General features: G+C 36.8%; 9 protein-coding genes and 1 non-coding gene across 22 annotated transcripts; 7 read left to right on the forward strand and 3 right to left on the reverse strand.

The window, feature by feature from the left end:
- Positions 1–7085: 7085 nt before the first annotated feature.
- LOC120493288 (cysteine-rich protein 2) lies at positions 7086–10000 on the forward strand. Its single transcript, XM_039691796.2, has 4 exons — positions 7086–7190; positions 9033–9127; positions 9258–9312; positions 9454–10000. The coding sequence occupies exons 1-4, from the start codon at positions 7148–7150 to the stop codon at positions 9498–9500; spliced, it is 240 nt and encodes a 79-aa protein (XP_039547730.1). The 5' UTR covers positions 7086–7147; the 3' UTR covers positions 9501–10000.
- A 6442-nt stretch (positions 10001–16442) lies between these two features.
- Positions 16443–24608, reverse strand: slc25a51a (solute carrier family 25 member 51a). Its single transcript, XM_039691782.2, has 2 exons — positions 24456–24608; positions 16443–22057 (listed from the first exon to the last, which is right to left on the reverse strand). The coding sequence occupies exon 2, from the start codon at positions 21988–21990 to the stop codon at positions 21142–21144; it is 849 nt and encodes a 282-aa protein (XP_039547716.2). The 5' UTR covers positions 21991–22057; positions 24456–24608; the 3' UTR covers positions 16443–21141.
- Positions 24609–24969: 361 nt separating this feature from the next.
- On the forward strand, positions 24970–25817 carry LOC120460717 (thymosin beta-b). 3 transcript variants are annotated; one of them, XM_089132853.1, is made up of 4 exons: positions 24970–25083; positions 25187–25307; positions 25459–25536; positions 25672–25817. In XM_089132853.1, the coding sequence occupies exons 2-3, from the start codon at positions 25208–25210 to the stop codon at positions 25488–25490; spliced, it is 132 nt and encodes a 43-aa protein (XP_088988979.1). In that variant the 5' UTR covers positions 24970–25083; positions 25187–25207; the 3' UTR covers positions 25491–25536; positions 25672–25817. The 3 variants fall into 3 exon arrangements, with proteins under 3 accessions (XP_088988979.1, XP_088988978.1, XP_088988980.1); XM_089132852.1 differs by having other exon boundaries at positions 25459–25817; XM_089132854.1 differs by having other exon boundaries at positions 25003–25083; positions 25165–25307; positions 25459–25817.
- Positions 25818–26596: 779 nt separating this feature from the next.
- pgm2 (phosphoglucomutase 2) lies at positions 26597–40824 on the forward strand. The gene is made up of 13 exons (XM_039691770.2): positions 26597–26875; positions 28376–28543; positions 29990–30181; positions 33628–33711; positions 33834–34027; positions 34897–35086; positions 35174–35271; positions 35349–35532; positions 37288–37381; positions 37706–37835; positions 37931–38120; positions 38223–38356; positions 39739–40824. The coding sequence occupies exons 1-13, from the start codon at positions 26801–26803 to the stop codon at positions 39839–39841; spliced, it is 1836 nt and encodes a 611-aa protein (XP_039547704.2). The 5' UTR covers positions 26597–26800; the 3' UTR covers positions 39842–40824.
- A 621-nt stretch (positions 40825–41445) lies between these two features.
- On the forward strand, positions 41446–117494 carry tbc1d1 (TBC1 (tre-2/USP6, BUB2, cdc16) domain family, member 1). Of its 5 annotated transcripts, XM_039691728.2 has the most exons (24): positions 41991–42217; positions 44900–45182; positions 46190–46426; positions 69930–70226; positions 70729–70923; positions 75963–76052; positions 76182–76286; positions 80076–80208; positions 81285–81376; positions 81970–82080; positions 82229–82339; positions 82523–82609; positions 84531–84811; positions 86714–86812; positions 88087–88206; positions 88433–88569; positions 99228–99404; positions 101625–101786; positions 102678–102839; positions 109130–109374; positions 111094–111253; positions 114197–114366; positions 115487–115663; positions 115899–117494. In XM_039691728.2, the coding sequence occupies exons 2-24, from the start codon at positions 44907–44909 to the stop codon at positions 116109–116111; spliced, it is 3837 nt and encodes a 1278-aa protein (XP_039547662.2). In that variant the 5' UTR covers positions 41991–42217; positions 44900–44906; the 3' UTR covers positions 116112–117494. The 5 variants fall into 5 exon arrangements, with proteins under 5 accessions (XP_088988506.1, XP_039547662.2, XP_039547679.2 ...); XM_089132380.1 differs by lacking the exons at positions 41991–42217; positions 86714–86812; positions 88087–88206 and adding an exon at positions 41446–41528; XM_039691745.2 differs by lacking the exons at positions 86714–86812; positions 88087–88206 and having other exon boundaries at positions 41995–42217.
- A 19734-nt stretch (positions 117495–137228) lies between these two features.
- klf3 (Kruppel like factor 3 (basic)) lies at positions 137229–152272 on the forward strand. 4 transcript variants are annotated; one of them, XM_089132383.1, is made up of 8 exons: positions 137229–137421; positions 137673–137718; positions 143627–143678; positions 145038–145421; positions 146656–146806; positions 147450–147591; positions 148724–148872; positions 150087–152272. In XM_089132383.1, exons 3-8 carry the CDS (start codon positions 143646–143648, stop codon positions 150266–150268), a joined length of 1041 nt encoding a protein of 346 aa, XP_088988509.1. In that variant the 5' UTR covers positions 137229–137421; positions 137673–137718; positions 143627–143645; the 3' UTR covers positions 150269–152272. The 4 variants fall into 4 exon arrangements, with proteins under 4 accessions (XP_088988509.1, XP_088988510.1, XP_039547642.2 ...); XM_089132384.1 differs by having other exon boundaries at positions 145041–145421; XM_039691708.2 differs by lacking the exon at positions 137673–137718 and having other exon boundaries at positions 137230–137421.
- A 1018-nt stretch (positions 152273–153290) lies between these two features.
- On the reverse strand, positions 153291–153362 carry trnap-agg (transfer RNA proline (anticodon AGG)). Its single transcript has one exon. It is a non-coding gene; the product is annotated as a tRNA-Pro (tRNA).
- Positions 153363–153565: 203 nt separating this feature from the next.
- fam114a1 (family with sequence similarity 114 member A1) lies at positions 153566–161692 on the forward strand. Of its 2 annotated transcripts, XM_039691662.2 has the most exons (14): positions 153566–153651; positions 153734–153844; positions 154885–155196; positions 155314–155398; positions 156785–156966; positions 157138–157272; positions 157510–157662; positions 157756–157921; positions 158708–158793; positions 158870–159076; positions 159887–160026; positions 160108–160180; positions 160910–160963; positions 161106–161692. In XM_039691662.2, exons 3-14 carry the CDS (start codon positions 154891–154893, stop codon positions 161229–161231), a joined length of 1713 nt encoding a protein of 570 aa, XP_039547596.2. In that variant the 5' UTR covers positions 153566–153651; positions 153734–153844; positions 154885–154890; the 3' UTR covers positions 161232–161692. The 2 variants fall into 2 exon arrangements, with proteins under 2 accessions (XP_039547596.2, XP_039547605.2); XM_039691671.2 differs by lacking the exon at positions 153566–153651 and having other exon boundaries at positions 157756–157882.
- A 1-nt stretch (position 161693) lies between these two features.
- On the reverse strand, positions 161694–173743 carry LOC120493174 (uncharacterized). 3 transcript variants are annotated; one of them, XM_039691692.2, is made up of 12 exons: positions 173444–173743; positions 168655–168855; positions 168138–168551; positions 167366–167467; positions 167155–167226; positions 165383–165430; positions 164894–164941; positions 164712–164750; positions 163894–163920; positions 162469–162516; positions 161895–161954; positions 161694–161784 (listed from the first exon to the last, which is right to left on the reverse strand). In XM_039691692.2, the coding sequence occupies exons 1-12, from the start codon at positions 173583–173585 to the stop codon at positions 161741–161743; spliced, it is 1245 nt and encodes a 414-aa protein (XP_039547626.2). In that variant the 5' UTR covers positions 173586–173743; the 3' UTR covers positions 161694–161740. The 3 variants fall into 3 exon arrangements, with proteins under 3 accessions (XP_039547626.2, XP_039547616.2, XP_088988511.1); XM_039691682.2 differs by having other exon boundaries at positions 168138–168554; positions 173444–173742; XM_089132385.1 differs by having other exon boundaries at positions 168138–168554; positions 168655–168778; positions 173444–173534.
- Positions 173744–196062: 22319 nt separating this feature from the next.
- klhl5 (kelch-like family member 5) lies at positions 196063–237443 on the forward strand. Its single transcript, XM_039691645.2, has 11 exons — positions 196063–196919; positions 206317–206499; positions 216064–216200; positions 216948–217144; positions 219090–219302; positions 228518–228704; positions 230847–231071; positions 231860–232022; positions 232137–232349; positions 234707–234878; positions 235415–237443. The coding sequence occupies exons 1-11, from the start codon at positions 196369–196371 to the stop codon at positions 235469–235471; spliced, it is 2298 nt and encodes a 765-aa protein (XP_039547579.2). The 5' UTR covers positions 196063–196368; the 3' UTR covers positions 235472–237443.
- The last annotated feature ends 5901 nt before the right edge of the window (positions 237444–243344 follow it).

Genomic DNA, 243344 nt, shown 5'->3' on the forward strand with positions numbered 1-243344 from the left:
CAGTAGACTATTTAAATAAATATATATAATTTTTCATATTATCGTGTGCTGTTTTTATTTCTTATTTTTGCCAACTTTAATGGCATAAAGTTCAAATTAAAATAAAGTTCTGAAATAAATGTACGAATATATAAACAATATTATTTAAATTATTTATTAATATTTTCCTTTTAATTATTAATATTATATATATATATTTATTTATTATATATTTTATATATGTATACATTTAATAAATATTTTAACAATACTTGTTAATATTATCATTATATTTTATTAAATACCTAGGTGATGCCTATTAAATCGATCGTGCTTCTATTGCTCTGGTCTAGATGGAGCACTGAAGGGAATGCAAAATAGAGAGATGCGCCGCTGAAGGGGAAACGCGTGAATAATTTACAAATGTTAGATGCTTCTCCAATTTATCTTGACAGCACGTGTAAACTGCCTCTATTCACTTAAATATCATCTGCAATTGTTCGATTTATGCAAACGTTTGATTTGCTTCGTCTGTGGTTAACACGGGCCATTCTCCAGGGCTTGTTTTTGGACATTTAAACCTGATCACGCCTCTTTTTGGCTTGTAGCAATAGTGTGTGGACAGAAGTCGACCAAGGCAAAAAGAAGATTTAATGAAACTGACAAAAGTGTGATATTTACTTTTAAGTGACATGATTCTAGATTAACTTCCCTTGGTCTTGGATTAATGTATTTTCGTTTAAGTATCAAACGTGAAGATGTAGCAGGCTATTCTGAGACAGTAGCCTATATAGAGGAGCTTCTTTTTAACCTTGCTCCTTTCTTTCATTTTGATGAACTGATTTAACCCTGAAATAAATGTGTTCTGGGTTAAATAAGACATTAAATGAGTTAACAGATCAGCATTTTTTCTTCAAGAAGTCTTCAATGAGCCACATAGGAGCTGTGTTGTGTGGGTGTATGAGTCCCATTTTATAATCCCACCTTGACATACTGTTTTTATCTCACTTTCTTTTGAAAGTCACATGCACATCATATGCTTTCCAGAATGCGTTTATGATGGACTATTTAATTATGTCCTTTTATCTCTTTATTTCTAAGCCCTGAGCCCAAAGTAAGCTCTTTCCTGGTTACATTGAAACGCATAGAATCCATAGGCTACTACACATATAGTAGGCGTGTTCTGTAGTGATAATTTAAAGATTGGGCGAGAGATGGCAGCAAGAGGGGCTGCTATGAAAGGAAATATGGGGGAGTGAATGATAGAGAGTGGGATATAGGGGGATGGGTAGAGAGAGGATGGGGGTAGGGAGGTGTGTGAGAGTGTGTGTAAGGGGGGGTCTGCTGATATGCCCTCTTATTGGTTTGTTCAAATGGTGGGGGAGGGGCACCCTGCATACACCAGCTGTATGGGGAGAGAGAGAAGAAACAAAGGGTGAGATGGCGAGGGGGGGGAGCATAGCGTGCATTTCCTCACTAATATTCAGGGATAATTAAAATTCAGGCAGGGCAGATGATTTAAAATCCTGATACGCTCGAATTAAAAATTAACATGCACCCAGATTATGATCTCTTTCAATATTAAACACACAAAAAAACTAGTGAAAAACTTGCTTTTAACTAGCCTATAGAACTCTTTTATTAATACTTGAAGAATATTTTACAGTAACTTCATGTTTTCAATTGTTTTATCCAGTGCCCATTCCCAGCACCCTTTTCCTTAACCTTGACCAGGCAGATTTTATTCATCAAGAGATCTTTGTAATGCGGTGAAATGTGCATACGTACATAAGCCAGTGGAAGCTGTGCTTTGCATTATTTATTTAAAGGACAAAGGAATTACTGGAACCCTCTAAAACCAGTCTCAAAAAAGAGAGAGCGAGCAAGGAGGAAGAGAGCAGACTGGGTGAGAATGAGCGAGAGAAAGAAGGGGGGGAAAAAACACAGGAAATGAGAGAGGGAGAAGGGAGGAGAGCTCCCGGCCTCTTTGCGTTTTAAGCCAAACCAAATCTGAGGGAATTGGCATTGGCCGCTTCGCATGAGAACCGAGAGGAAAAAACTATAAGACAGAAAAGGGTTGAAGAGAAATGCCAAGAATGCAAAGGCAAGAATCAACACATTTAAGAGTCTTTCGTTCTGCTGGCTGACTCGCTCGCTTTTTTCTGAATGCAATTATAAACTACCACATTTTCACACTGTAAGCTGAAAGCCGGTTTTCATTAAGACACGTCGACTTGGGTGTTGGTAGTCAGCCTTAATTAGTGGAAGACCTGGTGGGCCTGTAAACATAAAACATGCCTACTAAACCTAAAGGTTCTTCTAAAATGGTGCTTTCTGGTACAAGCAGCTGGGACATCTTTAAGCGGTCTTTGAAAAGTTAGACATCACCATTTGGGTGGGACAGACGAGTTTACTGATTTGGATCGCTGTGATGTCTTTTGGAGTAGAAATAGTGAGATCCTGGTCTAGGCGTACCATGACGCGTCTTCCCCGTTAACATCAGAGGTTGTGTGTGTTTGCCAAGGTTTCTATAGTGCGTCGGGCGTAGATTCGCTGTCTGCTTTCAAGTCACATGGCCCATGGACGTCATGCCAAAACCTTCTGAGACTTACAACAACACACACAGTCATTTGTGCCAGCTTGTCTCTGGCCTGTGGCTCTTAAGTTAACATGCCACATACTGTTCACATTAACATGCTTTATGACATGCATGTCACTATGCACTGTTTTTCAAACATAAAGTCCCATAAAAGCCAAACCAGCATACTCACGAATTGTGAATTTCTCAGATTTGCTAACAAGTAACTCTTATGAGAAAGTTATTTTAATAAAACTCAGAAATTCAACATGGAATTAGCATGTTGAATTAGTCTGATGAATTCTTCATCGAATGAACCCACCAAATTAGTTAAAGTGGCTATAATAAACTAAGATATTGACTAAAATTTACAATTTGAAGCGTTTACACGAGAACGCTCGCGGGTGAAAACGTAAAAATATTTTATTGGATGTGCCTTTCGTTTTGAGCCTCAAAAACGCAAAAAAGAGAAACCACCCTCCAGAGTGGAAATCTTAGGCTATGTTTACACGGAAACGATTCTAAAGAGAAAACGCAAAAGTGGCGTTGTGTCATCTTTTTTTATTCTGCGTTTAGACGAGCGTTTTGTGTGTGAAATCCGCGTGCAAATGAAGACGCAAAAGTGTGTGAAATTCAAAGTAGTGTGCACTTCAGGCGGCTAGGAGTGCAAACTACAACAACACCAAGTCCACGCGCTTGCGTACAACCCTCACTGTCAAGCAGACTTTTGCGTTTTTACCGTTTACATGTGAACGCGGCGGTGGAGCGTTTTTAAGATTTCCACTCTGGAGGGTGGTTTCACTTTTTTGCGTTTTTGAGCCTCAAAAACGCTGTCGGCGTGTAAACGAAAAGCACATCCGATAAAATATTTTTACGTTTTCACCCGCGAGCGTTCTCGTGTAAACGGGGCCTTAAAAACGCTCCACCGACACGTTCCCGTGTAAACGGTAAAAACGCAAAAGTCTGCTTGACGGTGAAAGTTGTACGCAAGCGCGTGGACTTGGTGTTGTTGTAGTATGCACTCCTAGCCGCCTGAAGTGCATACTACATTGAATTTTACACTTTTGCGTCTCCGTTTGCACGCAGATTTTGCACACAAAACGCTCGTAAACGCAGAATAAAAAAGATGACGCAACGCCACTTTTGCGTTTTCTCTTAAGAATCGTTTCCGTGTAAACAGCCTAAGTGTCATGACAAAAGAGCGCTACAGGGAAGATTTTTGTAGGTTAAAACCCAGAAACAAGTCAACATTTTTGCACAAGCTGGTTTTATAGTCCTGGAGTCAATGGTTTTATTTGAATGGGATTTTGGTTAAATGTCTGAAATAAGTTCTGTGTTTAACACAAAAAGATGTTTTCACGTTTTATTCTATGACAAAAGAAATTCTCCTTTATGATTGTTTAGCATGTGGCTAAATAGGACAACAGCAGTTGTGGGGAACATGTACGTATTGTGTGTAGATCACTCTGCTTTCACAGACTTTCTGTGTTTATAATCAAACTATTTTTAAACTTTAAGGGAAAACGTATTTTTAAATAAAGATTGAAAGAGTTGTCAGGATCTTAGTGATGGTGAAGCCAAAGTAAATTAACCATGGTGTAGTTTTTTATAGCCCATGTTATAGCTTTCTAATTCTGTCAATTGTTTTTAGGCTTCTGTTCATAAAAGTGGTGTTCATTTGTTATGATGATCAAAACTGTAAGAATCATAAACTTTTGGTCACAGACACAGAGCTTATTTTCAGCAATAATCCAAAAGCCAATTGAAAAGTTGGGTTTTTGTTGAGGGAACCAGGATTGGCCTAAAAAAATTATGCTATCACTGCACTGACCTGCACTGCAAGACAGCAAAATATTCTCTCTATTTATCTTTAAATCTAATTTTTATATCAACCATTAGCATTATGGTAATGCAATGAAATGAATGTCTACCTGATGTAATAGAATGGCAAGGAAAACAAAGCAAATTCAACTAAAATAGAACATTTGTAATGTTTTAATTAAGCAATTTATTCATGTTTATATTCATTTTAGTATTATTACTTTAATTTTCTTTGAATATTTAACTCTAATGGGGGGTTACCCTTATTATACAGCTTTTATATAATTATAGCTCTATAAATTGATCATATGATAAAGTATGAAAACCCCTGTACTCTTACACTTCCAAAGTCAAATTTTGCTGCACACTGTATATTGCCATTTTCATGAGGTCTAATACAAAAAAGGTGTATTATTCAGAATATTTGAATAACTTTTTTTCAACAACATTGTACATTTTAAACAAAGCTTTCACTACATTGAGACACTGACACAACTTACCCCAAAGCATCAGACTCACTTTATCCCACAGCTACCATTGGGATGCTTCATTTAATAATTCATGGCTAATCTTTCGCCAAATAATTTACATGTTCATTGGCAATTCCCCAACATGTATAATGTATATTTTAAGACCTGAATACATTTGCTTTGACATAAAATTAATTGTATGTACCATGCATAAAATGTACTTTGAAATGCAAACAACAGTTTTGAATAAAAAAAATGGCTGCCGCATTTCTTGTGTTCATCTCCCAGTCACTGGCAACGGTATATGGTGAGTACTTTCTAAATATGAATTCACATGGCAAAAATGTCGCACAGTTGCCTTGATTAAGAGGGCGACAAAGCCTACCCCACTCTCTCCTACTCTTATTCTATCCACTCTCCTCCATTTCTCAGCCAGAAAGAAGAGGATTTAGGCTAGTTTTTAAGAGCCAAACCAAACCAGCATGAAAAAAGGACAGAAAGAGAAGCCCTCCCTTCCTCTAACCCTGTTTTGCTCTTCTCTGTGTAGTTTGGCAGTGTGTGTGTGTGTGTGTGTGTGTGTGTGTGTGTGTGTGTGTGTGTGTGTGTGTGTGTGCGGTCTGTGTGAACAAGCGCTCATGTGGACAGGGCTCTGACTCTGGCTGTTTGGTGAAGTTCCCAGTTAGGCTTGATGGGAAATGCTTTTTTATCCCTCACTGAATGAAGTTGGTTCAGCATACACAAGTCTGTGTAGAGTAACCATTGGACCAAATGCTGAGAAGAAACTCATGTCTGATGCTTACCTGCCCAACAGAAACCTACTATATTTAACCTTCTATGATACGTGTTAAAAATAAATTACAATTCCGCAGTTTGGGGGTGGTACGAATTTCCCAGCAAACACAGAACGTTCCCCTAACGTTCCCGAATGGTCCCATGAGGTTATTTTTTTGGGGAACCAAACAAGAACGTTATAGGAACGTTCCATGTAGGCTATTTTTAGGTTCCATTTTTATAAAGTAGAATGTTCCGGGAACGTTCCCTTAACCTTAAGGGAAAGTTCTAGGAACGTTCTGGGAACCAAAAACTAATATTCCCAGAACCAAAATTTGTTTGCTGGGTTTTTATGTTTTTGAAAAAAGTATCTTATGCTCACTAAGGCTGTGTTTATTTGAGAAGAAATCCAAAAAAAAAAATTAAAATTTGAAGTAACCATTTTCAAATGTAATTGATTCCTGTGATCGCAAAGCTGAATTTTCAACATCATTACTCCAGTCTTCAGTGTCACAAGATCCTTCAGAAATCATACAACAGTAATCATTCAGCAATCTACAAATCAGTTGCAACGAAACACCCTAGGTGAGTATTTCCCATTTATTATATGGATGAAATCATTAGCAGGAATTACAGATTGAACTGTTAACCATAACAAAGCTATTCAAATGTGTTTTCCCTTTCCTTATGCGTATAAATCGTGCTAAACTGAGGGCAATAGTGCATTGCAACTTAAGCCAGACTCTTATTCATCCTTTATATCTCAACACGCACACACACAAAACACAATCTCAGTCTCGGCTTCAATGATTCTCCTTCTCACGGCTTTCTGTTCTCATTCAATCGAGCACCTTTTGGTGATGTCATCTCTGTATATGTGTGTGTGTGTGTGCACGGAAGCAGTTTTGGGTTTCTCCTAAACTCCCATTCTCCCACACTGGAGCTTTTTAATCTCTCGGATGGAGAGAAAGAGGATGAAAAAGCCAGAGCGGACAGATCGAGGGGTTGAGAAGCGGCGACCATGACAACACATGAAATCTGAGCGGCTGACATCTGTGTCTCTCTCGTTCTCTCTGTCCCTCTCAATCTCCCTCTCTGTTGTTTCTTTGACTCGCATCCAGCAAACAACCCACAAGCTTTCATTTCATAATAGACTCCGACAAGTCCGATGACCTCACACGGCCCAAGACATCATCTTTGATTTCAAACCGCAATGACTGGCCACAGCAGAAGTGTGAATGAAGTCTCTCTATAACATCAAGACTGACTTAAGCCCAATCCTGCTATGACAGACTCATCATATCACAGCACCCACACACACACTTCTGACCAACATTTTCCTTCTTTCTGTCTTCTGACTGTTCGAATTGTTGAGCATATTTACTTTTGAAATCATTTCTTGCTTCCTGTCACTGCACCTCTTGCCACATCCTTTGCTGCACCGAGAGGCTGTCACAGTTAAGACGCTCACACATTTCCGGAATCTCAACATCTTGTGCATCAAAACTACTACAGATCCGCTACAACCATGGTGAGCTTCTGTCCTATATGTGGGAAACCTGTTTATTTTGGTGAGTGGCATCTGGGGGTTGGAGGGATCCATTTTTAACAGGCTTAAAACTGATTAAGATGATATTGGGGTATTATGTAGTTATAAACGTCTATATAAAGTGTTGAGGTGTTTGGTGTTATGTGTTTAGATGCAACCATTTTACATTAGCTTCTGTTTTGACTCAAAAGTGCTCATTATTTTGACTTGCTGTTGAGGTATTTCAACAGTATATGGATTATATTGTACCCAAATTTGGGTTTTCATGCCTAATTGTGTGTTAACGTTTATACTGTATGAACAGTAGAGCGTTGTAAAAAAGGTCATCGCAGAGCATGCTAAATGCTAAGTTTTGAGTAGCGATTCTGCCTTTGTGCTATATGAATATGCTAACTAAGTGTGTGTAGGCCTTTATCTGTATGCATTTTTGTAGAGTTAATCAGCCTGCAGTCTCCTAACCGCCATCAGCGCCTCACGACATGCGTCACACAAGCACAGGAAGTGTCTGCCTGTGGCAGGATGTGGAATATGCCAGAGCGAAAGAGGCTTGAATGCTTAAATTGGCAGATAGCAATGCAGAAACCAATGGACACTTGAAGAAAGAGGAGAATTCGGACAGAAAAATCTTGTAGCTGCCAGTCAGCTTTCAGCGTCAAGACTGAAGAATAAAGCTCCTTCAGTTATTGAGGTGGACTGCAGGCAGTTGTTGATTCTGCCAGGAAAAGAAAAGCTGACCAAGATGTTGGTAGCTGGTTCAGTTTCAGTCTGATCCTGGTTCAACCTAGAGGTTTCATGTCCTATGGTTAAGGTCAGGGTTTCAGTAGGAGGGCTAGTTCCAGTCCCACATGAAAGGGTAATAAAAGGGTATATGTAGAACTCAGAATGTGAATGCAATCCAGAAATGAATGTGAAATCAGTCCAAGATGGAAGAATTCAAAGAGTGGAAGTTCATATTCACAATCTTGATTCCCTTAACTAATGGAATTATTATTATTTATAACAGGCAATCATTTTGACTAATTCTTCAGTATGTAAAAAAAGAAAGAAGATGTATTTATAATAGTGCACTTTTCAATGAGGCAAGTCTATACCACTATAAACAAATAAACTTTATATCACACCAAAGGGCATTCTTCTATGAGTCGTTTCAGGGATGAGCAAAAATAATTTAACTCAAGATTAATAACACAAAACATTTTTTTTTTTATCTTCAAAACAACATGCACGTGAGCCGTGTAGCCTACAATAAGATCAGAAAAAAGCAGAAGTAGCTCACTTTAAAAAAAAAAAAAAAAAAAAAAAAAAAACTTTTGCTGATAATTTACTCACCCCCATGTCATCCAAGATGTCCATGTCTTTCTTTCTTCAATCGAAAAGAAATTAAGGTTTTTGATGAAAACATTCCAGGATTTTTCTCCATATAATGCACTTTACTGATAACCAAACGGTTCAAGGTCCAAAAGACAGTTTCATTGCAAATTGCAACTGCTGTAAACGATGAATAAGGGTCTTATCAAGCAAAACGATCGCATATTATTTTTTTTTAAATAATAACAAAGTTTAAGTTTTATAAGCTCAAATGGTCGCCTTGCTCTGTTCTGTGATGCGCGTTCGTGACTCTCCTGTTCGAACTCGTTCATCAAAATGAACAAATCTTTTCCCGAGTCAATTTCCTTCGTTAAACCAAAAAAGATTCGTTCGTTTTGATAAACTAATTTAAAACATTAATCAGTACAAATAATCAATAGCATATGAATTATACTAAAATAACACTGATTCCAATTGACTAATCTATTGCTGAATGAAAACATGTCTGATTTTTGGATGAAATATCCCTTTAAACTTGGCCCTTTGATTCATGCAGGTGAGAAGAAGAGGTCATTGGGACGGGATTATCACCCATTATGCTTGAAGTGTCACAGGTGTAAAAGACAGCTAACACCTGGTCAGCATGCAGAGGTATAAATATGCCGTATTGTTTTTTAATGCATAAATAATTCCAAACACTGTAAACTGATGATAATGTCATGCATTAAGGTGTTACACTGACCAGATTTTGATTAACACCGTTTTGCGTTGCTCTATACAGCATGATGAGAAGCCATACTGCACTAACTGCTATTTGAGAGATTTTGGACCCAGAGGTGAGAGCAAACGACTGTATTTATTGTGTTTTAATGATATAATATAATATAATATAATATAATATAATATAATATAATATAATATAATATAATATAATATAATATAATATAATATAATATAATCAACTGTTCTTTGTGCAGGTGGCCGAAAACCTGTTGGCCGGACCTATAACACAGCTACTTCTTAAAAGAGATCTTGCAATTTTGAGAAACACACAGAATCTAGATCTACAAAAAACACCACATCTATTTTACTCTGCCACAGTAAACCATTGGAAAATACCGACAAGTCGATCTCTCCTTACCACAGAATAAAACATAACTCAGCTCTTATGTTTCCATTCCTCATTAAAACAGCCAGAACCAAATCAACAGCCCTCCGCGTTGGCATTCTCTCAGGGAACTGAACTACTTCATCAAACAATATTTTAGAATTAAGTTGTGTATTTACTCTTTCATCATTTCCTGGCCTTTAGAATGGGAGATGTGAATATATCAGACCATAGAGTAAAACTTAAACTGAAAAGTTTTGGCTTATACAAACATCATGTGTTTTTGGTTTAAAAATGCAAAGTCAAGACTCTGTATACCATTAATTAATTAATTAACTTGAAACACAATGTAATTTTTTGTGGTCTATTATTGTTTGTTCTTTATTTCTTTGATTTGAGGATCAGAGGCTATAAAACAAAGGGTTTTTTTCCATGAGGCAGCAAATATACAAAGCAAAAATGACAATAATTAATCATTGTGTCTTTTTAATTAGAAGCAGAAGCTTGCGTCCCAAACCTCATGGCGCATATGTGATGGCTTTATCATTTTTGTTATTCAGGAAGAATACATATTTGATTTTATCATTTTATCTGGGGGGGTTTCTCATTAGTTCATTGAAAAGAAGTGTCACTCAGAGAGCTTCCAGCTAGTGCATTGTCAACTCATTCAGTCAGAAGTATAATTTAATGTCTCTTATCCTCAAATCCATAAAACAAACTGTAAAATGTTTTATAATTTAATAATTATTGTTTGTATTGATCACATTTTTTAATGAAAATTGGAATTGAATTATTAAAGATGTATACCTCAAAAAACTGCCTACAACTGGAATATAAATAATTTATTGTTACATATTTTATTAAAGTAGGCTATATATATATATATATATATATATATATAGTTCAGATGCAAAAGCCTCTAAGTGCCATTTGAAATTTTCTTTGATCATTTTTATCAAGCTTGTATATTTAAGCTCAGTAATTTCACTTAAATGGTTGTCATACAAGCTTGATAAAAATTGTCATTTTAGAAGAAAATTTCAAATGGCATTTAGAGGCTTTTGCATCTGAACTCAGTATATATACAGTATATATATATATATATATATATATATATATATATATATAATTATATTTAGTTATTAATATGTTTGTTTATATAAATAACTATATAAATTACATAAATATAATTTTTATTACTTCTAATTATAGCTGCCAGCATATTGTCAACTCATTCAGTCACAAGAATAATTTCATGCATCTTATCCTCAAATAAACTGTAAAATATATATATATAATTTAACCTTTTGTCATGTATTTTTTTGTGAAGAAAATTAGATTTGAATAATTAAAGGTTTATACCTCAAAATATAACTGCCTACAATTGAAATATAGATGATTTAATAGTTGCATATTTTAAGATAAATGATATAAACATAATAATAATTATATAATTATTAACATTAATTATAAAGCACTTGTTTATTGCCGCCTGCTCATATTCATAAGTACGATTTACAAAAACACCCATCGTCAGAGTCAGAGAGAGAAAGAAGCCTGGCAAAAGGCTATTTTCACAAGGCCAGGGCAGTCTGCTGGAATGTGTCTGTGTGAGTGTGAGTGTGAGTGTGAGTGCAGCCTTTCTGGAGCAGACCTACTGCTGGATACCTGCTGTTGATCCTGTCAAACTCTCTCTCTCTCACACACACACACACACACACACAGGGCCTGTTTGTGCAGGCATATGTGCATGTGGGAGCACGGCCACATATGTGATTAGCTTCATGCATGAGCAAACATTTGCACTAAGGAAGAAGACTAATCAGGTGAAGATCCCAGACTTAGTTCAGTTATCATCACCGCTCCTTTTTTTTTCTTTCAGATTAAGAAAAAAAAATGAAAGCACTAAAAGGTGGCATAAAGGAGGTGGATGGATTATTCCAGGGAGCGAGTGAGGGAGGGTGTGTGTGCATGTGTGTAAAGAGGGTTCCCTGCTGCAGCATGTCTTTGAACCCACCCCCACCTTGACAGGTCACATGGTTTGTGTGATGCCAGCTGTCTCATTTGCATGTGTTTTAACTACACCGCAAATCCATCAATTGGGAGAGAAAGGGAGAGAGAAAGAGAGAAGGGGCGGAGATACAAAAAGGGGATGCAGACACATAGAAGAACTGATTGATGAAGAAAGAGAGAGATGCCTTCATTCCTATGGGCTTCAGAGATGTGGAGGTTGTTAGATGCCCACCACACCTCAGAGTAGGGATTGTTCATGTTATTGCATTGCATTCAATGGGTATGTCGCTATTCTAGGGCTCGAATTGGGGTACTTTTCACATCAGGACAAAATACAAAAACAGTAATGCTTACTCAAATAAAATCACTATTGATTTCAGTTTATATTTTTCATTAGTGTAACATCTGCTTGTTGCCATTAAACACCATTTGGATGTTATGAGAAAGGATGTTTTGTTAAATGTAACTATGGGCATTTAAGTGCTGCACTTCAAGTAACATGTATCTGTTTTGCCATATATATATATATACAGTGATTGTTTTTTTAAATCATATTTTTTTTTTTTGTGGATATCCATGTGATTTTATTGTTAAATCTGCCTTTTTTGCAGAAAATCTCATACAATTACTAAATCATCTTTAAAGGGATAGCCCACAAAAATGAAAATTCTGTCATAATTTAGTCATGTCCTTCTAAAAATGTATGACATTCTTTCTGATGTGGAATGTAAGCAAAAACATTTTGAAGACTGTCGGTAACAGTCACAGTTCCTCCTTGACTTCCACTGTATACTGACAAAAAAATACAATGGAAGTCAATGGGAACCTAAATGGTTTTGTTATTAACATTTTAATGTTCCGCATAAGAAAGAAAGTCATTCCGACCCACTCAATTGGGACACTGTCAAAAACTGTAATTTTAAGAGACATCAAGGCAATTTCCAACAAACTGAAACATATTTGTGAGACTATAATATGATTTTCCTTAATGGATCAAATAAATATTTGTCTCCAGAAAATAGTTAGAAAATATCCTATATATATAATTATCATCGATGCACATGAAATGTACCCTAAATTGTAGAATGACCATTTGTGTGCCGGGAGTGGGGGCAGAATAATGCATATGCATTCATAAAATACATAAATGGAACATTTTTCGTTCATTTTATTCTTCATTGTTCTCGTTGGCTATTAATAGCAGTAGCATTGTGCTTAATTATTGTCTTAACCAACTTTATTGTCTTGCATTCAAAAATGTGTTAATAAGCACCCTGAAGCACTTCATAAGTCTCGGTTTGTGCTTCTGTGGTGGAGGTTTCACATTCACCCACTCGTATCGGTGACAATGTGGATGTAGGAGGCTAATGTCATTGTACTAATCAAAGCCTGGGCTAATAGCTAATGCTATCAAAGAGTGATGAAGCAGTCCATTCATCTTTACAGAGACAGCAGCTCTGCAGACCACACTGTCTGCATGAGAGAACTCTGCTCAAACAATGTGTTGTGAAATCCTCAAACACAAAGACGTGTGGGTATTTTCAACCCTGCAAAGTGAACATGTGGATGTTTTTGTTTGATTTGAAAATCTCATTGATATGTGAGTGGGTACTTTGATAAAGGGGAGTGTGGTTCTATGTGTGAGGATGGTAGCCTACCATAACAATGGGCAATGATAATACTGCTTGGGAATACTTGTTAGATAATGATGACAAAGTAAAGTACAAATCATTTGTATCAAAAGTTGTCTTTGCAGAAGATTATGCAAGGCCTTGATGTAAATGTAAAAATATAAGTAGGCCTAGGCCATATATTCAATAGATGACAGTTATCAACTACGGAAGCTATATGTGTGGTAAAAACAAAAAACAAAATTAATTATTTAAATTTGCCAGGAAACGTCGTCGGACTGGGTATTATGCGTTTCTTTGGCAACACGTAATCTGCAACAGTCAAGTGGTACAGCGGTCACGTGGTACAAGTAGGAGAACATTCACAGCTTACAAGTTGTAATCACAAGCTCTGCTAGTACATGGACACTTTTTACAAGTTTAAATCTTGTAATTACAACATGGCGTCAACGTAATACGCCTTGGGTTTCCAATAACAAGCAATGTTTTCATAGTGTTTCAAAATGTTTAGTTTTTGGGCAATTCAATGTTAAAACTTACTTATAGGCCTATTTGTCGCTGCATATAAGATTGAAAAGAACAACACTTTTCATCTTTAAAATAAATTAACTTCAAAGGGTGATGCACTGAGAAATCAAATTTTCCTTGAGCTTTTGATCTAAGAAGTCATCATGTTATAAGAATATCCTGTTAGTTTCAGAACTGAAAATGTCCTTGTTAGTCCAATAAAGATTTTATTGACACCAGGCTTAGCAAATGACTCGTTTTTCAAAGTGGAGAATTATGATGTCAAAGGGGACAAAAACACAACCCCTGCAGAAGAAGATCAACTCCTACCTCAACACTGCCGATAGCCCCGCCCACCGATTCGCGCATTACACGCATAGCTAAATATCATAGATGCCTACCTGGTGATGACAAACCGGATCGAGCTACCGAGCAATACAAATATTGTGCAGTGCCTGGTTGTGGAAGAAGACAGTCGCTGCATAAGCTTCCTCTGTATTCCAATAGGAATGCATGGATAAACTTTAATTTTTAATGATTAGGGTAAAACATTGTCCGTCTGTTCGAGGATTGTTTTGTAAACAAGACTGGATTTTCAGACCGATTATGAGTAAGGAACGATGCTGTGCCGTCTATATTGGATCCGACAGGAATTGTGCAACACACGGAGTCGAACATGTATGGGCGAATCTTTCCGAGTGCCATTTTATAACATTGGACGTTTTCAAAACTATTTCCCACGAGTGCATCTACGAGTGAGTTGAAACTCATTATAATATGCAAAACTGTTATCCACTCACAGCAGTGGGCGTTTACTGTTATCCACTCACAGCAGTGGGCGTTTACTTCCAAGTCTTCAGTGCCAGACACCCAGCGTTTTAGAGTTAGACTCAAAACTAGGGTATAAAATAGCCTTTTACCTATTAATTTTGATGTTTTTGAATGCAAAAACCAAGCAAACGTCATAAGTTGACCTTAGACAACAATATAATAAAATTAAAAAAAGCCAGTTCATGACCCCTTTAACTTTTAGCCCATCGTGCGTGTGGGATCTGTTTCAGACATGCTATCGTCGCCCCCTGTTGGAGACTGTTATTTGTGCACTCTCCATCAAAACAAGGGTTAATTCAGCTCACTGCAAATGCAAACAGCCCAGAGAACGAACTATAACGAAGAAGACGATTGAATTTGTAACGAAATGCTGTAAATGGCTGGTACACATAGTAGGCTACTGACTTAAGTGAAAAGAAAAAGAATGGTTGTTAAACTAATAAGCATGTGTTTACTTGCTGTACATATTTAATATGTAAATTCTGAAGAAATAATGTAACATGCAAAAATGGATGTCCTTTTAAGGACCTTTTAAGGTTACATTATTTAAAATGTAAAACATCTTAATTACAGAATGACATTGGATGATCAGAATAAGGCCTTCATTTCATTCAATAAGTTATGTTAAAATTACATTTTGAAAGTTTGTTTATAATTAAAAACACACAAAAAAACAATACTAAGTCTTTGCCTAACACTTGTCACGCACACAAACATTTTCAGTAAACAGATTTACATTTACAATAAGATGACAATATCAGACATAAACAAACTGAGGTCAGAAGATACATGGGAAAAGCTTAAAATATGTTCAATTTTAAAATAAACAACATCAACCATTGTAAACAGTCTGACACTAACTTAGAATATCTATATCTGTAAATGTACTTGACTAAAAGGGATAGTTGCAATAATATTCACTGTATTTAACCTCCAAGTGGTATAAAAGAGGTAGGCTAAATATGAATGTTTATAAAGATATCATATCTCAGTTCACATACAGTTGTTTTATAGTGTATTTTGAGCTTAAATGATGCCAAGTTCAAGATTAAATACTTTTTTTTTTATATCAGTTTTGTCTTCTTAACTGAAGTTTAATAGTCTAAATATGTGCTCAAGAAGTGTTTTTTGAATTGTAAACTTGAATGATAGAACAGGATGATGTGAAGTGTTCATTTATGTAGATGTTTAGTGAGTTAAATTGATATTTTAATTCTCTGTTTCTCTATATGAAATAGCAGGTCAGAGTTCAGGAAAGCTTTTGTATTCATTCACACATTTGAATACAGTTCAAAAATTTGGGGTAAAAAAAGTTTGTTTTTGAATTAATATCTTGATAAATTAATATATAATATATATATGATCAAAAGTGACAGTAAAAATGTTTATAACGTTACAAAAGATGCCTATATCAAAATAATGCTGTTCTTTTGAGATTTCTATTTCTCAATAAATCATGAAAAACACAAAAATATTACCCTGGGTAACCTGATAAGGGCAGAAAGGTTTTAAAGATTGAGAAAGGATGAGGACAAGCGAGTTCAGTTAATGAAGGACCTCACTAAAACTTTGTCGAGAGAAGCAAGATCCAGGGGTCTGAACAGCCTAAAAGAAGTTGTGGAAGGGTTCCTGTGGGAGTCATATTGACACTTTTGGGGGCCAGGTGTTATGCGCACACCCATAGTTCACCAGAACTGAAGGAAGAGTTTGAAAACCAGTGAACCAAAATGTATATGGTCAAAAGGCATCATCCCGTTGAAAAGATCGGAGGGCTGCTTAATACCAAAGGAAGCAGAGTCCTCTGAGAAAAGCCAGTTTCAAACTATTTCTCTCTTGAGCATTGAAGAAAAGATTTTTTTCTCTGTCTTGGCCAGAAGGATGACAACCTACATGGTGAAGATCAAGTATGTTGATACATCAATTCAGACGGGAAGCATTCCAGGCTTCTCAAGTATTTGGAAAACACGGGTGCCCTCAGTCAGATGTGAGGCTAAGGAGATCAGAGGCAATTTTACAGTAGTTCGGCTCGATTTTGTCTAATGCGTATGGATCAATTCCCCATGATCTTATTAACACAGCCATGGGAACGCAGCACCGGGGAAGGAATCCAGAGGGCCGTTAATGGAGTCCGGCATTCGTCAACCTCCAATAAGAGGTTTTATGGATGACCTAACTATAACCACTTCAAGCTGGATTCGTAAGAACCTTGGTGATGTGGCAGCATGGGCAAGAATGAGGTTCAAAACGAGGAATTCAAGAAGTATCTTGACTAGAAATGGGAAAGTGAATAGCAAGTTCCAAATTCAAATCCAGGGGGAGGTTATACCATTAATTGAGGAAGACCCAGTAAAATGTCTATGGAATTGGTATGATACCTCTCTTAAAGCGCTTTTCCATTACCAGTACCAGCGCGACTCGGATCTCTCGCAGGATCCTCTCTTCGGCCACCAAACAAAGGAAAGTCCGCACCTCCTTGTTTGACCACGCCGAGTTGCCATAATAATAGTAGTTAGTTTAGCAACTTTATCTTGCCAAAGTATTTAAAAATAGCGGGGTTATTCTGGATACTCTATCTGGTGCGTGTAATGATGACGCGGTAAATGGTGACAATTCTCTCTGACCAATCAGCAGTCGGCATTGTTTTCACATGACATTTTAATACCGACTTAGCTCGACTTAGCTCGCTCAGAACCTCGCTGGAGGTGGTACAAAAAAAATACCTGAAAGCAGGAACAGGTACAACTTTTACACAGTGAAAAACTGAATCGGGGCGAGCCGAGCCAAATCGAGTCGAGCTGGTACTGTGTAGTGGAAAATCGCCATTAATGACAAAAGCAGCATATGGACAGAAAGACAGGTGGAAGAATGGTCGAGAAAGACTAGGCAAGATCAAGGCCTCGCGCTTTCAGCATGGTCTGCTACCAAGACTTATGTGACTTCTGACAATTTATGAAGTTCCCATGACATTAGTAGAAGGACTTGGCAAGTGAATAAACACCTTGCAGCTGGCTCGGAATTCCACCAAGTTTCTCGCCAGTAGAGCTTTACATCAGACCTCGACAGTGGTTGAGTTCAAAGTGGCAAAGTGAAGGGCTGTGCTGATGTACAGAGATTCGGGCGATGAAAGATCAGAGGTGCAGACATCCCTACAAGATCAAGACACAAGTGGGCGGCAGATGCAGCAGTGCCACAGGCAGAAAGAAGACTAAAGTTGAAGGACATCATTGGGAGGTAGTGCATGGGGAAGTCGGACTTAATGCAGAGGCGATAAGTTATCCAAGCCAAAGTTTGAAATTGGAGAAGTAAGGGCAAAGGGCTAGGGCAGTGGAATTGAGGAGTACAAGGATCCTGGACAAAGTGGGACCTGCCAAAGCAGAAGATCATGTAGCCTAAACTTTAGAAACTGGAGCCCTTTCACATCTCTTTCCTGCACCTATCAGTGTTTGATACTCTTCCATCACCAGCAAACTTGTTCAGGTGGGGAATGAGGGAGGGAAGAGTGTGTTATGTGGAGGGAAAAGCATATTGGCGCACTGCACTTGGAATTGAATCTGATGGTCTGACATCTTGGAGCAGGGGAGATGGAAAAAGCATCAGTGACATCTATCCAGTTCATCAAGGATGGAGATAAGTCACACTCCTCCAAAAAGACCCAGAGCAGTATGCAGGAAACACAATCATGGGAGATGAGGGTGGACCTGGGAAGGAAACTATATTTCCCCTGGTCGTCCAAACATCCCTAAGGCCAGACGTGGCCATCTGGTCTGAGGAGGAAAGGAGGATCATAATGATTTAGCTGACAATCCCATGAGAGGATGGATGCGAGGAGACCTTGGAGAGGAAAGCAACCAAGGATCAGGACCAGGTCCAGCAATGCACGGACAAAAGGAGGAAGGCCTGGCTATTTCAAATTGAGGTTTGTTGCAGGGGTTTCCCTACATAATCTGTGTGGAAGATGCTCAAAGCTTTGGGAATAGCAGAAAAGGGAGATGAAGACAGCTACACATAGGTTGGGCTTTCGAATAGGCGGGAAGAGTTCATCTGGAAGCCAGGAGAAGATGGGCAGTCGATTGAAACGTCCAAAGAAAGCTGGATGCTGCCTGATGACATCTTCTCCTGGCCGAAAGTTACAGTGATAAGTAAGTGACTGCAGGAGTTTGGATTTCTTATGTTTTTAAAGAGTAACTAAACACTAAACCAACTTTTTTTAGTTAATGATCTGTAAGAATGGATCTTTATTAATACCAGTCATTGATTCGAGTAACTTTTTTGACATTTGTGTATTAAGTGTTTTATTTCTACAATATATGGCGTAAAAACATCTTAGTGCTGCCCTCTTCAGGTTGAACGGTGGCTACTGCAGTTGAATTTTCCTATTGGATGTTCCGCACTTCAGCTCACCATGCGATTTACGCCCTTGGCAGTATAAAAACCAGCTTGTTTCGTCAAAACCACTGTAGGGAGTCAGGAGTTGGAATTGCGAGTAATGAAAACGATCAGGATAGTGTCTTAGCATCTATTTCGTCCTCTCTATCTCCACTGGGGTCTGCCCACTTTTTCAGAATTTTTCAAATATTGCCAGTGGGTGGAGTCAGGCTCTGACCAGGGGTTTAGTTACCCTTTAATATGTAGCACAACTGTTTTTAACATTGATGATTATAAGAAATGTTATCTGAGCACCAAATCAGAATTTAGAATGATTTGTGATTGATTGTGTGACACTAAAAACACTGAGTACTAATGGCGGCTGAAAATTTAGCGTTGTCATCACAGGAAAACATTACACATTTTAATATATTAAAAAATATGAAAACAGAAGAATTATTTTAAATAGAAATACTTTTTCCACAAAAGTACTGCTATTATCATATAAATGCAGGTTAGAATATGAGACTTTTAACAAAAATCTATTAAAAAGATTTAACGACCGCAAACATTTGAACAGTAGTGTAAATGGAAGTGAATACTGCACAAAAACTAGCCCTTTACAAAACCAAGCCATTAACACTAATGTTTACACCAGAACTGATAGTGTGTGAAAATTAAGAGGCGAATCTTAATTCCACAATACTGCACCGAATTGCATTTACAGTACAGCCGATTTCACCTAAACTGCACCATAGCACTTTGCCATTGTCAACCTGGGTTTGTGGTCTTGCCTTTTTAAAATCCAAATAGATTTGGGAGTGATTCAAAGAAGCTTTTAGTGCATTAAGGAACACAAACCAAACATGGCCAAATCATTGAAATAACCTATTATAGTTTCAATGGACGCTAAAAGCATGAAGAATCCTGGCTCAGATGGGATGATTATGTTACCACATGAAAGCTACAGTGACCACAAACACCAAACTGACTTGGTAACAAGACAGCATTTGGCGTCACCAAAGCTAACTCAGCAAAACTATATATAAAGTTGGTAGCAAAAAAATCCCTCATTCCCACCCTGGTAATGACAGTGATTTGAATACTTTGTGGTTAAGAGACCACAGTACAGTCCGTTTAGAAAAAAGAATGCGGGGAGCTTATCACAGGAGTGAGTTCAACTGAGGTCAACAATTTCTCTCTCACACTCACTTCTTCTCATGTTTGTACCAATTTTATCTTTACTCAAGTCATACAACTGATGAGGCAAAAGATGATTCTGGCCACTCTTTTCGATATAATGAAAGTGAATTAAGATTGGGCTGTCAAGCATAAAAATGAAAACAAAAACAAACAGAAAACATCAATACAAAAGAATTATAAAATAGATTATTCACTGAATATCCACCATTTTATGAACACTCATGAAACAGATGTTTGATTCATGAATGAGCTGTTCTTTAAAGTCTGCCAATTAATCAATTGATCCAGGTCACAAAATCCGAATCGTTTATGTGTCGTTCGATGTCAGGTGAAATTCTATTTCTCTTTCCTCAATAAAAGATCCTGCCTGATTAGAAATAATGAAAAAGCACTTTTTTATGACATGACATTCACAATAAATCAAAAGTTACAAAAGAAAATATATTTTTTTTTATTTAGCAAGGATGCTTAAAGTGACAGTAAATGCATGTATATTGTTAGAAAAGATTTTTTATTTCAAATAAATTATGTTGTTATGAACTTCTGAATTATTTTTTTTAAATCATGGTTTCCACAAACTGTTTTCAACATTGATACCAATAAGAAATATTTCTTGAGCATCAAATCAGCATATTAGAATGTATTTCAAATTGTAATAATATTTCACAATATTACTGTTTTTACTATATTTTTGATCAAATAAACATAACTTTGGTGTTCACGAGAGTCTGACTCTTTTAATTAAAATTGTATAGCTACAAATTATCAAAATAAAAAATTCCCTTTCAGTTAGCCTTAGGTTCATGTTTGGAATGACATTGAGGATGAATAAAAATGAAAACAGAATATTAATTTCTCGGGTGAACTATCCCTTTAATTTAGCTTTAACATATTGTCTATTATTGCAAAATATGTTTTTAGCAGCAGAAATGAAACAAGGAAGACTAATTTTCACTCTTTTCTCTGTGCTTTTCACTTAGGTCCCCCTTTGGTCTTTCTCGCCCCAATCAGACCATTTTTAATAAAAGTTCATATGCAGCATTTATGATTCCCCATGAGAAAACAGATCTCTGGAAATTCAAATGCACACCTCGGAACAGACGGCTCACCTTCCCGTCCCTCTCTCTCAAAACAGTCGCCAATATCACCCTGCAGGTCTGAAACTCCCCTCCAATCTTTACTTGTGCGTGAGACTTAACCACATTCAGAGGGTAAAAAAACACCCCGAGAGCTGCTCCCAAAATCCCCCCACAAACAAAGTCATTAACCAAATGTCCTGCCTTTGACTCGGCCTCGGGGAGCAGTTCCTTAATTGGTCCACGCAAACCGAAGAAAAAAACATTGCTAGGGCCATTTCTGAGTAGGATCGGGACAAGGCCACGGTAAAGTTCTCGGATGCCATGTTGCTGAAGCAAAGCAAGGAAAACGTGTGCAGTGTTCTGAAAGTTTCCATGATGACGTGGATCCTGCAGTAAAGTTTGTACCCTCTCGAATGGCGTCAAAACTGCTTCAGCGGTTCCCGCCAAGACTGCTGCAATACTGTCCGTTAACAGGACGGGGGCGTGAGGAGCGTTTAGTCGCAGCAACCTTGAGAAGTCCTCATAGAGTCCAAACATAATTGCAATAGTGCTGCTTTTCTGGAGTAACGGCGGGAGGATGCCTCGGTAAAGTGTGTGCAAACCATCCCTCTGGAGCTGACGCACAGCTTCCCACGCCGACACTCCGAACAACTGCTGGCGGAACAGTGCCTTGTGGATGGGAAACGTGATGACGATGTTGGCGAACGCCGCTACAGAACCACACAAGTAGTGGTTCTGATTCTGCTGTGACTCTTGGTCTTGGTCGGCGGAGGCCATGGTCCTCGTTGATACCCAATCAAAGGTTGAAAATGAGGATCAGATATGACATCATCTGATGCATAAACTGCGTTATAAGGGGGAAAAAAGGAAAAGAATAGTCATCAAAATTGATAAATGTAACAGTAAAAGTAACAATTTAAACAGCATGTTGCATGTGAATTTCAATAAAATAATGCATATGAAATAAATATTAAATATTTTATAAAATTGGATAATTCAAGCCATTCCTTCATTTTATATTTCACGCATTGAAGTTTTATTAGCAAATTGTGTTGTCTGTCTGTATTGTGAGCATATGAAAGGACTTAATAGACCATTTTACAAGATGTAAACAACACTGGTCCAGAAACACTTCCTGTTTCAGTTTGTAACTGTTTTCTTTATTTCACATGTAAAGAAAACATCTTAAAGATGCTTGTTTAACTTTTTGATTCAATTTTAAATGTTCTGTATTTTATCCCAGCTTTTATGTAGTGTTAAAAAACTGAAACAGGAAGTGCTTCTGGACCAGTGCTGTTTACATCTTGTGAAATGGTCTATATGCCTTAAAGATAACCTGAGGATTATTCTTCGTCGGTTGACACCGGTTTACTTTTTATCCTACATAGATCATTTTGCCTCAGGTTTTGCATCAGTTTGTTTAAAAAAAGGGAATTATTATTTTTGTTCTGCAATGCACTCAATTGATTAAAATTGATCAAATCTATTATACAATATTACTGTTATTGTTGTATTTTTTTGGTCAGATAAATGCAGCCATGCGAGCATATAAAAGACTTCTTTAAAAAAAAAAAAATTTTTTTTTTAAATCTTTTCCCAAACGTTGGAATGGTTGTGTAAATTTCTAACTCTCAAAGTGTATTTGAAATATAAGTAAACATCCTTAAAAAAATAAATTTAGAGAATTTATAAATAAACATACAAATATAAAAAATAAATGAACATGTTTAGTGCTTTACGTACACTTAATTTATTTGGGTCATCATGGGATTTTTTTCTCAAATCATGAAGCCCCTTTGGAAGCTTGCTGAGGCCCCCTAATGGGCTCCAGCCCTCTAGTTGACAACATGTACTAGTATGTTGATGTAATACCGACATCAGGGGCTTATTCCATGAAGCCGGTTTAGGTGGCTAGCCAGGTATGTTTCAGTTTAGTTTACCCTGGGTTTTAGGCACCATGAAAGTGGTTTCGGCTTTTTGGTGATGCTCCACGGCTAACCTGGGGTGTGTTTCCCAAAATCATAATTGCTAACCAAGTTAGCAACTTTGTTGGTTGCAATGCAATTTCCCATTGCCAACCAAGTTGCTAACAGGTTAGCAACTATGGGTTTAGGAAACACACCCCTGGTACAGGCCAGGTTATGTTCCAGGTAAGAAGTTGCAAACCAAACTTGGACCAATCAGCTGTGAGCATTTATGGCATTATAAGATAAAGTCACTCCACCTTTTTCTCTAAATTAACAGGTCACTACATAGCAAATTATTTTTAAAGACAAAATTGTCTGGCTTTTATTAAGGCTTATTTAAAATAAAAATGTTGTATGATTTAGTTTGACATTGTATGAATTATTAGCCTATTACGCACAATTTATTTTTTTGTTGTTTTGTAAATTTGCTCACATTCTTAATATTTTAATACTTTTATTTAATAGTGAGTTGCGCTGCTTCTCTTGCGAGAAATGAATCACTTTACTCTTTCTCAGCATCTGATTGGCTACTGATGTCACACCTAAACTCAGGATCAAATCCTGAGTTGACAGATAAAATTAAATTGATGCTGAACAAAGCCTGGTTGGATTGCTTTGGTCAACTCGAAACTAATCCTGTAACCCTGAGTTTGTCCCCTAATTGATTTTAATTTAAGAGTTTTTTTTTTTCATCCAGGTCATTCACTCAATGGTTATAGTCTAAAATTAAACACAGCAAATCCAGTATAACATTTAATTCCAAATGTTTAGAGAGAGAGATGAAACCAGTAGACATTTACATAGGCGTATGCCTACCGATTAAAATTTACCATGGCCATCATCACAACACCATAGTACGATTATTGCTGTTACTGTTACTGTAAAATCTGAAAAAAATGAATATGGGGTTAATAATATTTCTGCCATTTTGGTTTATTATTTTTCATTTGATGCATCGGTGACTAATAAGTCACAGCAGTTTTGTTTAGAAACTATGGCATTTTGGCAGAAATTATGGTTGTCATGGAAATTCATATAAAGGAGTGACCTGTAACGTTTTTATGACAAAGAAAGACAAATGAAAGTATCCGCCCCCGTTCATTTCAGCGATGCAGAACAGATATAGCCTAAGATCATTTCTTACAGTATGAAGATTTTTTCGGATTAAAGATAATGAAGCATCTTCAGTCGTTGACAATAAGCTACATCATCCCAAAACACCACATCACGTTCAAATAGGCTATGTAGCAATTGATCATATTATTATTGTTTTACCCGCTATGAATGACCTCTGGGTGAAGAGATGATAAAATATCCGTGATACACACAATCTGATGATTAAGTCTCTTTTTTATAAAGATAGAAACATTGCCTCATGTCATTCGTGCAAATACACGCGCTTCCGTCGCCCACATCACATCACGGTCGCGCGCATCTCGCGCTCTGATTGGCTCGATATTGAAATCGCTTTATGTGCTGATCTGAGATCTGCGGTCCCTGACAATGCCATCTACGCCTTGACTGAGATTAGCTGTGCCTGTGTGCTTGGGTCTTTATTTTACACAGTGTTCTGTATATGACAACATACAGCAGAATAATAGAAAGTGGCATTATCATTAATAAATTAAATGGTATATTTTCATGGTTAGCCTATTTTTTTCTTTTCTTTTTATGCCTGTTTTTTTTAGATGAAAGTGTACTGACAGAGAGAAAACTTGTCAATCAATTGATCAATTAACCAATGAAAATAAAGGAGCAAAATTGTCAACAAGATGCACCTGCAACATTAATTAAAATCAGCTGCATTTATTTAGAATCGGATGTTTAAATCCAATATAAGAGTCAAATCAGAAACCCTGTTTTGTATCTCCTTGTTTGTTGGTTTTCTCCAGTGAAGTGAGAGGTTTGGGCTTTTATTTTTGTCATGTAATGTCTTTGATAAGTGCACTTATTTGTTTATGGCATGCCTCATACATTTATTTAGTTTCTCATTTATTTCCCCGTAGATAAACTAAAGTAATAAAACAATGGCTGACAAACCAAATATCAGTGAAATCTCTCAGTTTGACAAGACCAAGCTGAAGAAAACTGAGACGCAGGAGAAAAACACACTTCCCACCAAAGAGAGTAAGTTTGAGTTTTTTCAGAACACTCGGTGCCTTCTGATATTGTTGTTCCTGTTTGCAACATTCTTTGCAACTACTTGCTAGTTCCTATTTTTGTTGGTTTCAAACGTGATATATTTGATTCAATGGGGTGTTGTTCTTCCCTCCTGCAGCCATTGAACAGGAGAAAAAATGTGAGGCGTAAATTATCAACAGATGTTCACCAAGGGCAAGATGTAGAGGATGAGATGGTGAGTCACATCACTTTAGTCAGAAGATGGCATCTCCCAACCACCAGTCATTACAGCCACGGGCTGGAGCGGGATATTCACAGTTACAATTGACTTGGACCATTCTGAAGGATGACTGCCTTTTCTATTCTACAGTGCGCTCATGTGATTTTGTGAAGAGGCAGTCCACTTTGCACTGAGGATGTTTAACTCTGAAAGATCTATGTGAATCCATCTGTATAAGAAAATGAGTTTTGTCTGCCTTCATTTTGAACTTTGGTGAAATAAACCTTTACAATGAATTCCTGTGTCTGCTTTTTTTTTAATTCTGGGTTGTCAGGCCTTTATCATAGGGCAACTATAGGTTTGCAAGAGTGTTAACCCCTTGTTTATCTTTAGCTTAAATTTGACCACGGCATAGGTGTTCGTGATCCACTGTTAAGTTTTTCCCTGTAGCATTAACTAATGTCTGTAGCTAACATTAAGCTGTAATGAGTATGAACACACTTCCAGCTATGTAGCAGTATGTCTATCATTGTTCTGGTGAGATTCTAAAGCATGTATTCAGTGGACAATTTATTCCATAAGGTCATGGGAGAGGATTTATCTGACTACATGGGGGGGGGGGGGAACCAGACTATATTCACTGAAGTACTTTGTACATCTCATCTGTAGTTTAATGTATACTCCTGAGTATGCAATTTTGGATGGAATCAGCATCAAGCCCCAGCAGCATGTTGCCTCTGCATTCGAATACTTTTGTCCAGCGTCTTGTATTTTCTGTGAACGGCCCCCTAATCTTAAATTAGCCTTCATTGTATGTTGAGCTTCATTACGTTAATAGCCACTAGGTGGCGAGGGAGTGGTGTTTGTGCTGGCTCCTCGCAGGAGTGCTCAAACGAGGAGGAGCTAGGTGTAAGCTATGGGTGTAAGCTCCACCCATTTGTTCTGCAGCCAGTGGATAGACTGTAAAAAAAGGCTGTGAGCACCAAACTTGGGGGACAGGTTGGTAAAGGTGCTCCACCAATGAGCGGATAGCATACGCAATAGAATGAGCGAATCACGTGCCCGCCTCTTCCAAAACCCCGCCCACTTCGTTTCATTCACTCAGCAATACGGACATAGCTAATACACAGTATTTATGATCCGACAGCTTCAGTCACTGGTCACGGTATCGTTAAATTCACGCAGAGCGACCGACACCATTCATATGCCAGTGTTACAGAGCACAATTTGAATCTCTCATTGTTGTTTAAATTACAATTTAGTTCCGAAGTAGATAAAAATGGAGAACGGCCTGGAAAGCACAGGAGACAGTCGCCTGGACCAGGCTGTCACGCAGTGGTTACAGTATGACAAGGTAAGACCATACACCTGCTGTTATGTAGCTTTAAGTATGTGAGGTCTGACAAAACCAAACCCCCCTTTTGAGTGGCGCAATAAAAGCTCAGCGAAGAGGAACATCCAGAATGTGGCAGTTATCCACTAGAATGCCACTTTTCTGTAAACATGCTTTTTACAGGAAGTTTATTTTTTCTTACTAACTAGCTTACTCAAAATGATGTCGTCTGAATTGCGTTTTGGTCAGTTTCTTTTTGATATGCCATGAATATGGATTCTAATTCTATTAAAATACTTTGCACAGAGGTTGTTCAGGAGACTTTGATTTGCTTTTGTCCAAGACGCTTCTCCTAAAATTCCTTTGGATACATAAAAAAAAAAGCCAAATCAGAGTATAGAGTTAACTATAAAAATAATACACAATTAATATACAGTACTCTACTGTTCAAAAGGTTGTTTTTCTTTTCATATTGAAATTTGTCTTTTGATTGCAAACTTTGGTATCTTGGCAAATCTGAGCAGTTCACAGATTGTTCTAACATTCTGAAGGAGACGCATGAGATCACTGAGGTAGAGGCTATTTCTCCGAAGAAAAATCTGAGAATGAAGAGATTCATTATATAATCCATTTTACCTCAAGAAAAACATTTTGAGATGATAAAGATCTAATCTGTAATTTCTCATCAAGAATGTTTTGGAGTTGGGCAAGTGTGTCTGAAACATTTAGTACAAAAACACATGACCTGCCTGAACTTCAAAAACAAGTGCACACATCATATTGTTAATGTGTTCATTGTGAGGTAGATATTTTTCATTTGCCCTGATATTAAATGGAATGTAAAATATTGGCAATGGACAGTTCTATAAATTGAAACAGTTTAATGTAATTACAGTAATTGGAGTCGTGTGCTTAACTGGGTCACATGAAACATGGTTAAAGGTTATACTCAGAAGGTTATGGTCATGGATTAGTTTAAAATTGGATGTTCAGGTTTCATTCTCTTTTTCAGTGCAACAAATGTAACAGAGCATTTTGAATCCACAATAGGTAGATCACTATATGATTAATTGAAGTATATTGGCAGTGTAGTCACCAAAATGATTGTATATGCCTATGTGCTGCTCAGAGAGGTCATCATAAGTGTCTTTGCAGTCCGGAAGGGATCACAGCCCTTCACTTTGCATCCTCACATGGTCTCAATTATCAGGAGCGTGAACGCATATTGTCTCACACACACACACACACACACACACACACACACACTGCACTAATCCAAATCATAAGGACAAAGTGCCTAGAGACAAAGACTCTCCTTTCTTCCCCCCATTCCTTTTTTATCGTAACTTCTAGATAATATGCAAAGTTAACAAAAAAACAAAATTTACCTCATTTACTTTCTTCATACAGAAGATGAAGAACGTCAACTTTACTGGAACAATTTCATGAGTGCACATTATTTGAAAGATTTTCTTTTTATATTTAAAGTTGACAGATTAATTTTTTTGTGTGTGTTTGCAGAATCCAAAGACGGCTGCTGCCGTGCGGTCTATGGTTAAAGATAAAGCCATGTCAGAACTGCAGAGGTGTTTCGGGGCCCGAATGGAGTTTGGCACAGCAGGACTGAGAGCCGCCATGGGACCTGGAGTGTCCTGCATGAATGACCTCACCATTATACAGACCACTCAGGTGACGTAGCTTCCCATGTCATCTTCCTACCTATTATCTTGTCACTCGGAATCATCAAAACTATACAGGAGATCCTTAGCTATGGCATCAGATCAAAAAGACTAGTGCTCTTGGTTCCACACAGAACGACAGACTTCTTTAGGGTGACGTATGCAAGACTTCTCCAATCATTTACTCCACTTAAACCCCGGTTCGGCAAACTCACGTTAATCTGCCTCGACTTTTCAGCCACACATCTCAAGATCTAATCAACAGCTTATGCATGGAACCAAGTCCCTACCCTACATATTTTTCCAGTTAACCATAAAATGGAAAAAAAGATTGGTCATTACTTCAGTTTCATTATGACCTTAAGGTGTGAAATTATGTGAAATTTTGTATGAAGCACATCTGACACCGAAGTCACTTTCAAACCAAGTAGCTTTCTGTTGGTCAATGTGATGAAACCCATTGACCCAATTGTGTGAAAATTGCGAAATTCCTGATCACATGAATTCCTTTTGAAATGGACACATTTTGCCCATGAAAATTAGACGAATAACTATGGAAACTTGTTTCCACCACAGAATAAAACATTTTAAATTATAATTGCGACTTTTTATTTCACAATTACGAGTTTAAATCTCGGAATTTAGACTTTTTTTCTCTCCGATTTGCAAGATATAAAGTCGCAATTGTGAGTTATAAAGTCAGAATTGTAAGATTTAAACTCTGAATTCAGATGTTTTTTTTTCTCCTATTTGCGAGATGAAAAATCACAATTGCGACTTATAAAGTCAGAATTGTGAGATTTTAACTCTTATTTTATATTCTTTTTTTCTCACAATTGCGAATTTATATCTTGCAATTCTGACTTTTATAAATCACATTTCTGACTTCTTTTCTCAGTCATATTTTGAAATTGTGAGATATAAACTTTCAATTAATAATAATAATAATAATACATTTTATTTGTAATGCACTTTACACATGATGAACATATCTCAAAGTGCTACAAGTGTACAGATAAAAGCAATAAGAATAGATATAAAAACATGCAATGAGAGAATTAAGACAACACACTTAAGAACAGTCAGTTAACAACAAAAGCAAAATATATTTTAAGAAAATGCAGTTAAAAATAGGTGGGTCTTTAGTTTATTTTTAAATTGTGAGAAAAAAAGTCAAAATTGTGAGATATAAACTTGCAATTCTGATTTTTTTCCCCACAATATAAGCGAGAAAAGAATACAGAATTGGGAGGGGAAAAAAAGTCAGAATTTCGAGTTAATATCACACAATTCTGACTTTACAACTTACAATTGTGACTATATAGTTACCTTTTTTATTTTTCATTCTGTGGCGGAAACAAGCTTCCATAAATAACACTAAATATTATTTATTGATATTAATTAAATAATATCAATTAATTAATTTATATTAATTGCACTCTTTTGCTTCTGGTAGGGTTTCTGTGCGTACCTTGAGCAGTGTTTTTCAGATCTGAAGGAAAGGGGTGTGGTGATTGGTTTCGATGCTCGAGCTCACCCCCCTAGTGGCGGCAGCAGTAAAAGATTCGGCTGCCTCGCTGCTTCTGTCTTCATCAGTCGAGGAGTCCCAGTCTACCTCTTTCGTGACATCACACCCACTCCATACGTGGTGCGTATGAACCTGCTACACTGACTTACGCTGTCGCATTGCATGACACATTAGCACCATAGACTGTAAAAAATATGGACAAAGCGTCTGTGACGTCACCCATAGACTTTCTGAAGAACAGTTTTGAGGCTGTTTATGGGGGGGTATGGGCGGCGCCATATTGGAAAATCTTGAGAAATACAAAATACAAATGTTCAGAAAGGATACAGAGGTGGTATGATGTGTTGTATCAGATAATGGCTGAGACGTCAAATTCCACTCGGCACCGACCGTTATCAGCTGTCAATCAAAGTTTGACATACCCTTATTTGTCATACATTTTATATCTAAATACGATCTAAACTAACTAGTTAGAAAAAATTCACCCCACTCACAGTTGTCAGGCACTCGGAACTTATCGAAAAATACAATAAAAGTCCATGGGACCAACTTGTAAAAGCATGAATTTATACTATGAAAACAGACATTTTAACATGGGATCTATGGATATTTGCTCCCTTTTGGGACCTCCCTCTAGCGGATTTTAGATGTATTGCAGTTTTTCGCACTTCCGGGTAGGCTTCATTTTTCAGATTAGAATGTTGCCGCTTGATTAGCACCCACTCACTTTCAAAGAAATGAATACGGCGCTCTGCAATGTCCCTTTTAGGGGTGCAACGACTTATCATTGGGGCAGTACCATTCAAAGGACATCTCTGTCCAAAGGTCTAAAGTTGTCCTTTTAAGGGTAATGCCCCAATGACAAGCTGTTGTACCCTTAAAGATACATTTATTTTTGCACATTTTTTTTTCTGAGAGTGAACAATACCCCTTAGCTGTTTAAAATCACTGTAAACCACAGCTTCTTGGGGTTTATTGCTTAAATCAAGCAGCACAACTATTTTTAACATTGGTAATAAGAAGAAATATTTCTTGAGGACCAAATCAGCATAATAGCATATTGACTGTGACATGTTCCACTACCATTTACCACCTTTTACCTTTTTACCTTTTACTTTTTTAGTAAAAATATATCAAAATATAACAATTTTGTATATACAAAAATCTATTACTTTTCTTTACTTGCTGATGCCATGGTTCAATAATGGTATCACAGTGGTACCACGGTACTGAATGGTTGCCATACTTATTTGCATGCTATTCCAAGATGCTTCTATGGATCATATTCAAACATATGAAGTAGTAACACTGTGACTTTGTAAACATTTTTTTAAGTATTTAGAAGTGTTGTCAAATGCAGTTTGTGATTATGTTCAAATATCTTTTTGAAAATTTACAAACAACTAATTACAAATCAAAACCGAACGCATGAGAAAGAATACAGATACACACAATTGCACGTGAAAAGACTGTGAGATTGTTGCACAAGAGTCTGGAAGGGTTCATGAAGATTCTTCAACAATCATCAACTTTTCTGTTCCCATGAGCACACGGACACACTCTCACTCATTCTCTTATCACTCTCTCAACCTTTCACTTTGAGCCCTCAAACAGCTTTCTCTCACTCTGTGTCCTCTAGTCCAAAAACATTTCAGTCCCTGTTATGTAAAATGTAGAGTATTAGTCCACAAAAACACTGATTTCAAAAAATCAAGTATGTCATATGTCTTAAACTCAAGAGGGAAACAGTTATGTCATCTACTGTAAGTTGACATATTCCTCATCTTTTGGTGGCCACGGGGGAATCTAAATGTCATGTTCTCAATTATCAGCCTTGCGTGGGTCTGTGTACAAATTCTGGAACAGTCGGAGATCTGCCACACCATTATCATGTGAGCCTTGCATGCTCAGAGCACATGTTTGTTCTACAATTTTAGGCAACTACTTTTTAAGGTAGTGTTACTTTTAAAAGTTACATGATACATACTTGTGTTACTCTAGAAATTGCAAGTAAGAAATTAATCCCCTTAAAGACCCTCAGTGGTGAAAATCAAGTTCTTAAATGTTATTTATATACTTATTATTGATTAGTTATACATTTAAAAATGATATATTAATTCATGGTGTTTTTAATGTGCTTAAAGACAAACCATGTGCAAAATCATAAGTCAGCACCATTGCTGAGTTGTCAGAGGGGTCCGACCATAGATATGTATATAAAGGCTAGATGTGTCGTCCGCGCTGCTGGCCAATGGAGGTCGACGTCAGCACCTGGCGGCCATCTTGTCACAGGCAGCTCGCTCATTGTTTTGATGGTGCATGTACTTTTTAAATCACCGTAACTTGCTCAATTTTCAACCGATTTTCAAAGGGTCTGGTTTGTTATAAACGGCAGAGATGTAGTTATGATACTGTATACTTATGAATAATACGTGTATAAATAAATAATCATCCAGAATTATAGCCACGTTAATAACGTTTGTAAGAAACCAAACCGTTTGTAAATCCGTCAAGATTTCAATGAGATAAGAGTGTTTCTTACATCAGAAACCACAGAGCCCGCCAGAAAGCCTGCCTGTGACAAGATGGCCGCCGGTGATGATGATAAATTCTCCGCCGTGACACATCTAGCCTTTATATAGATATCTATGGGTCCGACAGCCAGGTACATGTCAGTATTTTGGATGAATGGCCACAACAATTGGCTTTAGGATCTCGGTATCTCTGTTTATTCAAAATGCCATCAATAAAATGCACCTGTGTTCGTTGTCCATAACATAACCCCACCGCCACCATGGGCCACTCGACGCTCGCCCACACGACGCCATACACGCTGTCTGCCATCTGCCCAGTACAGTGAAAATCGGGATTCATCCGTGAAAGGAACACCTCTCCAAAGTGCCAGACACCATCGAATGTGAGCATTTTCCTACTCAAGTCAGTTACGACGAAGAACTGCAGTTAAGTCGAGATCCCGGTGAGGACATGAGTTGGTTTCTGACAGTTTGTGTAGAAATTCTTTGGTTATGCAAACCAATTGTTGCAGCAGCTGTCCATGTGACTGGTCTCAGACGATCTTGGAGTTGAAGATGCTGGATGTGGAGGTCCCGGGCTAGTGTTGGTTACACGTGGTCTGCGGTTGTGAGGCCGGTTGGGTGTACTGCCAAATTCTCAGAAACGCTTTTGGAGACGCCTTATGGTTGAGACATAAATATATTCAATTCACCGGGCAACAAGAGGAATTGAACTGTTCTGAAATCACTGTAATCCACAGTTTCTTGGGGGTTTATTGCTTTAATCAACTGTTTTTAACTTTGATAATAATAAGAAAATGTGAATAAATTACATTTTATTCCAAAACATTTAAAATACATATTGAAATAGAAAACGGCTACTTTAAAATTGTAATAATATTTCACAACATTACTAATTTTACTGTATTTTTTTATCAAATAAATGGAGGCTTGGTGAGCATAAGAGACTACCGTTCAAAAGATGTATTAATGTCTTTAAAAGAAGTGTAAATTAAAAATAATAATAATAATAATCTTCCTTTTCTTTCTCAGCCTTTTACTGTGTCACATCTAAAACTGTGTGCTGGTGTCATGGTAACAGCCTCCCACAATCCCAAACAAGATAATGGATATAAGGTATCATACACCCCTCCAGCTAAATATGCTAGATGTTTGATTTAGAAGAAACTATTTTGAGCTTGTTTTAATTAGACTTCTTGGTATGGTCAATTTTTCAATGTTGTGTGTGTTTGTTAAAGGTGTACTGGGCAAATGGAGCTCAGATCATTCCTCCTCATGATAAGGGCATTGCTGCAGCTATTGAACAAAACCTTGAGCCGTGGCCTGAATCATGGGACACAGATAAAGCTCTTCAGAGTTCCCTTCTCAATGACCCATACCAGGACATACACGGAGAATACTGCCAAACCATACAGCAGCACTGCTATTACAGGTACACTCACAAAGATATGTCTGAAGAATTAGGACTGGGTCAAAAAGTTGATTTATTCAATTTCATTTGAACCATCTAATATTAATCCTCATAAATCCCAAGAGTAATACTTTAGTTTAAACTTTGGATTTATCAATGAATGTGTAAAGTAAACTGTATTTATGATTATGAAATTATGCCTTTGAACATGCCTTTTATTTTTAAAAATCAACTATATGTTTTTTGTTATTTATTTTTTGGATTTTTTTTTTAATATTTTATATATTTGAATGTTTTTTTGAAATATTGAAAGTGATATGCAAAGATCAAATATCAATCATTACAACTCTCGGAATAGTTTAGAATGTTTTTTTTTTAAATATATTGAAAGTAATGTGCAAACTGAAAAGATCAAATATCAATCCTTACAACTCTCTGAATAGTTTTAGCATGTTATTTATAGCCATTTAGCATATGGCTATGCTAATGTATCTGGTCTTGGTGAACAAGATCTGCTGCGCTACTGCTTCTTCAGAGCAAGTATGGACTTGCTACTGCTAATAGATGCACAGACACACTGCTGTGAGCATGTAAGATATCCTGCTGCTGCTATAAATCCCGTAGCAGATCTATGCAGGTGGAGCTAGAGGAGGAGGAGGAGGGTTTCAGATTAACTCTGATAGCACTGCAGGACTAGCATGTAGCAAACAATGAACCAGGCTATTTACATGTTGAGCAAGCAATCTCAATGGCTGCAGGATCAGCAAATACCAATCAGCTTGTTCCATGCAATACTGATGTGATTGCTTGCAAATTACAGTTTCATTAGTGCCAGTACCCAGTCCTAATAATTAATCAGTCTGCTTTTTACACCTCTCTCGTCCTCACAGGGAGCTGAATAAGAATACAGAAGTGAAGATTGTCCATACATCAGTTCATGGAGTGGGACATTTTTTTGTCCAGGCTGCTTTTAAGGCTTTTGACCTTCAACCTCCATATGCTGTGGAAGAGCAGAAAGATCCTGACCCGGAGTTCCCCACTGTCAAATACCCCAACCCTGAGGAGGGAGAGGGAGTCCTGGTACAACACATACACTTGTGCTGTAAAAAATGTGCTCTTGATGCCAGATGGACAGTAATCTGTATGTGTTTGTGTTTGTGTACGTAGACGCTGTCCTTCGCACTTGCAGATAAAGTGGGAGCAACTGTTATTCTGGCAAATGACCCCGATGCTGACCGACTAGCTATTGCAGAGAAGCAGAAAAGGTCAGTGTTATTTTGGCATTTTGCGTTGATTTTCATTTAGTGTGTCATTTTATGAACAGCAATCATTCTTTTTGTAGTGGGCAGTGGAGGGTATTCTCTGGGAATGAGTTGGGTGCTTTGCTCGGCTGGTGGATTTTCCAATGCTGGAAGCAGCAGAAAGGAGAGGGAAAAGCCTCCATTAAGGATGTATACATGCTATCCAGCACTGTCTCCTCAAAAATCCTCCGTGCCATTGCCGTGAAAGAGGGCTTCCACTTTGAGGTACCTCTGCTTTTTGCCCATATAATGAGTAATATAATAAGGGATTCCTTCGTTTCGTGGTGCCTCAATCACAGTGGTTCTCAACCTTTTAAGACCAAGACCATTTTTTCCTAACTAAGCTGATGTATACCTCTGCTACTTCTATTGTAATCAAAATAAATATACTCAAAAGTTTGATAGAGGTTTAATCGTTTTTTTTTTTTTTTTTACATTTTAATTAAGGTTATGTTTGTATAACTAACTACATTTAAAGAATTTTTTCCCCCTAGTGGGCCCCGGACCCTCGGTTGAGAACCACTGCTCTATCCCACGGAAAATGTTGCTAAATTATAAATTGAATTTAGTTGCAAATTGACAAATTGTTTGTTCTATGGGTCAATAAGAGTGTGCGTTGCCGCAGCCTTAGAAATATCATGGAATTTCAAAAGTGTGATTTTTAGGCCTGGAAAAGTAACATAGTCAAGAAAATTTCTATTATCAGTTCTATAAAGACTATAATTTCTATAATCACCGCCTTATAGAGTGCCGAAGTGATGACGTCACATTGTAGGACAACTTGGAAGCTATCGGCACATGGGTTCCCTCGATCAAAAAGCTATGAATCTTCCCCATAGACTTTTGGGAAATCGCAAAAAAATAAGATCTGTGTTTAACAAAGAGTTGTGACCCTTAAACATTTTGTCTGTCAAGATTATCTATACAAGTTAATACAAAATGAAGCCTATATAAAGTTTTTTTAAAAAAACACAAGCAGATACGATTAAGTTTAAAAAACCACAAGCAGGTTATAACTAGTGTGTGTTTTATGTCATAGATCAAAACGAAATATTTGGAGGCTTTGATAACCACAGACTTTATTACAGGCGATTTAGCAAAAACCTGTTCAAAAATCCCATAGACTTTAGAGCGAGGGAACCGGGAGTGCTAAAATGCTAACTCACTTCCGCGTTTTGGCCTACAAAGTTATGTCGTAACTTCGGCACTCTATTTGGAGAGACTATTTTTACACTATCTCTGCCCACTGATGTCTGGTTGGGCCAAACAAAAGTAAGGAAGACGCTCACTTGTCAACAGTAGCAATAGTGTAGGGTAAGGCACATGGCAGAAAGTTTTGACTCAAATCGATCCAAATTCGAATCCGCCTTTGCCGGACTCGCTCTACTCCCTTTTCCCATTACATATCAGACAGGAAAAGCATTTCTTTTAAAAGAAAATAAATAAAATATCCGAAAAGTGTAAATAAAGTGTCTAACGTGTGTTTAATAATAAAGTGTTTATCGGTCAGGGGTAGGGGTAGGTGTAAGGGCTTTATTTTCCCAAAAAAGGCGGTATCCATTTAATAATATTAACAAATATAATAATTTACATGGTTTTTATTGCATACTGTTTAATGTACAACAACACTGAGGTGCAAATAGTATCTGCCACTATTTATAAATAGCATCTAACTACTTTTTAGACTAATTGCAATGAAAATACTGCTATTTTAGTGTAAATAGAATCTATCATCATTGTCACTTAGTCTAATTAGCATATCGCTAAGAAAATGCTGCTATTTTCACTTAGTGCAAATAGAATCTAGTAGTTATTCGCACTTATTGCAAATAGCTGCTGCCATAAATCTTTCTATTAATGCTCACTTCTAAAGTATTTGTTTGGCTCTTTTTTGCGAATGTGATCTCACATAAAATGCATTGTACAATATCATGTTTTTTTTTTTTTTGTTTGCTTAATCTCTGCATGTCTCTTATGTAGGAGACTCTAACAGGCTTTAAATGGATGGGAAACAGAGCCAGAGATCTCATGGACCAGGGAAAAACTGTTCTGTTTGCCTTTGAAGAAGCTATTGGTACACTCACATCCACACACCACGAGTCACTAAAACCTTGCAAATTTAAGCAAGTTCTGGTAACATTCTGGCTTAGTAACCCAATAATCAAAAGTTCAAGACACTAGAGCTGTCTTAAAGCTGCAGTCAAGTTCAAGACACTAGAGCTGTCTTAAAGCTGCAGTCGCGTCTGTAACCTTTTTTTTTGTCATGATGAGATGGTTCGTGATATTGTTTACATGAGATGGTTCTCCGTCACTCTTAGTTGGACTATTTTTTAAATACACAGTGGTGCGTTACCTCAAAAGCCTTTAACGTTTTTCTTTGGTTGCATTGTTGTTGTAGGTTACATGTGTTGTACTGCAGTTTTGGACAAAGATGGTGTGAGTGCGGCTGCCATTGCTGGCGAGTTTGTCTCTTACCTGGCTTCTAAAAATAAAAGTCTGTCCTATCAACTCAGATCCATTTATGAGGAGTATGTAACAAAAACTTTAGCATTGATATCTCTAATAAATTTTCTTGTATCTTCTTCTTAATCCTTATTTTCACAATGTCTCTCACTGATTTCAGGTATGGTTACCACATTACCAAGAATTCCTACTTTATCTGCCACAACCAAGACACTATAAAGCGGTTGTTTGAGCGTCTTCGGAACTACGACGGGGAGAATTCGTACCCTAAAGAGTGTGGGGGCTTTGCCATCACAGCCGTGAGAGACCTTACGACTGGCTATGACAGCCACCAGCCCGACAACCAGGCTGTGCGTTGCCCATAATGATTAGAATTATTTTCATAGCTGATCTCATTTAATTGTTTCTTATCCTGTATCTTCTATTTGTGTGTCTCTTACTATTACTCACAGGTTCTGCCCACCAGTAAAAGCAGTCAGATGATTACCTTCACTTTTGCTAATGGGGGCGTGGCTACAATGAGGACCAGCGGCACAGAGCCTAAAATCAAATATTACACTGAACTCTGTGCTGCACCAGGAAACAGGTTTTGAGTGTTACCATTTCACACTATATAGGCCCAAAAAAAAAAAAATTATTATTAATTTAAAAAAAAAAGTATGGTACCGTACAATATCATTATTGCAATAGATTTTTGATGACATTTTGATGATTATACATTTTGATGATTACTTTTTTTTTTTTTTTTTAGAAAATTTTAAATAATACTAAATTATTGATTACATATAATTTCTATATGTATATATTTTTTCTATATATTACATATAATTATCTTTAAATTTAGTTATGGAATAGTATGATTATTATTAATTATGTATTGTATAAATATATTGTTAGAATTATTATTATATTAAGATTATATTATGGTATTATTAGTTTTTTAATTATGAATTAATTATTTAGAAATAAATTTTATATATATATATATATATATAATAACAATATACTTTAGTTATATAGAATTACCATTATGTATTATTTATATAGCTAGATTAATTATTATTCTGTACAGTATATAATGCTACTATGATTATGCAATATGACTGTACAATAATAAGAGTAATATATTACATATAATTTTATATTACTTCAGTTATAAAAAAAATAGGTATTATTAAATATGTATTATATATCATTTATTATAGTAAAAAAACTGTTTTAATTTTACAATACAATAGTATGGCAATAGTAATATTCTTTTGTAATTTGTTTAATTTTTATAAATTAATAAATATATTTTATAATGCAACAATAATAATATATTACATATAATTATCTATTAATTTAGTTATAGAATAGTATAATTATTATTAATTATGTATTATATAAAATATATTGATAGAATTGTTATTATTATTCAAAATTACTACATTATAATAATAATTATGTATTATTGTATATTAAAATATGCTAATATTTTTAATCTTATGATTTGATAAACATTCCCCACAGTAGTTTTCTATTGTCGCATACAGCGTATTTTATTAAGATATTTTGTAAGGTAGTAGTTGGTCATCATTGTATTATTTGAATAAAAATAATTCTGCTTATTTGCACGTGATCTATGAAGAGTTCAGATGCAAAAGTCTCTAAATGCCATTTGAAATTTTCGTCTTCAGTAATTTCACTTAAACAACAATTAATAGGTAATTATCATTGCCATTTAAGTGAAATCACTGAACTTAAATATACAAGCTTGATAAAAATGATCATTCTAGAAGAAAATTTCAAATGGCACTTAGAGGCTTTTGCATCTGAACTCTTCGTATGCACTGTACTCTGCAAGAATAGTGAGCTCAGTATGGACATACTCATAGTCTTGGCACTTGCTAAATAATTTAGAAATGGCACATGCCACTTGAATAACTCATAAAGTTTAAACAGGTTTTCTGTGTTTCTTTTCTCTAGTGATCTTAACCAGTTGAAAACTGAATTGGATAATTTGGTTGATGCCATTGTGGAACACTTCTACCAACCTGAGAAAAACGGCTTGACTCCTCGACCACAGTGAGAGACACAATCAAACAGGATTACAAAGATATTCATATCATTCTGCTGTTAGTCTTAACCTATAACCACTATTATTAAATATTCTGAGTCTTAATCTAAGGAGATTTTCTCATTATGTAGATCAAAGCGGGTGCCACATGAACCGAACTATTGCCTTTTGCATTTACATTTTTCACAACTCACATTTTTCTAATCTGTTATGGGATAAAATAATATATGACTTTTTTTTTTCATTTGTCTTTGTTGACCTACAGTATTGAACTATGAATACACTAATACAACTAAAGTGTGCTTGAACTAATATAAAGATTATTTATGTCAGCAGATATATTAGTTGAGTTGATTGACAGAAATGATTCCATACTGCAAAACCTTACTTTGAAAGAGCAGAGTTTGCCACTTTTACATGATTCCATTAAATTATCATTCCATCATCTACATTAAGTGGTCTGTAATTGTTTTTTATGATACATTTATTACCATTTTACATGTCAAACTCAACCAGTTTGATATTACTTTCAGAACTAACTGTGCGGTTGAGACTGGGAACCTGTTTGGAAAGTTTTACATTTGAACAGAAGGACATTTTTTCCTTGAGCAGATACGTTTATGTGATCAACCAAGATTTCTTGTGTAAAAGCAAATCTGATCTCATTTTTGCAATGGTTATGACTGAGATTTAACAGAAAATGTCTTTATACTAACTTAATTGTTGATTATCCATCTATGTCATCCAATGACATAATGTAAGGCTGACTAGTCAAACCACAACATTAAATACCCGTTGATTTCTTTTTCATGTACTGTGATTTCATACATTTCAGGTGCTTATCGGTTTGATACTTTTAAACTCAAAATGCTGTTTTTTTCCCTTCCATTTTGACTCAACAAACGGCAACCACAGACTGGTCTTTTATCTGTGTTAAAGTTAGGAATACTTAAAATGGATCTATTATATCAAATAAATGAAATAATAAAAATGTATGTTTTGTTTGAACACTTTAATCCATCAATCACTGTCTTGTTTTGTCAGTCAGTCAAAATTGTAATTTTCCTGTCGAGGTCTGTGAAAAAAAAAAAATTTAAAAAGGGGAAATTGCATGTATTATCTGTTTAAGGCCAACAGAGGGTATTGTTTATCTCAAAACATTTACTTTACTTTTTTAACATTTGATAGATTTGTTTTTTGACATTTCCTTATATTGTTATATATTTGTTCTCTTATATTTGCTGTTGTTTGTTATTTGTATTTGCGTTTTGCCTTTCAGTAACTTTTTATTTTCTGATTTCTTGTAGCCTAGAAATTATGGTTAGAAAATACCAGCATTACTTTTATAGGCTATATTTGACATAATATAATATTTATTTTATTCATGGGAAGTCTGTATTTGCTAAGTTTAGATTAGTTTATAATTGTGTAATGTTTTTTTTTTAAAACTTAGTTGGTCACTCTACACCACCTCTTTATTTATAGTCCTGCAGTTGACAGTAGTGTGCGTGCGCGTGTGTATGTAGCTCGTAGTGGTCTTTACTTTCGGTTTGTGTAACACAAACATGAAGAGAGTGACTTCATTTTAAGCGAAGACCAAGAGCTGTCTGTGGGCACGCGCATAAACAGAGCGCGCGCACCGGGATAAATCAATCGAGCAGTGGACCCAGGTGCGGCGCTGGATAAAGGCACATTTTTGGTAACCTTTTGCTTTACAGCCGACATGTATTACACATTTCACGTGTTGATAATATTAGGTACGATAATACTTATCAAGAATAGATTATAACACAATTATGCCTAGCTACATTTTAAGTTGTTCGGTAGCCTACTTTGATAGTGCATACAGAACCGGACACTGACTTCGTTGGACATCAAAAAGGTCACCATTCACTTTTACAGTCACAAAGTCTTGACGTCTCCTTTAGAGTTCCTCAGAAGAAAGAAATTCATACGGGAAACTGCACGAGGATGAGTAGCCTAATAATTACAGATTTATTTTTTTTAACCTAGGCTACAGAAAAGAAAAAACTAAACACAAACTCTGCAGCTTTATTAAAACCAGCGTGTTTATTTATTTATTTATTTTATTATTTTAGTGCTGGCAAGACCTTCTCTCGCCGTGATCTGCGCAGTCAGAAGTTCATTCAAACGTCAGAGAAGAAGACTTCCTCAATCACACTAGCCTAGTCTCGCACTAGCCTACTCGGTGTCGCGTTATGCTATGGCGAGAGACCGATGCGGTGATTAATCGACTACTTTAGACAAAGTTCAAACTGAAAATCAGTTGCCGATGGGACATTATAGTAGCCTATGTGGCCTATTGTCAAAAACTAACGGGACCGTTATTAAGAACTTCCTCAAATAGGCGGTGCATCGTGCGTAAAGGTAAGTGACAGTTACAACCTTTATAAAGCTCATTAAATAGGCTAAATAGAATTAATAATATTTCAAAGTAACTTATAGCACAATATTGCACTGCGACTATGACCTTGCCTTGTCCTCAAAATCTTTTTTTTTTTTGGCTTGTCTCTCTCCCTCGATTTCGTAGACTACATGAGTCCAGGACCTGTCCTGTCTTGCATTGTTATTTATTTAGCTATTTATTTTGGTGACATTTTACTATCTCTTGTTTGTTATCATCAGAGTAACTTTCTGCTGACCTCTCTGTAAATAGCAGTTGTGTCTCATTAGACATGCTTGGCTATTTATACTCAGTGTTGTGCAAGTTACTTCCAAACTGTAATACATTAGGTATTACTTGTTACTGTTATTTAAAAGTAATTCATTACCTTACAATATTACTGTCCCAGAATTGTAATGCGTTACATTACTCATGTATTACTTTTGAGTTACTTTCACCAAAATAACTAAGTAGAACTTAACTTTTGGGCTGTAACGATATGCAATATGAAACCAAAATCGCGATTCGCCACATCCACGAACCTACAGAATCGCGACACACCTCTTCCAACTCCAGCGTTATTCTCCTTACCGTCCAGATCCAATGCTGCCTTATCTTTGAATTAGGCTATTAGTATTATTTGAAGTTAACATTATAAAATACGTGGACCTACACCACAAAACTAGTTGAGGATAAATTATTTAAAATTGGGGAAGTCCAGCATTATGGACATGATGACATTTGCAGGCAAAACTTGAAATAAAAATTCTCAGAAAATTTATGTACTGAAACGTATATAGGCTACTCCCTTAAAGGACTCCAGACATTAGACAAATATCAGTCTATGTTTTATTTTTAATATTAGGGAAAAGACACACATTCATGCGTGACAAAAAAATAGGAGGCAAAATATATTTTTTTTAATTCTGTTAATTACACTGCGCAAATCGGATGAGGAAGGGTTGGCTCTCCAGTCTCCATAGAACTTAAAATATTAATTTTATTTTAGTTTTCGTGTTCGCATTTATGAGGAAAAAACAATGTTAGACGCGACCGCTCTGAACTGGCACTAAAAGACTGCTTTAAAACTTTCACACAGTCTGTTGCCTTTAAGAAGTAAAAGCAGACAATACACTGTAATACAACTGTAATACAAGCCTCACTGAACATGTAACGAGTAAAATATTACAGAAAATTGATTAGTAATGCCTTACACTACTGCGTTACAGCAAAAAGTAATATGTTACTGTAATGTATTACTTTTGTAATGCGTTACTCCCAACACTGTTTATACTCTACCAGTGCATGTGTAAGCTCCCAATGAGGACCCCATCTCAGAACCGTAGGAGGACACCCTATTCCAATGCCTCAAGCACTTTTGTTTAGATATACAATATGACCTTTAGGCTACATAATCTTATTTTATAAAGCTTAGTTCTATTTGTAGAGGATGAGGTTCCTTTTTGTTGTTATTATCACACAAACTCTATTCTGAATGGCGCATCCCTTGACACGCACATAATTTGCAGTGAATTTTGTTGGTGTAACATAATGCATGTCAGATGATTGTAGGGTATATTAAATAATATTTTAGACTTAAACCAGTTAATTTAATTAAAGCAGATTTTAGGTTTTTAGCCATGTTGTTGTCAACTACAAAAAATGAAATAAAGATAAAAATAAATATTAGATGAAAAACTTAAACTTAAAAAAAAAAACTGAAAGGGAAATTATAAATGTTGCTTCGGCAACTAAGAGAAATAAATAAGTTTTAAAATTTTAAAATAATCTAAAATAATATAAAATCGAATAAAAAATACAAAAGCACATACGACTAAAACTTAAATTAAAATGAAACCTGAAAATAAATAAAAAATTCTAAATAGTAATAAATAATAATTAGGGCAGTCAAACGATTAATCGCATACAAAATAAAAGTTTGTGTTTACATAATATATGTGGGTGCACTATGTATAATTATTTTGTATATATATATATATATAAATACACACACATGCATGTATATTAAAGAAAAAAATAGTATTTATATATAAAACATTTATATATATATATATATATATATATATATATATATATAAATCTATAAATCTATATACAATATACTGTATACATGAAAATATTTCTTAAATGTATAAAAGCATGTGTGTCTATTTATATATATATATAAAATAATTATACATTGCACCCACATATATTATGTAAACACAAACTTTTATTTTAGATGCAATTAATCGTTTGACAGCCCTAAAAATAATATTATATATAAAATACTAAAATAACAGTTTTTAGCCTGGTTGACTTTTCTTTTTAAGTTATAAAGTTTTTCTATTTTTTTTAATATGTTTGACTATCATTTTGTACCTTATCTAATGCAAATTTAAAAAGCAACAAAAGCAAAGTATTATAATGACTTATTATATAATATTATATAATTTTAGACAACTTTACTTAAAGCTGAATGGGGCAGGAATTCTTTGCCTGTGTTCCTATCCAGAATAAGCTGTTTTATTCCCCTGCAAATGACAGAGTTGAGGTTTTAGATGTTGTAGAAGTTGTCTCATCAAACACCTGCTTCATTTATGTTTTTTATTACTGTTCTTGACAAGGTTATACCTAGTTTCTCTTTTTCTTTTTTTTTTGATCAGGAGGAGCATGGAGGGAATTTGTTTCGAGGTCAAACCCAGAGATGACCTAATCAAAGATCATCCTCTCTCTGCCCTTACACAAACACTTAATGGATCAGTGGATAAGAGGAAGAAAGAGGAAGGGGAAGAAGAGATTAAGTACAGGCTAACTCTGGTTGGATCTTTGGCCATCCATCCACAGACCACCATGGCCATGCTCCCCTGGGTGGTGGCTGAGATACGGAGGCCCCGGCCGGGGGAGAAGAACGGAAACCATGAATTTATGGGCTCTTACTCTCCAGAGGTCAGTTTCATGTTGGAAGAAAATATGTTACAGAAAAACAAAGCAATGTAAAACAAAATTGTAAATGTATTGTAAATATATACAGTACTGTTCAAAAGTTTATTTTTTATGCTCACTATAAAACACAATAAAAATGTATTATAATTTCAATTTAAAATAATTGTTTTCTATTTGAAAATGTTTTAAAATGCCCTTTTAAATGTCTTCAGTTTCACATGATCCCTCAGAAATCATTGCTGATTTAGTGCTAAAGAAACTTTTCTTATTATCAGTGTTGAAAATAGTTTTATTTATATTTTTATGTAAACCATTATATATGTTTTTCTTTAGGATTATTTGATGAACGGAAAGGTCAAAAGAACAGCATTTATTTTAAATATTTTTATTGGGGCTGTCAAACGATTAATCGCGATTAATCGCATCCAAAATAAAAGTTTGTGTTTAAATAATATATGTGGGCGCACTGTGTATAATTATTTTGTACACACACATGCATGTATATTTAAGAAAAAAATATTATTTATACTTTATATAAAATATTTATATATAATATAAACTATATATAAATCTATATAGAGTATATACATGAAAATATTTCTTAAATATATACAAGCATGTGTGTGTATTATATATATATAATAATTATACACAGTGCGCCCACATATATTATGTAAACACAAACTTTTATTTTGGATGCGATTATTCACGATTAATAGTTTGACAGCCCTAATTTTTATATAACATTAACTGTCACAATTTAACACATCCTTGCTACATAGAATTGTTAATTTCTTTCAAAAAATCTTACTGACTCCAAACTTTTGAACAGTTGAGTATATGAAACATCTTATTGAAGACGATGTGTACAATCAGGGACGCAAAAGTGTTTTTTTTTATTATTTAGATGAATACTATGGCATAGTATAACAGTATTTGTTTACGTACATAGAAGAATACCATGGTAGCATCATAGTACTATTTTTTCTTCTTCCCTCTGATGGTCCAAGGTTCGAGATCAACCTGTGGTATTGCAGATTTCAGTCAATTCAGTGAGCTGCATTCTGGACACGGCAGGACCGGGGGAGCCATGGGATCCATTGCAACATATGGTTCTGTTTGATCACAGGCCACATCGTATCACCAAACTCATTCACAACAGCCAGGAGCCCAGCTATTTCGGTTGTCTGCTCAGAGAGGAGAATAAAGCAGCCTGCTATGTATTCCGCTGCCAGGACCAGCTAAAGGTAAGGAGACATTTTTGGATTAGCAGCATTTGAAATCTGGATTGATTCATTAATATGGACTGATTAATGAGAACTTCAAATTCCCTTAAGTGTGACTCCAAGCAGTGTCACACAATACTGTGTGGACTATGACAGTAAATTTCATAGTTTTGAGTTTGTGGCTCTTAGAACTGTAGAGGGTTTACCGTAGATGTTATTTTCACACATAACTTTGAAGTGAATCTCTTTTGATGAGGGAAAGCTCAGAGGTTTAAATGTCAATCGTCCCTCCTAATGGGTGTGTGCACTTGTGCAAGTGTGAGTTTTGTGTAAATAAGATATCGTACCATAACATCACAATGACAATCAGAGAGAACAACCAATTATTTATTTATTTTTTTTACCAGAGTGGAGCCGAAGCATAACATTCCGTCACATTGTGGGTCGATGCCATGCTATTAATATGCGGTTGCTAAGGTGTTTTAGTGGTTGCTAGGTGACTTTTTATTGGCCCACCCTAATCTTAAAAGGATAATCCACCCCAAAATGAAAACTCTTCCATCATTTACTCACCCTTATGTGGTTTCAGAACATACAGACCTGAATGACTTTCTATCTTCTGTGGAACACAAAAGAAAGATATCTTGAAGTACGTTTTGATCTACTTAATTCTATTTTATGGACAAACAGAATTTCATGTCCTTTTAATTCTTAAAGGTATACTTCAGGATTTAGCATTAAGCTTTGTATTAGTAGAAAACCTGTAGTATTTTCGAATTACTTTGGTTTCCACCCTTCGAGAGATTTATGATTTTTTTAATCCTCATTTTGCGTTATCGGAGGATTTTTTTCGCCAGAGGCTAAAGACTACAGTCAGTAGGGGCTGTCCCGCATGTTTTCAACCCACCCATAGAGGGTGTGATCTCACTCACAGAATGTACACACAGTGTCAGCCATCTTTTTTGGAAGCTAAGCTAGCAGGCTCTTGTTCTGTTGAGAAAGTTGAGTAAGGCCAAATTCACATATAGCGCCTAAAAACGCATAGAAAACGTTGGGCGCGCCATATTCTCTTTTTTCCAAAGTTGCGCTCCGGTTGTTTCTAGTCATGTGACCTACTGTGTGCTTATGGTCCGCTTGCGGCATTCTGAAAAGTTGAGATGTTTTTATCTCAATGTGGCGCGGACGCGCTTGGAAAAAATGAGCGCGTCGCACCTCGACTGTGTCGCTTACATTATGAGCGCGCATACCACGCGCCTACATTTGAAATAACGAACTTGAGCGCACAAAAGACGTGATATGTGAACAGGCCTTAGCTTAGTAGGAGAAAGCTGAGTAGTTGGGGTTACCATTCATCCTCTTTTTCCAGGACATGTCCGGCCGTCAAGATCGTACAAAATGTCCTTGATTCAGCTTTTGCTTTCTGCATTCGCCATTCATTGTTTACATACACAGCTTTTGTTTCAATCTAACTGAATTCATTCTGATTGAAGAATCTGAATATAGTGTTTACATGAACGCTAAACAAGTGATCTGTTGATGTGCGTTTTAACATTGCTAAGAAAATTCCCGCTCCTCCGTGAGAGATACGAGACCGGTGCGTCTCACAGGTGTCGCTCATCGTTAATCATGCCACCGGCCTCGGCCCGTTCTCCACACGGCCCTCACTCATCCTGCTCGTGATAGTAAACATAATGAATGGCAACTGTAGAATGCAAAAGCAGAATCCCGGACATTTTGGGCGATCTTGAAACACATTTTCGGGCAGACTCATCACGGAGACTCACTAGTAGTCAAGACTTGTTGTTTAGCGCTCTGTTACTGGTAGGCGTGGCCTCCTAGGGCTGCGAAGCAAGTGCATTCTGGGAGTTGTTGTCTTTCATCCTCAGAAGCCAAACATTTTTCATTTTCTGGCTTTTCTCAGTCTAGAAAGCTCCAAATTCAAAAATAATTTCACATTTCTTCTACATAAATGACCCATTTTAAATTTGCATTCCTCTTTCCAGAGGTGAAGTATCCCTTTAAGGCCAATTCACACCACACAGACAAACACCAACAAAAACGTTGGTTGGTGCATTTAGAATTTTATGAAAAATAACTCTCATGTTCACACTGCCCCAACAGACACAGACAAAAGCTGATTGAACATCCTTTTAAGTTTTAAAATATAATGTAATGTAAAATTAAAAATTAAATTAAATTATGTAAAAACAAAATGACAATTAATGTAATCTTCTCAACTGGATCAGTCACCAAAGTTTAAAACTTAGCTTTAAGCTGAGGTTTAACATTAACTCAAAGTATGAGCAATAATAATTGTGATCCTTGCCTTAACAAGCATCCTTAATCATAAAGGTAAATTAAAAGGTACAAATTTCATGAGGTTATAAGGAAATGGAAGACAGAGGAATACTGTATTCTTCACATAAAGGTTAGCAGCACATGTGGCTAACCTTATAAAAAGCACTTTATGTGTATGTGGGTTTATGAGAGAGACTGATTCTTGTTCCAAATGTGTTATCATTAGGTAACATGATGGCCAGTAGCACATATTCATTTAGCTGTCTGTAATAAAGCTAAAACCCAGTACAAATCAAAAGAGGTTTATGAAATAAGAGTAACCAATAAGGTGTCTTTATTGTAGTGATAAACAACGGTGGTTTATTACAATGGACTGATTGTTTTTGAATATTGACTCGTAATGATGGATTGTCTGAGATATAGATTGTGAAGCTTCCTTCATAAACCTGCATTTAGGCAGGATGTAAATCTAAGTTGTCATAGTAACCATTTCCTGTGTCAGTGAGCCAACCGCAATGTGGCTACGGACTCCCTGCGACTGTCTATTGACTTGATAAACAAGGCAACGCGATAGAAAGGGAGATAGACAGGTGTTCATGTCACTGTCTTCTGACCACCTGTCACTCATGTGCTTCCACTTCCCAAAATCAGTGTGTGCGTGCACGTCTGAATGACTGAGATTCAGATCATAGTGATGTTCCCCCAACTTCACACACTCCATGTTCTTTTTTTAAACTGAAAAACAACAAATGACCTCTTCAACTATAAATTATCAAGACATGTTTTCTATCAGCTTTCATGTCAACGGCCAGTTTAAAATAACTTAATTCCATTTACTCTCTTAAATGTGAGACTCACAGCTGTGCTTAAGCTCAACAGCTTAGCATATAGCTAACACTATTGTATCTTGTTGTTCATTATGTCTTTGTAATATGGTGACAGCTGTGAAAAGTCACCTTTAAGCTGTGAAAGTTTGTGAAAGTTACATTGTAGTTAGCTATGGATAACTTAAAGTCACGGTGAAAGTTTGAAACAGAAGAAGCGACAGATATTTTCTTCTGTATTGTGACGCTCATCCGAGTGTAATGGATTACAGGGTGGTCACTTGGTCAGCTTGCTAGCTTGCCAACACAATCACATGACAATTCGTTACTATGTTACATTTTGGCCAATTTGTGGCTAATGATTAGTCTGGGTTTCCCCATACTGCCTTACCGCAGCGCAATTTAATTCACGCTGAAAGGCAAATCTCAATGAGAATTGGGTCTGGGGTTAGCCAGGCTAGCTAGCTAATGGTACATGACAACGATGTACTAAAAAAATGGCAACATTTTTCCTTCGCGTTATTTTGCGTACACAACAATGTTGTCAGAATGTTCCCCGTTCACATGGATCCACGAAAATGACAAAAAACAGTGAAAATATTTTTTCATGCCTGACTGTTGGCGATATCACTTTATAAAGAAACGAATCGGTTACCTAACGTAACCTCGGTTCTCTCTAGATGAGGGAACGAGTATTGCGTAAGCTAGCTTACGCTACGGGAAAGATTCATCTTTGCTGAGAAGTTGAAGCCAAAAAATTATTCCATAATTTTGTAATCATTGTCAACGCAGTCTCTTCTGAGGCAGACCATGAGCGGGCTAGCTAGCGGCTCATTGGTTCGCTCAGAGAGAATGCACGAACCTATGGGAGAGCGGCGCTGAGTCCGCGGCCAATGAGCGGACGGCGCTCGCTTACTGCGTCACAGCCCGCCAAAAGGGGCGTGGCTACAGTGTATAAAGGTCGCTCTCCCAGCTCGTTCGTTGATTCTGTAGCATGAAGCGAAACGCTATTGGCGCAAGCACGGCCGGGAACGCAATACTCGTTCCCTCATCTAGAGAGAACCGAGGTTACGTTAGGTAACCGATTCGTTCTCTTACGAGAGGTTCTCTCGTATTGCGTAAGCTAGCTTACGCTACGGGAACACCTGGTCAACGCCGTGCGCGCTAAGTAACCACTAAGCATCCCAGGGGAACACCGGGGGAATCTATAAGTGGATGAAGATAATACGGCGGCCAGCATAGCGGCCGTTACTATCTAGTGCAAAAACGCCCAAGGCGGCCGGCGAAGGCGGGCCGTGATGTGAGGGCTAATGCATAAGCACATAGGGGAACACAAGGGGTGAGCCGGTGTGATGGAACTCCCGATAGTGCGGCTTCTATAGGAGGGCTGTGAGTACTAGACCGCCAGAATTTTAGCCTGTAAGGCTGGAACTTCCAAGTTGTAAAATCTGACAAAGGTGGAGGGGGAGGCCCATCCCGCAGCCACACAAATGTCGTGAATGGAAATCCCGCAGGACCATGCCCACGATGAGGCCATGCCTCTGGTGGAATGAGCCCTGATGCCCAGAGGGCAAGGCAGGTCTTTAGCGGCATAAGCAGAGGCAATCGCGTCTACTATCCACCTGGATAGGGTCTGTTTCGAGGCGGCTAGTCCCTTGGTGCGGCCACCGAACGACACAAACAGCTGCTCCAAGCGTCTGAACGCGGCAACGCGTGTAGTGTACACTCTGATAGCCCGAACCGGGCAGAGGCGGTCAGCGTCACGTTCGCTATCGGATGCAGGCAGCGCCGATAGAGAGATGACTTGCGCCCTGAAAGGGGTACCAATCGCTTTTGGAACATAACCGTGTCTAGGCTTTAGAATGACTATGGAGTCACTCGGTCCAAACTCTAGGCACGCGGCGCTCGAAGACAGCGCGTGAATGTCCCCCACACGTTTTACTGAGGCGAGAGCCGTCAGAAGAACGGTTTTTAACGAGAGGTATTTTAGCTCCACGGACTCAAGTGGTTCAAACGGTGGGGCTTTCAGAGCTTCTAGAACTATAGAAAGATCCCAGACCGGCACCGTAGGGGGGCGAGGGGGGTTCATCCTTCTGGCTCCCCTGAGGAAGCGGATGATTAGCTCGTCTTTGCCCAGAGACTGGGCGCGCCGGGGTTCAGCGAACGCCGCGACGGCTGCCACGTAAACCTTAAGAGTGGATGGGGACCTGCCCTTATCCAGCATCTCCTGAAGGAACACTAGCAAAGACGAAACCTCGCACGTCCGTGGGTCCAAATTCTTGTCGGTGCACCATTTGGAGAACACAGACCATTTTGCAGCATAGAGCTTTCTGGTAGAATCCGCTCTGGCGTGTTTGATCGTGTTCAAAACCCCTTCTGGCAATTCGACGTGTAGTCGTTGGTCACCCATGCATGAAGCGCCCAGCGCTGTGGATGGGGATGCCAGATCGAGCCGCGGGCTTGAGTGAGGAGATCTGCTCTGATTGGAATGGGCCACGGGGCTGTCTGTGACAGCCGCGTTAGCTCCGGGAACCAAATCTGATTCTCCCAGCGCGGGGCTATGAGGAGCACCGAGTGGCGTGAGTCCCTGATTCTCTGAATGACCTGCGGTAGCAGAGAAATCGGGGGAAAAGCATAGAGCGGGCGGCGGGGCCAATCCTGGGCTAGCGCGTCCTCGCTCTTTGAAAAGAATATTGGGCAGTGAGCGTTCTCTTCTGACGCGAAAAGATCTATCTCCGCTCTGCCGAATAGGCGCCACAGTGTTTGGACTGTTTGAGTGTGCAGGGACCATTCTCCGGGGGAGACCAGGTTCCTGGACAGCCTGTCTGGACCGTCGTTCAGATGGCCCGGCACGTGCGTTGCTCTGAGCGATAGCAGGTGACTCTGGGACCACAATAGGATGCGGCGTGTCAGATGAAAGAGATTCTTGGATCTGACGCCGCCCTGACGGTTGATGTATGATACCACGGCCATATTGTCGGAGCGAATCGGGACGTGGTGACCGTTTATGCGCGGGAGGAAGCACAGCAGCGCGTTCTCGACCGCGATCATTTCCAGACAGTTTATGTGTAAGGAACTCTCGTGGCTCGACCACTGGCCGGCGGCCGGTGAGCCCTCGCAAACCGCTCCCCAACCCGAGTTGGATGCGTCTGTCGAGATGACTTTCCGGCGAGAGAATGTTCCCATGGTAACGCCCCTCTGAAACCACTCGCTTGCTGCCCATGGCTGCAGTGCAGTGATACAAGTCTGAGTAATCCTGATCATCTGGCGGCCCGTCGTCCACTCGCGGTGGGATACGCGGCTCTTTAACCAGAATTGAAGGGGGCGCATGTGCAGAAGACCCAGCTGTAGCACAGCGGAGGCTGAAGCCATATGACCCAGCATCCTCTGAAGCGATTTCAGGGATGTAAGGGTACCCATCTGAAACGAGGCGGCTAGGCGCTGAACACGGCGCGCGCGCTGTGTGGATAAGCGAGCCGTCATCGTGATAGAGTTCAAATCTATTCCGAGGAACGAAATAGTTTGACTGGGCTGGAGAGAGCTCTTTGTCCAGTTGACAGAGAGTCCCAGCGCTTCCAGATGGTTGAGGAGAACTGTGCGGTGCGACAGCAGCTCCGTCTGGGAATCTGCTAGAATCAGCCAGTCGTCCAGATAATTCAGTATGCGCAGCCCCTGACTTCACAGGGGAGCGAGCGCTGTATCCATGCACTTCGTGAACGTACGGGGTGCTAAGGATAGGCCGAACGGGAGAACGGCATACTGGTAAACTTGGCCCTCGAAGGCGAAACGTAGGAATGGCCTGTGATGAGGGTTTATCTGGATCTGAAAATAGGCGTCTTTCAGGTCTAGAGAGATGAACCAGTCCCCCTGGCGGACGTGCGCGAGGAGTTTCCTGACTGTGAGCATTTTGAACGGTCTCTTCATGAGCGCTTTGTTCAAAGCCCTGAGATCTAAGATCGGCCTGAGGCCGCCGTCTTACTTGGGGACCAGAAAGTAACGGCCGTAAAACCCCGACTCGGTCATAGATGGCGGGACTCTCTCTATAGCGCCCTTCTGCAGTAGCTTGGCTATTTCTAAGCGAAGCGTGTTCATAGCAGCCGGGCTGACAGTGGATTCGAGCCGCACGCGCGAGCGTGGCGGGCGGCGACGAAACTGTAATCGATAACCATTCTTTATTATGCTTAAAACCCACGGGGAGATGCCGGGGATGGCTTCCCACGCTTTGTAGCATACGGCTAGTGGTTGAATGGCGATATCGCCCTGATTGCTGCACATTGCGGGCTGGACACTGGGTGTGGGCTCGCTTATAATGTGGAAGGCAACGGGACTTACACTCAGAGAGGAGTTTAAGGGCCTTGAGACAGAGCGGGCAGAGGGGGGACACGCGCACGGGCTCGTGGGCGTGCTTATGTTCTCTGCTGCTGGAGCGGAAAGTGCACGCTCCGTGAGAATGGGCTCTGCGAGAGACCCTGGGCATAAAGTGCTTGTGTGTGTACGTGAGCACATGGTTGTGGGCACATTTTTTACACTTGAGGCTTTTATGCTCTTTTTGTGAACTCTCTGGGTAGCCGTGAAAACGGCTTTTAGTCGCTCGCAAGCGGGCAGGGAAACCGGCTTGTTTGTGGCGGTAAACACTACTGTAGTCAGCGGTGAGACGGGGACTAACAGAGGGCGAAGCTTTGACGGTGGTCCGGCCGCAGCGGGAGAACGCCGTCTTTTTCTCAGCTGTGCTAGGCAGACTTCTGTTGATCAGGCTTCAGCGTGATCTTGGGTCGAGGCCCCCGGGGAGGAGGCTGTCTGCGGCGGCTGTCTGAGCGAGAGCGAGGGCGGCCGCCCTGTCTACGCTGGGGCTGCTGAGCTTGCTGAGGCGGGCGCTGCTGTGTGGTTCTGGCAGGCGGCTCGTGAGAACGGCCCGTCGAAGAACTCGAGCGGCGGGGCAGGAACAAGTTCATGGCCTGAGTCGCTTTTTGAACCTCGGAGAAGCGGTCAACGATGCCCGTGACGGCGGATCCGAAGAGCCCGGTAGGGGAAATGGGCGCGTTGAGGAACGCGGCTCGTTCTGACTCTCCCATGTCGGTAAGCGTGAGCCATAAGTGTCTCTCAGCGACACAGAGGGCGGCCATGCATCTCCCTAGAGCTTGTGCGGCGGCTTTAGTGGCGCGAAGGGAAAGATCCGTAGCGCTTCTCAGATCCGAAAGGACGGGCGGTTGCCTCCCGCTGCTCGCCATTTCACACAAGATGTCGCTCTGGAGCACCTGGAGGACAGACATCGAATGCAGCGCTGAAGCGGCCTGACCGGCGGCAGAATAGGCGCGGGCATGAAAGTTAGAGGTCGCTCTGCACGCTTTAGAGGGAAGCGTATGAGCAGACCGCCATCTAGCAGAGGGCGGGCAGAGATGAGCGGCGACCGAGTCCTCGACGGGTGGCATGGCAGTATAACCCTTCTCGGTAGCTCCGTCCACTGAGCGCAGCGAAGCGGACACATCAGAGCGATTACGGGCCGAGAGAGGAGCATTCCAGGACTTCGTGAGCTCGCTGTGAAGCTCCGGCAGGAAGGGTGCAGCCCGGCTGCAGGCGGGGGCCGGACGCCGGTGCAGGAACTTTCCATCCATGCGGTTCGGTGGTTGCTCAGGGGGAGGAGACCACTCGAGACCCAGGCGGCTAACGGCCTGAGAAAGGAGGCGCGTTAGTTCCTCCTCGATGCCGGTGCGGGTCCCCGCAGACTCTCTCGTCGATGAGCCGATCGACGACCAATCCTCGCTGTCCGAAGCGTGCAGCGAACAAGAGTCCTTCTCATCCGCGGTGTCCTCGGAGGCGACAGAGCGGCCACTCGGCGGCAACTGTAAGTCCGGCAGGGGCGGAGAGGGAGAGCGGTCGGTGGGCGGCGGCGGCGGCCCACATGGATCCGCAGAGGGCTCCGGCGGCCTCTGGGAGCGGCGTTTCTTCTTCCGCGGCGAAGTTAGAGGCGGCGCTGGAGCGGTTTTGACCGCCTGTAGTCGAGCCCGCAGGGTTGACAGCGGCAGGTCCTCGCAGTGGTCGCATCCTCCGTTGGCGAGGGCGAGTTCTGCGTGTTCCACTCCGAGGCAGAGAGCGCAGATGGGGTGGCGGTCTCCATCCTCGAGCGGAGAGCGGCAAGAGCCGCAGGAATTACGAGGCATCTTTAAAAAGACGCTCGTGCTCTTTTAGGAATAATCAAGAAAAGGATACGCGTCGGATGGCGCTAGCTTGCTGGGCGGCTGAAGGTGGCAGACGACCGGCTTCCTCAGACTCCGGAGCTCGCTAGACGGTGCCTTCTCAACGATGTGCGGATGCGTGTAGCTCGCTGAAATGAACAGAATCAACGAACGAGCTGGGAGAGCGACCTTTATACACTGTAGCCACGCCCCTTTTGGCGGGCTGTGACGCAGTAAGCGAGCGCCGTCCGCTCATTGGCCGCGGACTCAGCGCCGCTCTCCCATAGGTTCATGCATTCTCTCTGAGCGAACCAATGAGCCGCTAGCTAGCCCGCTCATGGTCTGCCTCAGAAGAGACTGCGTTGACAATGATTACAAAATTATGGAATAATTTTTTGGCTTCAACTTCTCAGCAAAGATGAATCTTTCCCGTAGCGTAAGCTAGCTTATGCAATACGAGAGAACCTCTCGTAAGAGAACACTACGCACCTATACAGTGAACACATAATACGCATGTGCACAGTGTCACGGTTTTCACAAATTCACATTAGTGTAGTTTACGCCGACACTTTAATAACTAGAGACATGGAAACTTTAGGACATCGTTGTCACAATCCTATTTCTGTACTACCTAGGGTGACCAACTGTCCTGTTTTCCCAGGACATGTCCTGTTTTCATATAACAATATAACCATTTTCTATCCATTCAGAGGAGGCATAACCTACTTTAAATGTATTGAAATTAATAAGGTATCTTTGAGTAAACTTCGAGTATCATTTGAGTAGGCCCATCTGTTTGCTCGGCCGAGTGTCCATGGTTTTTGGTAATCAAAATATGGTCACCCTAGTACACTGTAAAAAAATATTGATGGTTTAACTTAAAAAAGTAAGTAGCCTGGTTGCCTTAAAATTTGAAGTTCATTGAACTGGAAAAAGTGAGTTAATACAATGAAGGAGAATGATTTAATCATCAGAAACTCAAAATTCTATGTTATCTGAACTAAATAAATTATTAAAGTTGTTTTGACAAAAGAAAAAAATGTTGTGATTACTACTCTGTAAAAAAAACATTGTTGGTTTAACTTAAAAAAGTAAGTAACCTGGGTTGCCTTAAAATTTTAAGTTGATTGAACTGGAAAAAGTGAGTTAATACAATGAAAGAGACCAATTTAATCATCAGAAACTCAAAATAATAAATTATCTCAACTAAATAAATTATTATAAAGTTGATTTGACAAAAGAAAATATGTTGTGATAACAAATCTTGAAAATATTTTTTACAGTGTACCGTTTGTTTTGAAGATGTTGAAAAATAGTTTTTGACCAACTCCAGTTTCTTCTAAAGTGCGATGGAATTTCTGAAAGATTTCAATCTGGTTTTAAGTCTGCTCACAGTACTGAATCTGCCCTCTTGAGAGTTTTAAATGACATCTATCTATCCACGGACACTGGTGACTCCGTGGTTCTTGTACTCTTAAATCTATCAGCAGTCTTTGACACTGTTGACCACTCTACCCTGATATCCAGTATTATCTGGGGATAAAACGTATCGTCCTCTATGATTCCAGTCCTATCTCTCTGATCAGAACTTCCTTGTCAAGTTAGGCAATTTCTGTTGCGCATCTAACCTGTGGTCTTCCTCAAGGATCTATCTTGGTGCCTTCTCTTTTTTCTCTGTATATGTTACATTGGGCACCATTCTAGGAAGACACAGGGTATCTCTTCACTGTTATGCGGATGATACACAAATTGACCAATTAAGAGAAAGGATCTTTTTGCTTTTTCAGCATAAATTACCTAGATTAAGTCAAATCTCGGCTGGACCATTTATTTGTATTTTTAAATGAAAACAAAACCGATGATCTTTTTTGGGCCCACTGTTAATTCTCAGGCTGCTACCTTCGATCTAGGCAGACTATCTGATTTTAGATCTTCACATGTACAGAACCTGGGTGTTTAACTAGATGAGTCTTTAGACTTTGACAAACACATTTCCTCTGTAATAGGCTCTAGTTTTTATCAACTTCATCTTCTGTCTAAAGTCAAACGTTTTCTTCATCATAAAACTCTAGAGATGGCTGTTCATGCTTTTATCACCTCACGTTTAGACTACTGCTGGTCACTTCTAAAAACACACTTTTTTTCCATGGCCATATGGTTGCTTTTACATTTTCCATTGAGTCTGAAACTATTTTTGCCACTTCTGGTTCTTTCCATTGTATATTTGAGTCTGATACTGCCTGGCCACCTCTGATTTACTATTTTTTGAGTCTGATTCTGTTTCCATTTTTTTTTATCTGAGTCTGATACTGCCATCTCTGTTTTCCAATTTTATTTAAGTCTGATATTGTTTTGCTACTCCTGTTTTAAGGCTGCTCTTGCTGCGCTTATTTGTGTTGTGTAGTTATGGATTATTATTTTCTTTTAATTCTGCTGTTCAAGCACTTTAGTCAGCCAGTGGCTGTTGTAAAATGTGCTATATAAAAAAATGAACTTGAACTTGAACTTTAACGGATGAGTTAATCTGATCTCACTGGTATGTTTTCATACGATACGCCCCAGTCATTGTTAGTTTTAAGGGTTGGGTTAGGGGAGGACCATCATGCTTTTTTCTAAAAATCTTACATTTCCATATGATTCACATTGTATGAATTTATACGTACTGTAATTATACGTAAAAATTATCCTGTATTCACCTCAGAAAGCAAGATTGCACCCTAAATTTCTCTGTATAGCCGAAAAGCTAATGAACTCATTTATTGTCTTTTGGATAGATTACTGTAGTGAAATCACAAAAGCAAATTAAATTCTCAGATACTAAATATGTATAGGCCTAGTTAATATTCAATTAAACATTTTCCACTTAAATTATTAAGCTTAGCCTATAGGGGGGCCTATGTGATGACAAATATTTGACTAAATAGGAGATAAAATGCTATATGTTTAATACAGTTTGTCATATTACACGGTGTTATAATTTGTGATGAAATGTATTTTATTAGACTATTTAGAACTATTTCTGTTAGTGTATGTTGTGACTGTAAAATCCTATCTGCCAGTGCCACTAGGTGGTGGTGAAATCCTGAACATGGGACAACTCTCATGAGAGTAAATTATTATTTCAATCAACACCTTATCAACAATTAATATTTCATATTTATATATAATCTTAAACCCAGTCTAAACTAAACTAAAATATGTTCAAATCATATAGCAGCTAATTTCATCTCCCTTCCCATGGGATCTAAACGAAAATACATTTTCAAGGTTACAAATGAAGATTTAGCCTACCACTAAGCACAAGATAGTCTACTGACAATCCGTTTGTATTCCCATGGATGGAATATGATCTGCTACCTCAGTGTAGTTTTCTCCCAGCATCATGCGAATGTTACCGTCACAGCCCATGGAGCGCCACTCAAACGGTCACACACTATACAAACTCCCACTAGTTTCACTTTCTCCATGAGATCTGGATGGCTGAAGCGATGAAAGCGCGCTTTCACATCTTTCATTTACTGCGAAGGGATGTGAAAAGCGAGCAGGAGACAGTGAGTTACCTTTATAAAGTTTCTTTGGAATTTGTTTAGTTGAAAACTGTATGTGTGTTAGCATACTTAGCTAGTCGGTTAGCCACTAATGAGAGATTTTAGTGAACGTTAGCCCATTGCACCATAATTTACCTTCTTTTTATTTATTTAAATTATACAGTTTTCTCTCTCGTGAAAAGTCAATAACGAGTTGTTTATGTAAAACATTAAAGTACGTCTAGATAATACACTTTTTCTTTGTAAAGTTGTGTTTCAAAACCTACCGAGCTGCCTATCATGACAGCATTTTTGGGCATTGATTCAAATGTTCATAGATATTGATGCCCACAATGCTGTAGCTGGTCACTATGTTTTGAGACAGGCAGTCTATCTGCTAGTTTTTTTTTGTAATAAAATAATATTCAAGTATTAGGCTATATTCAAAAAGTTTATTTGTACTATTATTGTCTAGGCTACTGGTCTAAATCTTGGTAAACAAACACTGTAGATGGCGGTTTTTGAGAGGTCAACTGTAACAGTAGCTGTAATAGTCATTTATCTCTATGTAGAAAGGGATTTGTTGAGATGGTTTAAAGCAGTTTTGCTATACTAAATTCATGCTGAAAAGTGACTTGAACAGAGATAAAGTTACTGTTGAGAATAAAAGGGTGGTGCAGTTTGTTCAGTTCAGTAAGTGTTCTCATTCAAGCATTGTGTGGAGTAAGATTAATGGTGTGTCAGAAACATCAAAATCAAAATGGGGAATGTGCATGAGAAATGTCAATCATTTAGATGGTCTTTAAAGCTGTTTTTGTTCATGAATGAAAGAGGGCAATTGATATAATTTGTAATTTTTCTCCCAGCCTGCCATAATATGTTGTGTGTTTATTTTTGTAGAGTTCATTTGATTGTTTGGCTCTTTTTAGATGTGTGTTGCTCAGTGTAGTTCCATTAGGTTTTCCTCTGTGTTTTTGTGCTGCCAGTAATTCTTCAGTTGTAGTCTAAATGGAACCACTTCATTTTTAGGTGTGTTGTCACATGTCCCGCACTCGGTGGCACCTCATGTGACCAGTGCTCCCTCCTTCTTCTTTCAAAGAGTTACTTAACCTATGTGTCTGACTGTGTATGCATACTTTTTAAGCCTTTAATTTTTAACACTGAACTTGAAACCGTACAGTGTTGTGCATGTGTGTTGTTCTTGCTGTGGAGAAGGGCTGGGTGATAATGCAGGACAGTCGCAACAAATATTCTTTTTTCAGCTTTGTGATATTATATAATTCAAAATGTGAGCAAATACAGCCATTGTTGCATTTTTTTTGTCATTTTCATTTATATGCAGCAATATAAGAAAGCATTAATATTAATGGTTGAAGTGGAATCATGAATCAATTCATAAATTAATGCTAAGTCCAAGTTTTACACTAACATGTATGCATTTGGCAGAAGCTTTTATCCAAAGCGACTTACATTCAATTTCAATTAACAAATTTACATTCTTATCATTTCTTGCTTTCCCTGGGAATATAATTCCCTGAGCTTTTAATTGAGTTTTAACTCCATCCATCCATCCATCCATCCATCCAACCAACCATCCAACCATTTTCCTGCTCTCTCTAGGGTTGTTGATGGTTTTAATGGAACTATTCTAATTATTTTAATTTATTCTTATTTTGTTTTATTAAAAAAAAATGTTTTATTCAATTATTCACATTGAAGAATCAAACTTTGATCGAAATAATGGAACTTTTAAACTATTAACTATTAGTCTTGTCAATTAAATTGTTTATTGTTTTGAAAGCCTAAATGTCGTTATTCACTTTTAAACAACAAAATTATTTGTAGGCCATAAAAAAAATACATGTACATATTAGTAATTATACAGTAATGATGTTTAAATCTTTTCTATAAATAAATATAGCATTTAGCACAACTGATTCCGGACATAGACTCTGCTCCTTGCAGTTTATCTCGTTATCATTGCCTAATTATGCTGTTTTAGTTGAGTGGTGGTTGTGGCGATTAGATTACATCATTGTCTAGTATTTCCCTTCTTTTCCTGATTTAATGACCTCAAAAACCTGAACTTTGAGATTGTGGTCTTGTGAGTGGGTGTGTGCTGTGGAGTAATGGGCAATGTATGCTTAAAAATCATTTTTGTTTTAAAAGTCTATAACAAAGTAAATATGACAGATACATTCATGTAAATATTTGTAAAATATCACATATTTAAAGAATGTTAAAGTAAATTATCTTTGACATTTGTTTGTCCCTCTTTTCCCAAAGTTTTCCAGCATTGTGTGTGTATAGGTGTGTGTGTCTGGACAAAGTCAAAGCTGTTTTTTCTCAGGGTTGGAGCTGTGTGGCATTTCCGAGACTCCCTTGTGTTCTGTCTATCTCTCTCCCCCTCACTTGTTTAGATGTTAATGGGTTTGGTCTGTTATCAGTGCTGAGACATGCTATTTTTTTCAATGATTATGCCAACAGTAAAGATGTTTAAGCTGTTTGTGAGTGTGTCTGTATTTAGTTAAAAATGTTGACTGGTAGTTGACTGGTTTAAGTCTGCTTTCTGTACTGATAATGATCTATGGCTTCACCAAAGCTGCTCGCCACTTTCACTCTTCCATCGCTGGACAGGAGCTGTTTGTTAGGGTGTTTTCTGCTCTTCTGTGTTAATGCCAAACTGAAAGGGTACTGACTTCTCTTTATTTTTGGATTACTCACTCTTCCAGCCCTCCTGACTTCCTCTATGTGAGTGAGTGTGTGTGTGTGTTACTAAGTAAGAACAGACCATGTGTTTGTCTGTCTTAAGTGTTCTTGGGCACAGAAAACCATGGCTGGTTGTTCACGACAGAGAGGGATGCATAGCACAAGTCATACTGCATCAAACAGTGAAATATGTGAAAGGTGGCTTACTTTGAAAAAGTGCATTTCATTAACATGTCTAGACTCTGAAATTACATTTTGATTGAATTTCTCTAGACATGTTTATTACTGTGAGAATTGAATAATGGGAATTACAAAAAAAAACCCTCAAGTATCCAGATGCATGCATTACAGTGTAATGTAACAATACAAAAATAATCCTAATTGCCATTTTTTTTTATTTAAAATATTTTTTTTTCCCATTTTATTTGGTTTATATGACCTAGACATGTTTTCCTGTGATTCACCCATGGGACACATGCCAGTAGTTCCAATCTTTTGCAGGCTTGTATCTTTAAGCTGTAAGCAAACCCCCACTCAATCAAACACTGTTAGCCAAGATGAAGCCGTCCCAAGAGAGAGAAGAGAAAGGAGGAGGAGGGTATGAGAGATTGTAACTTTGCTGTGTTTCTGAAGGTGATATTCCTAGAAAGATGTCATAGTGCGGCGTTCTGACTGAACCACATTGTTCTGAATCAGCATGGGAGGCGGAGCCAGAGTCAGCCTTAAGTCCCAAAACAGAGGAGCAGTAAGAGAGGGAGTAACATAAGAGAACAGAGAAAGCTTTGAGGGGCTTATGCTTAGCATTTGAAGGTACAGAAAAGTGAAGGACGCAGGAAAGTGAAGAAAAGAGATGTAGCTGAGATTGAGGGATGAGGGACAACACAGGAAGGTAACGATCAGGTTTGGACATGCCTTCTCTGCGTAGATGGCTGAGTCAGGTAAGTAATTATGATTGTGTGTGTCAAGGTCATTTTGTCCATTGTTGTCATTTATGATCACAATATTTCCAATGTAAAGTAAATATCTGTATCATTTTATTTGTTATTAAGAGTCTTTAAAACTTTGCTGTTTGCTGGTCATATGCTTGACAGCATGGTTCCCATTGGTGTCTTCTTCAGCGATTAGGCTGAGAGCAAAACTTTGACCTTTGAAGCATCTAAAGTTCTGTGTTGTGTGGTTAGTATTTTTGCCTTTTAAACAGACATTATAGTCTGCTTATGCATAGTTTTAGCTAGCAGCCAATTATTTTCTGATATTCCTGTTTGCAACAGGCTGTTATGCAAGACAAGTCTTGTTGATACTTGAATATACAAGTTCATCATCTTTGGCACAAATGCTTGCAACCTTGACTTTTGAGATTATTAACAAAAAGAAGTGTCTTGTTTGAAGCAGATTGAAAGTCTAGCTTTCTTTAGGTCTGTTAAATATCATTAGACCAGATCTTCTGCTTTTTCTATTGCAGAACATCATAGAATCCTGTCATTTTCACCATTAATCCAGCATTGCAGCCAGACTGATCTGTGAGAATTAAGTTGTTGGTCAAATTATTCCCTTTCATTTGTTTTCTTCTTGTCATCCTTTTCTCAGAAAAGATGGCCAATGAAATTACTGTCACACTGTGGTAGCCAATTAAATTATTTATTTTAATTATAATGCTTCACTAAATAGATTAAACCAATTTTTTGGGTGAACTAACCCTTTAAGCAAGGTAAAAGCAGACCTTAATAATAGACGAGCCATTACTTTAGCTTTATGAAATGTAATTGTACAGATAAAGGCTATTTTGATTGGTTAAATTTGGTAAATACGAATCCAAGTTCTGCTTTACTCAATAGGCAATGACAGATCTAAGTGTTAAACTCTAGGTCTGCTCTGCTTTCAAACTGGATCTGGATGGCGTTTGAAGTCAACATGAAGTCTGACTTTGGTCATTTATACACTCACCTAAAGGATTATTAGGAACACCGTACTAATACTGTGTTTGACCCCCTTTCGCCTTTTGAACTGCTTTAATTTCTTCTTGGCATTGATTCAACAAGGTGCTGAAAGCATTCTTTAGAAATGTTGGCCCATTCTGATAGGATAGCATCTTGCAGTTGATGGAGATTTGTGGGATGCACATCCAGGGCACAATCTCCCATTCCACCACATTTAGTACAGTGAATTCATTATCATGTTCAAGAAACCAATTTGAAATGATTCGAGCTTTGTGACATGGTGCATTATCCTGCTGGAAGTAACCATCAGAGGATGTGTACATGCCATGGTGGCCCTGAAGGGATGGACATGGTCAGAAACAATGCTCAGGCAGGCCATGGCATTTGAACGATGCCCAATTGGCACTAAGGGGCCTAAAATGTGCCAAGAAAATATCTCCCACACCATTACACCACCACCACCAGCCTGCACAGTGGTAACAAGGCATGATGGATCCATGTTCTCATTCTGTTTACGCCAAATTCTGACTCTACCATCTGAATGTCTCGACAGAAATCGAGACTCATTAGACCAGGCAACATTTTTGAGGCAACTGTCCAATTTTGGTGAGCTCTTGCAAATTGTAGTCTCTTTGTAGTGGAGATGAGTGGTACCTGGTGGGGTCTTCTGCTGTTGTAGCCCATCCGCCTCAAGGTTATGTTATGGCTTCACAGATGCTTTACTTCATACCCCGGTTGTAACGAGTGGTTATTTCAGTCAAAGTTGCTCTTCTATCAGCTTGAATCAGTCCGCCCATTCTTCTCTGACCTCTAGCATCAGCAAGGCATTTTTGCCCACAAGACTGCCGCATACTGGATGTTTTTCCCTTTTCACACCACTTTGTAAACCCTAGAAATGGTTGTGTGTGAAAATCCCAGTAACTGAGCAGATTGTGAAATACTCAGACTAGCCCGTCTGGCACCAACAGCCATACCATGCTCAAAATTACTTAAATCACCTTTCTTTCCCATTCTGACATTCAGTTTGGAGTTCAGGAGATTGTCTTGTCCATGCAGGACCACACCTCTAAATGCATGGAAGCAACTGCCATGTGATTGGTTGATTAGATAATTGCATTAATGAGAAATTGAACAGGTGTTCCTAATAATCCTTTAGGTAAGTGTAAATACTTAAAAGAAAATTCACCCAAAAATGAACGACTTGAAGGTGAGGAAATGATGACCGAATTTTCATTTCTGGGTGAACTATCTCTTTAATACATGTTCCTGGTCTTATTGTGTACAGTTAATCAGTGCGTGTTACGCCCTAAGAAAAAATTAAATAAAATTATCATCATGAATTGATGGATAAAATCATGATTTTATCTTATATTGAATGTTTTATTTTTAATATTCCATATAAAAGTATGAAAGTTAAATTGAAAAAAAGACTTATATTTTGGATATTAGTACTTTTGGATTCACAGTAAGACTTTTAACATAGTCTTTATCTGATGAAGAGAAATGTGTTGATCATGATGAGTCAGTATCCATCACAGTATCCTGTTCTCGTATCCTGAAATTCTGATGATCAGGCCTAGCCGTCTTTACATAAACATACTTTGACTCACACATTAGAACATGCTGAATCAGACCCAGGCACATGAAGAAAATGCTCCGATATCTAGATTCAACCACATTACACTGGATAGCTTTCTGACCAGTGCTCTAATGAAAATCACTCATTTAGAAACATTCAGCTGTGCGATTGCTTAACTAAAGTGTTTGTACTGGACTGCTCACATAGCAGCCTTTTAGTTCTTTAGCTGATCGCATGACTGGGCAACATCTCTACATGTACATCTGAGAGTTTAATATACGTTTAAACCAGCACATATAATCACACCACTTAACTACATTTCCACACTTTAAGCCATAATTAAAATATCAAACTAAGTTGCATCTGCAAACAAATGTCTTTTCTCAGAACTAATTTCACTAATTTCACTCAAGGTCGTTCGTTGTAACATTCGAGAAGCAGAATGTATCAAATTTGTGTCTTCATTTTGAACAGAATAACTATTGTTTTGTGATTCAAAATGTAACAAATGTTTTGCTTGATGCAGAAAATGCAACTGGGTCATTCTGTGTCAACTCAACCAGAGGTCCAAGGCTCAAATTGTTTATTTAGTTAATATTTTTTTTCTGTAGTCATCAGGAGTAATCCACTATTTTGTAAAGGTGTGAAAAAAATACTTCAGAAAAATGGCAGCATTATTTTATTTTTACACTAAGACATTTGGTCTATTAGTAAAATCTGTTGACTTTAGCAATCTTTGTTTCATTATATGCGAACGGTGAAAACAATGATCAGATAAAAAAAAGAATTGCCAGTGAAGTTTCTGAAATTTGGTTGATTTGACACAGAATGACCTAACAAGCTTTAGATGTTGTCTTTAGTCATTCTTATTTTTTTTTATTAGTCGACTAGTTGTTCAGACTATACATTAGTCATTTTTGAAAATATGTAATTTTACTGATCCCATCGCATCTTGCTTTGATATCTTTGTAATGCTGTGTCATTTGTGTGCTTTTAAAGGCTCTGTTAGCGCCATGTGCACCAACCCGATTCTTGCAAACCCGAGCATGCAAAATAATTTACAGGCATAGAATGGCTGGTATGGGTTACGTTTCCCATACAATGACAATACATACAACTCACTGCTTAACTACCATAGTACAATTCTTCGTTGAAGAAATCAGCTAGCTAGTCACCACTGTTCCACTGTTATTTACTCAACCATGTTGGTTGATTTCACACAGGTGTAAGAGTAATAACTTATTTTTTATTAATCTGTTGTTTAACTTTGAGACCGAACAAATGCCAGATTATTTGCTAATATTACAGACATGGCATCTGAGGACTAACGAAATTTTGCTTTATTATTTCCAGATTCAGTAGTCTTTTACTTACATAGGCCTACTTGAGCATGTACACACGCACATGCACACTTCATAAACGGTGACTTCAAAAAGACGAACTAAAATATGTAAATACATTTTTTATATTATTCAAAATAAAAGAAATGTTTCCCCATACTGCCTTTGTGCAATGCGATTTTATTTACACTGCTAGGCAGTTCTGGATACTATGGACCAAATTTTCACCTCAGAGAGGGGACCAATCACAGAACGGGGAGGGAGCAGCAAGACGATGACGACAATGTGACACACCGAAGCAGTTTGTTTATGTCTATAGATCAAACATGGCAGCAGTCACGAAGTTACCTTTCGATGCAGCCTTAGATATTGTATCTGGTATAATTAAAACGATTGGTAATGAGCTACGTACAGGCGCATTTGATAGACATTCGTAGCACCCAATAAACGGCTCTGGGCATTCGTAAACCATGCCTCAAATACGAGAAAATGAACATGTGGTTCTCAGACCACGTCTTATCGACATTGAGCCAGGCTAAATAAAAGATATAAATTGTACTGAATGTCAGCAACTTCGCAATGCTCTTTGCGAAAATTCGTTGAAACTATGGTTTGGAAAAACACTGACTCGTTGAACAATGTTGATAACGATGGAACTTGTGATCATAGATGGCTATCACACCCCTGATTGTTTTCTGATTTGCAAGAAAAGTGTGGGCCATTCCCCAAATGTTTTTTTTTTTTTTGTTCTTTACAGAGGGCATGTGAAAAAAATCAACAAAATCTGTTTCAGCATCTTTATCTGGGACGTGTCCAAGTTTTAGTGCCACTGCACATACAGTCAGCCTACTATTACACTGTTTTGACCCTTTAATAATTTTTATTGCCCATGAAAGACTATCCAAAGTGGTGGCAATATTATATTTTCGTAGTTATTGAATGACAATACAAGAATCACTAGATTGTGTTGGAACTACATTGAATTTCTGGTCACATGCCTGTCCCATTCAGTGCTTATGAAACAACTCCAAATTGAGCTTGTACTTTAGCCTGAGGTATTTTCCCAATGTTCGCTGTTTTCTACTGGCTCAGCCCATTTGACTTTTTTGTTTTTTTCTATGGATGTTGCTGCATTAGACTTTAACTTAGTTCTGCATACCAGTGAATTAAGATTTGATTATCAGAAAAATAAACTGTATCTAAATTCTGCAACTGTCTGAGGCAGCAGACACACTCTTTTTGCACTTTACTGAGAGGTGACCAGTTTTGCTGTGGTCATTCAGTGAATTAGATCTGAAATAGCATGTTTTTAATACCATGATTTGTCTTGATAAAGGTAAGTACATGGGCGTGATGGGATAAATGCAGTGTAAACATGTTATCAAATTAACTAAGTACACCTGACTTACATCAACTCAACCTTGCTGAGAATAACAGAATGCTCAGCCTTTGCAATTGAATAGATCCCTTTGTTTTTGGAAAATCTACTGTCCTTTTTTTGAAAATGCCTACCATGGAGAATTTTCTGGGTTATTGGTAAATTCTCCAGTAGTTTCATTTTTTTTAGTATTACAGGAAATAGTTATAGATTGGTATTGCTTTGTTAGTGTGGAATAGCCTTTCTGCAAAGGAATTTAAATTTGTAGCTTTGTTACTTTTATGCATACTTAAATAACTTGTCCTACCATTTGTCTTATGGACACTTGATACATGAAATTGTGTCTTTTTGTGATGAAGATGTATCATATTCTATAATTTTCAATCTGATAAAGCAGGAAAACAACTGATGGATCATGGACCCAAGCCATATCATCATAATGTAGTTAATTGTTTAGTTAGTTCTTGTAATATAACAAATTTATTTTGTATCTGTATTATAGTACAGTACCAGACAAAAGTTTGGACACCTTTCCTCTTGGTTTGTACAAACTTTTGATGGGTACTGTATATGGAATACACAGTATACAAACAGAATATATATATATATATATATATATATATATATATATATATAAATGTTTTGCAATGATCACTCAAATGTGAGTGTGTGAGAAATGTAATGGGGGCAGGGTGAATGATATAATGAGAATGATACATTTTAGCTGTAACCAAACTAGTTTGCATTGCATGTTATACACCTGAGACATACAGTATATCTATATTGAATTGTCTACTTTTAAACAGAACAATTCAAAGCGAAAGACAGACTGCTCTCTTCTGTAATCCGTATGAAATGTGCATTTCTCTCTGGAGTGTTCACTGAAGATCGCGAGTCAGCGTTGTCAACTTTGCAGCGACACTGACTGAACAGAATCGTTATTAATAAACAATTAAATATATTTGATTTATTCACAATCATTACTTTTGTCAGTTCTTTGTGACAGATTGTATGCGCTTTATTGGCATTGCCACCCTTACATGAATCTCCGCCCCCGCATTTAAAAAAAAGATTCATTTATCGGCCATTATAAATGAAATCAAATTCCCTCCATGATTGTAATGATGTGCAATGGAAAAGATTCAGTGGATGATTCATGGTATCGTTGATGCCAATGCCAACCCTTTTTTTAGAGTATGGCCGTGTGTCCACCAAAGCGTTTTTCCACGCGCCTGGCGTATGTTTTCAATTGTTTTCAATGGGAGCGCCGCGTTTTTTAAACGCCATGAGCGTACCGAGGTGCTGAGCGTTTTTTTTCACACTGAAGCGCCTAGCGCTCGGCGTTTTTACTGGTCGCTGGGAGTTGAAAAATGTTCAACTTTGGATAAAACGCAGCGCTCATCACTGTCACTTTTTACCCAGCCGTCCAATCACAGTGGAGGAGGGGCTAGACTAATACCACACCGACCAACTGTCACAACATTATAAATCATAGCAACAAAGCGTCTCAACGGAAAAAACGCTGCGCTGCCAAAACGCTCTCAAGCGCCCAAAGCACGGCATCTTCAGCAGAGCGTCTAGCGTTTTCAGGCTAAAAACGCTTTGGTGGACACACGGCCTATGGCTGAGGCTGACTGAGATTAGAGAATACAGTTGGTAACTGGTAACTGAAAACGTTTGTGATGCATATTGGTCTGAGTGACTAGTTTACACTGTTTACTTGACCTCATTCTTTTTCTCTTTCACGTCTGTCCTCCAGGTTCCAGAGATCATCAGCACTCTCAGACAGGCCGGCAAAAGTTCTGCCCGACAAGAAGACACTACCTCACCTCTACCCAGCAATGATCAGCCAGATGCCTCCTGCTCCACAGCAATGTCGGCCGATGCAGCAACAGCCTTTGCTAAGAAGTTTGAGGTGTTGTTCTGTGGGAGAGTGGTGGTGGCCCACAAGAAAGCACCACCCGCACTGATAGATGAGTGTATTGAGAAGTTTGGACGTGTCAGCGTCACAGGCTCACTTGCAGCAGGCATCAGGCGGGCATTCTCGCTCAATCAGGTTACACTCAATTTTTTTTTTAATTATTATTCTGAACACAATACTAGATTGTGGTTATAATACTATTAAACTTTCTGCACCAGGGGCTTTTACTGATGTTGAAAATCCTTTTGTTATGTGAATGTGATTTAGCATTAGCTCATAAAAATCTTTTTTCTTCTTTGTTAATATTATGGTTTTCCATGTTAGAATCTTACAATGTTTCAATCAAAATAATTCGGCAAAAAGACTCAATCAAAATAATTAAATAAAACATCCCTCCCCACACTTTATGGACTTACTTTTCTACTTTATTATTATATTATATTATATTATATTATATTATATTATATATTATATTATATATTCGATATTCAAATATAATATGTTATATTTATAATATAATATTAAACCATCTACTTTATTATGTATATTATATCTATTTTCATAGCACCATTCTCGTGACCATCTTAATATTTTGTAAGTATTTTTTAACCTTACCTGATAATTGTTTCACTTCCAGATGGTCAATGGAACAAACGAGGGAGCAGATGGAGGTGTAAAACGACCTCTATTTTTCAAAAGAGATCAGAGTTTTCCGTTTCTGCAAGGGTTGGATGAGAATGGCCTTTCACCTGAGCTCCAGCGACGAGCAGGAGATGGAGCCACCGGGGTCCAACCCACCAGCCTACAGGAGAACAGAACCATGCTGTTCACAGTGAGTGCCACACACACACACTTCCTCACACATGCAAATATAAACACCAGAAGCAGAGGCAGGACTGTGTCGATGTTTTCTAACCACCATCTATCTGCACCAACCCATTACAAGGGTGTTTCTCAATACTAAGTACGCAAAGTTTGGACTTGCGTCCTTGGTAGTTCGGACTTGCCAAGTTCAGCTCAGGAGTACAAACTGACGAGGACGGGAGTACGGAAGTTCTGTGATTCTGCAAATGGAACAGCAGCTTTTTGATAATGTCACTCACCTCGCTTTGGCTACTCTGGTTATCTGTTTGTACATTTACAATCAAATGGATTTCCATTATAAAAGTATAATTATAAAGTATAAGAAGCTATAAAAAAAGAAAAATAAAGACATGCAAACAATTTAGTCAATTACTCCAAGTGGGACTAAATGGCGTTAGGTGGAACAAAGTGTAATTTGCAATACTGTCTGCTCAAAAGAGATGAAAAGAAACCTTGCAAAACCGAGTTACTGTGTACTGTTGAACCCATATAATATAATGATTCTTTTCGTACTGATACTTTAGTTTAGATCAGGGGTCGACATCCAGGTGCAAGGTATCTAAATAAAAAGCATGCGCCTCTCTCACTTTTTTCCAAACAATTTCTCTATTTGTAAAAAAAACGCTGCACAGTATTTGGTAGCCTTGTCCACCTAAATGAATTATAAATAAACATAAAATTTAGTAGACTATTTGCATTATATTAAATCGCTTTTGACCTAATTATTTTGTACTGAAATGACACACTCGAGTCTGTCGACTCTGCCAACGTTGCGTCACGTGCAAGTACGCAATGTTATAGCCTATGATTTCCGAAAATGGTACAACTAGGGATATCGGCACAAGAACTGTTGAGGAATATGCAACATAATTTAGACCATTTTTTTTGTCATATGTTATAATAGCTGACAGACACTATCATTTCAGACACTCTGTGCATGTCCTCGCAGAGAGCAAGGCTGAACATAGGAGATCACCCTTGCGGCTTATACATGAATAGACTATTAACTTAAAGCTTTTACTCTTAAACACAAAAGGCATGTCTACTTTAATAAAAAAAAAATATTTATTGAACAAACCAGATCAAGACAATAGCAGAAACGAAATAAAGTGCATAGCTGGAAAATAAAGCATAGGCTTAAACCAAATACAAACAGTGGGCACAAAGTAATTGCACATTAGGTTTAGGCATTGGGTTGGGCTAATCCAAAAAAGTGAACACAAGGGGGGGGGGGTGTTCTGAAGATACCCCCATTAGCAATTAGGCCTTTCCACTTGATAAAATTAACATGGCAAAAAACTGACCAATCAGAATTTTGGTCGAGCCTGAACGTATTGACCAATAAATCGACTAGTCGACTGGGAGATTACTGCCCTACTGTCGACCACTAATAGACTGTCCTTCACTGAGGTTACTAAGCATTCACAGGGTCACAAAGAACAACAGTTCTTATGCCTTTGTTTAGCCCAGGCCCTTTTGTTTGTTCTTATGTGAATCACATCTAGATCCATTTCACATTGACCTTTTCACATAAAATCTGCTTTCCTAACATAATCCACAAAACGGATTTTAGTTGAAATGAGGGCTTTGTTCATGAGAAATTTGCAATCCATGATTATATGATGATTCTCCCAAATATTTCATTGATATGTTACATGAACATGCATAACACATAAACATTACACAAAATTATCTCTAAAGCCATGCAGCAACCTGTTTGGACATCTGCTACAGGCTTTCAAAGAAGCTCTCTGTCATACTATTTCTCGGCACACAACTAAACAGTTTGAAGTGTGTGTTCTGTGGTGTTTTAAACATGGCTTGTGGTAATTGGGATGCTTGTAAGTGTGTGAGAGGTTAGCATGCCTTACGCCTGTGTGCATGCATGTATGTGCATGCATGGTCAATTATGCATGAGTGTATATGGCTCTTTTATTGTCATTTTTGAGACACACTATTGGCGCTTTTCCATTACCAGTACCAGCTCGACTCGGCTCGGCTCGGCTTGCTTTTCGCAGATAGTCCTGCCACAAATAGTACTCGGTCGTCATAGCGACGCCTTACGTTCCTCGTTGCCCCATCAAGCTCTCTCTGGATCCTCTTCGGCAACCAAACAAAAGAAAGTCTGCACCTCCTCATTTGACCATGGTGTATTCTTCTGTGTTGCCATAGTAATAGTTGTAAGTTTAGTAACTATCTCTGGCCAAACTATTCTGGATACTCCATCTGGCGCATGCAATGATGACGCAGTGAATAATGACGATTCTCACTGACCAATCAGCAGTCGGCATTGTTTTTATGTCACATTTTAGCATCGCCTCAGCTCCCTCAGAACCTTGCCGGAGGTAATACAAAAAAAGTACCCAAAAGCAGGTACAGGTACAACTTTTACACTATGGAAAACCAAAAAAAGGCGAGTCGAGCCGAGCTGGTACTGTGTGGTGGAAAAGCGCCATATCCTCTCTCCCTCTCATTTTCCCTCTCTTTCTGTCTCAGTCTTTAATTTGAATTCCATGTTCCTCTCTCCCAAGTAGAGTGTGAAATGGTATGTCAGTGTTGTAGCCTGAAGCACATATAGATCCTCATTAAACAAGTTTCTGTTAAGATCACCACTGCTTCGATTCACACAAATCTGTACTCCTGTATTTAGACACATAAATCACACTTAAAAATGTATGGTTGTCATTGCATTACATCACAAAATATAAAACCAATTGGCATATGTTTTAATAACTTTTAAAAAAACAAAACTAAACAAAAAAAAAAAACATTTCACACACGATTTTGTGATGTTTTTTGCAAGAAGTCTTATGCTCCACAAAGGCTGCATTTATTTATTGACAAATAAAAACAATAATATTGTTAACTATTAAAACAAAGTAAAATAACGGTTTAAATATATTAAACGTTATTTAATTTAATCGTGCCTTAAAGTAGCTTGAATGTAACTCTACGCCCTTGCTTCATTTATATCATTGAACAGCAGTGGAGAAAGGCCTAGTTCATCATCGTAACATACATCATATACATAATGCACCCGCAAAGATACAAAGATAGCTGGCTTCTCTTGAGACTCCCCTGCTTCGTGACCTAATCAATAGTTAATGATATGCTAATGCCCGCCTGCACGTTGACATGATTGGTTCTAGGTAGTGTGTGACGTAAGAAACGCCATTGATTTCATATTGCGCCGTTGGTTCACTGCAGTTTTGAGGAGAAAATACTCAGGGGTTGTCTTAAAGGGGTCATCCATGCCCATTTTCCACAAGTTGGTATGATTCTTGTTAAATTTGTAACATACTTTGGTTAATATTCCTCAATGGTTATGTAAAACAACACCCTTTGACCTCCTGAAAAACTGCTCTGTTCACAGCGACCCGTTTCGGTGCACATCTCTTTAAATGATAATGAGCAAAGTTCACCCCTCTCTTCCATTTACGGGTAATTTTAATCTATGTATGCGATTACTGGACATATTCATGACCAGATATTATTATATTCCCTTTATTTGAGCTAAAGATCGCTACATTGTCTATCCAAATGCCCTAGTACTTGTAAGATGGTTCCCTTTCAATATTTTTATTATCAGAAATGCTAAGGTTATCAAGTACTTATGAATGTGAAACTTTTTTTTGTGAATATAAAACCAATTTTAAGCTCACCAGAGCACTTTGCAGTGACTGTTAGACCAGTTAATTCATGATTTGTTTGATGTAGTGCACATGAACAGGTTTGTATTTATATGGTGATTCCCACTTATATTGTTGTCGATTGTTTCAAAGGCACACAGAGTTAAAATGGGGATTGTGCTGAGTAATATATTGTTAAAAGATGCACACTGCAAGATCCGATCAGCACTTCCTGTTTCTCTGACTGACAGGAAGCTGTCAGCTCCTCAGCAGGAAATTACATGGCAACAATGAGAAGCGTAAAAAAACAACAACAAAAAAACCCTGAATTGCCTGTAGCAGCAGCCCCGGTGTTATGAAATTGCATTGTGGTCATTCTCTTCCAGTTTTATTGTTTGTTCTTTTCTTGATAAGGAAGTCGCATCTAATTATTATTATTTATGTATTTTTTTTTAAACTATGACTTATCATCCACAGGGGAAGCAATGGTCACAGAGTGTGCACTTATGTGTTTAATGCTCTCTAAAGTAGTTGTGAAATCACTGATCCTATCTATGGTAACAGGATAACATTTGCCCATAAATCAAAGCAGTGTTTTCCTGTACTTTATTCAGTGGCTGTGCTGCTAAATAAATTACTGTATATTTTAGCCGAGTTGTGAGTTTGGAGTCTGAATTGGATGTAATATTATAAATGACCCACTCTCTCTCGTCACAAAGACAACACAAGTTTCCTGGCTGCACACAGAAAGCAAACATACAGTACAGTGTGACAAATGTTTTATGAACAAATGATTTCAGTTCTAAATGAAAAGTTTCGTCTGAATGAACATACAAAACTTGTGGACATGATGTTCATGTGGCAATGTATTTTGATTCAGTAAATGGTATTTTAATTAGTATTATTGTATTTCAATGTGTAGCCAGCCATTCATAATGGCAAAATAAACTTAAAAGGGTGAACAAAGGAAATAAGCAACAACACAAAGTTCTAAATCATCCAGCTTTTCAATGATTACCCTGGATGAATAAATGCTTGAATCTAAAACTATGACGTTATGATCTCATCTGTTATACTACAGAGGTGGGGTCAAATAATATAGTGGTTGCAGAGAGGTCTTGTGTCACAGAGCAAATATGTGCATGGTCATCTGGTGAAACCCAAAACGCACACACTCTGATATGAATTTCAAACATGTTTACACTGTAAAACAGCCTCAGCTCTGACATCATTTGGTCGGCATCCCTGGAAGAGCTATCATTAATGGCTTTATTGAGCGCACATGCATATATTTACTCTTTGAAAGGAGATTTTCACTCTCAATCATTTTTATCTACCCATGCACAGTAATTTATTAATTTATGTCTGTCTGTTGCAGATTGGCCGCTCTCAGATCTTTCTTGTAAGTCCCGACACTAAGAAAGTGGCCATAGAGAAGAGCTTCAAAGAGATTTCCTTCTGTTCTCAGGTCTGTTTCATCGTGTTGATGCTAAGCTGTTGTTGTGGCCAGTTAATTATCTTTTGCTTACATAATGACTTTTAGTTAAATATCCTTGGCTCTTTTTTCCCCCTCATGAATTTCTTTTTCTTTCATTAGGGTATTCGTCACGTGGACCACTTTGGCTTCATATGCAGGGAGTCGGTGGAATGTGGAGGCTGCCAGTTTGTTTGTTATGTTTTCCAGTGTGCTAACGAAGCTCTGGTGAGAACCATGCATGAATAGATGGCGGGATGAAAACATTGTTTCCATCTGATGAACGTTTTCAGAATAGTTCCTTTAGAAAGGACAGAATAATTAGGATATTTGATAATGGTCTTTTTCAGTCAAGTGAGGTTGAAAATACAAAGTGCTATGAAACTTCAGATGGAAACTATTTGTATGTTGGAGATTATTTTGCACGGATTGTTTTTGAATTGAGGACTGTCTACTCACCTATCGCTTCCTTTTCTAACATCAGCTGATTGTTTTGTTATCTTCCGTTGGACTTTAACTGGACTTCCCTGTCATTCAGTGCTGTTACTGCGAGGCATATTCCTTGGGCAGCCACTCAGCTGTCCTGATGCAGTTTGGCCTTGAGCCTAGGACCGCTTCCTCTGACAGCTGCTTCCAGCTAGACCCCCATGTCTCATGCCCCTCACTGCTATGTTATGGACCATTTTCTCACTGTGCCAATGGCTAGCTCCAGGCTAAACCTTTCGGTGACCGGCATGAAGCTCAAGTATTCCATCTCGCAGCTGCTGAATCTTAACAACTGCACCATTCCAACGTGCGTTGCAGCCATTAAAGAACATGGACTTCTGAGCCGACCGCTAAATATCCACTGAAGTTCCCGTGGAAAGTTTATTTACCATCAGCCTGGCCACTCTGCTTCAGCCATTTCATCCATCTTTACCATTGTTGCATGTCTACCGCGTCATTAGAGCAGTGTCGGTGAGACACTGTTCTCTTAACCCCAGTTTTCAGTGTTAGTAACACAGGAAACACCGTGAGATCTCTGCACGCTCTGGTGGACAACACGGGAAACATTGCAAGATACCGGCACACCAAGCAGGACAGAAAACAGTGAATATTAGTTTCTGTTCCTCTCAATTCCGATTTCGTTTTAACTCCTACGGTGGCCAATGTAGTCCAAGATTAACATGGCTTCCAGTTCGACCTCGTCCATGAGTGTTAACTCAAACGTAAACGCGAAAGGCGAAGCTTGAATTAACGGGTATGTCCCTCTTTGGCTAATGTAGATTCAAGATGGAGGGGCAACATGGCGACCGACATTAGAACCCCTTACCCGTATGTATTTTCAATGGCATATTATACACTCACGAGAATACTTTATTACTTGAAAGAAGTAAATATACATTAATGAGCACATATATTTTTGAAAGAACTCAGTGTTTTTAGCTAAGAATAAACTAAAAGAGTTACACAGTGTAGCTTTAAAAAGAAATGTTCTTACAACACTGTGCACCAATTTTGACAACATTATAATAATTTGAGATTTTAATATTCATGTAGACACCCCCTCTTGTCATTTTGCAGCTGAATTTATGCAACTATTGGACTGTCTCCAACAACATGTTTATGTCCCCACACATTCCAGGGGGCATACTCTTGACCTGGTAATTTCAAACTCCACCCCTATTTGCAACATTCCTGTTTATGATCTGGGTGTGTCTTACCACAACGCCATCTAAATGGAGCTGCCACTCCTGTTTTGTTCACACCAAAAACAATCGTCGAATCTGCTAAAGGGACCTGAAAAACTTTAACCTTGACCATAGACCTCCAGCATCTCTCCTCTGCTGATTTCTCCTCAGTCACTGAGTCGGTTGACTTCTACAATTGATCTCTGAGCAGTCTTCTAGACCTCCACAACCCTGTCAGAACTAGAACTGTCATCTTCTCACCCGCTCAGTCCCTTATACCTGTGAACTGCGGAAAATGGGCTACAGCTGGGTGTGTCCTATGCAAAGTCCTTGAGAAATGCACGATCACAGTTCTTCTCTAATATCATCAACAATAACCCTGGAAATTCCAAACCACTTTCCTCCACTATAAATCACATCCTTAAACCGTAAACCTTTTATTCAGAAGCCCACAGAAGAGAGCTGCAATAATTGAATCACTTTTTTCAGACAAAAAGTAGACGCCATTTGCTCTCGCCTTTCTAGCTCCTCTGCCTTTCCTATCCCAACTGTTGATCCACTTCCTGGGACCTTCCAACCGTTCTGTTGTTTTTCTGACATCTCACAACGAGAGGTTGAGGACCTCATCAGGAAGATGAAACAGTCCACCTGTGCCCTGGACCATTTTCTCACAGCATTGTTAAAATCTAAACTCTGTGTCATAAATCCCATGATTTCTAAGGTCATCAACCACTCCCTACAGACTGGCCATGTTCCAGCTACACTGAAAACTGCTGTCATCAGACCACTTCTCAAAAAAGCCACCTTAGACCTAGATGTTTTTGCCAACTACCGGCCCATCTCCAACCTTTCATTTCCAAAGTGCTGTAAAAATGAGTTGCTGCACAGCCTCAGGTCCATTTAAAACAAAACAATTTGTTTGAGAAATTCCAGTCTGGTTTCCGCTTTGGCCACAGCACGGAAACAGCTCAGGTCAGGGTCAGAAATTACCTTCTGATGACAGCAGCTGCAGCGTTTAACATTGGGGATCATAACATTACTCCATTGTCTACACTCCACTATCAGTCTGGTTTTCATCCTACCTTACTGGGAGAGCTGAGCATGTTGCCTTGGGAGAGGCTAAATCCTTGAACAATCAACGTTACCTGTGGTGTTCCTCAAGGCTCGGTGTTCGGCCTCATCCTGTTCATTCTCTATATGCTCCCCCTTGGTAGTGTCATCAGCCGGCATCGAATTTAATTTAACTGATGACACTCATCTCTATCTCAGGACAAATCCAACCCCCTCTGCTCCATCATCCACTATGACCACCTGCCAGGAGATGATAAAGGCATGGATGAAGCAAAAATTCCTGCTCAAAGACAGATGCTATTCTGGTCGGTACCCCGCATCAGGTCCGGACATCTGACATTACCAGCTTTCATTTCTCTGGCCAGGATATTCCTCTTTTAACATCTCACCTTTAACAGTCACCAACATGGGTGTTAAAATGGATTCTCATCTGATTCTGAACTTAAATTGGACATCTGAGTAAGACCTCCTTATTCCACCAGACTTACTCTTGACACTTACTCTTGCAGATGCGGAAAAGCTGGTCCATGCCTTTGTCTCCTCCAGACTGGACTACTGCAATGCGCTCCTTATCGGGATCCCTGAAAAAAGCCTTAAGAAGCTGCAGTACATTCAGAACAGCACTGCTAGGATCCTGATATGAGGGTGTTCAAATATGACCATATCACCCCCATCCTAAAATCACTTCACTGGCTTCATGTCTCACTCAGGATTGAGTACAAGGTCTCCCTCCTCACACACCAGTGCATTTATGGTGAGGCCCCCCCTTTCCTCAAGGAACTCCTCATCCCACAAACATCTACACGTGTCCTCTGTTCTGTTTCAGCATATCTCCTGAAACCTCCCAGGACTAAGCCCCATATATGTGAGATTAGGCTTTCTGCCCAGCCGCTGTGGATGCTTTTAAATGCGGCCTTAAAACTAACATTTTTAGATGAAATTTGGTGGATTTCTAATTTTGGTTGGTTGTTTTTAAATTGTTGCAATTTGGGATTTTGCTTTAATATAAAGTGCTTTACAAATAGAATGTATTACTATTATTATGAAAACATTGCTAATTTTCAGTTGTACAAAAATAAAAATGAATTGATTACTGGTGATCTAGCCAAACAGAAATGACATGTTGCAAATTTCAATCCCTTCATGAGATTTATTACTATAAATAGTCTGAATATTTCCACAGGATGCAGATATTGTTTTTTAAACTGTTTTTCCAAACTGTCAAGTTTGATGCTCAGAGCTGCTCTGTGTGTGAATGTCACCCTTTCATGTTCAGGTGGATGAGATCATGTTAACTTTGAAGCAGGCGTTCTCTGTGGCCGCCCTTCAGCAGAACAGTAGGACCCAGAGTCAGCAGTGTGACAGCTGTCCCCTGCAGCAGCTGCACAAACTGTGTGACAGAATAGAGGGTGAGATGTCTACTTTTTGTCATATCACTCAAGTCTATCATGTTTTATCTCCATAACAGCCCATTTCGCTTCATGTTTTGCACCTGTCAAAGGTCCAGAGTAACAAAGGTTCTAGTGCACACTCATATGTTTATTTGGGGGTGGATTTATCGGTTTCCTAAAGGGAGAGTTCATCCGAACAGTAAATTTATTTTTTTCGATATTTTGAAAGAATGTCCCCATTTCTTTCTTCCAAATATTGAAAACGCTCTATTGTTCAAAGGTTTGGGGTCGATAAATGTTCTTTGGTTTCTTTGATGTGATCAAAAATACAGTTAAAACAGTAATATTTTAAATTATGACTTACAATTAACTGGTTTCTATTGAATATATTTTTAAATGTAATTTATTCCTGTGATGAAAAGCTGAATTTTCAGCATTATTATGTCACATGATCCTGAAGAAATCATTATGCTTGCTTTTGATTTCTAATTGCTGCTTGCTTTTGATTTGATAATTGCTGCTCAATTATCATATTATCAGTGTTCATTACAGTTGTGTTGCTTAATATTTTGTGGAAATGGTGATTTCTTTAATGAATAGAAGGAATTTCAGAAGAATAGCCTTTATTTGTAATAGATACATGTTTACAACAATGTGTAGGTCTTTAGTGTCACTTTTGATATTGATTGTGTCGTTTCTAAATTTCTTTCAATTAAAAAAATCATAAATATCTGTATAGTATCTTTATAGTACTACTAATGAATTTATTTTACACTTGGCCACTACTATATGGAAAAGTAGTCGGATATTTTTTTAAAATACAATATTCCCTTTTGTGCTCCATTGAAAAAAGAAAATCACACCGGTTTGGAATTAAATTTGGTTTAATTATCACAGAATTTTTACGTTTATGTGAATTATTCGTTATAAACACCACAACTTAACCACAATGATGGCAGAATTGATAAATTGTTTATTCAGAACATGAATTAGGAGGTTACAACAGATTTTTAGTTCCCAGATTTCATTTCAGAGTTCTGCGGGCTGCAACAGTGCATACTTTGTGCTTGGCATGACACTGTATTTATGTGCAGGTCTACATCCATCCAAAGCTAAGCTGGAACTGCAGAAGCATTTGGCAGGTCTGGATAATCAGGAGCAGGCAGCTGTGTTTGAGAACACCATGGTGAGTTATTTCAATTTTAAAACCGCTATAACACATTACACAAATACGCTTTAGCTCCCCAGTTCCCTGGATTACCAGTGTGTGCCAAATCCTTTAAGTGTGGCATTCAAGGAATGTGTGCGTTTCTGTTCAGAGGGTGTGACTGGTATAAATTAAACCAGTTTTTCCAGTAGTCTAGCATCCTGAAACCAGTCAACCTGAACGACTAAACATTTATCATCCTCATGAATGGACCGATATCCTCAGAGTCAGAGCGTCAACGGGTTTTCTTTTTTACTTGGTAATTTTTTAAAATTTAATATCAGCTTTAGGGGTGCAACAAACAGAAAGTTGACTTTACAATATTGATTATAATATAATTGATTTAAATATGGCCCTGTTTAGTGTTTACACATAACTTTTATATATCTTTAAATGTTTGATCACCTTAAAATGATCAGGCTAGTTGAAATGTGTGCTTTTGTGTAAATAGTGTGATGAGTAAATTCCTTCTGCTCTGTTGGTCACACCAACCGTGAGTGTTAACCGTAAATTGCTAATGCCACCTTGTGGAAGTTTGGAGAAATAAAACATTTGTTTGTGTGTTTGAACAGAAAGCCAGGCCTAAGTCAGATCAGGAAGAGAATGAGTTGGTTGTGTCATGTCTTAGACGACTGTATGAGGACAGACAAAAGACACACACGCACAATGGACAAACAAAAAAGGTACACCACCATTTAATTCATTAAAATCCTTATGGACATATGAATGTTTCCATTTTGTTAGTCTGTTACAAACTTGAATATTACAGCTGGGATCTTGGAGTATTGGGGATTGGGAGTATTGTAAACATGAATGTGTTTGACTTCTCAGGAGGTTGCTGTGAATGCTGAAAGCAGCACGAGTTCCAGTCGTGTGCGTCTGGAGGAGTTCAAGACTAGAGCAAAAAGGTCCCTCACTGAATCACTGGAGGGGATCTGGAAGGTATGCAAACATTTTCTGCATTTTGAACATTTTTGCCCTCACTACATTTTTTGTGCATCTACCATTCAAAGAAACAGTCCTTGTGTGTGTATCACAATATGTTCTGCAGGACTTAACTATGATATGATACGGTTTATCTATATACATATCATTTATGGAAGATTTTATGTCTCCATGTAATAGGGCAGCAGTAAGTCCAAATCCCAGAGGGAGAACAGTGAAGGAGAGAGCAACTCCTCCAGCTCCATCACACTGAACGGCACATATCAGGTCTGCACAACACTCGCAACATCAATATACTTTCTCTCACATTGTCATTTAGGACTGGACAATATTTTGAAAATTCACTATCAATTTGGGATGATTTTGTTGAGGATGTAAATAAGCAAAATATACTAATGTTTGCTTATTTACTTTGCAAAAGAGCAGAAATAGATCAAATTTGCAATCCTTGTTTCATGACTTGCATCTATGAAAAAAAAAAACTACAGTAAAACATTAACATTGTGAAATATTATTACAATTTGTAAATAGAAAATAATTTTCCTATTTTTTATATATTTTAAAATGTTATTTATTAATGTGATGAAAAAGCTGAATTTTTTGCATCATAACTCCAGTCTTTAGTGAGTGCGTTTACATACACGTTCTAAACACAGTATGCTTAAAAAGGCAACAATGCACGTGATCATGTGAACATGTTAACCTGCTTTTCATTTATAAACTGATAGATTTTTGCCCCTTACGCCGATTTCGCCCAGCATGTAAACACTTTAACCTGCTTCCTGTCTTCTTATTGAAGTGCACGTGTGTGATATGTGGCAGGACATGAGCGTGTTCTTACTGTGGATTTAAGCACATCCAGACAGAACAACCGTTTTACAGTGAGGGAGAAAAAAAATATATTTCAAACTCAGATTCTATCTTGACCCCAAAAATTATAAAAGTGCTCTCATCTCATGCAACAGCAGCAGAAGTGGTTCAGTCAAAATGCTGCATCTGTAACAGCATGAGAGGATAATATATGAGCCGCTGATATGTTGTGATACTCTTTTTTGGTTTTTAATGCTTTATTTAACATCAAAACCAACATAACAAATGAAATACTCAGGGTCAGATACAGTATGAATATTATGACGGTTTGACATCACTGTCGGGAAATTTCCTGATTTATTTATAAAGTCATGTAAAAGTGGTTTACTTGCATTATCGGCTTATTGGTTTGCATTTACAGTAAACCCAGACTACAGGTTTTAAATAAGGATTTAAATAAGCAGATTTATGTGAGTTATTAGTTTACTGGTGTGCTCAGTGTCACATTATCCTTCAGAAATCATTCTAATATGCTGATTTGGTGCTCAAGAAACCTTTCTTATAGTCATTGTTGTGCTGCTTAATATTTTTTGTGGTAACTTCAAAGAAAAAATCAGGATTCTTTGCTGAATACAAAAAAAAAAAAAGAACAGCATTATTTGAAGTAGAAAAACTTTGTAACATAATAAATGGCTTTACTTTAATTTGTGATCAATTTAATGAATCTTTTATGAATAAAATAATTTCTTAATAATCAAAAGAAAAACCTTACTGACCCCAAACTTGTGAATGTCAGTGCAAAATGTGTAGGATCAAATGACCTTTTAGTCTATTATTCAAATTATTTTATGGTCAGCACCTTAGTCATACTTTAACTTAAAGGGATAGTTAACCCAAAAACATAAAAATTTACTCATAAACATAATTTACTCACCCTCGTGTCATTTCATGGAATACGAAAGAGAAGAGAAGATAATTTGAAGATAATAATTTGAAGATAATTTGAAGTATGTTGATAACTTAACAGTTTTGTTTCCCATTGACCTCCATTGCATAGACAAAAATATCCTCTTTTGTGTCCAGCAGAACAACAAAAAAATCATTCTGTTATGAATCTCTATGATATAATGGTATCAAGTGCTAATAATCACAATAAGCATGGTTTATTATTAGCGTAACTATTAGCTATTTACTGTTTTACAACTTTGTATTTCAGTGATTTTAGAGCTAGAACTATCTGTCATATATGATGTATTTTCCTCTAACAGTTATAATCACTTACATTAACTTACTGCCTTTATCGTCTTTACAAGCTTTTTTGTTTCATGAATGATTTATTCCATCAGAGTTGTTGACATTTACTTTTTTGTCTTTCAAGGAAACATCACTGGAGGAGCCCCTCTGCTCTCCCCTAACCTCCAGCCCACTCCGCTTTCACAATTCCACAGGGGATCTGAAGCATCTTGAAGGCTCAGCGAGAGGTCAGGAGGATCCTGAGAGCCCGCCTCAGGGTTTCAGGAGACGCGCAAGCACGATTAGTCACTCTCCCATGCTGTCGTCCTCCGAGCCAAGTCTCCCCCCTCTACAACCAACTGCCGCCACCAAGCCCAAACTGGTCCGACACTACTCTGTCAGCACAGACTCCCCACATCAGAGCAAGTGAGACAGTGTGTGTATGTGTGTGTGAGCTAGGTTATTGTTTTAAGAAAAATCCGATATGAAATAACTTAAATAATGCAATATATGATGTGAAATACAATAATCATGAATAAAATAAATTAATATTAAAAAACTGATAATTATATAACCAACGTAGTACAGTTTTCCAAACAGGTTTTTTACTTCCAAAACTTTAATGTAGTCTTGATCAGCCGAAGCTTTAGCTTTTAAAACTTGAATTATTTATTGTAAACATACATTTTCAATCTTTTAATTTAGTACCATGTCGGTTGGGGGGGGGGGTTGCTTATTTTATTTTGGTGATATCTGACAATGTTGCCCATTGAACATTAATGAGGGGAATAGGCAGTGATTTATGTGGAAGAACAGCTGCTAGTGTTAATGTAGAGCTGAATTTTTTTCATAAAAAGGTTTGTATTATACCATGCTTTTTAATTTGCTATTATTTTACTTTCTTGCGAGCGCCAGGACAAATCAGCTCTGCCACACACTTGATGTGTCATTCTGTACTCTTTTGGTCAAGGCAGCAGCACAAACAGTAAATCTAATCACCATACAGACAAAAGTTCCCTTCAGAATGAATGAAGTGGCATCAATAGGCCTGTTAACACCTGGTCTCTTCATGCATCGCATAGCTATCAGATCGTAAAAAGACAAGTTTGTAAATGCCCCCCAAAATGCATTCAAGACTGATTTAAATCTGATCACTCAAACCTTTTAGGAGGTGGTTTGATACCCATTCCAGACAAAACTGGACAAGTTTAAATGCATCTGGTTATTGAAGCCACATGTAAATTTGAATCCTCCCAAAGTCTACATCTTTATAAAAAAATAAACGTGTGAGAATGTGTTATAGGCTACCGCCTCTTAGTAGTCACATATGACAGCGATACAGAAATATGAGTAGCCTATCTCGGTCACATTTAACTCAACTATTAACTAAATAAAATCCTAATTATTTCTTTTCAAATAGTTAGTAATGTAGTTGTTGAATTGGCTAGGATTAGTGTAGAATATGGTCATTCAGAATAAGGCATTAATATGTGCTTTATAAGTACTAATAAAAAGCCAATATCCTAGTAATAGGTTAAGTAGTTAATAGTGAGAATTGGATCCTAAACTAAAGTGTTATCCTATCTCTTCAGCAAGCCGACACACAAACTGCCGCAAATGAAAATGAAAGTTTCAGCGTTGTCCTGGAGCTCAACAAACAATCGTCTTCATTAAAAGTAGTGAGACTAAATGATAATAACAGTGCTGATGTAGCTTTTTCTCGTATTGCGGGTTTTGATCTGAATTAGCTGATGATAAATAAATAAATTACAGCCAAATCGTTGACAAAACTTACGTCGTCGAAATTCGCATATACTGCGGGAATTGAAGATCGATTTATGTTTGTTGTGCGGAGACACATTTATGTGGTCAAGGGTAAATGTAAGCAATTTAACGAAACAGTTGGCTATTCGATCAGTAAAAATGCATGGTGACTGAGTGTAAACAGGCCCAATAAATAAAAAAGCCAACTTTATAAACCAGCCAACTTTATTTAAAATGTGTTTTCTAGTTGTATATCCAATCTGTGACATAATTCAAACCGAATTAAAAGTTGACTTTTTGAATTTTGTAGATGTACAGGTATGTTCTACATTTGTTAAATTCAAAGTCTGTTTGTTTGTTAATCACAGTGGCAGACTTTTGTCAATCAATTACTGTGGATGGTATTTTTGGAGGAGTGTGTGTGTGGAAGTTTCCTATTTCTACATCATCACATTTCTTAGTCTGTAATGTGAATTCAGTTCACTGTGCTCCACTTTTTTCATTCTGTGCTTCTCTGCTTTTGTACTCCTTTGAACTTTTCCATCCTTTCTGTATTTTCATCAGTCTTTCCTCCCCTCCGGCTTCTTCCTCTCCCGTGTGTCAACGGCCGTTGAGGCCTCATACTTTTGCTCATGATCTTTCCACCCGGCCCCTCAAGCGGAGGTGAGGTGTGTGTGTGTGTGTCTGTGCCATCTCTTTGTTCTACTGTTTTTTCACAAACAGGTCAGGGTACTTTTTTTCCCCATAAAATTGTTTTATTGTCTGTCTTTCTCTGATTTTTCTGTGCTTTCTTTGTAAAAGTTTGTGAAAGCACAATGGGGAATTTCACTTAAAATGAAACGCATTAACAGGCTGACATTGAGTGCTGGGTTGTTGAGGACGCAGGAGACTAGCACAATGTGGCCTGTTTGTCCTCTCTTTTACATCAATACTGCAGCCTCGATCAATATAAATAAATAAAACAAATAAAATACCGTCAGTGTTCTGTGGGCATTAATTGGGTCAGGCAAAAAAAAAATGTTTGCCCAAAAAAATAACATCAATTTAAATGGCTCAAAGTCAACATAATGAAAAAAGAATGACCTTATTTATTTTAGTGCACTTTCAATATTTGATCAGTCTATGTTTGTCTCAAACTTAAACTTTTAGAAACTTATTCAATTTTTATAATACATGTTATAAACTTTCTCCAAAAGATTAGGCTTGCATAGATATAAATATTCTTACTGATAGCGATTATTCAGTCATTACTTTCATGTTATGGCCAATAACCAATAAATGCCCAAATTTGATTCTATTTAGTCTAAACAAAAAAATAAAACTAATTTTACCTATATATTTTTTTTATTATTATGGTGTTTAACATCCACTTTCCACAATCCAGTCAATTCCTCGTGAATAAAACAAATCTTTGTACTGGTAATATCATTTTTGATTAAATTATTTATATACTTAAATAATTATCATTATTACAGTCTCATCTTAGTATTATTTATATATATGTATACTTTTATAGTATTTATTGCTATTTTGTATTTTGCTTATATATATATATATATATATATATATTTCACTTTATCTTTTAGTAATTTAATGTGCCTTTTTATAACTATTTTTTTAGCTTTAATTTTTTATTTATATTATAATTTATATTAAAATAATTGTTATAAAAATAATATAACTTATATAATTTATTATTTTAATAATTTATTTAATTTATATTATAATAATGAAATAATTATTATATGAATAAACAGGTTTTACCTATACATTAAGCACGTGAAATCATGTGAAATCACCCCAGTGTGTTCGTTTTCAATTCTGCTCCAACAAGTGCAAGCTAGAGTTTGCTTTTGTTCTGGTTTCAGTGACTCTCTGTGTCTCATTCCTTTACTCTGTGGCCTCTGTCTTTCTCTTTCTCACGCTCTATCTCTCAGTCCATCAGGGCTGAGTGGCTTTAGAGCGAGATTACACTCCTCCTCCTCTGTTCCAAATTTCCTCAAATTTCTGGCCCCTGTAGTGGAGAGTGATGATACCTGTGACTCTCAGAGGAAGAGGTATTCTGTTCATTTTCACATTCTACCAATCCATCCATCTTTGGTCTAGGATTGCTTTTAAACAGATTTGAAATTAAGTTTGGTCTTGTGAATTGGGCCTTCGTATCAAATTAAATATGTCGTCTACTCTGACAGAAGTCTGTGACTCCCTTTTACTGCTGTCTGTCAGTGTTTGTGTTTATTTGTGAATAGATGCCTATGCTAATGTATTTCTGTGTGTGTGTAGTGACGTGGCAGCCCTGTCCAGTCCTGGGGCGGTATGCGTCGTTGGGGATGACAGTCCATTACGTAGCCGAAGACACTCCTGGAGACAACAGATTTTCTTAAGAGTCGCCACACCACAGAAGGGCTCAGACACCAAAGGTAATATTTGCCCTTCTTATGGACACCATGTAGGTTACATCAATATTAAACATCACCTATGTCAATCAGTGCATTAAGTGCCTCTACATGCTGCGGTTACTGTTGGTGTCCTCCGGGTGGCGCTCTTGCTCTTAATGACTCTAAAAAGAACTCACTGGGTGAGTTTGACAGTTGACAGCCTATTTGGACTTGATGTTTCTTTTGGCAGAGAAACAGAATTACATTGATTTTTGACTCTCTTCATCCCCCCCACACTCAGTCATGACTGTGTCAGTGTCTTTCTCTTCTTCTTTTCTTGACCTGTTTTGTCTTTCTTGAACTGCCAAAACAGCACATCAGGTCTGCTATTTTGGTAGCTCGTTACACTTGGCAGTACTTGACAGTAAATGTTGATATGGATGTCAAAACACCCCTCAGGTATGTGTGAGTGTGAATGAGAGAAACGATCTTTAATTACTAACACTGTTGCTGAACATCTTTTTTTCTCCCTTGGCTCGGTTCGTTTAGACATGTGAACAAGGCAATCATGCTCAGATCTGCAACAAAACATGAGGTGGTCTGAATGAGGTGGTCTCGGCCCCAGATTGCAAATAAACACTGGGACGGTTCGCTTGAGGTGTAAAATCAGTCCGACCAAATGGCTGGGAGATCAAGAGAGAGCGCGTTTGAATTTGCTGTAGTTCTAATACAAATGTAGTATATAATTTAACAGCAGGAATGATGGCTACATTTGTATAGTGATTGCGTGTGTCTCAACAGTTACAAAGAAGCCACCATAAGAGCAAACTTGTCAAACATCTTGAGGGATGACGCAAAGGAAACTCTGACCAATAAGAGGGCAGTTGTACTTGCATGTTGCACAGTTTGGTATGTTTTGAAAGGTTGCCTTGTGAAAGCGAAACGTAACAAATTAAGTCTCTGTTTCGGGGAAAAAACCCAAAAACAATCTATAGGTGTGAAAACGCCCTTAAAGAAATAGCTTATCCAAATATAAAAATTCTGTCAACATTTACTCGTTTTGTTCATCTTCAGAAAAAAATAAAGCTATTTTTGATTGCTTATTTTTTTATATAAATATACAGTTTGTTTTTTGTTAAATAAAGATTCAATTTAATCAAATTTGTATTGCGCTTTTCACATAACATACTGTTTCAAAGCTACTTTACAGAAAATGCATGTGTCTACATTATAATTTACTGTGATCTATTATCACAGGTTACTGTGACTAAGTAATGCATTTCAGAAATGTACATATACAAATCACGCTGTTAGATAACTTCATGTATAAATTGTAGGCAGAAACAATGAGCTCAAATGAATTATTACAAGTTAAATAATATCAGATATGATAAATCATATCAGAACATTTGCATGTTTATTGTAAAAATGATAATCTATGCAGTACAATTTTAAAGTGACACATTTAAAAAAACTTGGAATAAGTAACTGCATAAGGATGCACACATCTGAACTACTACTTCATTGAGGCACCCTTTGATTTTCCTGATCTTCTTTGAAAAAAAAAAAAAAGTTCCAAATCTGCGAGAGCATTTCTTGTGCACACAGCCCGTTTCAGGACCCCCCACTGATTTTCTACAGGATTCAGGTCTGGGTTCTGGCTGGGCCATTCCAAAACATTATTCTTTCTTTGCCGAAGCCATTCTTTTGTTGATTTAGATGTGAAAGTGTTTCACTTCACTTTCACTAAATCCTCATTTCCAGCTGAAGAAGAGCAGCCAAAAAAAAAAAAAAAAAATGAGGCGGCTACTATGCTTCACCATAGAGCTGTGTTTTGACTGCAAACATACCTTTAAAAAAAGTTTATCCAAAAAGTTCAATCTTGGTCTCATCAGACCATAACACATTTTTCTATATGGTTTGGGGAGACTGGAATGTGTTTTTGCAAAGTTTAGCCACGCTTGGATGTTTTGTTTAGTTTTTTAGTCAGAAAAGGCACACTGGATGCCCTATTTTTCATAATGTCACTGTTGTGCCATACAATCTAAAGCCTTGGAAATTATTTCTTGTAGCCATTTAACAATGATATGCTTTATAAGCTCTTTATCGCCCATGGGACTTGTTGTATCATGCAACCAAGAACATGTCAGAAAAATCTTACAAGAACGGCTGAGATTTATTTGAAGTTAATGGGTGTCACTTTAGATAAAGGCTGGTGTGTACTATTTCACATGAGGTTGATGATTTATTCATTCTGAATCGTAACTCAGACATAATTATTTATAAAAGAGTGTGAGCATTGAAGCTTGGGTACACACTGTTCGATTTATAATAGTCCTTTATTACTGTTGCTTGTCAGACTGTACGAAAATGATCCCCGCCGTAAGCACCGTTTAACTCCAAGGCCGTTAAATACGCAAGAAGGCTTTTCAATCCGTGACCCGTTCAGTTTAGTGAGCTGAATTTACATGTGGTTTAGAAATAATGACTAGAAGACTAGCATTAATTTTGATCATGGGTTCTCACTCCTATTGTTTTTTATTTAATGTTGTTGGAGATACCACGCTGAGGGCCTGTGCGTCAAATCTTTTGACACTTCCAGGATAAAAATTTACCTCAATGTTCATTAATTGGCTGGTGAACATGTCGCAACTAACAATCAAAGACTTTAGATTTTTGCCTAGGATCCGATGAATCTTTTAGGATTCACAAAATGTTTCTTAGAGGGACAAATCGTGGGCAAAATCATACATTGTGAATCCGTTTTTTTTTTTTTTTTTTTTTTAATGTCTGAAAGTTGTCACTTTTTAGATTTAGGGGCATTGCATAGGTTGTTATGCAATGGTTGTTAAGGTTTAAAAGTTCTGATATGATTTATCTTGTCATTTTTTTTTTTACATTATAAAAACAGCTGTTTTAACAGGAGTGTGTAGACTTTATATATCCACTCTACATTAAAACACAAGGAATACACATGAACCGATCAGTTTAATTCAGGTATTCAGGTCTGAGAGACAGACAGACAGACAGACAGACAGACAGATAGATAGATAGATAGATAGATAGATAGATAGATAGATAGATAGATAGATAGATAGATAGATAGATAGATAGATAGATAGATAGATAGATAGATAGATAGATAGATGAATCGATGGATAGATATATACTGTAGATAGATATGTAAAATATATTTGAAGTTGTAAAAAGAAAATACTATTCAGTCTTTCTACTTAAAAATGTTATGTAAAGTTCAATGTAATGTTTGCTAGGACTATTTCTTTGTAAGTATTTGTGAAATTTGCTAGCAATTGTTATGGAAAATTGTTTTAAGTAAATTCTACACCAATGTTTTGGTTGAACCAATGTAGGATGAACAGATTTAGGCTTTTATTCACATATTTGCATTGATCAACTCACATCAAATTGGTAAACAAGCTCGACCGAGCTTAATAATGTGCCAGAAAAGCCTGTACTGTATGTATGAATGAAAGACATTGTTTTCATTTTTTGGACAAACTATCACTTTAAAGAGGTCCTCGTGACACTTCAAGCTGCTTTTTTCATACAATAAAAGTGAGTGAGGGTGCTTTGGATGCTGACAAGGTCCAACAATGTCCTTCCCCTTCACCAAATCTCATTTGCACTCCTGCATATTCAAATTTGGAACAATGGATTCATTGTTGTGGTCCCGGTTTGCTGGGCCCAAAATGGCAGTGGTTCCCAATCTGGGGTTACACGTCTACATCGGGTGTACATTGACATAATCCATAGTTATGTTGACTGTGTTTGTGTGCTCAATAAAAAGGTTTTCAGTATCTGATTCTGGGGAACTGGATGGATTTTAAATACTGTTATTTACAGAAAAGTATGTGTTGATGGAAGTTGCAGTAATATGAGTACACTTCCTTAAAATGTGTGCCAAGAGGGCTGTTGTTGTATGTGTGTTTCTCTTGTGTATTTGGGTGTGTCTTGACAAGTGTGCGTCTGTGCTGAAATAGTAATGTTCGTGTTAATGAGGTAATATATGCGTGTGTGTGAGTTGGGTGTGGTGTTTTGCAGGAGGTCATATTGACAGACATCTGCAGGAAAGCACCGGCCTTATTGACCCACTTACATGTGTGTTTGCACACTCGCAAGGCGTTGGTCTGGGCAGAAACACCACTTATTTGCAGAGGGTGTGGCCAGTGTGCGTGTGTGCACGCGTGTGTGTTTGCAGAGAGGGAGTGACCGGCGCCCAAATGTCCGAGTGCGTCAGTGTCCGCTGTAGAAATCGCCACACATACATTCAAACACATGTGCTACTCCACCCCACTGGAACTGGGTCAGATGTGTGTGCGTATGATTCCTCACATAAGAAATTGCTGTTTTGACACAAGTTTTATGGCCCTTCTGCTAAAAGCTATGAATTATGCAATGTAGAGACATTGACTGACCAGGACCAAATGTGATTGTGTGTGCATGGAGGCACTTCAATTCTGACAATAAATGATTAGGAAATTGTATTGAGAGAGCATAACTATTCCCCCCAAACAAACCATACCAACCTCTACTGAATAAGACAATAGATGGAATTAGACAATTAAAATGCTCAGAAATCTTTATGAATAAATACGTACAGTAAGTTGGCAATCAATGAGTCTCCTGACCATTCATGAACACCATGAATTTAGGAGAGAGTCAGGGGACAGCAGCAGCACAGGGGGACGCTCACATGAATTAGGACTAGGAGAGCTGAACTATTTCCCCCAAACAGGCCATAAAGCAACCTCCTGTGATAAAAATAAATGAAGGATGAATTAAGCAGCCAGTAAGCGTATCCAGGGGCAATGTAATTAAGCAGTGCCACCGCAGAAAGAATTCAGTTTGCACCATGAATTGTTATTTACTAACTATCTATCACTGCAAGCTGCTTGAAGATTGTATAGTCTTCCAGTTCTGTGTTCATGAGTCCGCAGTGACGCTGGTGATGTAAGACGCTGCTGACTCCGAACCGGAAGACAAGACAATGTTTAAAGGGGGGGTTGACTGCTTTTTTTCTTTGCATGATTGTGTTTATGGGGTACAATATAACATGCATTCGTGGTTTTTCGTTTTTAAAAAGTCTTATTTTTCATAAACTTCACTTTTATTGTCAGCCGCGCTCTCCTCTGTCCTCGAACGAGCGGTTGACTCCCTGAGTCTATGAAACCACTCCCTCAGAAACACGCAATGGGCTCAGATTGGTTAGATTGGCCCGGTGTGTTGTGGTTGGCTAAACTGTCGCTCACGTTGTCCGGAAAGTTAACTCCCATTACCTTTACGGACACGTCATGAGCTCCGGTCCAGATGTAAATATGTGTCGAACTACAGTATCGGTTTGAGGCAGAATCAGACAGAGAAAGCCGCGATGAAGCGAGTCAGAAACTCACCACACACGGCTCTTAATAATCATTTCTGAATGATAATTTGCTACATTTTTTGAACTTTATACACGTTTGTTTAACACAATAGCATCTGACTGGCAACAATAGCAACTGACTGGCTATTAATGTCATACTCAAACAGCGTTGGAATTAGTTTACGTTCTTGATCAAATCGAAAATAACGTCATAAAACATATATACACATGAAAAATACATTTACAACATTAGTACTTATACAAAATTCATGTTTGTACGCGTTTGTCGCAGACACAAAATAGCATAACTAATAGCCTAGTCGCAATAAAGCCAGCGCTGGCATTTGAAAAAAAAAAAAAACACAAGGCTACGTCTGGAATTATACATGCAAATACATTTAAAACGATAAAGTCTTAGCCTACTTACAGGTTGTGGCCCAACAACTGCTGCCTCTGGTTTTAAAGTTGAAATTGCTTCATGTTTTAGTAACAGTTTCTTGTTGAATCCGGTGTTGAACTCGTGGAGGTTGTGGAAGTTGTCTTCCGTAAAATGCGCAGCACAGAGAGCTAAATTATGATCGTCATTTTCAGGAACATAATCAAACATAAATTGTATCCATTGTTGACGAAGTACAGCGTCCGTGGGAAGCTCGAAGACATAAGACCTGACAGCTGCGTGAACAACACACTCGACGAGCTGGAGCTGCTGAAATATGCGCATGCCCTTTTCTGCTTATTCCGGAGGGAGTGGTTGATGTAAATGTGTGGGTTAGTGACATACCATAACCCAGCTGTAGTCCCAATCCAGTCGTTTTTGTAGGGAATATACTTCCTGATTTTTAAAAGACGATATCTCTGCTTACAGTGAACTTTCAGCGCTGCAACTTTGCAGATACTGTTCATCAGCAGCAACATTACACACTATTTAAAATGAAAAAAGTGAAACAACCCCCCCTTTAATAAAGTCGTAGTTTTTGTTATTTTTGGATGCTTAAAAACATTCTAACTAACCCACTGATGTCACATGGACTACTTTGAGGATGTCTTTATTTCCATACTGGAACAGGACAGTACTGTATACCGTACATACATTTTCAATGGAGGGACAGAAAACGCTCGGACTAAATTAACAATATCTTAAACTGTGTTCGGAAGATGAACACTTACTGGCTTGGAATGACATGAGGGTGAGTCATTAATGACAATTTTTCTTTTTGGGTGAACTAACCCTTTAAGCAATGTTAGGTTCTCATGCAATATGAGGAAGAAAGATCTTTCTGAAGATGAAAAGCATGATAGGTGCAATGTTGTGCAAATGATCAAATTATCAAAAGATTTGTGAGTGATTTAAAGCACAGAAAAACTCTGTCAGGTAAAGGCTTATTAAGAAACATTTGGTCAAACAAATTAATTGTATTAGAAGGGCAGCAATAATAAACCACTGTTGTTGAGCAGCAAACAGGTATTTGGAGCTGCTGGTGTCTCTGGAGTCTCAAAACCATCTCCATGCAGGCTGGCAGTTGGATGACTTTTTCAGAAACAAGTGAATAGTTTTTTTAGAATAGAATAATTGCGTCGGATGATTATGTTTATTCAGCGAATTTGACTGCAGATTGTTTTGTAAACGAGGCACAGTGTAATGGAGAGTTCTCAAATAATCCATTATAAATCCGTAATAATGAAAAAAAAACTTGTCATGACTCCTTAAGAGAATGTATTTTAATCTAAAAAACGTACATACTTCACCTTTAGTTAATTTAGTTGTAGAAATGCTTTATTCATACTTATTTATTCTAAGTGAAAGTATCCAAAAAAAATTTAAACAGTATTTGGCTGGTCATGTGATCTAAAGATGGTAGGCCCCATGCAGCGACCTGCTTCATGTGAAATAAACTACTTTTACAGTTTGATACTGTAGTGAGTCTACAATCAGGGCTGGATTAAGAGTTCAGAGGCCCCTGGGCACAATGTCTTAGAGGCCATCTCTTAGGTAGGCCAAATGTATATTTTGTCCAAGGACATTTTAATATGGCATTTACAGTTTTACTGACTTATAATGAACTTTGTTGTACTATGCTGGAGTAAAGTTCATGAATGGTTGTTCTTTCCCACAGGAATTTGTAAAACTATGTTGGGTGGACCTCTGTGGCTCTAGGGGGGTTGGGGGGCATGCTCCCCTGCAAGAAAATGTTGTACATTTTAAGGTTAAACACATCAATCTTGTGCTCTTTTAGAGATAAAAATTAAGAGCTTTAACCTATGAACTACTCGTTGAACAAAGAAAAAGCATTGATTTGTACCAGGACAATAAAGAGGGCTCAAACAACTTTTTAGTTATGAGAGTCTCAGTCTACATTACATTATCAATGGTGTTTTAGGATGCCAAACAATTATTATAATAATGTAATAATGATTTAGATAATTATTCCTATGACATAAAAATCATATAGCCTATGAATGTACTATATAAATGAAAATGAATATTTCAAAAGTATATTTTAGCCAACATTACACTATAATATAGGAAAAATAAAATACTTTTGTCCTAATTTCTTCACTTTCAAGAAATAAACCCTTGAGCTTTTATTTAGGAGAAAACAACAGATAACCATGCTGATCGCGTGAGCAAAGTGCACACTTTTCTTTAAATCACCCAGCACAAACAGGATGCCTTTTCTTAAAGTCTTGTGCTGTTTTATGAAGACACAAAGCCATATCATAGTTTCGATTTTAGTTTGTTGGCAAAATATAACGCTAAAGACCTTTTTTTTAGGTTATACATTTTACATCTCATATGTGTTCTCAAAGGCGGATTCGAACTCGGGTCAAGCGCATCAAAAGCTGCTTTCAAGCGCTTCACGCCCTACGACCTACGCCACTGTAGCTATTTCTTGACGGGCGTCTTTTTGCTAAAAAGACAGGCACTTAGTGCAAATATATGCTACTTTATCTAAAATGTAAAAAAAATAAAAATAAATTCTTCCCCTCGGTTGGGCCCCAAGTGTGCATGGCGAACTTGCAATGAATACATTTTATCAGACCGGCCTTCGCGGGCTTGAAACACTACCGGCCTGGGCAAGTGCATTTACAGTATTTACATGTTAACTTTTTAATGACACAAAAAACAACTTAGTTCTCTTTGGAAGACGTTTTTTTTTCTTTGATCCACTTAGCTAAACTGTAAACTTTCTCTTCTCTCAGTTGTTGTTTGACGAACAGTTAAGATTTCTAGTTTCTAACATTATTGTAGGTTTCCTGTCCAATTTTGCAATGAATAATGATGAGTACACATGGCAATTACAGGTACATTTGCTGTCTGTTGCTAATATATACAGCCATAAATGACGAAATGTCGAAATTTCACAATAATTCAGTCACTCTGAAGTGTTTTGTGACCACTGGAATAAAGAAAAGTAGGGGAAAAAAACTCCCTTACGTTTTGAAAATCGAACACGGGTTTGACAATCCTTTAATCTAATGAGCCTTAAAAGCTGTTCACACTCACCAATTCTCACTGAAAAAGCTTCTGTTGTCATAGACCTTTCTGCAACATTTGTGTTTATGCCAATAAGCCTTATTGCTAGTGCTGTCTAAACTGTACATTTAAATCCAGCCAATAAATGACATTTTTATCATTTTTTTAAAAACTGGGTGGTAAGACAGCTAAACTACAGCAGGTTTAGACAAGATCTAGTTGCATATATTACAGGAGTGAGATAAAAGAAACGTGTACAGTGTGTTGCTGAATGTTGTTTTATTTCAACACTGATTTGATTTTTCTTCCCCCTGTAATATGCACCTCTACTGTATATAAGGTGATCACACATTGTTTATGCCACGAATAACAGTACAATTTAGGTTTGCACATTTTCTCACTTTGTAAACAAAAGGGGTATTTTGACGTCTCGGATCCACCCTATAGTTTGGGTGGCGTTCGTTTTATTTTTAACACCTCTGCCTGTACTCATGGACACGTGTATATGAGTGTGATGTGTGTTTGTCTTTCTGTGTGCGTTTTGTGGTTTGTGTTCATTTGTGCAAACATGAGGGGAAACTACAAAATCTTGTGGAGGACCTGTTATCAATACACCAGCTGTTTATTAAAATGTGGTGAAATTACAAACCCATTTCAGGTTCTTTTAGTATCACCTTTTGAGCTGCTTACTGTGACTGTGAACTGTGCATGGTTTTTGTAGTTATAGACATGAATTTAAACATGTATTTTGTGTAGGCTTATAAGTTATTAGCCTATCTGAGTAATTTTGAAAACACATGAATGCTTTTATGATTTTATATAGGTGATAAGTGATTGTGATGTTGGTAATTGATATAGGTGTTGTTGATTTGGAGAGATGTTTTTGTTTGTGATTGTTTTTTTAGAATTGGTGGTAGCTACTCTTGGTGAAATTGCTTGTCTTGGCGAGACATTAAAGTCTTAAATGATTGTTAACAGCTGTACATTTTTTTTTAACCTTTTACTACTTATGTTTTGAGTGTTTACTTGAAAACTTGGTCCTTCTATATTGCTTTTCTCATATTATTTGTCTTATTTGTAATTTCTGCCTTTATTTTATTACATTTTACTTGGAGACATGCACAGTAACAAAAAATACTGATAATAGATCATACAATATGGCCAATACTCGTATAGACAGAGCTTTTTAGTTTAACTCTTTTTGTTGGTTTTACCGGTCAGAAAGAAAATGGAGAACAATACAAAGTTTGTATCAACATATTGATCAATAATAATAATAGAAAAGTATACAGACACATTTCTTACTCTCTGACTCAAAAAGAGAAAAGAAAAGAAAGAGAAAAAAAGGGATATATCCGCTTGCTTCAAAACATGTTAGTGCAGTGCATTACCCAATAGTACAAGTATAATACTAGTGCAGTATGCATGTACAATATGGAATCAATAAAAATAAAATACAGCAAGATTGTAAATAAGATTATAAAAAAAAAAAAACAGCCTTGCAACACCTTTGCAACTCTTTTTTCCCCCTTTTTAAATAAGCAATCAATGCCATCTGACAAGAAAAAAAAATACAATTTATTTCCCTTTTTTTATGTAGTCTGTTTCTTAAACAAAGACAGAGCTTTTTACTAAAGAATTCTTTTACCGGCAATATACCAGGATGCAGAATCATTATTTTTGGTATTGACTGCTAAAATGATTATATAATGACAAACGTAGACATGATGATATTGGTATGTAGATGATGTTGGTAGCTTGTGATTTATCTAGGCAAACGTTGGTAGTTCATGCAGGTTGATTTTTGTCTTATGACAAACTGTTACGTTTTTCTTTATTTTTCAGAATCCGCTTTAGAGGTTGGCAGCAGAATGGCATTGGGGGGTGGGGACAGCGCCCTGGGGGCGGTGCCAGAGGAGAGGAGGAAGAAGAGTGGGGCAGAGCTAAGAGAGTTATGGAGAAAAGCCATTCTTCAACAGATCCTCCTCCTGCGGATGGAGAAAGAGAATCAGAAACTACAAGGTAAAACACACGCATGTGCAGTGACTCATTGTGAACACTTTCATTCAGCATACAAATGGCAAAAGTAATCCAACTAACATTAGGATGCCTTTGCAGACTCAATTAACAAAAATGAAATCAATTATGAGACAATTTTTTTTTTTTTTGGTCAAAATAATAATTACTCTTGTTTGTTCACCATTGCATTGTTTATATTATTCTGCCTGTACAATATATATACATGCTTTTGTGAAATCGCAACATCTAGATTACTAGGCATTATGTGGCAATAAAGCTTAGTTTGTTCTTGCCCTTAAGATTTATTCAATTAATGTTTTCCGAATTAAAAATGATTTCATTCTGTGGTCCTTTGGAATTCAGAGCTGTTTTAGGTCGCTGTTAGATGGATGATTTGTCTGGTTTACGTTCAGCCGGCATACACAAATGCATCTCCCATAAACAGTAGTGCACACACACACTTCTGCACAACCCGGCGCACCCATGCGCTTCCATATCTGGAAGTCCCTGCTGCAGGTTATGAGATGATCATGAAAGGTAAAGAAGTTTTCTGGCGCAGATGCGTTCTGATTTGGGCGTGCTCGTGATTGGCAGATTGTCACGTCCTGCCCTGCCATGCTCAGTCATGCTTCTCATGACCTGAAAAAGAAAGAACAGAAGCTTGAAAAGAAAGCAGCCAGACCTATTGAATAGGGTGTGTGCATGTAAAAGTGGGTTAGGAGGAGTGCACTGGGAAGACTGTCTGCCCGTTTTTATTACCACGTTTCTTCTCAATCACAAGACTTTTGATGTTTGACACTTTGGAGAGTTCTATTTCTGTTTGTTTCTTTCTTTTTTTATGGTTTCTTTTTTTCCCCATGAGTAAGGATGGGTGGGGAGGGAAGGGTATTATTCTCCTGTTCCTGAAATTTCCCTTCTTGCTGTTATATCTCTTCCTGTGTTTGTGTGTGTGAATGAGAATTCTCACTGGTGCAATAGGAGCGATTACACTTACCATACTCTGCTTACTACAGCTAGATTTTAATAACAACAAATGACAATAAAGCAGATATACTGTATATGAAAGACCATATTGCAAGGAGAGCACGATCATGCAGGTTTGCACTGCACAACATCAGGAAGATCAGGCCCTTCATAACATCGAGCATGCTCCACAAAGTCTCGTCCAGGCCCTTGTCATTGCCGTGTTCTTCTGGTTGGACTTCCAACATGTGCAACCAAACCTCTACAATTGGTCCTGAACGCAGCAGCATGACTTGTGGAAGGATCTTTGCAATGCTACCCTGAATACAGAATCCCTGACAAAATTCAAGAAGCAGCTGGAAACTCATCTCTTCCGCATCCCACTGTGCTTTAACTAATCTTAAATCTCTCCCTGTTCTAGCTTGTACTCTTCTAAACGATTCCTGAAACTTTGCATTATCTGCACTTCTTCTGTTTATTGACTTTATATGATAAATCGCTTGTTGTTGTCCTTATTTTGTAAGTCGCTTTGGATAAAGCATCTGGTAAATGAGTAAATGTCAATGAAAACAAATATGGACTTCACACAATATACTTTTTCCCAATGCTGTGTAACACGAGGAGCAGGATTTCATGACAATGGGTTATACGACTTGTTCAAACTTTTAAAATGGATGTTAATGTTCAAAAGTATGGAATTAGTAAGATTGCTCGTTGCTCAGGCATTCATTAAACCAAAAGTGATAGTAAAAAAAATGTATAATGTTGCAAAAGATTTCTAATTCTTTTTAAGTATTAGAAAATATTAAGCACAAAAATACTGAGCATGAGAGACTTCATAAACATAAAATCTTACAGACCCCAAACTTTTAAACAGTATAATATAATATATGTTTGTGTTCGATAACTAATATGTAAAACCTACTTTTAATTATGGTAATTTTTGATGGAAAAATAAACAGCTTGATTGTGGCAATAAAAATGTCATGTATCTCATAAATAATAATTTAATAATAACAAAAAACACTATAATTTATAGATATAAATGTTTCAAATTTATTTTCATGCTGGTTTTGGGCTATGTGACTTAAGCTTAAGAGTTCATTTAATTTAGCACATTGGAGCTGATAAATGTTACTGAAAAATGCATGCAAATAATTAAATGAATTAATAGAAAGTAGTAATTAATGAATTGTTAGCTCCACCATATTTATTGTGCACATTTTCAGTTTGTTAACCTTTCATTCGATGTGTGTACAGCATCAGAGAGTGATCTGCAATGCAGACGACTGAAGCTGGACTATGAAGAGATCACTCCATGTCTGAAAGACGTCACTCTGGTTTGGGAGAGAATGCTCAGCACCACTGGGAGGTCAAAGGTCAGATTCGACACAGAGGACATCCACACAGCTGTGGGACAAGGTGACTAAAATGCACACACACACACACACACACATGGATACACAAGAATTTTGGAGTGATGTGACAGTGATGAGTTACATAAGGTTGGGCATCAGCCTATTATATGAATATTTTGACACTAGGATTAACTGAACCAAAACTGAGAATTGAGTGAGGAGTATGTAATATTTAGTTTACGACAGTTTATGTATCAGTTTTCATTTTTATAGAGGTATACATTGTGTTAACTGTGATAACTAAGCCTTTAATTGTCATTTCCTGGAAAAAGTTCATTATTGATTTTCATATTTGATGGTGTATGCCAAATATGTGCGTGTGTGTTTGATATGCATAGATAGAAGAGCTGTCTCGTTGATGGACAGTATTTTATAGTGCTAGTTCTGCAGAATGTTATTGTGAATGGTGAGCTTCCATGCACTAACGCGCGCACACACACCTGTTCAAGTTCAGTAGAACTCTGGCATTTACATGAAATGCTCATGTACACCTACACATACAAATATGTATGGTTTACCATGCTATCTCAATAGATCTGATGTAATTCTTTACACAGTGATTTATCATACTGATTTATGTATGAGAGACTGTGGTGGAAACAAAATGATTAGTGTTTGCAATTCTGTTTGGTCACGCCAGTGGGACTGACTTTTCACGAGGAACCGTGTTTTAAGCTTGTGGTTGGTTTTTGGATTTGTTTCCGTGTGAATGGGGATGCGTGTTACCGTTTTACGTCAGTCCTTGCCAATGTTGACTTTGTCCTCTTAAAGTGATTGAATGGACTTCCATCTACATGAATAAAACCACTCACAAACTGTGATGTTCTGTCAAGGCATTTCAACACTCCATCGAAGATCCATCAATTTAGCTCTTTTTTCTCTCTCTCTCTCTCAGGTGTTCCTCGTCAGCATCGAGGAGAGATTTGGAAGTTGCTTTCAGAGCAGTATTTGCTGAGGAAGGAGGGGCCCAGTGCCAAAACTCCTAACAATAACACTCCTTATAAAGAGCTTCTAAAGCAGCTCACATCTCAACAGCATGCCATCCTCATAGACTTGGGTTAGTATTACAAACACAATGGGTCTGTGCCAAAACCTAGTGAATTGCATTGCTGCCTACAGCTATAGGCACCATTTAACTAAAATGAAACCTCATAAGTGACCAATTTGGGACATTCTTTATAGGCAACAACTGTGCTTGATGCACAAATATAGCTCCTCTCGTGAAGCACAAAGGAGACCCCACAACTGATTCCGATTATACATTATCATGTGTCTATGCTAACAATTCAGTATTTTTTTTAAACTGTGGTTCTCAACCAGGGGGTCGGTATCCATTTGGGGCCTCTTCAAACTTACAGTGGGGCCACAATAAGACTTACAATTATTTAAATTATTTACAGTATATTTAGTTATATTAACATAATCTTTATTTAGATGCTAAAATACAGATGCACATCATTAAACTGGTATTTTCTTGTGTTTTTGTTTGTTTATTTTTATTACAACAGCTTAAATAAGAGGGCCTTTAAATATTGCCTTGGACAAAAAAATATAGAATTTTATTTTTAAAAAAATTTGAATTCTAAAATGTCGGGTTAAATTGTACATAAAATAGATTAAATTTAGTTATTTATAGATGTTATTTAAAAATATTTAAATATTTCTTTTGGATCGAATGAAATTAAATTGTGTTATTTATTATATTAATATACACTACTGTGTTAAAAAGATTTTGGGTCAGTACATTTTTTTTTAAAGAAATTAATTTTATTCATTAACTCGATCAAATGACAGGCAAGACATGTATAATGTTACTTTTTTTTTTGTTTTTTGTTTTAAATCAATGCTTTCTGTTCATCAATGAATCCTGAAAGAAAGTATCATGGTTTCCACACAAATATTAAGCAGCACAACTGTTTCTGACTTTGATAATAATAAGAAATGTTTCGTGAGCAACAAATCAGGATGATTTCTGTCTGAAGGATCATGTGACACTGAAGACTTTAAATTGAAAATTCAGCTTTACCATCACTGGAATAAATTGCATTTTAAATATATTAAAATAGAAAACAGTTATTTTAAGTTGCAATAATATTTTACTGTATTTTCTATCAAAAAAATTCATCCTTGGTGAACATAATAGACTTCTCTTAAAAAACATCAAAAGATCTTACCGACTCCAAACTTTTGCAATGATTTGATCAAATTAACCACTTAATGTCCACTTAATGTGTGATATTATTGTTTTCAATAATGTCAAATGCCCTTAAAATGCTGTATTGGTTGGCAGTTCACTAGGTTTTGGAACAGTTACTGTTAACCTTTTGTATAGTCTTTATTTGTTTGTTGCCTTTGAAGGTTGTCAGTTATCCAGGTCTTTGTTGAATGCCTTTCAGTTTTATTCTTGCCAACTGGATGTGTCTCGCTGTTGCTCAAGATGTTTTGCCTCTCAGAAATGTCTTGAGAAAGATAAAAACTTGTCCGTTTGATAATATAAACTCAACTCAGTTAATTGTTGGGCTTGCTTAATGTTCCACTCTAGCATGCTGAAAAACAAGTATTCTGCTGTTCTGTCTTAAAAACACACTAACTTGTTGATTCTTGCCCTGGAATGTTTTCAAAAATTGTCATTTGAATATACACAAAAGTCTCTATTGTTTGCAAAATGATCATTACCTCAGTTATTATAGAGAGCAGCTTCTGCAGAACCTCAGGCTAAAGGAATGGTTGAGACACTAGCAGAGATGGGCAGATGTGAAGATGGAGAGATTAATGGGGAGACTCAGACAAAGAAAGGGAGGTGTCTGGCTCTCAGCACAGTGACAGCGGGAAGAAAGAGAGATAGATATCTTTACAACACAGGAAGACATCTAATCTGATAGGAATGTATATTGTTTCTAAGGCAGGAACATAAAAGCTCTTATTCTACACGGTACAGTGAATTCTCATATTGCAAGATGCTTGCATAATTCATGTTCTCAACATTTCTAACCGTTCGGGTTAGTCCAAGTATTCAAAGGTATAGTAAGATTATTGTGTTATTAAAGTGAGTGACACCATTTGCCATGGCCATTTTTATTTCATCTTATATAAGATGAGCAAATTACAAACTTTTCTACTTCAGTAAAGTTCAAATCTACAGTTATACACATTTAAACAGAAAGTGAGATTTTGTCATAAATTTGGGCCAGATTACTGCCATCTGGTAAAAATTAAAATAACATCATGCCAGATCAAAATCTTATTATGATAATAATGGCCTGTAAATGACTGAAGTGATCTATGCAAACACATGCTGAGTGTGAATTCTAGATTTTATGCTTAGTTATATATTTGGATATTTTTTTTAGACATTATCCAACTATTATTGGTTTACAGATTCCCATTCATTTTATTCTCACCCTCAAGTATGTGTTAGGTGTGAAAGTTTTAGATTTTTTTTTTTTTTTTAGTCTCAACCAATTATGTCTGTGTATGGTTGTCAACATTGTGGCTGATAGATTTTATTCAACACAGCTCTGTGATTAGGTTTTTTCCATTCATTTCTATGGTCGTCAGTTTTGATTGCGAACAGGAAAGAGTAGTGTGACTAAGACTCATCGAATAAAGTCTAGGTGTTATCAGATTGCATATATAAAAACGTCACCAAGTTTTGAACCACTCAGATTGAGCAAACCTTTTTTTATTAAATCAACAAAGTGAATTTGGTCAAAAAAGACAGAACAGCTCAGGAGGGTAAATATCCCTACAGATTTAATGCGTGTAATGAGTCATAGCATTGTTTTAAATGTTGTTTTCAATAATGTGAAATGTGTAAATATCTGTTAACATTTGCAAAAATGTGTTTTAGGGTTTATTACAATTTAAAAATAATTAATTTTGGGGAAACAATTAAAACAAGAACATTATTAGTATACGAAAAAGTCTAGCATCAAAACTAAGTTTGCAGATTTCACTTAGTTTGGTGTCTACTTGTAGCCTGATAAATTCGCTTTGCTTCGTAGACAGAGTCTGGAGTGGCATCATTGAAAAGTGTTTTCTTTATCGCGAGGGGGCGCTTGTCTGAAGTATAAAATCATTGGTTACCCGTAACTACACCTGTACTAAACCTGTAAACAAATAAGTTATATTTGATGCGAAAATGAAACCATCGAGTGAAATACCGGAGTGCACATGGCTTTGAACGTCTTTTGTAGATTATGTGAAGTAAATCTACACATCCACGGCACAATCGGGGCCTCTAAACCATAGATATGTATATAAAGGCTAGATGTGTTACGGCGGAGTTTCCATCGTCATCACCGGCGGCCATCTTGTCACAGACAAGCTGATGTAAGATGAGTGGTCAGCACGAACACAAATACTCTTATCTTGTTGAAATCTTGACGGATTTACAAACGGTTTGGTTTACAAACGTTATTAACGTGGCTATAATTATCTGGATGATTATTTATTTATACACTTTTTATTCATAAGTATGCGGTGTCATAACTACATCTCTGACGTTTATAACAAAACAAACCGTTTGAAAATCGGTAGAAAATTGAGCAAGATATGGTCATTTAAATAGTACATGTACCATTAACACAATGTTACGAGTGAGCGAGCTGCCTGTGACAAGATGGCCGCCAGGTGCAGATGTCGACCTCCATTGCCCAGCAGCGTGGATGACATATCTAGCCTTTATATAGATATCTATGCTCTAAACCATCAAACTAATATGCGGTTGTTAAGTCTAACGTCACGTGTGACGTTTAGCCTCTTCCGGGTCCAAGCGCTCCGCTCGTCTAGATCTAATTACAATGGCGGAATCTGTTAATTTATTTACAATCACGTCCTACTTTAGTGATGCACCCTTGGCGGTCAAAAAAGGTTTAAACTCTTTTAACTCCAACAGAGTGGTTAGTGTAGCTCATCATTCAGGTGGCATAATTAAGGGTAGAGTCCAGGCATCAATGAAAAAGAAGGTTTACGAGGTTGAGGTGAGTTAGCTGTAAGCTAGCTAGCTAGTTGACATAAGGTGATATTCCATGTTCTGGATGAGGTATTTCAATATATATATATATATATATATATATATATATATATATATATATATATTATTATTATTATTATTTTTTTTTTTTTTTTACAGGACTTCTATAACTGTGTATGTAAAAAACAAAGATTAAAAAGTAAAAATATGCAGACAGGTTTTATATGGTTTAGTGAATTTAGGCTAGTCAATTTAGTACATGATCTGACGGCCCCGGGCTAACGTTAGCTACAGAAGTATTGTTATGATAAACAGCGCTGGCAGCAATGTGTTTTAGAAGTGTTTAGGGTGAGGGTTAAATTGTTTTCAATACAGGTGCACGTTGAGGGTCAGGCAGTCAGGTACAGCACATACGAGTGCCCAAGAGAGTAGAAACAGGAAAATATTTGCAGCCAACTGTCAAAGTAAGGATTAGTTCTGTTAAACAGCTCTTTGTTCATTTCGAGTCTGTCGGAAATACTGCAACTTAATTGCAAGATTACAGCATGACATGGCAATATTTAAGAACTGAGAAAAGAAAGGAGACTCTGACCTGTCAAAAGGGTGCTAGTTTGAGCTCGACAGATAAAAGAGACCGAGATACTCCCTCTGTCGGGAGGGTGGCCACAACATCACCTCTTCAAAATGTTTAACAAGCACTCTTCTTGGTCGGACTTCAGTTTGCAAATGCCGGAAATGTTCTCCACAACAGAGCGAATTGCATCCCGTGTCTCCATATCTGCGGTCGTTTTCTGTTTCCCCAAACTTAAAGCTACACTGTGTAACTCTTTTAGTTTATTCTTAGCTAAAAACACTTGGTTCTTTCAAAAATATATGTGGTCATTAATGTATATTTACTTCGTTCAAGTAATAAAGTATCCTCGTGAATGTATAATATTGAAAATACATACGGGTAAGGGGTTCTAATGTCGGTTGCCATGTTGCCCCTCCATCTTGAATGTACATTAGCCAAAGAGGGACATACCCGTTAATTCAAGCTTCGCCTTTCGCGTTTACGTTCGAGTTAACACTCATGGACGAGGTCGAACTGGAAGCCATTTTAATCTTGGACTACATTGGCCACCGTAGTAGTTAAAACGAAATTGGAATGGAGAGGAACAGAAACTAATATTCACTGGATGGTCATATACCTTTTTACCGCTAGATGGGGGTAAAAATCACACAGTGTAGCTTTAAACTCGGCGCTTAGCGTCTACGTCACGGCTCCCAGCCCGCCCTCTGTTCGTTGATTGGGTCGGCTGTTTTCAGGCCGGAGGAAAACGAAGAGACATGTTGCTGTCTAAGACTGAGTACGGAAGCGAAAATAAATAGAGCGGAAGTACGAAGTCTGACATAGTCAGGCTAATCTACTTATGTAACGCAATGAAATCAAAACACTAAAAATACTGTGCTTGCCCTCTGTATAAACTTACAGGGGTTGGACAATGAAACTGAAACACCTGGTTTTACAACACAATAATTTGTTAGTATGGTGAGGGTCTCATTTTGCATCCAAATACAGCACCAATTCATCATGGGAATGACAGATAGAAGTCCTTCACAGTGACCAGAGGGATTATGAGCCGTTCCTCTTCCAGAACAGTGTCCAGGTCACTATATGATGCTGGTGGACTCGCTCCTCCAAAACACCTCAATAATATTTAGATCTGGTGACTGTGCATGTTCAACGTCACTTTCATCTTCATCAAACCCTTCTGTCACAAGTCTTGCTGTGTGTGTTGGTGCATGATCATGCTGATACACGGTTTGAGCATCAGGCGCTCATGATCCTCCAGAAGGGTTTGGTAGTCCTCGGCAGTGTCGTGTCCATCATATACAATCAGGATTGTCATGATATTGGAGTTCAAACCATCACTGATCCACCCGTGCTTCACTCTGAAGATTGGCCGCCAGGCATATAGATGTGAAACCTCCAACATTGGCCAGTGTTTCAGTTCCATTGTCCAACCCCTGTACATGAGAGCGGCACTGTTAGAATATAAGCACATACAGTACTGTAGATATGCCTCAAATGTTTACTGAAAAACTAAACACCTGCTAGCACCTGCCTTTGGTTGATGATACTACACGTTAGATATTTGAGTCCTGGTCTGTCCTTCTGTTAATTGGCTAAAGTGCCATAGACCCATTGGATTAACCTCTGAATGGGTCTGAACTCTGTAAACGCAGACGGAAGAGAACGAGATTGAGCTGAAGGGGGAGGGGGGGGGGGGTCATATTTCTCTGCCAACATCAACAACAGCAGCAGCATTGTTTCATTTAAACTGCACTAAGAAAAACCGAATACTTGATTATTCCTCTTCCTTTCCCAGGACGTACATTTCCCACTCATCCGTATTTCAGCGCTCAGCTGGGGGCTGGCCAGCTGTCCCTCTATAATCTACTGAAGGCATATTCTCTACTGGACCCAGAGGTGGGTTACTGCCAGGGCTTGAGTTTTGTGGCCGGCGTGTTGCTGCTTCATATGAGTGAGGAGGACGCATTCCACATGCTCAGATTTCTCATGTACGACATGGGGCTACGGAAACAGTACAGACCTGATATGATCATACTGCAGGTACAGTAAAATTCACAAGCTAATAAATATATCATCAAATGTTATTTTTTACACCTATATAGTGCTTTTGACATATGTTTAAAATGATGTACACTCACATGAGCTGAAGACTGCAGTCATATCAGTGCCCTTTATTCTGCTTATCAGTGGCCTCTTATTTCCTTCACGGTGGCTGCAGGGTTTAATCACATGACCAGCCAAGTAGTAGCAAGCAGTACATTCTTTTTCTGTCTCTTTATTTTCCATGGAAGAAAGCAAGTCAGACGATGTGGAACAACATGTCGAATAAATGATGACAAGATAAAGCCTTTTTAAATCACATTTCGTGTAGGCATTTAAATGAGTTGATCTGTGATAAATGGTGAATTCCTTACTGTACGTTCACACCTCCACCGGCGAGAGCGGCAAAATTCGCTCTTGCCGCTCTGTTAACGACGCCGTGGAAAGATTCGTGGATGCTCTGATGCTCTGACGTAGATCGAATGCGTGGGGGGGGGAAAACGGTATTTAAAGGGGCCACAAAGCAAACAAGCATGTCAGTCGTTATTTTTGCCGAAAATTGATCGATGGAAATAACTTTTAAAATTATAGTGTTTTTTATTGTATGTTTGCTAACGAAATAAACAAATTAAAAGCCATACGTGTGTGGTGTGGCTTGTGTGTTCATGGTTAAGTGCTATTATAATTTGCATTCTCGCTAAAAAAAAAAGTGTTCTAGCACGAAAATCTTGCCTATAAATAGTGTTGCGCGCCCTCTTATCAAATTCAAATGATCAACCTCCTCTATTTTGCTTGGGAACTAATGTGGCCGGAACCAAAGTTTACAGGACTGCGTTCTCTGGGATTCTCTCAAACTGAGCACTTCTACATTCCGATTGGTTGCCGCCAAACCGCGTCATTGCTTATTACCATAAAGTTGAACTGATTTCAACTCTTCTCGCCGTCCGAAACGCGCAGCGCCGCTCTCGCCGGAGCTCGCCGCCGGCTCTCAATGAAAATGAATGACTTCCGGTGGCGGTGTGAACGTACAGATAGATGATTACATTTGTGTTACTCAATTTTTTGTACTCTACTGTTCAAAAGTTTGGGGTCAGTAAGATTTTTTTAAAAAAAATAAATACTTGTATTCAGCTATGATGTTTTAAATTGATCAAACATGACAGTTAAGAAATTTTATATTGATTGTCCTATGTCCAGCCAAATGGGTTTTCACACTGAACATAGTTGAGACATATAAGAGGACAGATCATTGTCCCATAGAGCCAATGTCAGTCATAACTTTTCCTAAAAGAGTAGTAACTGCGTTTGGCTTTGTACGAAAGTATTCCTCTTGTTAAAGAGTTTATGGGATAGATTTTTTGTGAAATCTTGACTTAAGCGCAATCTCATATATTTTTCTTTTTTTTTTAAATAGTTCTGTTCACTTCCTTTTCAGTAATGTTGCATATAAATCAATTAAACATAATTAATCACACATAATATATAAACTTTGACACCCCCTCACAGCTAAGCATGTAAGAAGAATTAGATCAGATAACTGTAAGAGATTCTCAATAAAAACACCACAAGTAACCATCACGGTTTTTTAATGTTCGTCAGATGATTGATGTTCAGTATAGACAGTTTCGTGTATTACACAATATACCAGAACACTTTTATGATAATCGGATGTTCTTTGTATTCTACTGACTTCTGCCTTGTGTATTCTCTCTTTCTTAGATTCAGATGTATCAGCTGTCTCGTCTGTTGCACGACTATCACAGAGAGCTGTACACTCATCTGGAGCAGTACGAGATCGGCCCCAGTCTGTACGCCGCTCCTTGGTTCCTCACTGCCTTTGCCTCACATTTCCCACTTGGATTCGTGGCGCGAGTGTTTGGTGAATGCACACGCCCTCACACACACTCGCAATACTCACTTTCCCAATCTAAACGAGTTCCTGAGAATACCCATTACCACAGTGCTTTTACAATTATACATTTAGCTGAAGTATTTATTTCAAACAGTGACGGTTCCTTTGGACAAGTTCTTTGCTCAAGGCCAATATGGTTGTAGTTCACGAATTGCACACACCCTACAATCCTTTGGTTTTGTTATGACCTCAGATGTTTAACCACCAAGCCACACCAGCCACAGATAAAAAGCATCTTTTAATGAAGTAAAATGTAAAAACGAAAGCACGTTAGGACATATGAGCTGGCAGATCAGATTGTGATGCATTGCTATTCTCTCAATTTCCATAGAAGTGTTTATGAAGATGGCCTGCATGTTTGGCATATTTTTGTTGTCTCGTAGGATCGTACTATACACAGCACATTCTCTCTCTTTTGTCGTTACCAAACACATTTAGGGGCACACACATCTGCATGTACACAAACATACCTTGACTGCAGAGATATTAATGAAATCTTGCAAGCTGGCACCGGGTGACGGTGGTTTTACAGGTTGGGGTTTGCATCTGGGTTTTTCACTTTCTTTGTTATTTTTCTCTTTTTAGTCGTGCCTGCTTTCACATAATTTCTCAACACCCATAAATCTTAGTATTAAACGTTTGTGCATAACACGCCCTGCACTGTTTGTGCTACAGACATGGATAATGTCATAAATCATGCAGCTTATTATGATGTTATGTTTGGAATCACAGTTGCAGTTATCACAATTTTATTGTTACCTAAAACTATTACAAATTGCTTTCTTTATTTAACTACTAATTTTTAACCATGTAATAATTTATATTTTTATGATGTACTTTTATACATTACATTTTAAAAGGTAACAGCAATCTGCACATCTTTTTTTTTTTATTCACAAAAAAAATTATTAAAAAATTATTTAATCCAAAAGTTCAGAAAAATCTAAAATATAGTTTTAGAACAGTGAAAAACTTTTTCTATTCTCAACTTTTCAGGGTTCTCAACTCTGGCCCTCGAGGTCCACTAACCTGCCTGTAAATTTCTAGTAATCCTAAAGACATGTTTTGGTGTGTTTGATTAGGATTGGGGCAAAGCTGAGCAGAAAAGTGGATCTCGAGAGCCAGAGTTGTGTATATATATATATATATATATATATATATTGCATAGAATAATTTTATTCAGCAACAAATTTATATGAGGTATCAACTCTCTATCAACAATCTCCATTAATCATTTCAGAGAGCTGAAAATTCATTGTCTCTCTTTATCCTACTTTGCAGTCTCTCTTATCTTCTTTGGCAACGCTGAAGTTAATTATGCATGATAATCACAATCGCTGATGCATGGCGACTGGCGCTAACTTTGTTTTGCTTAACCATGGTTCCATGACAGTGTGTGTGGTGTGATTATAAGGTTGAATGTCATTGACCTTGTGGCACACAAACTCGCGTCTCTTTCCAAGGTTAATCGGTTGAACCATCTTGGAACATCACATTGTATTCTCATCTCACACTAAGTTACACACATCTTCACACACATACAATGCAAACACACAACTCTCAACAAATCTGTTGGAGATTTTCAGTTGCCGATTTTTTTTTTTTCTTAGGCAAAAAGTGTATTGAAGTAGATGTAATGAAAAAATTTATTTAAAAACAGTATTATATATGAACCATTATGGTAATATGTTTGAATATATTTAGTTTTCAAACACTGATCAACAAAATAAGAAGGTACAAAAAAACTGCATGATTTTGCATTTTCTGTTTTATTTTACCTCTGCCCTTAAATACTCACTTTAAGTTAGTTTATAAATGCAAATAATTTAATAAAACTGTTTAGCTATTCTCTATATTTTTTTTTTTTTTTTTTTAGAGGTAGACCGATTAATCGGTCGGCCAATTAATCGGGCCGATTTTTGGCATTTTTTTAACATAATCGGCATCGGCCAATATCCAAGTATGTCAAGCCGATTATTAGGCAGACACTTTATTATTAGGCATCTGTGGGCAGCCTAGTGTTGTCATGGAACACGTGTTTGACGCACGCTGCTGCTAGAGTCATTTTCCAGCCGAGTGAGCAGCAGATCCTAAATATGAACGCCTTCATTGAACGCGTTCAGGCACAACACTGACCGTTAGTTAGTAACTGGATTAAACATGATTAAAATGCTGGCCAAACAGTGTAGACTAAAAGGTCCAACAGCGGGATGCCGTTGTCTGAAGAACAACAGACGGATGGTGCGTTGTGGTGCATTTAAAGGTTTTGTAAAATATAATTTTCCCATCTGGTGGTTGTTTTTGTCTTTCAACAGCAATTTACTAGTGAAATACGTTATTGTTAGAAGTTAAATTAAATAATATATAATAAATCTTATATATAAAAAATTAAAAAATTTTAATTTTTTTCTCCTTTTTTGTGATAATTAGGTTATGTCCATTCGTCTTTGTCCATCAACAAACAAAACAAACCAAAAATACATGTTTCAGGACATTTTTTGAGAGGATAAAATGTTTTTGTTGAGAACGTTTGTCTATGTTAAGTAATTATCATTTCTTTTACATTTTATCTTTCAAATAGAGGTTAAAAACCAAGCAAATATTGGCCAAATATCGGCCAAAATAAATCGGCAGCATTAATCGGCCATCGGCCGACCCGGATTTCAAAAGATCGGTATCGGCATCGGTGTGAAAAAAACCATATCGGTCGAGCTCTGAATTTTGTTATTGGTGTGTCCCTAATATATTTATTATCAGGCATGCTGCTAAACTATTGAACTTCAGTTGTGATATTATATTATATTATATTATATTGTGATGTAATTTTGCATATTACAATCGAACATAGATGCCTTCAAATGGATTGCTTGATGTAAACTAAACAGTATTTATTGATTTTATATCTTCCAGACATGCTGTTCCTTCAGGGGTCAGAGGTCATCTTCAAGGTGGCCTTGAGTCTACTTGGTAGCCACAAGCCTCTGATTCTCCAGCATGACAGTTTAGAGTCAATTGTCGAGTTCATCAAAACAACCTTACCCAATCTGGGCCTTGTGCAAATGGAAAAAACAATCAATCAGGTAATATATGTGTCAGAGTCATCGTGCATGCCTTCACCGTACCTGCATTCCAAATAGACGTACGACTCACATCAACACATACACACTTACTTTCGCTAAGTGTCAAGGCAGTGGCACATTTGGGTGTGGATTCTTTTTGTGGTGACACCAATATACGTGTCTTTCCCTACACAATCAACGCATACTCGTGCTTGGGTGTGTCCTGTGTTCATCTTCATATGTGGTTTTGCATAAGTACTAGTTTCATCATGAACTCCGCACAAATAATAGATGGAGTTAGTAAAGTATGGGTGTTGCTCAGTGCACATGTGTGTGTTTTGTGTTTATGTCTCAACTGATTCTTGCATGAAAAGTGATTCATGCAAGACAATTACCAGGAGCACTCTTCTTTCTCTTGAATATTTTAAATGATGCCCAACCACACACAACGAAAAGGTATAGCAGCAAGAAAATGAGGCAGGTTTTTACATTTTTGGGAGTTCATCTTGGGATTGGTAAATACATTTTATAGTTGTAGACACACAAAGTGGTTAATGTGACCTGTGTATTACGTTTTTGAGGAACAGACTGATTTACAAATTTACACCATTATCCAATGAATATCTTTTGCGGTCAAGTAGACAGTGATGTGGGATAATGATAAATGATGATTTTGATGATGATTTTTGATTTTACCTTTTTAAACGTTACAATTTATCTATTTTCTTCATATTTAAAAGGTCTACTCATTTTAAATTATATAAATATCAAAAGTTTTTTTGTGTGCATGTAGTTCCCCTAGCATAAAAATGACTCCATTGTAGGATCACCAGGAGAACAATTTCATTGAAGATGTCTCTGATGTCAAGGAAGGTGTGTATGAGCAGCCTACACTTTTAGGAATTTACGAGGCTCTAAAATGGCGGTTGGGAAGATTATGTGTGCGTGCACACACACACACACACACTCTGTGTATTTTTTTTTTATATGTTCATTTAGTTGTTTTTGGATGTTGGATGGAGTTTTGTTTAGGCCCCCTTCATCTTATATCTAAAGTTTGCACACACACACAAAGAAACATGCTTTGACTTGCCCATCTTTGACCTGTTCATCTTGTATATTTTTACATGTCTCCATGTAGGTGTCTGAGATGGATATCAGTAAGCAGCTGCAGGCCTATGAGGTGGAGTATCATGTTCTTCAGGACGAGCTCTTGGATGGTCCCTCCACTCTCAGCCAATCACAGCGAGTGGCCCAGCTGGAGAAGACCAATGGAAGCCTCCGACAGCAAAACTTGGACCTCCTAGAGGAGCTACAGGTGGCTCATTTTAGCACAAGCAGAATCCCTTTATATAAATGCATTTAGATAGATTAAATGCTTATTCACTTCATCTGAATTTTCATATTACAATGGATATTTTTTCACTTAGTATTATTTATTCAGCTGTTTCAATTCAGCATCAGATGTTGTGTGAATAGTTTCCCTTCAAAAATTCTTCCTGAATATTTTGGATTAAATTGCGTTTGACTTTGACATTATCGTCCTCCATCAGGTTGCCCACGCTAAGATCAGATGGCTGGAGACTCGTGTGGACGGCCTGGTGCATCGAGAGGCTGAGCTACAGTCGGAGGTAAAGACTCTTCAGCAGGAACAGACAGAGCAGCAGCAGACTGTATCCAATCTCAGAGATCTCCTCAGGAGTCTGGGTATAAACAGCCCCTCTCCTGAGCAGGACAACCTCACCAACACAAACAACAACCAATAACTGTCCAAGTGAGGATACGGAGTCATCACCAGTTTTGCTATCAAGCTCCTCCTGTAAATATCACATCTGTCATAATCCTATTGGCTCTGTCGTTCTCTAAACATGCCATCTTAGCGGAAGGGTTTTCAGGGCACTCAGGGTTTCTTCACCTGAGATGATCTTGAAGATCTTATCTCGGTGTTTTTCGTCAGAACTGATCAAACAACCTAAACGATCAAAGCATTAAACAGCTCAAAAGAATAGCCGAGATGCCTTTCTTTCTGTTTCTTACAGCTTTCGTAACTGACTTTTACTCTATGGACAGAGTGGTTTTGGATCACTATTTTTTTAATAGACACTCCCTGCTGTCGTTTCTGTGTTTTTAACACGGCAATGACCCCAACGAAGCCTCTCCATGCTACATTTGATTGGCATTCAGACATTAGATTAGATTGACAGTTCCCCTGCAAGCACTGAACCGCCCTCTGAAAGGCTACGGATAAATGCACTCTTGCTGTGCTGTGTAATATTTGCACCGTTCTTATTTCGTGTGAGTGTTTGTGTTTGTGTGTGAGCATGTATGGATGTGGCAATCAACCAGTATATTCCAGTGCAATATAAACTAAAAAAAAGACAACCCTCTAGTACACTCTAAATCTGCACAATCTTCTGTTCTAACAGAAACCAAAGAGGAGCTTCAAAATCTGAATGTACTTCCATAAACAGAGAAAAATGTTTCATTCTTTTTTTTTTCATCTGAGGCTCAGATCGAATGCTGCGGATTTACTCAGATTACCGAGAAATCACTCCCACTCAACGGAAAATCCTGACTGACAAATTTGCCAAAATAAGATTAAAACAATTTAAGCAACATACGGTCCCTTTCATTATTACTCAGAAATGCAAAACTTCACATATAAACTCGGTATCTATCAATTTCTACGTGTCTTTTGGATAATCGGATTTTGTGGTTTCCAGTGATGGTGTTTTTAGCTGTTGATACGGTATCCAAAGCCAAAGACCCTAAATTATATTTTAACACTTTCTCAACAAAAAAAAAAAACTTCAGGTGCTTTTATTTGTGATAGTGTGTTTGTCTGAGCACACTGTACGCAAGTGTCTGTTTTAAACGAGTTGTCACCTCTGTATTTTGGCGTGATATATTTTTGGGAAAAGGGTTGTGAGTGAATGCGGAAAGAAAACATTATCTTGATTCATTCGCGTGACAATATGCCCTTACCCTTTGACCTCTTGTGCTTTTCTGGAGAATTCCATTTGTTTTTCTCGGTGTTGGAAAGACAGGGACACTGTTAAAACATCATTCTTGATGAAGTGCTTTATTTTTATTGGTTTTTATTGAGAGTATTATTCTTATTATATGCATTAAATACATTTTAAATTGTTTGATGTGGGTTGCGTTGATTTGTGGATATACAGCGTTGGTTTCATTACGGTTGTGTGTGTGTGTGCTTGTGTGAGTGTGTGCGTGTGTGTGTTTCGCTCCAAAGAGCAATTCCATGTAATACTTTGTTGAAGGATGTTTTGTTGTGTTATTTCATTTAACAACATTGCACCTGGTTTTAAAGATCTACAGTGAAGACTGAGATAGATTTCTTCAGAAAATCATCTGTGGATACTTTTCTCTAAAATAAATTCTCCACATACTTCGGCTTATTAAAGTGAGGTCACGTTTGCAGTTCCTGCTAAGCTGCCTTTTCTTTAAATGCCTGTTAGACACTTGAAGAGGTGAGTTTGTGTACATTATGTTTGTATGTGTGTGTGTGTGTGTGTATATATATAAATATATAGACATTTTGCTGCAGAGAACAAAACTTTATGAAAACAATTAAACAAAAGAATCTATTATAAAGCATTATTAACTACTATTATAAAAAGTTTATTCATACAAATTTGTGTGATTCTGAGAATGTAAAGTTGATGAAAGAATTCTAATTGGTTCTAAGTATTCATGTATAAAATTATTCAACACCCAAAAAGTAAATTTTGTCCAGAATCTTTTATTCTTTATAACCTCCAATAAATTCTACCTTAGAGAGCTTAGACGTTTCGGTCACCTCTCTGCTGTAGTCTTGCCCCATTCCTCACTTCAAAAAGCTTCCAGGTCACTGATAATCGTTGGTTTCATGTTACCACTGCTTTCTTCAAATTCCAAGAAATATTTATAATCACATTTAAATCTGAAGGCCACTCAAGAACATTGTACGACTGATCTTTGATCCAAGCTTCTGTAGATTTGGATTTATACTTTGGGATGGCTGTCCATCCAATGATCACCAAGCTTCAGTCTCTGCACTGAAAACATCACCTTGATACTTTAAATAATTCATGATTTCCTGCTAGAGTCGAGATTTCCACTATCTGCAATAACAAGACTAATGTTTGACCATGGAGATGGTGTTCTTCTGCTCCAGTTTGGTCATAATCATTAATCATATTGTGCTTTCAACCCCTGAAAGGTTTTCTGATTCAACTCATTTTAAACTTATGAATAAGGCTGCCGGCTGTGTCTCTGGGCACATTTAGTGTTAAAGGGATAGTTCACCCAAAAAAAAAGTTACTCACCCTCATGTTTTTTTCCAACCCAATCTTCGGAACATGAATTAAGATATTTTTGATGAAATCTGAGAGCTGGATCACTCCTCCATACTAGTCCATAGGCTTCTTGAGGGATTGAAACTTGCCGGCTTCGAAAAGTTATCAAAGACATCGTTAAAATTGTCCAAGTGACTACAGTGGCTCAATCTTAAAGTTAAGATTGAGCCTCTGTAGTCACTTGGACAATTTTAACGATGTCTTTAAAGGGTTAGTTCACCCAAAAATGAAAATTCTGTCAGTATTTACTCACCCTCATGTTTTTCCAACCCGGTAAGACCTTCGTTCATCTTCGGAACACAAATTAAGATATTTAAGATATTAAGATCGCTCCTGCATACTAGTCCATAGGCTTCTTGAGGGAATGACTCTTGCTGGTATCGAAAAGTCATTAAAGACATCGTTAAAATACTCCAAGTGACTACAGTGACTCAATTTTAACTTTATCAAACGACGAGAAAACTTTTTGTGCGCAAAAACAAACAAAAATAACGACTTTATTTCAACTATTCACTTCCTTCTCTATGGGCCTGTAGTCAGTTAACGTAGTGTGATAGCATAGAGCTACGTCACACATAGGCTCACTATTGGCCGACGCTGGTCGTGTGTGATGCGTGTGACGTACAATAACAGAAGCTTACGCTATTAAACTAGTAACCTGACTCGAGGCAGAGGGAGAAATAAACGAATAGTTGAAATAAAGTCGTTGTTTTTGCGGACACAAAAAGTGTTCTCTTCGTTTGATAAACTTAAGATTGAGTCCCTGTAGTCACTTGGACTATTTTAACGATGTCTTTAATGACTTTTCGAGGCCAGCAAGTCATTCCCTCAAGAAGCCTATGGACTAGTATACAGGAGTGATCTTAATATCTTAAAGGGTTAGTTCACCCAAAAATGAAAATTAAGTCATTAATTACTCACCCCCATGCTGTACCAACCCCGTAAGACCTTCGTTCGTCTTCGGAACACAAATGAAGATATTTTTGATTAAATTTGAGAGCTGTATAACTACCACATTGGCTCCTAAAGGACTGCCTCTTGACGGCCCAGAAAGTCAATGAAGAAAATGTTTAAATATCCCAAGTGACTACCGTGGCTCAACTATATGTTTATCAAGCGACGCGAATACTTTTTGTGCGAAAAAACAAACAAAAATAACGAGTTTATTCGACTATTTCTTTTCTTCCTTGTAGGCCAGAACGAGACTTCCTTAGATTTCCACGACGCATGCGCGAGAACTGCGATCTGCTTACGCCAGCTTACACTACTTCAGATCGCAAATCTCGCGCATGCGTCGTGGAAATCTAAGGAAGTCTCGTTCTCGTTCTTAATTTTCATTTTTGGGTGAACTAACCCTTTAATAACTTTTCGAAGCCTATGGTCTAGTATGGAGGAGTGATCCAGCTCTCAGATTTCATCAAAAATATCTTAATTTGTGTTCCGAAGATAAACAAAGGTCTTACGGGGTTGGAACAACATGAGAAGTGAGAAAACACTGACAGAATTTTCATTTTTGGGTGAACTATCCCTTAAAGGAAATAGACTTTGTGTGACCATAGACTTTATAATGAAATACAACAATTTGTTCTCAAAAGCTTTTATGAGAGCTTTTTTTTTTTTTTTACAATTTGCTACTCAACTTTACCACATTCATGGACTAAAATTATGCAATTGTAATAGCATAAGTAAATTCAGTTTTGATATAGAGTTTCCAAAGGCTTAATTGTAAACACAATTTTGTGCCATACCATACAAATAAGTGACATAAAAACAGCAGTGTTGAATAATAATGACAGCGGTATTACATTAAAAAATCCTTTAACTCAAAAGCATTATATAAATATATATATATATATAAAACAAATAATTCATTATATATTGACATTTTTTCGCCATTAAACCGTTATTGAATCAATTAAAAACTAAAAAAAAAAAAAACCCTATCTTTAGAAATGCTTACATTTGAAAATTATTTGTCTCCGGGGGGTTGAATAATTTTAATTGAGTGATCATTGAGTGTGCTTGTTTCTGGATATATGTTCATGTGTTTAATTGAAATTAAAAATTAAATCTGTATAATAGAAATGTATACAGATTTATCATATATGACTTATGACTTTAGACATCAGATAAATTGGTAGATTTAACAAATATAGTATATCGGCTCTTATTTGAGTCCTGAGCCAAAATAAATTTCTGAATCCTGTTATTAATAACTTAAAACCATATTGAAGAAAGTACTTTTATCATGTGTTTGTTTTGGATGTGAATGCTGTCGCCATGTGTTGGTCTTATTGATTGCCTAACTGCTACACAACAATCATCAGTTCTCATCAAACATTTCTTAAACCACGAGCAAATACAGTGTGTTTTAACTTAAGCCCTGGAATCAGTGGAATCTGTGTGATGTGTAATCGCCCACAACTTCCAAAACCAATGATCAAAGTCAAACGACAGCACACACACACAGACACATATTACTTAATAACAGCTTGGTGTTTAGATAGGCAACTTCTGCCTAAAGTGAGGAAGCTACTTATCTGGGCTGTTTTATGAATTGATTTATGACTTTACTAACCTTTTGTGTGTAAAAATAAGTGTAACAATAACTTTGTTTTTCACAATCTTTGTTAACAAAGACTTTCTTTGATCAACTGCTGTAGAGCCTGTTCCTCAGCTGTCACGTTTCCCGATCTGTGTACGTCAAGTGAACTGAGTGAGTGAGTTTGCCTATAGTGCCCAAATATTCCAGGTAAGTGCCGGTTAAGCTCGGTTTAACCATCTATAATGCACTATCACTCACTCCCACTCATTTTCTCACCCATCTTTAATTTCACTTAAATCTATCTCTGTTGTTTTTATCGACACATCTTTTCACAAAAGAGGCGTTGAAATAGTTGTTGGTGAAACCACCGTTCCATTGTCCTGCTTCCTTGTCACCTTTCATTCACGCATACCTTTCTCACCTATTCTTCCACTTGGCAACAATAGTGATTTGTAGTTTTTGCCAACTTGTGGTTTTGCCACACATCCGTCGTGCTTCACTCACACCGCACTGTCTGTAAGCAGTCAGGAACGGCACAGCCTATCAACAGTTACTATGGGCGCGTAAGATTTCGCATACACTTTATTTTAAGATGTCTTTGTTACACTGCAATTATACATTTAAAGGGATAGTTTCGAAAACGAACAGTATTTATATCGATTTTACCTCGTGTAACCACAGCCATGTCCAACTGATCTGAAGGCAAGTGATCGGAAGTGATTGCTTCAGAGATTTCGTTTTTTGCCTTTCACTAAACATATTTACAGTAGATATATCGAAATCGTCTTCCATTGCGATTTCCTGTATATCTAAATATGTTTATCACAGTGAAAGGTAAAACTTCCGAAATCTCTGTGTAAACAATGAGTGACGTAGACGCAAGCGATCACTTCCGGCGCATGCCTTCAGATCAGTTGGACGTGGCTGTGGTTACACGAGGTAAAAACGATATAAATACTGTTCATTTTCTCACACAAACCGCTCGTTTCGTGTCTTAGGCCATCAATGTGTACTTACATTTACGAGTCATTTAATCATTTTTAATTTGGACTTCTCTGTGGATACTCTTTAAGGTGGACCCTCTAAACCTGCATTATATGACTGACAGACAAGAACGGTTTGACCGAAAAATGTCAAAATTGAAAATACTGTGGAAACAAAGACACCTTGGATGCCCTTGAGGTAAGCTGAAACATCTCAAAAATGTATTTCAACGTGAACTATCCCTTTAAAAACTGTGTAATATTCAGGATAAAGTTTGGTTTGGGGTTGGTTGCATGGAAGTATAGTTATTACTAGTAACTACAAGTAACATATGTAACAATGACAATGTAAAATAAAGTGTTACCAAGACTCAGGTGATGGGCTGTGCTCGAAGTGGGCCGGTACACTTCTAGATTTTGAATTCGAAATATCACATCATATTTTTTACATAGTATATAAGTGGGTTTTTCTACATAATATATTACTGGTATACATTTAATATTTTATCATACTTGGTTGATTTGATGGGGTATACAGTGATATTTAATCTTTATAATTTAGGGTGCATTTAAAAAAGAATGTAAAAGGCTTGTTTAAAGAGGATAGTAATAGAAAAGCATGCCTTCTAGCAAGCACCACTAACTATCTTTCGTTTTCTGCTTAAAATAAATGCATTAAAAGTGTAAAAACTACTAGATGAGTTTATCTTAGGGTCCGAGCACTTGCTGAGAAACACGTACACTCATATGGGGTGGTCAGGAAACAATCTGCCCTGCCTATAAGCTTCATGTGCACAGAGGAAATGTAGCCCAGGACAGCATCTGAAAACACACACACACACCAACTTTGCTCTTAGAGACACACCCAAACCTCCCTGGTCTTATTTCAGCCTATCCTGAGAAGGCCCTTTAGTGAAAAACACTGTATGGCGGTTCAGGACATTGAGGTCACATCCGAAAATGTGGCAAATGACCCATTTGGTGACCCATCCCTCCCTTTTCTTTCTCCCTTTCCTTCAATTTTTTTCTATTCTCCTGTGTCTGATGCAATGCAATGTGCATTGGTTCCAACCCCATGATTATCTGTTGTTTCTACTGCAACACTGATGCAAAAGGTTCCTGGCAAAAGACATATGAAATTTCATCACTACTATACATGCTCCTTGAAACGCCTCATACATCATTTCCCTCGATGTATAGGTTGTTAATTCTTAAAAGCTTATTTAAGTCATCTTTTTGTTTAGAGCTTACACTGTCACAAAAACTGAAAGTGCAAGTAAAACGTAAAACGAGCACAGGCAGATGTCTTCTTTCGATTGTGGGAGTTGTATGGAATGTGTTCAGAACTAGTTAGTGTACATCGCTATAGTTTGTTAGCCTTAATGACCTGCTGTATTCCATGTCATGAAGAACCACACCTAGTTCATGCAAATATATCAGGGTGTGGTGTCACAGCAGAGACTGTTAATCAAGTTTCATTTGATTCCTTTCTATTCATAATAAAATTGCTTTGCATATGGGTTTTGATCAGGATAAACGTTTCTAAACCTCATCTGACAAAAGTAGTTCTGAGGGAAATTTACACACACACACGCACACACACACACACACATATATATATATATATATATATCTATAGGCCATTTCACAAGATGTAAACAACACTGGTCCAGAAGCACTTTCTGTTTCAGTTTTTTAACACTACATAAAAGCTGGGATAAAATACAACCAACAGAACATGTAAAACTGAATCAAAAAGTTAAACATCTTTAACATGGTTTCTTTACGTGTGAAATAAAGAAAACAGCTACAAACTGAAACAGGAAGTGCTTCTGGACCAGTGTTGTTTACATCTTGCAAAATGGTCTATAGTGTATATATATATATATATATATATATATATATATATATATATATATATATATCGTGTGTGTGTATATATTCAATTATATGATTTAATATTTTTGAATGGTATATTGTTTTGATTTTTTGCTGCTTCATAAATAAATGTTTTTGCATCACCTAAACCTTTCACTATTTCAAAATAATGTTTTGCAACAATTACAGATTGACACCTTCAATAAAAAAATGTCTTTGTACTGTACCATTATGTTGGTTTTAATGTGTGATTTGTGTCATTTGTGATTTATGTGATATTTTTTCAGAGTGATGAGTTTGTTAACAGAGACCTAATTAATTCCCACAATTAACATTGACACATATACAGCCTTGCTCTCGGTTGAGCCAGCTAAACTGAGTGACTATGATATGACTCACTCAGCAAAGCAGAATCTGAAACCGACTCCGAGAAGAACTCTATTGAAGTCAAACTTTTATAGGAAAGTTTTTAAATACCTTTTTTTTTTTTTTTTTTAAATCTTTGTTTCCGGAATGTAGAATTTCTTCTCCCAAGTTATACAACCATGAAAATCCTGAAACTAGAACAGATCGATACTGGCTGTGATTTTTATATATATATATATATATATATATATATATATATATATATATATGTATGTGTGTGTGTGTGTGTGTGTGTGTGTGTATATATATATATATATATATATATATATGTATGTGTGTGTGTGTGTGTGTGTATATATATATATATATGTATGTATGTATGTGTGTGTGTATATATATATATATGTATGTATGTGTGTGTGTGTATGTATGTGTGTGTATATATATATATATATATATATATATATGTGTGTGTGTGTGTGTGTGTGTGTATGTATGTGTATATACAGTATATATATATATATATATATATATATATATAAACCTACATTGTGTTTTGTTAAGACCGAGTAATGAATAAGCCTTTAAGCACATAACACAGATAAGATAAATGACAGGCAAGTGTAAAAGGAAACAAATTACCTGTCTTGGACAGATGTCTGTTCCTGTAACGGCTATTTTCGAAGTTTCTGCATGACGCCATATATTTTCTTCTCTTATATACAAATTAGGTAGATGGGTGGAGTTGCACCTGGAAAGTAACAGAACCTGTAAAGACATGAGAGGCATTTTCTTCCTCCAAACAATTCCTAAAACATGCACAGCAAGAAAATAGCACCATATAACTCCAATTTGATCTCTAAACTGGTTACCTATTAAGTTATTGTTTACAAAGTATTGCTACTGGCCAATAAAGCACTAGATAAAGCTACAATCCAGTACACTCTGGGATATAGTTCAACCAAAACTGTCATCATTTACTCACCCTCATGTAGTTCCAAACTAGTATGAGTTTCTTTCTTCTGTTGATCACAAAAGAAGATATTTTACAGAATGTTGGTAACCAGGCAGTTGACGATAGCCATAAGTATTTTTTCCTACACATGGAAGTCAATGACTAGCCTACTGTCAAGTGTCCGTTTGATTACCAACATTCTTGAATATATCCTCTTTTGCGTTCACCAGAAGACAGAAACTTGTACAGGTGAGTATAACATGAGGGTGAGTAAATGATGACAAAATATTCTATCACTTTAAGGTCTCAAAACTCTGGACTCTTGGTTGTAGGACATCTAAGTCCACTAAAGGAGGGAGAGTGTTTTCACAGTTGGCTCCTAAACTCTGGAATAGCCTTCTGGATAATATTTGAGGCTTAGACACTCTCCCAGTTTAAATCTAGACTAAAGACACACCTCTTTAGCCACGCATCTCATAAAGCATCTCATAACCTTGCACTCCAATTGCGAATGAAGATCTATTGCTTGAATGTTTTGAACAGCACGCCAATTCTTTGCTTTCTGTTTCTACCTCGGGTTGGGCATCCAAGATTACGTAGGCTCCAGTTTGGATCCAGCCTTTTAGAAAGACATTAGATGACCCAAGACCTGTGAAGAGATGACGCCAACTCTGAATCAACAAACACAACTGCCAAATTTTACATTGCAACCATTAAGATCACAGCTGCTTTAAAGGAGTAGTTCATTTTTGAAAAAAACTTTTGCTGATAATTTACTCACCCCAATGTCATCCAAGATGTCCATGTCTTTCTTTCTTCAGTCGAAAAGAAATTAAGGTTTTTGATGAAAACATTCCAGCATTTTTCTCCATATAACGCACTTCAGTGGGAACCAAACGGTTCAAGGTCCAAAAGACACTTTCAGTACAAACTGCAACGACTCATTTGGTTCAAAAACAATCTTTTTCCGAGTCATTTGGTTCATTCAACGACCGAAACAAACAAATTCACTTGGAAAATGATTCGTTCATTTTGATGAACAAGTTCGAATAGGAGAGTCACGAACGTGCATCGCAGTACAGAGCAAGGCCAACATTTGAGCTTATAAAACTTAAACTTTGTTAATAATTTATTAAATGAGCAATCGTTTCGCTTGATAAGACCCTTATTCATCGTCTGGAATCGTTTAAAGCCCTTTGAACAGTTTGCAGTTTGCACTGAAAGTGTCTTTTGGACCTTGAACTGTTTGGTTCCCACTGAAGTCCATTATATGGAGAAAATGCTGGAATTTTTCCATCAAAAACCTTAATTTCTTTTCGACTGAAGAAAGAAAGACATGGACATATTGGATGACATGGAAGTGAGTAAATTATCAGCAAAAGTTTTTTTCAAAAGTGAAGAACTCCTTTAATGAGATGTCTTAATCAATAAATGATGTTAGCTTAACTGCAGGATTTGTATTATAGAATGTACATTTCTGACATTACAGTCATCTCTGATAACAGATTACTTTAAAAAGTAATGCAATTTAAATGTAGTTTTCTGTAAAGCTGCTTTGAAACAAAATTGTGAAAAGTCCTATATAAATTAATGTGAAAATGAATTAAATTAAATGAATTGTATGTTATTTCATTCTGGATGAGCCACCATTGTACCTTTATTAAGTAGATGTACGCACACACGCAATTAGGAAATTCTATTTTGTTTTTCCTTATTGCTGGCTTTTTATTATTGTTGAAGTGAAAGAAAGATCACTTTTTTCCATTAGCAATCAATCTGAGACCTCCCTGAATCAACTGATTCACTATGTTTAGTGAACACATTTGTGCCCATAGTAACCTTCATGCCTTGAGTCAACTGAAGGATTCACTCAACCAGAAATGAGTTGAATAATAAAACCATCAGTAGTGGATATTCCAAACGAGGTGCTTATACTATTCAAAATTCTAAAGAATGCAGGCATGTGCCCGTATTTATAGTACAACTGGCATAATCTGCTTTTGGAAATCAGCATGCTTGTTATAATTGGAATCTGTAACTTAATTTGCATATTATGACTAATCCAAGGTGACCACATTTTTACCACAGGAACCACATTTTAAATTTTTGGGTAACTGCCAACAAGACTCACAATTCCTGTCTATTTCCCTTTCCTATTGTTTTTGCTCTGTTTTTGTGATTGGCAATGGCAACCAGATGATGATCTTTCTCGTCTGTCTTGCCAAAGTGTGTATGGCATGTATAGCTTAAACGCAGACTGTGATGAGTTCATTTAAGCGGAATGAATACCGTTCATACAATGAAGATATACAGTTCCCAATAACGTTAATTGGTTTCCAATCATTGCTCAGGAATGATTGCTTTCCCAGAAGATAGCCTACTTTCTTTGCCCGTCAGGGACGGGAGCATGTTCAAACAGGGTTAAAGGTAGGTGGGTATAGATTTAAGTTGTAAGGGAAGGGTATTTATATATGTATTTGCAGAAATGAATTAAAGATGTAATTACACGCAAGTATTGAAATTCTACTTAAGTACTTAAGTATTGAAAAATCTCTTTCAAAACATGTTTGATGCAACAACTTTTCAATGCAACTATGACATAAAGACAATGTTTTAACCATACAGTCAAAAATCTTTGATTATGTCTCTCCCTAAAACACACACACACACACACACACACACACACACACACACACATAAACAGCCTATTATACTTTCTCTGGAAGTCGCACCTTTTTTAGTGTCTGTTTATATCACATCAATCACCATGGTGATTAGCCCATTCCTGTCAAGACGTTCTCTTGTCAACTTGACATCCATCTTCCTCGCTGGTCTAATTAATTCATTTTTTTTTTCTTTGTTTTTGCATGTCTCTATATCGCCAAAGTATGTTTTTCAAAGAATACACATAGAAATTCTAAATATAAAACAAGATTAGTCATAGAAATTGTAAATATAAAACTAAATTTACTGCAAAATAGTTTGGAGGGAAAATATTTTGGAGAAGATGAAGTCAAATATTACACAGTACACGCATGATAACGACACACTAAATGTTATGACAGGTCCTTCAGGCTATCAGTTAAGCTGACACACAACTGATTATGGAACTTGTGTTCTCGGAAATGGCTTAAAATATGCCAAATAGTGTTTTTTTTTTTTTTTGGTTTTTTTTTATTCAAAATGGCAAAAGATTTCTGTGAGTTTATGTTTAGGAGATTGCTTAGAAAAATTGCTTATTTCTGTATAAAAAAAAATAATCTATGGAAAGTCAAGCAAGTATGTGTGTGTGTGGTCCTGGTGAACATTAGGGGGACAACATGTCCCCACAAGATGGCAATATCTTAACTTCTTGAAATTCTTGGGACATTTTTTGATCCCCATGAGAAAAACAGCTTATAAATCATATTAAATTTAAAAATTCTGAAAATCTTCCATGATGGGATGCTTAGGGTTGGGGATAGAACATACTGTTTCTATAAATATCATTATGTCTATGGACAACAATGTAATACCTTAAACATTATGCTAAACCCAGGTTTGGAATTTACTTGATCATCCTCTTTGAAAGACACACCCAACCTAAATAAATGTGAATGAGTACACGTGTACAGTTGAAACACATTAAACAACTGACATGCACAGGAAGACTGAGCCGTGATTTTTGCTCCGCACATGCATATTAGCAATTCTCATCGGGCCTGTTCACACCTGGTCACTTCATGTGGCCTTTCAGACCTTCAAAAGCCGAGGTCTCTCGTATTGCGTAAGTCAGCTTACGCTATGGGAAAACTCATTTTCTCGAGAATATTGAAGCCACATTTTTTAAAACGGCAACTGCACGAACGCCTAAGATGCACAAACCAATCAGGTCACTTCTCGCCAGATTGAGTCAAAGCCTCCCAGTATGGGTGTGGTTTCTATATAAGACCCCATTTTTTTGTTTCAAATGCCTCAAGACACCTGCGCCTTGTGTAGAGGCCCTCTCTTCGGCGCGGATTGTCACATCTTGTGCGCTCCCTATCTATCTACCGGACCCATTACACTTACCACATATACGTCCTCATATTTGCTATATTGTTGTCCTTTACCTGATTTCATTGTGTGAAATGATTTGCAGGCGGTGGTGTAGAGTGGAGTCAGCGACAATTTATATAAGGAGGTCCTAAAAGGACTTTGTTGGAGCTCAACTCTAGTCTACATTGATGAGCAGAGTAGTGGGAGTGGCCGGCGGAGCTGAGCATAATGCACTATGGGGATTGTTGTCTTCAATAGACAAGCACTAAAAAGTCATTTTCTGCCTTTTATCAGCCTAGAAGTACCCAAATATAAGTTTACGATACTATTCTACTACATATATGACCCACTTGCAATACATATTCATGTCTCCACCAGTGCCAGTGGAATTACCCTTTAAACAGAGCCCTAAAGTGTCATCTAGGTGCCTTGACTGGCATGCAACACTTCAACATATCTAGCATGCATATATATATATATATATATATATATATATTATGTATATAAACACGACAGTGAATTTTGAAGCCATAATCCCGTTTTCCTCGGGTTTCCTCTGCTTTAAATCTCCCCAACCGGAAACTGAAGAGCAGCCTTGCGTCAAATGTGTAACTTATGCATGCATATAGCCTAATTGGACAGGCGTCCAATCACAACTGACTTCAGGAAAAGGGGGAATAACCAATGACATTTGAGGTTATTATTAAACCAGTAAGTCCTGCCCCTCGACTGCCAAAAATAAAAGTGATAAGCGCAAAAGCGTGGGGAATGATCATGCATGCGCGAGGACTTGCAGAGGAGATGTCATGCGCGCGCAGGGTTTGAATGAGCTTGCGAGTTCCCGTTTCGTCATGTGTAGACCTGTTTTCCTCTCGCAGATGTCATTTACCACGCGTGCCAGCATCAGATGTGCGCTCGGTTGCTTTAGGCATTGATTTGCCGTCATAGTTTGCACTCATCCATAAACATTATTAGATCCATCAGCTTGACAGCAAGTCCCATTATTCAGCTCAATCACTGTGTCATCAACCTACGCCTTTGTTATTGTTGGAAACTGGGCCCTCTTGTGGCAAAAAACAACAACCCATATTGTGCCTTTTAACACAATAAAGAAACAAAATGATCTTACCAGGGCTAGCAATTGCCACTCTGTCTTATTGTGGTCTTTGATTCTGAAATTAGCTGATGATCAATAAAATGCAGCTCATATCTGTTGCTTTCGGTGACATGACCTCCATTAAATATAGCGCTGGAATTGAAGATCGGATTTATATCCATTTTGCGAAAATACATTTATGTGACCAGGTGTCACATAATTTGAAAGATGATGCGTCTCTCCACTCCAAAGATATCGGCAAACTTTTTTTTTTTTTTTTGTACCTGTTCACTTCATGTCCCTTCCACAATAAATATCTTATTATCAATTTTATGACATTTCAGAAGTATTCTCTAAAAACGGACATATTTTATGACATTGTTTCATGGATGGACATTACATAATGTGCGAATAGGTCATCAGTGTGGGAAGGTTGAGACACAATAGAATGTGGGCCCACTCCTGGTGGCCACATATGCCACGACTGTGAGTGACCACAGAACGGTAGTCTTTTTTTATTCTGTTTTTGTTGTATTTTGTATCTGACTGAAACAACGGGAATGGATGAATTTGAATTAAAACATTTTGCACAATTGCCATTTTTAAAAGTTAATTACATTTGCAATAAATGGTTTGCCAGCTTTAGAGCAAGGTATGACAACTGTACAATGGTACAGTTTCAAGTAGCCTAACTGTGCACTATATGGGTACAGTATATGGGTACAAAAATGCACCCTATGTTTATGAGCTAATTGTAGAAATTATAAACTACTTATGGATATTATTGATTTTTGATATTTAAAGGGGTCATGAACTGGATTTTTATTTTATTTTTTTTAAATTGTTGTCTGAGGTCAACTTATGACGTTCGTTTGGTTTTTACATTAAAAAACATCAAAATGAATAAGTAATAGGCTATTTTCTACCGTTTAACGCTCGGTTTTTATGGGCGTCTCACATTGAAGACTTGGGAGTAAACGCCCACTGCTGTGAGTGGATAACAGTTTTGCATATTATAATGAGTTTCACTCTCATCCAGTTTATCATCACGAGGTAGGCCTATGTTATTTAGCTATGCGTGTAATGCGCGAATCGGTGGGCGGGGCTAAACCTGCCGTGTTGAAGTAGGCGTTGATCTTCTTCTGCAGGGGTGGTGTTTTATCCTCTTTGACATCATAGTTCCCCACTTTGAAAAACGAGTCGTTTGCTGAGCCTGGTGTCAATAAAAGCTTCTATTGGACTAACAAGGACGTTTTCAGTTCTGAAACTTACAGAATATTCTTATAATATGATGTCAAAAGCTCAAGGAAAATTTGATTTCTCAGTTCATCACCCCTTTAAGTACACAAAGGAAATATGTGAAAAATAACTTAGTTTCAACGTCTAGTTTTTGTGTAGTGATGAAAAAAAAAATGTGTCTCTACTAAGTCAAACCTACTGAGCAGTCAATCATATGAAAAATAATAAATAAAATTACATAAACACGGGGAAAAAACAAATACTAAGGGAGAAATTGTTTAATATTGTTTAATATGCTTTTATTCAATTTTGTGCCCTTCTTGTATTTTTTATCCTTTACATCTACTGGTAAATAATTTTCAATCGATAAATTAGGCTTCTTTATATATTTTTTTTCTAGTTGACAATTGAACTATATATTTTTACTATATAGTTTATTATTACTATATAGTTTATTGTTTGAAAGTTTGTCTTTCTTTTTATCTTATGTTGTTAAAATTTGCAATAAAAAAGGTGATAAATGGTGGTAGAACTTGATGTCAGCCCATTCTCACTCCCAAGGCGTCACCTAACACCTAACATTTGGACATGCTTCAATATCTGACGCTTTAGGCGCCCTTTAGCGTCAGTTAGATGACGCCCTAGGATCGCGTGTACCCTACCCCCACCCCACACCTAAACCTAACCGCGTCCTCTAACTGACGCTTTCCTTTAGCGTCAGTTAGATGACGCCGTAGGATCGCGTCATGTAAGTGACGCTAAAGGGCGCCTAAAACGTCAAATATGGAAGCATGGTCAAAGGTGACGCCTTGGGGTGAGAATGCGTTGCAATTGATGTCACTTATTGATTATAGAATTTAAAGTGAAAGTTCACTATTATTTTGAGATGAATAAGGAGTCGGTTAGAGAGATAAATCATCCTGTTCTAATTAAAATGAATCTTTTTTTTATATAAATGTGATTAATCTAAACAATTCCATCGAAGCATATTTTGCTGTTGATGGTTGATTTGGTTTCATGGAATGACTCATGCCTTTTCATCTCTGTACGTTGAGTGACAAATCAATTTCAATGTGTTTTGTCTGGCAATCCTCAAATATGTTAAGCAGGAGCTCATGTTTACAGAGGCAATTGACATGAGATTGACTAAGTCCTCCACTTCTCTTCCCAGGAGGTTCTTATTCTCCAGAAACGGTTTTGGGTGTGGTCCAGGCTTTATCATAGCTGTCTTCAATAACCTTTTAAAGGGTAAGTATTGCTTAAGGGATGGGTTTTAGTCAGGTCTTGGCCATGTGTAGCAATATACATGAAATCAGAGCTGTCTTTGTGAAATATCTCAACGTAATACATTTCAGCTGTCATTCCCAATGCTCACTTTGTCAATAACGGCATGTTTAACCTTTTGCGTATGTACTTGCATGTGACAGACATAACCTTTTCACCTGCATTTTGCCAAGAGCGACCCTCTGAAGATGTATTTATTCCAAGAAGAACCAGTGAATCGAAAGTTAAGAAGTTCAGCAGAATTTATCGAATACTTGCATAACATGTTAATCCAGGATGACAGTGTAAAGCACTTGTGTTTGCTGAAACACAGAAACTGTCAGAAAATATAATGTATATATATATATATATATAATTCTCACACACTGATCTGAATCTCTGAATTAAATGAGGACAACTGAAAGCATTTTGTTAATGATTCTCATAAATTCTCACTGCTGGCAAATTAAAATGTAGAGGCAAGATTAAGTTTCATGCCAGGGTTTATAAACAAACTCTAAACAATGGCTTTCTCTCATGGGGGCATCACTTTGCCACCATGTTTGCAATTCATCATTTTAATAAACCATGTTACCATGTGACTATCAAGTCACTGTAAAGGGGTTGATTCTAGAGGTGCAGACTTACCACACACACATTTTGAGTTTCATGTTTTATGGGGACTTTCTATTGACATGATGATTTGTATACTGTATTATAACCATCTCAGAAAACTTTCTGCATTTTCAAAAAAAAAACATCACTTAGTATTATTTATACGCTGTTTTCCTCATGGGAAACACTTTTTGACATCTATTTGAGTCATATGATATTTAAAATGATGCATTCAGATATTATTCTTCAAACTTTCTTGCTCTGTGAAAGTAAGTGATAGTTTTTGCCAGCACTAAGAATGTGCAGAAGAATACAGAAACTTGTTGAGCATAAAGTGAATCTTGCATTGCTTACAGCGGAGAACCAAAAGAAGAAAAACATTTCCCTTAACCAAGCATCACTGCCAAATAATCTTTGCCCATTGTTCTGTGAGACAATTGTTTATTCAACTGATATCCGTATTTTCTCCAATCACTTGTGGTCTTCGTAAATTACATAAGAATCCATGTAAACATTCATTGGCTGTATGTACATTGTGGAACTTTCCATTGATTGTTAGTGTGTTGTTTCGAATCTATTCATTTTAGTGTCAACAATTCATCAATTTCTACTTTTTCCCTTTCTAATTAAAAATCTATAATGTTTAAACAAATCCAGTCAAGGACTTTCTATAAAGCTCTTTGAAACAATGTGCATGTATTGTAATAAATTTGACCTGACTGTTAAAAATCAAACAAAGAACAGCAATAATAATAATACAAGTAAAAACTGCACTGTTTACTTTCTTAGTTACGTTTCAAATATTTGCTTTTTATTTTTTATCACCATCTCATTTTCTTTTCTTTTTTTTTTTTACAACATCATCTCAGCCTTGGGGGTTTTGTAAGTTTCAACAGAACATTCCACTGTGTGCATGTTTTACAGAGAAAATAATGTGGGGGGTTGCTTTCATACTGTAAATGCAAAACATGTATGTACATGTGGATGCTTGTGTGTTGAGATATGTCTATATGTTCAAATAGTTTCAAAATAATCGGTTAAAGTTCACCCAAAAATGCAAATTCTGTCTGTATAATTACTCACCCTCATGTTGTTCCAACCCCTCAAGACTTTCGTTCATCTTCGGAATTAAGATATTTTTGATTAAATCTGAAAGCTGGCTCACTCCTCTATAGGCTTCTAAGGGATTGAAACTTGCCTCCCCAGAAAAGTTATTAAAGACATTGTTAAAATGGTTTTAATTTACTGTATTTTATTTTTATCATAATTTTTATTTTTCATTATTTCTTATTTTTTATTCAAAACTGTCTTAATTATTCTGATTTCTTTTGATTATTTTAATTTCTTCTATGTAAAGCACTTTGAATTGCCATTGTGTATGAAATTTGCTATATAAATAAACTTGCCTTGCCTTGCCTTAAAATAGTCCAAGTGAAGTGACTACATGGCTCAACCACAAGTCTATCAAGCGACGAGAATACTTTTTGTGGGCAAAAAAATTACGACTTTATTCAACTATTTATTTTCTTCCGTGCGGGCCTGAGTGAGTTCACGAAGTGTAACGGCACAACAGTTCTGTGTTGTACGTCACCACATAGGCTCATTATTGGCCAACGCTTTATTGGCCCACGCGTGCAGGAGTGATCCAGCTCTCAGATTTCATCAAAATATCTTAATTTGTGTTCCGAAGATGAACGGACGTCTTACAGGGTTGGAACAACATGAGGGGCAGTAATTACTGACAGAATTTTCATTTTGGGGTGAACTATCCCTTTAAATTTTCAACAAAATATTCACTTATTTATTAATGGATTTCATTTACAATCTGAGCTTCCTCCGATTCCTCATAAAACAGCTCTGTAAATTGACACTACAGAAAAATTACGTAAAAAATACTGATTATTGAAAATCATTGGAATCTTTCTTGTTGAAGGCATTTTATTGTATTGTCATTGGCTATTGAGAAAGACAGTTTTATAGGCCCTGAATGAGATAAGATAAGTGCAAATGTTCCATCCTCCATGACATCATGAGATAAATTATCATTGGCTGGAAGAAATGAGTCTATGATGACATCATATTCTTCATGAGATCATGCTTAAAATAACAGTCGAAAAATAGCATTCTATTTTGGGCTCACAGAAGTTGTAAAGTATCAGCTAACTTATTTCAAGATTGTTTAACTTTTACTTTATAACATTTTTTTTGATAGTGTAAACCAGATGAAAGCACAGAGTTTCCAGAGCATCTTTTCTATTACAGATTTTTGCCCAACTTGTCAGACCTGTAAATCTTTTGGGCAAGGTGTTTACAAAGTAAAATGACGTCATCTGCCATTGTTTCTATTGCTATTGCGTTTTCATGTTTTATGGGGACTTTCCGTAGACAAAATGATATTTATACTGTACAAACTTTACAGTATAACTTATAATACAGTATAACCCATCACAGAAAACTTTCTGCATTTTTAAATTTTTCAAAAAACATCATGTATGATTTATAAGCTGTTTTCCTCATTTGGGACCAAAGAATTTCCTCACAAGAACCACTACTTGGATATTATGGTATGGGAACATTTTGTCCCCATAACGTCTACCAGGCCGCGCGCACACACACACACACACACACACGCACACACACACCCACACACACACACATTTCACACCCTCTATACAACAATAAATTGCTATGTGTACAAACAAACTTGTGTGCTTGGAGTTTTGCCAGTTCCACTTCCACACCCCTAACTGTCAAAAGAAAATAAATTCACAGTTGTGCAGTATTGGTATTGCAGGTGTTTGCGAAAAAGAGATAGAGAGATGTGGGTGGGTGAGAAGGTGAAAGTGTTGGGGCGAGAGTAATTCTTGCAAAGGTCTGGTAATCTGAAATGTTTGCTTTATTATTACGGGTAAATAGACACAGGTTGGGTTTATGCATTGGCGTCATCAGGTATGCAGTATGCTATATTGTTGCTAATGAATAGGCATAACTCCAGTCCAATATTATTAACTTTAATAACTTTGATTGACAGGTTCAATAATCTTAATGAGTGTAAATATATTTCACCATATTTGTATTTTACAGTATACATACACAGAATGTGTGTGTGCGTGTGTGCGTGTGTGTGTGTGTGTGTGTGAGAGAGAGAGAGAGAGAGAGAGAGAGAGAGAGAGAGCAATGAACTCAAACATGACCCCCGCATTTATGCACCTTTTATTAACATGATCAAACATTTAATAATAAAGAGTGTATAATTAGTAAATTATTTAAGTGATTTGTCTTTTTTTCATTGTTCCAGAACCATGCGACCTTTATCCATGCTCTTAGATCTTTGAAACTCTGTGAGGCGTGTCTTGTCAGGAAGGGAAAGAAGAGAGATAGAGAGAGACAAACAGAGAAGGAAGGAAAGGGCGGAGAGGGAGAGGCAGGCAGGCACACACACACCCAACCCTTCTCTTCTCTTCTGCCCCTCCTGTCTCCAGCTAAGCGTATCTGCCAAGAGCGCGCCCGTGAGCGCGCCCCACCCTCACCTCCCGCGAGCGCCCTCCCACCCGGCCTTAATCATGTGATAGACTAAATTCACTCAGGACACTTTATACGCTTTGACAAGTTGTTTCGTAACACTCGGGAAAGTTTTCGTCCTCTGCCTTAATGCGAGTGTGTCATTTGGATGGTGTTTCATGCTATTGTGATTCGGGTCGTCTGTCGTCTGTGGTCTTTCATAACGGCGCACTTTTAACTTGAGGAATATTTACTAACATGTAAGTATAGGCTATTTACTATCTTTATTCAATTCCATCGAGCATCGACTGTCCTCAAATAAGTAAAAACTAATCTTTATGCTGGTCCTGCTGTTGTAAATTAACATTTCAGTCATCTTAAATTCTTATTTTTTCAATAAATTAATATTTAATAAATTAAAATACAATAGCCTATCTAGTTAACACACGTGTGTAGGGTATAGGCTAAGTATAGACCTACATGTCTTTTTGTCCTTTTTTTTTTTTTTTAGAAAGTGGACTTTTCTACAATAATCTGAAAAATGGGTCAATATCAAGGCAACGAGAAATCTTTTTCTCGTGCCAATCTCTCAGAAATGTCATCTTTGTTTTCATGTTTTGTCAAAATAATAATAATATAATAATAATTAGGGCTAAATTACTACTTTAAAATGTGTAAAAAAAAATTATTCAAACAATTTGTTTCACTTGAAAATACGTGTTCACAACTTTATAGCTTATTATTCAATAAACGTTTTATAAACATTCTGACATTAAGTCTTTAATAGTAAGAACGTAGTAACTGGCGCTACTCCATTTGACCCGACAACATATTCGTAAAACGTTAAAACATGTGATATTTTTTAAACATTTAATGACTTTGACACTCAATCAAGAAAGTGGGTACTTTCTATTTTACAGCAGGCTACATTTCTTTTTACAATCCTCGGAGTTAAACCACCTAAACAGTTTTATTTCAATATCACAATCAAAATTAATTGAATTGAGAATTTGCCCGGCAAAGAAGAATACAACACATTTACAATTTTTTATTGTAGGCTATGAATTGCTTTTTTGAACAACTTCGAAGTAATAAGGGCCATTTCATTGACATGTACTGTAGGCATCTCATGGGTTTGTTTTGATTATTGTGAGTTATATTGCTCTTTTGGCACTTATTGTTTTATTGCATTAATAGCCTGCTTGTCAGGTCTTCAGTTTATGTTCATTCAAACAGTTAAAAATGTCATGACACCTTGATTCAGATGTTTTATTGGACCTATACATTTTTGAATATGCATTCAATTGATTTGGCAAGATTTTAGTTGAATATACATTCACCAATGTGGGACCATCCAACTTTTCATTCAAGTCAAAAATATTATTTAACATGGCTTCAAGCCCCATGCAGTAATTTATTTGGGTTTTGATCAGCTTGGGCTATATTTAGAGTTTGTGTGTGTGTGTGTGTGTGTGTGTATGTCCAGCTATTCATAATAGGCCAGCCTGCATCCACAGTTTGGACTAGATGCACTGTATGGTTAACACATAGCATTTTAGGAGTACAAATCAAATACAATAAAACTCCAAGTCCCATGGTCAGCTGTATTCTGAGCTTTGTTTCAAGGCTGAGGTTTGCGTCAGACATTCCATCTGGCATATGGAGCCTCTTTTCCTGTTTTCACCATTTGAGGGGAGGCTGCCTAGGGGGAGTGAACACACACACACACACAGACACACACACACACTACTGGACCCTCCACCCACTTACATGACTCTTTCCTTAGATCAATACTCCGATGTTATCGCGATACACACACAAACAATCCACTACAAAAGAGGATCATTTTCAGATCCGCATTCCATTGTTAAAATGCTCTCTCTCTCTATTTAGTTTGTGAAAAGGCAAGAAAGGAAAATATGGCCCAAATATGGCCCCCATGTAGCAGAGCTCCTCTATGTGTTAATCTCACTATGGAAACAATAAAAGACACATTGTGGCCTTCTTGCTAAATTTGGTCCTCGATCTAAATTTCAGTCTAATCTGATTTGATCTTTAAGTCAGACAGAAACCTGCCCTATAAACTTTTTCACATTGGGATCTCTTTCAATCTCAGATCTCATCTTACAAAAAAACGTTCTAAGAATGTTTGCTCACGTTTCCATTAAGTTAAACATCATTTTTGAATGTTCTTTAAATTCCAGTTTTTCAGAAACCCTCCTTATTAATGAGACTCCTTATGCAATTTACAAGAGACTGAAGCGCCAACCTTTAACCCGCAGGGGGAAAAAAAAACAACCTTCAGCAACAATTTAAAAGTAGCCCAGTTACGCGGTAAAGCTTACAAGCGTTAGTTGCCAACTTTGAAAGAGCGTTCTGTTAACATTCATAACTTTGCCAGAACGTCCAACAGTTCTGAGAACATTCCCTGTTAGCTGGGCAAGCATTTCTCAGACACCTGGCAGAAAAAACTATCTGTTATCTGAGAGTGGTGGTTATTGACGGGTTGTGTGCATTGAACCAGTGCTGTTTAGTTTGGTTTTGGGTTTTACATGGGCTTGCTATTAGATTCTGCACTTTGTAATTTTGGTTTTAGCATTTTCTCCATGTCAGCAAGCTGGACCATTCCTCACACTAGGAAACTGCATTAGAGCGTAACACTGCCGTTTTGTGGTTTTTGAGTGTGTGTGTGTGTGTGTGTGCCTTAATGGATTTCACTGGTCTGTAATGTTGAGTGAAGAGCGTGTGTGATTTATAAAGTATCACACATGGTAGATTTGACAGAGAGAGTCGAACAGTCTGAACTACTAATTCACTCCGCCTGAGGTCAAGAAAAAGAATTAGTCACACTAAACTCTAAAGAGACTGTAAATGTGAAGTTAAAGTGATAATGTGATATGGACAGAGCAGAAATAGATTTATTTACGAGTTATTAACAAAACCTATAATTATAGTAAAGTTAAGTATTTAAACAACTTATTTTAATAGGTTGTAGAGAAGGATAATTATTGGTATTTGATGTATTATGAAGTCTTGCGCAAGTTGGCACACCGTAATAACTGCATCTATTGGAGTGTGTATCAACCACTGCATTTTATGAGACTGTTAAGTTTAATTGCAGGTGTGTGTGTGTGTGTGTGTGTGTGTGTATGTGGGTATGTGTTTTGTTGTTGTTAGCAGTTTAACAGGTTCACTTTAACTCTGCCAAGCCTGGAGGACAGTTGTGGTTGTGAACAGCTCTCTCTCTCTCTACCTCACTTTATCATTGTCTTATAAAGAACTTCTTCACCCCTTTGAGATAAACACAACAAAATCAATATAGAAAAACTCATATATAAAAATGTCACTGTTTAACTATGATGGCATTATAAAAACAGTCTCTTTTATTTGGAAAAAGTTTGTTTGACTAAGATTTCCTAAGAAAAAGAGCTTATCAGGCTTTGATGCTTCTGCCGACAAGTTGAAAAGAAAAGCAGTGGTTTGAGAAGCGTACACTGTAAAATGAATATGCGTTATCTAATCAAAAAAATTGTGGCAACAGATTACAAGCAATATTATTAATTAAATTGAACAAATTAGAATTGAGTAATAATCAAAGTAATTCCTTAAAAGTTAACCATTTAAAATGAGTAAAACTTACAACAGCAACCAAAAAAACAACAACATAAATTTAAGTTTTAGGTTTGTTTTAAAATTACGGTTTTCTCCTTCAGTGATTCTGTTTGTTAACATCAGGTGTCTTCAATGTTGGCAATATAAAATAAAGAGATGTTAATTAATCTTTGACGTCTGTCTGTTAGCGAGATATTTTTTATTTTATTTTTTGGTGTAAACTAAAAAAGTTTGGGTTCAATAAGACACCTTTTTTTTTAAAAGGAAATAAAAAAGTCATTGCACTGAATGAAATGCATTGAGTCGATCAAAAGTGACAGTAAAGACTTATACAGCATTATTACAAAAAATAAACACTGTTCTTTTTAATGTTCTTTTCATCAAATAATGCAAAAAAAAGGTCTCAATTATTTTGGCTAAACTTATGTAACTTTAATTTTCCCCCCAGCGATCCATCCATCCATCCATTTTTCAAATAGTTTTGTCCTGTGTTGGGTTGCGGGTATATATGACGTCCTATAGGGTCACATACAGTATGTGGAATTTCAATTGAAATATGAGAGGACTGTAATGCTTTTTTGTCATTTTTGCAGTTTGGTAGCATTTGTCCCCATTCACGTTCATTGTATGGAAAAGAACAGTCTGTACATTGTTCTACTGTATGTATAATGGAAGAAAGAAAGCCATACAGGCTTAACATGAGAGAGAATAAATTATGGCAGAACTTTCATCATTGGTTGATCTATTCATTTAAAACACTACTGTGTCTAGTTACAAAATCATCTTCTCGGTAAATATGTAAACTGATGTCTTGAATAGCGTTTAAGTTGAATTCATCTGTTGTGTCTTGTCTAATGTTTTGGTATTTTTTTTTAGCTATATACTGTTGATTTGAGGTTTGGATGTGTCTGTATTTGTGTGTATGTTGTTTTCGTAACCCACACCTGACCCTGGGGCCAATGGGAGTGCTTCCAAAGCCTGTGTGTGTGTGTGTGAGCGCTACTGTCTCTTGCAATATTAGTCCTGTTTACATGGTACATGTGTTTCTGAAATCTCAGAAAGACTGAATTTGCTGGGAACTCAGTAGACCTTGTACGAATTGTTCTGCGTGTGTGCGTGCATCTGCATGTGTGTTACCAGCACCGCCCTGGGTTAATGATTGCAAAAAGAGACTTTACATTCACCTCTCTGTGTCCACGCACTCAAGTCCCGTGGCTGGGTCATCTTACTTTAACTTTTGGAAATAGAAATGGTTGCCAGTACCTTGGCTATAACATCTGCAGACTTCAGTACCTGTATTTTTGTGTTGTGCTTTGTGTGCTCAGACAAAACGCACAGAAAGTTCAGCTTAATATATTTGTCTCTTTTGTGTTCACATGAATACATGCTCAAGATGTCTGATGTGCTGGTGCTGCTGTAGACCTTTCATCTCTTTCCTTTGTGCATTGACTTGTTAGGTATATTTCTCTTCTATGGGCTCTTTTGAGCCTTTGGACTTTTACAATATAAGCTTTCTTAAAATACACTTTTCACACTCTTACTAGTTCATTTAATTTCTGCTCACAACATCAAATCAGGCAACACATTTTTTCCATCACATCTCACATGTATAAAATAATAAAAATTGACTATTTTTTCTTGTCTTAATTCATTTAAGAGGTTGCCTTATCTTTTTTTTTATGCCTCGCATTTCATTTCATCCATGCTTTGAATACACCAACTGCAGATTGTGGTGGAAAGATGAACTGAGAGACAGTAAAATATTGTGTAAAATTGTTTATTTTATCTGATTCATTAGTAAAATTGATATATTTTCACAAATTATAGTAATATTAATATTAAACATTGTAGTTTACAATTAATTGATTTATATTTTATGTATGTGATTTATTTATTTATTTATATACACTATATCGTTCAAATGTTTGGGGTCAGTAAGATATTTCCTTTTTTAAAAGAGAGAGTGGAAGGGTGTATTAAAAGTGACAGTTTATAATGTCCATTTATAATGTCCAAAAGTTTTATATTTAAAAAAAAAAAGCAAATAAATGTCTGAAGAAGGATCATTCATGATGTGACGCTGCTGAAATTACATTTTAAAATATATTCAAATAAAAATCAAAGGTTTTAAATTGTAATAATATTTCCACATTTGACTGTTTTTACTGTATTTTTGATCATATAAAAGCAGCTTTGTTGAGCATAAGGGATTTTTTCCAAAAACAATTTCTTACTGACCCCAAACGTTCTGAACAGTAGTCTATATTTACAGTTTATTATTAATATCTTTATGACGAATGATCATATTTCAAGACTAAAAAATCTGGGTCTGATACATTTAATATCTCAATGAAATACTAAAGACATAATAAAAAACAAAGCTTCCAAGACAGTTTTAATGCAAACCTTATGTAACACGGGAATAACAAGTTATTAATTAGTTCATTCAAAATAAAGAAGTTGAAGAAACCACAAGATGTGGTAAGATAAGGGAATGAATCATTATCTAAGGATGAAATAGTAGCATTTAGTAGCAATTCTATGACGTGGCCTCTCTGTTCCCCAACACCATACTGGTTAAGTGGGTCAGGTGGAAAAAGCTTTCTTATAGTGTTGCAATCTTATGTACAACCACACACAAACAGTGTTCATTGCCCTGGGCATTTTAACTTCCTCTGTACTTAAAGTGATTCGTGTTTCAGCGCTTCTATCATGCTTCTCTGCTTCTGTGTGCTTGGGATGAAGAATGACTTTCTGATGGCTTACGACACGTCACTGATCAAGGGTTTTTTTTTGTTTGTTTGTTTTTTGCTACTAACTGATATACTACTGTTTGTTTTTTGTATTTCCCAGAATTCCAGTGGCAGCAGCCATGCTCATGTGTGACTCAATAAATACAGACATGGTGAGTACAGTTGTTGGGGTAAATATCCATAAATAAATTAGTTGAAAAGAAACAAAATATCAAATAATTTCTCAAAGGTTTTGTAGAGGTCTCTTCTACAGTGTTAAAAAGCACCATATGTAGTATGTTTGACTATAAAACTACTTGAAAATGAATGCACTAATAAGCATTAATTAATGCTTAACTAATGCACAGATAATACTGAATTAATGGGTAACTATGATCATCTAAGCTATTCATTATTGATTACCACATTTGGAACTAATTAAAAGTTTGTAAGTTTAATGTATTAGTTCATACATTCATTGTTATTAATTAAATATGTAATTGTGGATTAATTCCATAATAACTTATTTTTTAACTAATAGTGTTAATTAATATGTTAATTACCAGAATGAGCCAAAGCCTTGTATTTCAACTTCCAGATAATATGATGGGTACACTAATATGCATTAATACATGATTAATTACTTCATTGTAGTGCAAATTCATGTGCAAATTACTAAATTACTAGTTAACAATGATGTGCCCCAACAAGTAAAGTCATAGCATAATAATACCTTTGCAAATCATTAGCTAATGATTAATTAAAGCAAACAACTGGAAGTTGAAGTGCATAGCTTTGACTAATTGTGGTTAACACGTTAATTTACACTATTAATTGAATTCATGCACATTAGTGCACCCGTATTGTAAAGTGTTACCGTACTTATTTCTAAGTGACAAAAAACTTTTTTTTTAGTGTATTAGCCAAAAGAAGTTTTTTTTTTTTACTGATCTGAAACATTTCTTCACTTCCTGATGCTTGTCTAGTTCTTTGCATCCGGTTTACTTGATCTTAAAGAAAACAATGCTTCACTTTCCGTTTCCAATAACAAACCTGCCTTACCAACTAACGCACAATGGGCTGCCTGGCACATGGCCATCTGAACACCCTGGTCTTGGGACATCGGACTGTTTGTGCAGAATCCCCATGCAATCTTTGAATTCATGGGTAATAGCACGAGACTCATTTATAGAGACTAGTAAGGATATTGTTGAATTGCATGAGTATGTTACTTTAAGATATTTTTCAAAATGTATCTCTAAAACTCATCTCGTACTTGCTTGCTTTCTCATTTTCTCTCTTTTTCTCTAACTGCAGTTGGATATGCATTCCTTTCTTATTAGGTTAGGAGTTTATATGGGGTGGGATGTTGAATTTGGCTCAAACTCAGTCATTCAAAGTTAGTCTTTTTGGTCAGTTTATAGTCCCCAGACTCAACTGCTACTCAGCACAGCTGCTTTTTATGAATGCTTGTGTAATTATGTACATGTGAATGTGTAGTTCACAGCGTGTCCTTCTTTCTCTTTCTCGAGCAGTCATTATACCAGATTAAACCACCATCTGAGGCATTTGGAGTTATATCATCACCACCAGCCCAGATGTACCATCATCACTTCCATTACCCCAGCTATCAGCACTACACCTACGGGAGCCCCCCTCACACACACTCTCAGTCCCATGATGTCCATCACTCCCAGAATGAACCTGTCGACTTAACCGTCAGCAAAGCATCCTCCGTTTCGTCGCCTTCCTCATCTCTGGCATCGTCATCACCTAGAGCCACTCCTCCATCCCATTATGAGCGCGCCAGTCCAGTCTCACATCCTCTCCTCAGCTCCGGCTCTGTAACAGGAAGCACTTGCGGGTCATCTCAAACAAGGCAGCTGTCCCCACCACTGGCCATTTCCATACCTGCGGTAAGAATAAGGGTGATGCTTTATGGTGCTGAATGAAAACCGTATTCACACACCATGGTATTTACATGATTATACAACATGTGTAAAAAAAACATATTACCATAAATGAAAATAATCTATAAATGTCTAATTTTATTAGCTAGTTCACATGATATGACGTTCGTTTAAAAAAAAACATAAAAAATTAGGGCGATTAAACGCATCCAAAACAAAAGTTTTTGTTTACATAATATATGTGGGCGTACTGTGTATAATTTATTATTTTGTATATATATATAAATACACACACATGCATGTATATTTAAGAAAAAAAATATTATTTATATATATAATATGTATATTTATATATAATATAAATTATATATAAATCTATATACAGTATATACATGAAAATATTTCTTAAATATATACAAGCATGAGTGTGTATTTATATATATAGAATAATTATACACAGTGTGCCCACATATATTATGTAAACACAAACTTTTATTTTGGATACGATTAATCGCAATTAATCGTTTGATAGCCCTAAAAAAATTCAATTCATGAATACATTTACTTGAAAATACATCTAAGCATGTTCTTAATTTGTGATTTAAAATAGATGTTATCATTATTATTTAATATCTTCTTAACAAAACTGCTTCACTGCTTATTATCCACAAAATAAAGTGTTTGTGGTGTGACTATGTAGAAAAACATGCGTACAAATAAAAAAATTGGGGTCCTATGATTTTTTTTTTATGTTTTGTCTCTTATTCTCACCGAGGCTGAACAATTAATTAATAATGTTTTTTTTTATATTTTATAAAAAACAAAGATAAAAATAGCTTTTTATAAAAAATATATATTTATTTTATATATTTTAAAAAATGTAATTCATTCCTGATGGCAAAGCTGAATTTTCAGCATCATCAGTGTCACATGTTCCTTCAGAAATCATTATAATATGGTGATTTGGTGCTTAAGAAATATTTCTTATTAATTTCAATGTTGAAAACAGTTGTGCTGCTTACTATTTTTGTCAAAACCGATCATTTTTTTCAGGTTTTGAACAGTTTAATGCATAAGAACACCCCTTTAATGCACTGACCCATGTATTAACAATTAACGAAGGCATATCATCAACTATGAAATAGTCTTTGTTGCTTCTTGTCTAAAACTTAGAGGTTAACAGACATTTCTTATGTCATATATTTATCCATTTGTTTTTTCTGGTTTACATGTGATGCAGGTCTTGACACCAATTGTTTCGAGTCCTGGCTTAATTCCAGTATCGGTAATTCCAATGCTGCAGTCATTATCTGTGCTCTACCCCTCCCTACACATGCCTCCCCCCATGATGTCACCCATCCCACCTGATGATCCTGCTCACCACAAACAGTGTAAGGGGATGATTACAGTATCACACACAGGCATAATCACATTTGATTCTCAAGCAAACATACATGAGTTTTAATGGGTGACAGTTAGAGCCAGACCGATATATCGGCAGGCCGATATTATCGGCAGGCCGATATTATCGGCCGATATTAGGCATTTTCTAAAATATCGGTATCGGCAGTTATAAAATGAATATTTCAAAAATAAAATAAAAACGGGCGAATCACGCTTCAACCATGTCATGAGTGTTGGAGTTGTATAGCTTGTCCACCAGAGGGCACTCTACACCGTTCCTGTTGGCAACACTCGTGTATAACGCGCCACACATCCTGCAACCTGCTGATCCAGCCAGAGTCAGGCAGAGAGAACCATTTATGCATTATCATATTATTTTAGTTAAAACTCATAATTAACTACAAATAACTAATGTTAGGGAAATCTAATAATATTTTGTTGCTCGTTTCTGAAATAAAAAAATAACAATAATATCGGCCGATATATCGGATTTTAAAACCAACAAATATTTGTATCGGTATCTGCCTTCAAAATCCTTTATCGGTCGGGCTCTAGTGACAGTTCTATTAATATAGCCTTGCATATTTTTGTGTGTGTTTGATTGATTTCTCTCTTGTGTCTTGTCTTCAGTCCATATGATGAAGTCAGAGAATCCCCCAAACAAACATGAGCTCAAGCCAATCAAATCTGAGCCTCATTCTGAACCCGATCAGGAAACCCGCAGCCAGGAAATAACCTCATCAGTCATTTCTGTCTCACCAAGTTATAATGAGTGAGTACTGACTATCCATCTATCTTTACAATAGAAGTATAAACATTTCTTCTCTGAATTTAAAGGAAAAAACTGCATGACCTTTAAAAAGATCTCATTTATAGTGGGCGTGGCCTACAATTCTCTTTCAATCCTGAAAGTATGTGCGTTTCTATATCTCATATTCCTTGGGTCTGAAAAAAAATCCCCAGCATGTACTTCAGACAGTGTGTCTCTCTCCAAGTGTTCTTCAAACCCTCATGGGGTGGGAACGTATCTGTACGCGAACGTGTACAACTGCATGCTTTAGAGTTGTTTTTTCATTATTATTTTGTGTGTATTAGTGCACTTTTATGGTGTATGTGTATGTGGGATGTCTTCTAATGGGTGTGGTGTTATCATCAGTTATGGACACATACTGTGTGACTGAAAGAAAAATAAGTGGTGAAATAAAGAAAATGGAGCAATGTTTACAGGGAAGGGTGGAGAGAGCACTTGATGGAGAGAGGAAGGGAGGAGTAAGGTGGAGTGATCATTTGATTTTATATTGAGTACAGAGCCAAAAAAACAACTAATTTTAGAAACAAATGTCAGTACGTGGGAGATTAAATGGCATGCTGTAGACGATGTAGCTCAACCCGACAGGGAGGGTAAGGTGTATGGAGAGACGAGAGAGAAGCAGGATGTATTTAATTACAGGGCGTATTTAGGCAGAACCTACAGTAGAGGTATTTCTGTTCAGTAAATGCATGGAAATGTTTTCAACTGGTTTATTGTCTTCCAGTCGGAAATTGTAAGTCCAGTCACAGCCTTTCCTTAACAAGTTGCACAACATGTCTATAGCACAAATGGTGCAGAACGAGTTACGTGCTTAAGTGCCTTGTGGATAAGGACAAAGTTTGAGCAGTTGCAATGAGTCTTGCTTCAGCAAGCAATCCACTACTAATACAATTCACAAAGGAAGCACATAACAACACCAAAAATCATATATTGTAATTAAACTAAATCTAATGTAGAGCTAAGGTCATCAATACATACAATACTCAATGCTTTGAGGTCGACTGAATGTTACGGCTCTGACCCCTGGTGGTTAAAGAAAGAGCTGCACTCCAAACAAAGACCATTAATATATATATATTTTTGTCTTTAACAGGGGAAACACACACTCCGTGATTGTACGTCGAAAGGTAGAATCTCCAGATCCATCGAAGAAGCGTCGCATTCATCGCTGTGACTTCAACGGCTGCAATAAAGTTTATACCAAAAGCTCCCACCTGAAAGCTCATAGACGCACACATACAGGTAAATATATATGAACATCCATCCAATGCTTGAATGAAACATTTTTTATTATTATGTATTACACTCTTCTATTCAAGGTGCAAAAATACTTATTTAGAATGGTTAAAACTTCACATTTTTAGAATCTTTTTGTGGAAAATGTTTCACTTTTTGTGACCACCCGTCACGCTTTGCGTTGTACTGCACAGCATTTTCACCCCTTCCCGCACGTCGCATAATTGAGGAAATGTCCCGCATTTTCATCAGTCTATTAGTTTTTAATTATCATATTAAGAAAACGTGAATGCGTTCTTTTGCCTTTTTAAGAAAGCATTTTACTCATTACTTTTGCTGCGTAGTTGAGTTTTCAGCGCTTCGTCTTAAGTAACGTACAAATACAACAGCTGCGTTTTATATAGGCCTACTATCCAATGGTTGAAAAGAAAGGGGTAAAGACGGTCACTCGTAGGTTGTGACGGCTGTCAATCAAAATGTGGACCGGTGATTCGTTTCATACGTTCCCTGTCGGCAAACAAATGGATAATTCGGTAAATTAACATTTTAATTTAACGGAATTTATCTGTTGTTGTTTAACCTGCTGTGGTTGTTTTAATTCACATCCTTTATAAAAATAAGAAAGTTTTTGGTTTTGGTTTTTAATATATTCTTAATATATAAGACTGTCTACCCAATTTCATGTTGTTTTATATTTTATTTGGGTAACACTTCCTTTTACAGTACAGTACTTACAGTGTACTTACCTAGAAAGTACAGGCTAATATAAGTACATGGATAGTCCTAGTTATTACCCAGTAATTGTAAAATAACTGGACTGTAAAAGGAAGCGTTACCTTTATTTGTTCATTGTTTATTTTGTTGGACTTGGTCAGAACTGTTTCTAAAATATTTATATACATGATTACTGCTGCCTTTGGGCTCAGTGATGTTGAATTTAAATGACATGTAATATAAAGATTTTTTTCTGGAAGGGACTAAAGAACAAATCATTTTTATCAGCTGAAAGGCAGAATATAAATGGTTTTTATCAAGTTAGATAGAAATCATATAACAGTTTCAGGGTATGTTTTAGTGTTGGTAACATGTCCCACACAAACTTATAATTGTCCCACATTTGGTTTGTTTGATGGTGGTCACCCTAACTTACTGTACACTGATACTATTCATACGGATGAATAAATGCTCTTTCCCATCTTTTTGTTTGTGTGACTGTTTAGGAGAGAAGCCCTATAAGTGTATGTGGGAAGGCTGTACGTGGAAGTTCGCTCGCTCTGATGAGCTGACCCGTCACTTTCGGAAGCACACGGGAGTAAAGCCTTTCCAGTGCCCTGACTGTGATCGCACCTTCTCTCGCTCCGATCACCTCGCTCTGCACAAGAAGCGTCACCTGCTGGTGTAACCTCAGTACTGCAACACTCCAGTGATGTTAAGGGACGTTTTGTGTATCCCGGCTACTCCCTGTCCAGGAAACGAGTGGAACTGATGGATTACACCATGTTAGCTCTTACTACATTATTATTGTCAAAGTGGATTTTGTCAGCATTACTATGGATATGAAGAAATGCTGATAGTGCTGTGGATATGACCCTTATCTATACAAAATCGAATGGCATTTAAATGCAAGGCAGTAGGCACCTTTACGTCTTTTTCTTGATACCAAGCACTCTCTCTCTCTCTCCCTTATCTCTCTATACACATCTCTTTCTCGTTTTGTTTTGCCCTCTGCAGGTCAGAGGGCCCATTGTGCCAGTTACAGCACAAACAAGCAAATGCACATGCTGTATGTCAGTAGCCAGTCACACACACAACTCAGATAGTTTCACACCGTCACACTTAATGTTGTTTTAGGTTGCAACTCGGGTCAAACCTGCACAATGTGAATTTTTCTCTCTTTTTTTTTGTTTTGTTTTAAATATTACTTGGTAAATAATTGTGTATATGCAGATCCTGTATATGTATTCAACGTGTTTTTTTATGTTTCAGTGTAAGGACCAAAGCCGATTGACCATTTGATTGGGTCTGTCAGTCATTATGCATTGACTCTTAAGAATTAAGTTTTGACAAAGAAATAGTTTTTGGTCCCAAAAGTAGCTTAAAGCAACTGACCTATTACTAGTAAAACAGTTACATGTTTTATTAATTGTAATCATGTATTAATACTGTAGTTTATTACCGTAAGTACCATGTACTGTGTAAGTTCTTGCAACACGCACAATTTACGATTTAGTAATGAAATTATGGTAATGATTTTATCCCACATAGATTCTAAAAATACAGGTAATTATGTTTGAGAGTTCGAAATAGTGACTTAAACGCGAATATAGGCTCGCTTGACCCTCCAACACGTACATAATAGTTGCAAGGACTTATAGAATGCTTCAGTTTGCTTAATCTTACCGTTATTCATATTTGAATAATTTCTGTAATCATGAATATTCACATAATCCTAAATATTTTGTTGCGTCTTGTGTTTTATCAAATCCAGTGTCTGAGGCTCAAAAGGGTAAAATCTTTATTTCACTGAGGGGTGTTTAGGTGGAGAAGTTTGATAAATGTGAACCATTCAATAATAAAGGGCATTATTTTTATTAGAGTGAGTTCATCTAGGTTATGGGTGACATTGTCTTACTGCTAAAACTTTGTTTGTGAGAGATGTTTGACGTGCGAGACAGTCATCGATACATGCAGGGATGAGCGTAGTGTTTGTAGGTTTTGCGAATCATTTTTACGTGAACAAACGTTTAAAGGGCAATGTGTAAGCAGAAACAGTGCACTTTATATAAACATATTTGAAATGGCAAATATCTATAAATGGGTGGTTATGAATAGCTTGAAGCTTTGGGCTACATCTTCTTGTTTCCCTTTCTTATAGTAGTTTAACAGTTTGTAATAGACCAGTTTTCGGATTTCTTTTATCAACTGAAGGACATTTTTGACATTTCGAAGGAGGAAAAGAACAAGGGTGCACTTACATAAGAAATGAAAAAGTCCTTAATGAGACAAAAGAAAGAATTGCAGAGAAAAAGCAAAGCGGTTTCTCTAATATAATATAAACCTTATTATACACTTCACTGAAATGAACTAATCAGATAGGATAATGGAAATATTAATATATATATTGTCTATATTTTTTAAAGCAATAATATGACTGAATGGGCAATTTATAGAAAGCATGATTATGATATATTTTTAATCCAAAACAAATATTATACATTTTTATAAAGATGTGAATCTTCTGTCTTTTTCAATTTACTTCTATTTTTTCACAGTTCTAGGGGAATATGCTGTGTCATTATATCAAACTGTGAATTTAAATACAAATTGTTCAGACACTTTTTTTCTATTATGTAGATTTAAATATGTATCATTCAATAAACTTTTTATGGTGAATATTTTGTATAAATGTGTTGTCATTGTGTTTGATTTCAGGGGCGTAGACATCATTTCAGAAGTGAGGGGGACAGAAATGTCAGGTTTAATAGCAGCGTTTATCTGAACTTTGTCTAATTGATGTTTTTTTTTTGTTTGTTTTTTTTTTTTAATTTTATGCCAACTCTTGATTTTGATTTGGTAAGATATCAAATATACTACTAAACAATAACCACTAATATCTATAATATTTTTTTCCCTATATTTGATGATTTTATGATTGGCTTGTGAACTACAAACACTTGTGCATTAAGTTCTCATGTATTTTATTCAATGCAAAAAAATAAAATAAAATAAATAAATAATAATAATAAGGCAGACAATATTCGGTGAAAGATTACAATTATTTAATGTTTTTGAAAGAAGTCTCTTCTGCTCACCAAGGCTGCTTTTAGGTCTATTCAACAAAAAAATGCAGCAAAAACAGTAATATTGTTTAATCATTACAATTTATAATAGCCATTTTCTGTGTGACTATTGTCAAATTTAATTCATTTTCTCCTGTTTATATTTATAGCACTCCAGTCTTAAGTGTCACATGATACTTCAGAAATCATTCTAATATGCTGATTTGCTGTTTAAGAAACATTTATTATTATTATCTATCTCGAAAACAGTTGCTGCTTCATATTTTTGTGGAAACCATGATACCATTCAAACATGTGGTACAATTAAAAAAGAGAGAAATTAACACTTTTATTCATCTACCTTGCATTAAATTGATCAAAAGTGACAGTGAAGATATTTTGTTACAAAATATTTATATTTACAGTCATAAATTATTGAATAAATGTAATAAATAATGTAATACACAAAAACATGCTGGAAATAATCTATTTAAAATCAATTATTGATGTTTTGAACATGATTTCAGAAGAAATGCATCCTAGGAGGAATCATTAAACTCCATGCCTACATGTTTTTGTATAGAGACTATAACGTGTGATCTGTAGTTTATAATTTCCTTACCTGTTGTTACAAGTCAAAAGATAGGGCTCGTCCGGGATTTGAACCCGGGACCTCTCGCACCCTAAGCGAGAATCATACCCCTAGACCAACGAGCCAGACGGAAAAATGTGTGTCATATGAGAGGTCACAAAAGTTTAAGGTAGAGCGAATTTACGGAATTTACTCATTGCTTTTTATATTTATAAACAGATTTACAGTGACTCGTGTATTTTCTTAGTTATAGGACAATGTGTTTTTCAAATTTTGGAATGATTCAGTTATCTCATTAACGTTACTTCATATTCCCAGTTTTCCCATTCACCAGACCAACGCTGAAACGCATCGCCATCTTAAAAGCCGAGATCAAACTGATGATGAATACCTCACTGTCAGTCCCAAACAGGAGTTAGTAGCCTACCACACAACATTTTACTACAATGTTTATGCAATATTTAATAGTTTGTCTCTTATCAATTTCCCTATCAAGAGTGCCAAAAGTTCAGGTGACGTCACCGGCCACAGCTGCACGCGACCCCGCTGCCGACGTGGCGCGAGCTCGAGCGGAAGGGTTGCGCGAGCGCGACTGTCAGCAGAACTGGTAAGAAGGGATGACTCCATGATTTAACTTTAATGCAGAAGAAATAGTACTACAAATGTTAATTTTGCATCTTTGTAGCTTACGTTTTAGCGTTATGGTCTTCTCCATAGACTACTTCCATATGTCGCGTTTGTTGTTATTCTTTTGGATGATATTTAAGTTAAATTGGCGTCTGCGTTCGAGTTTGAAGTGCTCGCAGAGTATTTCAAAATATTTTTTGTCAATACATAAAGAAGAGACAATAAACATGCAAATAATAGGGAAACGAATGAATTATTTATGGTCAAACATAGACGTTTCATTTAAGCTAGTAGAAATTGAGCCTTGGGGGTAACTGTTATCATGAAACTGCACGCATATTTTTGTATAGAAACTGTAACTTGTAACCCTAGTTTATAATCTGCCTTATATACAGTCTGTGTATTCGTTTTATGAGCGTGTACAAACTAATGTTTGAATGTACCTTATTCATTTACTGAAAGTATATTTACAAACTAATGTTTGAATGTTGCTTGTACGTGTAAAAAACAACCGCTAGATGGCGCCGCTATCCACATCATCAAACAAAGGCGCTTGACAGTGCGGCACCATTCAGGGACAGTACTGTGTGTGAATGCTGTTCTGTGTGAATGCTTTTCTTTTCATACACACCTACACATACATATTGGTTTCACAATAATAATGATAATTGTAATAATAATATCAATAATATACTGCTTTTTACTCAGAAATGACAATAGTTGCTAAACCCAAATCCAAATTCAGGGCCTAACCATGACGCAAACCTAATTAGATAAAAAAGAAAAAGAAAAAGTATAGTCACACTTTAGACTAGGGTCTAAATCTCATTTTTAACTAACTATTAACTATGACTTTTGCTTCAATAAAGATCCTACTGCTTATTAAGAGTAGTTTTTTTTTTTTTTGCAAACCTTAGTCAGAGCTGTCTCAGCATCGAGCCGGAAGTTAGTTTGTGTAATCATGGCTAGCTGCTTACATGGCCTCTCATTACACTTTGTTTGTTGATCTGTTTTAATCAGAGCACCATGTCGCAAGATGAGACCATGGAAGACCTCACTGCAAATTCTCCCCCTTCCCTCCACCCGACTGCCTCTGATGAAACTGGCCCCATAGCTGCAGTCAACACAGATGAGGAGGTCCCATCTTTATCACAACTTTCATTAGGAATATCGACCCCTGATGTAACTAACGTGGCAGCGGATGTGCATGGCACACCCACAGCTACTGAAGAGAAGCAGGTACACCCATCAAATGAAAACCCTGAGGGTCAGGTGACTGAATGTGTGGAGTCAGTGAGCTTGGACCCAGATATTAAACAGGAAGAAGCAGAGGTACATTCAATAGTGTTGAGCTGTGTTTGGTCTAAGTAATATTTTGTGCCATATGATACCAAATCCATAACACATTTTTGTATTTTGTGACTTCGGCTGTTGTGGATGCATTATCAGCCCCTGGATGAGTCTAAATCTAAAGGCTGGAGTAGTTGGGGCTCCTGGGGGAAGTCACTTCTGACCACTGCAACATCCACTGTGGGTAAGTCACCATAGCAACCTGTCACTGCAGTGAGATTGCAATAGTTAACCTTACAGTTGATCCTTCCACAGTTAAATGGTAGATAACACAGTCACAATAGCAGATTATACATATGAGAAGGGCTGCACGATACGATAATGCTTTAAGTGTGTAAAATATAATTGAAGTTATATTTAAAAACCTAAAATGATATAACCAATATATGTTTCACAATCTATTATTTTCCCTAAAATTTGATCATCAATCAAACAAACAAAAACTATTCAAATACCAACAACTCAACTTGGTAATATATAGTTATATAAACATGAAAACCTCACATCAAGAGCATCCAGGTAAACAAAAATACCTGACACTAGGGGTGGACGGTTAGTTATTCTATTGTTATTTTATTTTATCTCTGTTATTAAAAGTAAAACCCAGACAGCAATCTGACATTGAATCAATGTGGAAACGACGTCTCTCATGACATCGAAACAACGTTGATCTGGCATTGTTTTGCTCATCGAATTAACGTTGAACCAACGTCAGACAAGCTAAATGAAAATCGAAAATTGGTTTGCTTTCATAACGTTGAAACAACATTGATTTCAAGTTGATTTTCCGTTAGTTTTGAAAGAATGACGCGTCTGACGTTGGTTCAACGTTAATTCGATGAGCAAAACAATGTCAGATCAACGTTATTTCGATGTCATGTTTCCACGTTGATTCAATGTCAGTTTGCTATCTGGGAAAGAAGCAAATTGCAAAAAATAGTACAGATACAATACATTAGACCTGAATAATCAAATGTAAAAATAAAACACTGCATAGCCTTCACATTAATTAAATACACATTAATTCATTTTAAAGCTACAAAAGTTTTTTAGTCTTTTTTTAGGCTGCTATTGCTTTAAGACCTAAAGCACTGATCCTATTGACACACATCCATTTTCTTTCCCAACTGTTTACTTTCACCTAAGACATAACTGACTGTATTTATGTGAATATTCGCATATTCAATAAACTTTTCGACTGGCATTTTGACATAACTGTGTGTATTTGACCGTTCGTATGCCCTAAGGCGTGAAAGAGAAATGAATGTCCGAGAGGCGGCTTTCTGTGCGCACGCTTTGTGTTTTTTAACATCAACCAATCACATGTAAGGAACAGTCCTGTGCCCTGTTATTTTCTGCTATATGCGAATGTGAGAGAAAATACTATAAAAATATATATATCTTAGCCTAAGCGTCTTAGTAGGTATTATAGTAAACACAGTTGTGTGAATGTAAACTTTAGGACAATAAATCCGATTATTTGTTAATATATGTTCTGTGCATCAAGCCTTGCAGAGTTAATTCAGCCCTAAAGTTTAATAATAGCCTTCAATGTTTTGATATTCCTTAGGTCAAGGGTTAAGCACTGTAAAAGGGAAAGCAGGTGGGGCGTTCCGAATGCGTCAGAGCTCATCATGTGAGGAGGCAGAAGAGGCCCATGAGCATTCTGGGACAGATAAGGCAGAACACGTTCATTCAGAGGAGGTGCACAGAGGAGTACTGTCAACCATCAGCAGCGCTGTTCAGAACACTGTGAGTCAGCACAAGGATATAACACACTTCATTAGTTTTAACATGACTTACCATGATCACAGATCCTACACTTGATGGTGCATTTAAGATTTAAGACGACTTGTAATTGAATCACCCAAGATGAATTAATCTTTCTTGTCCCCCTGCACCCTTTTTTTCTCCCTCTCGCAGGGAAAGTCAGTAATAACAGGAGGTCTTGATGCTTTGGAGTTCATTGGAAAGAAGACCATGATTGTCTTGGCAGAGAGTGATCCAGGCTTTAAAAAGACTAAAATACTGATGCAGAGAACTGTCTCTCTGTCTCAGGTAAGATGGTCAACAAATGCTCAAATCTTTCTTACATGATGTAAAACCCTAGCCCAATGTTACTTTACAATAAGGTACAGTACAGAGGTTATGATAAATTGTGAATGAAGACCTACAACCGTTGTACCTTAGAAGATTCTTGCATTATTGACTTTTTGTGGGAAAATCCTGCCATATTTTCAGTATGTTTGTCTGATACTTGCCTGATGTATGTGCTTATGTTGTGTTTTTCTGCAGATGCTAAAAGAAGCAAAGGAAAAGGAGAGAGAGAGACTGAGCAGTCAGATGGTTTCAGAACCAACCGCCCACTATGGGATCTTGTTTGATGATTATCAAGGCTTGTCTCATCTCGAGGCACTGGAGATTCTTTCCAATGAGAGTGAAGGAAGGGTTGGTAACACTCACTACATACTGTACATTCACCCATAGTACCTGTTGCTAACAAAATACAAGCTGAAATTACTCAAAAAAGGTCTATTTTAGGTGCAGGAGTTCTTGTCCTCTTTGGAAGAGGAAGATTTGGAAGTTCTGAAGAAGGAGCTGATTGCGATTAAAGAGATCTTCATCACTCGTGAGGAGGAGGAAGCTGATGCCGCCTCTGGGGAAAACGGTGATCTTAATTCCCAAATTCAGTGTTCCACTCCTCTCTGTGAGTCTTAAATTGCCAAAACATAATTAGACAAATCCAGATCACAATCTGATGTGAACAAATCCAAGACCAAAATCAAGATCCTGTGAGGGATAAATCTTTATTACAATTTCTGCATGAATGGATATTAAGGTTAAATGGTCAAGTTCACACTTTTAAATTTTAAATCCAATCACAGATTTAGAGTTAAAATGATTAGAATATAATCTGCATAATTATTAAAGGAGTAGTTCACTTTAAAAAAACCTTTCCCCATGTAATCCAAGATATCTATGTCATTCTTTCTTCATTCGAAAAGAAATGAAGGTTTTTGATGAAAACATTCCAGGATTTTTCTCCATATAATGGACTTCATTGGGAACCAAACGGTTCAAGGTCCAAATGAGAGTTTCAGTGCAGCTTCAAAGGGCTTTAAACGACACCAGACGATGAATTAGGTTCTCTAAGGTCAGAAAAATCCTGGAATGTTTTCATCAAAAACCTTAATTTCTTTTCGACTGAAGAAAGAATGACATGGATATCTTGGATCACATGGGGGTGAGTAAATTATCACCAAAAGTTTTTTTTTAAAGTGATCTACTCCTTTAAGGCTGTGAAATTGTTATAATGTATAATTCTGGTTTAAATCACCATACCACAAGAATTGGAAAACCCGGTATTTGCAAATCTCAATGAACAGACATTGATTTGAAATGACAGGTGACTCAGTCAGAGCACTATAAATATTTCAGTTCTCCTCATTTTTGCCCATGGGTATTATATATATGTGTGATCTGTGTGTTTCAGCTGCTGATGGAGAGGAGTTTGTCAGTGTTCTTACTGAGCTACTCTTTGAGCTCCATGTTGCTGCAACTCCAGACAAGCTGAGCAAAGTACAGATACACGCACACACACATACAGACATACACACGTTATTCATAAACACTAATCTAACCGTGTGCCCTGCAGGCCCGAATAAAAGCTCATGATTGGGTGCGAGAAGTGGAGCAATCCCAGAAAGTTGTCAAGAATGTAACAGAGGAATTAAAGGAAGAGTGCTCCACCCCTTGCCCCGAACAAAAGGGGGAACAAAAAGAAGAAGAAAAGAAAGAAAAGGGAGAAGAGGGAAAAAACGATAAAAATAATACAAAAGATGGAAACTCGGATGATGTTGAGGTGAGAAATGTTTTGAGTGTGTCGTTGAGTATGCATATATATACAAGTTTCTTATTCTCTGTACACACAGAATGTGTTCTGCACTATTTTTCCATAGTTTTACTTATAGACTGTAAAAAAAGATGGACGACATGTTTCCACTTCCTTGCACTACAGAAAAATTAAGCCAAAATATTCCAGAAGTGATCCTGATCCATCAATTTCCCTTCCATACTCCCACTCCCACAGACTTGATCACAAGCACAGCTGTCAATCATAATTTTACACCACGTTTTATAGCATCAAATAAATAACTAAAACCAGACTTATTAGAGAAACAAACACTTGAACATATGTCTGTGTGACTACCTTAAATGACAGAAACCATCTTTGGAAAAAAAATGTTTGAAGTGTAATTATATGTTTTAGTTGGACTTACATCCCATTCGATTACATGGAGAGAATGAGATTTAAGACCTATACTGCATCACAATGTGCATACTATCCATATTAAATATGTGATATTAGAATAAGCGGTGTTGCCAACTCAATGTCCTCTTTCTCACGACTCAAGTTTAAAGAGGTTTAACTTCTAGTCTCTAGACCTTGTTGTTTTTTTGTTATTTATTTATTTTTTTTCTTGTCAGGATTTCTTGATGAATATAATTTTAAATAGTATTTAATTAAAATATCAATATTAATTATAACAGTAGGTTTCTTTACTGTCACTTTTGATCAAATTATTGCTTCCTTGCCGAATAAAAGTATTGCTTTCTTAAAAAAAAAATATATATATAAACCTTTATTGTATGTGTATGTTTGTGAATGTAGAAGGTGTATCTGTCATCAGTGGGCAGTCTTGCTGAGGTGACCGCTCGTAGTATAGAACAGCTACATAAAGTGGCTGAGCTGATTTTACACGGACAAGAGCTGGAGAAGCCAGCCTGCCAACAGGCCAGTATACTGGTCAGGTGAGTTCCTCAGCTGTTTCTAACAAACAGTATTGGACAAGTCATTTTATTAGTTGTATAGTGACTGTTGTGTATGCCCAGGTTAACCAGTGCCATGTGTAAGGAGGTCGGGTGCCTGGCTCGAAAGTTCTCAGACACATTACTGGCTGTAGGGGTGAGTCTGACCGACCCTAACGCATGTTCCTGGTCTTATTTTAAACTATTTATCAGTGGATGATATTGCTAAAAATGTTCAAATACAACTAATACCTCCATCTCTAAAATTATTCCCTTTTTAGTTTGACTTCGGTTCGGTTTGCTTTAAGTTGATTCCCTCTTATTTTTCAGCCCCTCCTTTCCAATCACTTGTCATACAGATATTTCATGATCCAATCAGTTCCTTTCAGATTAAGTAATGTCCCAGCTTAAATTTTTTTTTCTTGCTGAAAAAGCTGTTTCTACTGTGGCACAGCACAGCTAAATTTACAGAGCAAACTACATTTTGTAGCAAAGCAACTGAATTGTCACAACACAGTAGAAGCAGTTGCTCCTCAAAATTAGACTGTAGTATCTGCATGTGTTTCCAGCACATAAACTTACATTTTAACACGTTTGTTTTACTCGCATTGAGAATCTTTTGTTATTTAATGGTAACACGTTTGTTTTACTCATATTGAGAATCTTTTGTTATTTAATGCTAGTAAGAATGGTCTTGATTTCCCAGTGATTTTGTGGTGTTGCACTGTGGGCCACTGTATCACTTTGAAATGTGTCACATTATGGAAGTAAAACAGGTTGCATATGTTGTGCATGTCAGTGTTGTTATTGTTAAATACAACTATTTATTTCTCCTGAAGTTTAAAATGAACATCCTGTTTTTGTATCTTTATTTTTGTCCCTATAGAATCAGAGAAAGGCAGAAGAGCTAAATCCTCTAGTGGACAGTGTGATGCTGGAGGTAAAACTGAATATGATCATTTTCATAATGCACAGCTAACAAACGAGGAGACGGCTATAGGGGTTTTGATGATGATGATTAGAATGACTATAGTTATGATAATGACGACCCTTCATCACTGCACTGTGTCTTGTTTCCCCAGGGTTGTAATAGCACTACTTACATCCATAATGCATTCCAGCTGCTGTTGCCTGTTCTTCAGGTCTCGCACATTCAGACCAGCAGAACCACAATCAAGCCAGTCCCTGAACCAGCATCCAAAGAATAGTGCCCTCATTCTGTGCGTGTGTATTGTTTAGGTATGTTGCTTCAATTTGAGAGCTTAAACCAAAAAAAGTGCAATTCTAGTCTATATATAGACTCTTACAAAGACATAATTAATAAAATAAGATTGAAACTCCTAACTTATTTAGCAAGCTGCTGGTCCACTTTATATATGTGTTTGTTCTTTTTTAAGTTACTTTACTAAAAATGAAGATTATTAATCATGTGTTGCATTGTCTGAGAAGATTTGGAGGTCCAACCGACTCGCTTAAAATAATGAACAGTTACACAATTACCAGTTTTTATTTTGAATAAAATTTCCAAGAACATAATCTGTAATATGAAACTAAAGACTGAAATTATCAGTACAGTAATGTTTTGCATTGTTAGCGTGTGAAAAAGTCCAGTTCTCAATACGTCACATGTTGTTCATTAGTTTAAATAAACTTTCAATTTTAAAAAGTGCCTCTGCTGTTTCTCGTTGATTTAAAGGTTTAAAGAATCCCCGTTTTCTTACTGACCGGAACAAGTAAAGTTGTTTCGATGATGCAGGTAAGCTGGAGATGGAAAAAGAGAATGGAGAAGGTGTAAAATGACAGATATATCAAATTAATAATTCTGTTTTTTAATGGTTAATGAAGAATGAGAGGCTGGAAACATCACTTACTTGATGGTTCACAGTTGCCTTGTGCTGCTAGATGTTGAAGCTGATCTGATTTTTTAAACTCTGTAAGAGTAACAATATTTATTAAAAATGTGTCTTGTAGAATTGTATGCATGACAACATTAGTCTTGCCAGGAGTCCATCTGTAGTGCAATTTATTTTGCCCCAAGCAACATACTGGCATCAAAGATCTACCGATCATTAGCTTGTGTCATCATCACTGTGACCGGATGAGACATTATGCAAGATTCAAAGAGTGTAAAAAAAAAAAAGATTCAAACACTGTTTCAGGCTTTACTGGAACTAGTAGTGACAAGAGAGTATATCATCATCAGACATCAGACTGTTTTACATCAGCTGATGGATGAGTAAATTAATGTGGACATCTTTTTGAAGTATTAATCTGCTTTGTAAAGTCTCCACTTAGACTGGATTTAAAGCATACAAATGCTGTTTAATATTCCAAACACACGAAATGCTTGAGGGTTTGGACTTTTGAGCCATTTTTTATCTCAACTATAAATGATCACTATTATACAGAGACAAGCTAGACTCTTCCTCATCCATTTATATTTACCTTCCTTTGTTTCTGGGGCATTACATTGCTCCTCGTCCTCATTTTCATCTGGAATCAAGTCAATTTTGAAGTCAGTTTTATTTAAACAATAAAATAAAAAGGTCTTTCACAATATACATTGTTTCAATCAAAGTAGCTTTACTGAAAATCATGTTAATGTTAATAATATCTTAAAGGGGTCCTTTTATGCTTTTTTAAAAGTCTTTCGGTTTTCATGCTTGATTTTTCAAAACTCATTATTTTTCACATATTTTACATGATTGCAGCCCCTTTCTTCCTTGTCTGTCTATAACATGCTTGTTTAGTTCTGGTCTATATGAAGCCCCTCCTTTTCGAAAAACGCAGCGTGCTTTGATACGAGCGTGTTTCGGAAATGTCAACCCTTGTCATTACCACAAAACACACTGTATTGAAGCTTTAGGCAGCTGACTTGTTACCTTGCTGCCCTATCAGGCAATGACTGCAGGCATCATTTGTGCACTAAGGAACCTCACAAAACAGTTTAGGACAGGCTTCTGTGGCAGCGTAAGGCTTTAATGATCTACAACACTGTAGAGCAAGCTTTGGTGATAACTAAGCAAATATTTAGTACTATGACATCAAAAGTGGAAAGCATTGGTCAAAAACAGTCATTTACACACAAACTGACGGGTACAGGGGTGTGGTATATCAAAGGCAGCGAAGGATGCATCTATGCTGCCTTCAAAAATTTATCATATGAATGTATCTCAAGAGACAGGAAGTGAGGCTAACATTGGATTCGGACATGGCCCGATGCCTTCCCACCTTGAAATGCATCCCCCAAAGGCAGCATTTTTAAGCTTTCGATGAAACTCATCCAGGCCTTGTCCCTTTTTTGCACATTAATTATTTAAAGGGATATAGTGATGTGTATGTTCCCAGAAGAAAACGAGTCGAGGCGTTTCAGGGAGTTCAGAAACAGTGTTTGCTAACTGATATCGGGAATAACTCCCTTTAGAGTGGAATTTTGTACATTTTAAGTTTGCAGATCTCTATCATGCTCAAACGTCAACAAAATGTAAGAAAGCATAATACGACCCCTTTATTGTTTTTATGACTTAGTTGCATTTAGCTGAGCTGGGCTGTAATACAGTATGTTTTATATTTTGCAAACAATGAAGCATTGAGATTTTCTATACAGTACAATACATATTACTTTGTGTGATAAAATGGGATAAAATACAACCAACAGAACATATAAAACTGAATCAGAAAGTTAAACAAACATCTTTAAGATGCTTTCTTTACATGTGAAATAAAGAAAGCAGTTACAAACTGAAACAGGAAGTGTTTTTGGACCAGTGTTTACATCTTGTAAAATGGTCTATAGGTCTATTTAATGCTATTCAGTGCTACTGTGTTTCTTGAAAGAATATGTAAATGTGTTAAATGTCTCATTCATACCTGTAATCTCAAAGATTGGAGACAATCCTAGAACATGAGAGACCATTGTAAATAATTAAACACACATAGCCATAGCCTACCATTAAAGTAATACACAGGAGACCAGTTCCTCAATACAGTATACAACCTCCTCATATATATATATAGGATGTGGTTGCCGTCCACACACACACACACACACAGATTGATGTGGGCCTTAAAGTAGGTTTTAAGGAATAACCCATCCAAAATTTTATATATAGAAGAATGCAATAAAAGTAGATGGTGACCACGGCTCACAAAATAATAAAAGCTATCATATGGCTTCAGAAGATTTGGAAGAGTCACATATGGTGCTTTTATCTCCTTTTTGGAACTTGGCGTTTTCTGGTCCCCATCCACTATATAGTAATGAGCAACGTGAACATTCTCAAAATGTTCCATAGACAAATATGTTATCTTAGTCATACAGGTTTTAAACAACTCGAGGGGAATGATGACAGAATTTTCCTTATTAGTGTCCCTTAAATTGCTTGTCCACTATTCTGGGCCATTTTGTAGTTTAAACAGTGTAAGTGTGTTCAGACTGAACAAGTGCACTTTAAATTCCCAGATTATGCCCTTTATTAACCGAAAAACAAAGTGTGGAATCCTGGACACTTCATGCACTCAATGTCACAACTTTAGTTTCATAGTGAGGGGGAGGGACTATCAGATACAGATTTTGAGTGACATAACTGTATAAAATTCATACTCTACATGGAGGTGCATATAGTGCGTCATTTGGGACACAACTTATGCCTCTCTCTGTAAAAAGAAATATCTAAACAAACACTTACTTTTCTTGTACATAAGGTCAGCTAACCTGAGCAGGTTTCCTGTGAAAGTATAGATTGAGAGTTAGGTTGGTTTGGAGCTAGTCTGGTAAAAACATACAAGGTTACTTAACAGCATTTTGATAAAGCACAAATCTCTTCTGGGTAAAAAGTGTGCAGTATGATGGAACAGGATGTTTGTTTACCTTCTGTTCTGTTTTCAGTTGAAGAGATCTCTAAGAATACATCATCGTCTGTATGAGAGAAACAGAAATACATCAACCTTTAATAACTAAACAAGTAGCTTATAAATTATACATTATAAAACATATATATATATATAACAACAACCTTGCTGCGTGTACCGCTGGACTAACGGACTGGTCACGGCACTTGCACATTTTCGCCCTGTTGTTGGTTTGATTGCTTCTATTTTCTGAATAGCTTTTCAATAGCGAAGCTCTATGAAAAAGTATGCATTGGCCTACTTTGTTTACTATGGTATTACCCTATATTAATTTGGCTTATGCCAATGGTAATATTATGGTATTCTTAAGAGGAGCATGTAAATGTTATTATGAATATCATAGTATATTTCAAATACCACTGATACCATTCCTCTAACCATGGTACTGCCATGGTTTATTTATACAAGTTTTTTAAAAAAAGCAATCACAAGACAAACACTTGCTTACCACTCATGCTGTACATTCCTATGGACACATCAGGGACATTGCTCACCACTGAAAGCAAAAATTAAAACATTAATTAGCTGCCACATCTGATCTGTGTTTTGTGTTTTGCTTGAGTTGGACTTTGAGTATAAGACTATGCACGACAACAAAGTAATAAAATCAGAAGCCAACGTTGTCAAAATGATCCCCGTTTACACGGATCTGCGAAAATGACAAAAAAAGAGGCTGTATTATGAATGCCAGGACATTTAATTGGCTATGTCACTTTGTCAATTTTTGAGCACATAATGCATGTGTGAAAATTTAATGCGTTTTTGTTGTTTACGTGGGTGGAGACGGTAAGGGCATCGTTTTCAAAACCCTGAACTTTGAAACCCATTTTCAAAAGCTTGCTTTTTCAGGCCCCTAAAATACCATTGAAATGTACATAAATGGCCAAACAAAGTTTTCCGATTTCAGTTGGCTTTTGTTTCTCGGTTAAGTTACCTTTGTTCATGCTATTTTGTAGCCATGGTTTTTGATTTCCCCATCTGTGTCTTGTTAATTATCTAGTTTAGTCACAGTGTATGTATATATCACTGTTTTGGGTTCAGTCTTTTGTCTGTGAAAACTGATACATGCTGCCTTTGGAGGATGCATTCCAAGGTAGGAAGGTACTGTATCAAGACACGTCCGAATGCAATGTTAGTTTCACTTCCTGTCTCCTGAGATACCTTCATCTGATCTATTTTTGAAGGCAGCATAGATGAATCCTTTGCTGCCTTTGATATTCCACAATCCTGTGCTTTCCATTCTGTGACAGTTGAGCTAGATAGCATCTGAAAGTTGTTGCTGGTCATCAGTTTGTATGTAAACGTACATTTTCAATCAATATTCGCCACTTATGATGTAATTTCTAGCGAAAAATCTCTATTGTAGTGCTGTGAACTTATTTTCTAAAGTGTTGGAAACTCAGAAACGAAGACCAGGAGACTCGGGTGTATCTTTTTAAGCAGAGTTCTTTATTGCTTTTGCATTGCTGTAGTCTGCTTTGTCCAAAGTCTGACCTCAGCCAAAATAAGGGGGAGTGGTTACATAGAGGTGGAGACACTCTGAAACAAAGCATGTAAATTACGTATGCTGTGAGAGTGATACCAATCCAATCAGCATAACTATTCAAACTGAGCCAGGTGCTCCCAGAACCATTTAAAACAAAAGGTGATTAGAAACTAATCTAATCAGTCAGACTCTTCAATGACAAAATGTGATAGTCTCCAAACGCTGAGACAGGAACTGAAAGAACCATTTAAAACAAAAGGTGATTGTATCAATTTAACTTGCAATTGAAAGATCAGGACAGACAGGAACTGGCATGATTGTGACATAATTACCTTAGTTACAAAATTCACACTAATGAACTTCCTCAGTGGACATACTATTGTTTCGGAACCTAAATGAAACATTTTAACACATTTTGTAACCCTACGGTAGTCATTAAATTATTCGCTTAGATTTCACCAAGGCTCTCTCTATTTTGCAGTAGATCATTAAACCGTAACACTGCCTCAGAAGTCTATCCGATTTGTGAGGAACCTTTGTGCGTAAATGCTAAGTCATTGCCTGATAGGGCAGCGAGTCAACAAGTCAGCTGCCTACGTTTTCGAAACCAGCCCTAGTCTGATCACTCGCTATTGTGGTTGTTCGCAGTTTTTGTTACATGTTACCCTGAAAAGTGCTATTAGCATGATCATAGAAAAGCTTTGCGACTATATAAACTTGTTAGAGTCACTCACAATTTTCTTTTGGCTTGCTGAGCTCATGTCCGCTGGCTGAAATCGGCACAATTGTGAACAACTGGGACTTTCCTAAAGTAAAAAGACCAAAAACAAGATTGATCCAAATAATGTGATGTCCATATTGTCAATTACATGATCGTTATGGATACAAACTGAAAACACCTCAGTGTCAAAGGGTTGTTGATTGATTTGTAGAAGTGATACTCACTATGTTTGGTCTTGAAGATCAGGCAGCACGCACTCAAAAGAGTTACCACAACCACAGTCAGTACCAGAGCTAACCACACCGAAGTGATCACACACCAGCCCTCTAGGAACAAGGAAATGAAGTATATAGCAACAAGAAACTTTAACAATAGTACTAGCGAAGCACAATACATGAATGAAACATGAAAAACAAAACAGAATATAATATATCAATGCTTAAACATCAGAAGCTTTAAAAGTCTTACCAAGCGCTTTGAGTACCCAGAAAAGCACTATATAAATGTAACGGATTATTTTACACTTGCATTAACCCAAATGACCTTGTCTGAGTCTGGCAATGTGCTGTCTGAAAGGATTTGTGGTTTTGGACGAGTCAAACACTAGTTTGATGTATTGCTATAATATATTTATCAAAAGTTAGGTTGAATTATGAAGTCCTGCTGTCTCCTTCCAAACACGAATCAATAGACAGGATAAAAGAGTCTCAGCTCTCCTTCAGAGAGAATTTATGAGAGGTAGAGATGCTTGGGTGAGAACGATTCACTGTGTATTTGTAAAAACATATTTGATATGATGTAATTAGCATGGCTGAAAGAAATATAAATATGCAGAATTGTTATTATTATTTTTTAAATACAAAAAATACATTTCCAACAAAGTTTGATAGGAACTATTTTCTCTTTTTGCTCAGAAGTATTGTTTTTTTTTTTCAAGAAAAGTTATAGCAAAAGCATGGCGTTGTGAAAGACAACAGTTTTCTGGCGGTTTCTCACCTTTTTTTGTTTGTGTAACTGGTAATGCAGACGATCTTGCTGTTTCATTGTGCTCCTGGTAGTAAAAGAGGAAACTGCTGCTAGTTGTTTGGCACTTAAGCTCATGTGTAGAAGCTGTTACTTGTGAAGATATTGTAGTTGTTTTAAGTGAAGAGATGATTGGTTTGGCAGAAGAAGTGGTTTTTAAAATGGAGGTGTTTTGTCTTGGATGACTGGTGTTTTGTTGTGTGGGTTCTTCTGTGGATATGTTCAGATCTGGACATTGGCTGTTATCTGGTGGGAGGTAGCAGTAGAATAGTCTCTGGTCATTTTGGGGTCCAGTGTATAGTTCAGTGTTGTTGAGAAACGCAAATACGCTAATGTTCCATCCAGTGAGATTGCCTGCCTTCATTGTCAGAAGCACCATCACATCCTCTACTATGAAAAGCACAACATACACACAGGTATTATTATAGACAATAAACAACAAGCAGCAGTACATTTTACAAATAAAATAATAATAAAACAACTATCCCACCTGACTCTGACGGATTGTTGTGGAGAAGCCGCAAATCAATTTTAGCCTTACACAGATACCATCCTTCATTGCGTCTCTGTTGACTGCTGGCATTTATAAGTTCTGTCACACATGGAGGGTCAGCCTGACCACAAAACTTTGCATCATTTTCAGGTCTGCAAGGGTCAAAAGGCTCACAGCAAAACTGAATTTGTGATACTTCTGACAACCCAAAAAAAGGGGGGAAAAAGAGGAAAATGCTCTTACTTCAGATTTTTAGTCATGCGCAATACCCACATTCAGTAAAAAAAGAAAATCCTTTAAGTTTAAACCCATGTATTAATTGTTCTTAAAAAATGTTTTTTTTGTATTCATATTGGTTTTATAGCATATTGCGATTTTTTTTATTTACTTAGTCACCATGAAGTCAAATTTATACATTATTTATCTGTGGACATAATTTTTTAATATTTGTGCCTTTGCAATCTTTAGTCAAAATAACTTTCCCTCCCTCTTTCAGCAACATCTCTTCCCTGATGATGTGTTTCCTGGTGGGAGAGCGGGACAACATGTCACTCACATGAGATCACAGCAATAGAGTGCAACTGTGCCCTTTTTTCCAACGCATTCTCACCCCAAGGCGTCACCTTTGACCATGCTTCAATATTTGACGTTTTAGGCGCCCTTTAGCGTCACTTACATGACGCGATCCTACGGCGTCATCTAACTGACGCTAAAAGAAAGCGTCAGTTAGAGGACGCGGTTAGGTTTAGGTGTGGGGTGGGGGTAGGGTACACGCGATCCTAGGGCGTCATCTAACTGACGCTAAAGGGCGCCTAAAGCGTCAGATATTGAAGCATGTCCAAATGCTTCCCAAGGCGTCAGTTAAGTGACGCCTTGGGGGTGAGAATGGGCTGTTTTTTCAGTAGCCCTGTTGCAGTATTTTTTTCTTATCATTTTCCCATATGGATTTAAAAAGATTCTTTGTTAAAACATCATGAACCAACCCAACCAGCTACAAGTTAAATCACAACATTAAAAAACTCAAACAAGCTACTCAAAGCTACTCAAACTGTGAACTTAACAGCTTTAGAGAGGGAAATAACTACAATATGAAGCATTGCGAACAGCCCAATCAAATTAAAAACAAAGCAGATGTCTGTGTGGCCCAGGAAAGGACCACTTCTTTGATGACACCATAACTGGAGCGGGCTCTGGAATTTCACTTACTGGAACGGAATCTGCAATTTGACTCTGGGATTTCTGAATAAGTCTGAATAAATACATTTTGTCAGGTTAGATACTGATAATTAATCCCTCAAACCCCTTTATCTAAACCTCTCTAGACAACCGCCGGACTCGTGCGTCCTCCATGTCTGTTGTTGTTTATCACTTTTCACTCGTTTGAAGTTCTAACCAAATCCTTGTCCAGCGCGATAGGTTGTGGGCAATAGCTGTTTAGAGTGTGCATTGATCTGCACTTCGGATTCTGACTGGATATAGTAGACCATAGATATGTATATAAAGGCTAGATATGTCGTCCACGCTGCTGGCCAATGGAGGTCGACGTCTGCACCTGGCGGCCATCTTGTCACAGGTAGCTCGCTCACTCGTAACATTGTGTTAATGGTACATGTACTATTTAAATGACCATCACTTGCTCAATTTTCTACCGGTTTGTTTTGTTATAAACATCAGAGATGTAGTTATGACACTGCATATGAATGAAAAGTGTATAAATAAATAATCATCCAGATAATTATAGCCACGTTAATAACGTTTGTAAGAAACCAAACCGTTTGTAAATCCGTCAAGATTTCAACGAGATAAGAGTATTTGTGTTCGTGCTGACCACTCATTTTACATCAGCTTGTCTGTGACAAGATGGCCGCCGGTGATGACGATGGAAACGCCGCAGTAACACATCTAGCCTTTATATCCATATCTATGTAGTAGACCATCCGGACTCTTTGGAACACTCATTTCAACATACTACGATTTGGGCCATACTAATTCTATTTTCGAATACTATTTACTTTTAGAATATCAAAATCGACTGCTGGTGGTAGATCCTTTTCCTATTTAGCACCAAAACTCTGGAACAATCTTCCAAACATTGTCCGGGAAGCAGACACAATCTGTCAGTTCAAATCTAGACCTCTTTGGCCTAACATACACATAACACACTATATACTTCCTTCAAATTAGGCTGCATAGTTTAGATCAGCCGGAACCGGGAACACGTCCCGTAAATCCTGATTTACTTGGTACATCAAAAGAAGGGTCCCACTTTATATTAAGTGGCTTTAAGTACTATGTACTTACATTGAAATTAATAATTTGATACAATGGACTTATTGTGTACATACATGTTTTTACATTGTACTTATATTTTAAAAATACCAGCATGTAATTACAGCTGTAATTAATTTATGTAATTACATTTGTAATTACACAGTTGACCCACCTTAACCTACCCTTAAACCTACCCATACCACCACACCTGTCCCTAAACTTACCCGTATCATACCTCAATAGCAGCAAAAGTGTTTTACAATACAACAGGACCACAATAATACGTTGTACTTATTTTTTTCTCCATTCAATCGCCTGATGGAGTTTTGGTTCCTTGCCACTGTTGACTTTAGTTGGGGACATTTTAATATTCAACAATATTATTGATCTGTGTTGTATTACTTTCATGTTATCACAGTGAAGCTGCTTTGATACAATCTGTATTGTAAAAAGCGCTATATAATAAATGTGACAAAATTATTTGACAAAAGGGAATTTACATATCTACAGTATTATTTTGTAGATTTAGGCAATAAATATTAACCTCAGCGTAAATACTTAGTCATACTATTTAGTTATGTATGCTCGTTACTTGGAGTTTGCTATTTGTTACTGTACTAGGATCTTGTGCTGGATCTAGATAACATTGTAAATTATTGTTAATAAAATCACTACTTCGCTTGCGGGAATATAGATGGAATTGAATCTTCTTCATCTATGAGATGTTGAGAGAAGCCTGCTTGATATTGTGCCAGTTTAGAAAAGTCTGTGATGAAATGGGCAGAGCAAACTGACAACTTTGAATTAAACTGTTGCGGTAATGTTATCCGATTATAGATAAACATCAAATACGCCTGTTGACATTTCTTTTCGGTGGGAAGGGTATGAAAAGTCCTCACATCCCCTGCACAGCCTTGGAACATAACATTTGTTTCCTTGACCTCGATTTTCTCTATGATCCTCGCTTGTTTTTCACCTGCAGAACTTCCGATGATTCGGCGGCACAGTTTCACCTGGCATTGAGCGTGGGCTGGCATATGCAAATCTTTTGAGGCGTAAATATTAATGATCCCAACTGTTGCGTCACAGTCGGTGTTATGTAGATATTCACCTATTTTTCAGGGGTGTTTGACTTTGACTTTGTTTTTCAAAATCGAGATTTAAATAAGAAGGGGAAAACAATGGTGTCTGAGACTCACTGTATGTCATGTCATGTCCATGTAATTATTATTTAACTATGCCAAGATAAATTCAATTTCAAATTCTAGGGCCCTATGTGGCATTCCACTTAGTATATAACACTTTATACAATACAGATTGTTTAATGATGATTCAACAAATGATTCAAAGATAGAGTTCATTTCTCTAAAAGAAAAAGCAACCCGGTCTCATCCCAAGACGTCATATAACTGACGTTTTGGGACGTCTTTTGACCATACGTCAATATTCGCCTTTTTAGGGCCCCCTTAAACGTCGGTAGATGAGGTTATGGGATCCTAACTCTACCCCATACCTAAACCTAACCCTAAACCTACCCCGTCAATGACGTTAAAGGTAAAGCGTCAGTTGTATGACGGCCCGGGATCGCCATCTACCGACGTTTAAGGGGGCCCTAAAAAGGCGGATATTGACGTATGGTCAAAATACGTCCAAAAACGTCAGTTATATGACTTTTTGGGATGAGACTGTGTTAGAAAAAGGGGCATCAAACAAGATCATCAATTATTAAATTCATTTAAACTATAAAGCAGTTCTGCAGAAAAACAGTGATGTCATCAATCAGCTCAGTTTAATAAGTATGTTTAACTGTAGAATTCCTTGAAAAACTATATTACCCATGATGCTGTACAGAAAATTACACCAATCACACACACACACATATCAGTATTCACAATAAAGCATTACCTAAACCTTTTTTTTGTTAAAGCAAAAATGTAAGCTTGTTGCTCATTTCCATCTGACACCTTAATCATGAAAACTGTAATGTTTTAAGAAGTTGTTCTTCCTGTTTTCTCAAACACCAACATGGTTTTCTGTTTATGTTGGCAAGTTAGAGTGACACTTCCTGTCTAAAAGTTAGAAACCAATAACAAACCAACCTAACAGTTTTGTGCTCAGAGACAGTCTCTAAAACCATAAAAACCAAATGTGTATTGGTACTAGGCTATGTTTGGATAGAATCCAAAGTTTTAGCACTCACACACACACACAGCATACACGTGCAAACTCTAACGCAGCTCACTATGTCCAGATCACATGGTGTAATAACCTGTGATAGAGAGGCAACTGTTTTAGCCAATGATGCTGAAATTTAGACATACAGAAGGTAATGTACTGTAACAATGCACCATATTATATATTTCTAAAAGACAGACAATACTGAATTTCCTCATGCTGTCAATCATAACATTTTCTTACTGACCACGCATTTCACTGAAACACACATGGTCACAATTTCCCTCACTCACGCTTGCTTGAGGACCCCAAAACATCTTACTTTGCTATTTTTACTTACTTGGAAAAAACTCTGGTAGGCACAGGATGAAGGTGACAAAGAAGACGATGCTGAGTTTGAAGGCACCTGATCTGGTCATAGTAAAAGACGGTGATGAATGTGCCACTGTGGTCGCCAACCTCTCAACTTGTTGACCATACATTGGAAATCTCACACACTCTCACATCTCAGCCTTTATCTTAGTCCCACATTTAGTTTAAAGTAATCCTACGTACTTAACCTACAGATAGTTCCAGCATGTCTCCTTCACAACTAACACTTTCTTGATTATATACATGAAACGTTTTACCACTTCCTGCTTGTCTTCCTGTTTTGTGTAATTTTGAAACAGAAAGAAAAGACATTTTAGATCATGTTTTTGCTTGTCTCAAAAGGATTCAAATGATTAATTTAGAGCTATATTGTGTTTTGTTTAATGCACACAGACTTCTTCATCAGTGGGGCTAAATTACTGTATTCTTGACATCAAATTTGGCCAAAGGGTGAAAATAAATAAAAAATGTTATGCCTGATTTCAGGATGTATTATCATTATTTTAAAGTGGCCATTATTAAAATGATTTACTTAAAAATAAATAAAAACAATGGGTGATAATCAAACTCACAAAGCAGCTTCCTTTCGGTTAGTTGTTTCTCTTTGTGTTAAATTACATTTACGTTTAGTCATTTAGCAGACGCTTTTATCCAAAGCGACTTACAGGACTAACTCAAACAAGACATTGTGGAGAGGCAATAACAACGCAAGAAGTGCTCAAAATACAAAGTTCAAACATTGCTCAGAGTAGTATAAACCAGGCAAGTAAGTTTTTTTTAATTATTTTATATTATTTGATCATTTTAATAATATTATTTTATTAATTTAATAATATTATTTATCAATAAATAATATTCATAATAATATTTAATAATATTATTGTATTATTTTATCATATTTTTTTTTTATAATTTTATAAAATTATTTTATAAAGTATAATATTATATTACCATACATGTGAATTGTATTGTTGTTAAGAAAAGTAGTGAAATATAAGTCAATACAGAAAACCTTCCTTCTGCGTAGCAGTGTCTTTCCATATATTTGTAATATATATATATATATATATATTACACATACGTATAGTAATATTATAATATTATTTATAATAATAATCATTATTATCTGAAACAAATAGCCTAAATCATCTCTTGCATATTTTTATTAAAATATCTACATAGTCTTATTTTTTCACATGGTATATATTTTCATTTCTTTTTTCTTTTTTGAACAGGGAGCGTTTGGTTATCTTGGCAGGGCAGGAGGAAGGTTCTCATCAGGACCCACACTGGGATTAGGAGAGCTCTCAGCACCAAGCACCTTATCAGCATCATCCAGTGAGAGGACCACTGCTGCCTTTAAACCCTTCGAGCTGTCTGCTGTCACACCAAAATATCAGTTAACCCTATACCATTCAAAAGTTTAGTTTTTTTAATAGGGATGCACTGATATGAAAATTTTGGCAAATACAATAACTGATAATTCTTTATATCTGAAAGCCAATAACCGATATATTGGCCGATAAAACTTTATTCCAATTTTGATATACATTTTGAGAACCTGATTACAAAAACAAAAGTCTCACCATTAAAAGCCATGTCCAAAGTATAAGCAATTATAATGTTCTTATTATTATTATGTAGCTGACAGACTATAATTTTTTGAAGTGATTTCAATCCTCTGAAGGAAATAATCCATTATTTATCGGCTTTAATATATTGGCCAAATTTTCTTATTGAGGTTATAACGATAATATTAAACATTATCATATATCAGCCAATACCGATATGGTGGCTGATATATTGTGCATCCCTAGTTTTTAATCTTTTTTTTTTTTTAAAAAGTAGCTTAATGCTCATCAAGGCTACATATTTAATCAGAAATACTTATTTATAGGGGAGGGGTGGGTAGTCTTGACTGGACTGGATGTCCTGATCACCCTTTGGGTGAAGTATATGCGAAATAAATGGCTCTCCTTTCCTGTTTTAGTTATCGCCACTTGGCCACTGCCTGGTTCTCCAGGTAGGAGGTCAATTCAAATGACCTCTTAGGTGGTTTGTTTAGGTGTAAGAGTCGTATCATGTTGATCCAGGAAATGTCAGCAGCACACTGAACAACCAATCAGCTTTCCTTAGTGATAGCCCTACTTGTTCTGCACTTAGAAGGTCCTAGAAAAGGTGGCCTAACCAAATCTCATTTTCCTTTCCTCCCAGTTGGCTATCGGTGTAACAAAGTGTTTTAAATCTGTCACTCTGGAGTTATGACTGAACTAATTCACTGAAATATAAGTTGGCATAATGTAGGTCATATAAAAGAAACTTGGTTTCATTTATTAATTTGGTTTTATGAAAGATAACGACTTTAATCATAACTTATTTGCTTTCACATGACAATACTCTCTCTGTCACCCATCTAATGGTGTTTTTAATGTACCAGTTTCTCACTTTCTACCTAATTTATTGTGTGATGATTTATATATTTTTTTTTCCTTTTTTTTACATTAATGTAGCTACAGTTAATAAATAAAATAGTAAAACTAGTCTACTATTAATCTGAGCTCATCTGTGCAATACCCACAAGGTGGAGACACTGTCTCTCACCCCCCAAAAGTTTAAGATTTGAAGATCGATTATTGGTCATATATGATAATGAACAGTCAGCCCCCCGAAGAACATCTACATTGTTTATGAACTGTTCTGTCACACATATTTTGTGGGTTATAAAAGGACAATCATAAGTAGGCTACAGTAAACCCATAAAACGTACTCCCCATTAAGTAAAGACAATGTAACGTTAGTGATTTCAAGTGAGAGTGTTTTTGTGTGTGCATAGGCTATAAAGGGGAAAAACTATACTTTGAATAGGCTACCTCTGTTTCAGTTTTAGGGCTAGTCTAGCTAGCCTATCCACGCCTTTTCACCCAAAAGTGAATCGCGCGATTATAACCAGAGTTTACAGATCCGGTCTATGATCAACTACTAAATGTGCAAATTACATCCGAAACAAGAGATAACATCAGCTAAACCCGCCAGGTAAGAGAACTCATTTCACGCGCTGTGATGTGGGGTTATTTTGGCTGAGAGCTAAGGCACATTAGAAAAACGTGCAGCTAACGTTACAAGTTCGCAGATAGTTATGCGGTAAAAGGGAAATGAATAAGCCCCAAAACGCTTTTAATGTGCGGACTCATTCAACAGGAAAGCACGGGGTTCTAGCTGGCCTGTGAGTTTGGATGGAAAGAAGATCTATTCTCCATCTAAAAGTTGTTTCATACGATATTTCCAGCTTGGCTGTTCTTCTGACGGGGAAGTGCTGAGAGGTGGCTTTAGTTGATACCCTCCTATCAGGAAACGTAAGAGTTTTGCTCTGGGAAAGTATGTAGGCTTTGTGTGATTGGAAAATATTTTAATTTGATTTATCGCGCGCAGGTATTCCCAAAAATGTCAGGCAAAGATTTATAACAATTGCAAAGCGTGGAGCACAACTCCATGCACAGGCCACGTCAGAAACGTCAACGCTTAGTTGAAATATATTTGAGATTTTAGAATTTCATTCTGTCTGTTTTAGTTTAATCTAAATCCACGGATTCGTTAAGACTAAGGCAAATCTTCAGTCGTGCTGGCTGTTGGCAGGATTATTGGAAAGATTTTCTTGCTTATAGATGTTATAAATAGAGATGTTTTAGAGGCAAAACATATCGGGTTGTATTTGTCAATAAGAAGTGTCACTGTGGGCAGATGTTGCTGTTGCATTTTAGATGTATTGATTCAAGCCGGAGAGTCAAAAGCATTCATCAAGAAACACTTAGCCCATCCTCGTTGTTGTATTTTTAATTAGTGTCTGACTATGACCCATAACTAAATATAGAACAGAGAAACAACGAGAAGGGAGAGAATAAGAGAAACAACGAGAGATATGCAGCATGTCCCAGCATTTATTCATTTTCTGTCCTTTTTTGTGCCTGTGTCTGGTCCATGTGTGTTGTGAGTAAACAAACAAATTAGTTTGAGCTTGTTTACACATCAGTGGTGGGGATTTAGTGTAAAGTCACCATGAAATCAAAATAGACAGCTCCACTCCCCCTTGCACTGATGTCACTTCTCTAATGACTTTTCTAACTATATCGCTATACGCAAAAAAAAATAAAAAAAATAAAAAAAAAAAAATATATATATATATCACTACGCCAATTGAGGCCCCGTCCACACTACTGCGTTTTCGTTTAAAAACGGAGAATTAAAACGAAAACGATCTCCGTCCATACTAGCGTTTTACCTGCGTATTAGAATTAATCTCCGTCCACACTAAAACGACTGAAAACGTGGATCACGTGACCATTCACCAACACTGGGCATGCGCGCGCCGGTGTAAACAGTGGTTGGCGAATCAGGGAAAGGTACGTCACTCATGACTGATGACACCCAATCATATAGCCGAGCGTCATCGTTTGTAAACTCCTCTGTTTTGTCTCGTCCACACTAAAACGGCCCCCGGAGATTCAAAACGCAGCTGCAGCGTTTCTAAACTTCTCCTAATAGGTCTTAGTTTTTCCCGTTTTAGTGTGGACGGGAGGTTCAAACGTAGCAAAAGGTCTACATTTTTTAAACGAAAACGCAGTAGTGTGGACGGGGCCTGAGAGTGAGGAGTCACGTGCCGATTTGAGCGGGGTCTGAGCCGGTCGGTCGGCCATAATGGGAGGAGATGCTATCGGTTGCCAGGGCCCAGGGGCAACGCCTTCAGATATAGCGAAAGAGAGACAGCGCAGCACAGTATTTGTTTCATTTTAGTGAAACGAGGTAGTTTCTTTGGAAGATATGGAGAGAAATGAAAGGGGTTCTATCGGGAGAGACTAAATAGCAATGTTAACCAGTTTTATTTAGAGAAACTGCTTGTCAATAAACTGACAGCAGAAACACCGACATCAAAGCATGATTTCAAAAGGAACATTTCAGCCCAGTTCATCTTTTATTTAACAGACAAATGAAATTAGTACTCTGTTATTCAACTAGAGTTATATAATTTGTTATAGATATATCTGTACTGTGAAATGTTTTAAAAAGACACTTTTTAAATGATGTACGACTCGCATTGACAGGGGAATGTCCGATCTGTCCGCTTAACGTTGCACGGCAGGTGCAAATGCACGAATCTGATCATTCATATCAGATTTATTTCCACTGAATGAGGCCTGAAACATCAAGTATGACTGAACTGTCACAGTTTAACGTTACAGGTTTGGGGTTTTCTAAGTCTTGCACCCAGCCGCCCGCAGCAGAATTGTTCATAAGCTTCTAATGAATTAAAGCTTCTGAACGCTTGCATTGTGTAGGCAGTAACTTTAGGCACTAATACCATAAACCAGGTAGTTGACTATGTCAGGGTTGTGTGAAAGGTGGTAGTGCTTTGGGTCTTTTGTCCATTCTGTAGCAGGTCGTACCGGTCCATGTTGTTGATGTCAAGTAGTTTCTCTAAATAACGCTGCTTGGTGTTGTAATTTAGTCTTTCCTGATATAGCCCCTTTCCTTTTGGTTCCCCCTTCTTCATTTATTCCCAAGAAACTGTGCCTTATCGCAAAAATGCAAACAAATATGAAGCTGCTCTTTCTCTCTGACGCTATTTCTCTCGGTCTCACAGTTGAAGTAACAATGACAACGGATAGCGTATCCTACCAAGATGGCGAATCCTTCCCACAATGCAACGCGGATTGATACGCACGACATCACCTCCTCATTCTCAATAGAGTGCCGAAGTTATGACGTCACTTTGCAGGACAACTTGGAAGTTAGCAGTGCATGGGTTCCCTCGATCGAAAAGCGAAGCATTTTCCCCATAGACTTTTGGAAAATTGCAAAAAATAAGATCTGTGTTGTGTGTTCAACAAAGAGTTGTGACCATTACACGTTTTTTCTATCAAGATTATCTTTACAACTTAATTCAAAATGTATACATTTTGAATAAAGTAAAAAAAAACACAAGCAGACACAATAACGTTTAAAATACCACAAGCAGGTTATAACTGGTGTTTTATGTCATAGATCAAATCGTGAAAAATATTTAGAGGCTTTGTTCACCACAGACCTTATTTCAGGCGATTTAGCAAAAACCCATTCAAAAAACCTATAGACTTAAGGGCGAGGGAATCGGAAGTGCTAAAATGCTAACTCACTTTTGCGTTTTGGCCTACAGGCAAACATTGAAGATACACTCTTAGAAGAAGATACACTCTTAATGCAACTGTGGGGAAACCTTTAGGTTCCTTTTTGAAGCTTTTTAAGTTTACAAAGTGACGTCATAATTTCGGCACTCTAACGGTGGAGACCAAGCAGCAACCATCTGGTCTCTCCATTGAATCCAACATGGATGTGACTTAAATTGCAATTCATCGACTGACCACTAGAGACATGCTCCAAAAGAGAGTCATGCTAAAATGCCCAACTTTACAGCAGTAAAAAAATGTTAACAGCCTGGTACAATCCAATTATATCAAGCCTTAAAGTGTATAATTACACTTGAGTGAAAGGTGGATTGTTGTTGCTATCACTACTATCTGTTTGTCTGCTGTCTATTAGCCGTTTTTCTACAGTCTATGGTGGAGATGAGTACAGAAATGGTTTACTGAATCTGAAGTAGAAGCTTGACTAGTCCTCTCAAAGCTCAGACATGGACCTCATTGAGCACCTTTGAAATTTAATTGGAATGCAGACTGCAAGCCAAGGCCCATCACCCAGCATCAGTGCCTGACTTTACTGTTTCTGAATGGGAGCAAATCCCAGCTGCTGTGTTCCAACATTGTGGAAAGCCTTCCCAGAAGAGTGGAAGCTGTAGCAGCAAAGAAAGAGAGAACTTCAGATCAATGCCAGTGTCTTTTTATTTTTTTTTTAATTCAATGTCAAGTATGTGGACACAGTGTTTGGGTGCACATACTTTTTTATATGTTGGGTGTTAATCTAATCAATGTGTTTTCAAAAACTGTTCATTTATCCGTCCTCTGCTCTGAGCTCCTCAGGATTTGTTGATTTCTCTCTGTCTCTCTCTCTCTGTGAAAAGAGACATTAATAAGTCATATCAGATGAATTATGGATTGAAGCGAAATCAGCTTGGGAAGTTTATATAAATGATAGACTGCTGGATTATGAAAAAAAGTGAAGTCTATATGGCATGTGGGGACAAAAAAAGATATTACTATACTATTAATTTCTCTGCCGATAATGATAGCCGATTATTATTTTTTTTAAGGTTAAAAAAATCTCACACACAATGCTGCAAACTATACAGCGAACCTCATTACGAACAAATAATATTATATATATAATACAATATAATACAAATACAAATAATATAAAGAGGTATTATATTTAACTGCAATCTACTTTCAGATAATGCACTCAATAAAAAAAAATGAAATGTTTGTATAGTACATCTCAGTTGCAAGGTGGTTTTTATAAGTGCTTATCTTCATGGCAAATTTATTCAAACTTAATGATTAAGAGTAAATAAGCACCTCTAGATTTTTGATAATAATAGATTTTATCGGTCCAAATATATATATATATTAAAGAAGTCTCTTTCTCACAATGGCTGCATTTATTTGATTAGAATGCAGTAAAAACAGTAATATTGAGAAATTATATAAATATAATATATAAATATAATACAATTTGTGATGGCAAAGCTTTTCAGGATTCTTTGATGAATAGAAAGTTAAATAGTAACTTAAAAATAAAAAATGTCAGATCTTTACTGTCACTTTTGATCAATCAATTTAATGAATACTTGCTAAACAAAAGTATTGATTTCTTTTGAACGGTAATGTATTTATACATTTTTCAGATATTACTTCTTAAAGGAAATGTATTTTGTCACCATATTAACAGGTTACAGCATTCCCACTCGAATTGAATACTTTTGTTGAGTTATGAATACTTTGATTAAGATAAATTATGATATTATGATTATGATATTATGATCCCCCCCCCAGAGAGTATCATAACTCAAACTGCCACTGCTCTTCTAGTTTACTGTGAACTCTGTCTCCAGTACCGCTGTCACTAACACTGGACAGATGTGCAGCCATTAGGGTTCATGTTTTCCTCCATGACAGCTCATGACTAATCTGTCCCAGCAGGGACTACTCTGCACCATATAACATACAAAACTATAATATGCATCATTAATTGGCACAACTGCCTGTTTCAGTGCTTGTTGTTTAGATACAGCATTCATGCTAGTGTTTTAGTAAGTTAGGGTATTGTTCCCTAAAGTTCCAGTCCCATCTTAGAAGAGGAAAGTGGTTTGTAATGCAGTTTTTACCCCATGCACACATCATTTGCCTGAGTGGTTTTATTCAGTAGGTCACTGCAGCAGTAGATGTACTTCGTCCTCTGGAGTCAGATTCTCTCTCTCCCTCACACATTCTCTCTCTCTTTCTGATCAATTCAGCAGGCTTTAAGGTGACCTTTGTGAGCGAATGTTGGTGTGTTTGGTCCTCTGCATTTGTTCAGTCATCAAAAACGTGGTTCAATAAAGCAGACAGTCGTTCAATAGACGTTCTTTGCATTGTATTTCACGGGGTAATCTAGGACTGTGGATTTCTTTATGAAATATCTTTATGGATTTTTCCTTGTCAGGTTTTTGTCTAAAAACTCAGCCTGATTATTGCTATGCAAACAAAGAAATCTGCCCCCCTCCCCCTCCTCTAGAACTGTGGCCTTGTGGTTAGTGTATATTAGTACATAAAAGTGTTGATTTGGCAGTAAGTGCATGTACTCTAAAACATTGAGCTTTGGTTTTCATGTGAGTATTGTAGGTTCAGATCTGTCTTGTACAGGGCTGCACTAGTCGAGATAATACTGAAATTGCGTTATATGGCTAAAGGCTGCGATTTAATGAAATACATGAGCTGCATGTTTCAGAATGAAACGTAACTGTGTTCATTTACACGCGAGCAGCTCATGCATGATCAGTTGTTTCCAGTTTTTCAGTGTGTGTTTCTCAGAGTAACTCCCATGCAAACTGTCTCTGCAGTGCTGTGAGTTTGTGTCCCATTTAATGTGCATTTGGGAACACTAAATGCACCAACCATCTTCCTAAACTTGAAATGTCCGGCTGTTGTCAACAGAGAAGGTTATTTCTACTAAAATATAAATATATATATAAAAAATATATATATTTTACAGCAATATATAAGTTTTACAGTGAAATATTGCAATATTAATATTTAGTAAAAAATAATAATAAAAAATCTTTCATTTATAATTATTTTATAGTCATATGGATAAATAATAACAACGTTTTTGGCCAGATTGCCAATAAATTCAGCATAGTTTATGAAAATGTAAAGACAAATAAGCAATCACATTCACAATATAATGTAATTATATGTGCACATATATGAGCATAACTGCTCTGTGAATATTTTATCACAAAAATGACTTAATTTGTATTAATGGCTTCCTGAAAATGATAATAATAACATCATCACAACACAACATAAGTCAAATCAAGTCACATTTATTTATATAGCGCTTTTTACAATACAGATTGTATCAAAGCAACTTCACAGTGATAACATGAAAATAATACTACACAGATTAATAATATATAACAACAACAGCAATAGTCTACCACCCAATTATAATGTAGTTAATGCGCTTGTACACATTGCGCTTGAATTTAAGGTGAACTGCGATTTACAAAGAGACAAGCATTTAGGAATACGTTTTTTGTGCATATAGACATTTTATAAATTATAGAAACATGTCGTGCATTTACATTTAGGATCATTATTTGATCTTTATAAATGGGGCCCCAATAGCTTTTATTTTATTTCAATTTGCAGACAGTTTTAACAGAAAAAATGCTAACTTGTGCAGCCTATACCTATTATTATCACCCACCACCCACTTCTCTTGTTGTGTCATTTCCTGTCCTCTCTTCACATATCGTAAAGATGGCGAAAAGGCTCCGACACATTGAACTGTGGTGCTTATTATGTGTTTGAATCCAGTGACTGTTGTGTGACTAAATGGTGGCAGAAAGACCACGAACAAAAAGAAAACATGCCCTGTCAAAATGACTTTACATGAAAGTCAATATATATTTACACATGAAAGCCATTTTCCAGCACCACATCCATCATATGGCATGTTTTTAGAGTTCCTTGTCTCAAATTCAACCCGATTTTACTTACATATACCTATATAAAGGCTCACGGAGTTCAGTAATTCCTGTATTAAATTTTACGAATCACACTTTTGTGGTTAGTGTGTTAATTTGTTAATTGCCGCGTCTCAGTGTTGTGGACTGAAACGCAGACAAGGGACAGATGATGAAAGATGGCAGGGAGCTGTCTAAACACAACGGTGCCTGTCAGGGCAGATGGAGGCTGAATGGCAGACTGAAAGAGGAAAGGGATTTTCTTGGCATTAAGATCTTTCGTTTCTTGGCAGAGCTCTCTCTTTGCTGGTTTTGAAGGTCCATGGGTGGAAAATTGGCTTCTCAGACTCACAGATGGTCTAAGGCTCAGTCCACACACACACACACACACACACACACACACACACACACACACACACACACACACTCCAAAACTTTGAGTTTTTGGTACACGGGGGAAGTTTGCCCCTCCTTTCTCTCTCCTCCCTTGTTTGCCAGTAAATGTTAGTTAGCTAATCTTGTTATCGAGTGGGAATTGCGTAAGTGTCTGTCAAAATTATGTACTGTAATGTAAGATGACCTCGCACTACAAAATTTTGACCATCTGAGTATGTTTGGAAAAGGTGCTGACGCTGTCTCTCCATTCTGCATGTGAACATATGGAGAGGGAGCAGAGGATGAATATATATATATATATATATATATATATATATATATATATATATATATATATATATATATATGAAGAGTTCAGATGCAAAAGTCTCTAAATGCCATTTGAAATTTTCTTCTTTAATGATGATTTTTATCAAACTTGTATATTTAAGTTCAGTAATTTCACTTAAATAACAATTAATAGGTAATTATCATTGCCATTTAAGTGAAATTACTGAACTTAAATATACAAGTTTGATAAAAATCATCATTAAAGAAGAAAATTTCAAATGGCATTTAGAGGCTTTTGCATCTGAACTCTTCATATATATATATACACACACACGCATGCACAGGTTGAGCATAAAGGTGAAGGCATTGTCTCAGATTTGTAAATGACACCGTGACCATTTTTTACACTATTTTTGTACACTTATATCTTTATTAAAAACAAAATTCCAGCAGAGAGACGTGAGGTCCCAGCTGACACTATTATCATGGGGCTAAAGTGTAAATATACTTCAAATACTTAAGTAACAATTTTTTTTTTACTCAATTAAAATAGTTTTAGTTAATTTCGATTGTGCAAAGTATATATTTACTGTATATGGTCATTGTGATATAAATCTGGCCTTAAAATATTTTTGTAAGGCTTATTGAGGCAAGTCATTTGGACCAGTCAAGGATGAATGACTACAACTATGGTCATTAATCTTGATGAAGACAAACTTGAATTGACTTGAGAGCAAACTTAGATGGTGATTTGTATCTATTCAGGTATCAACTGTAAAATCAGACCAGATCAGAGGTCAGATACAGTCTTAAAAGTAATTTAGCAGTACATTTTTGACTAAACTATTTACACATTTTATACATCTGTTACTTTAATAGAAAATCTGTCTATGAAGCATGTTGTCATTTTTCATGGGACTTCCGTCATGAAAAATGACTGGGGCGTCAGTTGCGACAACACTGACCTGTGGCCTCATGGGTTAGTAAAGTGTTCATCAAATGTGCACTTTGGAGTCTCAGAGAAAAGTAATAGGAAAAAAAAAAAAATATATATATAAATATATATATTTACATTAATATATATATATATATATATATATATATATATATTCATGTAAACTGTATATATATTTTTACATAATATATTGTATATAAATATATTATATATAAATAAAAAAATTTCTTAAATATATACATGCACATGTGTGTATTTATATATACAAAATAACTATACACAGTACACACACATATGTAAACACAAACTTTTATTTTGTAAGCGATTAATCAATGCCCAGCACTAATTTTTTAATTATAATGTTATAAAGAAATATAATAATAATTTAAAAATAAAATTATATATTTTTTAGTTAATCTAAGATTCAAATTTTCTGAAAAATGTTATATATATATATATATATATATATATATAAATAATTTGCTCTATATATAGTATAAAGATGTAAAGATGCAAATATATTGGTCATAAGAAATGCATAAGAATAGATTTAAATAATCTTCAGCCATACAGACTGAAAGAGCAATATAGAGATGAATAGTATCTCATTTATGAATAGTATCTCAAGTATAGTGAAGACAGTGAGCAATGGGACTGAGAGGAGCAGAGAAACTGAACGGCTAAATCAGCACTTACCTGACTGTCTCTCCCTCTTTCTCTCTCTTCTCGCTCTCTCTCACACACACACATAATTTGTGCTCAGCGTTATAGTGCCGCATCAGTGTGTTTATGCAGGTCAGACCCAAGGTGTTCGCAATCTCGTTCTAGCTCTCCTGCTTGTACACGTGTGTTTCCCTCGTGGCCGGTAGAAGAGGGGAAACCTGAATGATCTGTATATTTACAGTGTGAGGTTGCAGCAGTATTTATGATCCTTAAACGATAAGCCTTCGGGAGACTCGTAAAGGAGATGTGTGTGTTTTTTTGTGTGTGACTGGGGCTTGACTCAAGTAAAGCAAGACTAGGGACAGGAATATTTATTTCTTTGTTTATGTTTGGGAGAGAGAGAAAGAGAGAGAGAGGCATTGTAGGAGTTCAATAATTCAGGATGTGCTTTATGATGAAGATGCTCTAGATCTTAAGGGTCAAGAGGTTTTAAGCTTGTGTATTAATTTCATTTTAAGACCTTTCTGTTTATTCCCTCTTTGATGGAAAGCAAACTGTGTCAAGATCTCCTGATCTTCAGCACTTATAGGGTCTCAGTCTAATGAAATATCATGAGTCACATTAAGGACAAATCTGTCTCCTAGGAAACATATGCCTAGCAAACACACTGTTCACATTCAAAACAAAAACGTACTGTGTCATTACTAATCGCATCAGATGGTTATACCACCATATTATATATGATATACTGCATTATATTCCATATACAATGCTATTTATTCCTAGATCAAATACCATAAATAAGAATATCATTATATTTCCATGATGCATGTACAACTGTACAGCATGGTTTTGTATATCATGTATGTTCACATATCATGATGTTACTATGGGAACATGTCACTCTGCATTAGCATATTCAATGTACCATGGCATTTATTTTTAGGTAGAATTGTATGAATACCAAGAATAGCAAAGTGTTACTATGGTTAGAGGTCAGAATGACTTTATTCAGCAAAGACACATTAAATGTATCAAAGGTGGCAGTAAAGACATTTCCATATAATTTTACAAAATATTTCTATTTCAAATAAATGCTTGCTCTTTTAGACATTCTATTAATCAAAGAATTCTGAAAAAGAAAAAAAAAGCTATTTAGCAGCACATTTTTCAATATTTTTCAATATTGATAATAAGAAAAGTTTCTTGAGCACCAAATCAGCATATTAGAATGATTTCTGAAGGATCATGTGTTTTTAATTGACTTATTACCATATTCCATGTACCATGGTATTGGTAGGAATGCCGTTCTAATATATGGAACAGGTACATGCCTAAAAACATGGTATTGCCCTGAAACCATGGTATTATCATAGCCTGGCTAACACCCGACCCAATTCCCATTGAGACTTGGGTCTGGGAACCACATGCACAATTTCTCGTATTTGAGGCGTGGTTTACGAATGCCTGGCTCCGTTTATTGGGTGCTAAGAATGTCTATCAAATGCGCCTGTACGTAGATCATAGCCAATCGTTTCAATTAGAAAAAACACAAGTATTAAGTACAATTTAACATAGATGTTGAAGTTGTTATTTGCATTGGAAATTGTTTGCGCTTGTACCTCACAAATTAAAAAATTGTAAAAATTAATTTTAATGACTAAAGTGTCAACAACTTTAATCGGATACGTGTGCACAGCTGAAAGGTATGCTACTAAAGCAGTAGCTGTATATTGATATTGAAAAGCAACACAACTTAGTAGCACTGTGACAACCACAGTAGGTAGTCTACAGGCATAATGACAATATGATATTAATAAATACCACTCACCATTTATAAGTTAAATGGACTTCTTCAACGACAATGCCTAGCAGGTTGGTACTATACAACTCTGTGACTAACATAACTTGCCACTTTGCGCACATCCATGCCTCGGGACTGCCGAACAGAAGCTGGTATCAACAATTCTTTATCGCATTTTCTTTCTCGGGACACAGCTGAGCGGCAGATATTCCAAGGTTGACCGCCTCCTGTACTGGTCCTCCATTTGGGCGATTAATGGCGAGACAACAATAACGACTGGGGTCTCGCGAATTTTAATGCCAAAAGCTGCTCTTTTTTCAAACTAAACTTGCATTCTAAACTACTTAGAACAATATCTAAGGCTGCATCAAAAGGTAGCTTCGCGTCTGCTGCCATGTTGAATCCATAGAAATAAACAAGCTTCGGTGCTAGAAATAAACTATGCTTCGGTGTGTCGCATAGATGTCGTCATCGTCTTGCTGCTCCCTCCCTGTTCTGTGATTGGCTCCCTAAATGAGGCGAAAATCTGGACCATGGTATTCATACAGTCTTTTAGCGTGAATAAAATCACGCTGCGGGAAGGCAGTTTGCGGAAACCCAGACTAGTATTATCATTAAACCAAAAAGCAATGATATAATGATACTCTGACTGGGAATACCATAGTATAACCATAGTACATTTGCAGAAAAACATGGTATTGTCATGGTAAAGTCTCTGAATTAAATGTACCATGGTGATAGAATACCGAATATTATAATTTTACTGAGGTATTTCCATGACGCATATCCAAAAAAACGTTTGTTTCATGCTAAATTTTTGTCAGTGTCATGTAGGGTGGAATGGGTCTTTAAATGTACGTCCTGGGCTGGAGTTACAACAGACATCTGGGGATTTTCAGGCTCTTCAGTATGTTAAGAAAAAGAAGAGGGATATTGTTTCTGGAGGTGGTCTGCCAGCCAGATGTGTTCGTTTCTCTTAACCACAGGCCAATGGTTTTTTTTCAGAAGGAAATTCTTTTTTTTTTTTTTTTTTAAATCCATTCGCGTCCATCTCCTCTGGCATCTACACCCTGCTGGCTTGCCCCTGTATCACCTCCATCTGCATTCAATTCCCGCACTGCTTTCTGTTCAGCTTAAAGGAGACCTATATGAGAATCAGTAAAAGGAAGGATGAAAATGTCATTCCTATGTGCTAAATGGGCCTGGTGAAAACGGCCTGGCTGATGAGTTTAGAGTGAATGGAGTGTTTGTGTGTGTGTGTGTGTGTGTGTGTGTGTGTGTGTGTGTGTGTGTGCCCCCATCCGGATCTGTCCTTTAATTTCATCCACTGGCAGTAGAGGAAATATGAATGCACCAGAGCAGGAAGAATACTTAGAAACGAACAGTAAGATGTTTGTGCGTATATGTGGCTTTTTGTAAAACAGAAATGTTCACATATTATCATCACGCTTTGTGGAATGCATACTGTTGTATATGTAATACTTTCTGGGAAATGTGTGTCAGATGTGTGTAGTTCCTTTCTCTTAAGGAATGAAACATATTTCCTCCCACGACTGTTGCAGACATGAATCAAAGAAATGAGATTTCTAACCTCTCAGCCTGGTTCAGTTTGGGGTTTCAGGGATGAGATTACATGGTATGTGAGTGTAAGTAGGTGGTGTGTGTGTGGGGGGTGTGGGTTTGTGCGTGTGTGTGTGTGTGTTTAATGATGGATGCAGCTGAACTGAAGTGTGGAAATCTGTATCATAGCATAACCTGATGAGACAATACAGACATTACTGTGTGCGTGTGTGTGTGTGTGTGTGTGTGTGTGTGTGTGTGTGTGTGTGTGTGTGTGTGTGTGTGTGTGAAAGACAGGAAATGAGGAGTCTGCTGTAAAACCCATCCTGCTGTCTTTTCTCCACATACACGTTTGTAGTCTCACTGTTTAACCCTCTTTTGGACATGTTAAAAGCAGTGTTGAAAATATAATTGATTGATTTAAGTTTTGTTTATTTTATAGGATGGAAAAAAACGGAAAAAAAAAAACCATGATTAGAGATGAGGCTGCAAAATCTGCTACATTGTAATGTACACTAATAGAATTGGCTCCTATAGGTTAAATATATTCAATTTATTGAAGTCACTTTTTAAATGTTATAATTCTATCTAAAATATATAAAACATATGAGAACGTAACTGTAATATAGTCTCTGTAGTGGCTGTATTCATTGCATCCATCCACATCTGCCAATATCCATTCACATTCACATTATTGTTATATACAGAGAAACAGAGTTTTTGTTTACCACACATATCTCATCACCTGTGTATGTTGCATGTGTGCAGGTTTGTAGTCCTACAGCAGTCCTTCTTTTCACACCTCAAGGAATGCTGAATCATGCGATAGTTTAATTAGACTGCCCAGAATCTCCTTCCATATGCCCATGTGATATATTTACTGGACGGTTTTGATTTACATGCGGGGAAGATGAAAAATGAAATCAAGGGGTGGAAAGAAGGAGAGGGAGAGAAGGAGAGACGGATTGGACTAACCTTGAGAAAATAAGTAGGGGCCATAAAGAATAAATTGCTTAATCATCCTTCCAATCACTCAATGATGTTTCGTAGCCATAACGCTTTGTGACAACGGTGTGTTGAATGAACGTGAGTGTGTGTGTGAGTGTGTGTATTTATGATCACACATACAGAGGTTAACACTCCTGTCAGGCTTGCTTCCTCCAGACCTGAATCAGGGTGAAATAAAGCTTTGACCATCACAGGGTCACCATTGACTCTCTCCTCGAAGCTAGTGTGACTACTGGCCTGAGACCTGTGTTTTCACGCACTGCAGTCTCCGTTCCAGCTGACAGGAGTGCAGCATTGCTGTCAGGGAACAAAGCACTCTGGGACAACATTAAATTCCTCCTTGGAATTAATCTCCTCCCACATACACACTGCATGCCACATGCATTCCTTTAAAGTGACAGCTCGCCCAATAATTAAAATCCTGTCATTATTTTCCTCACTCTCATATTGTATGCCTTACTTCCTTCTCTGGAACACAAAAGGATATGTTTTGAAGAATATACATAGTTCCTTTTTTCATACTAAAGCATATTTACCATGAATTAAAAAAGCTTAATAAAATATGACTAGTGTGCAATATTCCAAAGCCTTTTTGAAGCCAGATAGTAAAGGTTTTAGATCATGCAGTCATAACTAATGTTAAATGGCATTGGTGCTCATGTCTCTTATAACTTATTGTGAAACAGCAAGATTGATTGTGGGTGAATGAGATTTGAGATGAGATGTAACTGTGACAGATCTTTTCTTCCGAAATGAAATAAATCCTTCACCCTCACACAAAATTCGTTATCGCTTAGATTCTTGTTGAAATTGGATTATTATTGACTGGGTTTTGCCTGGGAAAATTCATCAAACAACAATAAATATGACAATTCTTAAAGTTATACTCCACTTTTTTTGGGAAATAGGCTAATTTTACAACTCCCCCAGAGTTAAACAGTTGGGTTTTACCGTTTTCGAATGTATTCAGCCGATTTTCTGATATTTAGAAGAATATCAGTAACCAGACAGTTTCTGGTCTCGTTGACTCATATACTATGGAAATCAATGAGACTAGAAACTGTCTGGTTACTGATATTCTTCTTAATATCAGAAAATCGGCTGAATACATTCGAAAACGGTAAAACCCAACTGTTTAAATCTGGGGGAGTGGTAAAATGAGCCTATTTCCAAAAAAGTGGAGTATCCCTTTAAGAAAGGGGTGGGGTTTAAGCAGATTAAATGATTTTTGGAGAAGTCTAGCATAGGTCACCAGAAGATCAAGTTATTACATTTTCATTAAAAATTAGAGGTCCAAGAGAAAAAATGCAGTTGATCACAATTCGATCAACATGACAAATCACTTTTGTAGATCACTTTATTGTCATTTTTGGAACTTGCCAGCCCTCACGAAAAATATGTTTATTCAGGTGTGCTATTAGTATACTACTTTTAAACTGAAAGTACTTTCAGTCTTCTTTTTTTGTACTTCTCAGAAAAATATTTCAAATTGCACTTAAGTATACTTGACTTGTATTGACAGAAAAGTGTATATTTGGCCTATACTCAATATTTTGATCGAGATATTGGCCTACTTAAAAGTATAATTAAGTAGCTATTGTAGTTGTGTTTACTCTTTTGAATGAGTATCCTATTAACTACTTTTTTTCCACATAGTTTTACATAGTCTAATAAACTTACATTGTTTCAAAATATTGTTTTATTATTAAATTTAACCACATTCAATTGTTGATAAAAAAGAATGAAGCTTCAATTAAATGTTTACAATGTAACAACTTAATACCTAAGTAGGAACATACTGTAACTTAGTATAAAGTAGTATGCAAAAATAATATGGTAAACTTTAAGGATGATGTTATGTTCACTTAAAGACAATTTACACGTATACTTGCTGTTTAAAACGACCAAACAAGTAGTTTACTGAGAGAGTGTACTTTCATACACTAAAAAAGTTCCACAAGTATTAAAATAGTAAACTAGTATACTTATAAGTTCACTTGAAGTACAGATGCAGTACAAAGGAGAAACGTAGTTGTGAACTTAAAGTTTACTTGTTACACTTTTAGTACATTTAGTATAATTTATAGATACTAAAAAGTGGGCCAATTTAATCCCAAGTAGTATTGAGGACTATTTAATTACTCTATTTAATTACTATATAAAAAGTATTTAAGTTTACTTACTACAAGTACATTGTAGACTACAAGTATATGAGTATACACAAATAATACTTAAAAATATACTTGAACGTTACTTAAGTATACTTAATAAAATTAACTTGAAGTATACTTATTTTTTGTAAGGGGGGAGGGGACCGGCATGCATCCTCTAATTGCATAGAAGAAAGCAGTGTAAATATTCTTCAAAACATCAATGGAAGACTTCCATAAAAAAGTAGAACAACATGAGTGTGAGTAAATAATGACAGATCACTCCCCCATCCGTTATTTTTATTTTTAGGGGATCTATTCCTATACCCTGCAGATCTTTCAGGGAAAGCACTTATTTCAGGCATAAGCTATATTTGGGAAGCATTATGGGTAAGATGCTCTAAAATCTGCCTCTTTTGCATTATGTGGTTTGTATTTGGTTGCCCGATGAGAATGGTTCAGCTCTAAACCAGTAATTTTCTGGGACATGATGATAAAATGAAAGAATCCTGGTCTCCTTTCCACTAGTATACTAATGTTGTGCTGCTTGTCAGTGGCACTCAGGGCACGTGGGTCTGGCTGCGTTTATTTAATGCGCCCTTAGAGCCAACATCTGTGAATAATGTTACAAAAGCAGGTAGAAATTCCAGCTCTCTGTTGTGGTTTGCATGGCTCTCTCTCTCTCTCTCTCTCTCTCTCTCTCTCTCTCTCTCTCTCTCTCTCTCTCTCTCTCTCTCTCTCTCTCTCTCTCTCACACACACACACACACACACACACACACACACACACAGAATGCAGTCTGCCATGGTGGCATCACATTCACTCTTGCACAGAACATAAATTAAAGACAGGTTTGTGGCAAGGAAAACACTTAAGCTACAGAACCAAACCCCTCCCTTTCCTTCCCTTTCTTTCTTTCTTTGGATGTATGGAACAGCAGAAAACAATACAGTCATTTATGGACTCTATTGTGTGGCAGATGGACTCCTTTTGCATCCTTGTCTGTTAAAGTGAAATTCTACAAACATCTATTGACTTGTTAAAACTCTTTCACACTTCATAGCTCAGTTTCTCTTGTTCACAATATTTCTCTCACATTTTCCTGCCATTAATTTCTCTCATCATCCTTTTGCATGTCCATTGTATTTGCATTATGTAAGCGGTATTGGACTTAATGAGTGGTATTGATTGTGTAGAGTGGTTGTCTTGTATTTCCATTGACTGAGTGAGGTCAAGGAATCAACAGGCGTATAACATTTGAGAGGGATGCGTGTGCTAAAAACAGCAATGTGGTGTATTTTGTCAAGGTACAAATTTTTAAAGTGTGGTGAAAATAAAGGTTACCTTGAGACTCTGGGGGTGATGCTGGTGGAACAGTTTTAGTGGAATCTTTGCTGATGTGCAAAGTTGTTTTTAGGCTTACCTTAAAAAAGATTGTGTGGGTGTCAGGGGGCGCAACTACCCAGTGTCAGAGGGGTATGCAGGAACAATTTTTGCGCCCACCAAATATGCATAAAAAAATGTCAATGTTGAATGTGTCCAAATTACATTTACACTACACACATGAAGAACCCAACAGTCATGACTTGACTCACACCGCAGGAATCTTGTTAAAAGTACCTATTAAAATGGACAAGTGAGTATGCGATTCCGAACAAAATGTGCGTTACGAGATTCCAACTTGTAAAAAGTGCCCACGTCCTCTCATATATACAACTGGTAAACTGGGAATTTTCTGAAAGCTCCTTCTTTTACCACATGACAACTGTACAACCTGATCGCTGCAGATTCACCAAGCGCGTAAATCCCAGTTCGAGGACAATGGCTCCCCTTCTCTTGATTTAATGGGTGGAGCTTGACCTAGTCCAGATCCACCTCTGTGGACTTAAAAGGATGAGGGTGTCGTTGGACCATCTAGTTCCACCCATTACATACAGTGAGGTGGAGCTGGACGTCAAGCTCCTCCCACTGGCCCTGCAGTGCACAGCCTCTCCAGTAAATGCCCATGGCTCCGCCCATGAGGTGACCACTCCAATTAATATTGCATTTTTGTAGAATAGGGTTTCCCAAATTGTGGTTTTGATGAAAAGCTAAAAATGAAATGGTGAAATTAAATTATATCAAGGCAAGTCAAGTCATGTCAAGTCAAATTTTATTTCTAGTGCACATTTAAAAGCCACAAAGTTGTGCCGTACAATGTGAAAATAAAAAAGCATAAAAACAAACAAGGCAGGTACAGATAAAAACACATTACACTCAATACAATCCAAATAGTAAATGTATAAAATCGATCAATAGTGATCAAATCAAAAGCCAGAGAGAATAGATACGTTTTAAGAGACTATTTAAAACTAGCTAATGAAGGAGCAGACCTCACAGCAAAGGTTTAGGTGTTACAGCAGAGAAGGCCCGACCACCCTTAGTGGTACAATGAAAACGTGGGACAGTTAAAAGCAACTGATTACAAGACCTATGAGTTCTTTGGGCAGTGTACGGACTCAGAATGTCACGTTTGTATTTTGGTGCAACACCAGATAGAGTCTTATACACAAAACAGCAATTTTAAAAACGATTTTGAACTTATCAGGAAGTCCATGTAAAATCGCTAAAATAGGAGAAATGTGATCTTTCATTTTTGTACCGGTAAGAAGTCTCGCTACTGCATTTTGGATAATTTGCAGGCGAGAAATTGTAGTTTGAGGCAGACCACAGTACAGGGAATTACAGTAGTCCAGACGTGATGTACCGAAGGTGTGGATTACACTCTTTAAATCTTTTGGAGCCAAAAAATCTTTTGTTTTATTTTCGCAATCGATCTCAAATGAAAGAAACTGCACTTTACCAGCTGATTTGTTTTTCAAAATTTTGTGTCAAATCCAATGTAACATCAAGATTCCTTACGTGAGGCTGAACACTGACGGGGATAAAACCTAAAGTAAACGGAGATGAAGACACAGATGGGTCTAAAATCCAAATTTCACACTTGTTTTCATTTAATTGTAGAAAATTATTTTCCATCCAACATATCCTATGTTTCTCAAAAATGACACCCAATGGCAGCATATAAAGTGAAAAGAAAAGCAGGCCTAAAATGGACCCTTGGGGCACACCACAAAATAGGGGAACCGATGACAAAGAAGACTTCCCTGTGTCTACTGGAAAGGTTCTATCTTTAAGATAAGAGGCCAACCACTGCAAGGCGACACGCCTACCCACTTTTTCCAACCAGCCAACCAACCGATGCAACAAAAATACTATGGTCAATTGTATCAAAAAAAGCAGCACTTAAATCCAACAAGACAAGCACTGCGTGCAAACTGGTATCGAGGATGAAAATAAAATTATATATTTGAAATATTTTATTTGTTTACCTGCATGTAATTTTGAATTTGACCATGAACCGACATTAGAATCATTTACCATTTACCACAATAGTTTGTGAATTCATCTCCAAAAAGAATAATTTTAGTTAGTTTTAATTTAATTTTAATTTATTTATTTGCAAAACTTTTTAATTAGAAAAATAATATAAAGTGCACCTTTAAGTCATTGATTCTCCATTACATCTTTAATATAGACTCCAAAAATGTCATTATCATACCATGAATAGTCATGCCAAAAAGGTTCATTGAATTGACATTTGGCTGACAGATGTTACCTTATATTTTTTTCTTTCTATTGATGGAGCCTACGTAGAGGTTTTACCGCACAAATTACGTGTTTGACTCTTCCAACACAGTGAGAGAGCGCGCGCACGAGAGAGAGAGGTGTGTATTTTCCTTTCCCCTCCGTACTCGGTCTCAGTCTCACTCACTACTCGTCGCCTCCGTGATCTTCGCCAGCAGCGCTCGCGTGCTCCGTTACCAAGACAATCACGGATCACGAGGCTCGTTGTTCCTTCCCCGCGTCTCCCGTTACCGGAGTCTCGGGCATGTCGAATCCCAGGAAAGACTTTGACGTGAAACAGATCTTGCGCATCCGCTGGCGATGGTTCGGCCACCCTGTATCTCCTCCTTCTCCCGGTAACCAACCTTCGGGAGATCTCTTCAGCAGCAGCAGCAGCAGTGGTAGCAACCGGGGGACCTCATCCGGCGGTGATCAGCCCTCCCTCGGTGGCTGCAATAGCCCCAGCGGCGCTGCCGGTGCCAGTTCGAGTAACGGCAACTCTTCCTCCAACATTAACAACAATCGAAAGTTTGCGGATTCGGGTCCAAACAGTGGGCTCTCAGCGGCGGCAGTGGTGGTTAATGCATCTGCGTGTCCTCGGTCCATGAGCCAGCAGGAGTGCCGGAGCACCCCGTCGGCGCCTTGGGTCTTCCCGGCTCACTCGCGCTCCAGCGAGAGCCTGGAGCCGCTCCAGCAACAGCAAAAGCAGCAGCAGCAGAAGCCGCAGAAGCAGCAGCCCACGCGTGTATCAGACGTCCCTGGCCCTGGAGACGAGGAGAACAATAATAACGTGGAGTCTGACTCCAGCTCGTGCAGGTATGGCAAGTATTACTGGTGTGGTTCCAGTCGAACACAGCAGGGCGCTTGTACCGAACTGGTACCACTTCACAACAGATGCATCGCCAGCTGTTCTCTATTAAGATTAAACTGTTACCACGAGCCCTCCTTTTTGTTTCCTCACACTTTCTCTGTATGATAAATAGTGCATATGGCATATTCAAATAATTAACTGGATGTCAAAAACATTTTACAGACAGTAAAATGTGTTTGCATTTATTTTCCCTTAAATGTGAGATCTTTAGAATTTTCTTAGCGTCTTTTTTGTGTAAAGTGTATTTGTGGAATTTATTAGGCTGTGTCTTGTGTCAATTGTGCTGAACACAGTTGGTGTTGGTGAAAAGAGAATGCATTCACACCTTAATGTCATGATGATGTTGAGTATTTAATGCATTTAACTGGGCAGTTGATATGAAATCTAGTAAAATCATAATTTAGATATGATTAAGGATGATATGATAACATGATGCTTTCATGACATTTATATTAACTGAGACATTGCATTGAATATTTGTATTTATAAAAATGAATGTTCACACTGCAGGAACATTTAAAAAAGAGATTTTCATTTTCATAATTTTCAACATTTTTATTATTAGAAATGGTGAAAAAAAGTCTTGACCAGTTATAAGAAGAACCGGACCCCACCTCTTGTAGGAGGTTGACTACAACAGCAGGCATGTAATAGATTTTGGCAAATGTCTTATCGAAAGGGGCTGTTTTGTGTTGGGTGTGGTATTACTTCACTTAACAATGCCAATTTTGTCATCATTTACTCACCATTGTGTTGTTCTAAACCTATAAGACTTTGTTTCCTCTGCAGATCAAAAAATATTATTTTTGAAGAATGATGTATCTTTTTCATGCTATATGACAATGAATAAGTGACTGGTGTCAAATCTCAAAAAGGATAATAGTACCATAAAAGCATAACTGTTATGTACTATATTCCAGGCCTTGAGAAGCCATACAGTAATTTTGTGAGTAACGATGATCCACATTTAAGTTGTAATTCAATCGTCTGTCTTGTGAGTTATTAACATCTACGAGCAGATTGAGTCAGTGAGCTAAATTCACTCATTCAGTTTGAAGCATGAATTAATCATTAAGGGCTGTTTCCCAAAAGTATTGTATTCTTAAATCATAGAAATCAATGGCACCAATATGCTTACAGTGCTTTTGGGAAATGCTGCCCTGGGCTGCGATTGGTGGTTCTATGATTGATGGTTCTAGATTGTAGAACCATTGGCACCTATTGTCTCAACTAGTTGTCAGGTCTTTGCAACAAAAGTTGCCCAATGGCCAGTCAAAGTATCCCGAAATATTGCCCAATGCGACTTTCGCCGTCAGGCGGCCAAATTTTCCACTGAATTTGTACGTCTGGGGGATGTTTTGGGGGTGTTGGGGCGCCACAATCATACATACAGGGGTAGAAATCAACCCAGGGGGAAAAAATTAACCCAACCAACAAGCAACAACTTAAAAGTATAGCCCAATTTCGTGGGAAAACTGCAGACTTGGCATCACTGGCCTTTATGATTAACTTAGCTCACAATAATTTAGAAGAATGCAGCCTAGAGCAGTTTTGTGAATTAGATCAACCGATTCACTGAAAATATTAGACTGACACACATCATTTGTTCAATAATGAGACATATCTCTAATGAATGCTTCATACAAGAGTACAGTAGATTCCTACTCAATCACTCAATCACAGTATGGCCTCAGAAGGGTTTCTCAAACTCGGTCCTGGAGGGCCTGATCCTTGACCTTGATTAGCTTGCTTAGGTGTGTTTGATCAGAGTTGGAGCTAAACTCTGCAGGACCGAGTTTGAGAAACCGACTTGTTGGACCACTATGATATTTGATAATGTTTTACATACATTATGAAGCTTGACATCTCAGTCTGTAAGCCTTGGAACAAAATAAGGTAATGACCGAATAATGACTGAATTTTCATTGTTCGGTGAACGATTAATGTGAGAGAAAGATTTCAAATTTATACTCCTATTGTGACATGAAAAGATGTTATCTCACCTTGCATTATGCATTAGCTCACTTGCGTGTAGTAGAGTGAATATGATGTAATGCCCACTAAACACTTTTGTTTCAGTAAGGAAGTGATGTGTACATAAATTGTGCCTAATGTTCCCTCACAGATCCTTAGTGTGATGAAAAGCTGTGAATCTTTTTTTGCGAGAGTTCAAAAGATGCAAACAAACAGACTTCAGCTCTACAGTATGTTAGGCGTTCAATGCTTTATGGGATTGCAGAATGTTATTGTACATACTTTACAAGGGTGTCTGTCTTCTTGATCTGATACCCATTCTTGGGTTTGACGATTCATTCTGTGGTGGTCTCTTATTAATGACCTCCATCATTTGATTGTGGACTTCATACTCTGGTACTAGCCTGTGTGAGTGGATGTTTACTAGAGTTTTTTATTTGAGAGAGCAAAGGATGTGGGTCTGTCAGTGTGGTATAGCTCTGAAAGGCACTTAGTCACTCATCACCTTGGAGACGGTAGATTGAACCTATTGCTGCTGCTCCTTACAGTTCATAGCAGGAAGCGATAACCACACAAACACACATCGAATCTGAAAACTGTGTGAACTGTCTCTTACTACCTTGCTATTTACCTCTAATGACAGATGGATACAGATGTACACAATTACATGCACCATCATTATGCAATGATAATAAGATTTAGGCAATATTGGGATTGAACTTACCATGTAAAAACAATTATCAATTGAAAAATCTAGCCAAATATAAACCAATATGAATTCTCCATTGCTCCAGGTTGGTTTATGCTGGTTAGAGTTGGCACTGGTCTAGTTGGTGGACCAGTCATGCTGTTCTAAAGCAAAATTGAAATGGTAGCCGGTCCACCACTCCTGTTTCCTATGCTGGTGACCAGCAAACCACCAATCAGCATCACATGCTAGTTCCAACATATAAAAGAAAAAAAAGTCTTATTCTAGTGACCAGTAGTGTTGTATTTTTCAGTAAGGCAAACATTAATCTGTGTTGAATATGTGGCGTATGCCAAATTTAATGACAAAAAACAGGTAAACACTTAAATTGCATTTGTTCCACTCTGATCAAAGCGTGCATACTTCTGACGTTATAATGCGCAGATTCATAAACATGGAGGTAAATAATGCATCACATTTTTGGGTTGCTAAAGAAAGTAAGCTTATGTTGACAATGTTGTGTGACATGAACATAATGCAACGTTGGTCAAAAACATTATATTAAGACATGTAGGCGTGTCACCAAAAAAGGCAAAAAAAAAAAAGTGAAATGCGTTTTGAATTTGATGTTAATAGACTATAACAATGGCTAGTACCACACCTACTGTATTTGAGTTCATCACTTGTGCAGTGGGCTATGTGAATAATGGCAGTAAAAATAACCATAATTCTTAGCGAATAATCAGAATAATGAAAATGTCATGTGTCATGTTAACATCTTGAGTCAGAAATAATCACATTATTGGTGCACATGTAAACGTAGTGTGTGATTTTTATTTTTCGTCTTTTTTCCCCCATCCTCCAAATTTACTTTAGTGATATGGCCCTCATAGTATTCACAAACCACATATGTATGCACATATACATGCACTTTGACTGCACATCTTTGTTCTTTCAAACACAAGGTGTGTTATTGTAGAAGCACAAATAAGTAGTGACTATTTGGGGAATTCAAGTATGACTCCAAGCCCTCGGGCTGTTTATGACTTACAGGAAAGTGAGAGAGGGATAGAGAGACAGATGAAGATGAAGAAAACCGTCTAGCCGCCTGAAAACTGCAATTACGATCTTGAGATAGTGGGGCAAAGCATCTGATATACGTTGAGCATTCAAACCAGGGCTCTCCCTTTCTCTTTGCCTCCGGCTCACACTTCCATTTATCTGGACATGCGTAGATTTTACTCTCAGTCAATTATAGAGCAATGGAGAGTGTGGGAGGAATCCTTTCATTTTTGGTTGAATATTGCCACAAATATTGTGGTTTTATTTTGATCTTCATTGGCTACATTTTTTATGTCTAGAGGGATGAGTAAAGCCTGGGAGAAAACTTTATTTAAGTAAACAGTTATTAGGCCTACCTAATAAATTAGGCCTTTCTGTCATCATTTACTCAGCCTCGTGTCGTTCCTAAGCCTTTAAGACTTTCAGTCGTCTTCGGAACACAAAATGCTTCACACTTGGGCATGTCTAGAACTTGCATTTCTCTGATGAAAAATCGTTTAAAAGATTCCTTTAACTCAAATGGGTAGTTCTGGACTCATTATTCCTCCAGGGATTTCTTTAAAAAGTTTCTTTTGAGAGATAGGAAAGAGCTTCTAGGTTTATGGATAAAGTCAAATGAACAAGAGCAGAATGTCCCCAGAAGGATTTATAAATATTATTTTTATATTCTGCTCTATCGAGCAGGTTAAAACTTGCTTCTTGCTTGCTGGTTTGGAAGTGTGAATTGATATTTTTGACTGCTTGTCTTTAATTTCCCACATGACACCATTTTCTCCTTTCAGTTCCATTTCCTCCTCCTCTTTCCTGTTCCTATTTTTTCACCCTTTTCCTTCTCCTTTTTTTATTGCTTTCTATGTGCATAACTCCTCAACTGCACAAGTCGTCAATATACGAATGTGTGGTTATGTGTATCCATTTGTAGAATAAGACTTAGAGTCTTGTAAGATGCTGTTTGATATGCTATATAATTGATATTTACCAGAATTTTCTAAAATGTAAAATCTCTCTCTATCTGATATATATTACCTCACTCCCTTCTGAATTGGCCTACCGAGGCTTACATCTGATCCAGATCTCCAAATGGTGTCGTAATCCCAGCTCAAATCCATTCTGAAATGACAGCAGATATGGAGCTCATTATAGCCTGGAAACCACCTCACTTCTCTTTACCCTCAACTGAAGTGATCATGAATATGCATATTTTAACTTTTCATTTTGAAGGACTGAATGTCAGATCTTTTGACAGCATGAGGTTTAAAAAATAGAGCAGAATACTCATAAAATGAGAAGATGGAGTTAGAGAGAGAGAGGCTTATGCTTGTAGTCGAATGGAAACTAACAATAGCATAGACTGAAAAAATGTAGTGATTAGAGAAAAGAACCAAAGGGGCGAGAAAGGGACTTCTGAAAGTTAGAAAATGAAGTTCACAGTAAAGATCGAAAGCAGTGTCAGCAGTGTCTCCAACCAATGCATTCTCATCCCAAAGCGTCATATACGACACTTTTGCTAAAGCGTAGACATCCAACGCACATGGCACACTTTAGCGTCAAATGAGACTCTTCGGCTATGGTAGGTTTAGGTATGGGGTAGGGATAGGGATAGACCACTAGGTGGCACCTTCTGCCCCATATGCCATGTGCGTTGGATGTCTACGCTTTGGCAAAAGCGTCGTATATGACACCTTGGGATGAGAACGGGCTCCTCCAACAGTGTTGGCTGCTTTGAAATTGTACATTTAAGCTAAATGCTACTCATAACAACGTAAATCCCAAAAAAAATCCCGTCACTGTAACCTTAATCAATGAAAATTGGCTTCAAGGCGTAATTTCCTCTGAACTGTTTTGGAGGGGAAAAAAATCACGCCGTCAAATAAGAGAGAAAAATTTAGAAATTAAACAATGTGACATCAAAATAGCAGTGTAGCGTTTTCACATTTTATTTGTTAGAAAAAGAAGCTTATTACTGAAAAAATCAGTATTGTGCGTACTGTCATGCTCTAGAATGTAGCTATACTATGTTAGTTGTAACCCAATCTTTGACAGAAGAACAGAGGAGAAAGACAGGAAATAAGGAGAATGTTCTGTGAAAAGGGAGTAAGAAAAAGAGTACAAATATGAATGGACGAGTGTCCACTGGGGATTTTCAGGAACCGGCTGGTGTTTATCTGGCTTTTTGAGATAACTTGCTGCCTCTCTCCTGTGTGTTTGTGCTCATGCGGGGTGTGTGTGATGTTTACTTAGGTAGGTCGTGTTTGGAGGATTGTTAGTTTGCCTGTGTGTTTGCTGTTAGTGTACTTGTGTATATTTAATGTTGCCTCTAGTCTCTGTATTCATTTGAGACTAAATAATTTTGGCATTGAGAAAAAGCCAGAGGGTGAAAACCTGCTACTCATAACTTACAGTTATAAAGCACTTAAGAGAGAGAATCTCTGCAGTTCGTCCTGGCATCTGCACTTTTCTTGTCTGCTTGTCTTACTTTCTTAATCCCTGTCTTAAAGGAACAGTTAACCCAAACATAAAAAATCAAACCCACATGGCTTATAGAATTATAAAGAATACTCTTACTGCTCTTGACCAGTGTTGTAGTACTTGAGACCGGTCTTGAAAATGAGTCTAAATGATCCTATTTACATTGTTTTCGTTAGGGATGCACAAATGACCCTTCACATGGAGTTTGATTGACAGGCGATCTGACCAATTATAATCAGCCACATTAAAAATGAACATATATCGGCCGATATATTGTGGATCCTTAGTTTTCGAGTTTATGTTTTCCTCTCCAAATGAACTGATTAACTAAAACGAAATGTTATTTCATGCTCAAGTCGTCATATGGTTCATTTAAATCAGTGGATTGGACTTTTTTTTTTCGAACTGCTTGATTAACATGAATCATCCGCTCTAATTCTCGAGAACTTCAACACTGCTGAACTTATTTGTGGTTTGTGGCCGCCATCTTGACTTGCACACATAAATCTGTTCTGTACTATTATCTCTCTGGACCAGAGCGTGACCCTGACCCGAAACCTGGCTTCATCAGCTGCAAAGGAAAACATATTTACACTGTCTGAATTGACTTGCGAAATACAACGAAACAAAAAGCACCATAAAATTAGTTCATACAACTTGATCACTATGTTCCAGATTTTCTGAAACGATACACTACTTTTAAGAGACAAATTTGAAGAATTATGTAAATATCTGGCCCTCTGCCATATAGAAAATCTCAAATCTCAATGAAGACTCTTCTTCTCTATGAATCTTTCTTCCTCATCTCTTTCAATCTTTCCCTAAGGTACTTGATAGACTAGGTTTTGACTCTCGTCTGACTGCAAGACTTTAATTGCGTTTAGAGATTTGGATATAATATGCTCACACTCTCTCTCATCATTTCCCCATCTGTCTTCTTTCCAAATGGCGTGATTGAAAGCTGTGTGTGTGATTGAGCACTGTTCTGAACTTTCTGCTTGAATGAAATAGATTTTCCATTTGATCATGATCCGTGAGGCTGAGAGGTCTTGGCTTATAAAAGGTTGTAGTCTGGATTCTGTTATCTTCTGCTGCTGGGAAAATTGAAACCCCAGAGATCATCACTGTGACACGCTGCTCTTCCCTGGACCGATATTTGCCAATGATCAAGACTCTAGAAATAGTTTAAACTTGTGTCATTATACCAATGCGTTTCATATATAATCACCATGTCAATCACCATCTTAAACAAACGAAAAGTTGAATTATGGTTCTAACATGTCACTTCCAAACTGATAAATTCTACAATGAACAAATGGGCCTGTTTTATTCTAAGTATGTAATACTATTTTCTGTAGTGTATATATTTTATTACAACAACAAAGATCTATTTTGGATCTGTATCCAGAACTTAATTTCTCCTGTAATATGAGCACACATCTGGTCTCACAAACGAATATGACTGAAAACGACTTGCATTTCAGTGCTTGAACGTGTTAGCCTGTTAACTTGTGATTCATTGAAAAGAACGAGCAGTTAGAGTTCACTATCGTCTTCTCCTCAGGCTCACTTGCTGGCTATTGTGATTAATTACAGCAGGAACTATTCATTATCAAGGATCCTGGATGAGTCAGAAGCTCAGCGGCCATAAATGTGGACAGAATTTTTACTATAGAGATGGAACATTAGGAGAGAAAATAAGTGTGAACATGGGAAATGGGAATTGCAAGGCAATCTGCAGAGATGGAGGGAGACGAGAATGACAGGAAGCGAGTGATAAACGGAGAGAGCGAGAGGCAGTAGAGACGACAGCCGTTTGGGAACCGGCTAAATTGCTTTGTGTATTTCATGGCAGCTTCATCATCAAAGCTAATTACTAACAGCTCTCTAAAGCCCTCTATATTTATCCATCCATTGATCGTGTGCATGAGTGTGTAATTTTTAACGTGTGTAGTACTAATTTTGCAAGAAAAGCTTATGCCTCCATTTAAAATGATTTAGATTTTTAAATGTATTTTTTTTTTTGTTTGTTATTTTGTTGACCAGTTGTTTAATTGCGTAAGTTAGAATTGAAGTAGGACTTGGCAAGGAGCCTGGTACTTTGTGGTACACTTGGGGGTCCTCAAATATTTTTGTAAAGGTTCTCAAACTTTTACTCAAAGGCTCCCTATTGTCAAACAATATTTAAAATTATTATAATGTTAGATATTTCTGGGATTTCTGCTGTAAAGTTATTATATTATAAAATATTATACAAAATATTATAAAATAATTACAAAAATGACCAATGAATATTTTAGATTTCCAGTTTAAATATTGATTTTAATATTTTTTCATAAATTTATTATATTTATTATTTACTTCTTATGGATATTTTGAATTAGCTTTTATTTTGTTATGTGCTTTTGTAATTCTTTTGCCATTTTATATATAATTATTTTAAGTTTTTGTTTGTTTTAGTTTTCATTTAATTTTAGTCGTTTAACTTAAAATTATTTCAGTTAGTTGCAAAGGCAACGTTTCTTATTTTGATTGATATTAATATTATATTTTATTTCAGCTTTATTTCAATTAACAGGTTTTAATAGTTGGGTTTTATTTAACGATAATAATAACCCTGTTTAAAATTTGAATATTTGAGAATTTGACTGTCAAAATTACGCATTCATTTTGTGATAATTTTTTTTTCCAGTTTAATGCATTAAATACATTTAACGCAGTTAACGTAGAATCTTTTTTTTCTGTCATCCTTGCTACTGTATATGATCACACTATCATTCCTTCAAGTACTATTAAACCACTCAAGCACCATAAGATGCAAAAAAAAAAAAATTGTATTGGTGTGCTGTGACATTTAATTTTTATTATATGAATAAGTTATTATTTTATATACTTTTATTTTTATGCTTTAATCAGTCATCAGCGAGATTGGTGTTTTCCAATTTGGAATTTGAATTTTGGTGTTTTCAAATTTGAATTTGGATAATTCCTTGTTTACAATATGAAACATTTTATTAATAATACTTAATAAAACGATTGTGATCAAATACTATAATGAACACATACTCATCGTTTCATCATTTCGTTTGATTCTGATTGACTCAGATTTTCGATGTGAATTTTCTAACACAGTGCATATGTGTTTTCAGGACATCTAACAGCAGTGCGACTTTGTCCTCATGTGCGTCAATGGAGCCGTGTGTGTCAGAGGAACATTTCCAGGCACACAGTCATGCTGAACACACCTTCAGACGCATGGAGGCCTACCTGAGGACCAGGAAACTCTGTGATGTCGTCCTCCTCGCTGGAGACCGCAGAATACCGGCTCACAGGTAACAAAAAAAAAACAAAAAACTGTACACATAATTCAAATATTCATACAACCAAACCAAATGTTGAACCAAATGTCCTTAAACCGAACTGCCGAACTTTAGTCCAATGACAAGATTTTCTCCAGTGTTGGGCCTCTTACATAAGATCTGAGTGGATCTAGTTCATGCTGCTGAATCACAAATGCCCTGGAGATGCTGGAGATGAGTGATGGTAGTTACATTTTTCTGCTGAATGTAGCAGATAGCACATTTCATTGTCAGCATGTATTGCAGTTTCTAAATTTGACAAAAAAACTTTGAACTTTCAAAACTCTGATGGTATTTTTTTTGGAGTATGGCTTTTGATAATGTGGAGTGTCTGTTATAGAGATTAATTTATGCCCAATTAAAATGACCTATTTAAATTGAAAACCAAAAAATAAAATAATCAACATTTTCAAAACTCAAAAGATTTAGATTTTGACAGTTTTACTGGCAGTTGAAAAGTTAAGTAGATGTGTGTCTTTTCTGTTGTAAACTGCTCTTTGTCTGCTCACTGGATTGTGTTTGCAAATATTACAGTACATGAAAATGAGCATGTAGCCTAAATGTTGGCTGTAATTTGACCAAATCATAAAGGGTCTCTCTTTATGATGTCAGTCAATGTTTCCTGGACCAAAAAAATAATTTAACTTTACATAATATCTTTTTTTTAGATCTTACCACAATTATATCTTAGGTTTAGTTTAATGGTTCTTTTTTTGGGGACTATTTTCAACATTGAGAGGATGTTATGTGGTTGTGTCACATTACAATATTTTGCCTTTTGTTGCACGTGAGAAATTAATATTTTATAACTGTTATTAAAATGAAATAAAATGGACTGATTCAGACACAGTTGTTGTATTCTTCCCCCCCCGCCATTCCACAGATTTCCACTCATGCTGTTTTTGCATTTTTCCAAAATGTTTCTGCAGCTTAGTTTCTTAGGGTCTAAATCCAGCTTAGAGAGTTTGTCATTTTTTTAAGTATGTCATTTCAGTGCATCAAGTAGCCTACATCAAAGCTCTGTCCTCCATAGACAAATTATGCTCACCCAAAGATTTTTTATTTCATATGTAATCAAAAACAAAAGCATTTCCATTAAGATAACCATATAAAAAATAATGGAAATGCTTTTGTTTTTAGGTGAAAACGTTGTATTTACAGTACTAACACAACAAGTTAGCTAGCTGTCAGTTAATTCTGAACTGGTAAAAAGGACAATTTTTGTTCCTGCATCAAAGTTATTAAAACTCGCGGGTTTAGATAGATTAGACACCCAATAAACTTAATCTTACACTAAATTACATTATCCAAACTTTCTCTGGTATATTTTCAGATTGGCAGATAATAAAGGCAAAACATCTTAAAGGGCACCTATTATGCCCCTTTTTACAAGATGTAATATTGGTCTCGGGTGTCCCCAGAATGTATTTGTGAAGTTTCAGCTCAAAATACCCCACAGTTAATTTATTATAACCATTTGAAAATGTCATTTTTGGGGCCTGTTTAAAAATGAGCTGTTTTGGTCTATACGACCTTAAATGCAAATGAGCTGCATATCCCTGCCCTGCCTTTGGATGAGGGTGTCACTTGCATGCTTATGGCAGTCGGTAAGCAGAAGGACTGAGAGAGTGAGAGACCCACTGTTTTGAATGTCATTCAGCCGAACATGTTTGAATCGGAATATACGTATATATAAATATATAAATAGTCTCTGATCAGACCCAGATAACGAAGAGACTTCGGAAGAATAAACACAAATGAGAATGGACCAGTACGTTTCGTATGGTTATTTGGCACATTTATGTACTTATAGAGTTGTAATCGCGTCCCCTTTGAAATTATGGATGTGCAAGACACAGACACACAAACACTAACGTTGGCACAATTTTTTGAAAGTACATACACATACTGTGATAAAGTTTGCTGCGTACAAGCGAAATTACATTTATGCGAGGGACCTGTTACGTCATGTTTACATTACTTGTCATTTGGTGCTTCTTTAGCCCTATTCGCACGGGATTAGTATTATCTGGTGACCTGTAATAATTTGTAATAATTGCGGAGATTGTCTGTGATCTTAATCCCGTGCGAATCGGCCATGTCTGTAATTTGTAAAGTAAAAATTCCCCCGCAAATTACCTACTATATTTCGCCAAACACAGAGGTCCTGTGATAATATTAGTCCCATGCGAATCGACATCTCTGTGATTTGGCCGGATCGTATATCATTTTTTTCAAGGTTTTTGTTTCATGTGCTCCTTTTTATCCATCTATCGCGAAGAATAGAGGTTGAATTGGAGTGTTTTGATACTATTTTGTGTGCGGGGTCATATCGCTAGTACAACTATACAATTTGCATAAAGAGAAAGGTACCATCGTAAGAGCAAAATCAAAAAGAACGATTAGATGGATATGAATGACATGTTTAGCAGCATATGGTAAGGACAATACTTCTGTTTATTATATACAGCTAGACATAATAACGACAAGACATTTCAAAGCTATAGCCTAATGACATCATATCCGGGATATAAGTCAGTAAATTCGAGTAAAATCACAGGCTTCACTTATCCCGTGCGAATGCGCCACACGAAATTCAGATGTGGATGGGTTATTTCAAATTCACACGAGGCCCCCAGATAATACTAATCCCGTGCGAATAGGGCTTTAGAACAGCTCGTTCTGAGACAGTGCATATGATTTATTGAGATTGTAAAAAAAAAACACTGGGTGGATTTTTATCATTCTAGATTGGTTTTGCTCACACACTGCCAACACACATTTATGTTCAAACACCATGTAAAAGTGAATTTTCCATAATAAGTGCCCTTTAATGTTATCTTATCTTGTTTGTTTTTTTTTTTTGTTTTTTTTTTTTTAGTTAAAACGTAAATGCAATAGACTCAAAACTAAACTAAATAATATAGGCCTATATGTAATAATTAGATTCTTCAATAACATTTTTTCTCTTGTACAGAAAATGGCAGATTCTGTATTTCTACATCAGAACAGCAGGGAATGCAATCACGTCATTTAATGTACATGTGCTGTAATTAAATAATAAAACAACTTTAAAAAATTAGACTTCATTTTCACATAAACATCTCAATTATGACAGTTTCACTCGTGGGAGGAACTTCTATCTTATCAATTACTGTTAAATGCATGCTTTGCTATAGGGACTTGTGTGCATCAGTTCCAAACCACACAGTTTTTAGAAGACACACAAAGCAAAATGTAGCCATTATTGTCAAATTGAATAAATGCATTAATACTGTAGCTTTAAAATGCATTAATTACATGTGTTAAAAAGTTAACTTTGACAGATCTACTTCAAAATCATAGAAAGGGACAGCAAAATTCCACTAATTGAAGAATCACCCTTAAATAGCAGCACCTTGGCATTCCATCACTCTGATCTTCTGAAATCTGTTTATCCCAATTATCCTTCATTATTTTACCCTCTTCTTTTTGTCGTTTCCACACGTTTGTTGATGGCATAGCTCTGCTGATTGCAAGGCTGCCTCGGGCAGCTGGAAGATTTTGCTGGTGTTTTATTTATAATGATGCACAAATGCACACTCATGCACTGTATAGTGAATAGCCTTTGTACTTTTTCTAACTAGAACGCCATCTGCAACCTAAAATACTTGCCTAAAATCTTGCTTTAGCACAGACTTTCAGGCTGCTATGAGAAAGAGCATTCAAAAAAGCTGAATTGGTGACACTCTAATATGAGCAAAACCAGCAGAGAGCCGCTAGAATAGTGTGTGTAAATTGAAAGGTTTAAAAGCAGTCTGCTCTGTGAGAAAAGAACATAAGAGGGAGTGAAGGAAAGTGGCAGAGGGCAAATGCTGAGTGTTACTCCTGCTGCTAAATGAGTCTCACAGGCTCTAATGTACTTTCACTCCTAAAGCCTCATTGTGTTCCCTTTCTTTCTCTTTTATTCTCTCGCATAATATAATTACTTTTCTTTAATCATAATTCTCGCATGACTATTCACCATTACCAGCGTCATGTGTTTTTGCGTTCATATCTCTGCGTTTGCATGTATTGTACTTGCTTAAAGTGGTTTTGAAGTGTGAGGTGCAACACCCCCTCAAGACAATTATGATGAATTCATAATATGGTTGCACAATATATAAAAATATCGCAAATGTAATATTACAGGAAAGTAGACACTGGTTTGCATTGCTGTTAAAATGACACTTTTTATGTAATGCTACAGTAGAACAATTATTAACAAAAAGAATGTGAAAATGTGTTGGTAATATAATTTTTAGTTTTTAAATATAATTGCAATTTATTTTACACAATTAAAGGGATACTCCACTTTTTTGGAAATAGGCTCATTTTACCACTCCCCCAGAGTTAAACAGTCGGGTCTTACGGTTTTCGAATGTATTCAGCCGATCTTTTGATATTTAGAAGAATATCAGTAACCAGACAGTTTCTGGTCTCATTGACTTCCATAGTAGGAAAAAATATATATATACTATGGAAGTCAATGAGACCAGAAACTTTCTGGTTACTGATATTCTTCTAAATATCAGAAAATCGCCTGAAAACATTCGAAAACGGTAAGACCCAACTGTTTAACTCTGGGGGAGTGGTAAAATTAGCCTATTTCCAAAAAAAGTGGAGTATCCCTTTAAAGCATTATCGTATTGGGTATCGAATATCACATTTTAAACGAGTTCTTCAAAATTGTTCAGCCCCCTAATTCATATCAATTCATATGATCTCATACATACGTTTTCGTACAATCTGAATATGCCTCACTGAATATTAGTTTTATGTGTGGACCATCATGCTTACTTTTTTATGTGTTTCCATACAAACTAAGATAAGATAAATGTATACAAAATTGTCTACTTGTAACATTTTCTCCTGAGATCGGGTTGTGGGCAGGGCCTTTTTGTGACATTACAACATGATGATGATGGCTTATTTCATTACTATTAATTGGAAAGGAAACTAATAAAATAATGAATAGTTCTAATGGCAAATGGAAAAAATAACAAATAAAAATCCTCACAAAACTAAAATCGAGAACAAAATTGGAAATGTTATTTTTAAATGCAGGTAACTTAGTAATAACATTCTAATCCCTCCAATAATTATTCAAACATGTTTGATGAAACCAAATATTTTTCACAATAATCTTTCAGGATTACTTCACTTCACTTATACAACTTTAAGGGATAGTTCACCCAAAAATGAAAATTAATCAATCAATAATTACTCGTCCTCATGTCGTTCCATTAGACTTTCGTTCAACTTCAGAACAAATTAAGACCTTTTTTTTAAGAAATCTGAGAGCTTTCTGGCCTTCACTAAAAAATCTACATAACTTTGATGCTTCAAAAAGTTCATAAAGAGATTGTAAAGCTAATGAATTGAGCGGTTTAGTCTAAATTGTCTGAAGAAACACAATCTCTATATGATGAACATATTTAATTTAGTCTTTTATTCACAGATAAACATTGATCAGTGAACATAAACAGAATCTCAGAATCTTTCAACCTTGTTCACGTATTCACTCACTGCAAAGTTTTGTAAATTGTTGCACATTATGTCTGAGCGTTTTCTGTGGTTTAATGTCTCTTGCTTTTTGGATTTCTTGCCTGTTCCTTGGATTACTCTTTTGCCTCTGACCCCTGCCTGTTTTGTTTGTTTGTTATGGACTGCTTACCTGTGTTTGCCTGTTTTCTGCATTACGTGTCTGGATTAACCCTAAGAAAGCTGCATTTGGATCTCAATGTCTTGTCTCTGAGCAGTTACGTAACAGTAACACACGACAATGTATCTCATTGGTTCTCTCACGTCAAGCGAACATGCTTGAGCTTACTGATGTATGGGTTTATGAATGTTTATATGTGAAGTGAAAGCCTATAGTAAATTCAGTCTGTTCCACATATAAAACGATCGAGTCTCTTCAGAATATTTGGACTAAACCGCTCAATTATTATCGATTATGGATCTCTTTATGAACTTTTTGAAGTTTAAAGTGGTATCTGCATACAGTAGCTGTCAATGGAGGAAAATAAAGATCTCAGATTTCATCAAAAAGATCTTCATTTGTTTTCCGAAAAGATGAACGAAAGTCCTACAGGGTTGGAATTACATGAGGGTGAGTAATTAAAGGGATAGTTCATCCAAAGATGAATATTCTGTCATTATTTAGCTACACACCCTCATGTTCCAAACCTGTATGGATTTCTTTCATCTTTTGTACACAAAAGAACCGTTGTCCCCGTTGACTTCCATAGTAGATACTATGGAAGTCAATGGTGCCCAACAACTGTTTGGCTACCGTGACCGTATGCATGATCTGTATGAAACATGCATATAGGCAGCTCGCACATCCACAAGCTACTATGGAGATGACGTCTGTCAGCATCGTGACTTAATCTCTGCAGCCAAAAACACAGGAAAACATTATCAAAATTATTCAAATGTCTCTTTCGATTTTTTTTCACGACACACTCATAATCATTACGTTTATCTGTGCGCCGTGGCAAGCTTTATGCGTGCGTTTGAACGCTGATTAGGCTATGTAAAATATTGGCAAATTATTGGCTCATTATTATGATTTATGGCTTATTAATATAAACGCGCGATTATCGACTAATCGTTTAAATGAATGACTACTACTTTAGTCGAGGGCAGCCCTAGATTATATCTGTGGTGTTCTGTGATAATCATCTTTTATTCATTTCTAGTTAAGTGTTGATGTTGCATTTCTAACGTTTAGTGGTCGTCAGTTGGTAATCTGGTTTGATGTGTATATAATGGAAATTACTCATCAAATACTTATTAATCTTTTTAAACAACCAGCATTCATGCAAGCAAAACAATAAAATTGCTTCGTAATTTAATACGTAAAGCAAACAAAAACAAACCTCACAGAGTTTGCCTTCCTTTTAAGCTGTAATACAAGCATGCATACATTCTCAGTTCTTTGATATAGTAATTAGCATTTTGGCTATGAGTCTAATAGATTTAAAGCCGCAAGCTGTGACTGAGTGTGTGTGCATGTGAATATCTTTGTCTGCAGAGCTAGATTTGAATAGGAAATCCTCATTTTACCATGCTTCAGTTAACTGATCCTCAAATCCTGTCTCTTACAGTAATCTCTCTCTGTCACCCCTCTCTCTGTTTCTCATTTCTGTCCATTTTTAAAATGAAAATGGCTGAAAGCTACTCAATACTGTGTCACTACTCTTAAACTAACAACAATCCAAACTGATATACACTTGAAAGAGTTATTAGACGTCACTTTTTAATGTTAAAGAAAAGAATAGATTTGCAGAATACAGTTCATTATGATAACAATACTTTGCATATTTGCATTTTATGCTGTAGTTGTTAATAAAGTTGTTATTGTTGTGCATCATAACTAGAGATGAAACGGTATGAAAATTTCATATATAATTAAAGTGACTAAAATGATCACAGTTTAAACATGTTAGAATGTGCTGGAAATAATCAAAAAGTAACGATACTACATACTGAAATCATTTCACCAAGTTTTAATGTCGAAAACCAACAAACAACAAATAAAATTAGCCGCGCTATGCACTTTTTGGTTGAATAAATATTACAATATTACTATATGGGTGCCTTGCAAGTTCATAACGTGTTATCAACCAACGTGTTGTTCAAATGTTGTTTTGACAAAGAAATATATAAAATTATAAATCAAATTTCAACCTTTAAATTATTTTTATGAAATGGATGAGTCAAAATTATAAATTATAGGCATTTTATCTGCTCCATAAACAATTCATTAACATAAACATTTCTACATAGGCTACCTTATTTTCTGAAGTGTTGAGATTTTTAGAATGCACATAGCTATTTTTCCACCTACAAAAACCTTCAAATTTGTTCCAATTTTTGCATTGGTCAGAAAAAAAAAAGACAGACTTGGCTGAATGAAAATGTAAATCCACTCTCTGGCAGGTAAATCCACTCTCTGCCCCAGTGTAGTCAACTCTTTTCAGACCCCTTTAGTGACTTTTTTCCCCCAAGAAAACGCCTAGTGACAAATCTTGCAACTTCTTGGGACAAAACTTATCTAATTGCCGAGACTTGTCGGTACTGCCACACGAGTTCGAGGTCTTTTTTTTTTTCTGAAGACAGTCGGTTCCCCCTTTGAGATAGATTCACATAATTCATTCATTCATACATTCTTTCATACTATTTCTCTCAGCAATCTACCTTCTGTTTCACACAAAGTGAAACCTACGCTTCATGATGCACCTGTATAGAGAAGGTTGCTAACTTTGCTTAATGCTTGACAATATACTGAGTTTTTCAGATCGCAATAATCAGATACTTTTTTAATGATGATTAAAATATGAAATGATAATACTTGCCTACATTTTTAAAGAAAAACTCACTCTCAAATTCCAAATATATAAAATAATGTTTTTTGTCCCTTTTCTTTGCTTTATTGCTGTCTTTACTCATCCTGATGCAAACAAGGTTAGCTAATACTGCCGTGTAGCTGTAAAAGCGTGAGGATGTGCTTGATTGAAACTTCAACGTCATGATAGTTTTTTTTTTTTAATTGTTGGTTGTTATTCTATTATATTGTAATTACATGTTAATAAATACATAAAAATTAACCTTAATGCCAATATGTCAAATAAATACTTTGCATCGGAGGGGGTGAGACATTCCTAATTCAGTGGTTGCGTCCTTCGAAGAACACCTCCGTCACGACCTTTCGAAGGCAAAGATATTTGGACCGAGCTTTAATAAATGGGACGGCGTCTGAATGATGTTCATCATCCACTCAAAACTTAACCTACTATTTGGCTGTAGGTGTGCGGCGTCGAGCATGTTGTTTTGTTTCTGGTCTAGCTAAATCCGCTTGCGCTTTGGTCGACGAAGCAACAAAATGTCCTCGCGTGGCACAAGCCGTTGAAATGAATGGGTTTCATAGTGCAGCGTTGCTCATGCCATGTCCTGTTGCAAAAGGATGTGAAAAAAAACTACAAAGTTTGCTAGGCCAAAAAGACATATAAAAAAATTAACGCTGTTAAAATGGGTTTGTGTTAACGCCATTAATAACACGTTTAACTGACAGCCCTAGTATGATATAAAATTGCATCTTAGTATTTTTACATCTCTATCAATTGTTATTTGAGTAAGTTGAAACCCAAAACCACCAAATTTTGTGCTAGGCTAGGCCACGAAGGACCCATGTGTTGTATCCTTTATTGCCCAGGAAATAAAGGACTCATTTTGAGGCTTCATTTGAAGGAGCCTACAAATTGGGACAGCCTTCGTGATGCAATCGGCCTTTGAATGCGGCCTTCGAAGGATAAACACTGTGAATTGGGACGCAGATTATATTAGCTCACTCTGATGAAAAGTATATTTTGGCAAGCTACCTCCAATCAGGCCACGATCTGTGTTGGAGACATACTGTATGCTCTAAAAAACAAGAGCATGTACAACATGACACTCAGTCAGAGACAGTATAGTGTCATCTCAGTTTCTCTCTCTGTCTTTCTCTCTTAGGCTGGTTCTCTCATCAGTGTCCGATTACTTTGCGGCCATGTTCACCAGTGATGTCCGAGAGGCAAAGCAAGATGAGATAAAAATGGAGGGTGTGGACCCAGATGCATTATGGGTCTTGGTACAGTACGCTTATACAGGTTTGTGTTTATCTGGAAGAGATGTTTGGTTAGATATATTCCCATGCACATATACTACGGATGCACATTCAAATTTTAGCTGATAGCCTACAGATAAATCAAAAATTGCAAAAAATATCAAAAACAAAACAGAAATTGTCTAAAAAGAAAATACTTTTAATTATAGTGAGGTAATGTTGTGCATTCAAAAGTCAGAAGGACTGATATTAATTTTTTCTATTCATTTTATTGTCATTAATTATACATTTTAAGTTGAATACATCATTGATTAAAAGCAAGATTGTTTTATGCTCACCAAGGCCGCATTTATTTGACGAAAATTACAGTAAAAATAGTAATATTGTGACATATTATTATAATTCAAAATAACTGTTTTCGATTGGAATATATTTTAAAATTTAATTTATTCCTGTGATGGCAAGGCTGAATTTTCAGAATCCTTACTCCAGTCTTCAGTGTCGTAATATCCTTCTGAAATCTGTCTGTATGGTGATTTGGTGCTCAAGAAACATTTCTTATCACCAATATTCAAACTAAGAGCAAATAGTGAAATCGTCTTTGAAATAATAAAGCTATTTATGTTACAAAAACAATCTGTCACTTTTGTTCAAATGAATGTGTCCTTGCTAAATAAAGTATTCAATTCTTTAAAAAACAACAACTATTGACTGATAGTTCACTTACTAAATAAATAAACCAATAAGCCCTCACTATTTGCACACCTAATCTCCGTCTGTCTTTCTACAGGGCGTTTGGAGTTGAGAGAGGACACTATAGAGAGTTTGTTGTCGGCTTCATGTCTTCTGCAGCTGTCTGCGGTGGTTCAGGCCTGCTGCAGTTATCTAATGAAACAACTCCATCCCTCCAACTGTCTGGGCATTCGATCCTTTGCAGACGCTCAGGGCTGCCTGGACCTCCATAAGGTTGCACACAACTACACAATGGTGAGCACACACACATTGACTCATTTAATTAGTGCAAAAGATATACTGGCAAAGTCAAGTCTGGAAATTTGATTCTAAACCTCTTGTTTTTTTCATTATTATTTTTTTTTTATCTTCAATAAGCACCCCTCTCTCTCAGCCTCATTTTTCTTCTTTTATCACTTTTCTTTCATTCTTTCTTTGTTTGTCCGCCTCCCAACCAAACACATACTGAAGGATTTATCATCCGCAGTTCACCGAGTTAAAACTTGGAAGTGAATTAGAGGACACTATCGAGCGTGTGCACTCAACAGCATATGATTTGCTTAAAGTTACAGACACACCATTTATTTTATTTTTTTGCGTCCTTCAGCGTTCTGTATTGCATCTATGTGGGCGGAGTGTGTGTATTTGTATTCATCTATAGGTGTCTATGTCCATCTGTCTGTCTGTGCCCGTTTTTGTGGGTTTTTGAGTAAGCAATTGAGCCCATTTTAACAGGCGTGGAAGCACTGGTGCCGAAAAAGTTCCCTGAACGAGGCGAGTGTGTTTAATTGGACATGCTACTGTTCCTCTTCGCAAATTTTCCGCTCAGCGTTTGATGTTTCACTGCTCCTGAGGGAAACTCATTCAAGAAAATATAACCCATAATAGCCCGCCCACAGTTCACAACAGGGGGGGTTGTCATGGAGACTGCAGTGAAAACTTGTTTTCCATTTCCCATCAGTGCCTCTGTTTCCTATCTGTCTTTCCTTTCCTTGTTTTTATTTTATCCCCCATTCCCCAACAATGTGATGGTGTCCAGTTCTCTTGTCCACTTTGGAACACCAGGGATGTCGATGTTGGATAGCAGGTCTGTTCAACAGGAAAAGCAGAGAAATCTATACCAAATTCAAATACTGTTCTAAAATGAAAATAACAATATTTATTAGGCTATATTTACAATACATAATTATATTATCAGCTTTTAAAAGGGAAGATAATACACTTGAAAAGTCTGGGTCCTGAAGCAAAACCAGTGTGCGGTGTAATTGCTAACATATATATGTCACATACATACAAATATGTCATACCTGTGTCATATAAAGTTGCTAAAAACATCAATAATAGCTTGGATTAAATATCATAATTATTAACAATAAATAAACATTTCACCAAGGCTGCAGTAAAAGCAAAAGAAAACAGTAATATTGTGAAAATTACAAGAAAATGGTTTTCTATTTTAATATATATGTATTTTTGAGATGGCAAAGGTGAAATTTCAGCATCATTACTCCAGTCTTCAGTGTCACATAATCCTTCAGAAATCATTCTAATATGACGATTTGATGCTCAAGAAACATTTATTATTAATGTTAAAAAGAGTTGTGCTGTTTAGTATTTTAGTGGAAACCATGACACTTTTTCTTGTTTGTTTTAGTTTTCATAAAAACAGAAATTAGCATTTATAGCAATTTGTAACATTATAAATGCTATTACAGCATCTTTGCTGAATAAAAGTAATAATCATTTAATATATATTTTTATGTATATTTGTATATATATATATATATATATATATATATATATATATATATATATATATATATAATATGTGTGTGTTTTTATCTATACACATCATAGCCTGTGTCACGTGTCTAGAATTTTGATTGAGTTATTGTGCAGGGCTGCAATGTAAACTTTTTTTTTTTGCTTTGACTAAACATCTACTATCCCGAACCTGATCTAAACAACACATGCTACTGATCCACCATTCAAATTTGTATTTCCATTTATTATTCTCTTGGTAGATGGAATCTGTCAAATCGACTTATAGGAGAGTGCTCATTCACTTTGTATTTTGTACGTTGCTATGCTGAAAGGCCATTAGTCACACTCACACACACTGTGATGCTCTACTTTGTGACAACCACATCCTTGGTTCCATCAACCAATTTAGATAATCTTTCTCTCTCTCTCTCCCTAGGAGCACTTCATGGAGGTCATGAGGCATCAGGAGTTTCTGCTCTTGCCTTCATGTGAGGTAGAGAAGCTTTTAGCTTCTGATGACATGAATGTTCCAGAAGAGGAAACCGTGGTAACAGCCCTGCTCAGCTGGGTCCGCCATGATGCGTCCACCCGTCAGTCACAGCTTCCTGTGCTTCTCGCTCACATCCGCTTACCCCTGCTTAAACCACAGGTCAGTCAACCATCCATCCATCCATCCATCCATCAGTCAGCCAGTCTTTTATTCTGCTATGCTCTTACTTGTTCAGTCAGCTTGATCAGTATAACCATGAAGCCACACCAGAAAATCAATAATCTGCATTTATTCATTTATCAGCTAATCAGTTAATTGAGTGATCAGTCAGTAAGTCGGTCAGTCACAGTGATTAATGCTCACAAGCTTCTTGACGTTTTGCAGTGGAATCCTAAACAGCCTTTTAGCTTTGTCAAAGTCCCTTTTTTAAGGCAAGTCGGCCCACTTTGTAACACCCCACCCAAATGGCTCTCAAAATTGATAATAAGGTTTACAAAAATGCATAATAAATACTTTATCAAAGATAAATCATGTAAAGAGCTTACAAACATTAAAAAACACATTAACTGATGTTCTAATGGCTTCTACTTTATCAATGAGCTTCACAAAAGTGCTTCATTGCTTTTAAGTAACTTTAATAAAGTGCTGTGCCTTGTGCATATAAATGTTGTTCATTGTTAGTTTGTGGTAAATAATGCTTTAAGTAGCATGCACCTTGAATGTTAAGAAATCTAAAAGAAATCTAAAAGTTAATTAATTTCGTAAAGTCAGGTGTTGTTCATTGTTAGTTCATGCACTAATGCATCAACAAATGTGAAAAATGTAAACATTTAATGTAAAGATGCATTAGTCTATGCACAAGTTAACATTATTAAAGATTAAAGGGTTAGTTCACCAAAAATTATGTCATTAATAATAATAAATAATAATAAATAAATAAATAAATAAGCATTTGGGGTTTGGTGTCCTGCTCATGACATGGACACCTAGACACTTGGCCAGGTGGAACCGGGGATTGAACCACCACAAACTTCTGGTTTGTAGACAACCTGCATGAACCACTAAACAACTTCCGCCCCTATTAATGACTTACCCTCATGTCGTCCCTAGCCCGTAAGACCTTTGTTCATCTTTCGGAACACAGTTTAAGATATTTTAGATTTTGTCCATTTGAGAGTTTGAGAGTTTTCTGTCCCTCCATTGAAAATGTATGAACGGTTTACTGTCCTTGTCCAGAAAGTAAATAAAGACATCATCAGAGTAGTCCATGTGACACCAGTGGGTTAGTTTGAATGTTTTGAAGCATCGAAAATACATTTTGGTCCAAAAATAACGAAAACTATGACTTTATTCAGCATTGTATTATCTTCCGGTTCTGTTGTCAATCCGCATTCACGAATCCGCAGTGACGCTGATGACGTCCGTGTATTCGGTTTCAAATAAATATGGCTGGGCAAAAAAATGCAAGTCTCTGTCGAAATCCTTAGACATGTTTGCGAAGATTGTTTCATTTACAGCATCCGTCTTCCTCAGACTGTAAAGGAAGCTCGGACGCACTGATAATACGTCAGCAGCGTCTTACGTCATCAGCATCACTGAACTTGTTATTTTTGGACCACAATGTATTTTCGATGCTTCAAAAAAGTCTAACTAACCCACTGATGTCACATGGACTACTTTGAGGATGTCTTTATTTCCTTTCTGGACAAGGACAGTAAACCGTTCATACATTTTCAATGGAGGGACAGAAAGCTCTCAGACTAAATCTAAAATATCTTAAATTGTCTTCTGAAGATGAACGGAGGTCTTACGGGCTTGGAACAACATGAGGGTGAGTCAATTAAAGACATAATTTTCATTTTTGGGTGAACTAACCTTTTAACTTATGCTACAGGTGTTGTTTGTCGTTAGTTCATGTTAACTCATGCAGTAAGAAATGTTAAAGGAATGAAAATTGTCATTAATTACTCAATTACTCAACCTCATGTCGTTCCAAACCTGTACAACTTTCCTTAATATTCGGAACACAAATGAAGATCTTTTTGATGAAATCTGAGAGCTGTCTTCCCCTTCATTGACATCTATGCAGCTACCACTTTGACGCTTCAAAAGGTTCATTAAGAGATCCTAAAACGAATCCATAGGGAACGGTTTAGTCAAAATTTTCGGACAAGACTCAATCGCTATGATAAAAGATGAACAGATTTAATTTAGGCTTTTATTCACATTCATTAACTCACACATCAGTTATAATAAACCGAAGCTTAAGCATTGTGAACCAGTGTGGTTCATTCTCATGTGTTACACAACACGTTTGAGCTTCCGCAAGAACCAGTAAGATTTATTCCTGTGTTACACAGCAAGAGATGCAATAGTATATGTAAGGTAACATTAATAAAGACTGTTCAGGTTCAGTGCATGTTAACTAATGTATTAAGTAATGTTAACTAAAACAACCTCATTGTAAAGTGTTACCAATATTTCAGATCACTCCAATTGCTAATGGAACCCAGCACATAGTTGCATTCTGACGGATTTTGAAATGTGCTAATTTGCATTTATGCGTTTGCGTAGAGGATTGCTATTCGGCCCTTATAGTACAGTATCTCTAGTCTTTACAGTATGTGTGTGTGAAGGTCAGTGCTGTTCTGCTGCTTCTGCTATGAGGCTGTGTACTCAATGATGGGATACGTTTGGAGCCTGGAGAGTGTGATAAGGAGGATGTTGTTGTGTCTTTTTTTTCTTATCACATTCTTCACTTCTTGCACACAAACACACACTATACAGAATTTTTTTGTTCTTCTACATATTTGAATTTAAACAGGTCCTTGTTAAATGTTGCAGTGCAGGGCTTGCTGTGTGGCAAAAAATATAATTGTTGATTATTTACCTTGACATTATAATCCTGATTATTCATTGTGATTTATAGAATTGAAATACTATTTGTATTTGTGTTATGTTGTATGGAGCTTTGTTTTATTTAGCCATCTGCTGTAAATTTCAAAGCTGAGAAGAACTATGTTCCTGAATTACTTAATTGCTTTTTATATATGGCTGTAAATCAAGAAAATGGTTAACCGCTCAACTTTAACAGAGTTTAATGCACAACAATATTATTCATATTTTGCCTTATTTACACTGTGATTATAATAGGAGAGTTGCAGTTTTATCATATTGCTCTCTGGCTGTGCATTTTGTAGTATGTTTTAAATTAAACTACAAATGCACTAGTTTTTTTTTTTGCCTTGGTTGTAAAGCTATTAGGAGTAAAGCATAAATTAGAAGTACAAGCACATGGCTAAGGTCATGGGTTCAATTTCCAGGGAATGCGCAAACTGATAAAAATATATACCTTGAATGCAAGTTGCTTTGGATAACAGCTTATGCCAAATGCATAAATGTAAAATTAAAGAAACTTTTATGAGTTTGACCACTTAAACACATGCTCTAGCATTGGTTGTCATTAAAAACACATTATTCTGTAAATATATATATATTTTGATGCCAAAGAAGTAGGCAATTTTCACAGTTTGTAATCTTGGTTGTTTATGTGATTGTGCAGCCCTACTGCAGTGTTTTAACGTTATTGTCGCGCACTCAGTCTGTGGCCTCAGGATATGATATTTAAATGGAAATACAGCTTAATTGACCTTGTCTTCTTTCTCGTCAAGGCTCAAAGCTTTGAGCTTTTTTCATCTTAATGCATGATATATTCCACTGAACTCCCTCTGCTCGCCTTTTCTCTACTTCTACCTTTCTATTTCTCTCTTCCCCCCTCTTTTCTAAGGTGAAAAAAGAGAAATATTTAAATAATTCCAGATGAGCGTTCTCCCACTCTTGGCTGGCTGAGCAGAGTTTGTTCAGTTCCATCTAAATGTAAATTGCAGGTTGTTCTGTGCTTCCCAGTGAAGAAAAAAAAAGGCTTTTCTAAGCCACCGTCCAGCCATCCTAACTCAAGAACATTCATTCCTCTTCCACACGTATCCTCAGTATTCACGTTCAGTGGAGATGATCGATTTTGTTCCATGACAGATGTGATTGTTCATCGTATGTGACATGGCCACTTTTATGAAAGAGGTGGCGATGATTAGAGTTTTGTTTTTAGCACAAAGAGTAGAAGAGAAAGGGTGGAGTGGAGATAAATGGAGAGTGGGAGGGAGGTGAAAGCAGAGACTGAGGAGGTGGAGGTGGTGTTGAATGGGTGGGATATTGGCACTCTAACAAGAAAACTCTGAGCGCAGTGGATGTGATTATGGATTCAGTGAGATGGTACTGACTGATGGTGTACGCGCGCATACTGTATCCATGAATGTTTTTGAAATTTGTATGTGAATACATGTTGTTTATGTAGTATATGCCAGTGATATTTTACTACTTCTTTATGTTCTATTATTTATTACTATATATTTTATATATATATTTTCAGTGTTCAATTTAATTTGATTCATTTTGTTATGTGTTTTTGTCATTTTTATTATTTTTTATATTTCCATACAGCTTTATTTTTTTACAGAATTTATTTTTTATTTCAGTTTTAGTTTTAGTCATTTTATTACTTTAACGACAACTTATTTCAGTTAGTTGCGAAAGTTATGGAAAAATTCTAATTAGCGATTACATTAGACAGAATACATTTCTGATGTACCTTCTGATGTTCATTCATGTTTATTTCGTGCTATAATATATATTTCGTGATATGATTCGTTTAAGTGCGTGAGCTGGCTACAGCGATCTATCACGCCACTTTGAAGAGCATCAAAACGAGATTTATTATATTATGATTTTTTACTTTGTTTGTTTTATATCAAAATTAACAAAGCCAAAAGCTTATTGCGATTATTCTATGGTATGCATGCTACAATATTTTTGTTAATGCATCAACTGAGAACAGCATAGACCAAAAGATCTCAGTTCATCAAAATAAAGAGATTGATTAAAATCTTGAAATTGATATCGTCAACTCAGCCCTAGCATCAACACAGCCGACATGTTTGCCTGTTGTAGCTGTACCTTTTCAAAAGGTAAACTTTTGTCCATTTTAGCTGCTAATATGTACATTTTAAGTGTTAATATGTACATTTTAAGTGCTAAAATGTACATTTCAGGTGTTATTATGTACATTTTAGGTGGTAATATGTACATTTTAAGTGTTAATATGTACATTTTGGGAGCTAATATGTCCATTTTAGGTCCTAATATGTCCATTTTAGGTTCTAATATGTACATTTTAAGTGCTAATATGTACATTTAAGGTGTTAATATATACATTTTAGGTGGTAATATGTACATTTTAAGTGTTAATATGTACAGTTCGGGAGCTAATATGTCCATTTTAGGTCCTAATATGTGCATTTTAGGTTCTAATATGTACCACTAAGGTACCAATATGCAGCCTTTGGGTACAAAAGTGTACCTTTTGAAAAGGTACAGCCCCAGTGACAGCTTTTGTACCTTTTTTTCTGAGAGTGTAACATAAATTTGGCTGACACTCTTATTCAAAACAACTTATGTTAAATAATTCTGGATGTTAAATTTGACCAAGTCTCTTGCCCTTAGCAGGTGTGGTTGGACCCAGGGTATGTTGTACTTGTAGAGTGTCTCTATAGGGCCATATCACTACAGCAGAATTCATTAAGCCATTATTATTATTGTGACGATCCAAGATTAAAACCTCTAATTAAAACCTTCTCTATTCACTAGCCGAGCTGAGAGAAGAGATAAACAGGGCAGATGAGAGTATGAATGTGATAAACGAAGAACACTCGTTAACAGCCACGAGAGGTGTCATTTGAAAAGGATTACGAGAAAAAAGAGAGACACAAGAGGAAAAAGAATAAAGAATGTCCTGTGTGATGTTTATGTATGAGCTGCTAATGATTTAGAGTTTCTTAGAACTTGCAGGAAAGGTTTTGTGTGTGTATGTGTGTGTGTGTGTGTGTGTGTTTTAGCTTCTTAAAAGCTTGTTTGCTTAGGAGTTGTTGCCTATATAAGAGTATCTGAACTCTGTTGGAGACCCAGAGGGACACTATCTCTGTCTCTCCCTGGGATTCCCTCTTTTTAAAAAAGGAATGTAGGTTGGACCTTTTGTCAGAAGTTTCATCAGAAGCTTGTTTCCTCTTTTCAATGTGTCCCCAGAGTCCTCCCCTCAAGGTCTGAGAAGCTGAGAAGGATTCACTACTGTCAGGTTATCAAAGTGTTTCTTTAAGTGGGTGAGAGTAAGGGTTCAATTTGAAACCTAGCTTTTTGTGGCTATGGTGTTTAAAGATCTCCTGTCAGAAATGTGCTGTACAATAGGTTATCAGAAAAATGTATTATGTCATTTGAATGCCAGAACTAAGCTTTAAAAATGTATTTTAATTATCAAACTGTCAATACTTTGGTGTCATTGGAAATCTTTCCTTCGGTAACATGTTATATCATTCAGGAGTAAAGACTGGAGCGATGACTACTAAAAATTCAGCTTTGTGTCATGGTTATTTGGGCGTTTTCAGTCTTTCAGTTTTTGTTGTCATCAGTCACATGTTTCTCATCTGTTCCCATGGACCCTAATCTTCCACCACAGCTGCACATCATTTAGTTCGTTACCTCTGTGTTATTTAGTCCCTCTCTCTTGTTTAGTCTGTACTTGTTGGTTATTGTTTGTGTATTGTACACATGCTGTTACAGTACATATGCGGTAACATTTGCTACCTTGTAGTTTAATAAAACCTTTGTTTTATATTCCTGTCGTCCGTCTCCATGTTCATCCTTATAACACTTCGCCATCACCGAAATAGTTACAAATACAATTTGAAAATATATTAAAATAGCAAAATTATTTAAATTGTAAGATTATTTCACAGTTTGAAAATATTTTTGGTCAAATAAATGCAGCCTTGGGGGGCGATTGCGATATACCGTAGAGTAGACAGACACAATAAACTGGTAGAAATTTGTCAACCGGTAGATTTTGGATGATCATTTCTATCATGGTTACTGATGTTTTTTTTCTTACCACTCCCTTGCAGATGCCAAATCTCTGATGTTTTGTTGATTTCAGACAAAATAATTCTCCAAACTGTCAGTGTTGTCTTGATCACTCCTCTCATAAATACCCTTCCTGTCTGGAATGTTTAAAGCTTTTATCTAATCTTAAAGCTAATCTACTCCAGCATAAATCAACATTTTGAAGTTGGCAAGCAGCTCCTTGGTCTTTATGACAGCATGACTGAGGTGATTTCAGTTTTTAGAGAAGCAATTGAACAGTGGGTTTACAGTAAACACCAAAGTGCCCTGAAGTGAGCTGAAGTGCTTTTTATCCTAGTTGATTATGCAGGGATAAAATCAAGGAAACCAAGAAAAAAATAAGTATAATACATTTTGCAACATTAGAATAATTAATCAAGTCAGTTTAGGCAGACAAGAGTGTTTGGCATTTGATTTTGGGATGTTATTTTTTTCACTTTATTTTTAATGGGTTTAGTCTGAATAATATTAGTATTGCAATAACTAATTGATAAAATTGTTAATGATCGATATCGAAAATAACCAACAACAAAATCCTTTAATGATTAAATTGGTCTTTGCGTTTAAAATTCTACATGCAACACAAGTTATGTTTTTGTAGAGCAGTGTCTGTAAAGGGTAATTTGATATAAATCCAAATATTGTATCTACTTGAAATAACTCACTATTCATTTTAATATATTAACAATGTAGAGACTACAATATTAACTATGAATTATCTATAACTATAAGTAATAGTTTGCAAATGATACCAAGTGTTACCAAAAGTGATTTTTTTTAAACTTCTGGGTAAACTTGTACTCTAATTAATACCGGTAAGCTTATTATGACCTACATTTTAGATACCAGTGAAATTTTGCAATTCTAATACCACAGCAAATACTACTAGCCTATCTAATACAAAGTTCAAACTTTACTAAAGAAAAGTGAACGGTCAGTTATAAAATAAGAACAAATAAACAAATGACTAGTAATAGCACAAATAGTAATACAAATATACAAATTAAATAATTAGTGCAAAAGGTTTTCAGTTAGGTCTGACAGTAGTATTCAGGTACATAAATAGAATTAAAGTAAAATGATAATGCATAGAAAATGTGTACAAAATTTTTACAATGCTGTATAAATTAAATGTAGATTAATCCTTGTTAAATCTACAAAAGTTATCCAGTCAAGAGCAGTGAGTGATTTTCTCTTTTTCATTAGGTGTTTGATGAAAATGAAAACAGACATCATCATGTTTATTAGGCTGCTGTCACTTAAAGACCTATCGCACGGATCCAATATAATTATACACATCCGATTTCTTTCTCAGCTGTTTATGTTCACTTAAGACATAAACGACTGGGCCTTGGCAGGCATTTTGACATAATCCTGTGTGTATTTGTCCATTTAAGTAGCCTTCGTCAGTCTGATACTGCTCCATAGGGCTTTGATTATGAGGTGTGTCTTAACCGAACCAGGGGAAAAAAAACAACAACAACAAAACACTACACTCAATTGGATAGACCTACAACCAATCAGAGCAATGCAGTAAGTGGCATATGTTGAGCTATGCATAGTTGTCAACAGAACTCAACTTCACATATGCTGGAAGAAGTAGTAAAATAATGAGTGTTGCTTATTTTACTTGGTCCTCCATGAGTGCGACCAAAGAAGAAACAACAACGACCACAGGGTTTCATTGCGTCCAATTTTCTTCTAAAACAGACGTGATAGCAGAATATATACATCTAAATTCTCCAGCTGCAGTCATTTTTGAGGGAAACCAGTTTAACCCAAGCACTCTTTGATAATGTGATGATTAGGTACAGATCATCTGTCCATCATCGTATAAAGCCCGCCCTGGCAATTTGATTGGGTCAACGATTTCTGAACCGATCATAATTACTCCGCAATGGATCGAGTCCAGACCGAACTTCCCGACCAAAAAACATTGTGTGTGGGGTTCGGGCTGGTATCCAGGCTACCATTTAAGTGCAATACTATGTGAAAAAGAACTTATTTTGTGAATGTGCTGTACATTTTACTTTTTTACCAGTTGACACTTAGTTTGTGCTCCTGCTTTTCTTTGTTATTGTTTTTAATATAGTAAATTAAACCACGTTTCTGATTCTGCAGACAAGCCATGTGTTTTTATAATAAAGCTTGTTAAGACTTTTCACAATGTCTAGAAACATTTGTTGTCATCGCCTTCAGTTTGTACATAGCAAAACTGGAATAGCATGTTATGAATAGCAAGGTATTAAGCCCCTCCACTAAACATAAATGTTTTATTATTCATTTTATTATTATAATTCTAATAGATTTTATAACATGTTTAATCTGTAGTTTTTGGGCCTTACAATTGTTGTCTTTTCTGGATGCAGTTTTTAGCTGATATGGAGGCGAATCTATTGCTAAGGGACAGCGTGGAGTGTCAACGGCTGGTGATGGAGGCCATGAAGTATCATTTGTTGCCAGAAAGACGGCCTCTCCTCCAGAGCCCAAGAACACGTCCACGCAAGGCCACTGTAGGGGCACTTTTCGCTGTGGGTGGCATGGATGCCACAAAAGGTATTCTTTTCATACAATTTTAATGTTCTATAGTTCTAAATGCCTTCAATTATTGGTTTTAAATGTTATCTGGGCTGATAAAAAGGAAACTTGTGTCAGATTTTCTCCATTAGTGCAGTAGACTGCTGAGACATTTCCATTTTAACAGGATGGTCTTGAGTCTTTTGAATTAATGGTGGTTTAAACAGTAGGGGCCCTATCTTGCACCCTGTGTAATTGGCTTTGTACACGACGCATATATAATTCGTATTTTGCACCCGTGCAAAGTGGACTTTTCCCTTCACAGATGTACGCTGACAAACTAGGGAATGAACTTGGGTGGTTCAGCGCAAAAAAGGAGGCGTATTTCGGTGCAAACAATCCCAGGTGCTTTTTTGCAGTTCCAGAAAACAATTCAGTTCATCATCCTCTTAAAGTGAATGTGATATGACGCTCTCATTGGTTTGTTTTCCGTTACGCCCAAACCACACCTATGAATAATGAAGCTACTTCAGACCAACCCCTTTTAGATTTGCTTTGAGCGCAAGAGTCATTTATCGCGCCGGTTAAACAGCAACAGCGCTGAGATCCGCCCCCAAAGTTACTTGGGCTTTGAGCTTGTCACTTGCGTTTTAGATTGTTAAAATAGGGCTTTAGATTACTTTACAAACTTTTAAATGTTTACATTTTAAATAGGCCAAATGTGAGACAGAAGTTTGCATGGTCTGATCTGTTACACACTTGCAGAAAAGCTTTTTCAGTATAGCAAGACCTGACCTATGTATTATTTTTAATGAGGCTGAAGGTGAATAGTCTTGGCTGAATTCATTGAGAATTATGGTCAATAGTTGATTCACAGGTTTCATAGTTTGTAATGAATGGTGTATAGAGTGCCACAGTGACCGCCCACTTGGTTCCATTCATGTTCTCCATTGGGATTTTTTAATATTTTTCAATAAAGAGTTCCAAGTCATGAAATAAATTACCCAGCTCTGAGATTAATCACATTACAAACTTGGATTTGAAGCAAAAACGTATTTAGCAATCAGAGGAAGAATATGAAGTCCATTGAAACTTTGCAGTCCATGAAGCACCACAAATTACATATTCATAATGATAATATATGATAATTACATAATCATAATGATACATAGTGTAAAACACTTTGCAAGGAATTTGGATATTACGCATATATGTTTTTAAATTATGTTGATGTATCACTGACTTATTGCTTCTATGAAACACAGTGATATATTATATATTATGATATATTAACCTCACAGCTTATGGTAAAAAAAAAAAAAAAAAATAGTTATTTTGCTCTCTATTGGCATATAAAGCCAGTGACCTTTAAAACTAGATTCACAGGGTTTTTGAATCTTACTTATTCCATGCAATTACTGTATATTTTTAGAAGACAATTAGCCAATTGTCTAGAAAAGAATCACAGAGACTTCTGCTTCCACAGTTTAGTCCTTAGGGCTTTAAACTTCCTGTTGTTCTTTACTTATTTTAGCCTATTAACTCATAGATGATAAAAAAAAAACAAAAAAAACAAAAACAGGTTAATCTGTGTTCTTCTCAATGTGTTCCCTCTACCCAGTAAAAATGCCTCAACTGCTTCAACAAGATAGCCTTGAAAGCATACGATCCCACCCTCCCTTCAGAGCGTCTCCAAAGCCACATCTCCTTCAAAACACAGCAGGGAGCAAACAAAAGAGCCTTGAGAGAGGGCATTAAACTACCTCATGTCTCGAAGCACATAACATAACAAATAATAATGAACATAAACAACTTAAAGAGCACTGATCGGTGTCAACTGACTGCTGCAGATCCATTTTGGCGTTAATAGTGTTGCCATTCAAACACATAAAATCAAGTAACAAACCGTCATGGGTTTGGGTTATATATAAATACATTTAGACCACTTAACTTAGTGATTGCTATCAGGATGTGAAGATACTTTCAACCAGCATAACCATTTTATTTCATTTCTAACAGACTTTTTTTCAGATTTATGCTTATCTGTAACAATCAAGACCTTAAAGAGCTTCATTTACTCTCTATATCAATAGAGAAGGTATCTGAATTCTAGTTTGGGAATTCAGAAGGGCCCTGCTGGTGTACAGATGTCTTCATCAGTGATTGTAATTGTTTTTAAAGGGGCCACTAGTATTGAGCAGTATTGTTTGCGGAGGGACGCATGGCGGCAGGTGGCTGTTATGAGTGGAAGAAGGCTGCAGTTCGGTGTGGCGGTTCTCGACGACCGCCTGTATGTGGTTGGAGGACGAGATGGCCTCAAGACTCTCAACACAGTGGAATGCTACAACCCCCGAAGCAAGAGCTGGAGCGTCATGCCCCCCATGTCCACGCATAGACACGGCCTAGGTGAGGAATTACATTTGCATTTAGTGGCGACATTGGAATCTTTATTGTCATTCACTTGAATTATGTTTTTTGATTGCTTGACAGTGTTTTTGGCCCTATACAATCCTTTTTTTAAGCAAATTTACTGTTCTTTATTAATAATAATTACAAATTGAACAATAATAGTCTTCTATGAAATGTTTTACTTTTTCAGAAATTTTTCTGGATCCTGTGTTTTATGATTTAATAACAATTTGTTCGTAATCAAATGAATGCCTAATTTTAACAGTTTACTTACTATTTTTAAGTGTGTAGAAATATTTAAAATACCTGTATAATCTACTGAAATTTGAACAATAACTTTCAATTTTGGGCGAAATAAAGTGCTGTAATAGAGTTTTTAATGTGTATTTGACAATAGTTTTATCAAATGAAATTGTGAAATGCTGGTGAACTGCGTTTATGTCCTGAAAACACCACAAGTGCCACACATGCTTGAGTATATTTATAGTTGATGTAAACATTCACTGTGCCACTCATTCACACAAAGACGTGCAGAACATGGAGACTTGTCAGTCTTTTTATGGTTTTCTAGTACACTAGTCCATATCACAATTTGTCTATAGCCCTACTTTTGGTTTATTCATACAAATATGACCACATTTTATGACATTCCGTTATATTATAAATTCGATCCATCCATGTTTACCGCATTGTAGAAATCATTGGACCCTTAAGGATATTTTCAAGCATATTGCACATGAAAGCACAAATGAAAGCTTATACAATCTGTGATCATGTGTTTGTAGGTGTTGCGGTGTTAGAAGGCCCCATGTATGCAGTAGGGGGTCATGATGGTTGGAGTTATCTCAGCACGGTGGAGCGTTGGGACCCTCAAGCTCGCCAATGGAGCTTTGTTGCATCCATGGCAACACCTCGAAGCACTGTGGGAGTTGCAGTTTTAAACAACAAGTATGCATAGAAAGCTAAAAATTGGGTTTCTAATTGAACAGACTCCACATATGGCATTAAAATGTTGTCTGTCTGTTTAATCTATAATTCTCATTCTCTGTCTCTCTTTTTAAGGCTGTATGCTGTGGGTGGCCGGGATGGAAGTTCATGTCTGAAATCAGTGGAGTGTTTCGATCCTCACACCAACAAATGGAGTGGCTGCGCGCCCATGTCTAAACGCAGAGGCGGTGTTGGCGTAGCGACGTGGAATGGCTTTCTGTATGCGATCGGTGGACATGATGCCCCAGCCTCAAGCTTAGCATCTCGACTGTCAGACTGTGTCGAAAGGTAAAAAGGGCCGAAATAAAAGGGGCAGAAACGGGGATCAATGTTCTTATTAACCGGCTGTTGTAAACAAATAAGAAGCTTTAAAAGGTACAATACGTAAGAAATTTGTATCAAAATATCCAAAAAACACTTGCACAGTGTTGTATATTTATTTCAATTGTGTTCTTAAATGTTTCCAAGAATTTGTTAATTTAGAGAAATTCACAATTTTAAAAAGTGCCTGTCCCTGTTCACTTGTCGCCTGTCAATTATGTAATATCAGCGTTATCCCTGGTTTCCGCTTGTACTGCCATAGTAACCATGGCGACTGACGTAGATAACTGTGTTACGTCTAGCGGCACGCTCACGCTGTTGTTGTTTTGTTCAAACATTATGGACCATGGTAAGCAGACTTTGGGACAAAAGGAGAAATTAAAAGAGGATCAATATCAGCGTGGCCGAGATGCCGAGAGCTCCACGTCCGCGACTAACTTGGGCTTGACTGGGACGCCACTTTTGCTTACTGTATTATTACTGTAATAATATGGAGGTGTACTGTACCACTGCCATAGATATGGACAAATCTTATGTGCAAATTTTCATTCATTCGTTTCGTTGACATGGCTGGTGTACCGGAACCCCAACACGCCGCTAAAAAGCAAAAACGTCTCTGCAAGTTGTGGGAAAGTATCCATGGATTGCGACAGACTAAAGACTAATGACATACTGTTGATTTTTGAATAAAACGAATGGTTCAGGTTTGAAATTCATTATCTTTTATTATTGGCTGTGTAGTCTAATATCATAGGCCTACCCTGACGCTTGGGTATTAAAGAAAAATTGAGAGAATCCATTTGAACAGAAGCTTAGGTAAAATCCCACTTGTGATTTATGCATGACCTTGTGAAGAAAGGCTTGTTTTATCCTAGTGAGGTTCCAAATAAATGAACAGATAAAAGCACTTTTCCAGGAGAAGGAACACCATGCTCCACAACATTTAGATTTTATGAGCTGCTTTTTATGTACTTTTTTAGCCTGCCAGGATGATTTTTCTGTGTGGTTAGTGGTCCCCGAGCGTGATTTCCTCTTGGTCATGTCTTGGAAACACTGTTGACTAAGAATGTATTTGGTCTTCAGTGTGACTGACTCATGCTCATCATCTTCTCTCATCTGTCTGTCTCTCTGCCCCTGTTGCATCTTTGTTTAAAAGAGCTGTCTGTCTGCTGAACACTTCTTGCACCCTGAATGCTCTTAGTTTCTGTCAGTCAAAGTTTGCTCGACGGGACTTCTGAAAGAAAGGAGACTAAACAGATGCATGTTTCCCTCCTGCATATCTATCTTTCAGCCTGTTTAGCTGCAGTTTTTCTCATTACAGATGTCTTATGTTTTTGAAAGAAGTCTTTTACGCTCACCAAGGCTGTATTTGTTTAGTCAAATACAGTAATAACAGTACAATATGGTAGTAAGTTGCTATACAATTGTGAGATATTAATAAAATGTTAAATACCGTAAAACTTTAAATAATACCCTGGGCTTTTATTTTCCCATATAAAAAGTTGAAATGCCCCAGCTTGTATTTGAGACAGACGTCTATGAGACGGCCTTCATAATTTAGTGTTGAGATGTTGTTCATTGAGTCTCTAATCTCTAAAAATCCCCAAATTCTCCACGTGAAACTGCGGTCTTCCAACCTTTTATCATCATGTCAATTGATTTAATTAATATTTTATTAAATTAAGACAGCTCTCGCTCGTGTTGTTTGAAGACGTGAGAGTGCGCCCGCGGCCGCGGCACAACTCACTTTCTGGAGGTATACTGCCCCCATCTGGTATGGAATATGGAGTATGTTTTGATTTTTTTTAACACATGGCACCTTTAAGCTGGCCTGTGACACTATTTTCTTCTGCAAACAAACTTTGTTTCATTATTTTCCTGTTATATCTGTGAAACAATCTGTATTGTCAAAGCATTCTCATCCTTTAGGGTCATATAGAGCGCTATATGACAAAACGGCTCTATACTACGCACATGGCACCCGTTATCATTAATATAACACGCGCTGTGAGGGCTAAGTTTAGGTGTGGGGTAGGGTCTGCGTGTCATATTCACGCTAAAGGATTTATGACGTCTTGGGTTTCGCGTGTTATATTAACGACAACGGGTGCCATGTGCGTAGTATAGAGCCGTTTTGTCATATGACGCTAAAGGATGAGAACGGGCTGGTATAGTTGATAAAAATCTTTTATAAATAAATGTGACTTGACTTTAGGTATAGAAATGGCAAGGTCTAGCGAAATATAAATCTAGAGAAAACATTTATAAATCAACTTGGTTGATATTTCCTGTTTATATAATTACTGTTTTACCACTTCTTTCAGGTACGACCCGAAGACGGACGTGTGGACAGCAGTAGCACCCATGAGCCTCAGCAGAGACGCTGTTGGCGTGTGTCTGCTTGGGGACCGTCTTTATGCTGTCGGTGGTTATGATGGTCAGGTGTACCTGAACACAGTAGAAGCCTACGATCCCCAAACCAATGAGTGGACGCAGGTAAACATCTGTCCATCTGCCTTATTTTCTAATATCTGCACATTTACATTATTCATCCATCTTCTGTTCCCTTCATGTCGCACGTACAAGTAAGAGCTCGGTTTTCTGTTACTGTTTGATTCTGCCTCGTTCCTCCTACCGCTGTTTGTTTACGGTGCTGTTTGTTCATTATGTAAATGCAGGGCCTCCATCATTTTGACAGAAGCACAGCTCTTCTCTGCATCACAGCGTCTTGTTATTACCTCGCGCTATAGCAACCGCCTGATTTCTCCTGGGCTTCATTTCTCATTATGTTTTAGGCGGCATTTCCTTCGCCCACATGCCGAGAGTTCATATTGTTTCGTTGTAAGCCTCGGGATGTGTGTGGGTGATGATATATGTTTACATATAAGTGTATGTGAGCGGGAGAGGGAGCAAAAAAAAAAAAGCAGTGTTTGTTGACAGAGAGAACATCAATCCCATAAATGCTCCGCCGAAAAGACTGCTTGTGAAGTCGAATCTATTCTCTCTAATTGGGATTTGTGTTTTTGTTCCAGGTGGCGCCGTTGTGTTTGGGTCGTGCCGGAGCTTGTGTGGTTGCTGTAAAGCTTTGAAATGCCTCCTGCTGTCAATCATCTCCATGGTGACCATCCTGAACAAGCCTGAAGCCTCCAGTGCTCTTGTTGTAGTGTTTCCAGTGTCAGACAGATCTGAGCTTCTGCTGACCAGAGCAGAGAAAATCACGCTTGCTGTGACATACAGATGAAAACACAACTGTGGTATTCCTTTATGCCTTCTAGTATGTATTCACTATACTATATGTAAATTTAGCTATGTAGCTATATAAAACAATTTATTTATATATTTATTCTCTTTTATTCACCAAAGATGCATTAAAGGGATAGTTCACCCCAAATTAAAATTCTGTCATCATTTACTCATACAGTAGTATCTTCCGTAGTTTCATCAATGGTTACCCATATTCTTTAACATTTATTTTTTGTGACAGAATTTTCATTTGTGAGTGAACTTTACCTATAAATTGACCAAAAGAGACAGTAGAAACATTTAAAATGTGGCATATTTCTATTTCAAATAAATGCTATTCATCTAAAAATCCATTTTTTTTAATCATGATTTCCACAAAAATATTAACCAGCACATCTGCTTCCAACATTGATAATAATAAGACATGTTTATCGAGCAGCATATGAGCAGATTGGGATTTCTAAAGGATCATGTGACACTGAAGATTGAAGTTTTGGCTACTAAAAATTCAGTTTTGCCATCACAGAAATACATTACATTTTAAAACGTATTCAAATAGAAAACGTTTATTTTAAACTGTAATGATATTTACAATATGACTGTTTTTACTGTATTTTTTTTTATCAAATTAATGCAGTCTTGGTGAGAATAAAAGACCTCTTTAAAAAAATCTTACTGATCCCAAACTTTTCAACGGTAATTTGCAACTAATTAATACATCTATAGTTACTTTGGTGACTTATTTACAACAGCCGTATTTAAAACTACAATATTTAATACATCAAAGAGAAGAAACAGAGTGGTAATGATGAAGAATTAACAGAGTCAATTAAAACATAACTGTAATGTGCACAGCCATATTTTCTCTGTAGAAATGGTCTGTCGTCTAAGAATAGCCGGAGTGCAGTAAAGTGTCTCTAGGGAAAAAGAGTGCTGAGAGAACCAGACAAGGATTGTACTGTGTATGTATGAATGTGTGTGTGTCTGTATTTTCGTCTGTCTATTTTAAAATCAAGTATTATTATTAATGTTTTAACAGTGAAATCAAGGGTAACCGCGGTTCTTTATTTAGTTGTATTCACTAAGCATGCTGATATTTCTACAGAACAGGTCAGAACAACAGTCCTGTTGCAGAAAAGAAAATTTGAGATTTGATCAAACACTACTGATCAAATCACATTAAATCTAGCAAATGTGTCTATATTAGACTGGCAAATACAATTGAATGTATGAGGAGAAAAGATCTATGGATAGACGGACCAAAATTGGGAAGGAAGACAAGAGATGGAAATCAGGCCACATGCTGAGAGTGGAAATCACTTTGACATTATCAGCCCATTGTGAGCGAGTATGTTTTGGATGTATATTTAATTCACCTGCCCAAACACAGTTAGAGCATAGCAGCAATATTGCATGCGAATATGGTAATTATACCTTCAAGGGAGTAACACAATCCTTCATTATACTGTGTCCTTATTCCCAACTCGCTTCAAGCTCAGAGAAAGAACATCATAACAAGGTCTAATGCATATTCAGAACTGTGAATCATTTTTTCTAGTTTTTGAATTTAGAAATGCATCCCATTACTCAGCGGAGAGAGTTAAGCAGACAAACTGAGATTTTCCCCTGCTGAGTAAAGGAAAGCTTTAGCAAAAGATTAAAAAAGATCTTTGTAAATAATAGTTATTGTTGGTTTGCTCCTCATGGCTTACACAATGTTTTATTTATAGTATTTCTATTTTTGCACAGTGATTCATCTCCACAATAGCAGCTGGATTTTAGGTCACTGTCCATTTAATGGAAATAAATTCTGCTGGGAAAAATCCAAAACAGATTAACCATGATTTAAATGTACATACCAAATTCCATCTTTCGACGCATCACAGACACCTGGGAACTATCAAGTTAATCAGGATGAAACATGACTATTCAATATTGAGAGAACTTTTAAAGGAGTAGTTCACTTTTAAAAAAAACTTTTGCTGATAATTTACTCACCCCAATGTCATCCAAGATGTCCATGTCTTTCTTTCTTCAGTCGAAAAGAAATTAAGGTTTTTGATGAAAACATTCCGGGATTTTCTCCATATAATGGACTTCAATGGGAACCAAAGGGTTCAAGGTCCGAATGAGAGTTTCAGCGCAGCTTCAAAGGGCTTTAAACGACACCAGACTATGAATAAGAGTCTTATCTACCGAAACGATCAGTCATTTCAAAAATAAATAAAAAAGTTTAAGTTTTATAAGCACAAATGCTCGCCTTGCTCTTTTCTGTGATGAGCGTTCGTGACTCCTGTTTGAACTCGTTCATCAAAATGAACAAATCTTTTTTCGAGTCATGACTCGAAGGGTCCTTGACAAGACCCTTATTCATCGTCTGGTGTCATTTAAAGCTATTTGAAGCTGCACTGAAACTCTCATTTGGACCTTGAACCCTTTGGTTCCCATTGAAGTCCATTATATGGAGAAAATCCAGGAATGTTTTCATCAAAAACCTTAATTTCTTTTCAACTGAAGAAAGAAAGACGTGGACATCTTGGATGACATGGGGGTGAGGAAATTATCAGCAAAAGTTTTTTTTTTAAAGTGAACTACTCCTTTAAAGTGCAGTCTTGGGATATTATTTTACCCAATTAATGATTTTTCTAACATCTCCTCCCTTATGTGTACTGCAAAATCATTTTCCTGAACAGTATTTTTTGTCACTGTTTTTTTAGTAAAAAATATCTGAAAATTCTTACAAAATAACTTGATTTGAAAAGCAAAAATTGTATAAGAAATTAAGGCTTGCTTTCAGAGAATGTATCTGGAATAAATGTCTTACCCCATTGGCAGTTTTTTTAAGCGTAAATGTAGCCAAATATAGCATTAAAAAAGTTGGCAATGGGTTTAGGAAAATAGATTCGACTGTTTTGCTTCCCAAGTAAATTTATAATGTTCAAAGGATGGTGTAAAACAAAAATATTGATTTAAGAAAATAATAGTTTGCAGAATACCCAGAGCATTTTTTTTTTGATGACGAGATAAATGTTTGTTTTTGTGTGTGTGTGTGTGTGTGTATGTGTGTGTGTGTGTGTGTGCGTGTGTGTGTGTTGTTAGATGCAGAATCAGAAGCGAATTCAAGAGTTTTAAACCAACTCTTGATCGCTTCAGTGCACCCATTTGTTTTTTAAAAACTGGTTTCCAGGGTAAGAGTAGTAGGTTAGAGGACAGAATATACAGTTTGGACAGTATAAAAGTTATCGAGTCTATGAAATGTCCCTATAAAATGTGTGTGCGTGCGTGTGTGTTTGTTAGTGGTACACTCTTAAACCCCATACTGAGTACAAAGTGCAGCTTGAGAAGTCGAAGAAAGCAGTTTTGGTATTTTGATCTAGTTTTCTAAATCCCAAGATCCTTTTCAGTGTTTTAAATGAAGAACGAGAAGTGTGCAGATTTGCATATAAAGAAAAACAGAATCAAAATAATGGAACAGTTCAGAGATCAGAGACTGCCACAACATTTGGAATATTCACATTACATTCTCTGCATTCAGTCGATATTAGAAACTATAACACCATTGTTGCTGTAATGCCTTTTTTCTACATCATACTGTTGTTATTATATTTCTTCATTAAGCTGAAATATAGCCTTATTTTGTTATACTTGTGCAGCTATGATACTTTATGCGATATGAGATGAGTACATGAAAGACTTCCAATGGAAGGGTTGTGGTTTGATTCGTTGGGAGCGAACAGGATAATAGGGTAATATCCACGGTACATCTCTAAAAATCATATCGTTTAAAGTTATTTATATTTTATTGCATATTTCAAAAGTGTCATGTCTTATGTTATTGACAGGTATTCATATATAAAAATATGATCATGTAGCATAATCATATTCTGCCAAAGCAGAGCCTTTGTGAGGTTTAGTAGTTTTTTTTTGTTGTTTTTTTTTTTTTTTTTTTGTAGATGTTAAATATATTTTAAAATAATATGAAGAAGTCACCAGAGCAGGTGTTTGATTGGCTAATCATAGATATACTTCTTTTGCTTTGGATACCATACATATTGGGCACATATAACACAAAAAGATACCAACAGTCTCATGTGAACATGTACAGTGTACAATGCACATAATTATACAAAGTTAAATTAAATCTTATGGAAAATGTAAACAGTTTGTTTTTAAAAAATGATGCCGTTTCATTCCGTTGTGAGAAAATTGCTTTGATTACATTGTAATTACCTCTGGTTTGGCTATATATATATATATATATATATATATATATATATATAGCCTATGTATATTCGTGAGGCTGCATTACATCTGATTGTGCAACATTCTCATTGAATACACTACTGTTTTTTGTATTTGTCATCTTTTGCATCTTAAATATTGGGAGCTGTATCAGTGAAAATACAGCTCCTCATGGGGAAATCTCACTTAATGTTATGCATATTGTTGCATATTGTTATGTATATAGTGTAGTCATGATCATGGATGCATCTCTCACTTGTGCAGAGCGTGCTGGTGGAAGGCACACAATTTTTTTTTTATTGTAATATGAATTGCTGTCCACACAACTGTTTTTCTTACACATTTCACACTTGTTTGATTTATGAATATTTTTGGTTATTAAACTGCAAAAGAATGTAATTATGGCCTGTGTTTGTGCTTTAGTGTGCGGCAGTTCTCCTGGGACAGTGGCTCAACGGGCCATTGGTTTTAACTGTGATTCAGGTTGCAGAAGAACTAAATTAAACCTGACTGGGAGAGGTGGGCAGCTTCACCATTGTGTCTGACAAACATCTGAGGTCATGCCCTCATGCATCACTCTATGTCTAGAAAAAGAAAAAACTTAAAGATGGGTCAGTGCCGCAGCTGAACTTCAAATTATTCATCCCTCATTCCCCTCAATGCAGTCGTTGTTTTTAAGGTGGACTTAAAAGGATAGTTCACTCAAAATTTTCCCTCCAAAACTCAATGTTATTGTTAACTAAACATAACGATAAAAAAGGGGTAAAAAAGTTAATTGAAATAAATAAAATATAAATATTCTATAAAAACATAGAAATGTTGCCATTACTAAAATAAAACTGAAATAGAAATAAATTAAAGCTATGTGTATATATATATATATATATATAAGCAGCTAATTTAAAGGTTTATTAATTAACATTAATAAATATTATAATAACGAATAAATAATGTTAAAATAACACTGCTAAGCTGGTATTCTGTGGAACATAAAAGAAGGTTTTGTTGTTGTTGTCAATTAAAACCAGTGAGTTTTAGTTTTGAACCCCATTGACTTAAATTCAATGGGCAAAAATAGTTAAAACTATTATTTTTTCCCAACAACTTGATGACCCAAAACAGAGGACCATAAATTAATCTACCACTATTATTATTATTATTATTATTATTATTATTATTATTGGACAGATCAAACTAGCAGAGGGGAGTAGAGGAGAAAGCCTATATTAAGGCCTGGTATAAGGCCTATACCTATGATATTTATGCTTCAGGCAGCTACAATCAGGCTGGAACGTCATTTTTGATAAATGTAAATCAGATATAGTGACTTATGTTGAGAGTTAAGGGACATCGGCTGAAGCAATGTAATATCAAGCTGTTGTAATTGGGGTATGTGTCTTATTAAAATCTTATTTAGATTTCGTATTTACTTATACACCCAGTTCACTATCAAATTTTGATATCTGACGTTTTACAGAGTCTTATACTGCCCCCTGGTCTAGGAACAGGACATAACAGTTTTAAAAATGTCAAAGTGGTACTTGTGGCCCACTCAGTGAAACCATTTACTCCTATACCGAATCCTCAGGCCAAGTCTGATGCAAGCACATTTGTTTTACACTACAAAACATCATTCTCTAAAGTAGACTACAGTTTAAAATATTGAATATGCATACATGTCATTCGCCACTCGTCTTTATTTATATAGTGCTTTATACAATACAGATTGTTTCAAAGCTGATTCACAATAGTAACAAATTCAAATTCTGCTCTAAACAAGCCAATTATTCAGCTGAAGTCAGTTCAGTGTTGATTCAGTTCGGTTCAATAGTCTAGAGAATTGTGTGGCAATTTTTAAACACTATGTTTTCCAGAAAATGTAACATTAAATTATATATATTTAGTGGCTTCTTGATCTTTATGGGATCATAAGGGCATTATTTATTTTGTGAGATACATAATTGCACTGCAGTGAGTGGCAACAGTTTTAACTTAGCCAAGTGTGTGTTCATTCACATACTGATTAGGTATTAGAAAATATATTCTTTTTTGTGCCTCATTCATGAACCAAGCATAAACATTTTCATTTATATGTAAGTCAATGCATTCAGTCAATAACATGTAATGCAATCACATTCACACATTTAATTTTATTAATGGGCACAAACTGAAGTTGCACTCATATTTTCTTTCCTATTATAGGCTATTTCCGAGCAATAAAAAAAAAAATTCCGGGCCTTGATTTTGGCCATCAGGAATTTATTGGATGACTGTGGTTTGTTATTGCAGCAGTGATCTCATGTGAGAGATCACATCAGAAAAGAGTGTGATTACGCTGCGGGTTGGGGGTCGTGGTTATTTTAATGAAAGATTATGAGGACATGTTACTTTGCGTCACCACAGGAAGTGTTCTCATCGACCGACCTCACATCTAAGCGATCTTGCGCAGTTGCGGAAAAAATAAATAAATCAACGTTGTCTGTTGATATATTTCGAAGTCTTCCGATGCAATTTCCTGTATATATCTAAATATGTTTAGACCTTCACAGTAAAGGGTAACACATCTGAAATCTCTGTGTAAACAATGAGTGACGTACACTCGCAAGAGATCACATGGCGTACTTGGACGTGACTGTGATTAGGCTACAATAGGTATTAAAACAATATTTTCTCACACAAACTGCTCGTTTTGTGTCTTAGGCCATCAGTGTGTACTTACATTTACGAGTCATTAAATCATTTTTAATTTGGACTTCTCTGAGGTGGACCCAGGGTGGACCCCATAAACCCCCATTACTGACAGACGGTTTGACCTAAGAATATCAAAATTGAAAATACCGTGGAAACAAAGACATCTACATCTTGGATGCCCTTGAGGTAAGCTAAAACATATCAAAAATTTATTTCAAAGTGAACTATCGTCATCAGACAGCCGTGAACATTATTGAAATATGAACTCCAAATCGCAAGGGGTAGCCTACTTCAAGTAAATGTCTATTAATTGACAAAAAACAAGTTTGAGACCCCTGATAACCTAACGGTGAACATATATTTGTCAGACCTATGAAATTCTATTTTGCTGAAACACTGCCCATTTACAGCTGCCTGATCCGTTCTGCTGCACTGAGACCAGTTGCATAAACATGGCAGGCGTACTAGCAATTAGTTAGGGCTAATCAGTCGTACATTTGGGATTTAAATTAGACCAATCGACTTTTTTATATACCTTGATTTAAATAAATAAATAAAATGGCCAATGAAAGAAATAAGTAAGATTTGTAAGACTAGTCTGAGTAGTTTCCGTTCTGAGGTGAAGGAGATATAGTGCCATGTGATATACAGCAGAGGGCGCCATTCCATCACAGTTGTGGAGACCACATCAAATCTTGAAAAGCAGTGGGAAACAGCAGTGGTGAGAAAAGTTTATTTTCTATTTTAGTTTCTTGTCAAAATGTATTTCTGCAAATGTCATTCTTT

Source organism: Pimephales promelas, chromosome 6 (genome assembly GCF_988280905.1).
Source record: "Pimephales promelas chromosome 6, fPimPro1.hap1.1, whole genome shotgun sequence".
Taxonomy (NCBI): Eukaryota; Metazoa; Chordata; class Actinopteri; order Cypriniformes; family Leuciscidae; genus Pimephales; species Pimephales promelas.

Excerpts from the sequence above, each read along its gene's own strand:
- klf3 (XM_089132383.1), top strand. The coding sequence starts at position 143,646 with ATGCTCATGTGTGACTCAATAAATACAGACATG. Across the intron at positions 146,807-147,449 it reads TCCTGCTCACCACAAACAGT|TCCATATGATGAAGTCAGAG; the intron begins GTAAGGGGATGA and ends TCTTGTCTTCAG. Across the intron at positions 147,592-148,723 it reads GTCTCACCAAGTTATAATGA|GGGAAACACACACTCCGTGA; the intron begins GTGAGTACTGAC and ends TGTCTTTAACAG.
- tbc1d1 (XM_039691728.2), top strand. The coding sequence starts at position 44,907 with ATGGAGGGAATTTGTTTCGAGGTCAAACCCAGAGATGACCTAATCAAA. Across the intron at positions 81,377-81,969 it reads CTGTGTTTGAGAACACCATG|AAAGCCAGGCCTAAGTCAGA; the intron begins GTGAGTTATTTC and ends GTGTTTGAACAG. Across the intron at positions 88,207-88,432 it reads TGTGACTCTCAGAGGAAGAG|TGACGTGGCAGCCCTGTCCA; the intron begins GTATTCTGTTCA and ends GTGTGTGTGTAG.
- fam114a1 (XM_039691662.2), top strand. The coding sequence starts at position 154,891 with ATGTCGCAAGATGAGACCATGGAAGACCTCACTGCAAATTCTCCCCCT. Across the intron at positions 156,967-157,137 it reads GCAGCGCTGTTCAGAACACT|GGAAAGTCAGTAATAACAGG; the intron begins GTGAGTCAGCAC and ends TCCCTCTCGCAG. Across the intron at positions 160,181-160,909 it reads ACACATTACTGGCTGTAGGG|AATCAGAGAAAGGCAGAAGA; the intron begins GTGAGTCTGACC and ends TTGTCCCTATAG.
- LOC120460717 (XM_089132852.1), top strand. The coding sequence starts at position 25,208 with ATGGCTGACAAACCAAATATCAGTGAAATCTCTCAGTTTGACAAGACC. Across the intron at positions 25,308-25,458 it reads CACACTTCCCACCAAAGAGA|CCATTGAACAGGAGAAAAAA; the intron begins GTAAGTTTGAGT and ends TCCCTCCTGCAG.
- LOC120493288 (XM_039691796.2), top strand. The coding sequence starts at position 7,148 with ATGGTGAGCTTCTGTCCTATATGTGGGAAACCTGTTTATTTTG. Across the intron at positions 7,191-9,032 it reads TGGGAAACCTGTTTATTTTG|GTGAGAAGAAGAGGTCATTG; the intron begins GTGAGTGGCATC and ends TGATTCATGCAG. Across the intron at positions 9,313-9,453 it reads GAGAGATTTTGGACCCAGAG|GTGGCCGAAAACCTGTTGGC; the intron begins GTGAGAGCAAAC and ends TTCTTTGTGCAG.
- klhl5 (XM_039691645.2), top strand. The coding sequence starts at position 196,369 with ATGTCGAATCCCAGGAAAGACTTTGACGTGAAACAGATCTTGCGCATC. Across the intron at positions 231,072-231,859 it reads CACGCATAGACACGGCCTAG|GTGTTGCGGTGTTAGAAGGC; the intron begins GTGAGGAATTAC and ends ATGTGTTTGTAG. Across the intron at positions 232,350-234,706 it reads CTGTCAGACTGTGTCGAAAG|GTACGACCCGAAGACGGACG; the intron begins GTAAAAAGGGCC and ends CACTTCTTTCAG.
- slc25a51a (XM_039691782.2), bottom strand. The coding sequence starts at position 21,990 with ATGGCCTCCGCCGACCAAGACCAAGAGTCACAGCAGAATCAGAACCAC.
- pgm2 (XM_039691770.2), top strand. The coding sequence starts at position 26,801 with ATGGAGAACGGCCTGGAAAGCACAGGAGACAGTCGCCTGGACCAGGCT. Across the intron at positions 28,544-29,989 it reads CCATTATACAGACCACTCAG|GGTTTCTGTGCGTACCTTGA; the intron begins GTGACGTAGCTT and ends TGCTTCTGGTAG. Across the intron at positions 35,533-37,287 it reads AAGAGGGCTTCCACTTTGAG|GAGACTCTAACAGGCTTTAA; the intron begins GTACCTCTGCTT and ends TCTCTTATGTAG.
- LOC120493174 (XM_039691682.2), bottom strand. The coding sequence starts at position 173,585 with ATGTATGGTCAACAAGTTGAGAGGTTGGCGACCACAGTGGCACATTCA. Across the intron at positions 161,955-162,468 it reads TGCCCCAGAAACAAAGGAAG|AGTTTAAAAAATCAGATCAG; the intron begins GTAAATATAAAT and ends TTACTCTTACAG. Across the intron at positions 161,785-161,894 it reads AGGCAACTGTGAACCATCAA|CTTACCTGCATCATCGAAAC; the intron begins GTAAGTGATGTT and ends TTCCATCTCCAG.